Source organism: Tympanuchus pallidicinctus, unplaced genomic scaffold (assembly GCF_026119805.1).
Source record: "Tympanuchus pallidicinctus isolate F22 unplaced genomic scaffold, pur_lepc_1.0 scaffold2, whole genome shotgun sequence".
Taxonomy (NCBI): Eukaryota; Metazoa; Chordata; class Aves; order Galliformes; family Phasianidae; genus Tympanuchus; species Tympanuchus pallidicinctus.
In genome coordinates, this window is record NW_026294721.1 from 47,371,465 (window position 1) to 47,659,822 (window position 288,358).

The following is a 288,358-nucleotide window of genomic DNA, read 5'->3' on the forward strand; positions in this document are numbered from 1 at the left end:
TTTAGCAAGGACGCTTATAGTAGTATGTTTTGAAACGTAGCTAAAGCTGCCAGTGCATTCTGGTATTACAGAGTAGTACCTGCTCAAAACACTTGCCTTTTTCTCCTCTTTTGTAACATCACATACTGCATAAACCATAAGAAAGTGCATCAATAACAGCAAAGCAGCAAGATCCCAGGCCACAAGGAGTGGCTGCAACAGCAGTAGGCACAGACATAAGGGAAAGAAACTACTTACCTTCAGAGGGCCTCAGACATACACAGAGCTCCAGAAAAACACCCTTACCTCCACTGCCAACCTTAAATGAGGTCTGGGAGGGATGAATCCTGGCTCCACTGTTTCTGGTCACTCAGACACACTGCATCCACCTGAGTTCCCCTGGATTGGCCCTGCCTTCCCAGCAGGTGCTCAATCACTGGTTCAAGCCATGACTTTTTCCACTACAACTGTATTCCTACCTTGAACATTCATGCACTTCTGACAGTATTTAATCTGATGTTAGTTAATCACCTGTCAAAATTAAGGCAACAGTAAGCCAACATAAAGGGTAGATGGTTTCAGCAATGTTAGGTCATTGGAGATTCCACTTCCATGGTAAAATTGAAATTAGTAAGTACATCTCCCCTGATTACTACTTGGAAGTTCTTCACGAGTAGGTAAGTGGTGAGTGCTGCTATTTCCACTCTGTCACAAATTCTCAGGGGCATATTCTTTGTTCCTGCCCAGTTCCAGGACAAATTCTCTCCCTGTCCTCGTGGGCATAAAGATTTCCATGATCATCAACAGCTTAGATGACGTAGCAATTACTTCGAAATGATTCATTGTTACTAAGTTGTCTGTGAGCAGTTTCTCATTGCAATCATTAGATAAAATCTGACAAATGGATGTTCTTACACATCTCGTTTCTGGTGGGCTCAGAATATTTTAGAAACAGAAATGTCATGACATATACAAACATAAATTTAATTCTCTTTTTAACATCACCATTTGGTAGACAAAGATGGTGAATCTGCTTTGCAGGGCTTTTGAAGCTCGACCAGTTTGTTAACTTGAGAGAAGTTATGGCTTGTCCTGCTACAGATTTGCCTGCATGTGGCCACAGATCAAAGCTGAGGGAAAAGTCGCAGAACATATTATGCGAGTAATACTAGAGTGATGTTTTTCCTTCTATAATTCTCTATAGGTTTCCCTATCTGGCCAGTTTTTGTAAGGATAAGTATTCCCTTCATATTCTTTCAGCAGCCTATGTATGTCAATATAGTTTTAAAAAAGCTGTCTGATTATATTCTATTAAAAATAATTATGAAAAGTCTTATAACTTGAAACAGGAATACATTCATTTGAGAAATCAAAGGTTTTTGCCTAAATGGATGTTATATATATAAAGCTAGAAACAACCCAGACAGTAGATTGACTGTTCACAATAAATGTAGTCTAGGAGGATATTTTAAATTAATCTTTTCAGAGAATAAAAAGCAAAGGAAGAAGTAGAAGCTTTTGAGATTTATCTCATTTTTAAAATAACAGATTTTTTCAAGATTAAATTTCACTGCATTTGGAAAAGGTGGTGCCAGTGCTATGCTTTGTCCACATAGCAGACAATCCTGAAAGGTCAGCCTGTCAGCCTTCACTCTAACCACTCTCATCTGTCATTTTCACACCAGCAATGATGATGGTTCTTCAGCGGGAGCTTTCAGTGAACAATTCAGTGAGAGTGAATAAAGTGAAATCAAGGAAAGATGTACGCCTATTAAGAAAATAATCATTAAAAATTATTAAAGATATTCTTTGTGTGAAAATGTTTGTACTTTTTGCCAAAATTAAAGTCATTGAAACAAAAAGAAGGTTGTGGTCTTAATTATTCCATGACACTAACATTGTATGTCTGTCTACAAGCAGTTAAATAGATGTTAAAATCTTCCCTTCTCTGTCCCTTCCCAGTGTTAAATGGCTATATGATGAATTATCTTGGCTAGTTGGAAAATATTTTTCCTTTATATATTACTATAAAGGACACAATAAAATCAAACTAATATGAGTGCCACAATAAACAGAGATTAAAAATTTTGGTAAACGGCACAGTGGGTGTAAAAACAGCCAAAAAAACTGATCCAGACCATTCCTTTTCAAATAGTTTAATTGACTGTTTTTTTTTCTGTGTTTGAAGGAAGCAACAATTTTCTGTACTATTTCTTAATAAAGAAAGGAAAATCAATGCAGGTTGTGTAATTAATTTATGAACTATGATGCAGCACAGGACATTTGTCATGCAGTAAATTTTACCTTAATGCTGCCTGAGCATTTAAGAAATTGATCACTTGCAATTGAATTGCACTGAGTTTTCCATAACAATGGAATCTGTATCAAGCACAGTATTCCTTGTTCTCTTTCATATATTCAAAATAAAGATCTTGGAAAAATGTTTACCAGGGCTTCAAAGAAGAGAGACTGTAAATCATGGCAAAGGGTGCTGCTTGGTCTTCAAAAACTTAAATGTAGCATCCATATTTTAGATCAGTCACCAGAAAGCTGGCATGTGCTCCCTGCAGCCAGGTTTCCAGAAGAGATTGTTGTCATTGATACATGAGGAAGGAGGAAGGGCTAGAATTTCAGTACACAGAAAATAATACATTTTGCTGCTGATAATATTTAATTTTCTTTATTTCTTTCAGGACATAGTAGAAATTGAACATGGAAACTTGTACTTTGAAAATCACTGCATTCCCCTGGCTATCTCCCAAGCACGTGCATTCAACTTCACAACAGTGTCCGCTTCCTTTGTCAATCACAGTGAGTTTTTTTTCCCAATGAAGAATATTTGGATTATTTTGTTATTTGCTCAGGAGGATATTTTATTCACAGTTGGAAAGCACATAAGTTATTAAAGCCATCCTTGAAACTATGCAATTGAATAGGATTTCTAATCCTTGTTTGAAGATATAAATGTCATTCCTATAGTAGTTTACATTACATTCTGGTAAAATTTAAAACATGAATTAATTCCACTAGGTTTTGTTAGACACCTTCTGACTTATTGTATGCAAAGATTGTCTTTCTATTTCTTTAAATACGTAATCTCTTTGTTTTTGCTTCCTGCATAAAATAAAATATAGATTAAAAAAAGAAAGTTGCTTGGTGCCTTCAGCAATAGCATTTCACTGGAAGCTGCCATCCATTCACACTGGCTAAAGCTGACTCTTGGATGAGAAACATCTAGAGGAAAATTGATATCTAAAGTGATAATACTAGTATTTTTGTATATTATGTTTCACTGTGAGCAAGAAATAAACTGATGTGCTTAGACCCCAATAATACTGAATAGCCTATATCAATTTTGAAAGAGAAGAAATTGAATTTGTGGTCTAGATTAATTTTGTTTGGATAATTTTATCCTTTATAAATGTTCTGTGCCCCAATATCCATTCCATTCTAATATTTTAGGAACATTATTGTTATAATAGCTTAACACTAAAGTTACTGCAATAATTGAGCAATGTATTTTCTCTTTCATGCTTTAATGTTGTTTTTATGTTTAACGGATTAATTTATAGAGATGATCTCACAGGTGCTGTGTTCTGCCTATAATTCATTCCTATTACTTCTGACACAAAACTTTTTGCAAGCCACTCCTGTAGCATGGTGTTACAGTATGGCCTAGGTGTAAATTCTTAGTTTAAAAACACTAGTTTATATTGAAAATCCACACTCAAAAACATTTGTGTTTGCCTTAAAATGTGTAATGTTTCAATTTGTTGCCATGCCACCAAGAAGATTTACATGCTGTAGTTCTATATTGTCCCCATTACAGCTCTGGAAAAACCACGCACAGCCAGTTTTACTACACCTCAATCATTTCAAAAATTTGCCTTTCTCTTCTTTTAAAACAGAATAATTAAATAGATAGTGTATTAAAAATGTTAGCTGGCAGTAAACAGAATAAGGCACTAGTAAAGGGAACACTGAAGTCGTTGTATGTGTCAGCAAGTCTGAGAATTAACTGAGTTTGTGTTGTTCTCATTTTAGCACTTTAACAAAGCAGGGTATGAGTTTCGTGGCATCATGGAATTACCAAGGCTGGAAAAGTCCTTCAAGATCATCTAGTACAACCATCAACGTACAACCAATATTCCTCCACTAAAAAACATCTAAACATTTCTTGAGCACGTTGGGGGACAGTGACTCAACCACCTCCCTAGACAGTCCACTCAGTGACTCAGCATTCTTTCAAAGAATAAATTTTTTTCTATCATCCAATCTGAATCTCCCCTGCTGTAACTTGAGGCCATTCCCTCTCATCCTATTGCTAACTACACAGTAGAAGAGGCTGACCTTCACCTTGCCACAGTCTTCTTTCAGGCCTCCCCCGAGCCTCCTCCAGACTAAAACGTCCCAGATCCCTCAGCTGCTCCTCATAAGGCTTGTGCTCCAGATCCCTTACCAGTTTTGTTTCTCTTCTCTAGGCACACTCCAGAGCTTTATTTTAGTGAGGGGCCCAAAACTGAACACAGTTCTCAAGGTGTGGCTTCACCAGAGCTGAGTACAGGGGGATGATCAACTCTGCTTTCTGCTGGCAACATTAATTCTGATACAAGAGCATTGACCAACATCCCCATGTCCATTTCTTCTACACAATCTTCCAGTCATTCTGATTCAACCTTGTAGTGTTGCTTGGAATTGTTGTGACCAAAGTGCAAGATCCAGCACCCAGTCTTGTTGGGCTTCATCCCAATGGCTTCAGTCCATCTTCTTTTCCCCATTCTTCTGTTCACCTCATATCAATATATGAAACATCCTGTTACTAAAAACAAAGCCAATGGTTTTCTGTGATTCTGTTTGCACACACCAGTGAATCCTTCATTGTATTCTAGTTGTTCTAGAAAGTTGGTTATATCATTCTCAGTAGCTTCAAGCCTTTAGCTAGGGCCTGTCAAATACACAGTTTTGTAGTCCTTTCTAAGATACTGTCCTTTATATTCCTAGACTCCTCCTTTCAAAATCATGTATGTAAAACAGTAAAAAATGCTTTTCTCTTCTATAGTTATAACATTTTGGGATCTTTATGCAAAAGAGAAAGCAAACTTCTACTACTCAATTCTTCTACTCAAACACTGAAGAATTTGCACATTTCCCTCCCATAATCATTTCTATGGCCTGGACATATGTGGCATTTCTAGTTACATAAAATTTTTCTCTGAAGTTCAGTATTAATAGGTATAGAATTAAAAAAACGAAAGTTCTACAGTGCACACATGCTGTGAAGGGCCTTCTAAGTCATTACATTCTGGAAATAAGTAAACATGCAGATTTTATTCCTTCCAGACTAGGCTTTCTAGAACAGCTTCTTTTCTAAAACATCGTGCATACTCTCTAGGGACTTGGCTTATGGTTCAGCTTTCAGGAAGCAGACAAGAACATAAGATCAACAGTTGCAAGTCAGACAAATCATTATCTAGTCTGTTCCTTTGGCTAATAGTAGATGCCAAGGGAAACATGTGAGATCAGAGCTAGTGCCTAATGAGGTACTGCCCTACATTACTCACTCAGCAACCAATGATTTGTAGCTCAACTATTACTGAATCAAATGTAGTTCCTTTTCTTTTTAAGATGTTGTGCTCTGTCAATCACTTCTTGAAATACTGTAAATTCCTAGACTCTGTAGCATCCTTTGGTTGAAGCTGCAAACATAAGCAGTGAGTGTAGGTTTTAAGCTCAAGCATTTGCAAAATTCTTTTGCAGCATCTTTTAGAGAGGAAAAAAGGAAGTATTTATTTCCAACCTGAGGCATTAGTATGATTGATTGAGATTTTAATCAAGAACATTCTTGTGACCCCCACTGAATTCTGAAGAAAGTTTTACTGGGAAACACTCTTTTGACTTAGAGGTGAACCAATATAGTCCTACTCTGCTGTGAAAGAAAGTAGACTGTCTCATAGAACTGCTGCAGGACAGATTGTTATTATTCATCCATGTAGTTGCAATACTTTTAATTAAGTGGGTATGCCTCCTTCACTATATGGAAATAACGAGGCATATTTTGAAATGCTTATTTCATTGTCAGATTCATGGTTATCTCTATGCTTTGCAGAACAAGTACATATGAAAGAGACCTTACACAATTCTTCAGTCTCCCTTTTTGATATTAAAAATAGATGAACTAAATAAGGTGAAAATACAGTACATGAAGTCGCATCCTCCTCTAGTAAATACATTCTTGTATATTCTGCTGATTTTTCTGATATACCATTTCATATATCTCAGAACACATCTCACAGTTTTGTTATTGTTTGTTTTGTTTTGGCAGGGGAGCTGAGTGATGGTATGACATTTCCTCTGAGCCTTTCTATATGTGGAAAAGGAGCCATCCAATAACACAGACAACATTTGCTTGTTTTTGTTAAGTAGGACATGTGAAATATAAAAAGGTAGCAAAAGACTAATCACATTCTGATAGATGAGGGAAAGATCAGGCCATGTTAAATTCAGTAGATAAACAGTGATTATGATCAACTTACTACTGCAGAAAAAGACCATGCTTTTACAATGAAAAAAAAAAGCCCTTCACAAATGCAAGATGCTGCATTTGGGTCAGGGCAATCCCAGGTACTTACACAAACTAGGGGAAGATCTCCTTGAGAGCAGACCTGTGAAGAATGACTCGTGAGTCCCGGCAGATGAGAAGCCAGACATGAGCTGGCAATGTGCGCTTGCAGCCTGGAACGCCAACTGCATTCTGGGCTGCATTAAAAAAGGAGTGGCCAACAGGGAGAGGGACTCAGCTCTTGTGAGGACCCATCTGGAGTACTGCATCCAGGCCTAGAGCCCGCAGTACAGGAAGGATGTAGAACTCTTGAAGCGTGTCCTCCAGAGGAGAGCCACTAAGATGATCAGAAGTACTGAAGTACCTTTCCTGTGAAGAAAGGTTGAGAGAACTAGACTTGTTTAGCTTGGAAAAGAAAAAGCTCTGGGGAGACCTCATTGTGGCCTTCCAATACTTGACGGGAGCATATAAACAGGAGGGGGAATGACTGTTTACAAGGGTGAATAGTGCTAGGACAAGGATTGCGGTTCTTTTCAACCCAGGCCATTCTATGATTCATGGCCAAAGAGAATCCCTTGTTTCACAGTGCAAATGAGAAACTAGAGTTATGAGTCAAAAACAATGAGCATCTTTACTGATCCCACAAAATATAAACAGAAGTTGAAGTCAGGCTTGTGAAAATGCTCCTAATAGTGACTAATATGTTTGTAATATCTACCTCCTACAAAATAGAAAACATGTTTAAATGCTATTGACTTGTGCTACGTCTGATTCTGAGGCTGTCTTGAAATCATAGCTGCAAAGCAGGAAGGGTGGAAAAAAATTTCAGAGAAGCCTGTTTTGTTTTGGATAGCAACATGAGCACTTGGAAACACAAATCTGACTGATAGAACCTCTAATCCTTAGGGAATTGATGTTATTCTGCCTTGGGCATAATATATAGAGACCTAGGCCCAGTATACTATTATAGACAACACAGCAGGAAAACATCTGTGTGGAACCTGAAATTAATACAGTTAGACGAGTATCTTTCTAAACTTCAGTTCAGAATCTCTCCTGCTATGAAAACAGAGATACTTCTGTATAACGGTATTTCAAAGGCACAGCTAGGTAACAGTAATTTTTGCGATTCTCTTGAGCGTACTGTTTCAGAAACACAGATATGCTCATGACTTCTATCGCACAAAATGGCCACGGCTGGAAGGGACCTCAAGGATCATGAATCTCCAACCCCCCTGCCACATGCAGGACCACCAACGCCCCCATTTAATCCTAGAACAGCCTGCCCAGGTCCCATCCAATCTGGCCTTGAACAGCTCCAGGGACAGTGCATCCACAACCTCCCTGAGCAGCCTGTTCCATCACCTCACCACTCTTGTAGTAAAGACTTTCCCCCTGACATCCAACCTAAATCTTCCCTTGCTCAACTTAAAACCATTTCCTCTTGTCCTGCAGTTACCTACCCTTTCAAAGAGTTGATTCCCCTGCCTGTTTGTAGGCTCCCTTTAGGTACTGAAAGGCTGCAATGAGGTCACCCTGCAACCTTCTTTTCTCCAGGCTCAACAGGTCCAGCTCCCTCAATCTGTCTTTGCAGGGGAGGTGCTCCAGTCCCCTGATCAATTTCATGGCTCTCCTCTGGAGCCTCTCCAACATCTCTGTCTTTCTCATACTGGAGGCTTCAGACCTGGACACAGCACTCTAGGTAGGGATTCACAGGAGCAGAGTAAAGGGGGGACAATCACCTCCCTGTCCCTGCTGGCCACCCCTCTTCTGATGGAGCCCAGTATACTATTTGCTTCCCAAGCTGCAAGAGCACACTGCTGGCTCACGTTAAGCTTATCATCCATCAAGACCCCCGGGTCCTTCTCTGCAGGGGTGCTCTCAAGGACTGCTCCTTCCAGTCTGTATAGATACCTGGGATTCCTCCCACCCAAGTGCAAAACCTTGCACTTTTCTATGTTGAACTTCATCAGGTTCACCCAGGCCCACCTTTCAAGCCTGTTGAAGTCTCTCTGAATGGCAAACGTTCCATCCATTGTGTCAACCGCACCACTCCGCAACCACCAGCTTGGTGTCATCAGCAAACTTGCTGAGGGTGTACTTGATTCTGTCATCAATGTCACTGATAAAGATGTTAAAGAGTACCAGTCCACCTTTTGGACACTCTCATTATATTTGATTTATTAGCTTTGATTCTAATTATATCATATTGTACTGTATTTTGTGCATTCTGATACCATATTTAGGAAATTTGTTTCTCCTCACGTTGTTGCCACTGTTTTAATTATTTTTGGGGTCCCGTTCCCCCTTTCTGGAGACATGGATTCTGAATCCCTCCTCTCCACTAGTCTCAGAACCGGGCTGAACCAGCCCACAACTGAATTCATCATCACTACTGGAGATAAGATATCCTGCAATCACAATTTGGTTAACAGTTCTGTTGATACGATGGTTAGAATAGAGTCTTTGTGTTGCTGGCTATATTTAATTGTCAGCAAAGAAAGTAGATACACCTTGAAATTCTCATGGAATATATAGGTCTCACAAAATATTATGAGAATGACATCTTGCTTGAACATTGCTAGGAACTATCTGAAACACTTCTGATTAAACCTTTAACCTTATACTATAGAGAATAGGAAATATACTGCGGGCATACAATTTCAACAGCATTCGATTAGACTTTTTCTCAAATCTATTGTAGCTTCCTCAGTCACATGAATAAAGAAAAATAAGAATACGAATCAGAAATTTCCATATGAAATGATTACAAAGTTATCCTTCTTTCAAAGAGGAAATTTAGATTTTCTACCTCAGTCAAATAAAAGCAGTGTTCAAAAACTGGATGCATACAAATTACTCATTTAGATCTAGTATACTAGAATTTCTAAACTTGATGGCCTTAACTGTGAAATATATATATATTTTTAAACCAAAAGTCTGGTTCTGTAACTTAAGATAAGTTCTCTAATGGGTTTTTTGCAATGAAGTGTTTTAGTAGATTCAAATAAATTTAAAATTATCTAGTTCCTTACGCACGTGAAAAAAAAAAAAGAAGTCACTACCTAATTTAAGAAAGAAAGAGCTACTTACCTAGGCCAAGAATAAGGACTCCAAAGTGCTCCAAAAGGAGTATTTGCCAGGTATAGAACCTTCCCTCATGGCAGCCAGCCCTTAAATGAGGCTTAGGGAAGGGTCGAACTTGTTTCCACCCTTCTGGTCGTACACATGAACTGCTTTCACCTGTGCTTCCAGGGCTGGTTGTGTCCCTTCATCAGGTGTTCAATCATTGGTTCAGGCCATGACTTAGCAATTCCTATATTCCTATCTGCACAGTTTAAATTAAATTTTATTTTACTTGTATATTTAAGCAGTGCTTATTCTGGAATGCATTATATGAGAATTCCATTCCATAGAAAGTGGAAGCATTCAGATTTACTATGTATACTTTGTATATTGCCTGATGTTTCTATATATTGTGTATCAAAGAGCTATATGATGTTGTGGATTGTTATAAAATAATACAATTGTAAGGTTCACATATTGGGAATACAAATTCAAAATACAAGTTTAAACATATAAGTGGTTGTTATAAGCTAAGAAAATGTAGTCTGTAGTACTGCATGTGTATTAGATAATAAAAAGGGAAAATCTATGTTGTATTTTATAAATTTTAGGGAAAAATAATAATTAAAAAATCTGGAATTTCTTATCTTAAATCAGTGACAAGTTTGAATGAGAGGAAAAGACTGATTTAGACTTTGCCAAAATCATGAAATGCTGATTGATCCATTTCATACACTGAATGAATTTGGGTGATTTTAGTAAAAAACTGTTCCATACCTTGAATAAGAATTAGTAGAATTTGCATTTAGTGAGACAAATGTCCTTTCTTATACTTCTTTGAGCTCCTTGACAAGTGCAGTATCACCTGGGCTTTGGCCTTCTAAACTCCATCTCTACACAGCCTAGCACCATCTGTATACTTCTCCCAAGGTATCTGCCCTCTTCTACTGTCTATGCATTTTCTTCTTGCTCACCATGCTGTTTGCCTACTTTGTTCCCACCCCTCCTAATGCATTGGTATATAACATCTGATACTTTAAGGATGTTGGACAGTTGAAAAAGCTACATTGCAGAAATTTTTGACTGTTCAGGTGGTTTTTTTAATTTAATTTTATTTTTTTTTAACTGAGATGTCTTTTTTCCTCTAAGATCTTTGTGATTTTCCTTTGCTTTAAAATGAATCTTTTTGTCTTTCAGGATAAGATGATTTTATGTTTACTGTACATTAAAATGATTTAAAATAGAAGCTTTCTGAAATGCACAAAATATTTTTTATATCAAATAAATAATTTATTTGTGTTTTTAATGTTTCATCATTCTGATCATAGTGGGATCACCTAAACTATCAATCTTTCTTTTCTCTTTCTGTTCAGTCAGAAATCAGTTCAGTCTTTAAAAGGTCTAGTTGAAGTTCTGAGCAATCTTTTGCTCTTATTATCTCCTCCACTGCCCAGCTTCCTAAAGCTAGTAGACAACCCAGCTATAGATACAAAACAAAACAAAAGGACGGAAAAGATGGAATAAAGATTATTATCCATTTCCTAGATTTTCCTGAATTATAAAATCTAAAAAGGTGCATGTTAACACAGCATCTGTTCTTGATATTACTTTGTCACTGTACTACATCCACGTATTCGAGAATAATCATGCATCAGTAAACTTCTATAACAAAGGTAATGTCTTAAGTCTTTTACCTACAGATTTTTTAGAATTCATACTTGCTACAAACAATGCATACATATATATATATAAATTCTCTTTGTCCTTGCATATTATTACTGTATTCAATATTTATATATCTTCTATTTGTGCCCATGGCAGTATAGATGCACTGTAGCTTTTCATTTGGAAACAGTGCTGTAAAGCATGATGGGCTGCTCTTACCTCCTGTACCATGGAAGCCATCCTTTCTGTGATGTTGTGTGAAGAACATTAAACAGCATAATGCTGTCTGTAGGATGAGACCTACAAAGAAGGATTTCAGTTAAATAAACTTATTCCCATGAAATCATAGACTATCAGTCTAAATAAAAGAAATGAAAGGACGACATGAAAGATTTCTTTTTCCTGTGGTGATTTTTATTATATTGTTTTTATGACTTCTTTTTTACCACCATCAAGTTTATTTTTTTAAGGTATTCCTCAGTTTATTTGTTAAATTGTTGAACAAGACATCCTGGGAATTAAAGGCATATTTGTAAAAACAGCTGTTTAGAAGGTAGGCTGCATAAACAAGAAGAAATCAAACACTGATATGTTCTGGACACTGGAGCTTGATTGTCTTGTTCATAAATTGTTGAAACAGTTTTGCCATAGTTATGACCCACAGACTTTCAAACTGTTCTCAGGTGCCATTCAGGTATCTATATGGCCAGGGGCTGCCTCCAAAAGCAATTTGGATGCACTCACTCCTCTTAGAGCACTAAGAGACTACAGAACAAAAGTATTTAATGCCAAGATAGCCTCAGTGCCTGAGAATAGTCCTGAGCACCTTAAACATGTGAGTGAAAAGGTAGTTTTGCAATCTGTGCCACATGTACAGAGGCAAAGAAGGGAAATCAATATATATAGGGCTTTTTGTTTTCACAGAATATGCAACGTTACGGAAAATCTTTTTTTTTTTTTTTTAATTTATATTTTACTTGGTGAGTGATAATTATCCCTGAAGACCTTTAGATTTATTGCTTTTTATTTAAAACAACAACAAAATATCTATTTCTCTCACATACCTGACTGGAAATACCTTCCTGTAATTTTTACATTCCCATTATGGTATAGGAAGTAGAATTAATATGATTGAAGTTATGAATATTTTTTAAAAGGCTTATTTTTCTCTCCTTTCCCCTGCCTTTTTTCCTCCTTATTAAATCACCTTTAACTTCCAGGCTGGTAAAGTTATCAAACCCACATCAGCTATCTACATCTTAATCTAAGATACACTTTCCTAGAAGACAAAAAACAAAGTAAGATAATTAGTTTTCAAAATTATGAATAAAGGATGATGGACTATATTTAACTGTTTATCCAGTTTATGATAGGCTCAGCAAGGGCATAGGTTGGTAAGAGAGTGATTAGGGTTCCCTGAATCTCTGGTTTACCCTTGGCTGCTGGTGAATAAATGATGCTTGTTCATTTGCTGTATCTGCTATGTGTGATGTGGATTGATGTGGCACATTTGATCACCTTTTCTACCTCCAAAGGTAGAAAGTTTCTAGCAGCTCCATCTTCTGCTGGTTTGAAACTTCTGTGGAAAAAGCAATAATGGTAAAGTAAAACTGATACATATAGAGTGGATCAATATCCGCAACAAATGCATTTTCTGAACCTACCCGTTGGCTGTTTGATTTCATAGTACAGTGATACTTTTGTTATAATATTTTCTTTCCGTTCTACACAATATTTTCTTTTGACAGAAATGTGACTGTGAAGCCCAAACAGAGTTTCTCTGCAGACCTTTTGTACTGAAGCCTGGGCAAAGATCTGAGCTCATTTCTTTTAAGTTTTGGTCACTGGATGGTATGTTATCCATTCTGTACAGTAAAAAATTCATTTCAGCATCTACAGAGGATGTCTAATTAAAGCCTTTGAGGTAAGCATTTTGAGCAATTCCAATGTTACATTTGATACAAGCAAAGTGGGGGCAAGGATTAATGGATTTGCTGAAGGCTGGTGAATGAGCTAGAGATGAGGTTAGAGTTTACTGCTCTCTCCTGGTTCTCTTGTGCTCTTGGAGAAAAGCAGAAAAATCCTGAGGTGAAGATAGAGAGAGCCCCCACCTATTTAAGGAACTTTCAAGCAAACAGAAATGAAAGCATAAACTACAGTTTTATTCAGAAGAGAACCTGCCATACAAACTTAATTGCTCTCTGTTTTAGTAAGAAATGTAAATCATGAGAACAGCTTTCCTATACTGTGAGAATAGGCTTTTGCATAACTCGAGCCACTATAAACTGAAGGATGGAGGCTTCCATAAATGTAAGCTCAAGAACAGAATGTGGAGGAGGCTGCGGAGCTTGTTGTCAAGTGAAGATAAGAAAGTAGAATAGATGTCCTGCTGTTGATGATAAGATGGTAAAACAGATGCCTCAGCTCAACATAACATTAGTGGGAACCCCCGAAAAAGATGGGAAATTCACAGCAAGAATGCATCCAATGACCACCAGAGATGTTATTTCTGCCCATGTCCTTGGAATATAATGAATACATATATGCTATGCCTTTAAATATGTTGCCACTGCTTCTCTCGGGGTGCATGTTTGGTGGGAGCAATCCCCTGTGCACCCAGCGCCGTAAGAAAGGGAACACCTTACTGTCATGTCAAGTTACTTTGTCAGTTTTCTCAGCTTCAAATGATAAAGTTAGTTGAGATTTGCATATATTGATTATGATGGCTAAGTTTTAGTACTGAGAACTTGTTTTTTGCTTTTGATTTCTGAGCACTTGGGGATTTTTGTTCTTGTATGTTTAAATATCTCAGGCATGTAAACAAAATGTATGCGTATGGACATACAATAAAGGTATCTGACCACTTTGTATTCCAGCCAGCAAAGAAATCGATTGCAAAAGCCAGTTTCTAGGAATTGCTGACTCCAGCATCTTTCCACTACTCTTAATCCAGCAATTCTGTTTTACTTTCAGCCCTTTAGGCTGAAAAAGTGATATTTTTGCCACTTTCCAGTCTCTTCCTTTTAAAGTGAAGCTTCCGAATTGTTGCCCTAATCTGCATTAGCAGAACTGCACAAAGTACCCAGAAACAAGAAAGAAATTTTATTAATTAATTGAAGATTTTCACCGTGGGTGTAACTAAGGATGAAGAACTGGCCAATAATTCAATGGGTGCAAATTTTACTGCAGGGTGATGCTGATCGAAAAGAGGTGAGGACTTGCTAAATGCATCTTCTACAGTCTTATTTTTAGATATAATGACTCATATTGCTATTGGCTATTATTGCATAGCAATCAATTTGTTAAATATGAAAAAATGCTTAGCTTCTAGATCTTTAAGTTCTTTGTGATCCCCTACCCAGGCAACAGACTCCGTATAAAAATTCAACAATACTGAACAGATAGAAAGAGCCAAATTGAATAATAGAGATGATTCATTCTTCTCTGCACTGAAAGTATAATAGAGGAACCATCTATCATCTCTTGTGTGGAGAAAATTGATGAATTTATTGTAGTTCTTCACAGTCTGTAACATCTCCAACGCTGAAAAAAGCTGATATTTGGTCTTATTTCAATACCTACATGGACCTCAGAAGAATTAAAAATTACATACATTCAAAATTATTTTATTTATAATATCCCATAACAGCACTTACCTTCTGTAGGAATTAAATTCACATCACTCAAGTGAATACCATGGATGCCTTTCCTATGAAAAATCAAGGCTCAAACTACTGTAGGTCTGAGGATTACTGTAACATCTGAAAGCTCACTTCTTCACAGTAAAGATGAGATAAAATCAAACTACTTGGCTGGTTCTAATATGATTTTTTTTTTTTTTTTTTAATTTCAGTAGGTAATTTTACATTATTGCTTTTACTACCATGTTTAGTTAAATGCGGAATGAATATTTTCATTTGGCCCAATAACCTTTAAGAATTCATAGGGGAAAGTGGTTACGTGTCTTTTAATACACGAATCAACTAAGTATATCAAAATAATTTTGATTTATTTAAGTATATAATGAAGGGCAGAAAAATGTCAAGATAATTTCATTCTTGGCACAGCTAGTTCAGAGGACTTTCTGAGAATTTTGGCTTGATTTGCCTATTGATTTCCTGTTGTGACTTTTATTTTACAAATAAAAATTCTGTGCACTTGGGGTTTGCCTCCCAAATCTGTAAAAAATATGACTGCTTTTCCATGCTTTCATTTAACAAATTAAGAGTACATTAATTTCCCCCCATTATTAAGTTAACAGCAAAGCAATTTCCCTTAGTATTGAGGACTCTTTTACAAACTAAAAGAAAAAAAATAACCTTCTTCCACTCATTAGTTAGTCATCTCCCCTGAAAAATAAAGCAATGCACACAGGTCAGCACAGTGTAGACATTTATCCTAATTTACTCAGTCCAAAGAGTCCTCCTTTTTTTCTTCTTGAAATAAAAGCCCAGGAAATACAATCTCTGTTAGTTTTTTTCCTAATCCAGTAAAATGAGCATTGATATCTCTGTTCTGGTCCTTAATTGGCAGTTGCTGCTCTCTTTTCTTTTCTTTCTGAAGCTTGAGAATGCAGCTGATACAATGGGAGGTACTAATTTCACCGCTGTGTCAGTGAAGTACAAATGAAAGCAACCCTCCCGCCCCCAAAGCAAGCAAACAAACAAATAAAAAAACCAACAAAAAATCCCCACTTTTTTCCTTAAAAATTTCCTTAAAAATAAAACAATGTCTTTGAACCCATCCTTTGCTGCTCTCAAATTAATAGCAAGTTGACTTTATATTTGCTGGAAATAGTGGGAAATAATTATTACTCGTACTTCTTGTAATTGCTGAAGTAATCATTACTGTGATTTGTGACAGATTTCTCAGTAACTTGCTTCTGTTAGCTGCTTTCTGGAAATTCTATATCTGAATAAACAGTGAGACCACCAAATGTAATTTCAGATACGTGCATCATTCAAAAAGACACGTTTGGAAGGAAAAAGAAAATATGAGCTGATGTGTGATAAGACTTTCTTTCCTCTTGTAGGTCCAAGGACAGGAATACAGCACAAATCACAAAGAAAGCAGAGGGCTCTGCACTCTGTTATTGGCAGAAAGATACTGTGGACTATGTTTGGAACAATAACCCTCGTTATTCCAACAGTAGGCTTGCTTTCACTTCCACACTTTGTATTTTCAGTAACAGTTGTGGTACCAAAGCATTTTTTCCCCTATGTCTTGCTTAGGCCATTTCTGAAAGGAAGATCCTTTTCTTGAGAAATTTTAAATGTTTTGCCAAGGCAGTGGTGTATGCACCAGTAATCTGTATTTCTGCTTTATTTCTTTTTTTTTTTTTTTTCCATAATTACAGAGCTCCCATTAGCCCTTTTTGTTAGTATTCCTCAAACACAATTGTCTTCCTTTATTATTTATAGGCAGTAAGACCCATTTTTTTAATCACTTTGAACATATACCTAAATAATTATGGTGAGCTTGATGCTGCTCACGTTTTTGTAATAGCTTTATGGTTGGTTTCCCGTTCTTAACTAATGGAAAATTTAAAACCACTAGAAAGCATCGAAACATTCAATTGGAAATGCAGCCACTTTTGGATTGTCATCTTTCCATTGACATCTACTGCCTACAGATACATCTCTGAACTGATTATCTTCTTTTCTTTTTCTTCTAGTTTTAACTTTTGTGAAAATGGATCTAGTTTCCTTTTCATTGTATTATTAACTCTGGGAATCAGCTAGGTTCTATGGTGAAGTCCTTATTGGTGAATTACCAGCTGCTGCTGTTCCTAGAAACAAATGCTTCTCTGACATCCTTTCTCCATTTTTCACAAGTTAGAAAAAAAAAAAATTAATTAAAGGAACAGTGCAATGGAGCACTGTTCAGTATTCATGCTGCAGTCATTGCATCCATATACTGACTTGAATGTATTTGCTTTAATGGTTACTCATATGGCCAGGAAGAGCCAGGAAGGGCTTTTTCCGTGGGCTGAGTTATTCAGTTCACTGAACAGGGTACTGATTGGTTTGAAGGCAAAAATATCATTTAATAGTGAGAATACAAAATATTTTTCTTTGCTTGTTCCAGCTTAAATATTTAATTATAGAACTAGAGGGAATGGCCTCAAATTTTGCCAGGAGAGGTTCAGGTTGGGTACTAGGATGAAAAAGTGAACAGGCACTGGAACAGGCTGACCAGGGATGTGGTAGAATCACCATCCCTGGAGGTGCTCAAGAAATGTGCAGATATGGTACTAAGGGATATGTTTTAGTGGAGAAATACTAGTGCTAGGTGGACAGTTGGACAGGATGATCTTGGAAGTTCTTTTCAACGTTGGTGTTTCTATGATTCTACAGTTCTATGAATATGCAGCTGACATTCTGAAACTTTTCTTGAGTAAAGCAAGCTGTCTTCATCCTTCTGAAAAAGGATTGAGTATCAAAAATCTCTTTTCTCCATACAGTTTTCATAAGTGATGAAGTTATAGAGACAGATAATTTATGAATTCAAAATGGAGCCGATGAGAGAGACTGCTCTCTAAAAAAGTGGAATGTGATTTCAAGAATGATCTCCATTCCATTTTATTTGGAGATTTTTTTACTCCAGAGAGTGTACAGGAATTCAGAAGAATAGAGATTTGGTCTATGGGGAATTAGAAGAAATTTTATTTAAATAAATGGATAAAAATTTTAGTTTTACCAAAATCTTTAGGATGAATCAAACTATGACCTTTATTATTATTATTTATTTATTTAAGTTTTTGGTTTTTGTTTTTTTTTTTTTAATTTATTCAAGGCTTCAGCAACAATTCAATAAAAAATTAAAATGCATACTTAAGAAAAGCATTTCATTTTGAAGAAAATACAGTTATGCATATTACCGAGGACAAAAGTGCCTTTGCAATGTACTGTAATTGGTCTTTGCAAAATTTAAGCAACAGATAAGAGGCTAGCTTTACTTTCTCTCATTAACTGGTGCTTTATTTTCGTTTGTTTCTTTATCTTTTTAGCAGGACTAAGTTGCAGTTATACATTCATTCTTGTTCATACTTGATGGATGCTTCCTCTGGGAGCAATGCATCTATTCTAAGAATTTTAGTTTTAAGTAGGACTGCATTGCAGAGAGAGTACCTTGATTAAGATGAACTTTAATTAAGATAAATGATGGCTGCTTAGTCATCTGTTTGGCATGGTGAGACCTGTATCTTCAGACTAATGTTAGAAGTAATGAAAATTTTTCATTTTCTTAGTGAAAGCACAAATTAGATTTTGGCAGGATTGTTGCCCACCTGTCCTGTTAAGTGTATACCTGTTAGAAAGCAGTAGTAAGCAATTTCATTCTACAGATTTTTCTGTTTAACAAAGTTGTGTTATCTTCCCAGTATCCTATAAGGATAGTTGTCAGCAGTGTCTATTCCAGGAATAATAATATTTAATCAAGGTTAAGCTTAATTGCTACTGATGCAAATAGACCTCACTTCTTAATTCATAAAAGAGTTGGGGTGGTGATTTTTGGTTTTGTAGAGAAGATGATCCATTCAGAAATCAAGATAAATTGATCAATGGAGAAAACTAAAGAATGTATATATTATTTAGGTGTGACACTTCTTTGTTAGCAGTATTGAGCACATCAGTGTGAATAACGACCCCTAGAGATACAATTTTGGCTGTACATCCATAGTTAAATTTGGATCTTTTGCAATGAGGAGCAATGGAAAATAGCTAGAACCTTAATGCAAGGTTTAAAGTGAACCATTACCTTGCTGGGAATAATTTTAAATACCACTGTGTTACTTATTTTTACAACAAAGAATTCTCAAGGTTCCACTTGAAGAATAAATGTACGATGCAAATATGCCCCAGTGGATTTACATCTGTGTTAAATAAAATTTTTATCCAAAATGTAAACTCCTTAGACTCACCGAGGCTATGGAGAAAGTTCTGCCCTTTTTCTGGTCTCTATATTTTTTAGCAGAGTTCTACCTTTCAACCTCCTCAAACCCTCAGGTTTCTTCAAGGATGTGTATATGCAAAATATGACTTCAAATGAGTCATGCAAAATAGGTTGCACCTCCCTACTAGAGGGATAATACATAATATGAAGGTGCCATTTTCGTAGATTTTCTACCCTTCTCTGAGAATAGTAGTTGTAGATACAAGAGCTTACATTGTAATACAGACACATCAATGAATCAGAGAATATCTTTTTTTGCTACAAGCTTACAATGCAATCCTTACAGAGGAGGTCCACTATTCTCACCAGCAATTCTTACGTTCCAATTGTATGATTAGAAAATCAGTGTGGCTTGTCCAAATTCACCACATAAAGACCCTGTAATTGCACTCTTCAAGGTTTCATTGTAGTAAATCAGTGAAATTGGTAAATGTCCTGCAAAAAACACAGCATGATCCAACTTAGTCCAGGGTTTGATTTAATAAAGAATTTGTTGAAAAGTAGATTATGGCATCAAATGTGTAAAATAAAGCTTTTTTTCAGAAAGGCATGTTTCCTATTACTTCTAAAGTAATTATTTTTTCACTGTGCCAGTAATGAATAGCTATTGCAATGAAACAATGTTTTTTGCAAGTCTAAATGGTTATTGTTACAGTTGTCATACTAAATTTTAATGGTAATGTTTTCTTAATGTGAACACTTAGAGAAACAGTGACTGGGAGAGAAGACATAATAGTGTTACTCATTTTAGGTTTTATTTTAACTACCATTTTTTCGCCCCTCAACTTTAATAGGTTTTGAAAGAATGAGAAGTTCTTAGATTTTATTTTGTAATACGTGTATGCTTGACTAGGTAAGATTTTTCAAAGGATATTTTTGAACCGTGAACTTGAGGTAGTTGAATAATTATTAATCATGTTACATAACTCTTGTAAAGTGCTCTCAATAATACATTCTGAACTGTCAGAGGAAAAAAGTAGTCAAAGGAAAGTACTTTGTGATACAGTAAAAAAAAAAAAAAATCAGCCCATTTGATTGTGAGAATACTTAAAAAAATACTTAAAATAATACTTAAATACTTTAAAAAAAACCTGATCAAAAGCCATAATTTTATGAAAAATGCATATTTTGAGAAATTTTACAACTGCATAATTTATTATTTGGTTTCACTATATACCATTTACTGCTACTGTTTTGCTGAAAGTATTTTTGATGTCCAAACAGATGGGTAAAGGGAAAAAATCGTATCACTTGAAATATTAAAAGCATCATTATTTTGAGATATTAGTAGAGAAGTGGAAACCATATGTGAAAACTGTTCATTAATAAAAACATAATAATAATAAATGTGACCTATTTTCCTTATGAAATAGAATCAATATTTTCCATGGATGTTTTATTCATTTGGAATATTTGTTAAATATTTACACTCCAAGATTCATTTACAAAATGAGATCGTACTGCAGAAGAAAAAAGAAAAAAAAAACAAAAATGAAGTATAAATATTTATTAACCTTTGATTTTGGTAAATAAAAAGCAACAGACTGCATAAAACTTGGCCAATGTTTATCTATTTTAGGTGAAAGAGGAAAGCTATTTACAGATTTATGAATTGAAAGACAGGAAGGGGAAATAGGGCAGTAGCACTGCAACAAAGGCAGAAAGTTTTAGCAAAGGTGTAAGGCTGTGTGACATAGAATCAAAGAAGATATCCTGTGCTTTAAACAAACAAAACAAACAAAAAACCCACCTTTTCCTGCTTCTTAACCTTTAGTAAATATCTGTAGCCTTCACCTTTTCTTACAGGGGCTTTCCAATCTGTAGAGCAAAGTAGAATTAGGTATTTGACTGTAGCCTTAAGTACAAGTGTCACTATTACAGGAGGTGAAGCTTAACCTCTTTGAAGTGAAGAATCTTCTAGAAGAGATGTTTAAGGAGAAGGTTCATGACTGCATTGTTGTGGGAATACAAGAAAAACTGTTCAGAGAAGAAGCTGTTGAGAAAGATAAACAGCATGAGAACCAAGGACACCTCTAGAAGAAAGAACCTCTCACGGCTCTGATGGGATAAGCACCTGTGTGAACGGTTGAAGAGTGTTTTGTAGAACGCTCTATTGACATGTAAAGGTGGATGGGAAAGTTGTAGGGGTGGATGGGAAAGCTAGAAAAAGAAAACTTGTGAAGGTATGTAAATGATGTGAGAACTTGTAATAAACTATTTGGATCATTCCCATCTGAGTCCATGCTTCAGATGCTGCACATTGTAAATGGACAGTTAACATATATGCTTCATTCCAGCAGATTACAGAGCTCTGTAGTGTAGTGTAGATGTTTTATTTTACTTTTTTTTTTTTTTTTTTTTTTTCCCCTAATGCTTTATACCATCTTGCATTAGTGAAAGAATAGAGTAAAAACAAGTACTAACTGAAAATAGCTTTCTACTTAAATCTTTCAACTTGGGAACAGAATAATGAAAAATCACTTTATAAACTTAAAGTATCCTCAAGAGATAATGAAAATCTGTTGTTAATAAGCAGAAAAGAGGAGCATACTCATAGTGCTAAAAAACCCACCACGAGTGATTTATTAGCTCAGTTTTAAAGAAATAAAACAAATATAATAACATCAAAAGTTTTAAGGGTTGAAATAACATCCGCACACCTTCTCCGGGACTATAGCTGGGTTTTAGTCATATTTATTTTTTGTTTTCATCTCACAGTTTCTTAGTATTTCCCTCCCATCCTGGGCAGTAGGAGCAGATTATTGTCCAGAGGATTGGATGGAACTACCTACTTCTGTGCAAGAAAATAAATAAATATTTTCCTTCACAAGGTACAGGTTATGTTTTTATGTGCAGAAGTGGTGTTCCCTTGTAATTTTTATCTCTTCTGTTTAATGTCTGCATTGCCCACTTTTTCTTTATGCTGGAATGTCCTGCTGCCTTCTTCCTCCCTCCAAAGTATCCATGTTTCAGTCAGCCAGTTTCTTTGTTCTGCCTGTATAAGCTCAGAGCAAATAGGGATTTACAATTTTTGTCTTTGATTCCCGAGGGGTTGATAAATGTTTTGTTTTTAGTTATTTTATTCTACTTTTTCTGAAAAAATGCATGCATAAATAAGGGCATTGACTACTGCTCTCATGAGGCATCCTTTTGTTTCCCAGTGTTCCTGTTGATCAAGATGGCATGTATTATTGATATTATTGTAGTAACTTCTTAAAAGTTTCTCGCACTTTCTGTGGTTATTGTACCTGCAGGACTGTAGCATCAGTTGGTAGAAGACGAGTTGCCAATGGATAGCTTTTATATTTTATCATACGTTTTTTAGCGCAATTTATATGGGTAAAAATATATTTGTTCTCAAGGTATAAAGGAAAGCATTAGAAAGAATCTTACTGTTATCCTTCCTCATTCTTTCTTTTTCATTCTTTCTTTTTCTTTTTCATTTCTTTTTTTTTTTTTTTTCTTTTTCAATAATGGAAATGTTATTTGAGGGCAAACTCCATGAGAACTCACCTGTATTTTCATTAGTGTCTACACAGTCAAGTGCTGGAAGGTATGTCTAGCTAATGCTTTCGCCAACTCTCATGAGCTCTGATCATTAAACCCCGGGCTACTTTCATTGATGTTCACAGCTTAGCAATGTTAATGAGGTTCAGTATGAACTGTCCTTTGGTTTAGAAATGTTGAGACCATGACAGACAATAAGAACTGTCTGACTGACTGACTACTGATATGATTTTGTCACTGTTGTGATAGAACCTAATTTTCACTGTCTACTCCAAATTTATCCAATTATCTCAATGTGAGATAAAACAGCAGCTGGCATCTGTGGGTGCTCTGTTTCTCACAACTAGCCAGATACAATCAACTAAAAAAAAACACCTATCACTGTCACACCACAGATTTAGCTATGGATCACAGATCTGTGTAAACAAGGCAGAAAAAGATGAGAGTAAATTAGTAAAGAAAGAATACTATTCTTTGTGGAGTTGTTAAAAACTCAACCAAGCAAAAAAAAAAAAAAACAAACGAAAAAAACCCAACATCAAATAAGTCATCTTATGTTGCCTTATTATCATCTGATGATTTCACTGTGAGATATTGCTTTCTGAATCTGTTAATCAGTAGAAATTATGTTTTGATCTTGTGTCTTCACTGATCTGCTAGGTAGTTGTTCTGGCCCAGGTCACTTGTGTCTTGAGTTGATGTCTTGCTTTCAAGTTAGTACAGTACCTGCTACTAAAATTGTTTGACCTCTATAAGATGCTCTGTGAGAAGACAGTTGAAGCAATGGAGGATATAGCCATAACTTTTAGGGAACATAAAGGAAACTATTCGTGATTGCTGGGGCTGATAAAACAATACTGTGATAACTGTTAGTAAATATTTATTTTTAATTAACTCTGGCAAGTTAATGCATGTAAGTAACACTTGAAAATACAAAAACTATGGTAAGGCATTAGCATCATCTTTTCATCAAAGGGAATTTTAAGTTTGAGAAAAAGGTATCAACAGCAAATCATGCACACTATTAACAAGGTACATAAAACATGGCTAAGGAATGAGACTTGTACTATAAAAAGCTTTAACCCTTTTAATTCAACAGTACTTCCTTTCTTGCAGAAGTGTCTATAAACACATTTATTTTTTCCCTAAATTTAGACTGGCAGCAAACATTTATGTGAATTACTAAGTCTGACATCTAATTAACACAGTCTTTACAGTCTTAATGAGCAGTGATAAATTTCTATATTTTCTTTGGCACATTTTAATTAGTTGCAATTACAAGCAGAATGACCTGAGAAGATTGTTGTCCCACGGATTCATCAGAAATTTGTAAAATTTATATCTGTAAAAACAGAATGAATTTTTATGGAACTGAAAAAACAAAGGTTATTTGAACCATTGCATCTGTCATATAACATCCTTCTATAAAACTCAGGTAAACAAAACAGTGGACATAAATATTTGACTTTATTGCAGGTGATGCTTCATAAATTAAATTTACTGTCTTTTGCTTGCCTGAGGAATAATTATGAATTGAAATCTCCTTCATCTGTTGCTCATGACTGAAACATTGGCTGCTGACATTCATATTTAGAGATATTACGAATTTAAAGATCAGTGTATGTGTTTGAAATATTTTTTATAAGGATTACAGCACTAAATAGTTGCTGAAGTGAAAGTCAAACAAACAAAAAAAAATAACCTTAATTTAACATGAGTACAAAGCATTTCCTTACTAAAGTCATCCTGCAAAAGTAACAAATAATAAAACTTCCTAACAGTTACGTCTATTATTCCTTCACAGGCAGTTCTGTATAGTCTCTAGAGAGAGAGATGAAAGAATTGTCAATGAGATTAATGCAAACTTGCATACCTAACACAGCATATGAAAGTAACTGAAAGATTTGGCCATTAAAATAAATGTGTATTTCATAAAAACTGTAAAAATGAAACATGCTAACATTTTATAAAGCTCTCAGTCATGATCTTTGCTTTGATTAAATAGACAAGATTTCATAAAATGGGACTGCATGTAGCATTTCTCTCCTGTAAAGCTGATATTTCATCTCCTACATTAAAGGATGCTACAGGAGGGTATGCTGAGACAGGGCTGAAATCATTTTAGACTCAAAGCTGTAAAGTGCTACACTTTTAGGGAGCTGATGGGAAAACAAAATAGCAATATGAAGCTGCTGTTCTCTACGGCAGAAGGCATGTTGTCCTATTCACAAAAAGTGGCTCCCCCTGCAGTGTAAGTATCTCTGGTGTCTTTTTTTTTCCCCAAAACCTGACAGCTACTATACCACTATGCAAAACATTTGAAGATACAAAAAAGAGGAGATAACTTGTAGGTATTTTTTTGTGAATATGGGAGCAAAAGAAATATCAGATGTCAACTCAATGAAAAAAAAATACAGTGTCTTAAAGGTGACTAAATTAAACACGTTGTGAAACTCAAGAACAATGTCAGAGTGTGTTTCTGTAATTTAGGCTCAAATTCTCTTTCCTGGGATTGCCAGTGAAAGCACTGAACATATTCCTAGGCACTGCATTAACAGAGAACTTCTAATTCCTCTGGTGTCTGCTGCTATTTCAGGTTGACTCAACAGAGCTTTTGGAAGCTGCTGCCAAAAATATACATATTTTTGGTAATGCTTCTTAGAAAGCTCTTTGTTTGAACTCATGTCTCTCATGTGGGGACCTTGCAAGTGGCAGGGCCAGAGTGGGAGCAGCAGGAACCACTCTGGCTATTTTTCCAGTCTGACTCCCATTGACTGTAGCTAATGATGATTTCAAATTTTTATTTGATCTAAGCTATGGTTTCAGTGAACCCAAGAATTATCACTGGACTAATGTGAGTTGAAATACATGACAGCAGAGTTCAACAAATGGTGACAGTAGAGACAAAAATCTGAAATAGTGATATTAAAACATTTCTAAAAGATACTATTAAAATAAAGATAGTAGTAAAATAAAGTTGTGTCACTGTCAAGCTCAAGTCTCTGTTGTAGTGCCTGCTTTTAATAAACAGTGTTAACTACCTTTGTTGTCTCCTTCATTTTCATTGTAATTTTTCTTTTATGAAAAATAAGTAAATTGCTCTTATTTGCTTTGCATAATGATTGATGACAGTATCTTGTTTAAATGTTTTTTTTTTTATTATTTTTCATTTTTTTCTGACACCATTGAGCTCTGCAAGTGAACTGTTTAGTATTTGTTAATACAGACACAAGAAAGAGCTCACTTGATGAGGAAGCTGCATTAGATCTCAGGTGAAACTGCATGTTGGCTTCTTATGGAACATTCACTGTTGCTTTATCAGGCTAGTTTTAAACAGTGCAAAGGGTAGAGTACATAAGCTTTCTTCAGAGCCCAGATAAGAACTGATCATTAGAATGTACTCTCTTTCACAGCCATCCTAAACTTTTTCTTTGCACATGGTTTGCGAATTCTCAGAAAATTAATTTCTGATACTGATATTTCAGTACAAGAAGGCATAAGTAATGTTTTAGAATATTTTATTCTGAAATTAGTTTATTAATATCAGAGTAATTCTTCACAAAGGACTGATGATGGTACATGAGAAGTGTGACCTCATATTTTACCAATTTGCTTTGAGTCTCATAAAACTATTTTCATAATCTGGATCATTTGAGTTATTAACATAATGCCATTCCAAGGTCTGTTTGCTCCCCTAGTAAATTTGATCAGTAGTCTTTCCTTTATGTCATTTTGTTTGTTTAGTGAACCTAAGTAAGTTTAGCTTTTACTTTATTAAAGACAGCCTTTTTTCTTCAGCTGCACTATCCTATAAAATAATAAATCAATAACATTTTTGATGTAGCATTTTAAAACTGAATTATGAAGACTTAAAAGAGAGCCTTAGCAGATGAACTTCAGACATTTTCTAAGACTGAAAATTCACTTCTCCCAGTAACACCTTTGAATACAAGGGAATGAGACTTTAGTGTGTTGATTTGCTGAGCTGGCTTCTTTTCTCTGGTGAATTCATCAGGAGCAAAAGATGAAATAAAATATTATAAGAATCAAAATAAAATTATCCAGCCTGTGAGAATGAGATAGGTGCCAGAATAATTACCTTTTCTCACATACTGCTGCTCATATCTTTTCCAATGCTATTTTTTCTTGTACCATCATCAAGGAGAAAAATATTTTCATCCTAAATTTTCTTCACTACAGAGATGAAAAGAGATAATGAAAACTCCTTGCTCTCCATTTGGGGATGCAGTTTGACCTTTCTTGTAATTCTGACAAAACTACTCTGTAAATGGAGAAGGAACAGTGACAGAGGAAATACATCATTGTCCCTACTAAATCTGCAGAGACTACTTAGAAAAGATAATGATGATACACATTAATTCTGACAGGTATCATTTCCAAACAGTGTAACTTCCTTTTGGGGAAGTCTATAGTACGTTTATAGCACAGTACACTTTGTGCACAGCCTGGCAATGCTGTTTTCAGCTCTTTATACCCATTGGTTTATCATATGTAGGGAACTGTTATGTCATGACCTGCACCAGCGACTGAACACCTGATGAAGAGGCACAGATGCTCCCATCCCTGGGAGCACAGGTGCAAGCAATTTACCTGCATGATTGGAAGGAATGGACACAGGGTCTACCCTTCCCTAACCTCATCTAAGGCTGGTAGCCAAGAGGGAAGCATCTCTACTTAGAGATTGCCTCCTATGGAGTATTTGATGAGCTCTGACCCTTAAAGGAGTAAGCTATTATGTTGTTGTTTCTGGACTGTGACCAATACTTTTCTTGGGTGACCCAAAAACTTGTCAAAGTCAATTATATCTGCTGCTTCCTTTCCTTACACCACAAAAGCAAATACCTCTCCCACTATGATCATGCAGAGGGAAGATGTAGTTTGAATGGTCTGTGCACGGAATTAAACAAGTATTAGCTCAAAAAAGTCATTTTACTGTTTTGCAAAAAGATGAGTACAAACTGCATTTAGTGTATGCAAATCATTTTCCTCATAAATGATTTTAAATTGTTTTTAGATTGTATCTGTGTTGATACAAGAATGCATGAAGTAAATCTTTCCACTTAAAAATGGTCTGACTCAGCCACACCACTGAAACGGGTGAGACAGTGAAGAGGATAGCAACATATTCTTTGGAGAATCAGCATTCTACATGTACCATCTCTAAAAAAGTATGTACCATCTCTTAAAAGTATTTATTCAGAGTTTCTTTTCAGAGTTTGACTGACTTAATCTAAATTTCATTGGCAATGAATGAGACAGAAAGCTTAAACTAGTATGGTTTATGTAATTCAGTCATCCTTAAGGTTTGTTTCAGGCATTTAAGTCGCTATTAAAAAGCTCAGAACATGAGAGTTAAATAGATGTCATCTTGTTGCATTTTTAAATTTCTGTATATGCAGAAAGTAGTTCTGGCATTGCTTAAACCCTAGCAGAGTCTAGCAACTAGATGATGCTCCTCCCAAGTTCTCTGCAGGCCCAATTATTATGCCTCTTAAGCACAGACAAGATCTTGCTCCCCTTGTGTTTCAAGGGAAGATCTCTGATGATACGCTTCATGAAACAGAACTATTGTTACGCAGGTCATTTGTCTAAATATATAAAATAGAAACAGTGGTCATTCAGAAGAGAAATAGACCAGAATGACCTGAAGAGTAAATGCCTTTTTTAATTTTTCCTGTGTGTGTGTCATTATTATTATTAAATTCTCTTCTCTAAAAAGTAATTTCTTAATTATTTCAAATAAGAGTTATTTTACACCATCCTTAAGATCACTGCCTGGTGCAATAGGATTTTCTAATTACATGTCTGTATCTTTTTCATCTGCTATACAAAAAAGAAGGGGAAATAAGACATGTGCAGGACTAGCGTATATACAGGTAATACTTGTATTAATGTTTAAAATCAAAAGAAAGATTATTGATCAGGTAGTGGAAATTCTGATATGTGTGACTTCTCAGAGGTGCATTTTTAGAAATAACTGTCATAATTTTTTCACCTAGTTTCCCAACTGAACAAACATGAATGTAGAAAAACTCTCACAAGAATGCTAATGCTGAACATTATTGATTTAAAGAGAACAACAACAAGAAAAGCACAAAACATTCTTGTCTGTGAAGAACTCTAGGAAGTCCCTATCGATGGCTTTCTATGTGAAGGATTGATTATTTTTATTCTGATAAATCACTTCTTCCCTTTGTGGCTCTCCTTGACTATATAAACTATGCTTATGTGTCACAACAAATGAGAAGACAGAAAATACTACTTATAGAATATTTTCTATATTCAAGTTGGTTTTTCTTTCTTTCTTTTTTCTTTTTTTAAACACCAGATTTGAAGAATTTCCTGCAATGCTCCCTCTGCGTCCAAACAAAGCTGAGAGAATTAAGCTTCACTCTAGAAAATGCACATAGATCCTTTATCTGGTAGCTTTATTAGTATGTTTTTTCTTTTTCCTATCATTTGCCAAAATAGCCATCAAGCATGTTTTTAAAAGCTACCAAGAGCTGAAGTACAACTGCTGAATTTATGTGTGCTTATACATCTGAGATTTGTAACTCTCTCTTCAGATGTACTCAGCAGTCATAGTTACAACACTCCCAAGTTGGACCAGCTTCTACTTTAGGTTCTTTATGATGCTAATGTATCTGGAAGTAAGGGGATTAATTCCAAGATTAGAGTATTTTGTAAAAATCTGTATGTGAATCTACAAGGGGGAGAGAATTGTTATTTTTATATACACTGGTATCTTTCTATTCTTGTTTATTGACTTTGTGCGCCTCTCATTGTCAAGGTGCAGGTCTGGGATTTGCATAGCTGCTAATGTTGCTAGCCTTCCTTCTGGTTGTACTGTGTCCTCTCAAAGGATTGTCCCTTTTCTGACTGGCTTTTGTAGTAATGCTTTCTCTGTCCTGGTAGTTTTAAACAGGAAATACTACACTGAAATTTAGGGATCTGAAGTAATCTCGTGAGATGCCTTACCTTCACGGGAAATGTGAGGTTGAATTCATTATGCTAGCATTCTTTTCCTGCAGTGGATAAATGAATAAAATTTAACTCAAAACAAATGAAGAGCAAATTATTGCAATCTGCATTCATTGAATCCATCCAGGAGTACATTTCACTGGAAGTAATTTTTAATATTTTTTTCTAGTATTGTACATAACTATAACTTATGCCTAGTAAGTCCACAGATTGCTTGTTTGTTTTTTATATCTGTGATTGTGACCATTGGGTCTGGCCATCATCCCACAAAATTTTGTCAGTCAGTAAAAATAGAAGCTAATGTACTGTCTTGCATTGTCATTCAGGAGCTATGCCATCAAGGCAGCAGAGAGCAGAAGTCCACCTGCTTTGCATGGACCTGTCAGAGCTAAATGCACTTTCTGAGTTACAGTGAAAGACTTTTTCGAAGAGAAGAAAAACAGATTCTTCACACCTGATAGGTGAAAAGATGATGCATAATATAGTAATAAAATCTTTCTAATACTAAACTAATGCATTATACTATACAGGAAGTAGTAAAACATGGATGCAAATTAACAGTGTAATAAATGAAATTTTAATTTTAAAATATTTAGAAATATTACTTTAATAAACTTTCCAAGTGATGAATAATAACTGTCTTTCAATAATTTTTTTCAGGTGTGAAAACTTAGATAAATGAAATCAAATGATTAATGGTAGCATGTACTGTTCCTGTCCAAATTAAAAAAATATGTTCAAATAAGAAAGTGTATACACAAGGGAAAGTAATCTTCATTACTGTTAGACTGCAAAGTGAAAAACAATCCTTTAAAAAGTTAGCACATGCTTAGAAGAAATATTATGGCATGATGTTTAGTGACAAAATGCCATCCTCTGAAATCTATTCAAGTTGTCGTTTGTTTTTTTTTTTGCAAAAATCAGCAATTGTCTCAAATAAGACATAAAAAGGACACTAAGATGCTACTAAGACAAGTTAATCGTGTTATCAGAGAAAACAGCAAGTAGATGTGTTCTACACTATTTGCTTGGAAGTCTCTTCACTTGCCAACAAGAAAATTAGAACTGTATAAGTATCAGCTTTGAAAAAAAATTCCACCTTTTCATATAATTAGGCACTTTTTTTTTGGAGAGAAATTGGGTAGCTATACAGAGTCCAATCTAGATGAATGAGCTGCCAGACAAGCTACCACAAGGGTGACCTTCCCACACTTATTTTTCTAGGCTGTTCAGTTTTGTTTGAATCTCTACTCAGGATGCTTTAAATGCCAACACTTGTAACCACTTCGGTTGGATTTGGGGTATATGAACCTAAAGCATGACTGGAAGTTATTTTCTCAGGTACCCAACAGATAAATGTATTTTTGTGGAAGTGAGGGAGTCCAAACAGCCTGGTTGTATCCAGTTTTCAACCACAAAAGCCTAATCTTTCTATTTAGTTATCCCTGGTGTACACTTTATTTTTTATGTCTCTGTTCATTTCATCTTTCCTAAGTAACTTGAAGACTGTAGGATATTTTTCCAGTCAACAAGTTTTACCAGCTGAAAGCTTTTGAGATACAAGTCTTCCCTTTTATTTCATCTCATGTGACATTCCCTCTCCAAGTAAACAGAGATAAAAGTTGCCTTGTGTGCTTCATTTTTTTTATTATATTCATGTTTTTTCTTTATAAAAAGGTACTTGTTCTCTTACAACAGCTGCTCTCTGCGTGCTTCCATTTACCTTCTGTTACATTAAAACTGAAATGAAAAAGCATGTTCTTAGCACAGTCTTATGGGTGTCATATGGTAGAGGCCCCACCTGCTTGTTTGATGACATGCTACGTCTGCTTTAATAAGACTTCATTTTCATACCTGCCCATCTACATTTGATTTTCTCGTCATTTCCAACATATGAAGATTGCTGTCCCAGTTCCTTCTCTTCTGCAGAAGAAACGTATATACTACTATTTCATATATTTATAATTTCCATATTTTGTTCAGCTTAGCATTAAATTGTTTTACCTGTATTTCTAATGTATCTGGTACTAATTCTAATTAGTAGAATTCTGTATTTTCATCTTCTAATACCACTTATTAATTTTGCGAGTATTTACGTAATTCATTAATTGAAAATTTGTCTACGAGTTTATACAGTTTTCTTGCAGTAAAATCTATGATTTTCTTGGCAGATTTTATTGTGAGAATCAACTCAATCAATTCTGAAAAATAAGCTGGCTATCTAAAATTTTCTTTGAAATTGAAGAGAGCATCTATATACTTGCATGTATTTTTCCCCTCATTTATCTTGGTTTGAATTTTTGTCTACAAAGTTATTACCTGGACTGTAGGAAAAAAATGGTGATTACAGTTTCACTCCTGAGAAATCCTAACCAAGAAAGAATTATTCCAGGTTGAAACATTCCAATTTCCAAAATAACAGTATTTCAGATTCTTCAATAATAGTTTGGAAGTCAATTCTGACGTATGTTGATGATTAGTCTTAGTATCACATTAACTAGCATCTACATCACAATCCCAGCCGTGTATATTTACCTATTAACATGTCTCTGCCAGACTCAGTGCATAGAACAAGAAATTTGGAAAGGAGATGTTCGATCACTCTGTCATGAACCCATCTTCTGCTCCACTGATGCTGAACTATTTATTCCAAAGACAACAGTACTGTTTTTCTTTAAAAAATTAAACAAGCAAAAAAAAAAAAAAAGAGTCAGAATTATAAAACTAAATATGTATACATGTTTACCATCTTGTAGAACTATTTGTGAAGTCTTACATGAAATTTGATTTTCAAATGCTGTCCATCTTAATCCTATGAGACTACTCAGAAGGGCAATTCCCTTTGGAAGGGATCTCCGGAGCTCTATAGTCAATCTTCTGAAAGCAACATCTGCAAGGTTAGATCAGGTTGCTTTGAGCTTTATATAGTCAGATCTTGAAACCTCCAAGGATGGCAGCTAAACAATTTGTGATTAACCATTTTACTGCTAGGCATTTCCTATAGCAAAAGCCAGTCCAAAACTATTTAAAATTATGCCTTTACGGTACTTGGGAATCTCAAAACTGGATGCAGTATGTTATACGTGGTCTAGAGGTAATTGAGTGTTTTTAAGACTTCTAGTTTTTTCATCCCTCTTGTTTTTTTTTAAAAAAAGTAATAATAATCCCACTGCTGAAGGTACTGGATTTAGGACACTGTTTTCTTAATCCTCAGTAAGTTGCAGATCTTCCTTCCTGGGGAGCAATCTTGCTTCTATTTACACTCAGGAGATACAGTGTGAATAACTGGAGGTGAAAGGCAAAGAGCATTCTTTCGACTGAATTCATTATATTTAGCAGCAGCATGTTGTATATAGGATTCTCCTTTGATACAGCTCACTTGCTGGGGGATATCACCCAGAATGATCTAACATAATGCTCTTGAGTATCGTACTTAAAGAGACAGAGTGTGGCAGAAATCATTACGGCGAAGGTATTTGAATGTATTAGCAGAATTGTATGATTACCGAGGAAAAAGAGTTATCTTTTTCAGGATGACAGAAAGTGATAATAGGCTTTGGGTCCTGTAGGCCATTTGCATTGTCTCCCTCTAAACTTCTCCTGCAGAAGCAGTTTCCTACTTCTCTCTAAGCAAGCACTCTTCCAAAATGCAGATGTTTGACTTTGCTCCTTGGGCAGCAGCTTACCAGCCCCACACACGTGCCTTTCCTCTCTTATTCTTCATTCACTGTATTCAAATTACTCCCTTCCTTAGAAAAACACGACCTGTACAGATCAGTCATTTTGCCCTTCCTCTTACAACAGTACTGTGGCATTAACGAGCCTCTCAGCACACTGAGATGTGGTAGGTGCAGCAAAAACTGCTGAAACAGCAGGTTCCAGCTGGGAGAAAAATAAAAAAGTTTGAATAGAAAAGTCTTGTAGGATTTCTGGTGGACCATGATGATTTCTGTCAAAGATGAATATCTTAAAATGTTCAACTCTTTTGTGGTGAACAGCTGGGAACTTTAAGATCTGAATGTACTTCATTCATCCCAAAGGAAGCATCTCTGTATAGCTTTAATAGAAAACAGATGCTGTGCCTGGTAGGGTTCTTTCCTGCCTAAAATACAGCAGCTTCACAGCTGTGTCAGGGCTCTTCTGAACTCTGCTAGCTGCTGTTCTGGTCCAGTGGACATTAATGGATGGGCTGGCTGAGGTGACTGCTCAATGAAGATTTCTCTTTCTAACTGCATATCTCAACCTTTTCAACATTGAATAAATGGGGAGGAAGAGACAAAGAGAAAAGAATGGGCTTCTTATAAGGGAAGACAGAGGCTAGAAACATGCTGGGAGCCACAGATAATGAAAACTACTCTTTATAAATAATTTTCTGTCCTACCTTATTTGCTTAGTTAGAAATGATCACACAAAAGCAAAGAAAAACAACAAAATTTTGTTAAATATTTTCCTCCAGATATGATACCTGTTTCTTTTTTCAAGTTTATTTTAAATCTGATGTCATAGCTCTAAAACATACTAAAAATGCATCACAACCTGCAACAGCTCACAGTACCTGATGCTTTTATGAATCTAGTTTTTGATATATCTTGTCTTTTATATTAAGCGTACATCAGAACGGATACAGGTTCTTATCTAGATCCTTGGCTAAACTGTAAAATCTGCAGTATTGCAGTATTTGATGAGGAGTCTCCTCAGAGAGAATGCTGCAATATTACTAAAAATAAAGAAAGAGAAAATGCATGTCCAGCCCTTTTATCCACCTCACTTTGTCATTTAATTTGAAAATTCTGGATTTGTTTTAATCTGCAATATGATATACTGAGATTTCTGAAGATTCAGTTGGATGATTATTTTTTTAGGAGAAAGTAAACTTGGTTTCCATTGGGTTTGAACTTTGATCATTCCATTCCTAAAGTTGCATCATTATTTTAGAATATGGAAGTGTCTGATTAAAGTCCCTACTTCATCTGCTCCAGAGCAGAATTTTAAACTTCTGTTATCCTATTCTCTGCTTCTCCTTCAGAAGTGACCAGGGAATCCCAGAATTGTGTAGGAGGTGACTGCTGCACAAGATGCTCCTAACAACCAGTGCAAACAGTTCTGCATCATGATAAGCACATGTGAAAGTGCAGATTGATCAGACCTTGTTCAGTCAAAACGTTGGGAAAGACAATGGCAGATAACCAATTCTAAAACAATCAAAAAGAGTAATAATCATAATTCAGTTAAAGAAAAAAAAATTTTGCTTACCTGTCCCAAGAATTAACACTCACTAAATATTCCAAAAGGAGGGATCTCCAGCTAGAAACCCTACCTTTATCTCAGCTCAGCTTTAGGGAGGGGAAGAACTTGGTTTCACTTCTTCTGGTTGCACAGGTGAACTGCTTTTACCTGCGCTCCTAGAGCTGGCTGTGTCCCTTCACCAAGTGCTTAATCACTGGTTCAGGTCATGACTCAGCAATTCCCATACACCAAGTATGGAATACCTGAAGATGACACTGTATATGTACATCTTAAGAGCATATGTTGGTTTCCCTGGGAGTAACTTTAGCTATTCATGATGAAGAAACATTCCTTCATCAACATAAAAATAGAATATTTTTTTTACTTTATACTGTTAACAAAGAGGCGAAGATCAATAACATGTAAGAGCCACTTTGGCATTTTAATAAGAATTGTACTTTTCATTGTGATTAAGCTTTCAATTTTATTTTTATATTTTTGATTGTAACTTTATCCAGTAACTGTGAAAGACTAATTTTTTCCTGACAGCTTACAACAAATTTGTTTGTCATCCCAAGCTGGAATGTAATCAAACAGCCAGAAAAAGCGTAGATGAGGTGTATCAGTAGGGTGGAATAGGATCACTCCCAGCATCAACCCCTGGGGAACACCCTTGTTATAGGCCTCCAACCAGAATCTGCACCACTGATGACAACTCTCTGAGCTATGCCAGTCAGTCAGTTCTCAATCCACTTTGCTGTCCACTTATCCATCCCACAGTTTCTAAGCTTCATTAGAGGAATGTTGTGGGGAAACATTGCCAAACGCCATGCTGAAGTCAAAGTGTGCAACATCCACTGTTCTCCCCCCATCTACTCAGCCAGTGATGACTTCACAGAAAATTACCAGGTTGGTTGAGCATGATTTGCCTTTAGTCAATCCATGCTGACTTCTGATAGCCTTCTTCACTTATAGAATCCAGAACAAGTTATTCCATCACCTTACCAGGACGGAGGTGAGGCTAACTGGCATTTAGTTTCCCAGATCTTCCCTCTTGCACTTTCTGAAAACTGGAGTGACATTAGCTATTCTCCAGTCTTCAGTCTCCTCTTCCATTCACCAAGACCTTTCAAAGATTACAGAGATCAATTTGGCAGTCACTTCTGCCATCTCCTGCAGCACACACAGTTGCATCCTAATGGGGCTCATGGGATTGTGTGCGTTGATTTTTAAGTAGACATTCTCTGATCAGATCCATCTCAACCAAGGGGAAGCCTTCAGTTCCCCACACTCTCCCTCCTACCTCTAGGATCTGAGATTCCCAAAGAGCAGTATTTGTAGACTGAAGCAAAGAAGGCATTCAGTATCTCTGCCTTCTCACTGTTTCCTGTTACCAGGACATCTACCTCACTCAGTAGCAGACCCATGTTTCCCATAGTCCTCCTTTTACTGCTGACATATTTACAGAAGTCTTTCTTGTTATCCATGATTTTCTTTACCAGATTTAATTCCAACTGGACCTTAGTCTTCCTCATTCCATCTCTGCTGGCCCTGACACTAGTAGATCTTCCCACTGCTTTTTCATTGCCCTCAAATCCTCTAAGTATCATGTGCTGCTATGGTGACTTCAGGAGTAGCATATGATTAGTCTGGAGAATCTTAAACACAAATATTTTAGGTAATTTATAGGTGTGTCCACATTAGCATTTTGTATTAGGTGAGGAGAGTCTTTACAATTGTGCTTTGGCTTGCCAGTATTTTTGGAGTGCTCTTACTCAATTATTTCCTGATGACTGAATTGGTAAGAGATGTTGTGGTGAAAGAGCACAGCTAATGAACTCTAACTCGTAATGGGCAGTTAGTTCACAGGATCAAACTGGAACTAGTCAGGAGTAACACTTTCAAATATATATAACTTAGATTGCTCATCCTCTGCAGCAAATAATTCACTGTACAGATTTCATGCTTGTGCCATGTACTTGCTAAATTACACATAGCCTATATTCATCCTTCTTCCATTGTATTTTCTATTGCTTCAGCAACAGTGGAAATATATGTCCTCTACTCCATATATGGAGGAAAGGATCTGTAAAGGGACACTAAGCTTTTAAAGAGAAACAGCCATTTTTAGATACAGTGATCTCAGCTAGGTTTAGCTTCAGAAGTATCAAGGACAGCATAAGAGAGAGATAAAAATAGAGTAGGCATTTAAGACTTGATGCACTTATTTTATTTCCAATATCTGATAAGGATGCTATGCCTGAACTGATTTCTTCACTTGGTAGTAAATGCACATTTCACTGATTTCAGCAGAGATTATATGACAAGGTCAGAGTTCACCTTTCATCTGAAAGTCGCTTCTGCTGACAGTAACAGAAACTCTGTCCAAGCTTTCAACTCAGGTAAACAAGCACATTTTTAAACTTGGCAGTTTTAAGCTAATTTTTCAAGGTGTGAAAAAATCACTAGGGAAGAACAACAGTGTAATTTATTGACTGCAGCGATATTTTTCAAATTATAGAAATGTGATTCCTTCCCCCATCCTTTCTCTGAACTTACTATGCTATGCCTTACTGAAGACTAATAATCTAGGTTATTTCCATGAGAATAAGTTTAATTATTCAGAAGACTGAAGTACATTACAAGGTCTTGATATTCCCAGAAATAAACGTGCATGCAGTTTGATGCTGTTTCCCTATCATTGGTAAAGACTAAGAAAGCAGAAAACCAAGTATGTTTGAAACTGACTCCAGCTGAATTTCTGTAGAAGAATTGTCAACTATTCATTGTATAATTGCAGCACACAATTTAACAGGGCCTTCTGAGCTGATGACCTCTGCCTGTTCTTCTGTCCTTACTAAGATCCATCTTTCTCTCATTCTTTTGTCTGGAAGCTGGCATACTGTGGTACTCTCAGCAAATCATGCAAAAAGAAGTTGTTTACAGTTCTTGGTTTCTCAGCTCTCCATTTGGTGGTTTTGCAATGCTTTCCAAGCTTTGTTTCATGCCCCTTACATTCTTCAGTAACCCATGAATTCTGCTTAGGAGAGTTTTGTTTCACAGCTGAGAACATTTCTACGCTTCTCATTTCACTGATCAACTGAAGAAATGATCTGTATCTCCTGGAGTCCTTTCAGGCTTGTTTCATTGGTTTTGGGCTGATTGTTCCATAAATCTTTTACATTAATTTTATTAGGCTTGCTATCATCCTACTTAAAACTGTAGGAAAATTGATTAAAACTCTTCATGGGACCACCAAATAGTCAGAGGAAGATGAAGGAGGAAGAATATAATCAGGATACAAGAAATATTTACCCATTTCCTATATTAAATTTTCTATTAAAATATTCTTGTGAAAAGTATTTGACATATTCTTGTGAAAAATACTCCTTAATAATTGACTTTAAATATTGTGTAATTTTATGGAGTTCTTGAAACGCTTATGTAAGATTGATTTGGGTCTTGTTTTATATAAAATATATGGCTAAGTAGCTATAACTTTCAGAGCTAACATTGCTCAGATCAAGAAATCAGCTTGAATTAGAAAGTGGAAAATTACTGTTGTCAGGGACAAAAAAACCCTGTGCTTTCCTGTTTTAAATTGTTGCAGATAATGACAAAACAATTGGCATTGGCTGTAGGTTCTTTCTGCTTTTGTTGTACTTTCCCCCTCTTTTCATTCTTGATTATGGGAACATGTTATAATCTTATAAAGTGCACATTCATACACTTTTTTGAAGATGTAGTAAACAGCACGTTCATCCTCTGTGAAGAAAACTTTGAGGGAAACCGGATGGCTGCTCTGTATACTGTATACTCTGCCAACTGTGTTGCAAATTAATGTACTGAGTACTGCTGGGCAAAATGGTTTGCAGGTTTTCTGTATGAATGTGGACTGTCGCCACAAATATAGATTTATAGATCAAACACTTGGCAGTGCAAAGAACTGAGAATGATGACATCTCTCCACAGACAGAAGCAGTATTTTGCATGACCTTTCAGGCATCTTCCACGTGGTTTAGCAGGGACACAGTCTCTGGATTAACAATTACAGGCACAAGCTTTATAAGAAAGGAATATGTGTTTATTACTTGAGGGTAAAGGAGCATATTTGCACCTTCAGTGTAGCTTCCTTCGTTTCTCTAAAGTACTGTGGTTTCCTATCTTCCAGTTTCAGTTTTCAAAATTGCTCTGAGAAAAACAGATTTGACTAGTACATTAGTCATTGCAGCCTATGTGAACAGGTTCAAAAGCTGTGATGTTGACAAAGAAATTAGTTTGAGTTTGGGCCTAATTGTTCAGTGAAGTAAAAACTCTCAATTCCACTAAGATATGAGGATTCAACATTTTTCTACAAGCAATCCAACACCTTGTTGAATTAGAACCGTAGGAACTTTAGATTTTATGATTCTAATTCTGTAAGGTGTTGAATTGCACTGAAGAATTACATCCAAACTCAAAACTTTATTATCACCTTTACAGGTTCTGAACCTGTTTACATAGGCTGCAAAGACTAATTAGTTCCTAGCTGAATTTAGGTGATGTGCACAGAAGAGGTAATTATGCTGAACAGGTATTAAAGAAATCTGTGACTCTTCAAGATACAACCAAAGAGTCGCTGTTACAGTTAGTCACCAACATTCTTGAAAAAAGAAAACAAGACAAAGAGTGCTTTCATTCTATTACCTGCTTTCTAATAAAACCAAGAACCAAAATAATTTCTTTTGAATTTCAGAAGTACGTGGAGGGAATGTCACAAAGAAACAAGAGAGAAAATTTTACAAATGACTGGCTGAATGAGAATAAACTCAGCACACTTCTGGCATGACTGAAGTGATTTCAGTACATGTGACCTAGGTATAAAGTCTTAGAACTACAGAAGACTTATGAAAGGTTTTGGATGTGTAACTGGTGCACTTAATGATATTAAAGACAATAATTGAAAACTTTTTGGAAAAAACTGAATGAAATGGCTATCTGACACTTAACGTGATGTCTGAAGACATGCATGGATTGCTGCAAAGAAGAGATCTTTGTTAAGAAATAGCTTCACCCTGAAAGTACTTGTGAAACCATAGTCTACTGTTAGCAGTGCTGTGAATGTACTTGTGAAATACTGTATTAAATCAATAATAAGTCTTGACATATGGCAATTCTTTCAGCATAATTTATCACTATTGGCAATGACAAACAGTATTTTGGTGTTTTTTTTTTCATGACTTCTCTGGGCATTTTCATGTAGCAATTTAAGATCCAAATGTAACTTTAGATTTAAATCTTAAACTGCCCTTTTCAAAGTGATGAAAGCACTCTGTTGCTCGGATAGGAACATTGCCAGTGCCATGTAAACACTGTCTATACGCAGTGATGAGTTGTGTTAGTTTAAGCTTGTCTTATTTAGAGATTTTTACCCCGTCTTTTTGGGGCTGTTTTTGCTGTTCACAGATATGTACAGACAATAATGGCTAGGAAAAGGACCTCAAAATTGTTGAGTTAAGGGCTGATTTCAAGGAAGACATAAGAAAGATGAGCAGAATGGTAGTATGTCAATCCACAGAATATTTTAATTGTTACTAATTTGAGAAGTAAAAGAAAAAACAGGAAGAGCAGAAGTCTTAATTAGTGATTGCAACAGTTACTCAATTGGCATATGAGAGAATCACAGTAGGATAATTCACATGATTAGAGTATTAATGAGTATAATTGCTCCAGAAACATCTGCAAGGGATGAAAATGAGAGTGGGTTTTTTGTGTTTCTTTTTTTGGAAGGCAGTTAGATCCAAAACCAGAACATACACATTTTCTGGATAAGGATGAAATGATCAGATCAGCTGTAAACCAGCAATTAAGATGTGATTCTTGAGGGAGATAAGAGGTTTTTTTTCTGGAATAAAGAAGAGAAGAAAATAAAGTAAAACGAATCAACTTTCAACTATGTAGACAATTGTAGTAAAAGTTTTTAGTAAATAGGTACGGCAAGGCAAAGAATATCCAGCATATTTTCACATGAAAAAAAGAGTTGATATAATAAAAACAATGGCAGATATCTGATTCTAGATATCAGAGAGGAATGACAAAAAAAAAAAAATAAGAAAGTGGCAAAAACCCTGCAAGGGCATGAACATGAAAAGAAAGAAGCTACAGCCCGTAGAAAGGAAATAAAAAGTCTCCTACAAAATAGTAAAATAAAGTTCAAGAAAGTAGACTTAAATTCAGGGAAATGGTAGGAAAAATGGAATGGTGTGAAAGTCTAGATAGAAATGGAATTCAGATCAGAGCAGTTCCTATTCCTTAAATAGACTAAGTTATGCATGCATTTATTCTAAAGTAGACAAAAACTAAAAAATACAAACAGGGATGAATTTGGTGCTGTAATGAAAGCTCCAGTGATCTCAAACAACATAGCACATACAGAACATAGAAAATATAGTGAACTATTAAAATCATTAAAACAAAAAATAACATTAAAACTATTAAAATCATTAAAACAAAAAATAACATTAAAACCTAGGCACAAAATCAGAAATGCAAAGGTGGAAAATGAGATACAGTTAGCAAAACATTATGAAGGGAAAAAATAAAATACTGCATAAGTGAGATTTCTTCACCTACTGCTAAGAGAAAGACTACAGAAAGATTAGATTTTTCAATTGATGTGAGGGAGAACCTACTGAAAAATGACAGCTGCAGCTCACTTAAAAGTTTTCAATGTGGTTATCTCATCAAAATTACCGTCTGTCAAAGATCTAAGACGACATCAAAATCTCAAACTGAGAATATAATTCTGAATTTATTTATTTACTTTTAGTGTAGATAGGTATATACTTAAATTCTCTTACATTTTCTAAAGCTTACGTGTAACTTTTCTTTTTTTTTTCTCATTATACAGAGATAAAATGTTCTCGTACTGCTAGTTGTTAACAATCAAAAGTGGGGACATTTAGAAAAAACATGGAGCAGATATCAACACCATTAACTCATTTCCATAAATTTGTATGTAATGGGTTCTTTCCCTTGAGATCTTGCTTTATTTTAGTATTAGTATTCTCAGATGACCCTTTGTTATATATTTAATCTTGAGTATAGATTCTAAAAAGATAACATTTTTAGAAATTACTTCAGTTCTAACTTGCAAGTTGAATAGTAGAACTGTATCTTCATCAGAATATTATAAGTTTTCTTGCCACATTCTGCCTTGTGCTGCTCTGGTTGCTTTGAAAAATGTCTTCAGTATCACTGATAGTTTATCACTGATGCAGAAGAAAATAAAATAAGAGACACTGCTTTTACAAAAAGAAGCTCTATTAGCATTTTAAAATCACGGGGTTTATTAGATATTTTTGTGCTCCAGCACTCATAATAAGTCCTACATGTCAGGCACGCTATTTCTACAATTCTTTCAGTCTGTTTTTCCAGCTCTAATAAATATTCAGATTTCACAGGGGAGTGCAGTTTTCCCTCTTATTCCCCACTCTATTCAGCTAAGAAATTTGCTTGTAGGCTTGTTATTAAATTGCAGAGACTCCCTCACAGTTTCTCCTGGTCTCTTGGTCTTTCTGTTGGTCCCTCTAGGCTAGGGTGTATTCCCTTCCTCATCGTAGAAGTGTTCTGAGATGCTATGCAGGAAAAGTGACACTGACTAATTTTCAGGAAAGAAGCAAAAGAGGCCTTGCCAATGGCAATTCATTGTAGCAGCTTCTATCTGAAAGAAAGTGAAATCGCAAGTGACCAAACACTGGCACAGTTGCATATGTGATAGTTAACAGACCTGTATCACCCATCACAGCCCTCCAGGATCAAAGAAGCTGAAGTAGCAGAAGCAATGACCAAGGGGTAGACCTGAAGTAGTTCTGGAGTCAAGCAGATTCCCTCCACAATGCTCGTAAGTCTTTAAAGGCTTCCCAATGTTGTGAATCAAGACAAATACCACATCAAAGAGCTTCAGGCCCTGACCAAGGAAGACTTGGGAAACAAGAGGACAGTGAACCTCACATCAGTGCCTGGGAATATCATGGACAGACCCTCTTGGAAGACATGTAAAGGCACATGTAAGATGAGGAGGTGATCCAAGACAGCTAGTATAGTTTTACCAAGGGCAGACTATTCCTGACTTGTCTGGTGACCTTCTCTGATGGAGCGAAGGCAGTGGTGGACAGGGAGAGGTTGGTGATTCCCCTCTACTCTGCACATGAGGCCTCATCTGGAGTACTGTTTCCAAGTCTGGGGCCCTCAGTACAAGAAGGATGAAGAACTAATTGCTGGAGTGGGTCTGAAGGATTGGAGCACCTCTCTTATGAAGAAAGGCTGATGGAGTTGGGTTTACTTAGCTTGAAGAGAATGCTCCAGAAGACCTCATTGCAGCCTACCAGTATTTGAAGGAAACTTACACACAGGAAAGAGACAAACTTTTTTTTTTTTTTTTTTTTTTTACAGAGTCTGATGGTGAGAGGACAAGGTGCAGCAGTTTTAAACTAAATGAGGGTAGATTTAGATTAGAAGTCACAGGGAAGTTTTTCACTGAAAGTGTGGTGAGGTGCAGGAACCACCTCTGGATGCATTCAGAGTTGGGTTGAATCAGACTCTGGGCATCCTGATCTAGCGGTTGGCAACCCTGCCTATGGTAGGAGGCCTGGAACTAAATGATTTTTAGGTTGGACAGGACCTTAAGTCATTTTATGATTCTATAGTCATGATTCTAATGAATTATTTTCAGAGACCAGTGGGCTGGTTTGGTTTTCTAGGCCGCGTGTCATCCTAGTGCTTTTTTTGGTAGCAATTCTTTTGCAAAGAGTGCAGCGACATGTGAATTACCATTTCCAAATAGAATTATCTGTAACAAAAAGGACATTCTGAATTATGTACCTTTTGAATTTGAAAACCTTTGTCTTTCTCTTGCTCCTTTGTTTGTACTAGGTATTTCATTTCCAGCAGATGTTGAAAGAACATCCCTATTTTTAAGCCTTTGTAAGGATATTCCTCTTAATCCTCAGACTTCAGGCCACTGGATTCACAGTCAGCACAAAATACAATATGGACAATACACTTCTGTGAAGTGTCCTCACTCCTACAAGTTGTGTTTATCCTCAGTTAATGAGATCAAACTACTAAGTGCAGCTTGAGATTTCAGATTTGTGGGAGTCTATTATTTATAGAAGTATTTTATAACTCTTTCTTTACAGTAGAGTTATTAATCCAGTACATCTATACAAACATAGAAATAATGTCCAAGGATATTTTATAGAATCATAGAATTGTCTAGGTCAGAAATACCTTCAAGGTCATCAATTCCAATCACACATATATTTTCAACCAATTGCCTACATATTTGTAGTACAGCTTCCATTTAGTATGAACATACAGTGTGAGAGTGATTATGTGCTTGCTTAAGGGAAACAAATCCCTGTGAACTGTTAAAAACAAATCGTATATTTTTTTATTAGTTTGTTTTAATGGAAAACAGTGATTTATGTTGCAGATATTGAACAACTGTAATTATGTTTTATAGCTGCTTTATAGTTTATGGCAGAAACTTGTATTTCAAATTGATAGCGAAGAAATTTAATAATTATTAATTATATTGGTTATTGTATTATGTAGATGATCAAGTCTCCTTGCCTGATTAAACAACTGACAGAATACTAAGAACATATCATTGAAAAGATCTTCTGTTTGCCATATATCTCATATTTCTTTTGAGATATTCAATTTGTGTTTGTGAATAACTTGTATATACATGAATATGAATATCTACTTCATTTTAAACTGCCTACAGAGTTCATATAAAAATGGACTTGAAAAATGGGCTTTCTTAACAGCTAGGTCTTCCTTCCTCCCTCATCCTTCAAAGCCATATTGCAGTTTTTTGTTCAATTCTTTAAGAGATAAAAGCTCTTCCCAAAGAGCTAGTTTTTCGCTTTCTGCTTTCACAGACATAACTGATACTTAATCTCTTTTTGATATGTTTCTGCCCTATCTCCTTATTTCTCAGCAATTCTTCTGAGTACATACTGCTTGCAGTAATTTTCTTTTATTACTCTTCTCAGCTCCTTTGCCATTTGCCTTCTATATCATATCAACATCGTAACATTAATTTTAAAATTCAAACTCATTCTACTACTTATTTCTTAATATATCATTTATTTAACCTTCCATCTCCTGTTCCTTTTTGTATTCCTTTTTCTCCCATCTTTTTTGCAACAGTTTTATTACTGTTCCTGGATTATCTCATCACCTTTACCTATGTCCACACAAACACAACCAGAGGTAGATAAAAGGGAAGGACTAGCACTTTTGAAATCATCTCTCCTCTTTGTTGAATCGCATTATATGAAGGCTGCTCAGAAAGTAATGCCTCCTATTTTATGATGTTGGCCCACATCAGAGGTGGATATTAGTGGTGTGGTATGGCAGTAGAGGCTGGACCTTCCCACTTACATTCCATTTCATGTTGTTGACATGCGTCAGATGGCAGCAGAGAGGCAGTTTGACAAAATGTCATGTGATACGGTAGTGTAGATGAAGCAAAGGTGTGCCATTGAATTCATCCATGTGGAAAAATGGCACCCATTGATATTCTTTGATGCTGACTTCTATGGAGACAAAGAGTGGATGTCAGTGCAGTGAGGCACTGGATGGTGAATTTCAGTAATGGTGACAGTAACAGTCCAGATTTTGATGAGCACAGCATGCAGGTTCTTCTTCACCATTGGCAAAAATGCATAGCTAATGATGGTGATTACTCAAAAACAATGTTTTGTAACTGAGAATCTGCTCTATCTAATAGTAGTATTGTAGTCTTTGTTGTAGTTTCCGTGGAAATAAACAGGAGACATTACTTTTGGAGCAACCTACATAACCATCTGATATGTCATGTATAATTTAACACACCTATATAATAAATGTATGATAATTTATTAATTGGTTAATTTTATATATGTGGCTCCTGAGAATGAGAGCTATTAGTTCCACATTATGACAGGCAAAATCATAGTTACATATATAACCTCTGTGATAATTTGGGCAAAAATAAAATCATTGGTGCATAGAAATAACAAACAGGGATGAAAATGGTAAAAGGAAATGCAATTGCTTTGTATTCTCTGCCTATTAAAACACAGCCTCACAACTTTTCTCAGAATATTAGCCAAAGAAACTTTTGAAGAAGGTTTAACCTAAGAAACTAGTGCAGCAGTCTGTGAAAGTGCAAGCTATTGAGCTGGAGAGTGGATATGATGCTGTAGCTGTGTAATACAGAGGTAAGATGAATATGAGTAGACATTACAAAACTTCAGTCAACATTTGTTTAAGTGTAGATGGAAAAAACTTTCAGTATTCAGTAGATAGCTACAAAACTGTTCTGCCTGATACTTAAATTTATTCTAGATCTCAGGAAAATAACTTACAGATGATCTTATTTATAGCCACAGAAAAACAGTGAAGAAATAAAAGTTCATTAAAAAAAAAAAAGCATATAAAAAGATAAAACCAATGTGTAGATTTTACCACTGGTAAAATTTAAGCATAAATTACCCAGGTATTTGTTATGAGGATGATTCAATTCTGGAATAAATGTTGTTGGCAGTAATCTCTGTCACCTCACTTAGATCAAGAAAAGAATCATAGAATCCTTTTGATTGGAAAAGACCTCAAAGATCATTAAGTACAACAATTAACTTAGCATTGCCTAATCTACCATTAAACCACATTCCTAAGTATAACATCGACATAACTTAAATACCTTCAGGGATGGTGACAACTTGAACAGCCCATAATCTTCCACAACACTATGGGAAGAAATTTTTCTTAATATCTAACTTAAATTTCCCGTAGTACAATTTGAAGCCATTTCCCCTTGTTTTATTGCTCCCCACCTCTCTACAGCCTCCTTTGTGGTAATTATACAGAGCAATAAGGTCTCCCTTATTCTCCCAGCTACTTGTCATTAACCTTACGCTCCAGGCCCTTCACCAGCCTCATTCCTCTTCTCTGGACATGCTCCAGCACCTCAATCTCTTTCTTCTGGTGAGGGACCCAAGACTGAACACAGTACTCCAGGTGCAGTCTCATCAGTGCTGAAGGAGGATAATCACTGTCCTAGCTCCACTGGCCCTGTTAAAAGTCAGAATGCTGCTTGCCCCTCTGGCCTCCTGAGAACACTGCTGGTTCATCAACCAGTACATCCTGGTCCTTTTCTATCAAGCATCTCTTTGGTCCCTCTTCCCCCAGCATGTCTGTGGAGAAGTTCTGAATCATAGAACCACTCAGGTTGGATAATACCTTCAAGATCATCGAATCCAACCACAAACTACCCTAACTCTAACAACCCTCCAGTAAATCATGTCACATCCAAACAGTTTTTAAACACATTCAGGGATGGTGACTCAGCCACCTCCCCCAGGAGCCTGTTCCAGTGCTAAACAACCTCTTCAGTAAAGAAGTTCTTCCTGATATCCAACATAAACTTATCCTGGCATAACTTGAGGCCATTTCCCCTTGTCCTGTCACATGCCACCAGTGAGAGGAGACCAACCCCGCTCTTGCTGTAAGCACCTTTCAGATACTGGAAGAGAACAATAAAGATTTCCCCTCAGCTTCCTTTTCCCCCAGACTGAACAGCCCCAGTTCCTTCAGTCACAATTAGCAGAAACACCACAAAAACAAACAGCATAAAGACAGAGCGAATTACAGAGTTATTCTTTTCGGCTTTAAAAGATCTGTATTTTAAAATAATATTTGACCTCACAGTAGTATAACATATACTCCTGGTTCAGAAAATAATTAAAATTTATCTATGAAGTTTATAGTTGTGACACATTTTATTACTTTCTGTGTCTCAGCTTAATCAGTAAAGATCAAAACTTGTGTTCTGATCTTCCTATCTTTGAACCCTTTCAAAATCAAGACAGAAAGATACAGAATACTTTATAATAATATTCTTCTAAAGGAAATTAATTTTTTCAACTCACATTCACTACTACCAAGTTAATATATATCAATTTTATATGATTGCTATCAGTTGCTCATTCAGAATAACTTATAAATGAAATCAGATAGCTTAGCAAAAATTCATATTAATATTTCTTTATATAAAAATCAGCACCATGATCAATTTTCCAGCAACTTTGAACACATAGAGCAGTAACCATTTATGCCTCCAAGCAAACTGTCTACAATAAAAAAAAAAAAAAAATCACTGAAATAAGAGATTGATCTGTCTTGATTAAGCTAATATATTTCTCCATAATGTTCACTTCTTTCAAAAGATGTAGGGCAGAAGCTTTCAGTACTTCACTTTTTTTTTTTTCCAATAGTTCTGGGCTTAGAACACCAAGAGTGGTTTAATTCCCTCTTCTTCCTTACTAACTTCCACAGACTTCCACAGCTCCTCATTCCTGGAAGATTCCTTAACTACACCACTGATTAATTTGAAGTCACTATCATAATCTTTTACACAAAAATCCGTTATGGGGAAGATGTGAGGATGATGGGAATCAGAGTGAGTATAAAAAAAGTATATACAGAAGTCTGTTCATCTTCTCTTTTGGTTAGACATTCCTTGGTTGGGGGGTAGGTCCGAGGTAACTGCGAGAAAAAAACTGACTATTAAATTCTGTTCAAAAATCAAATTTTTTTAAAAATGTTCTCCAAGGCAGAACCACCCCAAAGCTTGCTGTTGTATTTCAAGACAGACAGCTGTTCTCAAGTATCTTTTACGAGTTTCTCCACATATTGCACCTAAGCTGCAGAATGCTTTTGTTGATAACAGTCCTGCATTTAAGGTGGTAGCTTAATCTATTCATTCAGCAGATATCTAGAATTATCCCAAGACAGAATTGGTTTTGCACTTATGGGCTAATCAAGACTAACAGAGAGAACTCAGCCATGGAACTGGGATCCCAAATTTAAAAAAACAAAACAAAACAAAACAGTTATATGGCTCATGTTAGTCAATCAGAAATCAAGACATTAGGTTTGAGAATGCAGTCCTCTAGGAATAATCTCATTGCTCAATATGGTGATAAAAATCAATGATAAAATCCTACGTGAAGAGAGAAGAAAAGCCTAAAATGAACACTGACTGTTATGGGATATAGGATACTTGTTTCTCTTTTGTACGTGGCCTGACCCACTTATTTCTGTCCCAACTGTAACAGTAAGTACAGGAACAACTTGCTGGAAGGTTTTGCATTTTGTATTAATACAGTACCCACAACCCATTCTCACACGTAGATTTCACCTGCAATACTAACATGCATAAGATTGTATTTAAAAGAGAAGTATATACTATTATTGTTTTAAAATATATGTCCTGGAATTAATAGATCAAGTTCTGACTTATATCAGTTACCTGTATTTGGATTTGTATTACAATTGGAATTTTGGCTGGTGTTCAACATATGTCATAGATTTCCACTTGAAAGACTTGTTTTTCCTCTCATGAAAAATGTGGGTTCTATAAACAAACTTCTGAAGGTAAGGAATTTATTTATTTATTGTATTTGAATAGCAATCTGTACTGACCAGCATTTATGCTGTTGTGCAATATTTTGAGTGCCTAATCCCTATGATTTCATCACACAAACTTTTCAGCCCTACTATTTTTCTTGTAGAGCTCTCTAGTTTTCAACTTAATTTTATTAAAAAAAATAAAAATACTTCTCAGTACGTTTCTTAGAATCCCAATAAACAGTGCTAAAAACTAGACAGATACTGAGTATATATTTTACAAACAGTGCAGATGTTTTTGTTGCCATTTCTAACACACTGATTAAATCCCATGTGCACTATTCACTGAATTTGTTTGGTTATTTTAAATTTAAGCATTGTAAAGGTATTATGCCAAATCTGGAAATCACCATGAAATTTATGGGGAAAAATGATATAAAATGAGTTACTATACTTCAACATTCAAGTGAGAGAGTCTGCAAGAGAAAAGTTACAATATGGAGAGATTACATACTAACACATTTTCTATAGTCATGTTACTTTTTTTGTAATACAAACAGGTCATTCTATATTGAATATGATGTATGTGACTAGACACCAATAAATACACTTTCAACAAAAGCAACTCTACTTTTGCTAATGTAGTAAACAGAGAAGGTTCTTCAAAGTCAGAGTTGTATCAGAGATTAACCTCAGCTGCATATTAAGTAGTTATTCATTTTAACCTGACTTTTGAAAGAGATATAGTCACTAATCTAGAAATAAAAACAAAGGAAGGTAGGAGTTTCAACTGTTGTTCAATTTTTCTATTGGTAAAGTACTTAAGGAGACTTTATAGGAACTTAACCAAAATATAGGACATTCTATGTTACTCTTTCATGAGTGAAACTAAAACTCCTTAATTTGAAATCTAGCAAATACTATTTCCAGAAGACATGTATGTTTGCAGAAAAGAAAGATATGGAAAATGCTATTTTCTAGAAGAATTGAGTATTAGGCTTTGCATGGAACAAGAAAACTAAACCAACAAAGTATTCCTACTGTCTCAAAACCACAGAAATTAAGTACCTGTGTAGAGTAGCCAGAGTTCATGGGCTTTATCTAGTTTTCTGCAAATGAATAATAATACATTTTTCCAAACAGTAATTGAGTGGTATCTGAATAGTATCTCCAGTGCATCTCATACCACACGTCTGCCCATACACAAGAAAATAACATCTATCAGATCTATCATTTCTTTTTAGTGAATTTAAGTCTTCTCAGTGCGTATTCTAACCACAAAGCATTCATGCAAAAATTACTTTTATATATGTCAGATCATTTTTACAGTAACCTGAGGAAGAAAAACAGTGCCTAAAACCAAATGATCAAAATATTTTCTAATAAACAGTGCTGATCACTAGAGTTTCAGTCCAAGTAACATGTGGTTAAGAAATTGCCCAAGAACAGTCAGGTCACAATTTGTATATCATTAGGGAAGGACACAAACTAAATGTTCTAAATCATTTGGACCTGACATCCTTTATGTTTAACAAATTCCTTCTCTAAAGTTCAAGGTGACTCTTAACTTCTAAGATTCTTTTACTTATTCTCCCTTTACACTTCTACAATTATTCATTAAATAGAAAAAGTATATCTTTCAGACCAGTATGACAATCACACAATCCTCCAGTGACCATAAAAATTTAGTGTAATGTTATGACAAAATTTCATGTTACTCAATGAGTTGGACAGTATATCTAGGATTTCTCTTACATTTTCTAGTATTTGAATATTCATACAAGGCATGATCTATCAGGCTGTTCCTAGATTTGTCATATAGTATGACTAGTTTCCTCCAAAATTACCAGAGAAAATTATGATAATGTGGAAAGATTCATATAAACAATGGATGAAATGGGTAGACTAGCACTGTTATGGTCCTTTTATGCACACTTGTCTTGCCATGTGTTTTGTGTTTTCCAAAAAGGAACAGGTATATCTTGAGGAGGTTTTTATTTTTCAAAATTTTAGAATACTAACACAGATGTTGACACATCTTTAATTACCTGTAATTTCTACTGATGTAAGCGCTTTAGAGGCAGAGTTTCCTCCTCTGGGGAAGATAAACAAAACTTCAAAATCTTGTTTAACCTAATGACTTGAAATGAATATGTGATGATTGGAGAGTTACCTCTTTGCTTGACTGACAACTGTAGCTTGGAACAATCTTTCCAGCAGAAAGGTTTCACTTTTAAACAGCTTATTTCAAGAGAAGCAGATGTCATTTTACTATACATAAAATAAAAAAGAAAAACAACACGGCTGTTTCTATTTCTGTTTCTAGCAGAATTTGTATTATGTTCCCATATCCTAAGTACGAATGGAATGGCTGCAGATAATATTTTTTAAATACCAGAAACTTGGCTTGCACAGCAAATTGCCTGCTGAACACACTTGCGTCATGCATATAATGCTGATCAGCAAGCGAGCCAGCTGTCTAACAAGACTGCTAGCTACATGTTTTCTTTCACCTCTTTAGCAGACTGACTTTTCAGGAAGATGGAATCTCCAAAACTGACAGAAGGGGATCAAAACAGCATTTGAAACTGTAAGTATTACCTAAACAAAATCTAGCACAAAAAAAAAAAAAAATCCACAAGGGTGAAACAAAAGGAATAAAAATAACAGAAGGGGAATATTAATGTATAAAAATTAGAGCACACAAAGTACTGCAGCTGTTGTCTGTATGTGATGAAGGGGAAGGATGGGAGCTGCAGAACAAAGAAAGACATAGCATGTACTTTATATGTTTCACATTCTTTTTTCTCCTCAGGTTATTGTTATTTTTTTAGTTATGCATTTTATTTGCCTTAATTCTGTGTTTTGTGCTTGTAGGGCTTTTTGTACTTTTGTTTCTATTAAGAAAAAATAGCTTTCATACACAATAGAAGAAATGTATCAGCAGCAAGCCACAGCAAAGAAAAATGTTCAAATAGTCTTCTGAAAACTTACTTAGGTATAAAGAAATCCACATTTTTTTGACCAAACCACTTTCTGCCTGCCATTTCTTTTTTTTTTTTTCCCCCTCCCTTCTTTCTCCCTTTACTTCTAAACAATCAGCATCCTATTAATCACAAACATAACATGCAGCTCAAGTTTTAGTTTTCTATATAGCGTGTACCTTCATTGCATGCTTGTCACTTTATCCTATATTTTACAGGGTATTTAGGGTGAGCTGAGAGAAGGAAGAGAATCAGTGATAAAATCTGTGGACAGCACAACTACTGAAGTCAATTTCACTTACACAAAATTTTGAGAAACAGTAGACCTACAGATATTGACAGCTTCAAAAATGAGCTGGACAGCTTGGATGGAAGCATAAGCGTAGATAGCTCATGAAAATGTCAATTCATTGCGCAACAGTCTGAAAGCAAATGTAAGAGGTGTGTAAAGAGATGAGAATAATAAACCCATTAAAATGACATATAAATTAATGAAATTTAATCCCTCTGAAAATTCTGTTCAGCTTGATTAGCTGACCTCTAAATGGTAAAAACAGAAATAGAATAGTTCTAAAGGAGGTCAATGAGTCTGGTTACAACATGGACAAATTCTCAAAGAGAAATTTTTAGAGACTACTGTTTAGGTCTGAGGCAAGAAGAATAAGAGGTGATATAAAAGGCTATAAAAAAACCCACAAAAACAGTAAGAAAAAGAAGTGTCAGTCAATAGCTGTTTCTGCCATTAAATTAGAACAGGGGTATATATTTTAATACATTGCATAGCTAATCCTTGAACTTCAATTTTATTGTGAAATTCAAGGGGTTAGCAGGTACCCATAAAGATTACACTGTATTAAATAGACTGGACAGATTCAGTTGTAATTATACACTAGCATGAAAGAATCTATGGGACAGGAATCTTCAGCTCAGCAGAATCTCTGCCTTGAACCAGTAACAGGACTTGACATTGTTTGCTTCATGCACGTGATATCTAGCACACTTGAAGAAAGGGAGTGCAAACATCAAAAATTCTGCCACAGTTTACAGGCTGAAGTCATAATGACTTCAATTTAATAAATGCTCTTACTGCCCTTTCCCTAAAGCCATATGAGTCTCAAAACAAGTTTACATTAACAAGTGATGAAAACAAATGGGAGCAGTCCTATAGAGCTAAAAAGCCTTTGCAGAAAATACAAACTTCAGAGTACATACCTAGCCAGAACATTTATTCCAAACAATTCAAACCTTGTCTTTTGGATTGAATATTCATTTTCTGCATGGATCACTGCAAGTATATTCTGATAGCATTGCTTCTACCTAGCTTCATCCCAAAATACCTAGCTTGTGCAAGTGATGCTTCTCTACTGCAGAGACTACAGGCTAGACAGTGGGGGGGACTGGAAAAACTTTCAGGGTGCTTTTCTAACTCAGAGCAGGATGTTATTAGAAACACCTCTTAAATCCAAAGAAAACTTCCACAACATTCTAAGCCAAAGAAAGTACCTTTCTATATACAGTATATATAATCTACAAACTCATGTAACACCAGTGGAAAAAAGGGGGTGGACAATAAAGGCTTGCAGAGGGAGAAACAGAGAAATACGTAGTAATGCTATGAGCACAAAAATTATTCTAATAATTGTTTGTTACAAATGTAGCAATAAACAAGTACAAAAAATCAAGGGAATGCTATATTAGTTTGTGTTTTATTACTGATGACCACGAATATTTTCTACTAAGAAAGTCCCTTAGTCCCTTTTTAAATTAAGTTTGTACATGCATGGAAATACCTTCTTTAATTTATTGTAGTACTAAGCATGGCATATCTCCAAGGTATTCAGTATTATTGTTCTTCTGAAGCAATATTTCAAATAGCTTCACTTTCTTTACTGACTAGCAGTTCACAGGAATTTTCCAATTGAGCAAATTAGCAGAAATGAAAAAAAATATATATGCCCATCTCAGTGTGTTTTCTTAGATCACTGTTTCTAAATAATTACCAGGAACTAGAATGGAAGAATGAGCCATGAATAAATAACAAGCTCCCCCAGAGTATCAACATTTCTATCATGTTAGTCATTTAAGAACATTTTGATTCAATAAAAGATGGGTAGGAAAATAAGAACAAGCGAATATTACAGTTTAGTTTAATGTAGGACCATATAGCTCTGATTTAATTCTTTATCTTAACTTCGTATCAATTTCAATTCTATGCTTTTATTTCTTTACTCATCTGATATTAATTTCATGCCTAAGTTCCTAAATATCCTTAAATTCATCAGTCTAAAATCAGTAGCTGGAAGAGGTTACAGCAGCAGCAGCATGATAATAAGTAAGATTCACTGAACCAAATACAGGTTTTGAAGTTAGATATTCCTTAAAATGGTTGTATCTGGCAATTAAGAGTAAGGTCTAAATATTGACCTTATTAGTTTGCATTTAGAGAGAACAGAATTTAAGTTATTTTTCTATATAATCTCCTATGATGGTTCCACTACAGCTGAAAAAAGCCTCATTTTCATTAAGAATATTTCATTTGATTTGTTGCCTCTAAGTTCATTACCATTAATCCTCAACAATTCCTTCCAACTTAAATTTGACTTTCTCAGCAGTAGACAGTATCCAGCTCATAGCATGCTAAAGTACTATGTCTGAGCAATCACTGTGCTTCCTAAATGACTCAAGAAATTAAATCTGGAATACTCTGACCTTTTCCTATGTATTTAGAGGAAAGAGCATCACAGCGTTAAAAAAAATTCAAAGCAACCAAAACCACACTCCATATTATTCTTGCCTCAGTTTTTTTCTAAGGTAGGTAGACACACATTAATGATTACATGTTAATAAAATAATAATAATTAAAGCATCTCATTTCGGGAGTTAAGTCCTTTCTACTCTCCCTCATCTTTCTGCTCCAAGATGACTTCCATCTACCTCTCTCTAAACCTATCACACTAAATAGTGAATAAATATAGTGAAAAGGAATTACCACTTCTGAGGATCTTCTAATTCTCTAGTCACAAAAAAAAAAAAGTTTTTTTTTCTGAGGATTTGATTTGAAAAAGGAACAAGACTGAAAATTCTAGTAACAGTAATATAACAACACAAAATCTCCCAGAAACAAAGATTGTGAAAAAAAGAAAAACCCAACAAACAACTTTGTTTTTAAAACTTAAATTATAGTTGTGTCTCAAGACTTAGTTCTGTTACAAGATCTATAAAGCTCAACTAGAGGCACTTAGTCACTGGAATTTATCTTTAAAAATTAATTTGCCAGCTCGAAATTCAACACTTTTGCTATGTACTTCTGATTTCAGACTTCACAGAAATTCCTCTAGGATTGGAATAGAGTACAAATAGTTAGGATTAACTGGAAATATTTTATAACATAGAATACACTCCCTTCATGCACAGAACCACGTTGTCTCTTCTGCATAACTGAATATTTTTAGGGTTGCTTCTAACAGATTACAAGAAAATGACACTGATGGGTTTGAGAAGATGCTTAAAGCCAATCAACAAGAAAAACTTTTCAAAATGATCTTGAAGTATAATAATACAGCAAAATTGGTTCTATATAAACCAAGATACAGCTTCACATTATCGTAAAATTTGGTAACATAGTGGTAAACAAGGAAGGTAGAATAACCTCTTTAATGTATTGCTAGAGTAAGTAAATAAAACTTTCCTTTGCTGAAGGAAATAATCAATGAATGTACAGGTGTTATAGTTATGAAAAATACTAGACAGTTTGGTATAATAACTACACAGTTATTATACCAAAACAGAACAGATTGAACACTTACCTGTACCCTGGGCTCACTGTAAAACTCCAGAAGAGGGAATCTCTAGAAGAGATCCTTTCCCACTGGTAGCCAGCTCTTAAATAGGTCTAGGTTTATAATAGGTCTAGGTTAAATAGGTTCCACCCCTTCCGGCAACACATGTGAATCGCCTTCAGCTGTGCTCCTCTGGCTGACTCATGGCTCGCCTCAGGTGATCAATCAGAAATTCAGGGTGTGATTCAGCAGTCCCCATACAACTATGATATAGCCAAGCAATTCTCCATAAACCTATTTACTATTCTCTCAGTAACCAAATAAGATTTGGCTACAATGTGGCTAGGAAATGTCAAGTCTTGAAATGAAAGATACAAGTAGATTCCTAACAGGAAAGTCAACAATACCATAGTAATTGGTATGACTCATGCCACCCTTCTTCAGACAGTTAAAAGATAATGAATAACTTTCTCATCATGTTCTTATGCTTCTGTCATTGCTTCTCAAAAAAAAAAAAAAAAAAAAAACAAACCCAACCCTAAGAAGTGTAGATATATACTGAAGAATCAAAGCAGGTTAGTATCTCTCCTATTTGATTAGAAGGAGGTAGGTCAGTGAATGAGGACAAGAGATATCTTTCCTTTCCTATTACAATAATTTGTTCCCAGCTTGCTTATTTTTCTGTTCTTGTTTACATGTTAATATTATTTACCTGCAAAACGTCTGGTACCTCTTGTGTTATTTTAAATTCACTACTCTCCCAGAGAATCACTACTGTTTCCTAAACATAGATTTTGTTTCCCAAGGACTTCTGAGCTTCATCCTCCCTCACTTACAGATCTGCTTGCCTAGTTAATACATTTGCAACATAATATTTTTGTTTGTTTCTGTTTCCTGTGTTTTTTCTTCTTATTGTACTAAGCTTTTAGTTCTGGGCAGTGTTTGAGATAAATTTTATTGAACAAGTTAAGTAATAAAATCTGCTTTGCACTGCAATTTTAATCTAGTTAAGTATTAAATTACATTTAGAGAAATGCCAAAGGGAGGAAATGAAGATACTAGGTTTCAAAATAACAGGGTTTAGGTGAAGAAACTCAACAGGTTGAGTGCAATTGAGTATAATAAAATAGCAGAGAGGAAAAAGCAGAGAGAGAAACTGAAACGTGTGTAATGAGATTAAAGTGTGCCCAAAGGATATGGAATGCATAACATGCAGCAATAAAATGAGGAGTTTAAAAAGCCAATGCATTCAAAAGAGGAAAGGCAAGGGGAAAAAAAACTAAAGAACAACAACAACAACAACAAAAAAAAAATAACCAAAAAGCAAAAAAACCCACAAAACACAAAGTAAGAAAAAGCACTACAGCTGGAGTCTCATTGAAATTAGACATCAAAAGATTCATTTGGCCATCTTGACCTGCAGGATATGATAATATTTAACTCAGCAAGTAGAGAGAAAAATTTGAACGAATATCAGAAGCAACTGTGAATATTAAAAGCCAATTAAAAAAAAAAAACCCCTACAAAAAAGCAAAGCCACAGTTTAAAAGATAGCCACACAAATAATGGCGTAAACAAAAAAATGTCAAGGGACTGATGCAAGAACTGGCAGAATTCAAAAACAATTCCTTTTGGGTTTGGTTATGAAAATTCTAAAACTAGAGGGCAGAAGAATGGGAGGGAGGAGAAGTTTTCAAAAGTGCAATTTCTTTTATAAACCAATTCTCCCCAAAATTCTGTCACAAACGGACTTCTTTGAAATCTGTCATTACCAGCAGAAAACTACAAAGCATGGCCTGCTCATCGAACTATGCCACTGCTTTCCTCTCCACCTCTCTGGTTGCATTTGAATTCTTCTACTATGTAAGTGACTCACACTGGTGCTCTGACCACTCAGACTAAAGATGCATGTTTCCTAACACTTGATCCATTAGCCTTCAGAAATAAGAGAGTTGGGTTTCTCCAAAATAGCATTCAGAAGATGTGAGTTGTGATCCTTCTGTGAATCATTTTCTAGAGCCTCACTGTTTATGAACCCAGGGGAAGCATAAAGAGACAAGCTGAACAAGACAGATTCATGAAGCTGAGCAGGTTAACATTGTTTTACTACCTTATGCAACACCTTAGGATAGAAAATCAGTAGTGGATTTCCAGGGATAAATATTTTTTGTTAGAAGAGATGTATCAAGTCAATAGTTAAACTGTAAGTTCTCTGTATAAATACAGGTTTATACATAACTTAAAATTTTCATTTAAATAATAAAGAGAGGAGTACATTTCTGAAAGACAGTAAAAATCTAGCATTGGATCAACCAGTCTGTATTTTAAAAAGCTTCATTTAAGCATTGATTTGAGAATTACACACATGTCTTCCTTACTGACCACTGATAGGACTACTGAGCTAACTGACCTAGTAGGGAAAGCAAGAAAAAAAAGTCAAAGGAATAATTCAACCAAATGACAAGAAAAAAGTAGTGTGAGAGAGTTATAGCTCATGTGTCATTCAGATGTATGATCTGTTTCTGACTACAATTTATCAGTGTTGCAACCAGCAGGAAACTTTACAAATAAATCTATAAATCTCTGCAGTCATAAATCAGCAGTGCTGAGGTTCTTGTACAATACAGCAATTCATTGAATTACATAGTTGCTGTCTCCAGTTTTTGGTATTGTAGCACAGGTGACTGGAGTGGCAACTGACCCTTAATTAAACATACCTACTGTCCATAATAACTCAGTGTTGTTTCAACAAGATAAATCATGCAAATTTCCCCATAGAGAAAAACAGGGATTTTTTTTCAATTCTAAAAAAAATACTTAATTAAAAACATCAGATTTATCATTTTAGCAGTACTTAGGGGGATGGGAAAGCTGACATAGGAAATAAGCTAAGCCACGTTTTTAAACATCAGATTCAGCACAGCTCTATTTTAGGAATACTACTAGTTGTCAAGTTTATGACTGTTACTTGTCATCACTCAAATAAATTAATTTGAAAAGGAACCCAAATCAAAATCTGGATTTCAAAATCAGCTCAGCATGTATGTACTCTTGGTAGAGCTTTAACTTGTACATTGAAGAAATACCTACTTCAGATAAAAAAAAAATTAAAAAAAATTCAAAAAACATATCACAAAGCAATATTCTTCCCCTCCCCCAAACTAAATAGATAAAAAAGTGTAAAAAATATTTTAAATAAATGCATGTGAATTATGATTTTAATTGAAGATTTCATATAGCAACCCTTATTTTTACAGCCAACTGCCCATTTCTGCCAAATTAAATCTCTTGATTAATTCTTAGACTTTTCTTTCTATGTAAGTAGTTCGTCACCTTCAAAGAAACAGAACGGCAGACAAGTCCCCATGACTTCCTAAGAATTTGTTTTAATTATCTTGTTTGAGTGGCATCTTGTCTCTCGGCACAAGCAACTGAATTGTGGTCTGTTATACTTGGCTAAATAAATATTAAGCTCTAAATAAGTGCTTGGCACTGAGAAAATAGCTAATTTAACTAAACATATTGATAAAGAAAATACTTTTATTGGAAGAACAGCCCAGCAGTAAGGAGCCTCAGCACAAACAAGACAACTATGGTAAGCTGTCTCCTTCCCTTATTGACTCATAGCATTTTAAAAGCCACAGTTTTTATCTCTGGTAGCCAAAGAATGGATGTATATATACCCTAGTGCTTGCAACTGGTACATGCCTTGCTGTCATGACATGGTAGAACGTTAATCTAAAGGTTTCCTATGCTACTGTTACTGGATGTTTAAATGATACCTTATGCATTTTAGAATTTGCTTCCACTAGAAAATACTTTTTTGTACTGGACTAGTATGTTGCAACTTTCATTCCAAAAACACAGTCTTTCAAATTCATATTCTTATTTCACTCTGAGTTCAGAAATCCATCCTTATATACCTCTTAGAAAAATTCTCTAAGGAGTATGCTCTCAGATGGAGAATTTAAATAATTTTTACAGAATTACATTGCAAATCTATATTTCCTAGCCCCTGAAAGAGTAATAAACCTAACACTTTCCCAAAATATTATGTTTATTTATTATTTACAGCAGAATGAATTTCCACTATAAATGTAAAACTTTGTCTATAGACAAATATGCACAAGGAGACTGATAAAATCAGCAATAGAAAACTGGATGTGTATGGCATACAAGTTTATTGTATTGAAGACAATCAAAGAGATGTGCCTTCTTACACAGTTAAGAAATGGTCCATTCTTTCAGTGTACAACTGTAATATTACATGAAATTCAGCCAAATTGAGTAGTGCCAAATCAGAACATTTGAACCCTTACCTATTTAATCAATGAGAATGTAATGACTTATTATATTTAAATGTTCTCATCACTCTCTCTACAGTATGTTTGGCAACGGTTCTTAATACTGTTATTGGGGTTATGTGTCATATCAGACTTTTCTCTCCCCCACAGTCTCTCACATTGTGTTTTAACCTAGCAGGTAGCTGAGCACCACACAGTCATTTGCTCACTCCCCCACTTCCCAATGGGATAGAAAAAAAAAAAGTAGAACTTGTTAATTGAGATAAAACTATTTACTAAGATAGAGAAAAGAAAGGAAAATAGTTATGACTATATATGCATATTTATATGAATGTAGAGAAGAAATGATGCACAAGGAATTGCTCACCACTCACCAGCTGATGCCCAACTTGCCACCGAGCAATGGAAGAGAGATAGATGAACTCCCACCCCCTTAAAAACTCCTTCTGCATGATGTCATATCATATGGAATACCACCTTGGCCTGTTTGTGTCAGCTTTGTTCCTGCTCAGCTCCTTGGGCTCCACACTGCAAATGGCCTGCTAAGTTAGTGCATAATGGAAATGATAAACATCGCTGTGTTATCAGCAGTATTTTTCTTCTAGATCCTAAACATAGCATCATATCAGACACTTTGAAGAAAGCAATTTCATCCCATTTGAAACTAAGACACACGTATTAATATGTATTAACACATAACACAGTGAAATTGTTGTTTCACTGCCCACCATTTGCCTTACTTGGTAAAATTCATGCATTGAACAGACTTTTGAGCCATTATCTTTGATCTTGTTATAATAAAATGCATTCCATTTTTATGGAGTGTCCATAATGTAGACTGCAACAAAAAAACATTTATAAATAGAGTTTTACAGATTAAAGAGAAAAAGGGGAGAATATTTTATAGTCTTCAAAATACTGCACAGCATCTCCTATGGTTTCTGTGCCATTAGAGTCAATGAGCTGAAGTTAGAAACATTACTTATTGACACCACTTCAGTTGATAAATTGTATTTATTATTTTTAGAATAAATGCGTAACTGTAGACTTGATTTTTATATATGTTTATATAGAGAGAATAACTTTCAGTCACAAGCAGCTTATTAAAGAGAATCATATTCTTTATACAAACACTTTCCATCTAATGCAAACATAAATGTTTATAATGTACTGCGTTGCATACAGTAAGAACAGCTTTTGACCACTAAGACTAAAGTGAGTATTTGGCACATTAAAACAATATATAACATGTAAATGCAGCTGCTGCAGTATCTGCATTTTGAAAGCAGCATGATTCCTTCCTGATATTACCTGATGTGTTCTCAGTGATCGTACATACTATCATCAGCTTTGTGGTTGATACAAAGTTCCAGCTTGCACACTAATCTCTCACAAATTCATATGAGCTCTTTGACTTGATAGTAACAGACAGGATTACATTTCAGAAGCTGCAGAAGAGCTTTGGTTGTTGGACAAAAAATTAACACCTCAAAACCTTTAGTTTTTGTCTGACACTACTAAAATGCGTTTATCCCTGAATCTGGCATAGAAAGTTGCAATGGACTCCAATCCTTGTGGATTTGAATTTCTGGAATAACTGGATGACAGAGGCTGTCTGAAATCTGCTTCACCTTTGTGGAGCAGAAAAACTGACAAGCATTTTCAATGTAATACTTAGCACATTCAGTAACAAGACCCCAAACCGGCTAGGCATTTGAGATGGATTGGACAGGAAAAAAAAAAAAAAAGAAAAACAACTGGTAAAGTTTTGTGAATGTTTGAGATTTACTGTAGGTTGGAATGATATTGCTTCATAGTCAAACATGCCTCCAGATTCTAATTTGACCGGGGCTGCCAGAGTGTTTAACCTGATGGAAATCCTAGACTTACTGAAGGCATTGGGAGAAATATGTACAAAGCACAGCTTAATTGTTCAGTTTCATTATTCCCTTACGATTGAATCTCTCATTAGTTCAGTGACACTCTGCTACTTTATAGTATAAAATCAGAGGTCATTCATTACCATTATTAAATTTTAGAAGTAAAGACTGTTGATATGGTTTCTTATATCAAAGTAGAGCTATGGTATTCTGATCTCAACCTAGAAACATTGCAAAAAACCATAATTGTTAAAAAAAGTTACAAAAGTTTTTTCATTATAAGGAAATTTGTGATGAAAACAATACTTGATGCCACAGTGACTGGGTAACCTTTAGGATTTTTAGTTCTGTCAAGTCACATATGTTCTTTTCTCTTTCATGCGATTATGCCAATATTTGAGTTGACAGAGCTTCATTTCTACATCTGCCAGAGGTATTGCTATTGCAAATTTATCTAGAAGGTACAATGTCATATTCTAGTTGCTTGTCTTACACGCTGTATTCATGTTGTCTAACGGAGAACATAAAGTTGAGCACTGAACAGCAAAGAAATAAACAACGTTTAACCTTGATCCTCAGTTACTAGTATCATTATCTCAAATTTTGACTTGACAGAGACCAAAACATGCTTACGTTCATGTTCTTGTAGAAGTTTTGCACGAGAGTCTGGATGTACTGAGAGGAAAAGAGAAAGCCTGTGAGGCAGGAAATTATATCGTTTCAATTTCATCTATGATCGAGAGATCCACTAGCCAAGATTTATACCTATTAGTATAGGTATATCAGTAAGCCTGGTAACAGGTGTGAGGCAAAGCTGGAAATAGACCCAAGAAGGGAAAAAATAAAATAAAATAAAATAAAATCTTTTATTTGTTGCAGTTTAACTTATTCTCTGAAAAGATTAGACTGTAGAGACTGTCATGTGTTTGGTCATTATTTATCCCTCACTAATTCACAGCAGTCGGTTCTTTTTTTGAGTCTCTTCTACTTTCCCTTTAACTCTAGAGAATGCCTGATCCATTGGATTCTGATGATAGCATGTGACTCATTATCCTTCACATAAACTGGGTCATTAAAAAGGAAATGTTTGATGGCACTACATCAACCAGAATATGTTTCTACCATCTTAGGCAACTGGCAAGGGAGGAGATCTTTCAAGTCTCTAACAAAAATTTAACTAAAAATGTTATTTCTTACCAAGAAAGGAAAAAAAAATACTAAAAACTTAGAACAAGGGTTTATTTTGGCTAAACATAGAAAAGAGAAATATGAGCAAAGATTAAAAAAAAAAGGTGGGGAGGGAGATTGTAGGTGGTTTACACAACTGTCTGCTGTCAAGAAAGATGGTTTTTCAATTGTTCTCTATTTACTTCAATGCTCTCAGGTTTACTTCATATCTTAGAGGTTTAATTCAAGTCCATAGGAAAATTTCTGAAATTCAACATACCTCTCTGGACAGAATAGCCTACTAACATCATATTGGTACTTAATATGACTAAAAAGGACATTTTAAGAAGTTGAAACGGCAGTACTGCCACTATTACTTTCAAATTTAATGAATAACAATCTACTTTCTTTTAAATCAGCTTGTCAATCTGCCTCTTTGTCTTAATATAAAATAACAGGTAATACACTTAAAAGAAAAATAAAATATCTTTAAGATTAGGAGTGGAAATACCCTTCGCAGTACAGACAAAATAACAATTGCTTGTAGAGCAATAGATCTGACAAGCAGCAATCTGCTGTTGACCTGACCTGTCCTGAATCTACTGGTTCAGAGTGCATGGTTCTCCTGTGAGTGTTGTGTCAAATCTAGTGGAATCATATGTGCCCTTTGCACATTCCTGGACACCTCAGATAGCACTAAATGCTTTTTCCTGACAACTGAATTAGGCTCTGTGTTATCTCCCATATTAAATTAAAAAAAAAAAAAAAAAAAAAAAAAGTAATCTAAGTAGCAGTTTATTCATTATGTTTATGTCTAAATTCAGTGAACTAATAGAATTTGATAGATCGATGTGAGCCAGCAGTGCACCTGTCCATGAAGAAAGGCTGAAGAAATTGGGTTTGTTTAGCTTGGAGAAGGAAAGGCTCTAGGGCAGGCATGTCCAACCCACAGTCTGTGGGCCACATGGGGCTTGGCACAGCTGGCATTGTGACCCATTCCTTGTCCCGTGCCCCGTGCTACCTCTGTGGCTCTGCCCCACAGAGCAGTCTGGCCTGGCTCCAGGAACATACCCACTGTTCACCCACAGCCAAACATCAGTGTGTTATTAATGCTGTCTGAGGTGCAGCCAGGACGTGGAAAGAGTGTAGCACAATGCTAGCTCAAGTTATAGCAAATAACTGCATGTGTTTTGATTCATCGGCTAAACACAGTTGTATAAACAGCAAAAAAAAAATGCAACCCTGCTTTCCATTTTGATAAAGGAATTTGAGAACAGATTTCAGATTGCTAGAAAAATCAATATTTTTGTATATTTGCAACTCCATTATCAGTTGACGTAAACACATTATCAGCAAATTTTCAAAAGAAATGTATACAATTGCAATCAGACGTTCAACACAAAAATATGACCACATCTCTTTATGTTTATAAGCCCTATTTCACCAGAGAAAAACATTCCTCACCTCACAATCACAGCTTTTTCAAGTCACTGCCTTTTGGCAGTACATATATTTGTGAACAGCTATTTTCAAGGATGAAGTATGTAAGGAGTAAAATATCATCAAAAATGTCTGACAAACACCTTGATGGCTCACTAAGAATTGCAATCACTGTCACTGAACCAGCCTGGAGTGTTAGTTCACACCAACAGGGTCATATATCTCATTAGTTCTGTGTTTTTGTTGCGCTCTCTCTCTCTCTCTCTCTCTCTCTCTCTCTCTCTCTCCCTTTTTTTTTAAATATAAAATATTAAAGAGTAAGATGTCTTGTTACTTAAATACATTTACTATATTGTATATTTAATGGAAATTGATCCAAAAGTAATGCCTGCTATTTTATTACAGCATATATATAAACATTATATAGCATATATATGAATGATCTTAAAATTTTTTCCCAACATTGGTGATTCCATGCCTTTATGATCATACTGGCCTACAAAGTTAGAGGCAGATATTGGTGGTTTGGCAGCAGAGGTTGAACCTTCCCACCGATGTTCCATTACATTTTGTTGCTGTGTGACAGATGGCAAGAGAGGGGCAGACTATTGAAATAGTGCATGACATGAAAGTGCACATGAAGCAAATTGAATTCCTCCATGTGGAAAAAATGGCACCCATTGACATTCACTGATGCCTGATGAACGTTTACAGAGACCAAACAGTAGATGTGAACACAGCGTGGAGATGAGTGGCACTTTCCAGTAGTGGTGACAGCAACAGTGTTACCACCACTGATACAGACTGCTATAAGCACAGCATGCAGGCTCTTGTTCATTACTGGCAAAAAAACACATAGCTAATGGTGGTGACTGTACTGAAAAAAATAGTTTTGTAGCTGAGAATTTGCTATATCAAATAGTGTTATTGCACTCTCTGAGTCAGCTGTATTTCCACAGGAATCAATAGGAGGCATTACTCTCAGAGCAAATTATGTTTTTCATACAAGACAACTCCTCTCCACTCAGTGTGGCCAAGACAAAAGGTTGGACAACCGTGCTGTAGGGAGACCTCATTGTGGCCTTCCAGTACTTAAAGGGAGGTTATAAACAGAAGGGGAGTGACTTTTTACACAGTCTAGCAGTAATAGGACAAAGGGCAGTGGCTTTAAACTGAAAGAGAAGAGATTTAGGTTCAATGATAGGAAAAAAATTCTCTACTCAGAGTGTTGAGGCACTGGCACAGGCTGCTCTGAGAAGTTATGGATGCCCCACCCCAGGAGACATTATAGGCCAGGTTGCATGGAGCTCTGGACAGCTGATCTAGTGGTTGGCAACCCAACTTACAGCATCGGGATTGGAGCCCAGTTATCTTCAAGGTCACTTTTAACCTAAGCCATTCTCCAATTCTATGAGATACCCCAGTGTGCTTGAGGTATCTACGTGTAGAAGGAAGTTCAATTACTGAGTCAATGGGAGAACTCATGTTTGCACATAGAGAATTAACTTCAGATGTCTTAATCTCAAACACTCAACAAACAGGTGGTCAGCAGAAGTCAGTTAATAAAGAGGTTCACCATTTCAGTCCAGAACAATATTCTGTAAGTTTAGGAGGGAAGAAACTCTAGAATCAGCTTAGTCTTGTAATTCATATAAGAGCTCTTATGACCTGCAAAGGGAAAGAATCTTTCTGTAGTAATGAGAACAACACTGCTGCTTTTACTGAAGAGAGAATACGTACAGTATTATGAAAGAATATTATAGAACTTAAATATTATAAAGGCATAGTATTTGGAACTTGTTCAATTTCAGAACAAACAACTCAGTAACGCAAAAGGTGAAAAATGTGAGAAGGTGAAATCCTATTGAACCATCAGGAAACAAGCAGGAAGAAGTATGGGATTTGTTAAACTAATGAAAGAGATGCTTTTATTTTTTCTGAAGAGAGGAAGTATAATGCTCTTTTAAGACTGGTTTTTCAAGGGTACATAAGAGGTTATTTTTATATAACTCGCCAGTGGAATGACAGGTGAAACATTTGCTTTAAGCATGTACTTTGGAATGAACAATTTAATAGAGTTAGGTTATTAATTCAGAACCTTTCCTGAGAGATTCAAGTGTCCAGTTAGACAGTGGCTGCTTAGCTCGAAGAGAATGAAATAAATGTTAAGAATAACACAAAGATATCAACATCTGAGACAGACATGCCAACAGAAACAAGACCACAAACTCACTTCCTTGCTCCCTGTATAAATCCATCCTTATACATATAACCCAAAGAGAAAAAAATCTCTTGCTCCCACAATCAGTGCTGAAATCATACAATCCTATGTTATTTAAATTGTAATTCTGTATGTCTCCATGGATCATTTTTGTTTGCTTTCTTCTCACTTTCTGTGAGAGTATGGTATGAAATTAAACGTTCTCTGTACATTTGTTTTTTTGTGGAAATGTGATATTCTTTCTGCCTATAATTTGTAACATTCTCTGAAGAAAAAAGAGGAAAGGAATCGTTATTGTTATTTCCTTTTCTTGTTCTATAAATTTTATGAGGAAAGTTTATTGTACTGTTACTACGAACTAAACTGTGAATTTTTTAAGGCAAAAGCAAATTAGTTACACGTTATTGTTTGAAGTGGGTATCCTGTGAATACAGGGATGACTTCTGTGCTGGAGAGAAGAAAGGGGAAAGGAGAGGTGTGATTGTCATTTGGAACTGTGTTATTATGTTCAGCTATAAATCTGCTGTTTGTACCACTGATCAATAACTATTAACAATGAGCATTATTAGTCACCAGCTTGACATTGATCAATGAAATAAGCAAGAATGGGAAAAATCTCCAGATAATGACATCTAGCCTCAAAAAACAACCAATTCTCACTTCTCCACTTACTTTCTCCTGGGCCTTATCCCAGGCTGTTGTTGCCCTAAATAGGTGCTGCTCCCTTTTTTTGTCAGCTCTTAGTACTTTGTAGTGCTAAGATTCTTCTTAGTACTGATTTTACTTTAGTGCTGTCTTGCACATGTTCATCTTCTTATACAATTCACCAATTAATCCATCTTTCAATAACAATTTCTAAAATGCAAGCAACAGCTTAAATAGATGTGTTGTTCTTTCCTGCAATGAGTTTCAGAAACCATAAACAGGAACAGAAATTTTCATCCAGCAAAGTTTGCACTCCATAGATAAACAGACAAGAAATCTTGAAGCAGGATTCTGGTAGCAGTTGAAAAATATACTTCTATTAATTCCTGGGAGAACATTTCATTCCAGGGTAACATTTAAGTATATATGCAATATATTTTACATGTTAAAAGTCATCTATTATTTCATCTATGGATTTCATTATTTCTGGGAGATCATGTAGCTTTGATATTATGTTCCCAAGTCCAACTAAGCAATACTGCTCACTGGTGGCATTATTAACTTATGAGAGCATGAGCTAAGATAGCAGAGTTAGACATGCACATCAATAGTTAGATTATCTATTTATTTATCATATTACAAAATTCAGAGTTTTGTTGAATTTCTCATCAGTTGAAAAAAAAAAATCAAGCAAGAAAAAAAACTTCTACTCTTCGCACTCATCCCTTGAGATTTTTACTAAGTTGCTTCAGAGGAGGAGTTCAGGCACACTGATAGTGGAAAATACTAGTTATACAATTTCATCTAAAACAAAATTTATGTTCAGCTTTCATTTACTTTAATTGTTGTAAACTATGAATTGAATAATGCACTGTTTTCATGTGATTAGTAAAATTCGATTATAATTCTAGCTTTGCTTGAATGCAGTCTTGTTTTTCTGTTCCAATGTAATTTTCTGCAAACACATGCATTTTATAGCCTTAAAGACTCAGGTCTGGTTTCTGTAAAACGGAAGACTCTATCCCCATCTGTGGAAAAAAGAATTATGAGCAACATCCTGCTTTTCTATTGCTACATTTTTATGATCATTGTTATTTTTCGTTTATCTGATCTCAATGCTGTTGCTTTTAAAGAGACTAGAATCATTTTTAAAAAGACAAATGGCAAGAGATCTGCAGATATTAAATTTTCTTCAACTCTGTTGAACTAGAAAAGTCCATTCTCAAGATTACAACTTAGAAGGGAGGTGAAAACAAAACACTGTATAGTTCTGGGACAAAACAATCTTCAAGTGTTTTAAGAGTTCAGGAGCTACATAGCTACACTCCTCCATCGTCTGCTGGCTAAGACTTTGAGTCATGTAAGTACTGATTCATTTCATGCCATCTCATCTGACACTGCAATCCTACCTTTCAATTCATCTTCAGTTCGGTGGGCACAAAGAGAACCTTTCCAGTGATAGCCTCTTAGGTATCCTTTGATATCCTTTGTGCTCAAGTGTTCCTCTGAAGAATTGTTGCAGTCTCAAGTGGGCATTAGGGGAAAGAGTTAAGTACATTTTATAGGACAAGTCACGTCCCAGTAATCCTATTCTTATGCCTGACACCTGCCATAGGTGGTACTTACACTGAAAGGTCACAAGCTAAAGCATCCCACCATATTTAGAAAGCACACTCAAGTCCTGGAAAACCTAGTTTTAACAGAGCAGTACATCTTGTTGTCCTTCTCAAATACATCAAGCAATACTAAAAGCCTTCAGCTATATTCTGTTTAGATAGATCTTCCTGTGGTTAATCTGAAATTTACATTAAATTCTTTCCCTTTGCATTCCAATGTCTGTACCACTTCGGTCCCCATTGCTTCTTCACTGCAGGCTGGGTGGGAGCACACTTCCAAGGTCAAACTGATTATCCAATAAAGGTCTGCACTGCAAATTACAGAAAATGTTCTAAACATGTGCTGCACTGAGGACTACAGTTGCTTTACTGGAGGACTGCAGCATTTTTAAGGGGAAAGCAGCACAATAGTAAAGCTCTTGTGCTGAAAGCAGAAACATCCCACACAAAGACTAGAAAGGTGTTTGTTTGTTGGGTTTTTTTTTTTTTTTTTTACAGTTCTGAGCATTTTTGTAATTGCAAATCTGTAATAGTTATTTTCATTTTTTTTTTAATGAAAAATATTTTTTGCTAGTTAAATGATACCATAAGCTCAGATTTAGACAAAACCACATTTTCAGTGATGATGGTATAATCTTACTGCAGGACCCAAATTGAATTCCTATTTTATTATAAACTTCTACTTTTAGAAAACACAGAAACTGAATAATTGTGATCCCATCCAGTCATCTTTTTCTTTCATTTCATAGACATACAAATATGACAGAATATTTTCTGTATGGTCTTCACCAAAATAAAAGTGTGCAATTGTTTTTGTATACTATTTTCATATTCAGAGTAGCATTTTTAATCACTCTTCAGATATCAACTTTTTTTAACTACTCAGTCAAAAGAGAATAGTTTGAAAATACTATCAGCTTGATACGAATTTTTTTGTTTACTCCTCATTTCAGTAAACAAATTTACTTATTAAATTATAAAAAATTCTTCTTTTCCTGTGTGTTTTAATTTCAAACCAGCACTGTTTTTTTTCTCTTTTACCTGTCTTTTTCGAAGACAGCTTTCTTTCATCAGTGGGACAAGAAATTATAAATACTATATAGACCACAGTTTTCAGATAACAAAGTGCAAAATGATACTGCAGAAAGCTGTAGGTAGGTGCTATATTTATCATCATCATCACAGTAACAGCAAAAATGAGACTGCAATATCACATTCTCAATATATTGAAGTGGCAGAACATATGTTAGTGTTATTAGATTAACTGCAAAGAACTAACAAAAAAATGTGATCAAATTTCTATTTTTATGACCAGTAATTAGCAGTGGGCTCTTCCCACTTCCCATCTCAAGCATTTATTATCTCGTATCTGCTTGTATTACTGCTTTTTTTTCTAACTTATTTATTCCATCTACGACTAGTTTAGAGCAAGCATACACAAATCGCTACCTAATGGCACACTTGTTAGTGTCTTCTGTCATGCATGTACAATTTAATAATCTTTTATGAATCAGTCAGTTGCAGAATGTGCACTGACTGCAGATCTAATGCAGCTGAAGCAGCAAGCAAGATGAACTAATGAGTAAATACTTGTGGGAAAAGGCAAGCTTAACATTTCTGCAGGGTGACAAAGAAATGCCCAATCAGAAGTGTTTTGAAATTGTTACTGATAGTATCTATGAAACAAAAAGTCTTCTGCCTGCGTGTTCCCAGTGTGTCCATTTTCACTGCACACAATAATTTCACATTATCTAGCACATGATGCCTTTGATCAGAAAGCACAATGCAAAAAAAATGGGGTTGGAGGTTTTCTTGTGTATTCTAAGACAGTTCCTCCCTAGGATTGATCAACTAAATGTATGCACATTACCATTGCATTAAAGCAGGTGTCATTAACTCAAATCCATTCCTTTCAGTAAGTTCATACCTCCGTTATGACTATCCTTCCTTTCCACTCCAATCAAAGACAAGGAGTTTTATTTCAGGTCAATAGCAAAAGGCTGCCATGCTACTCTATCAGTAGGTAAGCTTTCATTTACAATCATTGAGTTTTTACTTTTGCTGAAAATCTGGATGGACATTGAACTCTACCATACACTTGCTCTTTCTTCATTTTGGTCTTGTAACTAGATTTTTATTTATCTAATAACATATAGTCCAGACACTACCTCATCATTTCACTTATATTTAACTTCCACTATCACATGGAAAAAAAACATGCATCCTATCTCAAAGATTAATATTTCATACTAAAGAATTGTTTTCTTTTAGCTGTCGAGTCACAGCTGCCTGCCTCTCTTTCGCAATACTCTAGTTAACCACAAAGATTACTGCCCTCAGGGCAATCCTCTGCACGTTCACTTCATAAGAAAAAGAAATTACGATTATACTGTCCTTTTAAAGAGCAACATATTTATCTAGTAGATGGTTAGGAAGAAAGACAATTGATTCAAAGGCATGGCAATACAAAATGGTTTCGGTGGTGGTGGTTGCTTTTGCATTGTTTTGCTTTTTTAAAAAAATGAAAGGTATATACTTTCCAATAAAATACCAGTAGCATTTTAGGTAAGCCTAAGTAGAGCCCTTGGATGCTCCAAAGCCTTAAAGGACAGAGAAAGAATACAGAATGGATGACACAAAAGGAAAAGTTGAGACAAATAAACATTATCCCAAGCCTGAACTGAAACACTGCCTATTTAATTTTTTACAGTACACAGTTACTTTGTTCACCTACTTTTTCAGATAGGATTCAAATGAGAAATGCCAGAGCATTTTAAGACAGACTAATTAGTTCAGAAAGGCAATGTCTGCTCCAGAATTTAAGCCCCCATGTATCATCCCTAGTTTCTCTTACCAGTTCAACTGTCATGAGTAGATTTAGAAATACTCCCTTTTTCATCTGTGCACATTTTGGTAGTGATTAAGCTCTCTTTCAATGTCCCATTAAAGTTTTGAAATGAAGTTTTACTGCATCTTCATTTCTTCTTTGAGAGAAATTGTTTAAGGAATTATAGTCACACTAACACAAAAATCCATCTTGTTACAGCATAGTTAAATGCTGTTATTGTAACACAATGTCTTAGTTACACATGCGAGTATTTTATCCGAAGTGAAAGAGAACTAGCACAAGTTAACCTCCTTCTTATAGAGAAAAATTGCTCATTTTGAATTTTGATGTGAACTACTTAAAAATTTAGGAAAAAATAAGAATTACCAAATCTCAGGATCAGTGGGGTTGGAGGGTACATCTGGAAATCACGGAGTCCAAATCTCCCGCTAAAGCAGGTTCTCTATACAGGTCACACACGTGGTTGTGCAGGCAGGTCTTTTAATATCTCTAGAGAATGAGGCTTCAGAACTTCACTGTGCAGCCAGCGCCACTGCTGCATCACCCTCACAATGAAGATCTTCCACGTTTGTATGGAACTTCCTGTGTTCCAGTTATTGCCCATTGCCCTTTGTCCTGTCACTCCACACCCCTGAAAAGAGTCTGACCCCATCCACTTGACCCCTCTAGTTTAGATATTTGTAAACAGAGATCAATTCACCCGTCTTCTTTGAAATGGGGAGCCCAGAACCTTGCAAAGATTTCTTGAACAGGTTAGTAATGGGAAAATACAATTACCAGTAGAACATTAATAGTCAGAACAACAAAGTGAATGAACTAAATCAAAGGACTTTCAATTGTTATTTGCAGAGTCAGAAAAATGTTTTATTTTCCCTTTCCAGGAAAAAGCTATCAACCAAAAGCTCTGTCATTAGATTAATACAACAATAAAGTAAAAGAGTGATTCAGAAAACAACATACAAATCACACTTGGATGTCTTAAGGAAATGATTAGTAGGGAGGAAATCAGAGTAAATTCAGCCTTCATAAAATAATGTCATGAAAGTCGTACATTTCTACATCTGGCAAAAGTGAAGGCCTATATTATTATGCTTCTCTATATCAATATCTCTAAAAGCTCTTTTTTGTTTTTCCAGACCCATTTGGGATTTCCTTCATATTTCATATACCATGGTATCACACAAACGTGATTTTTGAGAAGTGAGCACATATTTTGGCACTTTGCTCACAACCAGACAGAAATTTTACATACTCACAAAGCCAGCTGATCACTTCTTTCAAACACTCCACTAATAAAATCTTCTAACCTAACTGGCAGCTTAAACCAGGCTTCTTAATATTAACAATATCTACTGGATATTGTTATATTCAGGATATTTTTAAATTATTAAGTAAAATTAGCTGTTTCTAATAATTATATGGCATTGTGGAGAATTATGATAATGCCCAAATTACAATATACAAAAAGATGTTTAGCTTTGCATTTAAGAAAAAATGAAATTTAGAAAAAAGCATTAGAATACATATTAAACAATCATTTTTGCAATATTCTCTCTTATGGCTTAAGGAGTCCTCTGAAGATGGAAATCTTGTGCTTGACAGTTTACATATATTAAAAGTGCATTTGAGAGAAAAAAAAAAATGACAAACAGTTGTTTTGAAAATCTATAGTGTGAATAAGCCAGAATAATAGTATTCATGTTTACCATATAAAAGTTATATTAAATGTACAGCAAATATTGAGATCGTGACAGTCAAGTGCCTTAGGCTCTGGTAATCTTTTGATAAAATCAAACTGTGTAATTATTTTAAATTGTTCTCCTGGACATAGGCTAACAAGAATAAACTTACAATGGATAAAAAGGCAAGATCATTAAAATTGCAGAATAAAAGATTAACAGCAGGTAAGCCAAAGCCACAGACCACAGGAAAGTGTTCACTAATAAGTGTTACAGCTTCTTCCTCTGCAATTCAAAGCGAAATCCGATTCAATGTTGCAAGATTAATTCTTAGCTAGAAAATGATAGCAATAGAAATGACGTGTGTTCTTTACAAATTTGGCTCGTGTAATGTTAAGTTCCTTGCATTTTGAGTTTAGTAATTGTAGATAGCATAGCTTGTAGTCCCACACAAACACATACTTCTATTCACTTCTGCTATATTCACTTTCGCTTGCATTGCAACACTGCAAAACAAGCATTCAGCAAGCATTCCATAAAAAAAGTCCAGAATTTTATATCTTCCTGACCTCATTTCTCTGGAGGAAGAGTTAAATCTATTTTAAAGAAATTGATTAAAGTCAAAGCATTCAGATCCCATGTCTTTGTAGACATTTTCTCATAGGGAGGAATACTACTGACTGAAGTCAGGTCTGATACAGTTCCCTCCACCTCAAACTTCCACACTAAGTAATAGAAAAACATCAGAAAAGGTTTAGGGGTGAACTGTAACACTGACCACTGGTAACTGAAAAATCACTTATTTAAGGTACTACTTAAGACCTTAAGTAGAATCTCCTCATGCCAGAGAAAGCTAGAAACAATTTAAGAATATTTACTCCTAAGCATTGTACAGGAATCACTTATTCACTTTCTTAATCCAATACAAAAACTAGGAGGTCAGCAAGTGAAAGCAGACGATGATAAGTTTCAAACATGTAAAGAACTGGCAACTGATAGCAAACCAGTAGGACTAGCTGCCAGAGAATATTCTAATAGACATCTGGATAGATTCAAGAGGACACTCAGCAATTATTTAAATGGAAAATCCACTACGGGACATAAAATACACAAATATGTCTACATCACTTGAAAGCTCTCAAAGTTGGAAAGATCTGGAGGATCTTTTTTTACTTTACTGCTATCATCCTTGACATTTTACAGGAAGTGTGTGTTGGCACACAGCACTTGTTGAAGATTTTGTTCTGTCGTCAAGGCCATTATTTAACAGCTGTAGTCAAATGCATCATTTTTTAATAATAAAATATTTGCATGCTTTCTAGAAACTCTGTACTTGGAACCTCAAATACTTTAGGAAGTACCAACTGAAGTTTACAGAGTATTTCCATCCCTGTGTATGGTTTTGGGGAGCATGCTGCTGTTATGCACATTATCAGCCTCAAGAGAATCCAGACATAATTTGGATGGAAAAGCAGAATACCAGTGCAACAAAAAAGAAGTCACATTAAGAGACATATACATCTATGTGGCGCAATTTAATTTTAAACAAATTAATCAAAGCTATTTATAGGAGAAGAGCTCTGAGGCATCTATATCAGCCTTACCACTTGTTATCAGATGAAATTGGTGCCACATCAGATTTTATGAATGGAAGCTCTGGACTAGGGTTTGCCTTAACTTGTATTCCATTCTGCTTTACTCTAGTCTCTGCAGTTGTGCAAACTGAACAGGACAGAAACAGCTATTGAGACTATGAGATAAGTCTGTATCTTTTAAAACTAAGAGTCTTAGAACATTAATTTTAAGCACTATCTTTGCTGGCAGTTAATCTGTAAATAAAATATGACAAAATTTAGCAATAGTGCCCCACAGAATTTTCTTTTAATTGAAATGCATAGATTTTTGTAGCTTTGAGTTCTTTGGCAGTGCAAGCGAAAAGAATAAACATTAAATAAAATTATTGCATGAGTTTTTAAGAGGTTGGAATTAAAACAACATAGTATGATAAACTAAGAATGAGAGGTAATTTTTCAAAATTGAACAGTTAGGACTTCCAGGTCATGTTGATGTAGTCCATTTCTCTGGACTTGATTGACAAGTACAATAAAAAGTTGAAATAGGCGGAAGTTCAACTTATAAGGATGATCAATAAACAGCTCAAAATTCTGAGTGAAACTTTGTAGGGTTTGCTCAGAAACCTTAAAATACTGAGTGAAAGTCTTTTGCTTCTCCTTTTCACAGTTTCACTGCTGAGTACAAACAGAATCATAGAATTGCTTAGGCTGGAAAAGACCTTAAAGATCATCGAGTCCAACCACAACCTAACCAAACTACCCTAGCTCTAACAACCCTCCACTAAATCATGTCCCTGAGCACCACATCCAAACGCTTTTTAAACACATCCAGGGATAGTGACTCAACCACCTCCCTGGGGAGTCTATTTCAGTGCTTAACAACCCTTTCTGTAAAGAAGTTTTTCCTGATATCCAACCTAAACTTCCCTGGCACAACTTAAGGCCATTTCCCCTTGTCCTATCACCAGTGAGAAGAGACCAACCCCACTCTGGAAGAGAGCAATAAGGTCTACCCTCAGCCTCCTTTTCCCCAGACTAAACAGCCCCTTCAGTCATTCCGTGTAGGGCATTGTCTCTCTTATATTTTGGTAATCTTTCAGCACCTCAAATACAGACTAAACCCACCAGTGACCCTCAAAGCTCAAAGTTGAGCATAGGATTTCCAATTTCCCCTGGAATCTGGAGATGATTCTTCAGTGTTCTTTTGCATTGCTATTTATCCAGCATTTATCTACACATTGAAAATTTTACAAATATAAATTATCTGGTGTTTTTTTTAAGCTATGTTTAGTTTGTGTACACACACAGTTTTTTAGAACCTAGAACAGAAATTAAACTGCAAAAGAATTAATATGTGCTTATAGACACAATATAATCAGGAACATTATAAAACCTAGTTGGAAGTTTTTCTGTTATTAGGCAAACAAGCTATGCTGTGAACTCAAAATCAGCTGTTTCTTGACCTTTTCAAAGCTTCTAAAAGCACAGTACCTAGTCATCTACCACCTAAATATCCATGCACACAATTAAACTGAGTCTACAACATCAGTTGACAATTAACAGAGTAGATTGGATATGAAACCAATTTCTAATTGATAGAATCATAGAATCCTTAGAATGGAAAGGAATCTCTGAGGGCAATCTAATCCAACTCCCTGCAATGAACACGGACACCTTAGATAGATCACGTTGCCCAGGGCCTTATCCAGCCTCATCTTGAAAGTGTGCAGGGATGGGGCACCAATCACAACACTAGGTAACCTGTTCCAGTCTCTCTTTTATATCCTCACTGTAAAATATTTTTTTTTCTTATATCTAACATAAATCTACCCTCCCTGAGCTTGAAGCCATTTCCCCTTGCTCTATCACCACAGAGCCTGCTAAAGAGTCTGTCCCACAATTGGAGTAAACAAGGAGAAATAAATTTATCAGGGTAGTGGATATGGATCTGATCCCTGGTCTTGCATAAAAAGTAACTACAGAAAAAATCTCATAGTTCTAAACTGGAGTTCTTAAATGTTCACAGAGATTTGGTTGCATAACAGCAGTGAGAAGAAGTGCAAAGGTAACAATGGTCAGTGCAAAATTATGTGCACGTTGGCCTTATTTATTGTATTTTTGGACTTGACTATCTTATCTTTCTATATGAGAATTTCAAAACACTAAACAAACTCTACAACCTTCCTAGAATCCAACCTGGAGAACTGAATTAATTCACTTATAGCAAATGTCTCAGTAATCACAGGGCTCTACAGTGAAATCATGATTTCTAAACCTATTCTTAAAACCACGTCACACTTCCTTTTCTACCTTTCTTTAATCTTCAGTGTAGTGCCCTGGTGAATTAGCATTTATTTTTCTAGCTCTTTCATCTATATTCTCAGTGCCTCAAGAGGGCAATAGGCATTTTCCTGGGACAAGGAATAAAATGTTGCAAAAGGAATGGTTTTGTCTGCATTTTTCTTACTGTAACATTCAGATTATGTGAACATCTTGATACATAAATTTGATGTATTCAACCTATAGGAAAGACTAAAAGAAGCAATTTTGTTATGCTATTTAATTTGTTTGAAGTCAGATTATTAGTAACAAAAGAAAGAAGGCATATTACTTATCATGCAAAATGAATGCAACAGCTGCATCACAATTACTATAAAAAGAGAGGAAAAACGCTGTGACATTCAATTTATTCTCATTTAAACAAACATTCTTATTTCATATTCTTTGTGATCATGACCTTACGTCCACTAGGTTGTGAAATCAATTTACAGGCAGACCACACTCAAAAGGATAATCTTTAAATGATTTCACTGAGACAGAAACTTTCCTGGAAACCTCTAAGGATGTCTGCAGTCTGAATATTTCTTCTTTCCCACCATTTTTGACAATCAATTTCATCTATGTTAAGAAGCTGATACAGAGTACATTTCCCACCTTGCAATGTCAGCTGATTTATTCAGCATGGACTGCATATCAGACTGCAGCATGAAGAAAGTCAGAATAGGGGGAAAAAAAGAGACAATTCATAAAAATGCTAAATAAAACTTTGTTGTTGCTTTAACTGTTGCTTATCTGTGACAGGTAACAGTCCACATAAGTGAAATTCCTTCTTTCCCTTTCTACTTAAACGTAATCAGTTATCTTGGATTATAGATCCATACAGGTAAATCTCAGAAGAGAACAATTCCTATTAACTCAGTAGAATTTAGCCTTGAATAAAGGGGTCATATTGTCCTCTTAATTAGCAATATCTTGAGAGCAGTAAGTATAGATAACACTCAATAAATCTGATGTCTTAAAAAAAAAAGATTAAAACTGCAATTAAGCTACAGAACAAAAGCATTTTATTAAACAAAAATCAGTTGAATTTCATCAATAACGATGATTCCACCTTCATTAAGCTCTTAATGCTATCGCAAACACAGGTGTAAGTAGTTCCCTGTTCATTTTACCTTTCATTAACAATATTACATTTTTCATTATATGAAGCAGCAGGGGAAAGGAGAAAAAGCAGTCACTGTATTTTCATTCAGTTAAAATGATGAGGAAGAACAGACTATTTCTCCTAATTAATGTTTCTGATTCAAATCTGATTCAAATTTCTGACTCATGTAAATAACACCAAGGTTCTCCAACTTTAAGAAATAATTCCTTGTTTTGAAAAATCATACAGGCATGTGGTTGGGCACAACTGTATATCAGATTAGCCACCTGATGACCAACAATATACAGTTCTTATATTAAACGAAGATTAAACGTCAAGAGGAAAAAAAAAAAAAAAAAAAGAATATATCAGCAGTCCTGCGGTTGCCTCTCAGTTGACAGAGCAGAATACAAATTGCATCCATATCAAAACTCTCCAGAGGAAAAAAAAAAATCTTTTTCTTAAGAATGCTAAGATTTTTTGAAAGTGGAAATGTTGTGACAGATGTAGTTTGCCTGCATCTTTAAGATCCATGTAATTTCCAGCGTTATGTTGCCAAACAATAGAGAAAACATATTTTCACATTTCCTCTGGAAATTCCTGAAAGAACAGTGCAGAGAAAGCACCTGAACTTGCATTACTGGAGTATGAGGATTTTAATACTGATCTATAACCTAAGAAAGAAGTCCATATACTTAATTCCAACAACAACTGTAGCAGGGACTCCTGCCTTTCCCCACTTTTCAGGCTTTTTGTAGAAATACATCACAAAGCACTTCCCTGTTTTTCTAGAAGTGCTCAAAGTACCTAGAACTCTTCCCATAGAATATTCTGATTTCAAACCAACCAACAAACATACAGCAAAACAGAAAATACAAATTTGTCAAGCAAATTGAAATCTATCACTCATATTTTACCACATTATCAAGCGTTGCTATTGAAATTCACTCCAGCCACAGAGGTCAAAATTTGTAAATTAGTCCAATACCTTACTCACCTTTACAACAGTAGTTTTAAAACACTCAAAAAGGTCATTACAATGATCAATAATCTAGTATTGTTAATCCTTACCACTGAAAAGCAATACGAATGCACGCTATTCAGCAGAGTACTCTTTTCTGCCATGGGATAGGAAATTAGTAGAAACAGGCTTGGGATACTACATATAGCCTACATAGATATGACATATAGAGTTTGTTTTGGCTTAAGCTCAAGTTGCTGCTCATACTGCTTCCACGGGTATGTGTGCCTTCACCGCATGCATTCAAGCTGTTCTCATACTTGACAGCTCTGCAGCTAGGAGAATTCCTGCTCAATTAGCCTTTAAACTAAGGAAGTTATGTTTTGTTCAGTCTCATGCTTTTAGTACATTCTTTACAGCCAGACCTCAAAGACAAAAGTTCGGAATAACATTCTACCTTTATCATCATTAATTTTGGCCTTCTGTAACAATGCCAACAAGAAAGATAACTTTGATGTCTCTGCATTCAAAACAGCATATGTAATGATATTTAAAAGTCTGACAAACAGCAAAAACTAAGACCTCTGCCATTTGCTATGATCCTGCTACATGACCACCAAATGCTCCACAGCAAAATTTACTGCAATTAATACTGTATACAAATTATTTACCTATGATAGCTCAGATACAGTACATAATCTTAAATACCCTGGAGTCATTACGTAACTACTACAAAAGCAGCTGAACCTTTTGGCAATCACTGAAAAGACAAACTATCAGGTTCTGTGAATTGTACTTAAGATTGCTTTAGTCTGAAAAACAAGTAACAAGAAATCCACTGTGCTGCTTTGCTACCTAAGTGTACTGTCTTGAAATATGATCTCTTACTACACTAAGTATTTTCCACTAATTTACCTCAAAGACTCCACATTTCTGTCTGAGATCCACAACTTGCACCCCTACCCCCCCAGTTAATAAATAACAAGTAATATAAATAAAAAGTAAAATACATGTTTATATATAAAATCAAAAATTGGTAAAGACTAACAAGCCATGCAAGAATGCAAAGAGAACCATAAAAATTATGTGGAGACATAAATTTGAAATGATTTCAGAGTTAGATCACAAGCTGGAACAAGAGTTCAAAATAACACAAACATTTCTCAAAAAGGAAATGGATGTTTTTCATTATAAAGCTTCTCATGTACTGTATCATAGTGCTTAAAATTCAAAGCAGCTAAGACTACATTCCATCCAATGCACTTGTCAGTTGTATTTCTTGGGTATGTAATTTACTTGACAGGCACAGTTTAAATGCTTTAAAATAAACCATTGTACCAAGAACTGATGCAGTCTAGTAACACAGCTTTAAGTTTTATTAGGCTTTTAAATGCAACCAATTTGTTAGGGTGAAATCTTTAGAAACGACCCCTAAAACCTGTAAGTGGAAGAATCCATTTGAATAGCCTCTTCTCCCCTCATTGAACCACTCAAACCTTTTGCATTATTCATATGCAAAGTCCCTGTAATATATTATCTATATTGTAGAAGACACCCTCTACTATGACTGTGGCTCCTATAACTAATGTAACTCATGAATGAGTGCTGCTGAAAACCAGAGTCAGCGAAATATTCTAAATACTTCAAAAGTTAAGTGATTTAAGTTTTACACTTCTATACCTTCCATCCACCACGTCTTGAACATTAAATAATCTTAATTTTTCTTTTGGAAGGAGACTTAGTTGGTTGGTTTTATGTTTTGTTTTTGTGTTATTTATTTTCAAAGCAAGCTACTTTAGATCTAAAACTGTATCTTCCAAACACAGTGAGCAGGTTATGAAACTACAAGTATAAAACATGTATCTCTTCTAAAGAAAATAAAGCTTATTTATTCTTAATTTTAATAAACATGGCACCAGTCAAATGGGGGCTTGATTCTTCTAGATACTAATTCAGCTGCACTTCCTTAAATTTTACTCCAAATGCATTATCAATCTATTAGTCTCATCCTGAAAACAGCAAATCATTCTAAACACACTACCTGAAATTTTTCTTTATTGAAATAAATATGCATAAAATAAATGAAAAAATCCTACATTCATTACAAAACTGCAGGTGGAAAATAGAAACAAAAAAAATAGTCATGCTCTGAAATGTGCTTTTTCTAGGACAATTTAATTATCTCACAATATAGTACACAAGCAATGGGGTTAAACATCTTAATTAAACTTTAGTATAAACTTAATTAAGTTTTAGTTTAGTTTAAACTTGATTAAACTCTAAAATTTAGACACTACTGAAAAAAAAAAAAAAAAAAAAGATTGCAGTATTGCTTAAATCTTAGATTTCTCTGACACTGTAAAACATTTCCATGCTCTAAAATATGTCTGTTTCATTCTCTTCCTTGGCTTGTTGAGAATGATTTTCTAATTTCTTTCTATCTGTATTGCATTTGAGCTGACTTAGTGACTCAAGGTTATATATTCCTCTTTTGTTATGATCTTCTATTGACTAACCACTCAATTTGACTGATTCTATGCAGTTGAATTTTTGTTGTTTTGTTCTTTAAAACATTTTTAGAACAAACCAACGTTGTTCTAAAAAAAAAAAAAATAAAAAAAAAAAAATTCACCACATATGTAAGTGTGGTATCTACACTTATAGACAACCTTATTTGAAAGTCTATGGAGAGACTAAAAAACTAAACTAAACAAGAGCGACATGAAGCAAATCAATGCATTCAAGTACAAAGGAATAAGTAATCATGGCAAAGACAGCTATTAATTTGTAACACAAACACACATAAACAATACGGATATGAATAAACAAAATTGATTATATGCAAAGACTTCTGGTTTCTTGTGGGGCAGTTTCTAGACTAAAACAAAAGATGTCAGAGATAGACAACTGTCATGAAAATGAGAGTCGGGTGCTCTGCATAATCTGAGCAGGTGCAAATGTTTTCAAATGTACACTGCATGAAGCTTTTCTTCAGAGTCTTCCCATTATTATCTACCCATTCATTCCTCTTCCTTCAGAACATGTAGCACAAAGCAGGTCTTTAAATAACATGACATCTAAAACGAAGACACATGAAGGAACCACAGAAATAGTCATAAATAGTTAATTGGAGGGATTTTCAATTTTATTATCAAAGTTCAAATTTCTACAGAACTGATAAATCAAGACCACTTGTTAAAATGTGCTAGTAAGGCTCGTGAATGCCAGTACAGTACTGATTCTTTGCAGTAGCAGTACTTCATCACTCATTAACTGGGTGCTTTACAATGAAGCAAAATGTAGGGATTCCCCAGACTGCCTTGAAAGAGTATAAGGTCCTGTCATCCTGGGTTGAGTATAGTTAGACTTGACACTCATAATTAATAAATCTTATATATTAATGCCTACTTTCAAAACTACTTGTATGCTTTTTGTTAAAAGTCAGCATTTACATCTATATTAGATACCTATGTAGGCATTCATTACTTTAATCATAAGGGTTCAAGGCAACCACACTAAAAACTGTTTGCCAAAGCAACAGAGAAGGTTACTGAAAGTGTTGATAGGTTCTGAATTTCACTGGTTTGCGTTTAGTTAGTTTTGCAAAATAGACTTTTGCAAAAGACTTTTGCTTTGAGAGAGAGCATCTCCATCACTTCTGTTGAAACTATTTCAAGTTTCAAAAAACAGTATCTGTAATGTCAAGGGAATGAGACATTCAGGACACAGGGACCAATTTCAGATCTAATAAAGCCTAAACTTTATCCTAACAATCTTTTGTGACATGACAGTCTAATAGGGTTCAAGCTTGCATACTTCAAGTTGTTCTTTTTTTCCAACTCCCTCCTTGTGCACTGTTAACTTCCATAGAAAAAGTACTGGTTTGTGGCATGTCAGCTGGATAGGAGAAAAGTTGTACTTTTTCAAAATGTTCTGTTCATCTTCAAATAAATACAGGAATCCCTTAACATACTTTTGTTTCCTTCTCATCTCTTCCTCTTTTGGAAGGAAACTTTTGTTTCCTTCTCATCTCTTCCTCTCAATGACTGAATTCAGTTTAAAAAAAAAAAAAAAGTAAAAACAACAACAAAAACTAAAACCAAAGTATGAATTACAGGAGTTGCTTTCCTTCAGTACAACAAACCTATCAAGTTGGACCAAATATCACGTATCTGTGATTGATAATAAGACTTTCACAAGCAGAGAAATTAATAATTCATACTCAATGTGATAGCTGGCCTAGAGTCCCATGGTTTTTCTCAAATTCACTACTTCAAAATTACTCTGTAGAGATTTCACATGACATAGAGATTCTTTTGTACTTGTCAGAGAGTCAAGGTGGCCTCTCATCAACAATATGGCTTCAGGTTGATTTTCTTTCTACTTTTCAGAGTCCATTTCCCTCCTCTGAATACTGATCAGTACAGATACCTACTTTGCTCCTTTCTATGACTTTCAATCTTTCAATTTTAACAGAGTCAAACAAATTCAACTCTGTGAAGACAGCAACTAGAAAAGTGACTGTATGAGGCAGGAGGTACGTGAAATCTCCAAGATTAAAGGGATTGTCTATTCCCTAATGCATTCTTACAGTACCATTCCTCAAAATTGGTGTGAAGAAAATGCACTTCTATCTTTTTCCAGAATGTCTTGCACACACTGTGACACTTGACAAGAATAACCTAGTATTGACTTTTTTATTGCTAATCTTTTTTCATAGCATAGCAAGAGAAGTGGAAACTTGTCAAAATAACATTTCATGGAGGGAAAATTACAGACGTTAAATTAAATACCTCTGATGTTAAGCTCTTGAACATCAAGACATGCTAACATTTTAAAGCATGCACACAACATGTTTCCGTGTTGATATTGTGTGATCACCAATTATTTTTCTCCATTAGAAGTTTCCTTGCATCAGTAGCACTGCTCACTGAAAAAAAATGAATTTCCAACATTGACTTCATGCTTTATTTTCATAACACTAACCAGGCCTTTTGAGCATCCAGAATGGTTTCCTTTCTTATTAACTGTGTAGTGTTTAGTCCTTATTACTGTCAGAATGAAAATATTCAAAATAAGAGAAAATGTATTATCTATATTTTGTATATGGGGAAAAAAAGTAATAGGATGTCCAAAAAATCAGGAGAGAAAGCAGGCTTGTTTTAAGCTCATTGTTATGTGCAGAAGCTTTCACAATCCTCAATCATATCATCTGACAATGAGAGGGAAGAAACAGATACTTTTTTTCTTTTTTCTCTGAGCACTGATTTAAGGGATTTTCACAGCATCTCAGAGGAGATCTGTAGCAGAAAAGATTTAAAAAATAAATTATCAATTTCTCCTGAAATTATTTTTTCTTTACAATATTTTTATTTTTATTAACTATGAAAGCTTATAAATTTCATAGAAAAATAATTAAGTAGGGAATCTGCTTGAACAGATGTGTCAGGGACCTTATGATCCTGACCAAGAATAATCCCAAGTTTTAAAAAAAAAAAAAAAAAAAAAGTCATGGGGGGAAAATTGCACTTCCCACCAAGCCCATTGCTGTTCCTTCTCTTCTGCTTGGCATTTTGTCTGTCACTGGAAGGTAAGTCATATTGCGCTTACTTATGGAGCATCTCTATCAGCTTAATAGAGTTCATATTGCACTTGCTTAGGGAGTTTCTGCTTGCAACTTATCGGAGTTATCTAAGTGTATGCCTCTGTGCTGTCCTGAGTGAATAGTTGCTTGCCTCTACTCCTGGCACATACTGTCTCTCAGATCCAAATGCACCCTGAAACAACAGGTAGTTTCGCTATTGAGCTCTCAGAAGTACCAGAGACTAGCTCGAAAGGCTGGCTACTGAAGGTGAAAGTAAATAAGCAAACTAGCTTTGAAAGAGACTTAACAGAATAAGTTCAATTGGCATTCCTACATACAGATGATTTCAAGCACGTTTTTGACTAAAAGAAGTACAAGCAACCACACCAAAGTAAGACAGAACCCAGATTAGCCAGTCCTTATAAACTGTTTAGAATGAATAAAGAATAAACAGAAATATTTCTCCTCCTACACACATTTGTTGCAAGAACTTAGAATAAAAATAGTAAAAAACTATAAAAGCAGTATTCTTTATGCTCTAAATCATTCTATATAAACTGGTAAGATCTTAATACAAAGCTGAAGGTGTCTAGAAATGAAGCAAGATCAGATTTACTTTACAAGTACAAAATTAAGCATAAACATTTCCAGGTGTTTTCTATTCTCTCAACAGAATAGAAACTTCAGTTCTGATAGAGTCAAATTATTGCAAGTTATCTGACTAAGGAGCAATTCATACAGGCAATCACTTGTATCTCAAACCATAATAGTATTTAGGATTAGCAATATGATACTGAATCTCAAGCGTCCTCTGTACTAACTCCCATTCATTTCTAGATTCACACAGAGAAAGTGGGAGAGAGGAAGATAAACAGAGAGGGCACAAAGAAAATAGGAAATTAATTTGTTCAAACATAATAAGGCAGAGTAAGGAAAGTATCTGAGTGAGTGGGTTTGAGTAAATAAATATCACGTGCACAGAACTCTCCACTAAAGAGTTGCTTAAGGTCACAAAAAGTGTGATTGTTTCAGGAGCATACATCTACCATTATCTAAAAAAAACAATCCTGCTAGTTCTTGTTCTTTTCTGTACAAAATGAACACACACATCCACCTCTCCCCCAGAAGATAATTGTGTACTGGTGGCAGTGAAGTGAGAATCAGGATATGTGAATGCGTTCTTTACCATTTATGAGGAAAAAGGAAACAAAGAAAAAGACTAGCACAAGAATACCACACTGCACAAAGGATTAAGATATGTCCACAAGGATTTTAAAACAGTGTATGTAAACTAAACATGTTGTGCAGCAGTTTGATCACACAGGCATTTATTTAACAAATGCTTCTGAGAAGGTGATCAAAAGAGATTCAGATTTTTAATTTTAGTAGAAGCCTTCTATATAACAGCACAAAACAGAAGCTGTACCAGTTGAAAACATGTGGAATATGTTGCAGAGTTTATTTGAATATGAACATTTATCAGCCACCGAAATGGAATTAGACAGTCTTTTAATCCCTGAAGGGCTGTGGACCTATTTCCTATTTCCACATCGGTGGATTCAGTGGATGCTTTGACACAAAAAAATGCAAGTCTGGACTCTACCAGGCATGCTGTAGGCTATGGTGTCACTCTAGGCACAGTTGTGAAATACAGACAGCATGTTAACTACTTCTGGTATTAATAACACATGAGTTATTGTAGGAGTCACTATAGCACAGAAAGACATTTCAATCACAGTTTTCCCTCCCAGTTTCTTTTTCTGAGAGCATATTTGTTTTGGAACACATCCTCAGTAACTTACCATTCACTCTGTCCTACTTCAAGCCAATCAAGCCAGTATACAGGGCTGAAGGCAGCGCTAAGATCAAATTTATTCCTCATTAGTTCCCAGATGTGAGAAAAGGGCATTCAGGGAGGCTTTGACATACAATCAATATGACTTGTCTTGAAGAGCAAGACTGTGGAACCAGGGTACAGTGTATTCCCATCCTTCCTTAGATCTCCACATAGAATGATGGAGAGCTAGGGAGATTAACTAATACAGAACTCTGCTCAAAGCAGGGCCACCTAGAAGTAGGTTTAATGTGAGGGCTGTAATCTCTATATTCCTCTTCCTACTACTTTTGAAAGTCTGAGATGTGTGATCAAGCATAAATCTACATTCCTAGAATGCATAAGAAGGTAGCAGAATATAACCTGTGGGAGAAGGTAACGAACGATTAAATGTATAGGAAAATATTAAGAATCATTAGCAAACTCAGTAAAAGCCACGTAGAGAAAACTTTGTTTACATTTCAGGCAAGATTTGAAGTAGACTGAAGAAGACAAGTTGAGGAAAAAGGGCCTTTTTTTTTTTTTTTTTTTAGGAACCGTTTCCTAATTTTTAAATATGTGAAAAATGTATCAGGGTGATGAATGCCATAGAAGGCTGAACACTTTTCCAGAAGAGAAGCAAAAAGTCAGAAAGAGAATGGAGTCACTAAAACAAACAAACAAAAAAACAATAAACAAACAAAAAAAAGCCTGCTGAGAAAATGATTGTTTTCCTCCCTTATCTGAACAATTAACTAAAAATACAGTATACATATATACACTAACTAAAAATAGACTGTTAGTACTGTTTTGATATCTTTTTGATGCAAATTTAGTCTCAGAATATTCAATTCTTATCAGGCCAGACTACTTTCCTTTTTTGTAAATCATGAAATATTTATGTCAGAAGAGAACTTATTTCAGAAGAAAGGAATAAGTACCTCTTGAAATGTAACATTCAGAAGAACAAACCCAAGACTTTGGTACTTAGCATTAGTGAAACAAGTAGACCCATAAGCAGGCAGAGAGCTGTAAGAGAGCAACCTCAGCTGCTATGAATTTGTATTTTTCCTTAAACACATCATCAAATAAAAAACACTGTTATGTAGTAGGGAAAAGAAAAAAAAACAAATTGGCAAAACCCAAGTCATCTTTTAGTATTTCCAAGGTAAACGATGCTGCTTTATGACCTTTGTTCAATGTTCTTTCCATTACTGTTAATATAGAGAAGATGCATAGTCACTAAACTTTGAGAATAATATTTTGAGTTTAAATAGCATGGGTTAGGGAGGAATGCCAGTCAAAATTCTCTAATATTTGTTTTCTGACAACTAGGCAATAAGATATACGCTTCTTTCAGTTACACAGTGGTAAAACAGGAAGAACTCCACTATAAAGCATAGGATAAGCCCTGAATTTGGATAGGTAATATTAAACCTTAGTTGAAATTCACTCATATTTACTTTTTATAAGATGGGAAATATCTCCTATCGGCAAAAGTGAACAAAATGTAAACAGTGTGGACATAGTCTACCTAGACTTTAGCAAAGCTTGTAACACGCTCTCCTATAGCATTCTGAAGAAACTGGCCGCTCGTGGCTTAGATAGGTGTACTCTTCATTAATTTCACAAAAACAAGACCAAATATGCCAGTAGTTTTGAGGATTTTTTTTGTTGGTCTCTTTTTTTAATGCTTTAATAAAAGTATTATATACTAAAATAAGCTTTGTTATTTAACATACATTTACTATATTATACCCTTTATGAGAGCTGCTCTGAAAGCAATGTTTCCTGTTTTATTACTCTGGCCCATGAAGTCAAAGGCAGATGGCGGTGTGTCAGTAGAGGCTGAATCTTTCTGTCAATATTCTGTAACATATTCTTGCCGTGTGACAAATGGCAGTAGAGGGACAGTCTGATAGAGTGGCATCTAACATGGAAGTCACTGAACTCCTGCATGCGAAAAGAATTGTATCTATTGACATACATCGGCATTTGCTGAATGTTTTTGGAGACCAAACAGTGAACGTGAGCATAGTGAGGAGGTTTGTTTCAGCAGTGGTAACAACAGAAGTGCGTCACCTCCACTGTAACAGTTTTTGACAAGCATGGCATGCAGGCCTTTTTTAACCACTGGTGAAAATAACAAAATCACAGAATTCTAGGGCTTTGAAGGGAGTCCAACACCTATGGTAACACAAATTCCCTACAGTATGTTGCATAGGAAAGTGTTCGGGTGGGTCCTTCAGAGGAGACTCCACAACCTCTCTGAGCAGCCTGTTCCAGTGCTCTGGGAAGTACAACACCTAATGGTGTTGACTATTTTGAAAAATAGTGTTCTGCAGCTGAGAAGTTGCTCTAATAAATGTTGTTATTGTGCTCTACATTGTCATTTGTCATATTGTGCTCTGTTGTCATTTCCATTGAAAAAAAATGGGAAGCATTACTTTTGGAGTGACCTACAGACATGTGGCTCAAGACAATTCTTCTTCACTCAGTGCAGCCCGGCAAGCCAAATGGTTGGACAGCCATAGACTAGATGGTCTTAGAGGTCGTTTCCAACCTTATTGATTCTATGATTCTATATTTAAAAACTGTTCTTAAATATACATGTTCCTCATGTAGTTTTCATATTGCTATTTAATTGCACATTGTTAAATACTCCAGAAGTACAGCTTTGATGGCTGATCATGTAAGGAGGAAAACCAAGTATTAGAAAAACCAAGGTTGATTTGGAGTTGAAGTTGGCATGGGATGCAAAGGGCAATAAAAAAGGATTCTAAAAATATATAAACATTAAAGGAAGGACACGGAAGAATAGAGAAAAAAAATCTGAGATGACGAATGTCTTATTTGCCTTTAGGAATTGCATGCCTTGAGAACAGAGGGAAAATCTGAAAGAAGACAGACTTACCCTCAGTGGAGAAGGACTAGTTCGGGGAGTATTTCAGAAAACAAGGATTCTAACAAAATACATCTTAAGCCTAAGTTAACTGGAATTTGAGGGAAAAGAAACATGGCATGAAGTAACTATTGGAAATACCCACTTGGTGCTACTGCAGAATGAACACGAAGTGTCCAGAGAACTTCTCTGCAGACTTTGGTTAACCTGTGAAACATTATTACTGGATACAAACTAAGATAAGTCCCCAAAAAGCACTGACACTCAGAAAAATAGAGATTTTTATGAAGAATACCTACATCTGTGTCTTAAAATATAAAAACTAATCATCACAGAAACCTTCCTGAAAAGGAACATTTGTAGGGACAATGAGTAAGTACATCATCGAGCAAATTATCCTGCAATTTCCAGTATTAAACTGACTCATTTTCTCTGGAACACTGTTATCAATATCTATATACTCTGAGCAAAGACAAATAGTTCTACACTGACAGTAGTTTATTCTCCCAATTGATAGGGTTCATCTGAATTTACAGCTACAAGAGAGAAATAGAAGACAGAAATCTAGCTTTGAAATTACTAATTTAGGTATCCGAACGGTCTTACAAGTGTCAATATAACAAGCAGCACCAGCAGTTTTCCTTTCAGTATTAGTCCTCTAAGTTATCATGCAAACATATCATAATTAGTGCAAAAGAATAAGTTAAGTCCTTATTAAGTATAACGATTAAGACCAGTAAGCTTACGCTAGCTCTTAGACTTGCCTAATCTAAATATTAAAAACAGATTCAGAAGTCAGATGCTTGCACGTAACTTTTTCCCACAAGTCTATCTCTACCAATATAGCAGAATACAAAGCATGGGTTAGTGCATACTACATATTTCTTAGTTTCTTCTTTCTTTCATCAATTGGAATAAGTCACAGTAGTTGGAGACTACATGAACAAGCTAACAAGCCTGTTACATTTGTTAGCAGAAGTATCAAAAGACTTCATGGAAGGCAATCAGTGTGAATACTTACACAGGGCACTAGCTAAGAGAGGTTGAACTTACTGGTCAGTTATGAAGAAGAGTCCTGCATTAAATATTTAAGTATATGATTTTCACTCTGAAAACATTTGGGAAATTTTGGTTTGCAGAGAATACAGCAGAAAGAAAACAAATACCAAGACCTTGAAAGTTATTGTGGACACACTTACTGTCCTTTGCCAGGCATAACACCACCAAAATCTAGTATGATCTTTCCCACATTGTTCTCCAGGCTCTCATCTTGAAAGGACCACATCAGATAACACCTATAATGTTATCTTCTTGATTGGAGCATGCTTTAAAAAATATATATCTATGCAAATTTGTTAATTTAAGTTAATAAATGAAGAACAAAGTGAAGAAAAAAAGATGATTACTGCTCTTCAAAGGAAATGGGAAACTATGTCCAGCTTTATCTAAAAGCAGAGAGACGTCAATAAAATGAGACATCTTCTTTCCCTTGAAGTGTGCTGTAAATAAGCAATGGCATCCCCACAGAAGAACTAGGTATGAATTTATGAATTATTTATACTGTCTGGAATAGATTTAGGTTCTTTCAGACACTCTGTGAGTTTTGCAGTCAAGATGCAATCTTTCAATAATTCAGATCTCATCAGAAGAGAATAAGAAACCTTGTTTGAATATATTCTAGTAAACAACTTAAAAGTGATGGAAATATACAGTGCAAGGACAAGGCAAAGTTACTGTTTAGTTGATATGTGAATTTTGTATATTATTAGGTTGACTATAACCTACAAAAGGAAGAGGCTTAAAACTATTATTCCTGTGGAGAAGTAGGATGAACTAGAATTTCTTATGCTACGTATGTAGCATGTTGTGAAGACGTTCTGAAGGTAGGTGTAAATACTGAAAGAAAGAGAGCATGAAACCAAGGGTCATCACTGAATATATGAACATCTCCATATGGATTTTAATTCTGACTAATTCAAGAAAGTTGGCTGTTTGAAAATTAAATGCTTTTTTTTTTTATTTAAAAAAAAACAACAACAACAAACTCAAAAGTATCAATGATAACTGGGCATGTGAAATTTTGTACATATTTTATCCAGTGAATAGTAATAACTTTAGCCAGCTTAGCACTCCCTGATTATATTCTCCCTATTTCCAGTAATTCCTGATCTTTCTTCCAAGCATAGCTACACTCAGAACTTTGAGACAGAGTTATTCCTAATTTTCTGTAAGATGAGCTTTTTACACTTGCCTAGACAAACAGTCTTTAAAGATGACTTGCATTACGACACGACTACTGACCTGAAACAAGATATATCAAAGCAACAATGTGAGAAATCATTGATGAAGCAGATAAGACATCCCCTCTGGCTAGTATCATACTGTTCCTTTCATTTTATTTTCTAGTACAGACATTCTACTCACTGTCTTTGTTGAAATCCATGTCCTCTTGAACTCTTAGAAAAGCTTTGTTCCTTCTGCCCTAGAGAAGCTTTGGCCTGCCAAGAAACCTGCTCCTTAGCCTGGGGAAGGAGAACTCAACCAGGCATTTCTCCACATCCTCCCCAGCAATCATTAGGGCTGGGTGCTGTGTAATGAACCCAGTACATATACAGGCCATTTCTAAAATGGTGAACAAGATATTTTTTCTCCCCCACAAATATACAATGTAGAAAAGGAAAGCTCACCCTAGGCTGTCACTCCATTTAGTTAACCTAAATTAAATCCCTGTCTCCCCCTTCCTATATTCCTCCTAGGTGGCTAATGCTGTACAAATCTCCCTTCACCATGGTAATGCAGCATGTTCAAGTTGGAAAGACAGAGTGGACACATTACAGCAGCTGCTTTTACCTCAGGCAGCATTAAGAGGAGTGGACATCTGCTATGTTCCAGAAATAATCACTCTTGCAAGTCCCTCCTAAGATTACAGAAAGATCCATGGGGTTTTTAGTGACCTTCAGCTGACAGCACCAGTCACAGCAGAGTGTTTTATCCCATCAGATACCCTCAATTGAAGGCCACAAAAATGATAGAACAACACCCTTATGAGAAGAGAAGGCTTCTGGAGACCTGATGGCAGTCTTTCAGTATCTAAAGGGAAGCTGTAAGAAAGAAGGGGATAGACTCTTCGGCAGAGTCTGCTGTGATGGCAGGCTGTGATTTAGCCCAGCAGGAGACTGAGCACCACACAATTGTTTTCTCACTTTCTTCTTCCCAGTGGGATGGAGGAGAGAATCGAAAAAACAAAGTAGAACATATGGGTTGAAAAACAACTAAGATAAAGATAATAATTATAACAAATATGTATATATAATAAATGTATATAACAAGTGATGCACAAGGAATTGCTTACCACCTGATAACCAATACCCAGCTTGCTCCCTGAGCAATAGAAAAGAGCAAGATGCACTCCCACCTCCTTCAAAATTCCTTCCACGTGATTTCATATGGTGTGGAATATCTCCTTGGCCAGAACAAGTCAGCTGTCCTAATTCTTTTCCCTCCCAGCTTCTTGGAACTTTGCTGCAAATGGCCTTGGCTCTGTACATAGCAGCAGCTATAAACATTGATGTATTATCAGCAGTTTTTCTTCTAGAATCAAAATACAGCATTATACCAGAAACTCTGAAGAAAAAATTTAATCCCAACTGAAGCTAAGGCAGAGGACATGGGGAAACGGTTTCAGATTAAGAGAGGGGAGATTTAGAATGGATATAAGGAAATTGTTTTTTACAATATGGGTGGCAAGCACTGGCACAGAATTCCCAGAGAGGAGGTAAATGTCCCATCTTTGGAGACATTCAAGGTCAGGCTGGTCAAGGCTCTGAGCATCTGATGGAGCTGTGGATGTTCCTGCTCACTGCAGGGGACATTGCAGGGAATTGGAACAGATAACCTTTAAGGCTCCCTTCTAAATCAAATGACTCTATGATTTCACTAATCCAGCTCTCCTATACCAACAAGAGGTAGGAGGAGGATCAGATTCAAAACAAGGCTGCAAACAGAGGTGATAAAAATCAGCCTCCAAGCACGATCCCCCATATCCTTTTACCTTGGCTGAGGATGTGTTCCAGCAAGTCCTGAGCTAGAAGTCGCTGTGTAACACAGAGCTGAATGTAAAGTCAAGTGGATTAACATGCAGCATTGGAAAGCAGCTGCATTGGTGTTAAAATGGTTTGCTTCAGGTTATTTCTCTGTTCCTACACACCAGAGTCCTTTTAGCTTCACATGTATAACATGGATGTAAATCTACTTTTTACTTCTGGAGCAGATTGGATTCCACTGATGTAACTACTCTAAGGACAAAACCTATAGCGTTGTAGCACTTGCAGTTTTTTTGTTGTTTTTTTTTCTTTTTTTTTTCTTTTTTTTTTTTTCTAACTTTTTACTGAAGAAAAAGAAATAAATTGAATTATTATATAATAAGTGCCACATAGTCTTCATATTTATGGAGAGCTAAATGAAAGCATTAACTGAACACTGACAGCTTGAACAAATATTCATTTATCTGCAGCACAGCAGTGAAGAGATGCATGCAAATAATACCCTAAGACACTTGTAGCCTCCTGCTGATATGTCACATTTGATGACCAGATATAGAGTATATTTACTAGGAGTCTATAACCCAAGATGGAAATAACAGCAAATGACCACTTCTTTTCTTCTAGAATAATTGGGGTTAAAAGTTCAGAGAAAACAATGACAAAAATTAAAGAAAGAGTATACATATATTTACCCTGAAGTGCAGAAAGCTTTCACAGACTTTTCTGAAGACTGCAGTTTCTTTCGATACCAAAGGTTTACTCAGAGGGAAAAACAAGACGTGATCCCCGAGCAAAATGTGCACTGTTCTTGTGCTAAAGTCTGTTCTTATACAGGTCTATCCCACTCCTCTAAACTTACAGACTTCAATGTAGTAAGGCTCTTGAAGGATTCTTCCTGCCTGAGAAAGGTATGTAGATTTCTGGATGTGGCTTAAAATATTGGGAGCAAGGCAGTCTGTAAAGCTGGTTTACAGTGGGATGAGATGTGAAGTCTACTCTGAAAAGCTCTGAAACACTTAAACCTCATCACCCTCTCTCTTTACCTGAGAACAATGATAGGTTGTTTCTTCTGAGCAACATAGATGTTTTCCTCACATCTTAAATTTCAATGTCTTGATGTTATTTTCCTGATAATCAGACAGATCACAAGAAGGGAAAAAAAAAACAGCCTGGAACATTTTCTGGTTTAAATATCCCATTCCAAATATAAACTTAAAAAATGGACTATTCTGTGTTTACATTTTTTTTTCTTTTTTTAATCTTCATTGCTGTTATTTGTGACTGCTTTCATTATTTCTGTGCACACAAAATATTTACAGAAAGGATAGACACATGTTGATCCCCTAAACAGAATTTGAATAATTGGTAAGTAGGTAAACAGCTTCCAGAATCATGTTTACTTTAGCATTAGTTACACTTCTATCCCCTGCTATTAATTAATGCTGGTTACTTACAGGTCTGATTTTGTAAGAAGATATGCACCATTTCATCAATTTTCTATTCCCCTAAAGGATGATAATAGGAAAGAAATGAGGTAAAGAGAAATACATAACAGAAGGCAATAATGAAGACCAGGACTTAGAGCTTGAGATGTGCCAGTAATTCAGAGACTAATTAAAAGAGCCTAACCAAATAGAACAAGTTTTCAGGTCTTATTACAATCTCAAGTGTGTCATTTTTATTAAAAACACTGAAATTTAAGGTAAGACCTGAAAGATCTGTGGAAGCATAGTGCTTCAAAATGCTACAATACACAGTAAATAACTGAACACTGCGAATGTGAACATAAGATTCCTGTAGAACTGGCTGTAAGTATATGATGGAAGTATATGAAGTATACTGTAAGTATGTGAAGTTGATGTTAATCAAAGATATGAATCCTTTTGGGAACAACTCCCCAGTAAGAGTTCTGACATTCTCAAAATTTGCTATATGAAGTTTTTTATCGCTCTTTTTCTTATTTTCATTATCTCAGAAGCTTGTTCTTTACTTAGAATAATAATATTTTGAAAGAAAAAAAATGGTTGTGATGTCAAAGAGATAAATCAAGAAGCTGCTGATGCTCAAGTGGTTCTTTTAATAAAGAGGGACTGTGAATATCCTAATGATTAGTTCAGAATGCAACTTCTCAAGTACTAGCAGGCTTCAAAACAAGCAACAACTTGGAAAGGGATTTCATTTCAATTTAAACATACTTTCCTTCTTTCTCTGTTTTGAAAGGGCAATTTCCATCTTAATTTTTTCTTTCAGTTATTTGGTGCCCCAAAATAGTACCTTACATTTCAGTCTCCCTGAAGAGCATAGGGGAGGTAGTATTAAGTCTCAGCCACGCATGAAGTAATATTAATCACCAAGTAATACACCATTACACTGGAGATTGATCTGGATGCAGTTACGGACACCATGCCATCTCTACTCAAATGTGTTCTGTTTCCCTGAAATATCAGTGTCTTTCCTTTGCTACATGTACCTTGCCTACAGTGCTATCCACTGTAAAGCCTCTGTAATTCCTACCTATTTTTCACTCAGTGAAGCATATCAACTCTTTTAACCACGTTCCTGCAGGTACTCTTTCCATATATGACTTCAGTACCCTTCTGTAAAGAGAAGCACAGACTAAAATTGCTGTTGACCATTTATTCAAGATTAATCAGGCCAACTGAGTAGTGAGCAGAGGGGAAAATACCCATCACTGACTTAAAAATTAGGTGAAAGACAATTAACTGCAAAAATTATGAAAAACAGTAATAACAGTAAATTACATAAGGGCAAGAAAAATGATATATATTTTTTAACTTTTAAAATTCTATTATAATCATGTATTTTTTTTTTTCCACATGTCCATATTTATTAATTAGAATCAAATGATGTAACAATCCTTTTTTTTTTTTTTTTAAACTCTCTTAATCAGCAGAGAATAGTCCCAACAGTTACACTTAAGAAGGTTAGCATAAGAAGTAGTACATATTGAAGAGGCAATTTTGTGAAAACTATTGTATCAATAAGATTGAAATTATGTAGATTTAGAACATTCAAGGCTGAAAACCTTCTTAGTGGGGAGTTTTTCTCTTTTGTCTTTTTGTTTTGAAAGCAAATTTCAGATTTAAGTTTCCTTGTAGCATCACTGAAGTTCAAATTCTAACGCAGGCTTTTGTTCCAGAAAAGTAGCATCCTGAGGTTCTAAACAAAAGTTCAACTTACGAACAACATCTGGAAACCAAGTTGTGCTCTTTTATACTTTATACACCACAATCATCACAACAGTAGACTTAAATGCATCTTGAAAGTAACAAACAACAATTTGCTAAGTATGTCACAGATTTTCGACTGAGCATGTTTTAGAGTTCATTATTACATTTTTTTTCTTTTCTTTTTTTAAACAAGGTGATATCTTGGCATAACGATAACTTCACAACATTATATCTGTAAAATAATGGGAGACTGAAAGGAGATTATTCCTATAACTGTCTGAAAATACGCACAGCAAATAGAAGAATACACTATTTACTGAAAAAGAGTATTATTCATTATGGATTTTTTCCAAAATGATGCTATTTTTTTTCTTCTCCCTGCTTTTATTAAAAAATAAAAAATAAAAAAAATAAAAAAAAAAAAAAGCAATGAGGCAATTATATATTATTTATTTAAACATTTGGAAGTGAAACTCTCCTGTTCCCCAGATCCATTCTTAAGAATGTAATGGCTTACTTCTGCAGTAAATTTATCTCAAGAACAAAAAGAAAATAGAACAAACAAAAAAATTAATCTGATATTTATGTGTCCCTTCTCCAAAACTGGAGAGCTATACCCAGTCCTCTTCCGTGAGTGATCAGTCTTTGCACTAAATGCACTTATTTTCTTTTGCATTCTTGTGAAAAGGAAAGTGAATAATGCTTTACCTTCACACTGAACTACATCTGGATGTGAATGGAAAAATATACAAAACAGTTTAATAAGAGAGGGTGCTGGAAACCTTACTGTTTCTTCCTCTACTGCAAACAGCCAAAAGGTGCATAAGCAAGAGATAAATGGGATCCAGTTCCCATTTTCTACACTGCAGGGAAGTTCTCAGCAGCATAGGATAAATTGCTCTAGTCACAGGTCATCTTTAACGTTTATAGACACTTTCCTTGTGAACGATCCCAGAGTGGGTCATGAACATTACAAACCAATTACACTAACATTACACAGTGGCTTGAACTTGCCAAAAATAAAAGAAATTCAGTATGCAAGTAATGCACTGAAAATTCTTAGCTAAATAACATTTTTACTTTCAAATACAAAAATTACTTCACAAAAACGTAACTAGCCCAAACGTACTCAATTCAAAATGGAAGTTAGTGTTAGTCAAAAGAAAAATACCTTAGCCCTGACCCTTGGACAGGACTAATTGTTTCTTTCTATTCTTCAGTAGAAATTGCTGGACAGTTTAGCCACTAGATAAATTCCTTAAACTACTGCTGTTCTTTTATCACCTTTGCCACTTGTGATTGTTGGCCAAGGTTTTTCTTTGCCTGCTTTTACAGAGAGTTTACATTCCACTGTTTTATCATTCAGACTTCCTTAAGTAATCTGAAGAACTGGCCACATAAATGACTTTATAGTATAAAGAATGTCATATAGGAGCACCAGAAAATTGGGCACGAGATGGGAAAGGCATGCTTCAGGAAAGAAAAACAAAATGAATGTAACACAAATATTTTCTTCCCTTCTGCCACTCTCCAAAGAACATAAGTTCTGTGGAAGTGTAAGAAAGCTACTGCCTTCTTTTATACGTGCTGTGAAAAAAAAACCAACAAAAAACACTTTCTGGAGTGTGCTTGATATGTCTCAAGCAATCTTGCAGTGCAAAGCCATCACCATGAGAACCAACTGAAGGCTGACATCAGCAAATGTATTCTGTCATCTGACTGACTTAGCCTTCCTGCAAGAAAATTTTAGCTATAAACTTACTTCTGACAAACTTGTTTTTGCATCTTTGGGATGGTGCAGCATACCTGCAAAAGTAGCAGGCATAAAAGGATGCCTCATAAAAGATCAAGGGGGTTGTCTTCTTGGTGGTCATTGTTCCTGGTTGGAGACTACAATCTCCTCATTCCTTCTCCAGTACAGCAGGCCAACACAAGAACTCTTTGGAACAGGCCTGTGATCAGTCTTTCTCCTGTTCACTTTCTGACTATTGTTTTTACTCCATTTTCCTTAAATGCACTCTTTTCATTCTTTTTTTCCCCCATAAAATTAAGTAATTGAGAGGCCTATTTTGGTTTCTTAAAAGCTGCATCTCTCATGAAGGTGTTAAGTATTTGTGAGACTTATTTCGGTTCCTTAAGGTCATATAGTTTAGCCACACAGATTAAGATAGGTTCTAAAAATTAGATTGCCAGTATTTTGGAGATAATTTTATATATAAATTCTCATTAAAACTGATGATTACGTGAGGACCTCTGCACATTGTTTTACCTCTGGTTGAATTAAGGTATTCATGAAATCTGAAAACATGACTATTCCTCCCTTTATGGGTGGGATGTGACACATGCCTAAGAAACCCAGCCATGAAAATGAAAGCCACATTCTTTGTAACTCATTCACTATCCTGATAGGATAGGTGAGGATAGGTTCAATGAGTCTTTCTGTATTTTCACGCACTGACCAGCAAAGCTGACAAGTGATCATAAAAGCCAACGAGTTTTACTTATAAAGCATTACACACACTGCACCTTTATGTCTAGCTACACCTGCTCTTTTTTCCATACCTGTATTAAAGCTCTCACACAAAAGCCTTTGTAGAGCATCATCTCAATATGCAATTTCATTCAAACCTCCTATATCCAGTTCATTTCCCATTCACCATTTTCTCTGCCTGCATTCCCAGGAGACACTTCTTGCCACACACTTTGAGAATGCATTAATTGAACACAAACCCTTTACTTGGCCATAGACTTAAACTGTGACTGTTTGGGGATAAAAGAGTGGTTTTGTTTTTAGAAAAGTTCTCTAGCATAAACCAAGGATCAGTTGTAATCACTCAAGAAAACTTTCAGGAGCTACACAATGATCAGTTTTTCTTTTATGAAAAAAAAAAAAAAAAAAAGGTTTCCTTGACAGTATTCTTTGTAGCACTGACATCATTACAATTATTTGTTCGGAAAGACAAACAAAATCTACTCCTGTGGCCTCCTGCTGCTTTAAGTATTTTATTTTTTGAAACATAGAAGGATGTAGATTGCTTAACAGTTATATGTTCTTGTTCACTACTGAACTTCTACATTTTCTAGTACAAAAACAGTTTCATCAATTTGATGTTGTGGTTAAAGCACGATGCTGCCACTAAAACATATTTTTGTCAAGGACAGATTGATGTCATAAGAAAAATAATTAAGAGAACTACTGTAAGAAAGAGAATTTATGTTATACGATTGTAATGTCCACAGCTAGTGTGCAACTAGAAGGGAAAAACTTAGTTTCAAGTTTTTTCCTATGTTACCATTTCTATTAGATATATAAAGGCAAGTCCTTGTTCATTAGATTTTGCTACAGTGCTCTTATCCAAAATTAATGAAAGTCAGTTGCAGCAGATTTTGCCAGCTGCAATGCTGCCTATTTTTCTTTATAAGAATCAAGGATAGAGGAAAAGAAGAAAAAAAAAAGTTACCTCCTGCTTTTGGCTCACTTTCAGCTTAAGTACTATAAAATTCTCAAATTGTGTACTTTATGTTGTTAATAATTTAGGATAAGTAAGTTCTTGGGCAATTTTGCCTTTTCTGTTACAGACATCCTGGTTTCCAAAGCCCACCATAACCAACAAAGCCTCTGAGTTTCAGTATCAGTACCCAATGCCCAAAGAAAAATATAATTGTTCTTTAGGATTTCCATTGCAACTAGTTTATTCAACTTCACTACTACATTTTCATTACAGCATTTCAGTGAAATCCAAAAATATCTATACTACAGACTCTTCTCTAAGTGCAGCATTTAAATCATATTAAAATTAGAAATATGCAAAAAAGAAGGAAGATCTCATACTATTGTCAAATGAATATATCTTGCTCACTGACAACTTCAAAACATCTCCTGATATTACATTTATTTGACTTTCTAGTTTTTCAAAGTTTTATTTAAAAAAGAACAGTGATAACTAAAAATTTCTTCACTTCTCAAAGGAAGAGCAAGTTCTGGCATCACTCAGAACAGGAAACATCGTTCAATATGGTGAATATATTTGGAGATTGTATTTCTCCAAAGTATTCATCAGGAGTATCATACAGCAATTCAACATTTTTGGATTTAAAAAAAATATTCACTTTAACAGCAAGCATATCCTATGCTAGTTCAGATTGCTTTTTCCCCCACAGATCCAAATGCAGAACTTCCTTTTAAGCAAAAAAACCAAGCAGTGATATTTCCACACTCAGTCTAAGCAGAATCACTTCATCATGTCCTGACCATAAGGAGAGAGAAGGAATGATCAGAGCCTAAACTGAAACTATAACAACAGCACTGAAAGCTATCTGAAGTGAACATTATCCTGTTCCCCCTGCAGTAAGAAAATAAAGCAATCCAAAGCCAACACATACATGGCAGAGCAATATAAGGGGCAAAGTTGGGGGGAAGAACAGCATGCCAAGAGGCACACTTTTATTTATTAAGGAAAATGGATAGTCATTGAAAGCAAAAGAATTTGTAGCAAAAGAAGTTGTAGGTAAGTTCTATAGTCAACAGCAGTGCTCTTAAAGGTTTCAATCACTACACAGCCAAAGCTTTCCCTATAAAATCCTCATGACACACCTCAGCTTCCCAAAACTATTTCCATCCTTCATGCTCCCATCCTTGCAGAAAGACACTGCAGTTGAAATCAGTGATTATGCTACTGCAGATTACAAGAGGAATCCTTAGAACCAACTTAAGCTCAGGTACATTTTTTTTCCACTTCTTTAAATACCCATGGGGGGGGAAAAAAAAAAAAAAAAAAAAAAAAAAAGCCCTATGAAAGAATTCCAAAAACCAGACAGTTTTTACGACAATAAATATGCAAACATTTGTGAAATGAATTTAAGATGTAAAATCCGAATTCATAATATATAAATACATAATAAGTACATAATACAAATACATAAAATGGTAATCTTTATTCAAATCATCAAATACTAAACAGAACTGAAGATGCTGTGTTTGCATTTCTTACCATTCTTAGATAATTTGAGGGCATAATTCAAAGTGCTCCTGAGTTTTTTGTTCCATTTTCTTTTTCCTACTGAAAATATGCTCCCACTAGTTTTAAGCCATTCTCTTGTTCCTAATCTATTTTTCTTCTCTTAGAATAATAACTAAGAAATTGTACTGGTGCCTAATGATCCATAAGAAGTTAAAAGCATTCTTTAAATTACCAAATTTATAGTTAAATTTATAGGGACAGTTAAGCAGATATACAGAGTTTCAGGAGCCTACTAGCATTCTAGTTGAAACAGGGGAAAAGTAGTAGACAGAAGAAAGAGAAAGCGTTCCATGTTTACATAGGCATCTGAATCTAATTTGATTCAAGTGCAATTACTTGATAAAATTGTGTAAAACAGATAAAGTAAAAATTAAAAAGTTTAAAAAAGATACTTTAAGCAGAAAAAAAAAAAAAAAAAAAAAAAGGGGAAAATACCATGCAAATTCTCAAGCACATTATGGTTGCTGCAACAGTGCTAAGGATTACCCAGACCCCAACAGCTGGAATTGATGGGAGGCTATCAGAAGTTTGTGGGGCATCAAGTCATCAGGGAGAATAACAAGCTTGTGCTAATAGCAATGGAAAAAAACAGATTGGTCTTATAAGACCTATGGAATAAGGACCTTGGATCCCAAAACAGCCCTATACTGACATTTCTGAAGTATTTTAGGATACTTGAGTACAAATTGAATTTGTTCCTAGTTAGACTAATATCTCTTCACTGCTATCTTTCTAACAATATCAGAAAGAACAGAGATCTTGAGGCACAATGCAGTAATAGGCAACAAATATAACTTACATCCATGAATTAAATTGCTAAAGTGCTTCAGGTGCTTTTCTCCAAGCATTTCAGTTTAATAGGGAGGAAATTGGCTGCTTTATCTCTTTAGGGCTTTTTGACTCTAGTTTGCAGAATAGTATTTGAACACCAGAAGACTAAAATAGCATTGATTATGCCCTAAATAACTTTGTTCTGAGTTTCCCAAGTATCTCAGAGGATGATTTTAAGGTTTTCTATCTCTGTTGGCCCACTCATAGTTTTACTCAGTAAAGCGTAGGCTAGAATATTAATCAGAAATGTAATTTCTATGGCAGGAAAAGTTGTGGCACTAACTAATGTTTGTATTGTATAAACATTGTTTATGCACCAAAATTCTGAAGAAGAGCTTCTGAAAGGAAGAGTAAGCCAGAACAAAATGTATTTTTCAAAAATAAGAATTAGCTTTAATCATTTAACAAACACCAGTGATTTTGAGTCACCTACGCAGATTAGTGAGCTGATAGGTTATTCACACTTATTCAAGAACCAATTCACACATCTAAAAGTTTGGTACAATAGTGGAGCACTGTACTGGTGTACCTATAGACACGTGACATACATGAGATTGTCAAACCTAATTTTACAGAGGATAAAAAGTGCAGTTAATATAAACCACGTAACTGTAAAGAAGCTTAGCTGATGGCTATGATTTCAACACAGCATATAGATAGAGTATGATCCAACACTGTCATTACACAGTTTTCTCTGGAAGAGTTTCCCAGATATTACTTCTTTTGAATAGCCTAACTTTTCCAAACTTTTCTTAGAGCAGGGACCAAATTCACATGGAACTTACTGGGAAGTGAATTAACTAAAAGCACATCTCAGAAAAAGAATGCATTTAAACAAACTAAATAGTAGGAGAGGAGGAATACAATTCTTATTGGCTACTGCAGTGTTTGTTCTCTTCTAATATAGCTGGAAACATAGGAGCATCACGTCTATTATTTTCATAAAGATAAGTATCAATCCAGGACAAGAAACAAACATTATAAAATTGATGATTTTATTTTATTATATTATGTTTAGGACATTTGTTTCAATAAAACAGAGGCATGCACCTGAAATGTTAGGACACTAGTACTTCTATGTAGAGACTGTCCTCATCTTTGTGCGTAGAAGCAATTTCCACAGCCAAATAAAATGGCCAGCACAGAATCACAGTAAGATCCATGTAGCTTGAGAGTAATCAAACATGCGTATGAAAGATAGTTTATCTTCAGTGCTTGATTACCTATTTATATCACTATTTATATCACCGTTATTTCATACTCTTATCAGTATCTATAAATTCAGTGAGCAATTTGAAAACATACCAGCCAGGCAGCTTATTAATTATTAACCAACATATAAAAATCAGCTAAACAGATAATGTTATTTGCTGTCTCTTTTTTAAGCAAGCCAAACCTAAGAATATTTTAAGAACAGGAAGTTCATGTTGGTCTACTTAAGTCTTAATACACAAACATAAAAACTCGTCCTTCTAGAGCAGTACATAGAACAGTGCTTCTTTCAGCCTGATACACAACTTCCAGTACTTTAAGTCTTTGTAACACCCTACTTATATATGAAGAAGAAAAACAGCCTAGCTGAGGCATTTTTTCATGCTTTGGGGTATGAAGCTATTTAAGTTGTTTTAAAATTTCTATTCTCTTTTTCTGATACAGATATCTTAATGAGAGAGGACAGCATGCCTCTTCTTGAAAGCAGTCACGTGCTAATGACCTGTTCTTTCGCTTTCTGCTTTCTTGGGGAATAGAGATAAATACAATAGCAGTTCTCTGGCAGTAATAGCACAGTGCTCTTTGAAAAATTTTATATTTAGCTCATTATCAAGGACAAGAAAAACTGCTGCTGATAAAAGAGCAACTTTAATCCGATAATGTTACTGTAATATTTACTTTAACCTTTATTAATGTCAGATGTGTAATAATCAAAACCTGTGAGAATACAACAGTAGGTGAGAAAGGCTGCTGATCTTTCTTGATGTCTCTTTGCCTTAGTAGCTAACAATTTAAACCATGGCACGAGCCATGCAAGTACTGTGTTCTATTTATGTTACGCACGGTATAAAGGTGATGGCTCATATTTAGTTTCAGATACTAATCTGTAAGAATCTGCAGAGTTCAGTGACTTTTACAACCAACAGTGCCTTTAATATTATGTGTCACCAACCTAGAATCTCTACTGCCTATCCTACTGGGATCAGTTTTATTCAGGTGAGAATGAATTGCCTTTCTTAACAGATGTCGGAAACTTCATCTTTATCTCTTGCTCTCCTCTCTATATGTATACATAAATCTAACCAGATTACAAACTCAGGAGAAAATTTTTGACAAAACTTGAACTTTTAAGAGAGTTATTCTGGAGAAGCCTTGTTACAGGATCTTAACACAATAAAAGTACAACTTAAAGTGAAAAGTAGACATAGAAAACAGCTCAGTCCCAGATCTTCACACATACTTTTGCGGTGCAGAAGAGTTGCCTTGACAAACAGATTACATAATGCAGTAGCATTTGGGAACTTCCACAAAAAGGAGAAATGGTGAGAGAAATACAGAGCAATTTACAAAAACAGTAGTTCCCATTGAGTAATGGAGACCTTTAGGTTAGCAACGCTAACAGGGAAAAATTACATTGTTGTGAAAGTGAAGTTTCTGATGAAAATTTACCCAGAAACACTCCAAAACAATCACATATGCATCCTTGCATATATGCAAAAAGAAACCTCAGCAAACACTATCTTCTTTTCATAGCATTCATAAGATTGTTCAACAGGCAATGCGTTAGCTGAAACTACAGCGAAACCCTTCACAGCATTACCTGACAGGAATGCTGGCTATGTGAGAGAAAAGCAAAATGAGCTAACTTAAAAGAATGAAAAACAACAGACACCTGAATAATTTCAGCAATTTACATGGGTCTGGAATTTCTCTTACTTGACCTGCAGGCAAGTGCAAAGCATAAGATATTTTCCAAAATCCAACAGACTAGCTGACAAATATGGCTAAGCCTATGCTAGTAAATCACAGGTCTTTGTTTGAGAAAACATCTGCAGTGTGTGTTCACCTCAGAAAATAGCTGAAAGACACCACAAGAAACCATAGTTTCGCTGTATTTTTTAAGGAATGCTAAATCAAGCATAGTTGCTTTACTCCTATTTAGGAAATGTGAAATCTGAGGGAAAAAAAATTATAATCAGAGGAATGGAAGTGTTTTAGAAAAAGATTCAAAATCAATTTTATGTGTTCACTCTAAGAGAAGAGAACAGCAGAAAATATTCAGAGAGAGTTATTTAAGCTTGAATTTAGGAAAAGCTCATAACAAAAGTGCGAGTAGTTTAATCTCACTAAGACTTGAGTTTAAGCTTCTTACTCTTTATTGCCCGTAGGATTTCTCTCCTTTTTGCTTTTGTTTTCTCTTAGGTTTGTACATATTATTGTTATTATTTTTAGAAGTAATAGAATTCACATTTACATTTAGGGTATTTGTTAGTCCATAGCTGTCCAACCTTTTGGCTTGCCTGGGCTGCACTGAGTGAAAAAGAATTGTCTTGGGCCACATATATGTAAGTCGCTCAAATGCAATGCCTCCTACCTATTTCCATGAAAAACACAGATGCAAAGAGCATATTAATACTATTTGATAGAGCACATTCTCAACTGCAAAGTACTTTTTTTTCCAGCATAGTCACCATCATTAGCTCAACATTTTCATCAGCAATGAAGAAGAGCTCGCATGCTATGCTCATAAAACCTGCACCACTGTTGCTATTGTCACTAGTAAATGTACCACCTGCCACCTCACTGTGCACACATCCACTGTTTGGTCTCCATAAACTTTCAGTAAACATCAGTGAACGTCAGCAGGTACCATTTTTTCCACCATTCAATTCCATGCCTTTATTTCATATACACTACAGTGTTGAACTCCATCCTGTCAGAACTCCCTCTGCTGCACAGAGCAACATGTCATGGGATATTGGTGGGAAGGTTCAACCTTTACTTCTATACCTCCAACATCTGTCTCTGATGTCATGGATTAGCATAATAAAATAGTAGGCATTACTTTCAAAGCAGCCCTCATAAAATTGTATGTGTATCTATCTATTAAACAAGACCAACAAATCCATAGAACCAATGGGATAGTTGACCTTATTTTTGTGAACTATTACATTAGTGTAATTCCATGAATGTGGTTTAAATTCTCAGCGAGTTCTGAAGACTGGACTCGCTTGTGTTAGTTAATTTCTCATACAACATACACTCTGACTGTATTTCAAAATTTCTCTGTGATATAACTCACAGCATCTCTTCCATCTTCTCCTAAATGCTCACAGATCTCCTGGACCTAGATTCTAAGTATTTCTTTGCATATGCTGATTTAGATCTTTCAGTATTCTCATATTATTATGCAGTCTCTTTATCATGCTGAAATTGTCTTGGTCTTATTTTTCTTCCATAATTTCACTCCATGCTAGATAATTTTCCTTGTTGGAACTCTTTTCCCATTTGAAAGTAACCTTAGATCCATCAAAAATGGGTAAATCCCTGTGCAATCTAGTGAGTTCTGTTTCTCTTTATTCATCAAGCTAACAAAGGGGGGGAAAAAAAAAAAAAAAAAAAAAAAAAAAAAAAAAAAAAAGCAAGAATATGTATAGCTAGAAACAGATTTAAAAAAAAAAAAAAAAAAAAAGAAAAAAAGCTACATTCAGTTACAGAGTGTATTGATCCATGTAAACAGGAATGAACTTCAGATATAACTAGGTGTTCCACACAAAAATAAACAAAAAACATTTTGGTAAGTCAATCTCAAAACATGCAGGTATATTTTCTTATAACTGTACTTGACAGATACAGGAAAGATTTATGGCTTCCCCAACGGACTTAAGATTTACTTAAAAAGCAGCTTACTTTTTCATTGTGGATCTTCAGGCAACTTCTTTGAGTTTGAGGGAGAATCCAATCAGGAGAAAGATATATGGAGAATTTAATTGAATAACACATTACTACCACTGATTTAATGGACTTTAAGACATATTTTGAAAAATATTGTTCAAAAATTTAAAGTTGTTGTTAATCTGCAGTTTTCTGTACCACTTTATCTGCAAGTCTGGCAATACCCTGACATGAGCATTATTTCTTTATGTTACCTAATCCTTGGATGTATGATGGCCTGTTTTTCATGTGTTTAAATAGAAGAGAACAACATGTGAGAGAGAGATGCTTTTTTACAATTTTAAGGAAAAAAAAAAAAAAAAAGTTCACTTTCATTCTCAATAAGGCAAAAAGAAAATTACCACCATAAAATTAGGAATTCAGTATTTCCTTTCCTAGAATACCAGGATTGGCAACAATCAGATCTTTAGAAATTAAATGGTTTAAAGCTTGAGAGCAACATTCTTAGACATGCTGAACACAAGCATAACTTTTGTGTGAGCAGTTAGCAATCTAGGCCCTCCTTCTGCAAAACACTACACCACAACAAGAGAAGGAAGCATCCTTTATCTTTCTTTCCCTTAGAGACAAGCTTAAGCAGCAGTTGTTTAAGATACATGCTTGGAAGAGAATAACAGGATCAGAGGAAACTATCTTGGTCTTCAGATCAGCCTTTTTTTCATTGAGTAATCACGGATTGTAACTCTTACAGGTATATAAAAACAAGTGGGGAAAACAAAAAACAAATGCATTCAGCATTATTTTAAAAGCCTTATCAGTCATTGTCCTGAACTGCTCATGTATGAATTTACAATGGCAAGACTGAAGCTCTTTGAGTTGTTTTCTTTTAGAAGATGAAAAACAAAAAGAACCAAAATGGACTAAAATTGCCAACTGTGCATCTGTAAAGTTTAAAGGGATAGCTCTGTAAGATAGGGAGAAAAAAAAAAAAAAAAAAAAAAAAAAAAGAGATAACAGAAATCTGACCTCTGTTCACACACACACACACAAAAAAAGGAGGCAGTGTCACTATGGCAACCCACTGATTACAGATGGAGGTAGTTGACATTTTTCTCTCTCTCTCTTTTTTTTTTTTTTTTTTTTTTTTTTTTTTTTTTTTTTTTTTTTTTTTTCCCCTCTCTGCATAATCTCTCTGAAGGCCAAAGAACAACTCAGGAAAATACCTTTTCTGGAGGTATAGATTTTTGTTTCCAACTGCATTGCTGAGTTTTATCCACTGTGCAGCATTGTTACAACAAACTGAAAATGTGAGAGGTACCAAATTGCTCCCTGGACCTTACATTCAGTAAGATCCTTGAATGCAGAGGACTTGCATTCATTTATACTCACCATGAATTTCAGACAATCTGTGGTGTCATTGCGAATCAGAAGATATACCAAATCCCTAAGCTTACATAAATTTCACCCTGTCATGCCTTTTAAAAGCCTCCTTTCACTATGAAACAGGCTATTAATCCTCTTTTTTTTTTTCCTGCACTTCAGAAAAGGGACTCAACACTACTGAAACAGTTGATAAACACTTCCCTGTAACATACACATACACAGGAGCTGGTTTCTCTATTATTCCTTTCTTGGACAGAGTGAAATGACCTATGAGTTATATTGGCATTATCATTGTGAAAATGGGCTTATTGGCTTCTTAGCTGGATTAGCAAGAATGACTTACTTTATATTAGTACCAAGTAGTAAGTAATTTATGAACTTCTCTTATTGGAATGCATTCCCATCAAAGAGCTCAGCAAACAGCATTAATTTTCACAGAAAACAGGGGACCCTGCAACAAAATTATGTTTTCAAACATAGCTTGTTTAGCACTTGTAGAAGGGCTAATGAACTTTGGATTCTCCAAATTTAATATCTATACATATCCCAAAAGTAGCATCACTACTCAGTTAAAATTGTTCCATGTTTTGCAAGCTAAAGACCGGAAGAAGTGCTTTAAATTATTATTTTTTTATATGAATACATAAATACATTTTTCCTAGGGAAAAAAAAAAAACAAACAAAAACAATCTATTTAATCTTACCAATAATAGTCAATGCCAAATAAAATATTGAATTGTCTCTGTGAATAACACCTTTAAATCTGGTGTCAAATACAAATTTAGATTTTTCTTTAAAATGTATATTAGCATTGAAGTATTTCAGGTGCCAAAGAATTGTAATTATAAATCTTAAGTTCCTCCATTTTTTTTTTTTTAATATTAGTCTTAACTGTAAACTCAGATTGCTAGACAGTTTAATAGAGTTGTAATCTGCAGGGCTTTCTTCATCATTTTTCATTTGACAGTTCTTTTATAAGGGTCATAAAGGCAATGGTCTGTAAAATCTATATCAGGTTTTCCTGTTCAGTTGTACTAATCCTGGTATCTTCTTTTCTTTAAGAGGCTGATGTCTTTCTTTTTTCAATTAGAATTCTCTGAATGATTCTTCATGATGTGGAAAGTCTTCGTCTCTTGAAGGAACCCAATTCAGTTAACCTAAAGTGACCTCAATTTTGTACACAATAGAAATAATTTGTTTTCTTTACCTCTACCTTTTAGCACAGTCATGCTTAGATGATCTTTTCTGGTAACCTCAGTAGGAACTTACAAAGAGGATTTAGGTAAAACATTATTAGAACAGAAAAGCTAATTGAAATTTCAATAAAAAAAATAATTGCCACAGCCTACTACAATAAAGAGGCCAAATCATCCACTTATGCTCATAGTGTACATTGTCAAAAATACATCGATGCAAAACAAAAACAAACAAACAAAAAAAAAACAATAATGGAACCATTGATCTTGCATTCATTTGCAATTGGGAAGAGGGTAAAACAAAACTTTTATAAACCTCTTCTCATCACAGCACAGTGAGCATACACAGAGGAACAGAAAGTGTCCAGCTGTACGCTATCAGATTTACACTACTTCACGATATTTTATAGAAGCTTGTGCTTATATAGACATGGGCTATTCTGGAATGCTTCTGATCATGCCTTTCTGTCAGATAAGCAAGAAATGCTCTGCAATATGCCCTGGAAGTTTTCCTTGTATTCTCATAGATTTAAAACACAGCGTAAGGGGTTTTATCTTCCAGTTGTGCTTTCCCCCATTAAAATACACATGTTCACTAAGGGGAGAATCTTCACACTAATTATCGTCCTTCCTAGAGCAAACTAGTATTCTACCCTTGACGTACTCAGGTCTTTGCCATCCAGGCGACTGCTGTTGTCAGGACTTTGACAGACATCAGCTAATGGCCTACTTCTATTAGAAGAGGAATGTATAACATCAATGTCATATTTTCTATAATTAGAACTATTATCTTCTCATTCTGTACTAATAATAGAGTCCTACCATTTATGCTTGTTTAATTTACCATGATATGCGAAGGAACAACTGTGTAAGAAGTAATTTGGAAAAGGAATGGAAATTCACCTGGATCTTTTATTGAATCTCATCAAATGTAACGATTGTGGCTACATTTCTTATGAAAAACATTAAGGACTTTTCTACTCGATTTTGATAACTTGATAGAACTGCAAGAACAGAGATGTTAAGCCTTGATAGAACTACAAGAACAGAGATGTTAAGCCTACTTATTTCGAGAGTCACTACACATGTGCAATATAGAAAATTACACATGGTCCCTAAAGAAAATAGAAAAGATCATGAGTCAGAGAGATGAATCATCTCAGTATTTAAGAAGAGGTATACTTACAGTCAATACTTACCCTAAACCTAAATTCACACTACAGGTAAGGAAACAAAATGAGAAAAAGAAATAGATTTCCAATCCCTTCCTATTAAAAACGTAACCATTTTTTGCAAGTATCTCTGCCAGTTCAATGGAACATGAGCATAATACACCATAGATAATGCACCATCAAGTGCAATCAATGGTATTTGCTGACAAGAACATTTTAATTATGCATTACAGAAATTAGTTAATTTTGGAGGATCTTTGTACTTGTAGCCTCAATTCATAATTATTTCAAGAGTTCCATATGTCACAGCTTGATCAATTGAAGGGCAAGGAAGCACTGATGTATACATTACAGTGATACAATATCTGTAATAAAAATGCAGCACACAGCAATCTTCCTCACCACCACTCGCAATACAGTTTAATCTGTCTTATTCTCACCCTACATACCCAGTGATAATGGCAGGCCTAGCCATTATTCCTTTGCAAGAACTAGCCAACTATAATGACCAAGACATAAAACCATAATCTGTCTAAAAGTGTCAATAGACTCCAAAAACTGTGCACTGAAATAATTTCCTCATTAGCACGAGACTGGTTTTCACACGGAGATCCTGCAGTCAGCAACATTTTCTACAGCCACATAGAATAGAGTCTTTCCACCTTGATCCTATTAACTCCCAGTTGCCAAACTAGTGTCACGCACAGCAAAGCTAAGCTCTGACTACATAATTTTCAGGACCTTCCATGGCAAAGAGAAAAACCATCATTGCTCAGAACACTTCTGTCTGCACATTTAGCACCAAAGGGCTGATGCAGGAGAGGTAATGTGCCACCTAAACTGCCTTTCACCAGAGCTATGAAGCACAAATAAGCTTGCCAGCTTGAATCTGAGTCGGCAGCAGCACAGCCACAGCTGAAAGCAAGCTGATAAAGAAAGGTCAAATGTGACGGGAAGATCAAGAAGGTGTCAATTTAGGGGTGGTGTTTAGCAATACTGCCTGTAAATGGGAACCAATGAGGTGGCCTGAGGACAGTCCTTAGGAGACAGAGGAAGAAGAACAAGTCTCAGATCTCTAATGGAAATGGAAAGTAAACAAAAGCTAAAAAGAAGCGCTTCTTTGATTCTACAAACAGAAAGGAAGCTAGCAGGGTACACAATACCAGTCTAGATAAAAGAGAAGAAGATGACAGATCATAGGATTTGAGAGAAAAACTAAAGATATGAAGCCTGAGAAACGTTCTCAGCATTGTACCATTTTTATGACAATTTTTCAGAGAAAAAACTAAGCCAATTTAAAATTAAAATAATAATAATTATAAGGTATTATAGCTTTTTCTTTTCAAGTTCTTTCCAACTGCTGAAATAAATTACTGTTCATACAGTGAGGAAAAAAAAAAAAAAAAAAAAAAAAAAAAAAAAAAAAAAAACACAACCCGAAACAGTATGTCTACATAGCCCTTCCCCCTCTCTGTCACAACCAATTTGACATGGGATTGGATATCATACATCAGATCTCTGATACTGTATGGCAGTTTATGGCAAATATGTGGCTTGTGTAATCCTGTAACTCACTAACACAGCTGATGGAAACTTCATTGCATTGCACTGGAATCAGGATTTTGCATTCTATTCTCAGTCAGAGTTGTAAGAGAGGGGCTATTGTCTTATGCCTTCTTTCAAAGCTCAGTGGTTCTTGAACTTTTTGGTCCAAATTGGGATTTTCCAAAAAAGAAGTCATCTTCCTTATAGAATAGATGAACAACTTAGGATATTCTCACAGAAGACTGAGGATGTACACTTGAAATCTCTCTGAAAAGGAAGGTATGAAATTTCTCTCCCCTTTATTCTGGGCAAGTAGTGTTCTAACTGCCAAATCACTGTGGAACACTAAGATAACCTCTGGGAAGAAACAAGCTGAAAGAGGTTTGTAAGAAATCACTCAAGAAAAATAAAAACAGCTTGCAAATCTTGAGTGAAGAGTAATTAAAGCCTCAAATAAAGTGGACAGACTTCACAGAAGAATTTAAGACGTATCCATGCTGTCTGTGCTTTTCATCTCCTTCATAATGAGGCAACAGTTAATTGAAATTGTATACAATATGAAGCCCTTTTCAACCAACAAACATGATTTTACATTGTATCTTACACTGTTATGTAACATCAACATAAGAATCCAGTCAAATAAAGCAGAAGTAAAATCCATATTATTTTCTAAACTGACTCTATAGAGAGTTATAAATTGCATTGCATTCAGATAGTCTACTAGATCTAAGAGTTCCCTCCTTTTGACTTTACACCTAAAAGAGCAAAAATGGATAGTGAAACTTTGTAAATATTTGCAAAGTAACAGAAGCATTGCTCTCTTTTTTCATTAGGAACACTAATGAAAATTAACAGTTCCAGTCGTTTTGAGAGTCTGTTTTTAGAACTACTGACACAGAGGAGAGAAAGAAACTACATACCGAAAGTAAAATGATACAGTCCAATATGTATTGTGAGACAGGATGGTGGTTCTTTACCTCAAAAAAAAAAAAAAAAAAAAAAAAAATTAATTATTTCACCCTTGTCATGGACCCTTTTACCTTCTGTCCTTTCATTCACCTGACATTTTGAAATGGAAGATCTATAGCAGAAGCTAAAATAAAATGTATGGCTATTTGAATCAGGTGAACTTTTGTCCTATAACCAACTTGGGTAGGTAGGAATTAACTTTGCATATTGCATTCAGAAGACGCCTCATAGAAAGTAATGTCAAATTTAAAAGCTCTTGCACTTTCCAGTAAAAAAATTATGTATTAATACTTAACCTGATGATTATGCTCTTGGACAGTTACAGAAAAAGACTACTATAATTTTTAGCTAAAGATAAGATAGCAAATATCATTCGTACTGAAAAGATGGAATAAGTTACATCACTGTATAAATGTTGAGTAATGACTGAGCCTCAGCAAGCTTTATTATTATTCTTAACATTGAGATGCACATTTTTTTTGCAAACCAGTCTGATTTGTATACCAGAACGGAACCATTGTTAAAAAAATCTGAAACTTATATATATATATATATATATATCTTATATATATATTAACTTATATATATATATATATATATATATATAAGTTATATAACTTATTAATTAACTTATATATATATATATATATCACAGTTGCTTTGTTTGAAGTGGGTGACATACATGTGTGTAAGTCTGCATAAAAGCATTCAGCAAACTCCAGCCTGCTTTTGCTAACAATCACGTTTATGTAGTCAATTACTGATATCAAGTCTTTAAAAAATGCCAGTTGTATTCTGCTCCAATATACTCCCTAAGAAGCATCCTTTACCACTGCAGAAATAAAACAAATTTGAAGATATAAAAGACCACTCCACCTTCCAGATCTGATCTTGAGCAATTTATTCAATTCTATCTTGGAGAAGATGATCTCAAGAGAGTCTATTACTAAAAAGACATTGGGTAGGAAGAAATGTATGCAGGGAAGAGGGCACAGTGTAAATGTTTTAGTGCAAACACAAGAGAGGTAGTTTTGACCAAATTTGTTTTATGAACATATACCTGTATTTATTAAATATATATATATAATATATATATGTAAGTGTACAATCAAGTTAAATATATATATATAATATATATATGTAAGTGTACAATCAAGTTTACTTAAAGTTAACTGGAAAACTACCACTTAAGAACAACAAAGGAAAACAAGTTGAGAGAAAAATATTTCCTTCCTTTTTCCTTCCTCATGCAAATATTTTTTTCTTATTGTCATAGCCACACAAAAGAATGAAGGCTTACTCATGATTTGCTATTGACTGACAAGTTCGCAGTTACGCATGGGGAGAAAATGTTCCACTCATTCTTCTTTTCTGCTTTCTTCCATCCCCCCAGCTTCTACTTTTAAATTCACTGCCACTAAACACAGGTTGCTTTCAAACCTTCTCACTCTGTGATTCCTTGAAAAATCACTGTGAGAAAAAAAGGAACAGCATCCAATCATCCCCTACTAAATCAAGGTGAAATTCCCTACGTCAGCCTGCAAGAATATCAAAAGTTCATATTTATTTCTTGTGCTTTTCTCGCCTATCACTTTCAGCTTTGTCCCTTTGGCTTTGTCACTCTGCTGTTTCTTTTTCATGTTCTGTCTTCATTTGTTTCCTTTGCCCTACTCTTAGGGTGGCTCAGGCTCTTGCTCCTCCTTTGAAAGACTCCTAGGTTTCCTTCTTTCAGAAGTTACTCCAAATAGCCACTTCCTGAAGAACAACCTGTTTTCTCTATAATTTGATACTGATTTTTGTACACATAGAAAGCTGCAGACATCTGCATTTTTTAAAGTAATTTTTTCTGTCTTATAAGAAGCATCTCAAATTAGATACCTTTATTTGTGGTTCATTTATTACTGATCTGCTCACATTTAAACTAATTATCTGGAATTTGTTTATTCAATGTGCTACGATATCTAAAGTATTTGTTACAGTTGGTGTTACAGCTGGAAAGATTATCACAGTGAAAATGGGAAAAGAAATAAGCAGAGGAGAAATGCTCACCTGTATCTGAAATCCAGATTCACAGGAAAGACTCCACAGAGGAAGGATCTCCAGAAAGACACTCTTACCCAGTGGCAGTCAGCCCTTAAATGGGGTCTAGGAAAGGTAGAGCCAGGCTCCATCCCATCCAGTCACACAGCTGAATTGCCTTCACCTGTGCTCCTATGGCTGACACAGTCCTTTCTCAGATGCTCAATCAGTGGTTCAGGCCATGACTCAACAGTTCCTGTACAGTATTTAAAACAAAAATGTATTTAAAATTGGTTAGTTAGCAGGCAAAATAGAAATTTCTCAATTTAGACCTTGTCTTTGCTCTATGCAAGTAGGCAGCAGTAACCATCAAACCATACTGAGCAGTAGTGAGTGAAAAGCACACTGCTTTAGACTGCACAGAGAAACTTTTGCATTCACTGTCCAGAGTTTTTTCAAGTAAAAGAAATCAGTATAACTGGCCGAAAGCAAGATTACATGCTAGGAGGTATCCACGCATATTAATTGTTCAGCTGCAACTTCATAAATATACGGAAGCAGCAGAGGCTGTGATACTTAGGCTTGATTTTGAAAGTTAATCCAGTAAACTGGATTGGTGGGTAGAGAAGACACTTGCTCATTTCTAAAAAGTCTATTTGAGAACTGCGGAAAATAGTTAAGAGTTTTACATTAAAAAAATTAGTTGATGGCACATAATTTTCAGACACTAACACTTTGACAAATAACAGGAAAATATTTTTAAATAATAATGAGAAACTTCAAAATGCAGACATTTTTCACAATGAAGTACATTTAATAAGTTAAAAAATAAGAGCAGATCTAAAAATATTCTAATATAAAGTGAAAATGTTAAAATCCCAAAATAAATAACTATTTTGTCAAAGCATCTCAAATTATTAAAATAAAATGTTTTAGGGCTTCCTCTTTGTGACTTATTCATAAAAATGATGTCTTTTCCTTTTGCAAAAGGATTTTTCCTCTTTTACAAAGCTCCTATGTCTTGCCATTCACTGGGATATTACTTCTACAGGGCAATGGAGAAGAACAACAAATCACCTCCAAAATGTATCAAATCCAAAACTCAGAATTCTGTTGCTGAGTGCCTTGGTGCCATATAGCCCTAGGAGCATGAAGGCCCCATTATCTGCATCTTTGCCTTCCCTTACCTCCCATTTTCCATGTCTGTTTATCTAAGAAATATAAACACCATGCAAAACATGTTAGCTAAACACTGTAATACTTTGTAAACGTTATCCAATAATACATGCACACACAATCTTAAAATAAGCAGGATGCTATGACTGCACCAAGTTAGCACACTCCAATTGGCACTAGCAGCTTCACAAGCAAGAATGACCTTCAGGAAGACTGACCAAGTCCCAGTGAAAAACATAAAACACATTCCAGAGCATGTCATCAGCTACAGATCTCATTGTAACACCTTTTTGTACGTGAAGTTGCTTCAACATTCTATGTGAAACAATATAATTTAGATATCTATTGATAAATAGATATTACAGAGTTTGGATGGAGCATTTTAATTGGAACACTTTCTTTTTTTTTTTTTTTAAATCAGCCCTGTCAGAGACAAATTGGTAATAATGGCAATGTGTCACTGCATTACTTGTCTGCACATAAATTGAATATAAACTTAAACATTTTCAAAGTGATGTTGTTCCAAGCAGTAGGAAGCTTCTTTTAGCTGCCCTCCGCCACCTGCTAGCCTCATTGATGACCATTTTGATATGTTTCAGAACAAGCTGTGTCTACCCTGAGGCATAAGGGTGCTTTTGAACCATCAAGCCTTGCTGAAGTCCGTACATACATATTCAGACAAAAATATTGGTATATTAGTGATTGCTGTATTAAAAGCAGATGTTCTATGCATCATGTGACATACCTAAAACCTCCAGTTAACAGTGAGTAAAACACTTAACAGCCGCTGACTTGATCTGATGCACCAATAGCACAATAAGTTTTGGATTCCTATTGGTGCCAGATATTCTTTTAAAACAACTAAGTTAAATTCACTGTATGTAGAAATTGAAGATGCCAATCAAGATGAAGGAAGCAGAGATAACTTACCACTACACATGGCAGAGGCATGTTGATTATCATGCCCCTCTTGTCTGCTTCTGTTACCAATTTATAATCTGCTACTAATACCCTGATATGCTCCAGCTTTCATAAATATCCTTTACACCTTCCTTTACACCACCTGTTAGGGTGTAATACTGCTGGATTCTTATGACTGTAACAGCTGTTTACTCAGTTTTTAATCTTATTATACTGGGTAAAGAGAGGAACTTGTAATCAGAATTATAGTCACTTACTTTTGAAAGAAAAAAAAAGAGTGAGAAGCTGTATGCCAGCTTGACAAGAAACTCAAGATAGCTTGTGTTTTTTGTATTTCAAGTCTTTACCTCAGTTTAGCTATAACTACATAAGTGCCCCTTCCTTGACAATGTGAAATTTTGAAAAGAGTATTTAACATTTTTCACAAAATGTTTGTGTACCACCTCTTTGCTCTTCACATTTTCCTAAATTTATTTTCTCACTTTGTTTGTATTTTAGTCTTACTACCTCTGTACCTTAATCTTCTTAGATTTTAAATCCATATAAAGATTTTGTTATGTTTTGTATGTATTTCTTAAGAAATGTGACTTTTGATGCTATCTACTTGTTAGAACAAGAAGTACATTAAAAATATATTAAGTAATAAAGCATGAGGAGACAGAAAGCAGAGAAAAATTTAAAAAACAGTTGCTGGAAACTATTTCCAGGAAAGCATGGTTGCCTGAAAATGGAAATGGTCGTTTTATAAAAGGAAGTTTTCATTTCCATCATCACCTTGAATTCTAACATTTGAGCCTGTTTCAAGTTTGTCATTTCTCAAGGACACTGTTTATACATATAGTATAAGTGGTAAATAGATTTTCTTCCTGTATCAAACCATCATAAATTCATAACAAACATACAACTATCAGCTAAATTACTAATAGGGATTTCAGTCTCTGCTACTGCTTATGACACATTCCACACTGCCAATATTCTTCACAATAAATTGACTGATGCACTGCAACTCTTCACACACAAACCTCTTTGACAAAATGGAAATACATTTCATGAAACATTTGCAATTCACATGCATTTTTACAGACTTCCCACTGATGACTGACTGTGGAAGCAACAACAGTACACACCAAGAAGGCTGAAGGACAGTGAATGACAGCTTTACTTTGCCATGATTCAGCTTGCTTAACTTTGAAATTTGCATAAATTCTGAGCAGGCAGAGGCCTAAACATTAATGACATTAACTATGCTGAAAACTGTTTTATCTTATACATCAGCTCCAAGCAGTCAAACTAGCTTTACATTTTGTAAGCATTGAAAATTTAAGCATAAGCCAAAGATTATAATTAGCCCATATAACAAGGAAGCATCTCCAGAGATTAGCAACAGCTGCTCCTTAGCCAGAACTTTCTTCAATTTTTCTTTCTCAGAGGCAAGAGATGAGGCATTTCTTAGACACTGAACAAGCATTTTCCTTGAGTTAAAACAGTACTCACATTTATGACTACTACCAATATTGAACCCACTACTGAACTAACCTATTAAGTACAAGTTCTTAAAAAATGGTTACATATGTAGACCTTGTACCATATCTACATATGACATGATAATACAGAAGATAAAAATTAAAAGATATATGAAAAATGAATATATATTGTTTTAACTTTTATTTCTCTTACCAAACTAAGTCTTTTTCTTGTTTGTTTATTTTGTCACTAAACATGTATTAAACGTGTATTAAACACGTGTATTAAACATAACATCTAAAGCTGCAAGAGCTTTTATTTCTCTTTTTTGGCAAAATCCCAGATCATGCCCTCTAAGTGAAAGAAGCCTTTCACTGTTGTAGTTTTTGCATCCATTCCTATCCATCTCACTGGCCTGCTTCCTTCTCTGAAAAAATATAGCCTCTGAATCCAGGCAAAAAGCATTTGCTTTTAATGCAGCACTGAAGCTAAACAGGCAGCAATGTCAGTAGGTATGAGCAATGCCCTTTTTCATCAAGATGGAATGTAGCAGAAAACTTGAGCCAACATAAAAATCAGACATGAAATATATTACAGAATGCCACATAAGTTTTGTTATGTTAAGGTTTTTGATTTTATGTACTGCTTACTCATTATTTCTGGTATGTTTTTAAGTACATCAGACTAACTCAATCAAGAATGGTTCCAGCTTATTGAAAAGACAACCATAAAAATTCATTAAGAAATAAATTGGGATAACTATGTGTAGTATCTCCAAGATTCATTAGGATCATGAGATGTTAAAAATATAAAGACAATCCTTTAAAGTGAAATACCTAGCACTAGTCCATATCTCTGCAGTTTGAAGAAGATTTTAATTGTCAGTTACTGGCTACTAAAATATTTCCTTACAGTTACCTGCAGCTTGCAAACATACAATACAGGCAAGGACTGACAATCCTTATTTTCAACAGTACACTAAATCCAGCCATAATCTGAATATCATTACCACAAATAGATCTAATGGATGGGGAGATCTTGTGAGAGGAAAATCTGAATAGACAAACTTCTAAGTGCTTTCAAGAAGATTTAATTAATTTGAATCTAGCTGATCTGATCTGATCTTTACCTTCAAAGGGCCCTTGGAGTAATCACCTCTGGCATGTAGATCTACCCCATATTTTTAAGTGCTTTTTTTAGGACTGAAGATGTTAGATGATGTAGGACGGCAGTCAGACTATGCTGATAGAAGTGTTTTCATCAGCTTGAGTAACATAGCTCTAAATGATGTGGACCAATTTTGACAGTAGTTATGCTAAGTTATGCTAACAGGAATCATAGAATTACAGAACCCCTAGAGTTGGAAGGGACTTTTAAAGGTCATCTAGACCAACTCCCCTGCAATGAAACAGGCACATCTGCAGCTCAGTCAGCTTGCTCAGAGCCCCATCCAGCCTGGCCTTGAAAGTCTGCAAGGATGGGGCTTCCACCACATTTCTGGTCAACTGGTGTCAGTACCTCACCACCTCCTAACCTATTCTACAATAAACTGGAAATAAAATATACCAGAGTATGATAGCTGTTTCTACTTCTGTTCGTTATTCAAGGGGAAGTTAAAATAGGTTAAAATAATAAAACAGGAACTTCAGACAGTAACAGTGCTTCTCCTCCTATACTGTACTAATGTTTATATAGACACACCGCAACAACTGTAAATCCTAGACATGTAAAAAATATTTCCTCCTAATGATCAATTAATTGTGATTTTTGTTGCATTTTTTAAAGACAGAAAAGTTGTCATGCAAAAAACCCTAGTTATTTCCAAACAAAATAGCCATCCAACAATGATACTTACTGAAGCTTCCATCTTAAATGAGTTGCTTAGTTGTTTCATTGATAGTGGTTTTAAGTAAGATAGCCATTATGCATTGGTGTCAATCAGCACATAAACATTATATAAATAAATAGACATAATTTATCACAATGAACAGCTTTGGTCTTTACAACTGTGGGTGCTGCTTCAAGTTCTTTCCAGCATTTCCCAGATTTCATTCAGTTATCAAAATTTGTATCAAAACTTTATCATTTTCAACAGATGTTGAAATGTGAAGGATAAAAGGGAATGTGACCAGATCTTAAACTCTTACACAAATAACACGTTATAGCACAAACCGTGCATTTACAGGTTTGCTGGACAATATATATCTGGGACATATAGTGGCAATTAGGCACTGTGGCCCAAATCTTTGGAGATTTTAAGAATCTGCTAATTAGCACAAGGGTTGCTAACAACATCTGTTAACAACAGTAGGCACTAAAATCTCCACACATCCTTGAAACAAGTGGATGAAAAACTAGTCCTGTAATTTATTACTTGTACAGGTATGCAGTTGAGTGCTTATTCCTCATCTTTGTACTTTTGCTTATTATTTTATGTGTGATTTATGTATTATTCTATTTTTAACCCTTCAACCAAATATTCCATCATTCAGATAAATCACATTCATTGAAAAAGAAAAGAAAACGAAACAAATAATGAAGTCAAGAGACAGACACTCATCAACTCTATTGTATTTATCTGCATACAAGTTCTCAGTTACTTAATTACTCAGAGCTATACACTGTAACTTAGGGAGACTTATAGCTACAGGTGATACTTGTAGAAGCACTTCAACATATAAGGAAGGAACATCTTACTCAACTGCCAGATCTCAGCAAACATGGAAATTAATGACTGCTATAAACTCTTGACATGTTATGCAAAGCCCTTTCCATGTTTGAATTTATCCTTTGGAAAAAGAGTTCTACCTATCATTTTGCTAGGAGGAAATGCATTGATTACAAAATAGAGTTACTTACATGATCATGTGCAGCTTTATTTTCATTTCCCTGGTATCTCTACTTGTTTTCTCTACTTGATTTATTCATAAAGTTTCAAAGGAGATAAATTACCTTTAAGCATTTGTTAAAATTCTATTCACATAGGAATTTCAGTGAAAATGTCATGCAATAAGATCAGTCCACTTTTAAAAGTCTAATTAAAGCCATCAGAATGAAATGACCTGGGGGTAGGAAGAGTAGTTAATGGAAGTTTCTTGTCAGAAATTATGAAATGTGCTTTATGGGATTAAACGTATTCATTGACATCATCATGTAATGACAACATTCATTATTTGCCAGTTCAGACTATTAGAAAGAGAAATACTTTTCCATTTATTTTAGTTATGACAGTGTTACACCTATGGTGACACAGGAACAGAAGCATTTCTAAATTAAAAGAGACCAGCTTTACGTCTCCCTAAAAAAAAAGTAGGTTAGCTTTCTCTTTGCTCAACTCCAGCCTTCCTAGAAAATCTCTCAGACTTCCTTAATACTCCATTACAAAAAGGTGGATGAAGAGCCTTTCTTATACACTGCATGACTTGGCTGTGGGTTGCAAGCTGGGAGACAGAGTCCTGAATGCTTCCCATCTTAATATTGTTGCTCTCATCATCATTTTCATCATTTGACTTCAGGACCATTTAGTTGTTCCCATAGCAGCAGGACTGCACACAGAAGTGGTTGTGATAGTGAGCCTCTCAGAAAATAGCTGGGTGAAATGGAGCAGGAGGACCTCATGGGGCTTCCAGCTGCTCCTTCTATAAGGACTGAGACATACAGATGCTGCAGTGTAAGCATGCATACGTGCTATGGCACAGCAAAGCAGCACATGGCACTGCGTGCTTTGTGAGCCTTGAGGTTGTCAGGACAATTTTTAACAATTCTAATCTCAAAGATGAAGCAGAAACAGAAATTTTGCAAAAGGAAAACACTAAAACAATAATAATTCAAGTACATAAAAAATAATCTGAGTCTCATAAGGAAATTTCATGTTTAATTTTATGTGTGATGTGGAGACTAAGTTTATTGCGGGGTATCTATTAATCTTTCTATGAAATGTGTTAATTTTTTTTTGCAATGCCCTGTGGACAGTGATAAATCACTGCAATTAAGATTAGGCTAAATGAATCTTGTGACTTTATTTTATGTCTGTCCTATCTCTCCTCTTTTAGATGATCAGCTTTTAAATTTGGGGTGACGGCAGTGAATAGGTAATGTCACAACTCAGACCAAAAAAAAAAAGAGTATAATTACATTTTGCCTTTAATGTCATTTGCAACATATGAGTTTGCTGTTTGTGATTCCTGTTGCCTGCTCTTCAAAAAACCAGCCTTCCTTACTGTGCAACCAATTTCAAAGGCTACCTGCAGCCATGCCAAAGACTCCAGAAATTCCAGAACACTGATCTCCAGCAAACACCAGCATCCAAGGAATACTAACAGTCAGTTAATCAGGGGAGCTGATTCACCATGACGGCCACAGTATGGCCACATCAACTTCTGGAGACGATTGTCATCTCTCCCAGGGATTAGCTTCATGCAGATGTCCCCTTCTACATTTCAAACCAACAGTGAGGCTGTGTAGCCAGTGTTAATGCTTCATTTAACAGCTGATAAAAAGGTATTGCAGAAAAGTTACCTGCTCAAAGATCTGAAAATAAAACTTTTAATTGACAACTTATATATTGAGAAGCGTGTTTTAGATGCTGCCATTTTCAAGCCTACATGATACCTTTTTTTTTTTCTTTGAAGTCCCATTTCCTATTTGTTTACAGGATATTGGAAAAGCTACAATGAAGGCAGGCCTCATTTTGTTTTGCCTATTGTTACAACACAAGCAAATCTCCCCAGATCTGCAAAAGTTATCATTGACGGGTCAAATTCTGACAAAGCTCTCAAGACAGCTTTCTTCACCTAAGGATAAGAACAAAAAATAGCCTTTGCTTATTTCCTCATTTTGCACTTATTTTTCTCTATTCATAAATATTTGTATTCCATCTTAATAATTCCAAGCAGTAGCTACATATCAGCAGAGAATATATACCATTGGGAACTACAAGCAAATTTTTACAAGCAACAATACAGCTGAAAAATAGTCCAAGAATAATATATTACGTATCCAGAAACCACTATTTGTGTTACATTTTCTTTGCATAAACAAGCTTTTCTTCAGGTGTTTGTTTGTTATACCATGTTTCTTGATATACCACACTCCTAAGTTAGAAACAACTTTAAAGCCAAAATTTTTTTTTTTTTAGGTATTTTTTTATTTTTTTTAGGTATTTTTTAATTTTTTTTAGGTATTAAACCTAAAAAGATGAGAAAAAGAAAACTTCAAAAAACAAGCAAACAGGCCTTTTTCAGGATCTCGTACCACCAAATAATTCCTATCTTGATGATTACAAATAAAACACTCTCTCCACAACTGTCCTCGGTGAATTCTTTAGTGAACTTTCAATATCTATAAGATCAAAATCTTGAGCATCTATTGCTGATATTCTAATGTGAATGTTACTCTTATGTTTACAGAGCAACAGTACAACAATACCAACAATTCCAAACAAGTTTTATGATAACTGATAAAAAAAAGTCCTGAAAAAGCAAGCCTGACCATAAAGTGCCACGAAAAAGCGGTTGATAGTGGTTTTGTTGTTGTTGCTCTTTTTGCTGTCATTGTTGCTGTTGTTTTTAATATTTTGAACTATTTCAGATTATTTTCAGCTTTTTTTCAGCCGATAAATGATTTTTAAAAGGGAGTATGACTAAATTTAGGCACACACCAAAAAAAACAAATAAAATTAAGGTTAGTAATGCACATTTGGTGTCAGCAGGCAGCCCAGAACCAAGTGCTACAGACAGGCAAACTTGATAAGTGGGTGTATATACATTAGGTCTTTTGAGAAAAAAAAATGCAATAAATGAGCATTAATATGCTAAATAATACACAACGTGGCATATGGCTTAGTGACTGTTGTGTCTTACAAATGTGAGTTTTTATGTATATATCCATATTTGCTGCTATTTTAGTTTTGCTAATATAGGCAAAAGTATCTTGACAGCTTATTAGAAGTGGGTTAAGTGCTTTTGCCTTCATAAATGTCATGATTTGATATTTAATAAATGCCAAGAATTCTCACCAGATGTCAAGTGTACTACTGGCTGACTTTCCATCGGCTCTTTAACACATAACCCTTACCCCACGGTAACTCTATGCTTATCTAACCAACCTCATCCTTTCTTTTTTTTTTTTTAATAAAAAATGGTTTTAAAATGTCAGATGTGAGTGACATGTCTAGACCACTATTGTACTAAACAATAGGTTATTACTTAACTGTAAAATCGTCTACTGATTGAGAAAGCTTAAATTAATAATAAATCAACCAGCTAATTAAAAACAAATTAAACTTAGATGGAGTTTCTATAAAATATTAGCAGTTAACTTATCAGAGATATGCAACTTTAACTAAAATTTCTGCACCAAACACTGACCATGTTGACACATACAATCTAAAGAATTAAATTTTGCCCATTAGTAGTCTCAATGTTGGAACAAAAAGATAAAAGGAGATTTCAAGTATGCACTTGTATTAGCTACAAGCAACTTCATAAATAACTTCTATTCTCTCTCATAGTTCGCACACTTCCATTTGATTTTTCTCTGACAGGTTTTCTGTTCTATAAAAGGAAAGCTGCACTGTGAAGCATGACATCCCATACTTGTCTTACATGCAGATTAAAAAAACAGAGTGTCAGTACACTCTGTTGTTAATTTTATGGGGTTAATTTTATGGAATACCCTATTTTACTGAGTAGAATTTGATTTTCATGTCATTAACTGAACTTTTATCTGGTCTAGCAGAATACTAAATTATCAGAGATAGGCCAGATTGCTAAGAAAAAGATGATAGTACTTACAATTTCGAAGAGTATCTTTCTAAGCCATTGGTTTGTACCAGCAATAGCCTGCAAAATGGGTAATTTGGCTTGCAGCTATCCGTGCCCCATATCAGACATGAAGATTAAGAACTGATCAATTCATTTGGCTGTGCCATATATTATAAACATTTTTAAGAGTTTAAGGAAGTTTATTTTTTCAAAAAGGTTTTTTCAAAACCTTTTTCTTTTTTTCAATTTCATGACAGTAATGAAAAAGCAAATCTAGTAAGTAGTAGATATTATTTTATGTCTTTGTATGTCTTTGGTTGTGACTTGGTTTACTCTTTCAGGAAACTAAAATATAAAACATAAGAAATTAGAAAGTGATTGATTAATTAGTCTGTTTTATTTATTACTGAGAGAGAGCTATTTTCATTTGCATCTTAGCTAAGAGAAGGCATGTAATTGATACAGTACTCCAAGGAAATCTTAGCTCATTCAAGGCAATTACATTTATATTTGTTTAAATTATGGAAGCATTGAAAATTATTCTTTATTTGCCAGTTTCGTCAAATAACATGCAACAGATGCTCAAAACTGGTTGTTCAGTTTATTTGAAATAAATTAGTGTGTTTTTATTTCATGTATTTACAAGAATGCACACCCACAGAAAGCATAATCTATGCATGTTTCCTCATACATTTCTCAAGTTGCCTAGGTGACATCTGGGCTCTCAGGATGTTTTTTTTTTTTTTTTTTTTGTTTTAATTGCTATTTTTGTTACAGTAGGGAGATTTGTGATGTCCAATCTTGGGATTAACTGGATTTTTTGAATATCTTCTCTGAAGGTTTTCTGACTGTCTGTGCTCTTGTACTGTTGGTTTGGTAGCACAACTTCCATTTTGACCACTTATGGGCCAAATATTGGAGATACAATCACTTAAAGACAGATGGGAATTTCCACATTTAGTCACTTTACCAGCAATTGTGATTCATATTCATGTATCTTATACTGAGACAACTCTTCCTTCCTTGGCTATGGTTCTTTAGTCTAAGGGAAAATTATAATCATGTTAAGCTCTTACATGTCTTCTGCGTAGCCTGGCCATGTCTGCTCATTTATATTTACTAACTAATTTATTTATAGAAATTACGATATTGTTTGCATGGCATTCCGTCCTAGAATATTAACTGCTTCCCATATTTTAGTTACTTATGTTTTTGAGTGTCTAGTTTAAAATACCTGAGAAAAAGGGATTTTTGTTTGCTTGCTTCTTCATCATTTGCAGGAAGATGCTCTGTGTTAAGCTGAGGCAACAATATGAGATCATTCAGACTCCAGGTTGATTCTTTTTGCCACAGAGGCACGAAATAAGCCAGGACAGAAAAAAGGCCTGGAAAGACTTCTGTTAAGGTCTGCAGACTTTGATTAACCTAATGCCAGAGAGTCATAATTTAGTATAACCTAAGTGCAAAAAGAAGAGCATCTAATATATATCATACTATAATCCTTCTTCATTATTAATGAGAGTTATATTAACCTCTCCGATTAGCGGGATTAAATCAAACAACCTACACACCTATACTACTGCAGGTTGTAATAACTTTTATCCTATTCCCACTTCAGATAGGCCTTTCTCATTAAGTTTTAAATTCTGTGTTATTCTACTCGTGATATTAATATTTATATAGATGACACACATTTTTGATACATTCCTAAACTATACATTCAATGAATAACACATCCGGAAACATTATTTTATGCTACTCCAAAATGTGAGCAACCAAATGAAAAATCATTTTAAATGAATATGTTTTTCTTTACTTTTATTAAAGAATCAGCAAACCGCTTTCCTTCTCTGCTGTAGTAGTTCCTTGAAATGAATAAGTAAAGGCCATAGGAGCAAAAAAATTTTGTTCCACAATTAAAAAATCTATGTGAGAATATTGTTTTTGCCAAGAGATTCCCATCGCACATAATAAAGGACTCTTCTGCAACTGCATCTACACTGACTCCTTGCATATGGTATATAAAAACAGTAGAGCTGACTTCAGAGGAAATCCTTTCTCAGTTTTACTGAGTTTGGGTGAGTAGGAAAAGAGATGCCACTCTACAACTTAATTACAAGGAAAGATTTATGAGATGGATGACTTTGTTCTGATTTATGCTGATTTTAATTACCTGAGTTGACAAAATTTGAGCTTATGTTGAATAATAGCAGAAGTTGCTTGTAAAAAAACTGCATGCAACTCTTGCATTTCTGCCCATGGAGTTCAGTACCTAACTTCTATACAGACATCACATCTGTGTACATCATAGCCATTTACTCTCTCTCAGCTTTACATAGGGTCTCTAACTAATGCTATCCAGTCTGTATTCTGCTTCACAAAGCATACGCAGACACTAAATCTCCTACACTGGAGGTACAAGGAGAGAAATCCTCTCTGCTCTGGAGCAGTTCGAACTGAGAGGAATGAGGAGATTCCACATATTTTTTTCGTGCACGGAGGCCTTACTGATATTTCCTGTAGATATCAGTGTGAATCATGATCTCCTTTTCTTCCTCCCCTTAGGTCAAATGATTGTCTTTATGCAAGCTCAAAAAGAATGTCACCTTCTGTGGGAGACAGATACCTCAGCATCAGCTGAAGTAGTTTATCACATATTGGCATGGCAATGAGAATGGAGACAACAGTGCTGGGACAATGCAGAAGGGATATGCCCCATGCCACCAGCTGTCACGAGGCAAACTCCAGAGATACCTTTCATGCTATGATGATACATGCTGACAATGAATGAATGATAAGAATACAAGCTGTCAAGAGGGAGGCAAATAGACAGGGTTCTCATTAAATAAACGGTGATACTGATAGCAGCCTGCAGTGAGTCATCGTGTAGATAAATGACCAGATATGGGGGGTGACAGATGGTGAATGATGCTCATATAATTGAAAAATACATTTGAAGCTTGCTCAGAATGATTCAGCAGCAATTTAATGGTTTCATTCAGTTTTGAGGAACAATGAATTAGTTTGTTTTTTTTTTTTTATAAATTTCATATTTGCTTTTACATTTTTTTCACATGAATGTTATAGATGCCACTGTGTTAAATTCAGTTGCTCTTTCTTTCTAAAATAATTTTCTCATCATGAAAGGAATCATCAAATTTTTAGGAAATTTAGTCACTACATTCCGTCAAAGTATAAACCTTTGCAGGGATCATAATTCTAAATGTATCTAAAATAAATTTAAACAAATTTAAATTAATGCTGCTATTCTCAAAAGACTGTCTGTTTCCCCAAAACATTCTGTCAACCATTTAAAAAATAAAGCCAGCAAAGCCAGAGCATTTACTAATCAACAAGAGAGATTATACTATCCATTTTGCTCGGGGTAGTTGAACAAATCAATATCACTTTATCAAAGATGCTTAGATTTAACTGCTTCCTAGATTGAATGTATTATAAATATTAAAATGCTTGCTTAAATAAACTCTTAAAATTATACTTCAGTTTTTCCCTACAAATTATTTATGCAGTTACAGTATGCAAGGAAAATGCATATTATAGAACCAGAAGGGATTTCACATGAACAAAGATAATTACGGAAAATTTGAGGATTCGAGGACTTTTTTCTTGTTTTTTTTTTTTTTTTTTTTTTTTTAAAGAAACAATGCATTTCAAATATACAAGTGGAGATAAGAAAGTGAACTGATCACTCAGCTTGTAATGGAGGCTTTGTACAAGGGTAACACAGCAGTGCAGAACAACTTATTAAGAGGTATTTTTTTTTACTTGGGTGGTTCAGATTTTTTGGCAACAATTATGGCTCATTTATTCCTTAATCCTCACTCTATGTAGACCTGGTCTGTCTGGCAAGAGTCTTACTAGTCTATACATGAATTTTAGAACTACTGTGTTTATTCCCTCTTTGATTCAGCAGGAAAAATTTCCCTGAAATGCATGAGCACTCTTCCCAATTCATCCATCTACATAGTTGTTTTTTAAAATTAATATGCTGAAATCCTACAAGTGGTTTTTGTAAGTCTGGTTCAGAAAATATCTGACTTTAACATGTAAGCTAGATAATTTTCATACATTATTTTTAATGTTGCCTGTATCAATGCATCTTTGTTCAACAAGAAACAGATTTTGCTGTCTCTGGGACTTACTTGCTGTTATAGTTTAACCCGGCAGCAGCTCAACACTACATAAATGTTCCCTCTCTCCTCTCCTAAGTGTGACGCAGAAGAGAACTGGAAATAAAATAGGTTGTGGATTGAGATAAAAACTATTTTCTAAGACAGAAAAAGAAAATGGAGATAAAACCAACTGACACTCTGCTACCAATGCAACATCTCCACACACTAACCAGCACCCAGCCAATCCCTAAGCAGTATTTAGGCTGCCTTGCCAACACAACACAGTTTCCCCACACAGATCTTTCACATGTGACACAGTATGGAACAACTCCCTGCCTAATTCAGAGCAACTGTCTTGGCTCTATCTTCCACAGCACTGCCCCATCATAATGGTAGGGCTCTTTTCCACCCAGCAAGTGATCCTGACCCAGATGGGCTTCTATCGCTCAGCAAGAACCAAAACAATGGTGTGTTATTAATGCTGTCTTAGCTGAAACCAGGACACTCACCATAATGCTGTCTTGTGGATTTCCAGATAACACCACATAAACTTTAAAGGTCAGGCTTCACTAAGGATGGAATGACTGCAGTATAAGAAACACCACTCTAAATTATAGGTTTCCCAAACCACTAAGTTGATAGCATAGTCAAATGAAGGTCAAGCCTTTCTTTCTTGTGACAAAAGGAGAAGAAAGAATAATAAAGAACAAACATGCAAAAAACCCCACAACACTACCATACACACAAACACAGTTTAAGCAGTGTAATAAAGTATGAGAGCAGTACAAAAGTATATTTTAAAATCGCTTGTGAATTTATAATGTTGTTTTGATCAGACAGAGTGGAGTACAGTGGTAAAAGAAAAGCAGGGATAGAAACTGAAATACAAAAAGTTTTGTATAGCATGGATATCTAAAGAGTGTGTCTGATTTATAAACAGAATTTATAAATAGATTTCATTGAATTATGTAGTAGGAAACCAAGTACAAAATGATTGATGACATAATGTGTGAGCAAGTATATCGTAAAATACTAAATGTAAACGTGTAATCCTTTGGAGATCATTCACATTTTTCTGTCTATTCATATGAATAGCAGTGTATAATTAAATGCATGGGGATACAGCCTTACTAAAGGGAGAATCCCATTCCTCTTCAGATAAGCAACTGAACTGAAGAAGGTACTTGAAGAGGAGTTACTGAGATTTTAGATGTTTGTTTATACGCCTCAGCCACATCATGCTGAGCACTTCTGTGTAATGGGATGATAACCATTATGGTAACAAAAAAGAAGCAATTAAAGAATAGCAAATGTGGAAGAGGACAATGCAATATCTACAGATTTCTGGTGAGCAATGATTTATGGTTGACAATTTGTGAACATAAAGTTATTAATGATTTTTAGTATGCCAATATCTGTCCAAATTGTCATAAATTCACAAACTGTACTGAATTATTGGGTTTTTTTTGAAAGTAGGAAAAGATGGACAGTGATCTGAAGAGTCTGTGGATTATTTTCTACTACTCTATGTGCTGTACTTAGGAAGAACAGCAAACAGAAAAGCAGAGCAGTACAATGATTTAATAAATGTACCTGGCTGATGGACAGATAAAAAAATGGATATAAATATAGACTAATGAATTTGGATTGAAAAAAGAAGAGACAGTGTATTGCTGCAAAGTGGAAAAAAATAACAAACAAATGAACAACATGACCTAAAAAGAGATTTGGGAGTGATTATAGACAAATTCTTGAACTTTGTAGCCCATTATGTGGCTAAATTGAGAAATACAAATAAGATGCTCGGATAAAGCTAAAAGCACACAATATAAATCAAAGAATAAACCTAATTTAGCTAATGAAACCTCATTCACATCACATATTAGTTAAACCTCAGAGACAGGATCCCAAATCAACTCCTAAGTGGGATGATCTTTAAAGATGGATGACAAAAATTTGATCTAAATACAGACTCAGAAACTCACAGACAGGAGATTTAATTTTAAGAAGGACAAACATGTGGCAATTTTCATTCAAATAAACTCAGATGCCTACTTCACTAATCGGTAAAAACAAAGCACAGAAAAAACTACATTTACAGTATTTCCAGATAGAGATCCAGATTTTACGGTGAAGCAGTTCAGTGCAAATTTGGAGGAATCAACATGCCTATATGAACTCACAGCAGATATCTAGAGGTGACTTGGGCAAAGAAAACAGAAAAAAATACTGATATTACTGTTATCACACCATGCTGCTTTGCTTTTTTTGCATATGACCTCAAAATGGTCTTAAGCATAACTAGCCATCAGTGTTCTATACTGGTGGTTTTATTTATGTATTTATGTGTATGCATATGTGTGTGCATGTGTGTATACACTGCACATATTATATGTTGTAAAAATTACATGTGTATTCTGAACTGTATTAAAAACTGGTGAGTTTAAGGTAATGGTTTTGCTGAAAGCTGCTCCTTTTCCAATACATATATTCACCAAATGTTGTCAGCTAACAATTTGCACAAGAGAACTATGAGCTGTAGTCTTAGTACTTTTCACATGTAACTGGCTTTTATTATATTTTTACTTTAAGGTTTTAGCGTTCTAACATTTCTTTAACAAAGTTAATAACGAGAGAGAAAAATACTAAGGTATACTAGTGAATGTTGTTTATTTTATATATCAGTTAATAAGGTCTTCATGTTACAAACCTGTCTGAATTTTCCTAAAATATTAGTAGATAACAGAAACCTAAGTCTCACAAAACTAAATTTATCCAAGATCTGTCTGAAGAGGTGATTTCTCGGTTAAACCAAATCCTGCTCTCTGTGTTGTGCTTTCCCAAAGCAACTCAGTCCAAAATGCCCAATTCCAACAGATATCTTCTCCGCTCTGCAGGATTCCCTTCAAAGACAATGGCGTACATTTGTTGAGCTGCCTGCAGTTCTCACTTCTGAAATCTACTTGCTCCTACCACCAATTATCTCTTTTGCTCTCTTTGGGTCTCTTATCAGAAGAGAAAATCACCTTGCCATTAGGCCAGGCATGTGAAATCATTTGACTGGGGAAGATCTGCAGCTTTTTCAACCAAATACTTCTGAGCTTACAGAACTTCTTTGTTGTTTAATATAATTATTTGATCAAAATTATGATTTATTCTCTGAGATAACTCATTTTCCTAGAGTGGTCAGATCCCATCACTTTATATAATTGTGATAGAAAACGTTATCGATATAATAACGTTATAATAAACAATATAATATCACTTTATATAATTGTGATAGAAACGTTAATTTCTTAGACAGGAAAAAGATATTTGCCTTCCAAGTTGCAAATCCTCATACAGCAGCTGAAGACTTTCAGTGTGCTATGGCACCATTTAAGGATAAAACTAGAGGTGGGTAAGGAAAGTAAATGCCATTCAGAAGGCTATTAATATATGTGAGTATGGACCAGTGTAATGCCCAGAGCAAAATTACCATGTTAAAGACAAAGATATTTTTTTGAAAATTGTGTAATCATAAATGTTTAACAAATTGATAAAATCCCTTTTACATCTGCATATAGTTACTGTGAAAGTTATATCTTTATGCATATCATAAATTACCGGATAATATCCTCTAACATAAAATCAGCTTCAGTACCCATCCATCTATAAATGTCACAGCATATTAATCACTGAGACTGCAAACAGCTATCTTATCCCTGATGGGACATCTGGCACAACAGACAGTCAAGCATACTTACATTCAGTCACTGAGGCCTCAGCAAATTACATTTGAAGCCCTAGATTTTGAAAGTACTTCTCTTTAAATGCAGCCCTCTTTGGTAATGATTATACGATAAAACATAATAAAGGAGTTTTTATAGTTCCAGTATGGATGTGAAGTACACTATGTGGAAATATTAAAAGTATTCATCTCTAAATGTCACTAAACTACAAAGCTTGATGACTGCACAAACTCGCCCAAAGAGCAATGTAGGGAGCAATACAAAATCCTCATTTTGGACTTACTTTGACAGGCAGCTGGGGACTACAAAAACACATTGCAGCCATTGTCTGACTCTCACAATGTTGTAAACAGGGAGCTCTGTGTACAGTAACACAATGTAAAATAGTGCATTTGTTCAAACAGTGATGGGAACATAATGGTAAGCTGCTCCTCCAAAAACATACACATCTTTCTAAACCCACTGACATCTGGAGCAAAAATAAAGCTTTAGAAGGACTTTTGCAGAAACTGTAGATAACTATTCTGCATGCTGCAACCGCGATCAAGCAAAATTCTTTAAACACATACTTGCTCTCCACTTGAATAAACCACTGATTGACTTTTATTGACTTCACTTACATAATTGAAGAAAAGAATCCATAAATGTGTTTTGCTGGATTGTTTATTAAATTCCTCTTTGTTGCCATAAACTTCTGTACATAACTGCCAATTCTTTTAACTGGATTAAAAACAGACAACTAATATAGCAAAGAAACAGCCTCAGAAATACTGCCATTAATGTCAGTGGAGAAATGAATTCTCCCTTCTTTTCATACAAACATCTCCTTGAGTAGTAATATTGCATGATTAAGCACTACTGAGATTTAATGCGAGTTTTGGTATTGATTTCAGGAGGGGAAGACTCATGGTGAGAAAAGAAAACAAAAAAGAGTAGACCGCTCTGTAGATTCTGGACCAAACTTTATACTGAAATCAATGAGACTTTATGTGATATAAAGCCAAAACAGAATTCAGACTGTATAATTTTGAGTAATTAGAAGTACCCAGACTTGCGTGGTACCAGTCTCCTATCGATTTTTTCATTACCTTGCAATGCGTGTTTTAATGGCAATTATATTTTCTGGCAAGCTTTTTTTTCTCTCTCTCAGCATCTGAATTGTTGCTTCTTGATTAGTCAACAGGAAAAATCAATACTCCATACATAGCACTTCCAAACTTTAATTCAATTACCATCTGTGAACTAATCAAACATTGATCTACCCATGTCAGTAACTAGAAGGCAAATTTTTTATACTGTGATCTTTCCTTGTCATTAAAGATTATATTTTAAATCATTCACTCTAAGTCTAAAACATTTACTGTAGTTCAAAGAAACCTCTGCTTTTCAACTTCAATTTCGTTTAATTAGTAATGTATAAGACCTTTCATACCCTATTGTCTATTTTCTGCCATTCATGCACTGTGAATGCATAACTATTTCCTACCCAATACCTCAACTTGCTTTTTCCAGTGTGATTTTAATAGACTGAAACAACAAGGAACAATTCCTTTTTCCACCTTGTCAGAAGTTACTTTCTATTACCTTCCTTCCAATCCTACTGGCATAGGCTTCCTCTTCATTTATTAGCTACTCTGTCCATCCAACTAAGGTAAAGTCTAAGGAACATGAGAAGTTGCCTTGAAAGAGGCAAATATCATTAAACAGAAACTGTCCTGAATTTAACTGCACTATTCCTTCCTTTTCACCAAATGTTAGCTCATGCCTCCCCTCTGAGCACGTAATCACTGAAGAATTTGATATTTTACTAGAATTTCTTTATTATGTTGCAACCTCAGTTATTTGTATCAGCTTTATCTAGATGTTTTAAAAGTAGTCTTACAGAATTACTTAAGCTTTTTTCTAAAAGTTCTTCAGTTATCCCTCAAAAAATAGCCCTATTTTTTTTTTCATTTACTCATTATCAATCTTGGACAATGTTTACATTTTATTTGACTTGAATAATAAGTGCTTATTTTTTCTTTTGTTTCAAGAAATAGAAAAGATTGGATTTTTCTACAAAGCCTCTAAACATACCATAAGTGTTAGCAGTATCTGGAAAGAATGCTCTGGATTTACTGTGTTTGAAAGGAGTTTCTTTAAGCTCTGTGAGATAATTACTTACTCCAGCTGATAGTAACATGGTGGGATTGATCCCATTACTAAAGCGATGCAATGGCTAGTTATCTTCAGGAGGGATAGGAAAGGAAGGAGGGATGTTGGTGTGGTTCTCTATGGTAGTGTTTTGATGTGTTGGAAAGGATAGGGTTAATCCTATGGTTACAGATCAGGGAAGGGTCAACAAAGCTGACATCCCAGTGGGGTTCTGTTGTACATTGCCTAACCAGGATGAAGAGACAGACAAGGTGTTCTATGAGCAGCTGGCAGATGTGCAATAGCCAGTCCTTGTTCTCACAGGGAACTTCAGCTGCCCTCATATATAATGGAAATACGATTCTACAGAGAAGAAATAGTCTAGGTTTCTAAATTATGTGGAGGATAACTTCCTGATGCAACTAGTAAGAGAGTCTACCAGGGGAAGTGCCCCATTGGACTTGCTGTTCACAAGCAGAGAAGGACTGGTGGGATTTGTGGAGGCTGGGAGCTCTCTTGGGCAGAAACATGAAATGGCAGAGTTCTTGATTAGTGGAAAAGTCAGGAGGGGGCACAGAAAACCTGCTACCTTGGAATTCTGGTGGGTGGACTGTGAATTCTTCAGGACATTGGTACAGAGGTTCCCTTGGTACAGAGTCTGTCCTGAGGGGTAAAAGGGTCCAGGAAAGCTGGACACTGTTCAAGAATGAAGTCTTAAAGGCACAGGAGCAGGCTGCCTTTGTGTGCTGCAAGAGCCAGCGGGGAAGAATATCAGAGTAGATCAACAGGGAACTTTTTTGAGACTTCAGGAGAAAAAGACAATTTACCTCCTAGGAAAGAAGAAACAGGCAACTTGGGGTGAAAACAAAGAATTTGCTAGGATACGCATTGAGAAAATTAGAAAGGCAAAAGCCAGGCTTAAACTCAATCTGGCCACTGTAGTAAGATTTATTTATTTATTTTTTTTAATAAACATATTAAGAGTAAGAGGAGGGCTAAGAAGAAACTCCATGCTTTCCTGGATGCAGTAGGGAATATGACCACTGAGGCTACCCAGGGAGATACTCAAATCACCATTCCTAGAGGCTCTTAAGAAATGTTTAGATTTGTATTAAGAGATATGATTTAGTGGAGAAATAGTGGTGGTAGGTGAACCACTGGACTAGATGATCTTGGAGGTCTTTCCCAGCCTTAATGATTCTATAATAATATTTTTACACTAATAAGTTGTATTATCAAATTGTCTGAATATATTTTTCATAAATCTTGTAATTATTCATATAGAAGTGTATTAAGAAATTATTACAAGAAGGTTATATGAAGATACACAACTTTTACAACACATCTTAAAACCCTCTTGTCATCTTAGCCATAAAGAAACACCAAGATTTATTGTACAGATAGGGAATATTAGTCAAATAAAAATGGTTTTACTGTGCTCTTCTAAGGGAAATATTATTCTACAGATCAGAAGTCTTTACTTGTGAAAGGAATAGAAACAAGTTCTTTTTGTGGTAGCATTCACAATTCTAATTAGGATTTCAATACCATTATGTTTGTCCTCTTTTCTCAGTAGGGTATTCTTAGTAGCCCTGCACTAAGAATATTTTAAAATGAAATATCAGCGACTTTTCTTCAGCTATAAGTATATCCAATATTCCATTTCTCCTAAACAGTCTAGTTTCTGAGAAAACACTCTATTGGAATGGTGCTTTGCATATTTATGACTTGTATTTCAAAGGAAAAAAAAGTAATCAGTAATCAATACTTATTCTTCAACAGTACATAAAATAAATTGATAATTAAAGTGGCATGTAAATTAAGGAAATCTGCATTTCAGAGTCTGCACAAGTTCTGGCATTTTACGATCTTGAATTGTATCTTCCATTACATCATCTTAGCCATAGCTTGGGTCTCAAGAAGCCTAAGGCCTTCCCTAAATTAGCAAAGTATTGCAAGAAAATAAACAGATGAAACACAAAAATCTACAGTATTGCATCTAACTTCAAGGTAGCAAGTATATACAATTTTAAATATCTTGTAAATGCTAAAAATGCAGAAAATATTGCAATGGTCTAATTTCACAATAAATATTATCTGTTTTGTTAAAAATTCATTTTCATGCTGAAGAGAGAGCTCTGTTCTCTGAAATTCTGAATAACTTCAAAAATAAAGATTCCATTGACTTTCTTGATAGCCTTCACCAGTATTTCACCACACTCATTGTGAAAAACATTTTTTTTTATATCAAGTAGAAATTTTCTTTTGGCTGTGTCTTGTGACTATAATCTCATCTATTTCATGTACCCTTCTGAAATCCTGGTCCCAGTTCTTTCCAAGATCTTTTAGTGATACAAATCAATTAGACATTCTCCTGGTCTACTTTTCTCCAAGCTGAAAAAAAAAAAAAAAAACGCCAGTTGCCTAGAACTGCATTTAATATGCTAGGTACAACCGAAAGAAAATGAAAGAGGTGGATGAGATTTAGCCGTTCCCCATCTCCGTTGCTGACTTGTTTTCAACATGTTATTCTACATTTTACAATTTTATTCCAGAAACTTAGTTGAATGCAGCTTTGAGCAATCTGGTCTAAGGCATCTCTGCCCATGGCAGGACTTTGGAACTAGATGGTCTTTAAGGCTCCTTCCAACCCAAGCCATTCAACGATTCTATGACATAGGGACCAGAAAGGTTGGTCCCGATGGTTGGTTCAAAGGTTATTACATGCTTAAAAATTGTTTTGATTGGGGCTGGACTTAAATACTGTTCTACATCTGTTCCTGAGCACAGGTCTCCAAGCACTGGCAAAGCAAGTTCAGTTAAATAACTTAACTGAAATTTGGTTCAAAGGAACGGATCATATTTACAGACAATGTACTAACATACACATATATTTTAGGTAGATGATATAATTCAATACTAGGATCCTACTCCCATGGCTATCGGATTAGCTGTGTCAAATGAAGTTGAGTGGTGCTGCCATTAACCAGAACTGAATCCAACACTTGGAGCTTTGGAAAATTCCATTATATACAGGTGGTATAGAAAAAAGCCAGCAAGACCATTTCAACTACAAAATTTTTTTTATTTGTATATTGCTTTCATTATCGTTTGTTTTACATTTCTGTGGAATCAACATTAAAGTTTCCCAAAGCTACATTATGTAGTTCTTATCGTACTTTTCGGCTAACATGATCTTGTCCCAGTAAACTCACTTTGTAACAATGTCCTCAGTTCTTAGGCTTTAAAATGACCTCTGTGCTTAGTCCATTCCTTCATGAAAGATATTTTGTGGGATAAATTCAACCTTCTTTTCATCCCAAGTACAAATAATGAGACTCTTTCTTTTGAAATTTCTCTAATAGCACAGCACACCCACCAGGCAGCTTAAAGAAATTACTACAAACGTAACGGTAAATGTTTTTTAACACATGCTTTGGGCTCCAACACAGAACTATATTACATATTTTATTAGATCATTTACCACCTACTAGGTTATATTATTAGCTAATTCATAGAACATGATATGTGTTAGGTAGATTTTGCTACCACTTTAACTCTTAACTGTATCTGCTTTGCATTTTTGGGAATCCACAGAAGTCAGTTTCACTGTGGTTTTATAAACAAAAAATAAGCATAAAATTAAAATATAGGCTCTACTTGTCCCTATCAAAATACTTTTTATACAAGTAATTGATTTACTCATTATCTTTGTTCAACAGATCTGATTCGCATCCCATTATGGTTAATGAAAGCAAAGAACCCACGAGTGAAACATGAACTTCACTTTAGTCATTGTTAGCACTAACACTGACTCTGGAAAAGGGGATTTTAGTACGTATCAGTAAAAGTGGTAGAATCTAAATCAGACAAATTCCTTTAGACTTGAAATTTGGTGGGATACATAATATATAACTCCCAAGTACTGCTGAATATTCTCATTCTAAAATGAAATTTAACCTAGATTTTAATAGTCTAGTACTGCCAAGCATTAATTGTATACATTACATGAATAAGGAGTGATTGTGATGCCAGGGATATCTTTCACTGCTAAAATAGGTATTATGAAAGTCTGGTAAAGAGACACAATCAGATTTTTGCGTTGAACACCTGATTGCAACTCTATATGTTTCATTTTGAAAATTTGCAAGTCATGTATTTATATCAACTGAAAATGGTCTCACAAATGTAAATTATTGGTTTTTTGGCAGGCTTGAAACCCCAAGCTGTGTGGTTCAGTTGACAATCTCAGTGGATGGGATGCCAGTCAGAGAAATCTAGACAGGCTGAGCAGCAGGCTCAGGAGAACCTCAAAAGGTTCAACAAAACTAAATGTGCAGCCTGGAGAAGAGAAGACTTCGAGATGACCTGATAGCAGTTTTTCAGTATCTGAAAAGGAGCTGTAAGAAGGAAGGGGACAGACTTCAGCAGTCTGTGGTGATAGGACAAGGAAAAATGGTCTCAGACTTCAAAAGGAGAGATTTAGGTTGAATCTTTTACAGTGAGAGTGGTGAGGCAATGGCACAGGTTGCCCAGAGAGGTGATGCATGCCCCATCCCTGGAGACATTCATAGTCAGGCTGGAGGGGACTCTGTACAATCTGATCGAGTTGCGGATGCCTCTGTTCAGTGCAGGGGGGGTTGACTAGATGACCTTTAAAAGTCCATTCCAACTGACACGATTCTGTGATTCTATTTTCAAATTCTTTTATCAAAATGGAAAGCACAGCTATGTGTTCTCTGCTGTTCAGAACCCTTTGTGTAGTCAGTGTATCAAAATGCATAGTTATGAGCCATTACTCGAGTCAGCACTGCACACACTGCCCTCCTCATACCCTGCTTTCTGTCGACACGGAATTAATAGCACACTGTTGGTGGTCTGCACTGCCAGCTGTACTGGGCTGCATGTGGGCTGGACATGCCTGTTAAAGCCTTATGTTCAGTTCAGGCTAATAACAGTAACCAAATCCTGTACACCACTTTTAATATATGGATATTTAGGGATTATCATTCCCAATAGCTGGTTCTGCCTTAATAAAGCCTGAGCTTGAACTATTAAAGAATATAACTTGAAGGGAATTTGTAGTTTATTCTTGCTGCTATTATCTTAGAGAAAGTAAGTTTTTAATAATACATAGCTTTTTAATAAAACATAGCTTTTTTCATAGTAGCTGGCAAATATGTTTATAATAAAAGTTCTGGACTCTGAAGGGCAGCACTGTGATCCATAAATACGTTCGACACTTCCATGGTACTAAAGAGACTTAAGAAATTCACTGGGGAGCTTAATGTTATCAAGAATGAGCAGCAAGGAAATGTGCTACAGCCACAGTAGAACTGGTCTGAGAATGGAAAATGAGGACCATTAGTTAGAGTAGGAACAAAAAATGAATGATGAAGAGGAAAGCTGTCATAGCAACCATCAAGCAGAAAAGATCTTCAGTTTTAAATTGAAAAACGATGATGCAGAGATGTGGTTTTATGCTTTTTGTTATCAGTATTCTACATCTTAACACCATGTAGTGCACTGGGAGTTAGAGAGTTAATGCTGTAGCTCTGTGGATTGTCCAATAGTTCTGGATACCTGTCACAGAAGAGATGAATGAACTACAACTCCCAGAAGACTTCACTGTTTCATTTCTGTTTTCTGTTCAGAGGGAAAGATAAAACTGACTGGGACTCATGAGACTGCCTTTTTTTTTTATACTCACCTCTGCAGTGTGCACTCCCTAGCCATTTCACCTACAGCATTAGAGTAAGACTTTCAGTTTGGATGCTCTCTCTTTCATTTATTAGATTGATTAGTTTTGATTCCAATTGTACTGTGTTATATTGTGTTATCTCACATTCTGCTATCATATTTATTAAATTGGTTTTCTCCCTTAGTTTGTTGCTGCTGTTTTCCTCCTCTGGGTCCACCTCCCTGTCTTTTCCCCCTCCCTCTTTCCCAGGGTGAGAGACCCTACAACCCCATTAGTCACGGAATTAGGCTGAACTGAGCTGTAATCATTGACATACAGCCATGCCCTAAGAGGGAGTCAGATTAAGGAATGACATGAGATCAAAGTATGAACATAAGTAAAGTCTAAAGTGAAAGCAACATGATGACAAACTAAGTTGTGACAGCATTCAAAAATAGCTAATAAGACAGAATTAATTAATTAAATAGTAAGGGAAAGTGAAGATGTGGAAGAACGAGAGTTTGGAACTGAAGCAATGGCAATGTAACAATAAAAAAGAGAGACCACCTTTGAATATATTAAGTGCTTTTGACTTTAGAATTAACAAAATTGGGAATCACATTTTAATCAGGTTTGGAAGTGAAGAAATGTCTGAAAAGACAATCAAATCTAATAGGAAATATTAGAATGGACTGAAAAGAACAGGAAACAGAGCACATCATCATTCCTCCTGTGATTTAGAAAAAGTCCTTTTATGGCCTGTGCGATTACAGTGCCATGGGGTAATATCCTGACTCACATCTTAAAATAAATGTAACTTCTATAATTACCCACCATCACAGCTATGTTGTACATTAGGATATTACAAACTGAGAATTACAGTGTGAGACATAATCTTATATGCAGGCCAGAATCTTAACTCTTGCATTTCTCACTGAGGAGGATTTATCCGTAGCTACTGGAATATCACACCATTATGAAACCATCTTCACAGCATGTCAGCTGAAATGCTGTTACATAGAAAAAGATTCATAAATAGAAGAAAAAGCCATACTAGTAAGTCTGTGAAAACATAATACCTGGCTTGTCAAGCTTCCCAGACTTTTATGTTTCTGCTTGCAGAAGAACCTCTGAACTTTGAGCAGATCTAAGTATTCCCTTGGTAAGAAGCAATGGTTCATGAGTTTTGATTTTTATTTTTACTTTTGTTGTTGCTGCTTTTTGTAGGTTTGCTTTCTTTCAGAGACACAGCATACTAATAATATTATTTTATATGCATATAAAACTAAATATCCTTTCACTCCCACCTTCTTGCAAATTAGGCCTATGAGGTATCAGACTAGTCAACATAAAAGCCACATCTGGTCTCTGATAATCACCTAAGTGAGAAATCCCAATGGACATCTGTACCATGCTTCTAGCAGTCTCCCAGCCTCACCAGCTCCTGGCCATGACTACTTTCTCAAATGCTTGCCACCAGCTACAGCTGCAGAACTTCCTTTATGCTCAGCAGCTGTTCTCCTCCTAGAAGGGTCCACCTGAACTAATCATCTCTTTTGAAATAATGAGGCATAAAAACCAAAACAGAAGTAAATCCTGTTTATAATTCTGTCTCTCACTAGCACATCCATGCTGATTCCATCTGGAGAACTGAAACCAAGCCTAGAAACTTCAGATAAATTCCTGTGTGACAACAGAATCCTTTTCTCTTTCAAGTGTTAGTATTTTCACTCCTCTCATGAGTTTAACAAAGGGTTGGTAGAAAGCGGAGACCTCATGGAGGTGAATTTTTTCTTTTTAGTAACAGTCTGAAGCAACATTAAAAAAAAACAGGCAAGCAGCATTCAAGTAGATAACAGCCCTAGAACACAACCACTGACATTCAAAGAGTGGACAGTTAAATCAATGGAATTATATCTGCTTCCTGAGCTGTGCTGCAATATGACTGAAAGCCTTCAGCTTCCCAGGGCACTGCTGCTAGCATAATTATTCTGCGCATCAGGATTTTGCTAAGTTATATTATGGAGAGAAACACACAAGACTTTTATCTGCAAGCCAGACTTTTAACATTTGTATTTCAAATTTTGCCCCATGAATCTGAAAGCTTGCCAGTTGTGTTGCTCCAACACTCTCAGTGGTGAGGTTCTGCAGCATCCAGCAGAAGCTGTGGCTATGAAGAAAACCAAATTCTCCAAGGTGGATATGCATTGGAAGAACTTCAGACTACAAAATATGAGTTTAATTTCTTTAGTTAGCATAATTAAAGTTACATTAATTTGATGGTTACTCAGGTGGGTTTTGTTCATCTAACACTATTCTGCAGTTCTTTTTTTTTCTCATCAAAATGGATCAAGGGTTGGGATAAATGGTGTTAAAGCATATACTTTCAAGATTTCTCAAAAAAAACAACCCAAAACCAAAAACATTCTTCCATTTTTCCACTGTATTCCTGTTTGCTTTGTGGGGTGTGGTAGAGTATGTTAGCATGACCAATTATTCTGTCAGTGCCAAGAAAACTTTACTTTTTTATTTGGCCTCTCTTAGGCATGCAATCAGTGCCAGTTGCCTTTTTGCCTCATAGCCCTTTCTACGAAGAGATGAAAGCGAAGCCTTACTGACATGCACAGGATGGCAGTGTGGTCACCAAAATAACTTGAATCTATTGGTACTGGCATGATTAAGCTTTTCTCCTGTCATTTCCCTTAATGCATGCCAATTTGGCCTTGTCAGTCATTGTATCAAGTCTGACAGGAGCTTTCATCCAAATAACGTCTCCAGAAACAATCTAAAAGCACTATTTCAAACGAGGTTTGAAATACTTTTCATGTACCGAGAACTTTTGTTTAATTTAAATTATAATAATAAGCTAAGCATTCTCTACTACTGTACTGTCAAATATGTATCAAGTTTTAGAGTTTGTCTGAATATACACAGTATAGTTAAAAAAAAAAAAAAAAAAAAAAAAAAAAAGCAGTACCAGGATCAGTTGTCTTAAAAAGGAGGATATATTTCTCTTAATGATTCTCAAAAAATAGAAAAGCAATATGTCTTTTGCCCAAGAAATTGATCTGAAATGTCCACCCTTCCTCCTACAGCAGCTTATTCAGTTAGACCCCGACCATTTTACTTTCAGTGCAGCACAGCACATCTCCCAAGGATCTTTGCCATATGGTTAACAGTACATTTAGCTAGCTGTTTCTTTACTAAAGATATAATTTGTTTGCTGTACTGTCAGGCAAAGCATCTTCAAGTTTGTCCCTTCATTCTTCTTCATCAAAAATTTTTATTTGCAAAAAAATTATCACAGAATTACCAAGGGGGTTGGAAAAGACCTACAAGATCATCCAGTCCAACCATCCACCTATTACCAATAGTTCTCACTAAACCATGTCCCTCAACACAAAATCCAAACGCTCCTTGAACACCTCCAGGGTTGGTGACTCCACCACCTCCCTGGGCAGCCCATTCCAGTGCCTGACCACTCTTTCAGAGAAGTAGTATTTCCTAACGTCCAGCCTAAATCTTCCCTGGTACAGCTGGAAGCCATTCCCTCTAATTTTATCACTAGTTACACGAGAGAAGAGGCTGACCCCCAGCTCACTACAACCTCCCTTCAGGTAGTAATAGAGAGCAATTCAAAGTAAAGAAGGCTAATAACTAAGATTGAACAAGAGGATTTTTTTTTTTCAGCTTTCCTAATGCTTATAAATTTCATAGGCAATTCTGCAGTGCGTTGCAGTGTGTGGCTGCTTGTGAGTTGTAGAAGCCAAGTCCAATTGTCTGGCCCATTTCACTGCTTAATGATACTAAAGATCCATTCTGGGTCTAAGCACTTTTTTATTTGAAAGAGAAAAAAAGCAACCTTGGATGAAAAAATCTTCAGAGAATAAAACAAGGTAAATATGTTTTCTGCTGCTTCTTTAATTTTCCAAGATGAATCTTAAACAACTCTAGTCTTTGCATGGAAACTCTAAGACTTTGAATGAAATACAGAGGACAATGAATAGGTAGCTGAATTAATCATAGCTGAGTCCATTATGGGCAAGAAGGAGTTAAAGAAAAATGAGTGTTTCCTTATAGGCTGCGAAACATTTACACATAACAGCATACATTTACTTAATTCTCTAATCCCTGTGACATCCTTGTGAATAAATAAGGCTGAAAATGCTGACAGCATGCCCTCCCTTTTGTGTTTGCAGATAAGCAGACATATTACGCCTACCATGCTTGGAAAGGAAATAAAATACAGAAAAGCACAGGAGCAAGCCCAGTAATTTTTAACTTGGACAGGAAAAAAAAAAAAAACAACACACAAGCTTAATTTGGAAAGGAGCCTGAAGTTTTGACTCTTTTGTTCAATGTAGTACACATGGTTCTTAGTAAGAAGATAACTTTGAATATCTGAACCTTTCCAGTTACAACTATAACAAAATGAGCCTGCATGAGCCTGTTGATGTTGTTGTTTGTGTAAACAGACAACCAAGTTCAACAGCCCTGAGCAAGTACTGATGTGCCTTCCAAAATGGAGTGGCAGACACTGTATTTAACCTTGTCTGCAGTTCTTCAGTTTACTTTGCCAGCTGAACTTCCTAGTAGCAGAATTTGAACAATATTTATTTGTCTGCTCCCATCTGTCAGCAATAGATCTAATTGTGCTACTGGGTCCTTCCAAACCTAAGTGTTCTAGCAAATTTTGCAGTCCTCCTAATTCTTTACCAAGCCTGAACTAGACAAAAACATATTTGACCAGATTAAAGCTTTTCTGATCCTTCTTTCTAAAAGCATATAGCCAGTCACAAGGTAAAACAAAGTATTATGTACGCTTTGATAAAAACAAAATACTTAAGGGAAGGAAAGGACTGTAAAACAAGCAACATGAACACCTGTCTTGCCATGCCTAGCGGTTAGCTAACCAAGACTAGATAAGGATTTTCTCTGTCAATGTTGAAAGACCTGCCTTCAGAATAGATGATTTAAGCACAATGCTACTGCTGGGAAGTAAGATAAGAAAGCATCTGCGCTGGCTTGACAATGATCCAGCTGAGACTCACAGGATTACAGTTGTACACAAACAGAAAGCAGATACGTTGGTAAAGTCCACACAGCCAAATCAATAAACTGGAGGCTTCTGCATGCAGCCACAATTAAGCTGTGCTCTGCCCTAAACTGCCACATTCATGAAACATGGTGCAGCAGCACAGTGAATGCAGACACACCCTGCAAGAACCTGCACAACCATCCGCCTATTTGGAGAGTGCCCTCCCATCTAAAGTCACTGAAGTTCCTTGATGCCCTATAGGGAATTTGTTTGCATCTCTGACATTGCCACTTACTTAATCTTAAGCAGTCCTGAGAGATTTCTCATGAGAATATCTAAAATATGCCAAAATCCAAAGTGCACATACAGCAAACGACCATCTTACCAGTAGCAAACCTTACACTACTGCACAGCAGCTCCAGGTCTCACCACCTACTACATCAGCTTTCCTATATTGGTGAAAGATAATCTCAAATGACCTTCAGTCTTTTTCATATCTCAGCAGAACTGTCTGCATACAGGGTCATATGCCATAAAGAGCATCCTTTGAGATTTTCTGGTCTCTGAGACCTTACACCTGCTCAAGTTCAATAGAGCAAAGTCTTTTTTCCATCAATACACTATTGCTAATGGAGTAAACTATGTCTTGTCTCCATGTCTAAAGGAATATCAGCAGTCCATTCTACAGATTAGAATCTACTTTAACTGAAGTAATTTCACTGAAATACACTATGACTGATAAAAGAAATATGCACATCTATTTGTCCTATCATCTGGATACCTACACTGTACCTGACAAGTAGTGAATTGAACAAACTATGGGGATTATAAGCAAACAGAAATTACATTGAAATTCCAGGGAGATAAGGGTTTTGGAGAGGATGAGAGAAAAAAATTTCTTTGGATTTCATTAAATTCGCAAAGTTTTGGTTCTGCAATGGATACACATTAAAACAGATATTGTGCAGCATGCGTTCCAGAGAGATTAATGGCCACATTAACTTTTTGAAATCTATAAACCAGATTTATCCCTTTGCAATTGGTGTGATAATGTTATATATATTAATCTTTTTTAAGAAGTGAACTAAAATAGAATCCAAGTTTATTTTCTTCATTCAATGGCTGGATCATCAAATAAACACAAAGATTTACAGCAGTATATGAGTGAAGTAGTGTGTATAAAGGAACCTTACTTGACATTTCATCCAAGAAATGAAATAGCACAATTAGATACATGATAATAAGACATTTTTAAGTGTTTGTTCTGGAATTGTTTTCAAACTTCAGAATTATAAACATTGTTACCATCCCCTTTAAGAAAATTTAAATGCACAGACACAACCATATCAATTTCTTAGAAGGTACTAAATTGAGGAGCATTTCCCACGTCTTTGACACTACTTACATAAAATAAAAATACGTTGTAATGTGAAATGAATTAACCAGGAAGAAATAGAAAAAAATGTGGAAATGTATTTTTTCTTATAACTGTCCCACAAGTTAATGCTTGGATGTAGTGGTGATTTCATAATTTTTTGAATACTTTTTCTTTTTAAGCAAGTGGCATGGTTTCTTAAACCTCTTCCACTTTCCAGTGCCCACTTATAAATCTGGCTTTATCTAGATATTTGCAATCACAGTAATACATTAATTCTTTCTTCATGATTATTCATGATTGAAAACTTAGATTTTTCCTTAGGATCAAGGGAGGAAAAAAGAGAATTAACAGGATCAAAGTAGGGCCAATGGAAATAATAGGAAGTTTAGGAAAGGCTTGTCAGGGGAGTAAGAAAAAAAAGTAGAGGATGAATTTACTTCTAGCAGAATTTTTGGAAGATATGTAGGACAGGCAAAAACACAAGTCTGACAAAACTAGAGATGGCCTAAAAATGGTATAGGAAGCAGCAATATAATTCCCGTACACACTGGCTTCAGGAGAGTCTTCTTCATGGAGGCATTCAGTCAAATATTATTTATCATAGATGAAAGAAAATTTCATGGTTTTTTTTTTTTTTTTTTTTTTTTTAGAAAAACATTCTATGAAAAATTTCCATAAAACCTCCACAACAGCTAACTTTCCACATAGGGTTTTTAGCTGATACAGACACTTAAAAGTCTTTTAAAAGAATTTATGACTAACTAAAGTGAACCACCTGCTGACTAATCCCAGCATCATACATTACAGGCAGCATTTATGTACCTGAGACAGATCAAGGAAATAATTTTAAAACTAGAAGACTTCTTCTCAGAGCAAGTACAACTTGCCAGAAAACCAACTGTTTCTTCGTAATGTGTCCTCTTGCAAGTTTGTGTATTTCATTTTGCAGATTGTGAAGGAAACAGGAGGATAAAAACTCTAATTTGGCAATAACTAACTTTTTATCACAAGAGGAGCACAAAAAAGATGAGAGACACACATAAACCACTGTCAAATACTTCCTTCAATGTCAACTTTATTTGCTAGTTATATTATTAATACTGCACATTATAGAGCAACCAATTAATATTTGGCTCTCTCAAGTCAGAACAGCAAAGCATAAAAAAAAGCAACCTTTCTCAATCTTGCATTTTCCATTTTTAATTTCTAGACTTCAGCTGCATGCAAGAATAGGAGATAATCTGATGAGTACTCACAGTGATAATGTGCCCAGAGAAGAACTGAGGCAGGAGTCAGAGTGCAAAGGAACAGATGGTCGGATGGAGACAGAAGCAAGCAGTACAAGAGAGCCTGAAAAAAAAAAAAAAAAAAAAAAAAAGCAAGAGTAAGGAACAGTGAGAGCAAGAACCAAGAAAAAGACTAGGGGATAATTTTTTTCCTGCTGAAATGAAAAAAGTAGGAACAAATTTTATTTAATAAAGTAAGGATTTTGCTTGATTAAATACAAGATACTTGAGATAGGCTTCGACTAAAACCTCCTTGTTAAGAAACATTCAGTTATAAATATTAATTAATTATCAATTTAAGTGAAATATATAACAGTTTTACTGATACAAGCATCAACATGTCTGTGCAATAAAAACAGTTTCCAGTTCTGCTGTTAAACCATTTGAGGAGGTTAGACATGATTTTCTTGCAAAATTTAGTTCTCTTTATTGTAAACTGAGGGAGATGCAAGTAGCAACAAGGTACAAGATTTTTAAACCGCAAGTATAACATTTGAGGTAAGTTAGATTCACAGTTATCTTTGTACCTTTGCACCTCACCTCAGCAACACAGAAGCATTAAGAACGTGATCACACACCAGTCTGTGAGAATCTTTTCCTATCAGGAATAACATGAATGTTGTCTAGGTCTATAGAGATGCATTTGTCTGTAACACCTCTGAAGCAAAAATGGCCAGCTGGCACCTTTCAAGTGTGAGGATGGCTGGATGCTCTTCTGTAAAACTGGCTTCTCACCTGATTTCTTCTCTCTGGAAATCCAGTAGTTTCAAATTATGTTCTTGACATGCAATCAGGATTTGTAAGGATCTTGGTCTGAAGGTCTGAGCTGTTAAAACACAGAGTTCACAGTTGCAGATGAAACCATTGGGACATGTAGTTTCCTTCTCCCCTTGCAAGGTGTAAATCATATTTTTCGCACAGAGAATTTTAACAATAAATTGACCAAATCTTGCTTGTGCTGTACTGCTGAGAAACCTGAAAAGGTTATGAATAAATTAATATCCTGCTTTTAGACCACATATAGATGATTTGTAAGTCAAAACCCAAACCACATACTTCAAGAGAAAATCAAATAGAAATAATGTCTGGCTTTCTCCTTTTCATTTAGAGAGTCCAGTTCAATTGATACCTTGAGGACAGCAGAGATTCTGGAAGAAAAAAATATCAAAATATGTAATGATATAAATAACTTTAAAGGATTTCACAACAAAACTAAGATACAGTAATTATGACAGGCAAGTTTTGGGTGCCCTGTTTTGTTAACGTTTTTTCTTCCTGCCACATATTTAGAGATATATATATTTTTTTAATACTGTAAGGTAAACACTGAAGTAAATTATAATTCATAGAAAAGAATATAGTCAAATTCAGAAAGTTACAGTACTGAATGACTACTCTTCTATGCACTTGAAAGACACATGCATGAAATATAAAAAAGAACAAAAAATCAAAAGAACAAAAAATCAGAAAGCTATTTGTGTTTCTAATCAGAAATAATAATGCATTGCTCTCTAGGAAGTTGAATGAAGTTTCTCTAGCAAGCTAATGCACTCAGTGCTACGTGCTAGTGTTTTGATTTTGATTTTTTTTCTGATCAAAGCAAATTTCTGCTATTAATTATGCAATCACCGATAATAAGAAGTCTTGATATTTAGGCAATTTAAAAAATAATCATGCTGCCAACTCATTTTTATGTTAAAATCCATCAGTTTTTGCTTAAGAGGTCTTGGAGGAAAACGGGATAATTATTGTCACAACACGTGCTATAGCTTTTGTATGCAAGATATATTTTTAAGAACTTTTACAATTGTACAAAGTACGGCAAAAAGTTATCTGCAATTCAAGAAACATCTCATCTATGGAGCTCTGACTTTTTAGGTGGACCTTTTCTGCCTGCCATGACATTAATAAAAAACAACCAAATATATAGATAAAATGTGCAAAATTAGGAATTGAACAGAAGAATCTCCTCAGCAGGTTAAGGAGGAGCTGGTAGCAACAGCTCAATTTTTGTCTCTTTCCCAAAGATCTCACATTTATTTTATGCAGTAGTCATGCAGAGTGTTAGAATACATGACATAGAATAATCTACTTTTTCCTTGGTGCATTTTACAACAGCAATGGGGAGGAAGAGGAAGAGATTTTAAAACCAAGAATGAAATAGATACAAAATAAATTGAAAAAGGACAAGAGGAGCAGAATAAGGTCGAGAATATTAGATAGAAAATCCATTATATGTAGGTCAGTCCAAAAGTAACATTTCAGTGGGAACAAATAAGAGACAACAAACACAATGAGCACAATAACACTTTGGTAAATTCTCAACTAATAAACGCAACTTTTCAACATAGTCACCATCATTAGCTATGCATTTTTATTAGCAGTGAACAAGAGCCTACATCCCATACTCTTCAAAATCTGCATGGCTGTCCAAAACGTAGCCTGTCTTTCATGTCACTGTCACAACTGCTGAAATGCACCACCTACTGCTTCATTGTGCTCCTATCCCCTGCTTGGTTCCCGTGCTTTTCCATAAATGTTCGGCAAACAACAACAAATGTTAATGTATGCAATTTTTTCAAAATGAAGGAATTCAGTGACACATCTTTGCTTCATATGCACTTCCATGTTAGACACCATTTTGTCAGACTGTCCCTCTGCTGCCTTCTCTGCACAGTAACTAAATGTAATGGAATACTGGTGGAAAAGTTTGACCTCTACTGCTGTACCACCACCAACTGCTTCTGATGTTGTAGGCCAACAGAATAAAATCAGAGGCAATACTTTCAGAGCAGTCTTTGCATTTCATTAAGGACCCTCTCTGTGGGGCACAACCCAAGGTAGAAGATACAATGGACTCCACTTTATTAGATCAGTTACAAGAGAATACCAGCTTTTTTATTTTCTTATTAAAGAATATCATTTGATTGTAGTTTACTCATATATTTGTGTTTGTGATTTGCTCAGCACTGATGGAACATTTTGTTGCCAAATTTCCTGAGGAAGCATCAGACAGCAGTTAAATTTTATAATACCTTCCTTGGCTGAAATTCAGACAGGCTCAGAGAAAGTGCTTCACCAGAAGGATGGAGTCTTTAACCTACCTACCCCTTCCCCAGCACAGCTCCTTTTCCATATACTCAATTCTAATAGCATTAAATGCTATGCACTGATATTCTCCATAGCTGACAAAAGTTCAGTATTTGATGCTCCTGGATATTGTGGATCCAGTCAGAAAACTGAAGAGTTTACGCAATCTAGATTTTCCCTTAGAGAGATAGCTACAGATTTTCAAATGCTAAGTCCGCTCACATTTAACATTGACTCTGCCTCGGACAAGAAAAGGAAAGGACAGTAAATTAGCAGCTTTGGAAATCAACACAATCAACAGTAATGATATTATGAATCATCTCTGGAAGAACTTCCATAATGGTCACGCTCTGTCTTTTTCAGCAGCTGTCAGGGTGATCAGACATACTTCTAATGGTTATCATAACTAATGACAACTACTGTAATGATTATCTAATGACAGTCATAGCTCAGCATGCAGGCTTGAAGGCCTCCACATGGTGGACATTTCAAGAGAGCTTTTCAGCGCTAATGATGATAGCTCTATTGCCAACTAAGTTTTCCCCTGCCAGCAAGCAAGAGCTACTCAAACTCAATAGCCTCAGCAAAACAACCTGTACTCCATCATGATTTGACCACTTACCACTTACAGTAAGTCCTCAGAGGAAACAGTGGCAGGCAAGATCCCAAATCTGTAACTCATACTGGACTTTCTCCCCTTCCAGTGCCTCATTCTGAGGCTCTGTGACGTCTTGCTACAGGGAGGCACCACTAAGAATAAATTTTACAATAAAGATGACAGATAACAACCTCAACACAACTTCTAGCAAATACTGATTTCAACTCAACTTCAAATCTCTTCAAACCACATAAGAACATATTTGCAAATAAGAGTTTTTTTCTTTCAGCTTTCCTACAAATACCTCAAGAGTTTCCAACAAAAAAAACCTCCTTACTCCTTTGTAAATATGCTTATTTTATTCCCTTATTATCTCATTAATGTGAAGATGCATTTATGCATAGGTGTCAAAAAGATAAAAGCACAAGCTTTGCTAAATGTAAATATATAAATAAAAGTACACTTCATTCTTTAAGACCTACTTTTAAACACAATACTTCTATTCTTCTTCTCATAAATCTGCATTCCTTCATCTGTATTCACAAAAGAAGGTTTGTTTCCAGAGATAGTTATTCAGGCTATTTATCAGTTAGACACACTTCAAAACAACAAACACTTCTTCCTTTGTGGAATCTGACAATAGAAAAAGTCTACAAAAGTCTTTTTATCATCCCATTCAATCGTTCTTATCCAATAAATTCCTTAATAGTTCAAATTAAGAAAAATATAGAAATTGTAATAAAAATAGTAAACAGCTCACCCTTCTCTCCTTTTAGTTCTCTCTATACAGCAAAATAAAACATATTGAGAAATAAACTAAACACAAAACAATCAATAGAATGAAAAGTCAGAAAATAACCTTAAGTAGGACACAAATATTTGCAATTTGCCAGACTAATTTTTAACCTAGATCCATATTCACTATTAGCTTAAATAGATATATACGTATAAAAAAAAGGTAGGAGCACATTCTAATTAGTATTGTAACACATCATTACTAGTCAAACAGCAAATTATTATTGATTAGGAACAGGAAAGAGCTCAATACATCTTGTGTTGAGCAAAGCTTACAGTTCTTGACAGGACCAAATGTCATTTGGTATTGGAATATTTGCTACAGCTATTGCTGGAACACATCTTTTGAAATAACCTTCTCTACCTATTGACAGGCACTCAGTACTGCTTTTCTTCATGATCTCTCACATCTGGTGGGTATTACTGTATTTTTTACAGAGTGAAGAAGATCCAGTAGAAGAAAAGGGCAAAAAGTATTGGCAATATATACCATAAATCACTTGCAAGGTGACAGTTTTGAGATCTGAATTTAAAAATAGTTCTGAAGTGAGTAGACTGTACTGACAGAATACTGAATGGGATCTTTGGTATACCAAACCTCCAGAGCTTTTGGACAAAAAAAACTTCTGGCCATACAGGGAATCTAATTATTATTGTTTTAAAAGGGAAGACTAGAGGTGGAACTGTCCGTTACAGACAAGTTAAATCTGTAACATAAGGCTGAATTATCAATATTACAAATACATTTGCATGCTGAGAAATAGTTTGAAACTCCTGAGTTGCTTGGCTTAAAAACATCAGAGAACTGGTGACACTCAACATTAAAGGGAAAAAAAGGACAATAAAAATGCTATCAAAAAAGCCAGCACAGTATCCTGGTCATATTTGTGAGGAGGTGACCCAGTTCATAATCCATTTCATAGGCAAGGACATAAACTAAGTGGAAATAAAAATAAATATTATCAAAATATTTCTATAATATTGTAATGGAAATTTAGAAAAGAATGGCTTGTCCAGAATTCCATATTTTGAGGCAATATACCCAATACAATTTTAATTTTTTTTTCCTTGTTTATCAAAGTGGATTTTTTGTTTCTCTTCCATCACAGCTGACTTTTCCCCATTTCTTTAAGAAAGCTTAATTCCAGCTTGAGCAGTTTCATTTTTTTTCTTATCTTTAAACCTCAGTTGTAATTGAATCAACAGAAGTACTATCTAATCATATTGTTCTGCTATTTATGAAGCTTTCTAAATCTCTCAGCAAGTAAATTAGTGTCATATCAAACTGCTGAGCTAGAATTTTGCTGGCAGAGACAGATGTAGGGCACTTTCCTTTAGTGTGTAACAACAGATCCCGTTATAAAAATAACTCTTCTCCACCCCTCAAACTTCATAATCTGGTCTATTCAGGAACAGGATTCTGTTATGTGGGTCAACTACAACTAAGATGAAGCCAGTTAAGATACAGCTTTCACAAAGTATGTGTCACTTCTTCATTCTAATGTAATCATTACTGCTAATCAGAAATCAACATTTTTACTTCTACTATTAAGGTTATATTAAATCTTACTGTAAAAAAAAACACAAAAAAAGATTCCACATCCTTGCTTGTGACAAAAAGCAATATCCATAAAAGAACATTAGTGATGTCATAGTAACAGAAAATCAAAATAAGAAATCTAAATGCAATTTCAACTTCTACTAAAAAAAAAAAAAAAGAAAGAAATGAGCAATCTCTTACAACAAAATGTATTATTTACTGAAATTATACTAATTCATTTTCCTCCTTGCAAATTGCTGACATTTACTTGTTTGTCATAGGTTTGGTTACCAGCATCCAAACTCATGTGTATTGACTTTAAGGACTGTTGACCTAACAGAATTTGATTTTAAATATCAAAAGATTTTACATAATATTCTGAACTTTATTTTCATTGATATATTCTACCAAAATATTTTTACAAACTCTTTCAGAGGGAAATGGGTAAAGATGCTGATCATCTGGAAGAAGAACAATACAATCTCAGCTATTCAACACACATGCAGATACCCTAAGTTACTTCCACATATATTGAGTTCAGGTGGTTACTGTGGACAAAGCCCAAGCTCCAAAGGATTTGATTTGTAAAGAATTAAGATTATAGGATTAGGTATGGAGAGTTTTTGATCATCCTTGTTTTGCTACTTTGTTTGTTTTAAATGCATGCTTTCTACATACATTGAGCTCTACCATTACTACAGCCACTTCCAAAAATACTTAACCAGCCACTAGGTGACATGCATTTCCAGTATCTTTTCATTGTTTGTGCTGTAGTCATCAGGACAGCACTTCTTTATGTTGCTTTATAAACAACTGGAAGCTTTTGTCATGTTATCAGATAATTGAGAATTGTTCAGCTTACTTATTTCCCCTGACATTAAACTTTCTGATGGAAGCTGAGCATCTTTCAACATATGAGTCCTCAGAATAAGAACATTTAAGACTACTTCAAAGAAGGAACTAAATGACAAATATGATTTTATGAGATTAGATGGGGAGTAGTTGAAATACAGTAAATAGTGATTTAATCCCTCTGATAGAAGGGAAACATCTGTTAAAAGTTACATTGAGTTAACTTTAAATTCTAATAGAAAGATTACCTTTTTCTTATAGTACACAGTGTAAAATTCAAGTCCAGATTTAAATAAATTACAGATAAATCTGCTTGAACCTTAGAGTTCTGTTGGCAAGATTGACTAAGAAATACATGCTTCTTTTGCTGCAACAACTATTTACACACGCAAAAAAAAATCAAGTGGTGTAACATGTTAATCAATCAAAATAATAGTTCAAAGATTTTCTTTCAAGTAGTTTCTCTTCACAATAAATTCACTTATAATATTTGTATTCTGGTGTGCCGCATATTCAACTTATGTCTTCTGTGATTCTTTAAAAAAAAAGACAAAACTCCAGTTATCCCAAAGTTGATGTTTCTCTTTTCATACGCAGCTATTTACACATATACTACTATTCATGTAGATCTGTATAAGCTTCTTAATTTATAGAATTTATGTTTATTTACTTATGGTACGCCTTCTTCCTCTTCTCATCACCTTGTCTCATATTTAAGTCCTCCAGCTGTGCTCCATGCACTGATGCAGTGGAGTTTTGGAGCATAAATGAAAGCAAGTAGCTTCTGCAAACTAATCACAAAGTATTTTATACCTATTGTCAGTTCTCAGCATGAGACAAATGTTCTGCTGATTGATAAAAAAAAAAAGAAGAGAAAATGTTCAAATCTTGTTACAATAAACTTCAGCATTTCAATTTCTTCCCCCTTCTATCTAAGATTTTATTTATGTGGAAAAATCATAATAGGTGTATTTGTTACTGCCCTTTTCGATATGTTGCTTTCCCAACATCATCCCCCTCCATCTGTCAACCACTTTGGTTGGTGGGAGGTAATTTTATATGTTACATTTATATCAATGATAATGAATTCTTAATGAAAAGAAAACCTATTTCATTTAGGGAATATGGTGATAACCAATCTGTTAAACATTTACAACTCTATAATGTAAAATTATTCCTTGAAAGGACACGTTCTAAAGCATACTGCTTATTAAAACACATATTGTCTATTTGTTCTCCATGCAGAAGGAAAGGGCCATTCTCAAATACCCTCAATTCATCCCACAGGTGAAGACATGGTTTCAAAAATATCTGAGGAAATATTTATGTCACAAGTTTTCCATTGAAAACTACCAGGTCTGGAATGATCTGCATATATTTCAGTCATTATAACCAAGGTTCACTGCTTACTATAAAGCGAGCAAATCCAAAGGAAAAAAGGATGACTTTATACAATAAACCACATTATGTTTTGTTTACTGCTAGACTTTAAATACAGATGACTTAAAGCTTTCAGAAGGGAGAAGAACAGCATTTAGGGTGGTGAAGGTAACAAAGAAAACAATAAAAGAGCCCTAAAGTCTTCAAATATTCTAGTCTAACTCCTGGATCCACACAGGATCACCCAAAATTCAAAACCTGTCTGAAAGCATTGTCCAAATGCTTCTCGAACTCCAGCAGGCTTAGTGCCATGACCACTGCCCTGAAGATCCTGTTCCAGTGTCTGAGTATTACTGTAAGAAATCTCCCATGTCAGAAACATAACTGTGTACCTTGTATATTTCTGCTTTCCCCTCCTCCCCACAAAAAGCTGATACTCAGTGATTTTTTTGCACGTTAGTCTGTTCAGCCATTGTTGTGTATGTTAGATTGCCACAAAGTTCTACAAAGAAGAAATGACCAGAATCTGCTAAGTAATTTATCTGTGCCCTGCTGATCCCAAGAGCAACCAACTCAAGATACAACTTCTCTCCCATTTCAATAGGCCAAGGTTTGCAAGAGAACTTAAGTTACAAAAATCCATCCTCTTCTGAACTCAGCTAAGTTTTGGCAGTTTCTTACTTTTGCTTCATAAAAGAGACCACGGTCACTTTCTTGCTTATAACAAAAGGTCCACTTGGAAGTACATCATCTGTCTGTTCAGCCCCCGCACTTCATTTCTACAGATACACAAATGTTACTTTGTTTTATCTGGGAACTAGTTCTCATAATCCAGATTTTCAATGTGGTATAAAATTCTTGTCTTCTTTTGAGAATTACTTCCTGTTTTTCAGTAAAGAATGTTTCCTCCAATTACTTTTAAAAAAATACATGAACACATTTTTTTTTTTTTTTTTAATACATTAAGATGTGTATAGCTGCACAATCTAGTTCTATATAGCTTATCACTGCAGCATAAGCAGCACAGTAGGCTACTGAGCAAACACATTGATTCTTACACTCTTTCCTAGGGAAACCATAAGGCATTACAAAAAAAAAAAAAAAAAAAAAAAAAAAAAAAAAAAAAGGAAAAAAAAGAAAAAAAAGAAAAACAGACTCATAATGGGGGAAATGCATCAATGACATTTTACTTGAAAAGAGTACACGTACCTGATTTCAAAGAAGGGAAATTGAACAGATTGGAATCCCCTTCTACTTTACCTAGGCAAGTGCTTAAGTAAAACAATCCCAACAATCGCTAATAGCTTCAGTCAACTATCTGTGCACATTTGAAAGCAGAATTTGACCTACAATGCTGAACTTCGTAACTCAGTTTCCAGAACATCCTCAGAACTCCACTGTTGTCTTTTTGGCTCACAGTGCACAAGTGTCCTTGCAATTTATTGTTGATGTTTTCACCCATATCCAGAATACAGTGAAAAGTAGCAAGTTACAGGTAGACTTCTCTTAATGCTACTGTTGAAATAGTTCAATGCTTCCCAATTCAGTAAAAATGTTTCAGAAAGAAACCACTGCTAAGAGTGACATCCACTGATGCTGTCATATGCACTAGAAATGAAATCTGTAAAAGCTTTGCTGTCCTTCAGCAGTTGGTAGGTGAAGATAGCTAATCTTGAAGTTTTTTAAAGTGATATTTGTGACTGAGTGAACTGAATAGATACACAACTGTCTCCTGACAGCTTCCTACCTTCACAAATTTTAAAGCACAGTAACAAGCTGTAGTATACACACTTGCAGACCATTCTATATGGGCTGGAATAATCTCTTATCTTAAAGCGTTTCAAAGTTTAACTGAATAATAGTAATCTTATGGAGCTCAACATTTACTAGGAGCTTAAGACAGTCAGCACACTTATTTCTTTCAGTGTGGAAATGCCAAGCCAAAACTGTCAGTGCAATTTCATTGACTTCTAGGTGTGTATTTGACGCACTGTAAAATGCCTCTGTCAATTTATCTCTAAGTTATCTTACAATTTTTAAAGATTTAGTTAATACACTTACAAAGTTTTTTAATCTTTTTCACAATAAACATAACATGCTGATGATCTCAAAGGACTTAATCAACTGCACAACATAGGAAATTAGCATTATATGAATGCCTTCAAGCAAAAATTAGCTGTAGGCTTAAGATCTATCATGCTGAGATTTTAGGGAGAAGATGCTCATAATTGTTGCCTTTTTGCATAAGAAACAGGCAGGATAAGTCAGAAGAGAGAAACTATAGATGCCTTGCCAAGAAAATGACCATATGTTGTGGCAGAGAGAGAAAATAATTGAATGTTGCATCCAATATTTAACCTCACAGACATATTAAACCTGTAAAAGCAAGGCAAGATATTCATATGGTCTCAATCAGCATGATCTTGCAGACTATGTGACTATTTAAATGATTGAAAATGTAATGCAAAGCAAAGAACAAAACAGGTGACGAAGAAATTGGAGCAGCAGTATTTTCTTACTTCACACTTGCAGTTACCTGTGGAAGCATCTGTTTTAACCTGGCAAGCTTGTTAAGTTAGACAAATTATTGGATAGGAGGAGCTTGTAAGATTCTTTCATACCTTTGCATTATTTATATTATGAAATAGCATAAAATCATACTTTATTGCACATTTTTAGGCTTTCTTTTTTTTTTTTTTTTTTTTTTTTTATAATACTCTAATACTTTCCATGACAGCTGTTTCTCCCTTTGTATTAACATTTCTTGGTTGCGTGCTCAACATGTATTTTTACATTTAGACAAAGCAGTAGTAAATTGCAGAAAACACCTGAATGGCAAATACATCTGAGCACTATCACAGAATCACAGAACTGCAGGATTTGTCAGGGACCTCAAGAGATCATTGAGTCCAATTCCCTGCTAAGGCTGGTTCTCAACAATAGGTCACACAGGCAGGCATCCAGATGGGTCTTGAACATCTCCACAGAACCATACACCGCTGCCTCTCTGAGTAACCTGTTCCAGTGCTTTGGGAAGATTCATTAAAAATATTCCTGGTTGCTGTCTTGGTCTAACTTCACTTGCTCCCAGGCAGTCAGCAGTGCTTGGAGCACAGCTATCTGGTTGCCCCTACTCCAATATACCTGACTTTAAAGACACAGTTACTTCCCCTGACTATATTGTAGCCATAACTATTCCAGTGAGAAAGAAGAATTTTAAGGACATTTCACAGAAATCTTAACAAAAGGCAAAAAATTCTGTTCAAATAAATAAATCAGATGCTGAAATCAAGGTAAGAAGGTATTCACTTATGGAATTCAACTTTTACCTTCTGCAGAAGTAATACTTACAATTATTTTAGCAATGTGGCAGTATCTTTTGATTTGCAGATTAATTACTTTTTCTTTACCTGAAGTTGTATATTTATATATCCAAAGTATTGCTAGAAGTTAAGGTACTGGAAATTGACCTATCTGACATTTTAAGTAGGAAACTCATGATGTATTCCAGGGTTCTGAAGATATCACATTCCAGGATAATGAGCAATATATTTGTTTTTATACTTCTTAAGAAAATGAATTAAAAAATGAAATTATCTCCAGACAAGAAACAGAGGTAGTTGAGGTGAAAAATATACAGTGTACTGAAGAGAATGATGTGTAATGATGAATACAGTGGAAAATAAAAGCGAAGTTTAACGTTTAACATAGTAGCCATGGTGCTTGAATTTTGACAAAAGGACTGCAGCCTGTGAAGATGCCTCCCATTTCTTATTAAAATTGCTTCTCTACAGTGATGTCACTAGAAAAAAAAATACAAAAACAACAACAAAAAATCTGTCTTGAGAAAATTATAAATATGATTTTGAAAGTTGCAAGACCTCTACATGATGTTAGATGTCAGAACTCCAATATGATTTTTCTCTCCAATTATACTATTAGTCTCTTAGGGGATGAACAAAGCTTGCTTTTTTATATAGCAGCAATTATAGACTATCTTGCATTGCATCACACCCTGCTGGGCAGAATGGAGAATATCTCAGTCAATCATATGTTACTTTACCCCTACAGGAAATTTCTGTCTTCATGAATCAAAGGATTAGTAAAGGTAGTAAGAACACCAAGAAATTGACAGGCATAAGGGACAAAATATAATTCTCAGTAGGCATAACCTCTTCTGACTCGGAATTCCAGCTTTCAGTCTCTTTAGTAAATAACATACATTTGATAGGTCTATTAGATTGTCAGCTTTTGTACTGAACAACTTTCATGGATTTAGAAGATTCACCAAAACAAGAAAAAACAAAGAATAGATTAGATAGGATGAACAGGATGAGCTTGTAGGTACTGAAAGAACCTTTGATTAATTTGATTAATACTTGCATCATTCTATCAATGTGTAACGAATTTTGAAGGTATGGACAAACGTGTTTCTCAGGAGTTTGAGATTTTAAGATACAAAGCATATCTACAAAGTGTACAAACATTTGACTTTTTATTATCATAAAATTTCAGTTAGCCTTTATGCTTTGAGCTGTCTTGAAATGATTGTTGTTTCTTTTTATCTAAACAAATTGGAAGAATGATAAAATAATTTCAATATAAATATGCATCTTTATCATCCTCCATTCTTTATCAATTTCCATGTTCTATTTCAGATGTAAATTCATAATCCTACTATTCAGATCAAAAGCTACCTTTTTGTCTCCCTTGCTCATAACCAGCCTCTCAACTACAGATTGAAATGACTGCGTCAGTGAAAAGAAGCTAATACCTCACTGTCACAGAAATCTCACTGGCTAGAAATATAAGCAAAGCTCCTAGCTCATAATGGCAATGTGACTTTATATAAGCAGAGAATCATAGTAACTCCTTGCCAGAAGGAATGGACATTCAAATTGATACTCTCAATCACATCCAAAAGACATTTTTAATTAGGATTTAAATAATGCTGAATCTCTGCTAACCTGACATGGCTTTTTTCTTAATACCTGAAAAATATCACTTTTTTTCTAAAAATTTATCAAGTCTCTTATTCCATTTTATTTCTCTTGGAGAACATCTTGTTCACATTTCTGATTCTATTACAGGTCATCTTCCCTGTTGCCATCTTTTTACCATCTAGCTTTCAATTTTTTATCTCACCTATTTATAAACAATTATCTATACCTTGTCACCCAAAGAAGAGGTTGTATATTATTTCCACTTTATGATTATCTTTTCTTTTAAATGCACACACAGACACAAAAAACACAGATAGGACACAAAGTTAAAGATTAGATGCATCTCATCCATTTCATGGACAAGTCAAATGAAATTATGGTGTATTCGCCAGTTTTTCTCTGAAATATATAAAAAACAATACCCTACTTCTTACAGAATTCTAGAACATAACCTCTATCAAATTACACAAGCCACAAACCAAAAACGGAGGATAGATCACAAAGTCTACATGCAATCAAATACTGCCCCAGAAGGACCATAGATAGTCTCTTGTTCACACAAAAAAAATCCTGCAGCTTTTTTTTTTTTTTGCTTCACTGTTGTTGACATTTTCTTTTAGGAAAAGATATAACCTCTGGTCAGTTGTTACTGCTTCACCATTTTTCTCTGTGTGAGAAATAAGTTTGTGCTTTAACTTTTGAAGACAAGCACTAGTATTCCTTGCATATAATCACATAGCTGTCTTCACAGAATGCATCTTAAAGATGATTTCTTCATTTTCTGTGTATTTAAAACACACATGGTAAAAAACATAAATTCACCTATGCAGACATGCTCTGGCAGCAAAAGAAATAAGGAAAAAACAATTGTGTTGTCCACAAAGTAATCTTCATAGCAAAGCAATTCCTTTGTACTGTTAAGAGACGAGGAGAAAACTCTCTTCATCTCCACCGAGAGCCAGTGATCTAGACACTAAAAAGCTATATATTATTTTATGTATTTCTTAATACCAGATTATAAGTGCCTAGGGAGCAATCTCAGCTGTTGCCTAAAGCCATCTTTCTACTAAGATGAGACCCACATTATAAAAGTTCTTGAAAACTTTTTGCCAATAATGTGCAATGCTACAGTAAGAATAGATTTTAAAACTACTGGGCGCACTGGTCCAGCTGTGTTGCCCATGAGCAACTACAAGGTGTTCTTCACAGATCACACTGACACAGAAAGACCATTGATAAAGGTAAGAGCTTACACTTGCTTAAGCTTCTTCCTATGATAACTGTTGGTAAGAACTTACTACTTCTTGAAGATTACCTGACAAAAACATGGAAGAAGGAAACTAAACCACTTAATATTATCTTTAGATTAGAAAACGGAAAATACTTTATTTAAATCGGTGACAGTGATGTGCAGTGAAAATGAAAGTGCTAGGATGCCACACTATGGCTGATCACACTTACACAATTCATTCCAGAGAGAGAAAGAGAAAAAGAAAATCAGGTTTCCTCCTGATAGTCCCTGAGAATAAGAATAGTAAACAAAGGATGAAAATTCTGCCAGTTATAGTGAACTCCATATGCCCTATCCATATACAAAAACTGTATTTTCATGGGATTGTAAGTTTGTTTTCTAATATCAGTTGAGATGAATAAGTATAACAATACTCTGGACTTTGGTGAAATAGATTGTCTAATTTCTCATTATAACTTTAACTACCACAAATACTGTTCATGTTAACACATTATTTGTATATGGAAATACAGTTAAGAAAAATAACAGACACTATACTACTATACATCAAGTCTTATCTGTACATAATAATGAAATATGCCAAAACCTATTGTTTAGAACATTCAGGTTGGACAGACTTCAGGGCTCATCTCTTATTTATAAAAGGTTTTCAAAGTGACTTGAGCTATTGCTAAGTGGATTTTGTGGGATTCCTTCCAAAATGCTGCTTCCCACCAAACCTCAAAGTTACTGGTAGAAAAAAGTGCAAGCTGAAACGTGACAGCAGAGTCAGAATACATAATTTCTTTCACTAAACTGCTTCCTTAAGGAATCATCTTGAAGAGAAGTTTAAATACATAAATAGAAGCATTGGTTTTGTCAAAAATAATAAAAATTGGCTGAATTAACCAACCATATTGTTGCAGAGCTCTTTATTTGGTTTCACTTTGGTCACGCCACCTGTATTCTGTTCTTTAATCTTACATATCATTCCTTAAGCATTAACAGAAGCAAAGGAGCAAGATGAACAGCAAACACAGAAGTGCTCACAGTCAAGTAAATAAGCTTTTGTACAGAATCATATAGGACAGAAGGGAGAAGACATCATCTAATCTAACTCCCCCTGTGAAAACAGGTTCCCTAGAGAACATTATGCAGGAAAGCATCCATGGGGGTTTCGAATATCTCCAGAGAAAGAGACTCCACCACCTCTCTGGGCAGTCTGTTCCGGTGCTGTCACCATCACAGTAAAATTTTTCCTCGTGACTATATGGACTTCCCATTTTCCAGTTTGTGACCATTTATAGCCCAAATATCTTGAGCTGGCTGAGGTGAATAGATACAAAAGTAAATGAAAAGGAGACAGATGGGATTCATACTCAGATTAAAAGCTTCTAAAAAACTGCTGCATCCCCCTAAACTCTTCAAATAAGATGAATTAGTTAAACTTCATGCTAAACTGATCTGCCAGAAATGCCAGTTCACTCACCCTTATCTAAAAGCACTTGTTTGGAAGAGTTTGAATCTCTGGTGAACAGCCTGATGTAACATTAATCAAAAGGCACATTGTAAGATCAAGTTTTCACTGAAACTGATATTCATTTCAGCTTCAAACCATCAGTAATAAATTGCCACAAGCCAGTAAAAAGTTCACTATAAAGAATTATGTCCCTTCTGCCCTTGATCACAGCTACTGTGTTATCTACAGTAAGCAATTTTCTCATATGCTCTTCAGAAGGTCATTCAAAACACTGCTGGTGCAAATTTTTGTGATCATAGAATGCAGACTCTTGTACAGCACTGGCAAAAAATGTATTTCTAATGATGATGACTACATCAAAAAATAATGGTTTGTAGCTGAGAAGTTGCTCTATCAAACAGTGTTATTGTGCTTTGTACCCATGGAAGTGCAACAGATACCAATAAGAGGCATTTCTTTCAGAGCAACCTACAAAATTCTGAAGGATACATAAGCTTGAAAAGTTACATACTGAAAAAATCCTCCCAGGATTTTTTCATTGTTAATCTTTATGAATTTGTAGTCCATATATAAAAAAAGTCAAGCTGTGTAAATTTTAATAGAAGAGAGGGCAATTTTCTACTCTGTTATGGTTGCTATGTTGGTTTTTTTGTTGTTGCTACCATTCTCTTTAAGCCAAAGTTGTGACGTATGATACAAAATAAATTTAACAGCTAGCTCTCACTTTATATTCAGTCATTACTTCTTTTAAAAATAATTTGAATGACCCCTTGATAAATAAATATGCATTCCCCCATACATCCCCCCATAAATGACTAGCACTCAATTTCCTTTTGAATGCACATGATTTTTGAGAGTCAGCAGCTGTGTTCACAAGTTCCAAACTTAGATTTACTACTTCTGACACTAATAACTTTAGAAAAGACCACAGAAGGGATTCTTGAGAAAATGCACTTCAGCTAAAAAGGACTAAATGGAAACAAGAGTGCTTCCCCCTCAGACATCTGATTTTCTGCTTTTTGTTTATTTGAATGTGCCTATGATTGCTCTTCTGAAAGAATGGCCTTAAATTATGAGTGCTGTAGGTAGCTTAGACCTTGTATGAAACATAAGAGAACTGCATATTGCCCAAGTATTCAGATACCTGTCAGTGAGAGTCTGCCTGGAAAAGAAAAAACTTGATTGAGATTTACAGTAGTCTTTTGTATACAAAATATTTTGACATCCTTCAAGGAAAAAAAAAAAAAAAAAAGAAGATGAATTGAACAGTTCTACAATACGCAGATAGGTCTGCTCAGGGCTGGACAAAGTGTTGTAGCTATAATTGTTGCCACCGTCTGAGAGGGAAAAGAGAGAGGGGAAAGAATAGACATTGGGTGGACAAAAATGCCTGTCAGGTCATACATAACTGGCACTCAGCTATCAACAGCAGTAATGAACCTTTCCCCTAACACTAACCCATGGGTTGCTTTTAGTCTTTAATCTTCACTTAATAAATATCTCACACTATCTCATGTCTACTGAAGCTGGTAGGATAGTGGTGGTTTGTAATTGCACTGGTTAGTTTCAGGCCAAGGTTTATTATCTATTTAATAGGCCCTCATAAAAAAGAAAACCTAGTACTTTCTTAAAGCTCATCACATGAAAGTAATACAGTGTGAAGCACTATCTTTCATGAAACTCCTGAAGGTTTCACACACACATTTTAACTCCAGTTCTGTCACAGGCATTTTCTACTTCCTATGAAGGAAATTAGTCTTGGGGAAGAAGCAAAGGACTGCCCCGCCTTCCCGTACACTGAAGGCCAATTGGGGCTATGCAAAGTTGTGGTCCAAATTTATAACTGGCAACGAAAAAATGAGATGCTTACAATTGATTATTTTTTTTTAATATATATATATATTACAATCCTTCCAGTAATGACAACTGACAATACAGTCCTATTAAATACAAATATCATGTGTTCAAATGCTGTCACCTTTCTGCCAGAATGGTCACAATTTTTATGTAAAAACAGATGGTATTAAAAAGTTTTGAAGGCTTACAGATCAATTTGTGAATTGTACATAATATAAACAAAATCTAAAAGAAACATTAAGAATCTAATAACATCAAGAAGATTCCCATCTACAAGTAGACCTCTAAAAGAAGCTCCATAATTTCACTGGAGTGAAAGGATCCTTTCCTGTATTTTCTAAATAACTGATGTGTGGAAAATAGCTAGCAAGAATATAATGATTACACAGCAATACGAAATTCAACAACAGTTTCTCCAGCACATACTTTCATAACCACTTCCTAAGAACTACTCTTGAAACAAATGGCTGTTGTTTATGAGCTTATGTTCAGCCTGCAAACCTTCAACATGTGCCAATGTTCAGTTACTAACTACTGTTAAGGGCAAGAGATCCAGCCTTGATAAGTGCTTCCTACTGAGGGCTTTTTTAATGCCTAAAACCACCACTCCTCTTCAGTCTCATTCTCCAAGGCAGGGCAGCAGACTACAGTTTTTTTGTTTACTTTGTTTTTGCCTGTTTAAGTGTTCTTGTTTAAAGCTATTACTATCCAAGAGCAGACATTATCACTACCTGAATCTTTATTATCTTCTCCCTATCCCACCCGGAAACAAAACCTTAAGGCTATGTCAAGCTTATATCAATTGTAATTTACACCAGTGCCTCAAGACATGCTTCATAATTCCTCATATAAAGTGAAGGGAGCTTATAACCAGGAGGGAGACAGATTTCTTATACAGTCTGATAGTAACAGTTCAAGGGGGAATAGCTTCAAACTAAGAGAGGGGAAAAGAGGTTTGGGATTAAGGGGAAAATCTTTACTCCGAGGGCAGTGAGGCACTGGCATAGGCTGCCCTGAGAAGTTATGGATGCCCTACCCCTGGAGGTGCTCAAGGCCATGTTGGAAGGGCAGCATTATTTGGTGGTAGGCAACAGTAGCAGGGTTGGATCTAGGTGACCTTCTAACTCAAGCCATTCTATGATTCTATTAGTACTTAATAATAGAATAAATAAGATCAAAATGCGAAGTATAATCAATATAAGCATCTAACATGAGATTCTGTTTCAAAATATGACAGTAATTTGGAACACTGCTTCAGTCAAACCATCTATGTTGGCAAGTAAACAGGTTAAATTGAAAGAAACCAGAATGGTTACCCAGATAGGTTAGGGGCATATCTAATAATTCTAACTTTAATTCTAAATAGTAAGCTAGCAAAACCTTCATAACTTTAAGGTGTACAAGCTTAGACTCCTAAAATAAAAATAATATATAATCTCAGGTTACTGAATAATGTGCATATCCACATTAATTAAAGTTAGTAAGGAACATGAACACCTTCAGAAAAAATGCCAGTCTGTTTTTATTTAATTATGATTAATTACATTAAAATGTATGCATCTCTGAGAGTGTGGGTTCTCAATCCTGTCTTCATTCTTCTGATGACTAGTTATTATGCATTTCATGAAATACCTCCATACCTTAGCAACTCAGTACTGAAGTGCCCTCAAAAATTTAATTTAATTTTCAATTAGTCTGGAATTGTTCATTTCCTAGTACATACAATTACATGAGCTACACTTACAAAAGCTCACCAATTTAGGATTTTCATGTTTCCTGCTCTTAGTGTTTCAAAACTGTAAGTTAACTTCTATTTTATACTTTATGTATCAAGAAATGCAGAGATCTAGAAAGGAACAAATACCATTTAATCTAATCTTTCAACTTGGTGTTTTACAAAAGAATTGTCAATACAGGCATGATTGAAGGTATACATTGCTATTTAAATTCTTTGACGTTACGTTTTACTCGATGAGAGATATTCCGTGAGAAAAGATTGCCTTTATAGAAGTACTGCAATGATAACACAGAGTGCTGAGCAAGACGATCTCATTGGGAAGATGAGACCAATAGAGAAATACAAAGTAGTTCTACTGCTGTTAAAGCTCAGGAAGGTCAAAAGGCATCTTATCAAAACCCACTCATTAATAGCTTGTCTATACAAACTAGAACAAAAATAAGTCAACTACACTGTGTTCATAGCTACTACCTGTGGAAAACAAGTTCTTCTGACTTACATAAAAATTGAGCTTCTTGTATCTAATAAGAAAGGCAATTACTAGGCAATATACTTGCTTATGAAAACAAATAATGTTTTCAGATGTCTAAAAATTATGTACGAAACCAGCAACACTTTTTCCTTAAGGTTATAAGACTATGTCAATGGAAATCAAGAACTGCCACATATTTAAATGGTACATGGTATAGAAAATGTCTAGAACACCACAACAGCAAAAAAAAAAAAAAAAAAAAAAAAAAAAAAAAACCAAAAAAAACAAGCTGTAAAATAGTACAGTTCATTTTAGTATGCTATTTCAGGCATTGTAGAAATTGTTTTATTGCATTTTATAGTAACAAATTTATTGAAATCACATTGTTTTCAAAGAATATGCCTTTTATCCTTGTATTAATAAGCTACAAATTTATTACAAATCAGTAGAATAATAATCTCTCTACCCCATTCTACTTGTAATTTCACTTACTTTAAAAGTGCCAAAGAAACTATTTAAATTTATGATTGCTTATTAAAGCTGTAAGAGTCTGTGTTAATTGGATGTCACCCTTTGTAATTCATTTATGTGTTTGCTGACAATAAAAGCTATATGATTTAAAAGCTTTTGATTCTAAAGTTATTTACTGTCTTCAGTGAAGTTCTGAGACTGAAGCTGACAACTGTTAAGGGTCAACCCTTAAAAAAAATAAAAGATGAAATAAACAATTGCTATACATTGGATAGAGGAAAAAAAAATGGAAGTTCAAAACCCCATTAATACTACTCGTATTTTAAAAGCCATAATTCAGTGTCAAAAAAAAAAAGCTAAAAAACATAGCAGAAGCTAGTGTGCTTTTGGCAAGCTGAATATGTCTACCAAAAGCAGCACAATTTAACTCCATCACTCATGAAGTAAAAGACTGATATTTTGGTAACCGCACCAAAAGTAAAGAAATGGTTGAGAAGTGCTTGGGGAACAATAAAAATAGTAAACAGTAGGGCTGTACTTTTAATAACTAATGATAAAAGCAGATGCATATGTATACACATACCACAAAAAAGTTTTTAATAGTTAGAAAGCTTCAGAGCAATGTATGATGTGAAATATTACTAGTGTCACACATAACAATCAGGTTAGAGTAATAATGCAGTACAAGATGTTTTTAAAAAGAGCATATTAGATATGAAAGTGATTATTTAAAGCAAACTTAAAACACAAAGATAGATAATAGACAGAGGAAGGACTATCATGATGTTAAAGGGATTTTGCTCTCAGATTTTCCTAATAGTGCCTTAAAAGTCAAAATCTCTCTCCGGAACAAAACTATCAAAAACTTAAACATTATTAACAGTAACACCACATACATGACTCATGATTTAAAGCTATTTTAACCTCTAAATTGAAAAATTTATCTAGTATTATCTAAAATAATTTATCTATTTATCTAGTAAATTGATAGTGCAGTAGACAAGATTCACACCATCTATGTGCCCATGAAAGGGAATGCACCAGCTCTTCCTCAAAATCTGGTTCCATAGACATGACAAGCCACATACTACTTCGAGTTGTTATTCTCATGAGCCAAGATGCCATTAATGCTCTGCCCAATATTTTAGTAAACTGGGCAACCTGCTTTAGCACAGGAGTTGACCTCCCAAGCCCTCTTCTGACCTCAGCCAATTGTTGATCAAATCAACAACTGAACTGAGCATTCAAGTCACTGTTGTCTTTCATACTCACAGATTTCGTATTAGATTTGCAGTGCTATACTATTTTTTTCCTGTGTCTGTAGCAAACAATAAAAAGGCCATTCATTATTTGGTTATTTGAATTTCTATTAAAAAGAGAAAAAAAAAAAGTTTTCCTCTTCTTCACCTCCCCCCACAGATAACAACTGTCTCTTTATAGATTAGATAGTACAATCATAAATCTATCATTATGCTATTTCCTATCTGATCACTCAAATAAAATGAGCAGACATCAAAATAGCCTTAAAGTTTGGTCAGATTCAATTCACTCTGGGTTACACAGATGAAAGTGACCGGCTTCTACTATTCTCTGATCATAGGGTTCCCTCCACCATTCCTGCATCTTCCCTTAGGGACTTGTTCTTAATAGTCTGAAAAATACCAAGCCTATTCACATTTTCTGATTAAAATAAACCATGAAATAACACAAGTCAAAGTGAATATGTTTAAAAGAAAATAATATATTCTTAGGGAAGAAAGTCTTTTGGAAAGCATTCTTAATTATTACTTATTATGATAAGCAGCAATTTCGTTGTCAGTATGTAATTATATAAATGACATAGCATGCTCATTACAAATTAAGTTCTTGATTTGAGGTGTTAGAAGTGCCACAAAATAAATCAAACCATTTTTAATTCAATTTTGAAGAAAAAAGGTGGAAATTTACTAAGATACTTATTTTAGACATCTGCATTATGGAGATCATGACAAGCTCATCTTAAAGCAAGATGCACTGAGAACCCAGTCAGAACATCAAAATTCGCTCAGTTGCGAGGCACAGGACAAGGGGTGAACAGTTTTCAGCAGAAGATGGATATTCAGAAATTATCCCATACACACTGCACTACAGAACAATAGTCTATCACAAGCAGATGGGATATGATGTGAATGCATTGTAATTGTCTGTGAATGAGTGAGTGACAGCTGGCTGAAACAAGTAGAAAGACAGAAATAGTACATTCTATTTGGGGGTAAAGGGAATACAATAAGAACTAGAAGTGTAATTTTTTGCAGCTGCAAAGCTTTTTTTTTGACAGCTATTCACTTCCAATTGCTTTCAAGTAATGCATGAATAAAATAGTCAATGTCATTAAAATAATTTACTAGTCATCAGGAATAATAAAAGAATAGAATAATTGACTATTCACATGCATCAGTTGCTAATATAGACACCTAAAACATGTGATTGGAGACAGTACTCTGCATGCTAACATGTCAGGCATGATGTTGAAATCTGCTCCTCAGACAAATAGTAGTGCTGAAAAAAAAAAAAAAAAAAAAAAAAGCACTGACAGCAATAGCTTCCATAATATATTTCTCAACCATCTTCCAATGGATTCCTTCACAGATTGCTCCTAGATATAAACCTTCAAATTATCGAAACTGTGCTAACCTGATGTACCCTAAGCACAACATGAAGGAAAGCAGACCTTCATACACACAGACAGCTTGTTTATTGGAAGTTATACGCTTGTAGAAAAAGAAGTGTTTAAACCTCATTTTTATATTAAAAAATTCAGAGGCTGCTGAAACCCACTTAGTGCTTTCCAACTCTCGATTTACAACTTCACCTGACCAGGTAACAGATTACCTTCAAGGGATCAGCTGGTCAACAAGCCAATGAAGAAAATAAAATTGTATAATAAAAATACAGATTTAAAAATAAAACCTGTCCAAATGTACAGTTGATGAGCTATGTCAAGAAGGTAAACTACATTAAGATTCCACCTAAAACTTTAAAAAATTCTCTTCGAATAGAGCCAAGAGTAATGTTCTCAGTTACATTAGCTCCAAGAGAATTGTATAGTTATTTGCAGAAAAGCAAGTTTAAAGTAGTTTAATACTTCTAACAGCACAATGATTTTATACCAGATTTGAGTGAATTTTCATGTCATCCATATGTACAGGCTAGTTTTGCTCCTGTTATAACAGGATACACCACCTCTTCTCATTTGCCTTTGATTTCTGACATGAGAAGATAAATTTCCCTGAGGTATATGAACATACACCAGCAGGCCAAGAGAAGCAATGACAGTTTCTGCTAATGCTGTTCTACTGCCCCCAGACACATGAGAGAACTTGGACAGCAGCAGATCACCTTGAAGATTTTTGATGGCAATTTAATAGTCCCACATAAGGGGAAGCTTTTGAAAGATCATAATTAAAGCAGGAATGCAAAACCTGCATTTAAACATTATACATATAGTATATACATACAACACCTTTTTAAGACTTGATAATACTTTTTCACGATCTTTTCACAGCATCACTTTATGACACCTTAGATTTGTTAGTTCTCAATTGGTGGTCATCTCTAGGGAGATGACAAAGTCACCATCCCTAGAGGCATTTAAGGAAAAGAAATAGATGCAGTACTTGGGATGTAGTTTAGTGGGGAAATACTGATGGTGGGTGAACAGTTGGACTGGATGATCTTAGAGGTCTTTTCCAACCTTAATAATTCTCTGATAAACCTGTTCTTTCTATGTAAATTATCTAGTTATCATCTTAGTACTATGACAGAAAGACAGTTCAGTAGTATTGGAAAATGATAGTTACCGGAAATTGAAATAAATTCTACTTTTGTGAACCACATAAAAAGATTATAATCTCAAATACAGATGCCAAAAATCAGTCATCTTTTTCCTCCTACAAGTAGACCTATGGAAGTAATGATAAGGAAAGAAATAAAAATGCAGCTAAAAATTTCACCCATTGATGGTCTGATTTAGAGAAGTACAGAATAGATACGAAACAAAGTCATAACATTGTTCTTCATATTGTTAGCAAGTAACTGAAACGAAAAAAGGCTTTGCTAACTACTTCAGAGGTCCTATGTTTTATTGAAGTGTTGCTTCTATACATGTAAATGTTGCGAAGCATGTTTCTTTAGTAATGTTAAATTAGTTTGAAGTAGTTAAAATATTGGAGAATAATACTAGACTTTTAGTGACAACTCAAGGGTTTTCTGTTTCTTTTAATGCAAACCTTGAATCAGGTCTCTCAGCATACTCTTTGGAATCAAAGCCAATGTCACAATGAAATAAGCTTTTGTCCTGCAAATAAATCAAGTGACAAACATTCAAAGTCTCATCCTGTATTGTCAGTTGGAAATCTTCAGTGTTTTTACTACCCATCACATAATGGGTTATGAATGAGTCAGAAAATAAAATTTCTACAGTAAGAAGCTAAGAATTAAAGAATCAGAATCAATTAGTCTTTGAAAAGCTACAGTTGTTCCTCAATTCCAAACAGAAAATTAAGAGGTGAAAATATGTTCATTTTGTTATATTGAAGTCACTCAAACTAGCATCTAATATCTAAATCAGAATTAAACTATCAATCGGTTTGAGGAAACAGTATGTAGATGTGGACAGCTATTACTATTATTAACAAAGTTAAGCAAAGTTATTAGCAAAATTAATGGAAGTAACTTTTATTTAAATAAAAAAGTTTAATCTCAGATACAGGAAAAAACAACAAAAATAAGCCTTCTACTGGATGACTTTTTTTTTTTTTAATAAAAAACTCAGATCAGTGGTCAACAGCTCTTCCAAGTTGGTTTCTCACAAAAACTAAAAACTACCAAAGTGCCCTGTCTGGAAGCACTGGCAATGTATTAACTCAAATATACTTTCAAATGAAACCTGAAATGGCTCTCATAGGTTTTTAATTTACAGAGGTAAGCATTTTACCTGGATGGTAGACTCAGCCGCCTTCAAAACAAACAACGTAAATCAAGACTGTCAATAAGACAGTGTCTGCACCAGAGAGTAATTCCCAAATAAGGCAGAAAGAAGGTCAAAGAAGAAAGGAAACCAACCAGATCATTGAGTTGAAATGGAGCCCAAATGGTCTGGCTTTACACGTTCTGGGTAATGTCACTTCTGAGTCAATGAATAGATAAACCAGATTTAGTTGTTTCAGCATTTTGAATAATTAATTTGAGGAACAAGAACACAAAATCTATTTTCCATAAGTACAAGCATCACAAAGTCACTGAAATATTCTTTTCCTGAAGACACCAATATTTTCTTCCCTAATAATTTAGTTTTCAAAAAGGTGTTCCATTCTATCATACGTAAGTATCCAGCTTCAAAAGTACTTCTCCTTTTAGAAGAAAACTGAACATAAATGTTATTTTATAGAAGGGCTATTTTCTCAGGATTGCCACCCAAATCTTCCTATCTATTATTTGTCACCTACTACCTTTGTATCTGTCACAGTATGATTTATTATTAAAATAAAAGTGACCATTATCTCTGCATCAATAGTAACCATACTTTATCAGCACATAGAAATGACAGACTTATCAAACAATATTCTGCTCCCTAATACATACCCTTTATTCACAGCTTTTTCAAAATAAATACTGCAGGCACTCATAGTTATTGCAAAGATTTATTCATTTATCTTCCATAGGCTGCTTTTAGTATGATTACTTTTTGCGTGGATGATCATTAAACAGCTACCATGTTTGTCCAAATATTTTTAGAGAGCCAGTCATCTCTCTGAAAGTACAGACCAGTTTGCATTATTTATACGTTAATGGTCAGGGTCACACTCTCAAGTCATTTCTAAACTCCTGCTCACTAAAAGGAAAGGAAAAACAACCTTAAATAATTCAGATATCATTTAAGAGAAATTGGAAGACTTGTTGGGCAAATATCAAAGCAATCTGGAGGTGGTATGTGTAGATAACATACTGTGAAATGACATGAGTTCATATTTTGAGAATACTTCTACTTGCACTGAAAAGTCTTAATAGACCACTGACTGTGAGAGATGTCTTCCTTTCATTTCTATCTACGGTATTTGTAATTCTAATATTTCATCTAATGAATAATGTTTATTATTTATTGCTTGACTTCACTAGCCCCTGCCAGTGCAATCAAAGCAGCAAAGATAAATTCGGAGTCATATGCTTAAAAAATAAAAATAAACATGAGAATGAGTTGTTTAAAAGCCATGTGCTTTTGCAGGTAGTTCATCCTTACTTCTAAAACAATATGGTATAGCCCAAAAAGTCAGAAGTTAAAGTTACATAGGACCATGAGTGAGCACAGAAATACGTTGGTCACTCTGAAAGTAATGCTGCCTATTTATTTTCATGGAAAATATAAGAGCACAGGAAACTCATGGAAAAGATAAGAGCACAGTAACTCTATTTGATATAGCAAGCTGTCAGCTGCAAAAGACTATTTGTCAACATAGTCAAGACCATTACTTTTTACCAATAATAAATACAGCAATGAACAAGAGCCTGCATGCTGTGCTTGTAAAAGTTTGCACGACCATCCAGAACGTGTCTTGACTTACTGTGCTCACATTAACTGGCTGTTACCTACAAACATGCCGTTAGCTTCAAGGAATGTCAGTGGTTCCGTTTTTTCTAAATGGAGGAATTATATCTTTGCATTATATGTGAGACATCACTTTGTCAGACTGCCTCTTTGCTGCCATCAGTCACAAAGCAAGAAAATGTAATATAATATTGGTAAGAAGGTTCAACTTTTACTGCCATACTACTAAGCCTCTGAAGTTGTGTGCCAACATGATAAAATAGGAGGTATTACTTTCAGAGCAGGCCTCGTAAACGTGTCCTTGTAATTATATTTGTGAATATGAGGGAAAAATGAAGAATCTAAGTTAAACCTTGTGTTGGACCGAGTCTATGAATATGTTGGCCTCTAAATACCTGTGGTGATCTTGAAGCCGATAACTGAATCATCCAGAGAAGCAAAGAAATTCTTGTATACAAGGTATACAAGTCACCAAAATAAACATGGTGAGTATTTTTCTGCTTAAGTGATCATCAACACTGATGAAATCCACTGTCCTTAAATTAGTCACATATTTCTTTCCAGATGACTCTCCCTGGATTCATGTCCAGGAATTCTGTTCTGGTTGTTTATCAAAGATGTTTCTGTAAAAAGGTGTAACTGCTGGGACATGTCCTTTTCTCATGATAGTCCTTTATCTTGTATACCTGTGTGAAAATTTTATCATGAAATATGAGAATCAAAGACCAGAAGATTCAAACTCTTCTTCTACTTTTCTATATTTAAATCAAAAACAATAAGTTCAGGAAATTGCTCTAAACCTTCACTTAAAAAGGCACCTCTCAGATCTTCTGTTGAAGGTTTCACCTATGCAAATATACCACCTGTTTTTAATCATTCTGCATAGCAGGTCAAAAAGACAAGTATGCATTCACCCCCTTTCTAGGTCAACTCATTGACAGGTAACAGTGATGCAGGACATTGACATTTTTGATATATGCAATATAGCTGGGCCAAATAATTACAGGAATGTCCTCTAGTGACAGGTGGTAGTATATTTAATGTTACAGCTAATAGCATAAAGGGGACGAGCTACAAAAAAAGACTCTCTTTTATGTAGAGCTGGTTGCATTATTATCATTTCCCAATGCTTATCTGTGATAACACGAAGCCAGGAAAGCCCTACACTGAGGTTACATAAGTCACCCATAACCTCAACCCTGTCAGAAGTTACTGACAGTGCATATCAAGGATGTTGAGCAGAAATGACAGCCCCTTCCTAAGCTGTGTTTGAAGAGTCGCTTAACTAACTGAGCACAACTGCTTCAGTAAGGAGCAGCTCAGACCTGCAGGCTAAAACAATGAACCAGGAGTACCAAAAAGTCCTGTTACCAAGTAGTAACACAGTCCTCTACACAGACTGTTGAATGCAGTTAAAAAAAAAAAAAAAAAAAAAAGTGCTGCCTCTCTAAAACAGATGACTTAGCAGTCCTCTATTTTTCTTTATAACATTTTCATTTCTGTATTCATGTACTGTAGATTGGAGATCTCCTTTAAAGTCATTACAAACAACACCTCAGTCCTGATCCCATTAAGGAGCTCTGCATTCATGTAAATGATTGCTAAGCAGAGGTGTTTTCTTGGGAACCAATAAGTGAATAAAATACTTCTGTGTTTATGTGCAGTAGTAGTAGTAAATGCTCTCAGGTACTGAAATATGTACATATACAGTATGCCTAAATTAATCTTATAGAGGCTTTGTGTACATGCCAGAAACAGTATAAACAAGCAAGTTAACTAATATGCTGTATTTGATTAGCATTGGCATAAAACCAACCCATTACCATTTGTCTCTTTTTTGAAACTCGGGATTTAAATGGAAGTCTTGTATCAATATATGTACATACATACAAAATTAAATATTCAATTCAGCCGAAAAACAATAACGTTATAATAAAACTGATACGAAAATTACCACAAAATGTAATTTGGAGTAAGAATACTTATAAGGAAAAACACTTCAAAAAAGGAAAATGTGCTGCCTGACGAAAAGCATCATTTTAATCTCAACTGTTTGTGCAAGATACTTTAAAAAGCTGTACTTGAAAGAAATACACCTGAATATAATATTTTCAGTGATTTTTCTCCTTAATTCATGCACCATTATGAAATCATCTAGTTTGTACCCAAATGTTAAGCATATTTGTTTAACTCAGAATTTCAGTGAAGTCAATACAGGATATTAAATACAATATAGAATATACATTCAACAATCAGTCTGTCCCATTTATTTATATACAGAGTTTAGTTTTTGCCTCATTTAAGAGACAAAATTGCTTCCTTGTGCCATAAAGCATATCCTTCAGTTATATAAAAAGAATATCCTTCAGTTATATAAACACTTTAAGGATTGCAATGTGTACTAGTAAAGAGGGAATACAATCAAGTTCAAAAACTCAAAAAAAAAAAAAAAAAAAAAGTCAATGAGCAGATTTGAAGTCTTTTTCCCCCAGCTCTCCTCTTCTGAAAAGTAGCCTTAAATGGTACATTAATATTAATAGCTATGATACTCAGTATGCAATAGTTTCTATCCCTATTTCCTCTTCAAGAAGAGGGCACAGGTCCTGGTTTTCTGTATAACACCTTGAAGCCATAACCTCACCTCTTTCCCATGTCGTTATTTCATGTGACCACTGCCTACTGACACCTCTTGTACACAATGGGCAGCCTGTCAGTCTGCACTCTCACCTTTATAAAGGCTGCAGAAACTCAAATTAAGGAAGAGCTGGCTTCTAACATATTCACAATTACTCAGATGAAACAATTATTTCCCTAGCCTATTGCTGTGCCTCCTCAACCTGCAGTCTGGAAATTTTCTTACACACAATTTTAGAAGTGTTTCTTCCTTTCTGCTTAAGGTAATTCAGTTTGCCATGCATTTTCTTTTCCCATGTAAGCTCAGCCTTGAAGCTCAAAAAAAAAAAAAAAAAAAAGCTCCTTCCTCTCTTTGACATGTAACAGTATAACCAAAAATTCTCAATACTTAAAAGTGTAGTCTATACACTACAAAGATATTGTGATGAGAATTATCACAGTGGGGAAAGAAAGTGATATTTTTAGCCAACTAGCATCTGGTAATGCTGTGAAAGCACTGTTGACATCAGCACCCCTGAAACAGGCCCCAAATCAAAGTTAGATTTTAGGTATTATTGAATCAGATGATACTGCAAGACATAGAGCACGCCAGATTTAGTATTTCATTCAAACATCTGAACTACTGCTAGACAAAAAGCCTGACAGTAAGCTAGTTTTCTAAGTTTTAATGAATGAAGATACACTTTGTCTTTTAAAATTCCTTTCATTTTTGCATGTTAGTATACATAGTAAATAGATTCAAATTCATTTTACAGGTTACATAATTTTACTTATTACATATCTTCTCTCTTGAAAAATACCTGAGAAATCACCAGGGGCGCTTGCAGCACATACATTAGCGATGTAAATAATTCAGCCTAAAAATGAGTAACATTTTAGATGTTTTTCTTGGAATTATTCTAGAAATAATACACTCATAAAACCACGGAGATGCAGAAGGAAAGAACCCCAGAACCTAAAGCATTTGAAAGCGTTAGAGTAATTATCAATCTACAGAATATCTATACAGAAAAAAAAAAAATCCTCCACAAAAGAATAACCAGGAGGCTTTCAGCTTTCATGTGAAATCAGCATAAGACTTAATGAATCATCTGCAGTAGTTCTCTGATATCATTCCTTATATGCAAGCCTCGCACACACTAACTGAAAAAATAAGAAAACAAAACATGATTACTACCTAAAATTAATTTTAGTTACTCAATATACCACACTTATACACAGTACTGTGCATATTATATCTTGATACTTTCACCTACTAGTAAGAAAAAAAAGAGTGAAGCTATTTTCCTCTGCAATGAGTATTTTCATTCAGAACATCCTGCTTTCAATTTTCTACTTACACTGACAGCCTGATTGAGTCCCTTCATGTTAAATCCCACCAACAGCCTAAGTTTTCTCACTGAACAGCATTCAGTTAGACTCAGTGATACTTGCTGGGTAACCTCTCAATGCTTTTTTATTCTTCTATATAAAGAAAAGCCAAGCCAAGCCAGAAGTCCGCATATGCCATTAAAAGAGGTCCAAGGAACACAAGTGTAAGAGTCACCTGCTAGCTCAGCTAGCAGTTTTCAACTGAAGTTTCTCTTTCCCTTTTAGATCTAAACTAGAAACTACTTTAAGCTGAAACACTTTTCCTCCAAAACAGACATCTTAAGTTTTGGTCATCTATGGTAGAAGTACTTGTCTGCCACAGTATCCTTCCCGGAATGCGATTTACCAGTTCTCCATTTGGTGTTTAAACACAGGAAAACAACTTCAATCAACTCTTATTCCTAGCACTGTTTGGCAGAAATACATAGCCTACCTGCAGCACATAGTGTTGTTTTAAACCTGCAGTTAAGAGCAAGTGTTCAAACTTAACTCCTTAATTGTAAGCCCGGTCACTGTCAGAGAAGGGGGGTTAGCTTCAGGATGAGTTGTAATAAGATTAGTAAATTCTGAAAACAAAAGCAGTGAGACCTAATAAAAACTTGTGCTCAAATCTAATCTTTTTTAAAAACATGGAGGAATGCACTAGATGAGGCAGCTGGTGTCACAAATTCAGATTCATAACTGTCTCAATTTATTATTATGTAAATAATATCATGGGAGAAGTAGTCAATGGTTTACTTGAATTGAGCTGCACTTCTCAGCGAGATAATACATCATTAAAAAAGGTCTCATCCCTACTTCATGCAGCTTGCCTCTTAAGGGAACTGCCATTCTCAGAGAGAAGTCAGCAGTATTTCCTTAGGGACTTATCCTCAAGGCATAACCACGAGCCTTGGTGAATAATATTAGCACCACAACCATGTACGTTATGATTATTAAAAAAGGCACAGACATAACCCCAACTATCTCACATCTTCACTTAAAGATAATAGTTTTCTTTTATGCACCACATACTACTCGGTACTTGGGAGAAACCATCCTCTTACACTTTCAGTGCTAAAAAAATATAGATTAAACTCTGAGGAAAATAGATTCAACTTTCCTTTTACAGTTTCCTTTCCTGTGGAAATTATTTTTCTGTGCAGCTTACTACTTAAAAGCAAGGACACACATTGTGGTGCAGCCTGACAGCAGCTCAGTGCCACACAGTTGTGCAATCACTTCTCTCCCAGTGGGGTGGGGGAGAGATAGGAAAACAAAAGTAGATCTCTTAGCTTGAGACAAAAACTATTTTCTAAGACAAAAAAGGAAAAGAGAATAACAGCAACAGAATGCAATTGCTCGCCATCTACTGACCAATATCCAGCTAGCCCCTGAAGGTTGCCCAGCAAACTCTCCACAGTTTTTATAGTTTAGCACATGATGCCACATGGTACAGGATATCCTTGGTTCTGTCCCCTCTCACCTCTTTGTGCACCACCTCTCCTTGCTGGCATGACATTAAGAGAAGCTGAAACATCCTTGACTCTATGCAGCACCACATCAACAAATCAAGACATAGAAGTATTATCAATATTGTGTTTCTCCTAACGCCAAAACATAGCATCATACCAGGCACTATAAAGAATCATGTCTCAGCTGAAACCTTACAGTACATCAATGGGAATAGTGGAAAAAAAAAATCTAGTAAAGAAAAAAAGTAATCTAGTAAAATCTAGTAAAGAAAAAAAATCACCATCTAGTAAAGGGAAATCCAAGAGAAAGAAAAGTGCAGTTGGGAAGTGGTAAATACATTTTACCAAAGATGTGATGATGAACGTAACAGGAAACTAAGAATGACAGGTACCATTTCCCAAACAGAAGTATATCGAACAATGTTTCAGTGCCCAGTGTGGAGAATGCCATCGGCAGCAGAAGAGTATGGCTCGAAACTGCCTTCTAGAGTTGTTCTAGAACCTTTGAATGTTGTTTCTGGTCAGCATGTAGAGTTCCCTGCTATTATTGTCCTGTGATGTTGATGAGAAAGTCTGTTTTTAAGCATTGTGTGACTAATTCCTGTTTGATATTTTTCTGTTAAATATGTTCTTTATATTGGCATTGCTCTTTTAAACTTTCATTTTTCCACAAAAAAAAAAAAACAAAAAAACAAAAACATTTTTGGTAATTTGAGAAATAAAATACAATATTTAACATTTCTGATCTTTCAATATATTTGACACATTGTTTTCTTCTTTCTTTTTTGGTTCAGTGTCTTTGCTTACCATTAAAGAAGGAGCACAGTGTGGGGATCTTTGCTTCACTTTCATCTTCTCCTAGAGCTTTTTTCAGAATATACTTCAAGCCTTATTACACTTCTCCAAGTAAAAAATGATATCAGTCAGTAAAAAAGAGTAGTTAACAGGAAAAAAACAGAGGAAGTAGAATTAACTGCTGTAGAAAGAAATGTTTCCAAAGCATTTTTTCATCTGAATATAATTTCAAAATGCTGTTTTCAAACGTGTTCTAGTTTTCAACATTTTCCTCAACCATTTCTAACTCAGATGTTTAAGACAGGAAATTTTTACTGTCAAATTGTCTGGTTCTCCTTCCTGCAAAGTCTGTATTATACCTATCAATAATATTTGAGAAAAAAAAAAAAAAAAAGCATTTAGCTGGTAAGTTTCTACTGCAGCTCTGCACAAAACATGAAGCAATAGATCACTGACCTCTGCAAATCTGTGATGCAGTGCATTCTGCTGAGCGGTGGTCAGTAGCCAGTTTGCCAGTCAGCACACTTAGAGAAAGCAGTAAATAGAAGGTGACTCTTCGCTGCCTGCTAGCAATAATAATTGAAGAGCTGTGACACAAGATCCTGGACTGACACCTAGGTTGGGAGTGAGATTTTGCTTCCTCAGCTACTACTTATCATCTTAAGTGCTCAAACATATGCAAGCTGAATGGCTGTGGTTTAGCCACTTTGTATAAACAAGTCATTACCAAGGAGACTGTCTCCTTAACTCAGGGAAGAAAAATCTATGAAAAAATCCATTTATGAATGGAATGTCTGCTGTCTACACATAAAACATCATATGAAGTCTTATCATTTGTTAAGTTACGTTGCTTGAATCTTTACATCCCCTAGACATCTCAAACTGTGCTTATATTATACAGCAGCTCTGAAGATCTACTTCCTTTAACAATGTTATCAGAAAATTTAAGTCTATGTGGATTTGAGTTAGACCATATCTACTTCTGCAACTTTTATTACTAGGATGTGTAAGATTATACAATCAAGCCCATTATAATTACATTGGAGAATAATAGTACTCTGCAATTTCTATGCCACTAGCATTTCAAAAGCATCCATAATAAATTTATAGCCATAATCCAACAAATTTCCTGTCTTTGAAATCAGATTTTCTTCTTTCTTGAAGGTGAAAAACCTATTTGCATTTCTAAAGTTCAAAATTGAGTTAGACTTCAATTTTAGTGCAATTTGTTTTCTTAGTATAATCAAATCAATAACTATATTTCAATAAATGCATTAACACCACAAAATGAGAGATTCATTAACATTTTAATCCCCAATTATGTTCTTCCAGCCACTAAATTTCTTCCCTTCCTAAGCCATCCATGAGGAAAACAGATTCAATTGCATTTTAAAATGCCCAGAGGGCAGGCATAAGCACAAGGGTTCCTATTGACAAAATCAGACCCTTTCTGCATAACCATTTATTTGAGATCCTGTTTATTAAATGACTCAGTGGGACTACTACATTAATTACTTGTTAATTCTAGTTTCCTTTTGGCTCCCTCCCTACTCCCTTTCTTTCAGAATTCTGGTTGTCATCTAATCAACTATTTGTCTCCATGAGAAGAATCAGGAAAGAAAAATAACCAATCACAAGACTTCCAGACAATTTCAGAGATGAATGTTCACCTATGCTGGTGATTTTTGTCCTCAGGTATTCCAGAGCAATGTATTTTAACAATGTTATATAAAAATTCTGCCATTCCTAAGAAGTGTTCTTTTATTTGCAGCACCAAGCTACCACTTGAAGTACACAGAGCTCTGTTGCAGAGAAATCCAGAAGAAACAACGAGACTTAAGGAAGAACTTTAGAAGGCACAAAGGCAAATATAAAGACATTTGATTTTCTGAAGTCCATGAATTATTCATTACTTGGAAATGGACAGTATAAGCAATTTTACTTACACACAGAAGTCTTCTACAAGGAATGCACTGAAACTTCATGCTAACTATCTCACATAAGCTCAACCTCAACTTTGTCTAACAAAAGTTGGCTTACTCTGAATGCACTGTTCTTCTAGTATTGACTTTTTGTTATTCATAATAAGATAGAAATCATTAAAAGAAAAACCTCACTATTTGTAGCACCTGCTAACACTGACATCCATTTTTAATCCATCAGTCTTTTACAGAGATCTCTTCTACTGGCAAATCACTGATTCTCAGAGCGCTATGTACAAAGTTTTACATCAGTTTTTTGATGCACTAATATTCAATTGCTTTATTATTTGCTTTGCAATCTACAAACCACTGCAATAAAGACAGAAGAGATTGTTTGGGTCATTGGTAGTCACAGTAGAACAGTTCCATAATGTATCAGTAAGCAAGTCTCAAAAAGGTCTCCTTTGAGAAACAATAAAGAAAATCTGTTTCCTGCTATAGAATGTCAGCAATGTAATTAAAAATATTATATCCAGCAATTTCCATGAATTTAACTGCCCTTACTTTAAAAGGTTCAGAGAATAATTAGATCTAAAGATCTATGACAGGAACTCCAAAGTGCTTTTGAATATCTATGTTTGTTCTTGTCTCTGTGCTTTCATGCTGCTTTAAATGTTTCAGTATACTACCTTTCTAATATTTTAAAGGCTACCTGCAGCATACATAAAGTTTTCATTTAGATACCATGGCATACCAGGCAAGGAAAGGCATGAAATCACCTTCAACCAGCTTCACGATGACCCATGAAAGGTAATAGTCATAAGCCAGTAAAGAGAAAAGAATAACTAACCCTATTCTGTAGGCAAGGGTTCACTGAAAACTCCCTAAAGGAACCAGTCTCCAAATAGAGATGCTCCCCTTTTGGCTACAAGCCCCTAAATGAGGTTAGGGAGGGATGGAGTACAGGGAACAGTGTATTCTTGCTTCAAATTACTCTGTGTCTGAGGGCATTAATACATTCAGTATGTTATAACATGTTCTACAGTGTTAATAACTCTACACAGGTCCTTAATAAATTTTTCCACAGGAAAGGTGAATGTTTCTCTTAAATTATAACACACTTGAGTAATGTATTAAAACCATATCCAGTTCAAGTCTATTTACAACCTACCACTAGTCACCTCTCTAATTTTTAACAGCTACTATAATGGATTATATGTTATATTCCTAACCTCTACTATTTTCAGCAGTAGAGTTGGACATTGTCATCAATATTTTACTTTTTAATTCAACTGCATTATTTGAGTGAATTTCTTAGTCTGTGCCCTTATTTTACCCCAAAAAGCAAAAGTGAAAAGAGGGATTTTAGGAAGGAATTAAAGTGTTTATTCCTCCAGAGAGCACTGCAATGTTATTTATCATCTGAATTCATGTGAAACTCAAACATCAATAAATCTCTCACCATATCCCACAGCACTAACAGTGGCAGCAAGCAAAATTAAAAGAAACCCAAACTACCACAGAACATTTTATCTATCAACTTTTTTTCCCCCATGTCAGCTCTAAACTAAAATAGTATCCAAATCCAAAGACCTTTAAACATAAACCTTGATATACCAGGCAGTCCCAGGTCTGCAAAACCCATGTCTTCGAAATCTGACACAGAGCATATTACTACTACTGAACTGAATCTTTATCTTTTTAGGGCATAGTAAGAACTTCTTACTATACGAACAGGTGAGTTTATGGGGAAAATTCAAGTTGCAGTTTTATCAGTTTGGCATTGTTTTTATTGCATGCTTGTTAACTTCTCCAATTTTCCTATTTTATCTGAAATTCATCCCTAGGAGTTAGTGTTACAGGAGTTATATTAGAAACTCTGGTGCAGTACACTGAAATAAAATCCTGCAGTCTGAAATTTAATTTTGTACTTCCAGTAGTTGCTATTCGACAGAAGTATGCTTAAGAATGTTATTCCCTCTTCACAGAAAGTCACAGAATTTGTCGTTTCTGTGCATTATTCAACAGTCACCACTAGAAACAGAGCTAATGGAGAAATTCCAAAAACTAGGCTGCTTAGCTAAAATCAGAGATTTAATAAGGCTGGATTGTGTTGTAATTCAATGTCAAAAAGCTAGAAAATTAAGCTCTGAAAAAAAAAAAAAAAAAAAAAAAAACCCAAACCAAAACATTACAAGGTGCTTTATCTTTTCATTTTCAAATCACTGTTACAGTCTCCAAGATGTGTAATAGCTTAACAAAATATTTAAATTTTAAAACAATACATTGCTTTTGTCACAGTGACACATTTAGACAAACCTAATCCCCTGAAAATCTATACTTTCCTAGCAGCATGTAAGAGCTCATTGATTTGGGGGGGAAAAAAGTCTGTCTTCCACTCCTTGCAAAATGTCTCTTCTTCTCACACTTTTCACCCTGCTCTGCAGATACTCAGTTTAAAAACAAATATTACATTCAGACAGAATTCAAGAAAATTTTTAGCAAGCGAATGAAAGGACAAAAGATTTGAAATATCAGATAATTTCAAAAAGCCTGATTAAAATGAGAAGCCATTTTGGTAGCAGAATTACTTTAGTTCCCCGTTTCTCTACACTCCAAAGAAGGAGAACTCCCCATTTAGAATTTTACTGTAATGTGTTGCACAAATGCTACTGTTAAGATTGATAGGAAAAAAGTGGGTTTTTTTTAGTCATCTTGAATGTTTTCAGACATCAGTGAGGGATATTACAGTATAAAGACCTGAATAAGTACATTGCTTTTGATTTACAGAATAGTTCAAGAAAAAAAAAAAAAAAAAATCTTAAAAAAAAAAGATCAAAAAATAGTCGGTGAGAAATTAATCAAAGTATTCAAAGGACATCAGATTTGCAATGAAAGTTATATATTACTAAGTTCGACCTGAATTAACTCTTTCTACAAACACAAGGAGGTTGTCAAGGTACTCTCTTTCCCCTTTACTTTTCACTGTTTTTAAAACAGTGGATGAAAAAGTAGTTAAGTGTTTGAGTAGTTAAAAAGCCAAAATAATTATTAGCAACATACATATAGCTGGAAATCAACTCAGCAGCTGAAACAGAACTTGCAAGACTCCACGACTTCTTGACCTCACCTTCAAACCTGTGCTCCTATGATTATGCACTGCACGCATAGTTTCTATTGAACTGTTATGTAAGCCTATCATTACAGCTTTTGTTGAGGCTGGAGCAGGTGACAGGCTTCAACATAGCCTGAAGTTCTCTACTATGCATAGGGTAAGCTTGCTCCATTTAATGAATGGGATAATTAACTCCAGAGTTTGTTTTCTACTTCCCTGTCTGAACGCTATGGGGACAACGAGCCACAGCCAGGCTTCATCCCACTGAGACAGTCCCAGCCCTTGCACTAGAGATAGAACCAGACTAAGGTTTGGCTAGGACCTGGACCCACAGAGCTGTGGAAAGCTGGAAGCTGCTCCTGCCACGGGCTCTATGGGCTGAAATTGTGTTGCGGACAGGGACACAACAATTCTACATTGCAAACAGCACTACAAAACAGCAAGCTTTGAGATTGCATTGTGTTATTTATAAATACAAGTGTCGACACTATCAGCAGTTTTTTGTTTTTTGTTTTTTTTTTTAAATGGTTCTTTACTGCCTTTAGAGTACTTGCTTTTTTCTTCACTTTGAAGCCAGCTAGACATTAGCTTCCTTTTCAGCTTTACTTCTGCCCTTGTTCAGCCTCTTCTTCCTTCTGTTATACATTCCACCTCACCATCTCAGATTAAGAGTTGCACTGAGAAAGCCCCTGACAGCATACAAAATGTTATTTTGGTCTCACATATTATTAGAAAACAGAAAAACATACAGGCAGTTACTAACCCTGACATCCTACTTTCCTCTTCCTTGAGGGAAACAGAAAAATAGAAGACAGAAAAAATCCTGAGGGATTACCTAGGCCTATACACCAAAATGGAATCAGTGGCATTCAAAACATTTTTGATATATAGTCTCCTTCACAAATGCAAAAGTGTTGTTTTACTCTTCCCTCATGATCAAATAAATATTCATTATAATAATCAGGACTTCTAGGTAAAAAATGGGACTTGGAATTTTACATTATGGCACAACTGTACTGTACAGGCCAGAGATCATTAGTCACATACATCTTTATGCTTCAAATAAAAAGAGATACCTGCTCACATAAGACCACCCTACTCTCATGTAAAACACCTGTGTGATGTAAGGAACTCACTGTTGTTCTTTAGAGTAGAAAGTAACCTTGATATGATTCACTTCACTATGTCAGGTGACAACTACTCACATTAATCAAGGTACACATCTGTCTAAATGCTTGCAGCATCACAGCTTTAAAATATAAAAATATAATGAAATGTCAACAAAATTGAATTTACATCGATGATGCATAATTTGATATTTCTTCCAGCATGAAAAGAAATATGCCAGACTTGTCGCAAAGACAACAATCTCAAACATTTCGGTTTTACCACTGAATAGAATACAGGCTTCCCAAAAGTTTTCTGTTTACAATTCATAAAGCTTATGAAAATACGGTTGCAAGACTCAAGTTCATAAGTATTCATTCTTTATCACATCTTTGGTTTAATGTCTAAGGAAATACAGATTAGATGGTTCATGTTGTAGGATACTACCTGTGCTATATAAAGAAGATCAAGTACAACTGATGCATCACATCAAGTCCTGAAGTTTTATTGCCTATCATACCTAATTTTCTGCTTAGGTAGTAAATCCTTTGATGAGAGATCGTTTTTTGTTTTTGCTTGCATAGTCTGTGGAAAGCTGGTCCATGATAGGATAATCTTATTTACCAGGAAATGGGAAATAACTAAAGTAATACTATCTGATTTATTTTGGAGATTTCTCTCAAATAGTTTTCTTCGTATAATTTTCATTCAATGATCTTTGGCTTCTGAATAGTAGAACATGTTTTATATTCTATTTTCAACAAACTTTATTCAAAGATTAGTTATTTGATGTTTCTAAACATCCTTGAACAACAAAACACAATGGAAATCCTAAGTCTTATTCATATTCTTTTATCATGACTTCCATTGTTCTAAATTCTGGGAAAGACTTGCATAATTCCAAAACATTAAATTTATTCTTGACTTTTTCTACTTACTATCTGAACTCAGTGGAATGTAGCTAAATCCTTGAGTGAAAATATCAATATTTTCTCAAAAACTTCAGATAGAAAAAACTCCAAAAAGGAAAGTATCTGGGGAGACTATTCACATGCAATCTCAGACAAGGGCTACTGCCATCTTTGATCCAAAGCCCCATTTAGAGCAAAATAGTTACATGACCTCTGGTCAGTCTGCTCAGAAAACTGCTGAAATGATAGAAAGTAAATAAGCAAAAAGCTTATGTTAGGTAAAAAAGAAAAAAAGTAAAAACACAGAACAAAGTCTAAATGTGGATATACAGAGACAGCAGCATGAGGACTCAGGAGGAAAAATACTGCTGTTAGAAGGTCTAAAAGCCTCAAACAATGGGGAATCAGATGATACTATCTCAGCAGCATTAAAGATTAGCTCAAAGGAGCAAAGCTGGTTGACCTGTCCTCACCTGATTTACAGCTACACAGACAGCAAGGACTCATCAGATGTCCCATCAGAGTGGTGATCATATAATGCTCAGTCCAGTAATATTAACCCTTAGACTACTGGCTCAGTAGTCTTCACTACCAATCAATAATTGCTTAACAGTTAATAATTGTACTGTACTCTTCAGTTGTGCAAACTCTGTGGTTCTTGCTCACAGTAAAATGAATGCAAGGAATAAATGTTGCCAGTATCTTCAAGGTTATCTGACTTCTTAATTTTGGTCTGACCAGCTGAGAATTTACACCATCTGTGTTTTCTGCAGCCATCACTTGCCTCTAACCAAAACTGACTTTTAAACAAGCCAAGAAATTCTGAACAGGAAGAGTGCAGTTCACATTTAGCTGGCTAATTGAATTCTGATTAATTTCATACTATCAGCTGGACACTAGAATTTTGACAAGAGAATATCACACTTTGCTCTCAGCTCATAGAGTCTCAGCTCTGAGACTCTGAGAAGCTGTTCTATCACAGCTAGGATGCCTGGTCCTTCCCTGTCTTTCAGACAAAAGATGTAGAAGCACAGCCATAGATTCTTTGGTGGCCCAGCTGCATCACAAGTTGTAATCTGTACTGTAGAGTGGTAGCTTGAGATGGTTTTTCCCATTAACATCAGTATGAAACTCTTTCTAACATCTTATTTATTCTAATTATAATGGATAGGAAGCACTAAACAATTTGTCTTCTTGGTGCTTTGCTTAATGCAAGTCACTTGCCTAAGCCCAAACTGTACACAAGTGTAATAACAGATAATGTTCTAAAGTTAATTTTCTGAATAAAAGGAGAATAGGACAGTCTTGTACAAACTCGCACAAGTTCTCCAAATAATACATAACACATGGATTCATAAGCAACAAAACAGCACAAATGCCTATGTCCCTTTATTCAGAGTTAAAAGCATATTTTGCCTGATAGTACTGCTCCCACAACTAAGCAATAATCACTGTGATAAAGGGATGTAAAACTGGCCACAGATAAATATCTTGCATTTACCAGCTATCAAAATTTGACAAAGCTTGCACTTCCAAGAAATTATTTTGTGCTGAAATAGCTGAGTTAATGTAGTAAAGAAAAGAACACCTGGGCTTAAAATTCACATTGGCCAGTTCTCAGCATCACTAAGAATGTTCACATGCAAAAAGAAAAAAAAAATACATTAAAGCACAGAAAAATTCTTTCTCTGCATTTGTTTAGGAGTTTACATATGCAGAAAATTGTCCAGTATATTAAAAAAAAAATTAAAAAAAAAGCTGGGAAATGTGACCTAAACTTACTCAGAGGTAAAATCTACCTAATTATGTCTAAGAGAAAAAGAAGTTCTCTAAAGAACAGAGTTCATTCATAATTAATGTATTTTAAATGATAACATCACATTTGGCAGCATTAATTATGAACACCAATATATAATTATAGAAATCAGTTGGCACTAATAAACCTGCAAGAAGGAAAAGGCATTTTAGAATTAATATCTTCTACACATCTACTTATAAGACTAAGTTTCTAACTGACAAACATACTGTATAGGTCTTGGTTTGGAAAGATGTGAAATGTATTACACATCCAGTGTAAGTCTAATAAGTTAATTACTGAAATCCAATCAGAAATAGCATCAAAGATGGGAATACCTTACACAGGAATACCTTCCACGCCTTTGAAAAGGAAAGAAAGAATTTGTAGTCATTTTAAAAATGAAGGAATCTGTAGAATAATTGAATCTTTTTTGTAATAAATTATCAAGCTGATACACAACAACCAAAATAGTGCTGATTGTCAAAGAACATGTGTTTTCCACAGATCTCCTCATTATCTGAGTACCCCCTGCCAATAAAGATGGAAATAAAGATTAAGATAATGTTTTTTGGGGGAGTTTCAAATGATTGCAGTGACTTTAAGACTCTAAATTAGAAAAAGACGTAAAATATCTCCCCCATTTACGTCCACATCAGCAGTTAGTGCTGTACTATCACAAAGGTGTCTTCAAACATTTTGTTGATGAATTCATTCTTTAGTAGATGGCAGTACTATTCTGGAGAGCAATTCCCAGCAGGTACTTAAGAGCTTTCCTGAGTAGAGATGAACTTATACAGATATTTGGACTAATAGCTGCTCTTCAACATAGCTAGAACTGAAAATATATTTCTCTGAGTGATATTAAGATATTCTGAAAGTTATTCTGATCATCTGCTATTTACTCTGTAGATAAAAACACTACAACCAGGTAACTGGGAGAGTAAGCAAGTGAATATTATGCATTACGCACTTTCTGAAAACTGCTACCTGTTATCATTTAGTATCACTATATATGACAGCTGTCAAGATGTAAGGCAGGTGCCTCAAGTGACTGAACTCTGGAAATGCAGACAGCTGCCTTTTGCTGCCATCATTAGATGGGACAGTGTGGGCAGCATTACTCCTCGTGGAAGCAAGAAATTTCCTATACCCACCTCACCTGCAGGAAGGAAATGGCAGTAGAAAAGCCCTTCCCACAGAAAGAGCATCCAAATGACCAGCCCCACCATTAGCCTTGGGGAGAAAAATTTGCTATTATGCTATGGACTTATGTAGAACCACCACTGAGCAGGTAGATCTAAGCCAGTCAGGTCAGCTCACTAAACCATATGAAAGATAACCTCCGATCAAACTTGTAAGTATAAGAAGAGAAGCATAACTGAATTTTGTGAAGTTTTATCAATTTAAACCATCCTGAATTAAAGCTTTTGCATATCAAGTAATTATGAACAAAGTAATTTCCAAAGCTTTCCATCTTTGTTCAAATGGTGTCAAGTTCTTCAAGTTGTTTTTTTTTTTTTTTTTTTCCCAAAATGATGCATTGTTCACCTTTTAATTAGTATTATTCTCTTTAATACTCTTTAATACTTTAATTCTCTTTAATACTTTAATACTTTAATAATAATTAGTATTCTCTTTAATACTATCCCTGAGTTTTTCAAGTGGATAAAACAAACAAACAAACAAACAAAACAAAAAAAAACAGAAGTCAAGATCTTGTTAAACAGAAAGGTAAGCAGATTTAATTCAATTTATTTATCAGAACCTACTTTCATGCCCACTGTATAAAAATCAGTCTTCTGATCAAGCAAAAATTTTCACCATGAAACTCCTGGAGCTTCAAAGACCCTTCAACGTCAGGTCTCCCCTGTCTGCCATTAGCTAGCTCTCCAATTTCATATGAAAGACTTTTTCCTTTGAAAGCCTGGAGTTTTTTTTACTGTGACATTAAGTAGTAAATCTTTAAGAGAAGTAAATCTTTTAAGAAACCTGCTGGGATTCCAGAAATTGAGAACATTACTCCTGGCACGTTTGGGCATGCAGTGGCACATTTGGGCATGCAGCAACTCAAAATGTAAAACAAACACTTTTGACAATCCATCTCCCCTGATTCAAAGCTTTTAGGCAGATTATATTTTACTGTAATATGAAAACATATTATAATGAACACATAACTGAAGAAGAGTTGTTACAATATGAAATAAACTTCTTGTTCTTTGAAAAAATATGAAGTGCTACTTACCTTCCCACATGGTACAAGGAGAATGACAGGAAGACAAGCAGGAAAAAAATATCCCTCTTTCAAGAGAGAAGGAGGAGCTCTAGCTCAACCTGGATGGGAAATGAAAGCATTTCTGTCCAAATTTTCTTTTTCACTTGGCTCTGGGGATACTGATATGGAGGAGCCAGCAGAAGACAATAACTGAACCAACACATTCTCTAGCTTGCTTGGCTCTCTTATTAATTTCCAAATGTAAAAGCAGATGTGACTGGCCTCTAAACTCACAATGTTAGATAGAGAAAAACACAAAAACATAGTTGAAGTTGACTATGCAAGCAAGTTTCAAGACACTTGCACAACTAGCAAGTAGACTAGGAGTAAGCAAGAGGCTGGGAGTGAACACAGCCAAGATAGCTGACCCAAACAGACAAAAGAGATGTTCCATTAAAAACAGTATCACGCTTAGCAATAAAACTGGGTGATGGAAGAAGAAGGAAGTGGGTCGGGAGGTTGTCTTTCAAAGATGGTTGCTGCTTGGAGGCTGGTTAGATATTGCCTTAGCATGGCTTGCCTTACTATTATTTTTTTAACCGCATTACTTACTAAACTATCTTTATCTCAATTGACAAGTTTTCTCATGTTTGCTCTTCCTGTTCTCTCCCCTGTCCTGCTGAAGGGGTGAGGGGAAAGTGTGCAAAAATCTGTATGGGTGCTTTGCTGTCAGCCAGGGTCTACCCAACATACATACTACTCTAAAAAATGTGTCTGTGTTTCAAGAATGTTACTCTTCCCTGGGAATGATATTCAAGTCGTTCCTACTAAGACTTGATCACAATATCTACTCCAACTACTTTACCCTTTTTCATTGCACAGGAGAGAAACACACAAACACTAACATTATGGCACAATTTTTAATATGTAATTTGCCTCCAGTTATTAATACTTTTTTCTAACATTTTAAAATAACTTAAAAAACTGTTTTGCTTATTATAAGACCCATTTCTTTCACATAAATAATGTTAAACAGCAGACTCCCATATGCACCCTTGAAAAAAAACTGCTGGTGACTCAAAAATCCTACATCAAGTAGAAAATGACATTACAAAGGTAAAGAAGTCAGCGCTAGTTAACATCTAGTCTTTCACAGCCTACAGCTTCAGTAAATCACACAGCAAACAAAAATCTCCTTGTTTACAGGAAATTATTTGTCCCTTAGAATTTTTTTCTTTTTTAATTAGAAGTGAAAATAGCATAAGCAATTCACATGGATTCATACATTTACAAAAGTCATTTTCTATTGATCAAATGGATCAATAAGGATTATGAAAGCACAATATTTATTTACCACCAAGTCATCATTCATTACACAAATATCTGCTATGGACTAGAATCACACTGACACTTCGTATTGATAAGTTAAACATAATGTTTGAATAACAATAAATGTCGTGAAAATGTATTTATATTTGGTGTGAATTAAAGTGGAAAATGTGTAATGACTTCTTTTTTCTGTCTCAAGCTTTACATTTTCTTTTCAAGTTATCAAATTTTGTACCCAAAAGCTACATGATTTTGCAAGTTCCCCAACTATGAGGTTTGAAAATTTTCCATAGTACTCACTGCAAACGAAATAAAGATCACAACTGCAAAAAGATCACACTCGTAGAAAAAGTTCAACTATTCCAGACCAAGCTATTACAATGGGCTTCAGCAGTTATTCTCACATAGAAGACTCAACACACCAGATTCTCGCTATTGTCTTATTTATTTAAGAAAAGGTAACCTGCACAGCTGATCATGCTTTATATATTCACTTTCTTTTTTCTTCCTTATTCTCTCAAAAAGAGCAAATTTTTGCTGTTGTTACTGCCCCTCCCCCCTCACCCTCCACCCAGCATCTCCCATCTTTCCCATAATCACTATAATAAGGGAACAGACCAGATTGTTTTCAGTCTTTAATAGCTACATTCTCCCTTTTTTTCTGAGCTGTATGCATTATCACTGCTATCTAATTCAACCACTCTTACTGGAGTCCTCTGACAAAAAACCCTGACATCAACTAAGCTTAATCTATCAGAAAAATATCTGGCAATTAAGTGTGCTAAAGTGTTTCTCCAAAATAGAATAGTAGAATCATAGAATCACTAAGAAGAAAAGATCTCTAAGATCTCTAAGCTTATCCAGTCCAACTGTCCACATATCACCAGTATTTCCCACTAAGCCATATCCCTCAGTACAACATCTAAACATTTCTTGAACACCTCAGGGGTTGGTTATTCCACCACCTCCTTGGGCAGTGTGTCTGACCACTCTCTTAGAGAAGTACCTCCTAATGTCCAACCTGAATCTCTCCTGGCTCAAATAATCCACAATCAGACTAATGTTGAACATCCATCTGTGCAATTAAGTAAGAAAGAAAGAAAAAGAAAGAAGGAAAGAAAAGAAAGAAGGAAAGAAAAGAAAGAAGGAAAGAAGAAAGGAGTATTTCAGTTTTAAAAAAACCACTAAATCTAAACATTAATGGAGAAAATTCAGCTCTAGGTAAAAGCAGAATTAGAAAAAACAGTCACAAACTCCCACTTCCTTTTATTTAGTTTTAGTGGGCTTACTCATTTTTTCACCACGCTCTGCTCTGGAAAGTACTGAATATAATTTAAGCCCATCCCTGCAATTATTAATTATACACAGAAATAAGTATGAATTTCTTTCCTTGAATTTTTAATGGACTTTTTACAATGCTGAGTTTTGTTTTGCTGTTGTTTCTTAATTTCCTTTAATGCAAAATGAACAGTCAGTTGCTGAAAACATAATGAATACTGTTTCCAAGCGAGAAGTTTTACTACATGAAAAAAGTTTTACTACATGGTGAAGTTTTCAATAAGATTTGTCTGCACCAGAAAGGCAACAGAACTGTGCAGGAGAGAAGCCAAATGTAAACAAATTTCTTGGTAATTTGACAAGATTATGTTATCATTTTCAATGCATAAAGCAATAACTTCCACTTCTTCATTTATATGCATTCAATTTTGATAGTCACAATGATATTTAATACATTTTCCGCTGTTTACTATTTATAGGACTCATGGGTAACTACAAAAAAGAGCCAGACTTGCTTTAAAGAAAATATTAAGTTTCCCATGACTAATTTTTGAGTTTCCTTTAAAAACACTTCCCATGTCAGCTCCCTACTGTTACATATCAGCATGTATGTAATGCAAAGACTGGAGTGACTGACAGGAGTTAACAGAAATTTCTTACTAACTTTAATAGCTGTGAGCTTAACTTCATGCAAATTGCTGTAAATTCCATTCTACTTTCTGAAAGAAAAACATTTGTTTCTAAGAAATATAGTGTAAATGAAATACTTGATATAAATCAAATGATAATTTAATACTTAATTCATCATTTCTGCAAAGACAAATCATGCCATGCTGGGTTTGCTTAGGTATTGTACATTGATTCCTTTAGTTTGATTTTAAGGACTTAATCCATTCTACTAAAATCAACAAAAGTTTTGACTGAAATTTCTCTTTCAATTATATTGGTTAATCCTTAGATACTCAACATATATGTTCCAGAAGCCTCTTAAAAAAAAGGACCTGAGATCTTGTTCTAAGAATAATAAAATAACAATGAAAACCAGAAATGTTTGATTAGTAGCATTAATTGACCATTAAAGAAGATAATTACCATAATTTTCCAGGAGTGGAACACACTGCATACAAATAAGCATATACTCAGCTTAAAAACTGCTCTACAAAATTTAGAATAGACAATTTTGTGTAGCCTCATAGGCATTTAGTTTCTTTGTACATTCACTTCAGTCCTCTTTTACTGGAATTTACACTTTTAAAAATAATTTCAGTTTATACATCATCTGTTTTGGACACATTCTAGTGAAACTCTAGTAAAGTTCATCTTTTCTTATTTCCTGCTTTGGCCTTCCATCCTTTCCTAAAGATTTTTTATTCCAGTTTTGCACATCCCCAAAGTGTTTAGCTTTACTGCTCCAGCAACTTCAGACAAACAGGGCAAATCAGAGACTTTTGCTGTTTATTTGATGTTTTTTGTTCTTTTTTTTTTTTTTTTTATTCTATGTGGAGTCCATTAGAAGCCAAAGCTAAATCCTGAACACCCTTGTCTTGAGAGGAATTTGGCTGCTACATTCTCCCAGTATGACTTCAGAGAATATTACTGGGGGAGAAAAATATTTTCCTTTTATTTGACTGCAATGTTTGATAGCTTTACTCATCTTCCATTCCGAAATTTTCCATTGCTATATCGTACTATTCAATCATACTATTCAACTGCCTTAAGACAACATTAAGTATTTCAGTAGCACGCAGATAACAGGAAAGAAAAAAGCCATTAAAGCATAATGCTTTATCTTGATTAAGAGATCTCCTTGTCCCCTTTATCCCTACCAAAAGATACTGTTCTTCAGAAAATGCTGCAGTATTCCAGTGGAAAACTCAAGTTCAAGGGCCTGAGCACCTCGTTTGCCTCTTCAAGGACAGAAACAGAGCATGTACGTACTGCCCATGACACAGAGATGTTCATGCAGGCCAACACCTCACCTGGAAGTTGCCCAGGGTGACTAGAATGGTGCAGTGCTTTCCCTGCTCCACTACCCTGAGCAAGCACACAAGTACCCACTAATTCTGATGCCAGTCTCCTTGATCAAGATCTCACCCTCCATTTAGCTCACATTGGTTAGAGTATAGATTTAGTGGAGTATTACATTTAGCTCACATTGGTTAGAGTATAGATTTAGTGGAGTATTACAAAGTTAAAAAGTCAGTCTCTCTTGTAGGGTAAGCTAAAAGAAGAGCTAAATCAGCTTACCTCATAAAGTTCTCACAGTTTGCACAGACAAGTGGGCCTCTTCAAGGGGAGATTCAAATTAATGTATTTGATTTTGTTCGGGCAGAAAAAAAACTTGAATTTCTCTTCCACTGCCTAGGCAGGCATGTTTACTCTCAGTTTGTTAGCTATTCCATAACAATTTTCTATCTGTGTTTTTATTCATAGAAATGCTCTCATCATAACATGGTGATTCACATGCAGTAGCCTCACAATATCCACATGGATAGGTAAAGCATGGTACAGCATAAACACAGATAAAACTCCACAAAAAGCCCTGATGAGCACTCAGCACAGAAAAACAGCCCTTTGCAGAGACCATTGAAAAGCAGTCTGCTCGTTTGTTGCTAATCTTTTATAACAGTTACGGAGTGAAGCCAGGAAAAGCAGCATAGAGTTTGCTGCATTGCAATTATATTGTTTTATATAAAACATAAATATTTATTGATATATTTTTAATATTAAGAGAATATATGGGATACATTTTCATGAATTTCAATATTTAAGTCATTAAGCCATATATAAAACAAAATAGTGTTACAAACAAGCAAAAACATTTGATAATAAGAGTAATTAAATTTAAAAGTATATGTTTGAATCAATCATTTCTAATGTTCTTATTGCGTATTTTAACTTTGTAGTGTACAGATATTGTATGTATCACAGTTTTGATAAGTGAGCTGTCATTGACAACTGAGGCTGGACTTCTGACTTTCTGCTGATGCAACAAAATACTTGACCATGATGTTTTAATTAACAGTAGGGAAGCCACTGCACTGGAGGCGGGCAGACTCAGAGATAAAGCAGACTTACTCCAGAAATAGGTAGTAGCAGGCAGCTGCCTGTGGGGATTCTGAAAGCACCCCTGGGAGTATGGACAATAATGAACTTGCTATCAGAGGATAGCAAAGCATAGCAAAACCAAAGAGAATATCAGTCTGGCCACTTTTCCCTTCTTCTCCTATCTACTCATTCACAGGGGAGGACAGATGGTAATATCTCACTGTCAGAAGCTAAAGATAGACTAAAATGCAGTCTTTCTTTCCAGTCTCTGGAATATACTTGAGACAGACAGCTCACTGACCATCATAGTTTATTAACATATCTAATTACGTGCAAAACAAATATTGGAAACCAGGAGAGCAATCTTTTAAAAGCTGCTTTGGTCAGAATTTTCCGACTTTATAATTTCAAATCTGAAACATTTTTTAAAATGAGGCAAATTTGTTATCCAGTTAGAACTGTAACTTAGTAATATATATTCTGTCTTCTCAATTACATTTATTGTTTTTACATTTTGTCCCAGATGTTTTTAAAGATAACTAGCAATTGTAGGATAGAGATTGATAGCTGTAGATGGGGTAAAGGATTGGGGTGGGAGTTAAGGTTTGGTTTGGTTACATTTTATTCAAATTTGTTTATCTCATGTAAGATATATAAGATGATAATGTGAGAATGTATCACAGTTCCCCATAGGTAGAATGTTCCAAAAATGGGAAATCAGCATCTTTCAGAGGTTGATGGAAACCAGCCATTCTGCATATTTACATAAATGCAGGGCTAAATCCTTTAGCAGTTGCAATAAAACACTTGGTGTTCTTGATAGTGAGAGAGATTAAATGTCTGACTTTATTAGTAAAAATTAATCTTATTACATCACTGGACAGCTCGAAAGATAATTAAGATTCTGAAGATGTAATTCTATAGAAGAGGACTATATCAACATTCTCTTTTTTATTATGTATTTAAATGTGGAGTAATTCAGTAGGTATTCATTCTGTAAATCTGTTTAGCTGAAATAAAAGTCAAAACATACTAGGACATTTCCATTAAAGTACTTCAACAGCTTTCATGCAGAGCATATAATGAATTTGTCTCCTGAACTCTTAGGTAAAGATGATGAGAGTATCCCAGAGATTCATGGTTTCTTTAAATGGCAGAAAAAAACAAATTAATCTTTTGAACTACAAGCCAGTTTCAGCCTTATGTTCTTCAAGTCATATGAGTTGATTAAACCATCAAACCACATGCCTAATGACCTGCCAAGTCATCAACACAGACAATTTTCAGTTTGGGCTACATAATTCAGTACAAAGACTCAACAAAGAAAAGAGCATTTTATAAAGTTACAAGGCAGATGGGCAGTCTAATTGGATGAGAAGAAGATCCATAGGAGGATTCATAAGCCCTGAAGATCTATAAGGTCCCATGTTAGGTACAAAAGAAAGGCCATTCTACTCATGGAAACATAAAAAGGAGCACCAAGTTTAAGCTATTTATTGCATTGCAAATCTATCATCCTGTCTATATTATAAGAATTATCTAAACTGATGGGTTTCTCTTTCTTCAGCTGGTGAGGATCAGCTTGACAAAAATAGGTATTTTTTTTTCTGATGAAATATTTTGTACAGACTGAAAATCTCTCGTCCCAGAGATACCCTAGAGAAAATATTTGGCCAAACATCAGCTGAGCATCAGTTTTGTATTCCTGACTCAGAGTGTTTGAAAGGGGTTGCAAAATGCTTTTCATTCCTGATGAAGCCCAATAGCAAGTCCTTCCCAACACTTAAGTGAGACTTCTGCTCAACCACATTTGCTGCAGCAAATCCCAGTGGCTATTCTGGCTCTTGATGGAACGTTCACATTCCAGTGGCATTCTTGTTTGTCCAATTTCACCAATACACAATTTCACCAATTGTCCATTTTCACCAATGCACAAGACCTAGACAAATATTTGCAAATTTGCAAAGTACATTTTTCTGTCTCTAAGACAAAAGGAAGCACCATCACACCTCACCAATTTTTTAGAAGCATTAATTTTCAGATGACAGGGTATTATTGGTTAGCATACCCATATTTTCTTTTTATGCTCTTTGAAAAACATATTTCAATCATTACTACAATTTGCATACAGCTTTTACATTCCACTTGTGGTTTCTTCTTAATGTTCCTTGATATAATAAGTCCCCTTGATATAATAAGTCCCTTTTTTTAAATTATTTTTTTCTTCTTTTATTAACAGTTCTATGTTTCAGATTTAGGAAAATACTCAATTAAATTAATGATATCGGGGAAAGTATAGTTATCATCAAATCTGAATTCCATAGAGAAATTTAAAATAAAATTTTGGAATGCTGTTAAAGTATATTGCTTTGTCTATTCAAACTACAAGCCAAGTAAAGCCACCATATAGAAAAGAACAAGAATTAGTATGAGTTATCAGTGCCTAGGTTACCCTGATTTTGCTATAACCTTGTGATTTATTCTACTGACTTACTAGGTTTAATGTTAACCCTTAACGTGATCCATGTATATGATGAACATTTACAGGTTGAAATTCATATATGACATCTCAAAATTGCCAAACCTGTCATTGATTAGCAGCATAACAGTGCATTTCTGATGCAGGATAATATCTCAAATTTCTGAGGTTTTGAGAATTATGTTCTGAAGTGGTTTTGGTCTTGCAGGGCCAATTCTCTTAGTCTAGAATCTCTTTGGACTAACATCAAACATAACAGGACTCCAGGTTAGATTTTTAGTCCCACTGCACAGTAATACTGCTAAATTTAAGTTTCAAGGACCGTAATACATTTTCCCTTGAAGAACCAGAGGCACTAGACATTTATCACTTACTTTGCAGTACCTTACCTTTCCACTGGGTTCTTTGGAATACAAGCAAGGGTAATGAACTGTGGCAAGAGCAGCTGCGATTCAATTGACAACCTGCCTAATAAATGTTTATTGATTTAAATTACAGATTATACACATGCATGAGATAGTGAAATAATTTAAATCAGAGCTGGTTGTGCATCTGTCTTCACTTGGCTGTATGTCTAAAATGATTATGGTAATATTTGAAGCCAGGCAAAGTGGTTAATACATTGAGGGAACAGCTGGAAGGTTGCTTTCTTTCTTTCTGAAGGTGCTAATCAGCTACAGTACCCCTAGAAGGAGGTTTCTGAATATACCCCCTAAAACAGCTTCTGAAGTGCTAACTTTCTGTTTGATTTCAAGGACCTTTACTTTGTGGAGAAAGTACTCCAGACCACAGCTGGTGTGAGGAGAGATAATGGTACTTATGCTAAGACTGCATTAAGTCTGGCTTCATGCCTCACTGCTTTGTGACATATTTTCATGGCTGTATTGTTAAATTAGTAATTAATTTTTCTCTTCCTGAAAGAACTGTTGATTCTAATCAACTATTAGGCTTACAGTGCATATAGTTATCATAACAATTTTCTTATATGTTTTGTGCACAACTGTAATTTCTCTTATTATTTTTCCTGATCTTTAATCTTTATCCAAGACTCTGATTCACAAGTTTCTCACTCACAGAGGACATAATTTTGTACATAACAAAAGAACATCTGAAAACTCTGTATTTTAAATCACTACCTTCCAGTACGATTCCTCAACACTGTTGCAAATAAGTGCACTTCTGTGTGACTGCTTTAACTAAATGAAATAATACAGAAATAATTCTAAGCTTCCTAAGCTAAGTAGTACTTTATTCCAGAATGAGTGTTGTGCCTAGGTGGGAATATTATTTTGTATTAGTTTTATAAACTATCCAAAATTATTTAGTTTTGCTGATGGACTGCATTCTGCAGTACAGCACAGTAGATTATGTTTATGCTAACAGGTAGAAACAATTCTGTAGTTCTAGCTTCATGATACTTTTCATGTACCACACATGGCCCCAGAGTTCATTCAGATAATCTTTAGGTTCCAGTCTTTGGTAGAGGTTAGATGTTTCAGGAGGTAGATTTCTTACTTTTTGAAGTACTTGAAAACTTTATGTAGTGCTTGGACAGCTGAAGTCATAAGTAACTGTTTCTCCCTGAGATGTTTTAATCAGTTTTTCTCCTACAAGGGAATTCACAGAATCACAGAATCGTAGGGATTGGAAGTGACATCCAGAGATCATCGAGTCCAACCCCCCTGCCAAAGCAGGTTCCCTACACCGGGTCACACAAGTAGCTGTCCAGGTTGGCCTTGAATATCTCCAGAGAAGGAGACTCCACCACCTCTCCAGACAGCGTGTTCCAGTGCTCCATCACCCTCACCATAATGAGGTTATGTTGTGCAGAACTTCCTATGCTGCAGTTTCTGGCTGTTTCCCCTTGTCCTGTCTCCACACACTGCTGAAAACAGTCTGACCTCGCCATTCTGCCCCCACACCTCAGATATTTATAGACCTGGATCAGGTCCCCTCTTAGTCTTCTTTTCTCAAGGTTGAACAGACCCAGTTCACTCAACCTTTCTTCATAGGAGAGATGCTCCAGGCCCTTCACCATCTCTGTGGCCCTCCGCTGGACTCTTTCCAAGAGATCCCTGTCTTTTTTGTACTGGGGAGCCCAGAACTGGACAGATACAGTACTCCAGATGAGGCCTTACCAGGGCAGAATAGAGGGGGAGGATCACCTCCCTCGACCTGCTGGCCACACTCTTTTTAATGCATCCCAGAATGTCATTGGCCTTTTTGGCCACAAGGACACACTGTTGGCTCATGGCCAACCTGTCGCCCACCAGGACACCCAGGTCCCTCTCTATCTTCCTCGTCACATCTCTGCAGGCCCTGACAACGTTTCTATATTCTTCCCAAGTGGTCAGACCCTTTTTCCACATTTCACGAACCTTCTTCTTTCCTTTGAGTTTGTGCACGAGCTCCTTGCTCATCCACACAGGTCTCCTGCCACCCTTTCCTGATTTCTTGCTTACAGGGACGCACTGATCCTGAGCTTGGAAGAAGAGCTGTTTAAGTGCTGACCAACTCTCACAGGCCCCCTGACTTTCTAACACCCAAGCCCACGGGATAGCTCCAAGTAAGTCCTGGAAGAGATCAAAGGTCAGGCTGGATGGGGCTGTGAACAACCTGGTCTAGAGAGAGGTGTCCCTGCCTATAGCAGGGGGCTGGAACTAGATGATCTTAAAGCCAAACTCTTCTATGATTCTATGATATACTTTATGTATACTCTGAAACTGAGCTGAGCAAAGGAGCTGGTTCAGCTAAAAAGCAACCATACCAACTCCCCTCCATACTCTTATTTGGAATGTACCAAGTGTTTCACTTTGAAGTGTTTTTCAGCTAGATCCGTTCCACTGTCTGACTTACCAGACATTGGCAGAGGCTGATGGTACAGATGCTGGTGTAGGCAGACAAATGATGTGAAGGGAGGAAAGGATAACAGGCAGTTGAGTGGCTAAATGAATTTTTTGAATTATTCTGAAATTCTAAGATACCAAGTTGTATTGGTAACAATTAATGCAGTTAGTGTTAAGTATCATCCAACTTCAGTATTATTGTCACGAGTTTAGGGTCTTTTGTCCTGTGGCAGGGGCCCTCCCCACTATGGGAAGCTGGCAGATGAGTGGAAAGAAGGAATTGTGGCTCAATTGAGATAAAGAGAAACTAATTTACTAGAAATTATAAAATAATTTGAGATAATATGATATAAAAGGAATCAAGGGTATTAAGTCAAACAAATGGGAGAGAGAGTTGCCTTTCTAACCATGCTGAAAATTGTGTTAAGGTTAGAAGTAAGGCCACGATTATGCCACCTCCTTTCTTTCCAGAAACCATGTGGGAATGACCAGAGCTCTTGGGAACAGTAGGTCCCATCCAGTAGCAGCACTGGGAACTGCAGCTTCCCAGTAGACATCCCACTTCTGTCAACTTACTGCATGATGCCATAACATGGAATACCTATGGAAAACTATAACACATTCATGCCTTTTAACAAAAGAAAGGTAGTAGAATGTAACTTTCACTGACATTTTTGAGTCTTTCATTGTATCTTCTTAAAAGCTTCTTTTTTTGCTACTTGCCTCCGTGACTACTTGGCAGGCATATTACCAGATAAATTCCTAAAAATGAAGTTCATAAAAAAGTACTAAAAGTACATATTGAAATATTGAGAAAATACTGAAAGACAATTGTATACCAAGTAAACAGAATAATTAAAGAAAGAGGGTATCGTTTGCATAAAGCATCAAGAAAACAGCAATGCTTATATTAATATTTTGGATTAAATACAAAAGTCTTATAACATGATTAAAGTGCAATATAGTGTCCAACATTTGAAATCACAAGCTGTTACATTTTTGTAATAGGGTATGCTGCATAAAACAAATGCCTGAAATACCAGTCTATTGGAATTAAGAGTGGAATGACAATTTCTGCAAGCACTATACTTTATATAGCTAATCACAGATTAGAAAACATTTTCTTCTTGAATGTAGGCAGTAAAAAATCATCACCACTGCAGCAATACTGGATTTTAAGGACAGTAGAATGTTAGATATGATACTGCACGCATTACTAAAACTTGAGCTGTGGGCAGATAGCCTTCATTTCCCTTCCATAAGAAAGTGTATTCTGCTGAGTGATTTCTGTGATTTTTACTGTATAATTTTTTTACTGTGATTTTACTATGTAATTATTATGGATGCTTCTTGCTCATCATGAGTGTTATGTTATCTCTTCTCAGTGTAAAAAGTTGAGAACATAGAGGAAAACTGGCTTCTACATTGCAAACTAAATCACTCTATAGCCCAGTTATTCTAGAAACGAAAGTAGGTCTGCTACCTGCTTGCCTGCCTTAAATCCGCTGAGTACAAAGGACTAAACATTTCTATCCTCATCTTTCACTACCTTAATTCCTTTCATTGATGTTTCTTAACCTTTTTCTGGCTGTCCCACTGTTTGACTCCTGTTATAACATTGTTCTTTCACACATGAGAATGTCTGAATTGTTTGTTCTGTTTGATTTACTAGTGGGAAATGATGTTCAGAATACAGCTTGTTCTCACTGTGCTTTGTTCAAAACTTGCAGAGGAAGTTTTTCTTACACCCTTCTGCACTTGAACCTCAAAAGCAAAACAAAGTCAGAAAGTCTAAGCTGCAGTAAATTATGTAGGTAGTTGCTCAACGTTGCTACATCATTAACTCTTGACCAATTACACAGAATCACTTTTTCATTTCATCACTCAAGGTTTCTTTTCTGTCTTCCATTTCTCATTTTCCCCCGTACTAGTTCTTCATATCCTTCATATTTCTTATTAACACAGGCTACAACAATTTATCTCATTTTATCTATCTCAATTTTACTCTAGAAGTGAAGCCTACACTGCTTTGATAAAAAAATCTTTATCCATTATTACATTTTTATAATTCACTTACCCAGCCTTTTTGCAGGATAGTGCACCTAGATGCATATTACTTCTATGTTGGGCATCTACTTGATTCAGGCACTTTGGATTTCTTTTGAAATCAGATATACGAGAGCTGTTCTGAAAGCATTCATTTTGTTGGCCCACGACATCATAAATGGATGTTGGTGGTATGGCAATAGAGGCTGAACCTTCTCAACAGTATTCTGTTACATTTTGTTGCCATGTGACAGATGTAAGCAGAGAGACAGCGTGACAAAATGGCATCAGATATTATGGATAAAGCAAAGGTGTGTTATTGAATTCCACCACATGAAAAAAATTGCACCAACTGACATTCATAAATGCTTACAGAATCCTTTTGGAGCCCAACAGTGAATATGAATACAGTGACGCAGTGGGTGGTGCATTTCAGCAGTGCTCACAGTAATGTGTAAGATAAGCCATGTACCTGATGGCCATGCAGATTTTTTTTTTTTTTTTAATACGAGTTCAGCAGGCAGGCCCTTGTCCATTGCTGGCAAAAAAAATGCATAGATAATGGTAGTGACTATGCTGAAGAATAGCATTCTGTAGCTTAGAACCTGATCTATCAAATACTGTTGTGCTTTTTTTTTTTTCTAGTTTACATGGAAATAAATAGGAGGTACTACCTTTAGTGCAACCTACTTATTTTTCAAAAAATATTAATTCTTACAGAGATTAGATAGTACCTCATCTTGATGCGTTCTTGTTCTTACTGTCAGCTTTCTCTTTAGTTCAGTACTTCAGCATCACTTTTTCTTAACCATTAACTGCTAGCATAGAATCTTAGAATCACCACGGTTGAAAAAAACCTCTAAGATCACCTAGTCAAACCCTCTACCTATCACCAGTATTTTTCTACTTAACTATATCTCTCAGTATAACAGTTAAATGTTTCTTGAACATCTCCAGGGTTGGTGATACCACCACATCTCTGGCAGCCCATTCTAGTGCCTGAACACACTGTCAGAGAAGAAATACTTCCTAATGTCCAACCTGAATCTCCCCTGATGCAACTTGAAGCCATTCCCTCTAGTCTTGTTGCTAGTTACATGGAGAAGAGGCTGACTCCCATCTCACCACCCCCTCAGATAGTTGTGTAGATAAGGTCTCCCCTGACAGTCCTCCTCTCCACACTAAACTATCCCAACTCCTTTGGCCTCTGCTTATAAGGCTTGTGCTCCAGACCCCTCACCAGCTTCATTGCCCTTCTCTGGGTAACACTCCAGGATAGAATTCATGAGTCTGTTTTAAAAAAATTATTGCCATTTTTTCCTCTCTTTCACACTTATCATCCTTCACATTTGACAGAATAAAACTTATATCAAGACTCAACCCTAATTATACTTAATATCAAATGCAAAACCATTGGTTGGCACAAAAATTCCAGGGTGGCTTCTTATATATATATATATATATATATATATATATATATATATATATATATATATATATATATATATATATATATATATATATATATATATATATATATATATATATATATATATGAGTATATGCATGTTGAGTATAACAGAACAGTTCATTGAGAAGTAAGATTATTTCAAGATGGTTTTCAAGCCATGGAAAACCTCCTACCGGACATATCTTTCAAAGACAGCTGTGGACTTCAACAAATTCACCAGCTTTTCTGTGAAAGTGATGATGAAAAGCAGTTTTTGGAAATAGAGAAAGAAAATAAGCCAGAAAGGGTCAAAAGTGAAGGCATGATGGACCCTGCTGTGCTGCTTTAAGAACTATTTGCTTTGATGATCACTTTCACTGAATCAGTTTGCTTTTGGAGGTTGCTTTACTGTGGAACAATCAGTTCCATGATTTGAACATAAAACTGTTGTTAGACCCCTGTCCTGCCTAATCATCACAATAGCTTGCTAAGTCTTCTATCCCAAAATAAGGATTCTTCAATTCTGAGCTGGGAGAGAGAGAAAAGCCAGAGAGTAACTAACCTCTCTTTCACTGAGAATGATTTACATACATGTACCTTTTCCTTGGCTGGAGGGAATTTACTTGCAATTTACTTAGTCACAGATCTCCTGAGGAAAGACTCACATATGATACAGACCTCTTGTATACCTATGTGGCCAAGTAGAGTGCCCAAATTATTTTACTGAAAGCTCAGAAAGATCTTGATTCTTTAGGATAAGGTACTGTTTGAGGGTGGTTAGTTGTATGCTTGAAAACCATTCTATTTATTCATTTCTTTCAGCGTAAACTAACCAACTAGATCATTGATAGCTCAAATGCTTATTCATGCATAATAAGAGAATTCTAAATGCCATCAATGAGTGTTAAGCTCTTCTCTAAAGAAAAAAAATCCTTTCAGTTCAGAAACTTTTGGAAATCATTATGATCTTCTGTATCTCTTGCATTTTCCAACCTTTGTGTCTGCCTTATGCTATATTATGAAAGATAGTGCTGAGAGATGCACCCATGGCCCAGATGCTGCCATTACGCTTTTCACAGAACACCCACTGGTGTAAATAATTTGCTGAAAAATGATTTTTAATGAAAGGATATGAGGCTTTAAGTACAGAACTGTATTACAGTGTGAATTATGAACTGTTTTTACTGTGTGGACATTTAAGATATATCAATCAATTTTCATGAGAGAAAAATTGTCTTTTTTTTTTGTAAAAATAAAATAGAAGCTGAGTAGCACCACTTAGAAGTAGTCAAATAACAGCATAACTTAGTCAAGTAACAGCATACTCTGTTTTCTTAGACAGCAGTATCCTGTCTTCCAATTAAACGCAAAACATTTCCTGAAATAAAAAAAATAACTATTTCAAGAATCTAGTGGTTATAAATAATCAGTTATTTAATTAAAAGTTAGTGCTATATGTTTGTGATCAACTGCTCTAACTTTCCATAAGAAAGGACCAAACTCAGTAAAATAAAAGTTTAACTAACATATCCATTTAAACTGATATTGCATTTACCCAAAATAGAAAACTTTTCTTGTCACAGTCAGCAAAACCAAGTTTTCTTTACTGAAAAATATATATATATATATATCTGATAGTGATTTTATACAGAAAAATGTTTTATATATAAATCATCAGAACTTGACTCTCATTCGTCATCATACCAGTTTTTATGGTCCAGAGAGAATGATGATGAGAGTGACACTCTAGCCTGGTAGAGAGCATATTCATCTGAGATATGTAGGTTCCAGGCTTTCCTTTAATGAATACTGAAGTGTTTTGCACAAAATGGAACAGCTTCAACAGAGCAGACTGAGAAAGACTCTAAAGATTTAAATACCTTCTCATACATCATCCTCGTCCTAAACTTTATGCTTAACCATAGATCACAGGGAAAAAAAAAAATAATAATGTTTTTAGTATTTTTAGTACAGCCCCATCAGCCAGCACTGCTAGTACTGAGCAAGGAATCCTCTGGGATGAATAATAAAATTCTAAACTTAAACTTTTATATGCTGTAATATATTTTAAAAAATGGATTTTACAAAATGAAAAAATCCTGTATTCTAGAAAACACCACAATATTTGGAGTTGCTATATACTTTTAAAGAAGCTGAGTAAATACTCAGTAGACGTATAGAAAGGTCTAGCTACTGTTTTAAGTATTCTGTCGTGTGTGTTCATCACTGTAATTGGTCTTGAACATTTCCAACTCCAATAAATTTGACTTCCCTTTCATTCAGCCTTATCTTAATGGCTTTGCTTTTAGCTTACTTCTTCCAATCTTGATGTTATTTCTCTTTGGCTACTAACGCCTCTGGTCATAACGCTGCACAGAACAATACCACAACCTTTCAAAAACCACCACTGCATTGTTAATTTTTTGAAAATGTGATCAGATAAAAAAAAAAATATTTGTCAGGAAATTCCCTTAAGGTATTTGTTCTTTTTTTTTTTTTTTCTCCTATTAAAAATATCATGCACTTATATTTCAATCAAGCATAAGTTATGAATTATATCTGCTTTCATTGGCTTTCTTCCAATCCATATTTTAAAGTGTTCTTAAAACTGCCCTAGTAGTTCAATGTCATTTAAGTCCTACCTAGACATTGAATTTTTTTTCCGGATGAGAATTTTCAATGAACATCTACTGAATAATTAAAAAATATATGAGGAGGTAAAAAAGAGAAACGTAGCAATGTAATGAACTTTTCCCGCCCAGTGCATAGTCTGAAGAAGACATGAGTTCCCTTTAGCTGAAGCTCCTTCCACTAACAAAAGGAGTCTCTAAGACTATGCATACCTTTGTGCATACACGTTAAATGTGTCATCCACACAAGCTGAGAAGCATGTCTTGTCTTTACGTGCATATAATATTCCCACAAATCTATGCCATTTAATTTTTGAAATGTAAACTAGATGCACTTATTTGAGTAGGCCAACTCAACATTTTATAAGACACATCAAGCTATGAAAATAATTCAATTCATTAAAAATGAAGTGAAAATGTAATTTTAAACGTCAAGTGAAGCTCCCATTATGAATCAATCATTCTAAATAACCTGTATTAGTTTTGAAAGAAGTTAAAACGGTACAAGCTGCAAATGTTGTGCTTAATAATATGCAGCATATTGTTACTGTTTGATTATTTTCACACTTCTGCACTGATGAGTCTTTGATCATTTAACCTGGGACAATAAATTCAATCCTGTGGCTGCTGCACACTATGTAAGAGCTGTTATTAATCATCTGATCTGCAGAGTTGCCACAGGAAGGGATCTTGCAGCAGTTCTTGGGAGGCATCTGCCAGGAATTTTACCTAAATGCATGTTTCACTGTCAGGCCCAGACTAACACAGCAAATGAGATGTTTGAGACAGTACATCTCTTCTTTCTAAGGCCCAGAGACAAAACAAATGAGAAACAGACCACAGGAGTGTTAACATTAGAACATCAACAAGCATCTGCTGGTTACTAGCAGACACAAAGAGATTCTATCATTGATTTAGCAATTAAGGCAATGCTGAAGGCATCATAAACTGGTGTTTAAGAGTCAGACTCACAGAAAACATGTGCAATGTGTCCATATTGATCTTGTCATCAAAATTATGTGGGTAGTAGATACTTGCACTTCACAAAAATCTTTTCATTGGTATATAACTTCCTCCATACATACAAAGCCTGTGCAGTAGTAAGACCTTATTTTGCAATGCCAGTGTATAGCCAGTTAAAGAATGTTGATTACTTATGTATTCACAGATAAATACAGAAAACCTTTTTTTAAATGAATTTGCCCCATAGCATCTACCTCATGCATGGTAATATTCTTCTGCAACAACAGTGCAATAATTTTTTTTTTTTAATATACTCTTCTTCCTAAGCATACTTTTTGACTGGTGCATGGAAAGAATAAAAATAATGCAAGAGGTGTTAAGACCTGTTAAGTCTAGGTATGGAATGGCTGTCATACTTTCACTACTACAGGCATAATTACTGCTGATAAATAGTTGATAGGCTGGAGGCAATTTTTACATTCTAAATGTTAAGAGTGGATTATGGCAGCAATAAATAACCATCAGCAACAGCTTTTACATACTAAAAGATAATCTGCTTGTATCTGGTCACATAAATAAAACCACACGAAAGTTCAAAAATTAAATGACAGGTGGGAAGCACACGCAGTGGGTTTGTCAAGTTTTTCATTCTCCAGAATCCCCAAGTCCTTCACCACAGGACTGCTCTCAATGTGTTTTGTACTCATATCTGGGATTGATCTAACCCAAGTGCTACACCTTTCCTTTAGCCCTGTTGCATTTCATTAGGTTCATGTCACCTAATTTGTCAAGTCTGTCCAGGTCCCTTTGGATAGCATCCCTTCTTTCTACTTTTTTGTTGCATTTCCTTTCCATCCCCGTGGAGATGCAGTGCTCCTTTGCCATGCTGAAGGGAATAGTGTTATGATTCAGCCCCACTATGGGTTTTATGATGGGAACTGTGTCAATGAGAACAAATCCTGATGTTTATGTGTTAACTTCTCCCCTTTGCTCAGTCTGGGTATGTGATGGCTAGGATCTGCATTGCTCCAGTTGGTGTTAGTGGAAAGGAGCCTGCTAAGCTGGATGCAAATCCAGCTGGGAGCTTTCTCTACAGTTGCTTTCTTTTTTCTTTTTAGCTTTTAGATGCTTGGAACCCACAAAGCTTCGTTTCTCACCTGCCCCTGCTTAAATTTTGGCTTTTTAGGCTACACCTCACCTTCTGTTTCTCCACAAAAGTAACTTCTTTGGTAATTGGATACATTATCCTCAGAAACAGCACAAGCAGGCTGCTGGAGCTTTCCTACAGGAGCCTTGTTCAGAGTTTCCACTGCAGTTATTACTATCCTTAGCTGTCCTACGCTATGGACAGAAACATATTGCTTCCATGCATCTGCAACAATGCTAGTAGATACACTTCTTGCCAAGCATTTGTAATGGTTTGTCATAGTTTTCCATAAGTATTTGTTGACATCATGTAATGAAATGATGGATCTGGGACAGCTGCTAAGGAAGAACTACAGTTTCCAATATGCTCTGCTACATCTCATGTGGTTTCTGGGAGGAACAGAGAAAGTGACATAGTAGTGCAAGGAAGTCTCTTTTTCCATACTGCCAAGTAGTGCAGTTAGGAAACTTCCTCAGTTGTTTGATTTATTGCCCTTGATTCCTTTTATATTGTATTATCTCACATTCCTTTACCATTTTCTTAGTAAAATAGTTTCTTTTTTATCTGAATTGAGCCACAACCCCTCCTTTTCACTTCTCCACCAGCTTCCCACAGAGGAGCGTGGCTCTAGGCCCTCTGTCATGCAACAGAACTCCTTCAACCTGCAATAGGCTTTCATTCAAACTTTGAGAATCCTTGCAGCATAAAACTGATACTCCTGAGTATCAGCATCTCCTCAGATTCCTGATGAATCAAGTGATAGGAAAACTAGTGCAGATCATAGTACTTATAAGATTTCCCAGTGGTAGAACAGGTGGTAATTTACAGGCACCTTATGAACATAATGCTATCCATTTCCTCTAAGAAACTCTAAGTATTCACCTCTGTCAAACCTCAGCAATACCCCATCTTGCCATTACAATGTGTCTCCTAGTACTTTTTCTTCTTGACAGAACTCTCCAAACTTGTTTCCACTACACTGTTCCCTTAAAAAGAAACTGCTTGCCAGCCACATTCTCAAAGTGTACATTTCAAGTGAAGTGCACAGAGGTTGTTCCACTAGAGCTTGGATCTGAACTTCTTCCCCCCATCTTTCAGGGAAGAGCCCTTTCCTTGCTTTGCACATTACAGGAACCTGGCTTCAGGAGCTCTGGAAAACTGCTCTCAGAAGTTGCATTCTTCAAAACACACACCAAGCCATTGCAGATAAACAAGCAGGGAATGCAAATCCCATACTGCAACTTCTCTGCAGCCCTGTGCACACTGACCGTTTGTTCACAGAATCCCACACTCTCAGAGGGACATTTGCCAGTATCTGCCTGGCTCATATGGAAAAATTTCCTATTATTCCCAACCTCACACATGTTGTTTTCCCACCTACCTTGACAAGTAAGCATTCATTTGCTTTATTTTGCCAGTACCATACTTCATACTGTTTAAGTGTACGACATACCATTTATGCTGCTTTTATTCTGTTTATACTGTACTTTGTACTGGTTGCTACAGAACTCCTGTGTGCACTGCCTCACAGTATACTTTGTGGTTACAGCAATAAAAAGTCTACAAGGGCTTTTTAGATTCATTTTTTCACAGATGAAAAGGCTGACTCCTGCATGAGCTGCGTTTGAGTTAAATACAAAGAGATTGTCATGTCCCCTAAAATCAGAACAACATTGAGAACCTTCCCAGGATAGGATTTTATCTAAAATAAACCCTGGACTTCATTCCCTCTTATCTATGCTGTCCTGAAATGATCTCCAAAAAGCCCCAAAGCTGAAGGGATACACTTCTGACACTCCCATCCACCTGCACAGAGCTTATCTTCCAGACAGGGTTAGGAAAGTGAAGGCAAGGAAGCTTCAACAGCAGCTGCTCTGCCATGTCCTGAACCTGCAGTGCCACACAGGATTCAAGTTCTGGGGATCAGAAGCTCACCAACACCTTCCCACTTCCTTGCAGAAAACATCTCCTTTTCTACTGACTGCAGCCCCATGGCCAAGAACAGCCCAAGCCCCTGCCTTTGGCAGTCAGTCTGAAGTGAATCTGGAATCAGGTATGCTAAAAAGCGGTGCCCAGACAGGATCACTTGCCTCAGAGAGCTCCCCAAAAAGCCCTTTTTTGTTTGTTCATTAAATGCTGAAGCCATTTTTCAACAAAATCAGCGCAACTTTAGAAATAACAGCTCCATGTTTCTGGAATTACATTAACATCTTATAAAGGAGATACGTAAAGCAACCAGCCAGAGAAGCAAAACAGAAGTGAAAGGTTTCATAAACATACGAATGATCAATTTCAGCATTACAGAGTAGACAGGGAATTGGGATGGTGAAGGCGGACATAGAAGCACTTGTTCCCTCTGTGTGGTGGGTCTAAAATGGTGGAAAAACAGATGTGTTCCTGTTCCAAAAGCTGCCTAAGTTTGCAGGTTACCTATGTGTGCTATTGTTTTTTCACTAGAGTGATTAAGTGCTCCGTACTGTGAAATTCACTCTCTGCTGCACAGGATGAGAGAACTTCTCTGCCCACAGGTTGGTCTCTCTTCGAGTGGGAGACCTCCGTTTCTGTGCAGCACATAAAGGGAAATAACAGCAAAGAGTGGACCCTTAAAGGAAGAAACTGAAAAGTAGATACTGCTTATCTAAGTGATTTATTCAATTGACACTGTTAAGATATCCTGAAGGGAAGAATTAACACTGAAATCTCACCTTTGTTAGTGCTCTATGAATTTTATAGAAGTAGAGTGCACCTTCCTGAGATTACAATATGTTAAATTTAGGGTTCCTTCATGCACATCTTCTAAGTTTCCCATTTCATTTTTCAAGTACTTACAAGCCAGATTTGGCACCCTTCAATTTCTACTCACATCTGCTACCTTCCTGTATTTAGACTAGTTTGGCTGAAGAGCGATTAACTATTGTGATATTCACTGTATTTTTCTCAGTCAATGACCACCAGCTTTGTTACTGTCCTGCTCAGGGTATTCTTGATTTTTTTATTTACTCAAGACTTAAATTCTCTTGATGGATAACTTGGATTTAGGTTACAAATGGACTTGAATAATTGTTCTAGAATAATTGCTTATAAGCTACAGAATTGCTACAATGGCTTATCTTAGACCATATTCAAAGTGGATCATGTTAAACCAGATGTGGCACTTTTGTCCTGGAACAAGAGCATTTGCTGATGAATTATTGAGAGACTGCTGTTCTGGAAAAGCTATTCTTGAGTAAGTATTCCTGAGAAAATCACATACAGACAAGCTTTTCTGCTGATGTTCTTCACAACTCACTCATCACTCACAACATTTACTGTAACAGCAGTCTGGAAGCAGAGGTGAAAAGAACCACAAATCTCACTTGATGTGCCACGTGGGTTGTTTTTCCTGCAAGCAGCTTAGATGTTCCTTTAAGGCCATTAAAAGTTTATTAAAATAAATGAGACACATCCATTATAAACCAAAAAAAGAATCCATTAATATTGCATATCAAATGAGTTATATTCACCTTCCAATACAAAAAAAAAAAACAAAACAAAAAAAAAACATGTTTATGTTTAGAAATTTTAAAAAGAAAGGTAAACTTTTTTGTACTGTACTAATTGAATATTAAACTACTAATATGTGGATCAGTAATGGACGTGGATCTTCTACCTGAAAATCCAGCCAGTTTCAAAGAGCGCTGGCTTAGTTCCTTGATATTATGATTCAGCTGACTTCTCCTGACCTTATATACTTTACATACACAGACATTAAAATAAGCCTATCCTTCTTGTTGCTGTCAGTGCCCTTCCTGTTGTCCCCATCAATTGGTGAAACAGTAAAGAAGTTCTTCCTCATGTTAGTATGGAACTTCCTGTATTCCAGGTTCTGTCTGCTTACTCTTGCCCCTTGCTTACTGTCGTTCACCACTGATGAGAGTCTACCCCCAGTGATGTGACTCCTTCTCTTCAGATATTTATAAACAGTGACGAGATATCCTTTTAGTCTTCTGCAGACTGAAGAGTCCCAAGTCTCTCAGCCTTTCCTTGGACTCCTTCTAGGAGATCCTTGACTTTTTTGATCTGAGGAGCCCAGAACTGGACACAGAATTCCAGATATGGCCTCACCGGGACAGAATAGAGCCACAGAAACACCTCTCTCAACCTGCCAGCCATGCTCTTTTTAACGCACCCCAGGATATCATTGGCCTTCTTGACAACAAGGACACACTGCTTGATTATAGCCAACCTGTTGTCCATCAAAACACTTAAGTTCTTCTCTGCAGGGCTCCTTTCCAGCAGCTCATCCCCAGACCTGTACTGACTCATGCAGTTATTCCTTCCCAGGTGCAGGACTCTATACCTGTTCTATTCTAGTTGAACCTCTTCAGGTTCCTCTCTGCCCAACTCTCCAGTTTGTCCAGTTTTTACCAAATGGCAGCACAGCCTTCTGGTACTGGGAGGAGTCAGCCACTCCTCCCAGCTGCGTATCATCTGCAAACTTGCTGAGAGTAGACTCTATCCCTTCAACGACCCTTCATCCCAGGTCATTGATGAAGGTATAGAACCAGACTGGAACCAGTACTGACGCCTAGGGAACACCACTTACAGGCCTCCAGCAAGACTGCACAGCTGAGCACAACCCTCTGAGCTCAGCCAGTCAGCCTGTTCTCAATCCAAAAGATGCTACTGTTTTCTTTGTAGTCGGCCTTGGTTGTTTTTTACTACTTGTCCCCTATGAGACTTTTTCCTGCAGTTCCCTCAGAAGAGCATGTTTTTATTTTTTGTGGTATGTGTGATACTAACATATCTGTGTAATTCCTACAGTGCAGCTCAGCAGGCTTTTGCTATTTAGCAGCTTTCAATAATAACTTCTTATTGGTCTTCTCTGAAAGCAACTGATCAATAGCTCTGTTTTAAGCAAAATATTTTCCAAAATATATCTCCCTAAATAAGCTTTTCTTAGCTTGCAACCATTTTAATTTTTCCACAAATTACATTTTGTGAGAAGAATTGCTCATATTCCAGCACTCACAAATCAATTTGCTCTGATCTCAGCTAGCAGAGCCAAAGGTGTCTATGAAACACACCAGATAGATAAGTTGCTTTGGTACTAAAGATGAATCATCCCTTGTGAATAATCAAAGAATATTAGGATTTTATAATCACAAAATAAATAAGAGAATTAGGCAAAGTGGACTATGGTAACAAAAGAGAATAAATAGAAGGCTTACCCCTATCCTGGGCTCACTCACAAAACACCAGCAGAGGCAACCTCCAGAAGAGATCCTTCCCCACTGGCAGCCAGCTCTTAAATAGGTCAAGGAGGGGTGCAGCCAGGCTCCATCCCTTCCGGCAGCACAGGTGAATTGCGTTCACCTGTGCTCCTCTGGCTGACTCATGGCTCGCCTCAGGTGATCAATCAGAGGTTCAGGCTGTGACTCAGAAGTTCCCATACACCTTGTTTGAATTTATTTTATTTGTATCTCTGAAAGATTAAGAATAAATAAATTAGGTTTTAAAAATTCTTGTCCTCCTTTCTGTCAGCTTGTACAATTATGCTGCAAAACCTAATCCTTACTTGCAGCTGAATTTCAGTTTTTGCAGTACTCCCAGTATTGCAGCACAGTATTTTAGCTAGTTTTCTGTGGGCAGAAGCTGTGAATTAAATTTTCTGCATAGATATTCATCTGCTTCTACAGAGTTCACTTAAGAGGTCTGAAAATGTCAACTTTGTCCACTGAAACAGCACAAACCTTTAACAGAACACTATGAACCATAATATGAATGACCACAAATCCTCTCTATATTTAAAAATGATATGTTTTCTTCTAGTTATTATATTAGTCAAATGGACACCACAAACAAGTGCAAAATATCCTGATTTTACAGGCACAATGAACTGGAAACACCTTGGATTCAACGTGTCAACTCTTCTTACAAATTAGGTCACAATCAATTTTCTTCCAAAGTTTTCAGTTATATTTCAGCACATCAGCCAGGTGTAAGATAAGTAATAACTGTTGTACAAAATTCCTGTTTTTCATGCTGCATTGCTGTGTGAGTGCATATTGCAGTAATCGGTTTATTGAGCTGTGCTGTTTGGTTTTGAATCAAGAAGAAAAAGTATAATTGCCATAAAGCAGTGTATATTTTCTATATTCAAAGTTTAAGAATGATACTGAATATGCAGTAGCAGATTTATAGCGTTCAACTATTTTTTTTAGTACTGTTATAACAGAGAAGAGATGGAACTAAATGAGATCATCTTCAGCGAAAAAGCTTTAGATTGCTAATTGTTCTGTTATATGATTGTAATGTCTGTATTAATTAAACTATATGTCAGACATCCTTCTGTAATGATTTATGTTCTTCAGCTGCAATTTTAAAATGCTCAGATAAAACCTGCTATAGTTTAGATAGTAAGGGAGCAAAATTTGGGGCAAAAATTGCACACTATAAATCTAGTTCAGGTATATTACACATTTACCTGTCCTCTTTAATAATCTGGCATTTGATATAGAAAAGAACCTGGAACTGGATGTCAAACAGTGTTTCAATGATGGAGTCACGTTCTTTAGCATGAAGCTACTTAGGCGTATAATCTTCTGAGTATTAATGTGTGTCTTGATAGTTGAATTATATAAGCAGAAAGCTTACTTTTTATTCACATTTAAATTCCTGCCACTAGTTCTGTCTAGAATAACACCTAAACTTCAGATGTTATCACAGTTTTCTGTGGGCATTTGCAAAGGTTAGTAGCAACTGATTATCTGATCCAAATTTAGATGCATTTAATCAGAGAAACTTAAGTGATAAATACAAAGAAATTCTTTGTCATCTCTTCCCTTAGCACATTTCTGCTTACTGAAACTATGTGCTTATCTGCAGAAAACTATGAAATTTTTCCTAATTTTGTTGGTTTATTTAGGGATGGACTCTTGTTTTCTTTTTTAGTTTCAGCTATTTGTATATTCCCAAATTTAACATTTTTCTGCCCTCCATCTTTTAAACTATCTATAAAAACACTTGCATTTTCCGTCTAAACAGAGAAACTGATTTGATCTTGCTTACTCTGAAAGACCAGTGTATTTCTAATTCAGTCTTAAATCCTGTTTGTAAAACACTGCTATATTTATTTGAATTTTGGATTCAACTCTTAGGCATTATTTATCCAGACAGAACATTAAATATAAGTTTAATTTTGAAGCAGGACTAGGAATGTTAAAGAGCACTAAACATTCATTTAATTACAGAAACAGGTTATGTTTCTGTGGCTATGGGTGTGAACATAGTTTGTTTGGAATGAGTACTCTTTGAAAATCCATGTCATTTCCAGTAATTTTCAATAGGAGTTGGCTCTTCTTACTCCCTTGAAGATCTCATTTAAAGAATGTATTTAAATCTGTGTTAAAGTAGCATTGATTTGCAGGAATGTTGCAGCCAGCTTCAGAAATTAGCAAATCCCTCCTTGAGAATCCATGGCATGATTTTAAGGTTTAGATAGCATAGGCACCTAAAGTTTCAATGACTTTTTTGAAATGAGTACTTTTATAAGCATGTAAGGAAATGAACATTCTGCTCAGACTAAGCAGGGTATTTAAATTTCCTGTAATGAATAGAAGTAGATGGGATAGTAAAATGAATTAGAAACAAGCCCAGCAGATTGTAGATGAAAAAGGTATAATTATGTGTAAGTCCATTTTTTGAATTACCAGCTGACAATCATATTGATTAAGTGATTGAGAGCATCAGAAAAACAAGTTCTCATGCTAAGCACTGTAATTTTTCTCCCTTGGATATAAACCATTATGATTTATTTTACTCATTGCTTCTTTACTCTTTAAAGGTGCAGAATATTAAATGTGGGGTTTTTTGTTTTTTTTTTTTTGTTTTTTGTTTTTTGTTTTTAAGTAGATATCTCCTAAAGGGGAAGGAGGGATTGTACATACTGTGCTCTGAGACTCCGCTCTCAGCAGGAATTTAAATTGGATGCAGATGACTAAAAAAAAAAAAAAAAAAAAAAAAGCATAAATCAGAGTCATATATTTGCACAGATAAAATACTTTGATCCCTTTGTACTTAAATTTAAAATTCCACACTTCGACAAATACAGATAACATAAATAAAGGTATTAGCTAGCCCTTGATGACTCTCAGTCCCCCCTTTGCATATTTAAGTTTTATTCCACCATACAGTCAAGCTGTTGTACCCAAGCACATTGTGAATCATTGTTTGTGCAGTGTCATTAATGTACAACAAACACAAGAAATTATTCTTTGCACAGATCCTAAACAAATAGAAATAAACACTCTCATTCACTCTTTGTTTCAACAGCTGCAGTGCTTTACTGGGGGATACTAGGAACTTGAAATCTAACAATTTTCTAGTCCCTGATCACTGAAGTGCTTTTGGGTGATCTGGTGAGGCTCTGAGGGGAGACAGTTTCTACACTCAAGACTGCTAGTTTGTCTATGCTGAGAGGCTGTATTGCTCACTAGCCTTAGGAAAACACATTACACTAGATACAATGTGAGATTATCCCCACTGGGAACAATTCTAGTTTAATCTAAGCAAGATTATATACTTTTAAAAAAATTTTGAAAAGCACAGAGAGAGCATATCTACGCTATTGAGCAGAATATGACAGGCAGCCTGCAGGTACTTCTGACAAAGCTTATAGATTCACAAGACATTCTGAAGAGCTATTAACCAAATCAATCTGTAAGAAGTATAGCCACATTAGCTTCATGGCAGTGCAGCTCTGACATGACCACACTGCTCCAATTTCTGCTTCATTACCAGGTACTGTAGATGTGTGCTCTGAAATTGTCTATGCAAGCAGATAGTATAAAGAGAGTACTCAGAACAAATTACAGAGGTGAACATACAGCTTACTTTACTTGCAGAAATTCCCCATTGTAGATAATACCTTTTATTCCACAAGATTTGTTTGTATCCTGATTTGGATTGAACAGTCAAGAAATTGAGTGCAGAAATCTGAAAAGCTTATATTGCCAGCAAAGAGTAATGTGGTATGGACAAAACATTGCAATTTCAGCATTTGGATGAGTTGGGGTTTGCTTCCTTTTCTTCTCTTCCTCACTAAATTAAGACTGGTAAGTAACACATAGGAATACACAAGCAGCTTTTCAGTGTAGTCATCTTTGCCATCTAATTCTAGTTCATAAAGTTTAAGGAATTATAATCATAAATTAAGATCGCGAGTAAACAATGACTTCTTGATAATTCCACAATTTCTTCAATGTTATATTTTGAATAAAACAATGATCAGGAGATAGTCTGGAAAATGTCCAGGTGGAAAGAAGATAGATTGTGCTTTACAAAGCACTTCAAGCAACGTGTAGAGACATGGTAGTTAGAATGAATTTTCACAATAACATAACTGAAAGAAATCTGTTAAACTTCTTGAAGCATCTGCAATTGAATAAGCTCAGTAAACAAGAGTGTCAGTCAAGATCTTTAAAGGCTAAGTGGGAACTTGAGAAGAAACCAAAAGCCAAGATAGATCAAGTGCCAGGTCCTATATTTTGGCCACAACCCCAAGCAATGCTACAGGCTTAGGGCAGAGTAGTTAGAAGACAGTGAAGAGGAAATGGACCTAGGAGTGTTAGTCAGCACTTGGCTGAATGTGAGCCAGCAGTGCGCTCATGTAGCCAAGAAAGCCAATGGCATCCTGGCTCGTATCAGAAATAGTGTTGCCAGCAGGAGCAGGAAAGTGATTATCATTCTGTACTCAGCATTGGTGAGGATGCACCTCAAATACTGTGTTCAATTTTGGGGCCCTCAGCAAAGTTGATTTTTCATTCATAGTGTCTGGTATGATCCTGTTTTGATTTCAGGAGAAAGACAGTGTTGCTGAGCAGTGCTGCACGGAGCCAAGGAAATTTCAGGTTCTTGGCTTCTTGTACTATCCTGCCAGTGATAAGGGGGAACAAAGAGCTGGGAGAGAATAGATCCAGGACAGCTGATGCAAGAGATAAAGATATGGATATCTATGGATATAGATGGAAAGAGATATTCCATATAATATGACAAAATGTGAAGGGATGAGATGAGGCTTTTTGAATAGTTCACTTAAAAATGGTTAAAATGATACCTACTTCCTTATTTTTTACTAAATTTCAAGAAAGGCACAGCAAGTGTAAAAAAATCATTTCTCACCATTCCCTCTTAATTTTCTCCTGGTTGAAAATATGCAAAAATGCATACAATTTCCATCAATAACCCAAGCTGTCCACAGCACTATAGAACATTTTCCATTTAAACAAGTATACTCGTATGAAAGAGAGAGATATGCAAGCTGCAACACATAGAGAGAAGGAGTTAAGAATAATACAAGGAAAGAAGTGTCAAAATGCTGTATTATATTTGCAGATTTTCATGAGAGGTTATTATGTCAATACTAATGTCTGAAGAAAACAAATGCCCACAGCCAAGTGCTTAGTTCTGCTATTTCTGTTTTTACTAAGAAAAGATTAACAAAAGGTTTCACCGAGACCATTGTTTCACTCTCAGAATTCATTTGTTCACATTTGTCCACATTGTCTACTTAAAACCCTCCTTATACAGCAATAAACTGGGGCTGAACATCCTAAGACCAGGATGCCTTAAATTCCCATCAAATGCTTAATATGATCAATACAACCTCAGAATTAACAATAAGAGGCTACTGTAGCAGATGGTGGCAGAAGAAGAACTCACAAGTACAAAATACCCCTATTTAACTGTTTCCATATTCTATAAATAAAGTAACATCAATTAAATGCATCCAGTTTACCCTTATAACTGAAACTTCAAGCCTGAATGTTATGCAGCTCAGGTCAAAAACTGGTAATAGTAATGCTTTCTTCAACACTCTATTTCATGTTACAGCCCCTAAAAAGCAAATCCCATTGCAGTGAATGTCAGCAACACAGGAACCTTGTGATCTGTGGATCTGAGCCTAAGGAGAAATGATTAAGGTTTTTTCATTTGGCTTAAGTATGGTTCACTAATGAAGTAGAACATTACATCTATCCCTACAAATTCAATAGTACATCTATAAAATTAATTGCACAAACAACAGTCAAGAAATCTTGGGGGAGGGAGGGTGAGAGGGAAAGGTATAATCCAGAAGTTTACACCGCAATTAATCTTGGAGAAAAAGTATTATTCTTCAGCCTAAATGCTTAACCTGTTCATTTGTTCTTTTACTTCCTTTCTTAAAAATAAATAAATATATGTACTAGTAAGCACAGCCATAACAGTAGTATAAGTTAAATACACTGAACTGGAATCTGAACATACCAAGTACTTATCTTGAATTCCAGAAGTCTTAATCAAGAAAAAGGTCTTCCTACAGCAGGACTTCCTTTCCCATTGTGCAGTGTTGACATAGAACTGAAGTCGTTCCAATGACCTTGCTTACCACAAGGCTATGCAGACCTGTCAGCTGAAGCAGAATGTTATTACCTTTGGGGACTGGAGTAATTACAGTCAATTTGCTGTGTTGATTGGCCAGTGACCTCTTCTTCAACTTCTTCACTTACAATACAGAGAAATCTCTGAATGAAGTGAGTGAAGATCCATAAAGTGATCTGACATTTGAAGAAATATAGCCGCATAATTGCTGAAAACTATATTTAATAGCCACTTGAAGCTTTAGAGGTCCTACTAATTCTCTTTTGCTTTCACCTATTGTGACCCTTTAGGAGATAGAGCTTCAGTGTCACCTGAAGGAGGGAATAATGTTATTAGCAATGACTATTTTGTGCTATTCATATGAAGACTAAGTAGTGAGCTCAAAGTAAAACAGTTCTTCTGGTTGTGGTCTCACTTAAACTACTCTTATCACTGTAATTTCTTGGATTTATGTGGTGGACTGCTGTCTGACAGTTAGCTTCACAGAATAGCAAGGAAAAACACTTTTTTACTGATAAAGTATTTTAAAAATAGATCCACAAACCAATCAGAAATAGACTCTTGGAAGCTTCAGATGTTTACATTTGATTTATTATTTAACTGCACCTGGCCAAATGAACTCCCTTTCTAATGAATTCTGTGTTTTAGATTCTTCTGCAAGCCATTTTCAGTAGGAAATCAGAATTTGAGCTGAGCGTTTTCAATTCAGGTCTCATTCAACTGCAAATTACCATAGCTGAATTATACAACCAGTGAATCAAGCTTTAAAGTAAACTTCAGTCTTTAACAGGCAATACTGCTGAGTTTGATTGCAATTACAGCTAAACCAACCCCCACATACAAACCCCTACTGCTCTGTGTCTATTGCCATCAACAAATAATAGTTTCCCAATTTAGTTGGTTGTTGTCAAATATATAATCTGCCTAGGATTCCAATTAATAAATGACTGGAATTATGTCCTGTCAACAACACCTCTTTAGGAATAAAAGAAAAAGGAGCACAAAAAAAGCCCAAAACACATAGATTATCTCAGGACATTTTTTTTATGTTGTGTAATAAAGCCTTATTGAACCAGGGTAAGAATCTGGAAGGAGAGAAATGCTTAATGTAGTCTTTTGTACAAAATGAGAACGTTGGAGTTCTTCAGTCTGGAGAAGAGAAGACTCCAGAGGGACATTATAGCAGTCTTCCAGTACCTGAAGGGAGCCTGCAGGAATGCTAGGGAGGGACAATTTATAAGGGCACATAGTGTTTCTCTACATTTTTATTGTATTTGGAAGAGTGCTTTACACTGGAGTTAGTACTAAAATTTCCTTGTTTGTTTTAGAGAAATCCATAACAGTTGCATGTACAGAGCCAATTCTGTAAATCATTAATACCATGTAAATTCTGCCCCCTCCATTCTGACCTGGTGAGACCTGGAATAATGTGTTCAGTTCTGGGCTCCCAAGTTCCAAAAATGTAGGGATCTCCTAGAAGGAGTCTAGTGGAGGGCCACAAAGATCATTAAGGGGCCTGGAGCATCTCTGTTTTGAGAAAAGACTGAGTAACCCAGGTCTCATCACTGTTTATAAATATCTTAAATAATATATAAAATATTAATATAATATAGTATAGCAATATTATATTATACATATTATAAAAAAATAAAGTACATAAATATAAATATCTTAAGTGCAGGAATCAAGTGAGTGGGGGTGAACTCTTTTCAATGGTATGCACAAATAGAACACCATAGGCAATAGGCAGAAACTGAAACACAGGAAGTTCCACAGTAACACAAGGAAGCACTTTTTTTACTGCCAGAATGAAAAAGCACCGGAGCAGGATGCCTAGAGAAGTTGTGGAGTCTCCTTCTCTGGAAATATTCAAAACCCACCTGGGTGCCTACCTGTGTGACCTGTTGTAGGGAACCTGCCTTAGCTGGGGGTTGGACTCGATGATCTCTTGAGGTACCTTCCCACTCCTGCAATTCTGTGAATCTGTGATTCTGTGTGAGAAAAATTAATGTTACAAGTGAGAGAAGAAAAACTGTAGGTAAACCATCAGTTAAGTGTATCTAGAGTGGTAAAACATGATCAGTATAGATTATAGCCCAGGAAGTACTGAAGCTACTAAAACCAGACATTGGACAAGCATGCTTAAGTACTGTTGTGTTACTGCTTGTCCCTAAACATTTCCTACAAACACATGCTGCTGGGCTAAATGAACACCTGACCTGACCCAAGACTACCATTCTTAGATTGCTATTAGTAGGTACATTAGTTCCTGGTAGTGTCACTTATTACAAATATCCATCAAAGAAATGAGAATTAGCCAACCGGCCCCAGGACATAGGCGCAAATCTTCAGTGCATCTGAATGGCTGTAATTTTCTTGCTGTCAAAATTGCTATGGTGATTTATATCATCCTACAATCTTGCCCTGCAGATCTGTTTGACCGGGTTGATTTTACCATGCATTATGACAGCATATATTTTTTGAAAAATAGTGGAAGAGTAACCTTTAATTTCATGAGAAAATAAGTATATATATACATATATATATAGTAAATATATAGTAAATTTCAAATTAACAAAAAAAAAAAAAAAAAAAAAAGTAAAACACCAAGAAAAACTACTTTCCCAGAGTGCATTCAGTAAATTCTTATAGCTACACAGTATTTTTTTTTCCACTGGTACTTCTGGCTACTGCATTAATTCTACAAGTTCTGTTAAAAAATGTTTTCTTTGAAATCATACCTCTCCTATACAACAAAATGTCTGGAATTAATGAATTTCACGAAAGCATTCTGTATGGAAATTTTGAGAAATCAATTTTCAGGGCTATAGTTATAGGTAACTTAGCTAAGCAAGGAGAATAGTAGGGCAAAGAACTCTTCTGGATTCTGCTAAAAGCTATTGTAAGAGTACACAATGGTTTCGGATAATAAAAAGTGTATTACAGAATTTTTTGTTTTGTCTTTGTTGAGCACAAAGTGCACTAGTATCCTAGACAATAGATAAGAGCTTGTAGGCCATGGCAGAATGCATGTGAAGAGTAGCATGACGTATAGTTGAGAATATATGCATTATTTATTAGATCTTTAAAAAATGTCTTTAAAATTTCTGAATTTGTCAGCTGTTTCCTTGTTGGCACCTGGAGGAGAAACTGTTGAAAATGAGTGGAATCTACTTAATTGCCCTTTGAAAAGAATAATTTGTCAAGACCTGGAAACAGTCAGTGGCATCTGAGAACTGTGCAAACGGGGCTGTCTCTTGACAGAATTCAGAGAAGAAGGATGTGGACTGCTATGGAGAAGAAAGAGTGTAGCTGTTCATAACGTAGGCATGATGTGCTAAACTGGTCTTCCCCACATCTTTGGAAAAACTAAGCATTTGAGAAATTTGGCTAGGTATAATCAAAAGCTGGTCATCTATTACACTAAAGACAAATAATTGCCCAAATAGTTCTGACATAATTCTGTAATTTGACTGCCATTTTCTTAGCCACAAGGACACAAAAGATGAACAGATGGTTGGTTTCTAAGGTACTCAGTGACTTTTCGACTGTGTTGTATCCCAGTTTGGTAGCTATTTAAAGAATTTCACAACTACTGTAACACTTCCCAAAAAAAAGGAGAGGATATGATAGGCGAGGTGTTTCTCTCATTGCTACTTACATCCTATGAAAAATTGTACAGAATGTCAGGCTTGACCTAATGGCACTGAAAAATGAAATAACTTTACCATATTACCTCCTTGGAAATGTCTTTTCTTTACAGGGTATCTGCCCCTTATATATATACTATTAGTGACACTTGATAAATTCTTAGCCAACAAAGAAAAAAAGGTGTCAAAAGAAAAATACTGTTGTCCTACTGAAATACATATTAACATTATATTTAGCAATAAATATGAAACTAAAATATGCTCCTAATTGGATCTTAACTTAAATATGAACACAGTTACAACTAAGTGTTTTGCATTTCTAAATAATTCTAGTTTTGTTTTGTAAGCAGACGCTTGGAAAAGAGGTAGTAAAGATAGCGAGGAAAATGAGTGTGAGAAATAAAGGTAAATAGAACTGAATTCCATTTAGACCAACATACTCTTCAACAGGGAACAAAAGTGGATGCTTGAATAGTACTAGCAGAACAAGGTAAGCATATTTGCAAAGCAACTGCACAGTAGCTGATCATTGCACACCTTGGGGTTACTAAGACAAATATGATTAACTTGTATTTAGCAATCTCAAAGGATAACTGGGCCTGTTTTAACCCCATGTAGCTCATTGCCACTCCATATCTTGCAGCAAAAGCTCTAATTCTTTTCCTATAAACTAGCCTTCTCCTCAGCCTTTTATTTTGAACTCACGTTCTGCTATCTTGATGAGATGTCCATTACTTTTCATAAAATTGATTTTTTTCTTAGATGTTCCCCAGTATTTCCGAGGTTGACTTACTCAGGGTATTACTCATTATTTTTTAATAACTTGTCAACACATTTAAATGAATGTTACATCCATGATGCCAATTTGAAGTCTGCTTCTGCTCTGAAAAAGTTCATGGAGTTGTCATCATGAGGTATCGCATTCCTTACTCTGCCAGTAATAACAATCTCTAATGGCTGCCACTTGTGCACAAACAAAGCAGAGGAGAAAATGTTTCCAAATGCTAAGACTCCAGGCAATCTAGAATTTAAAAGCCAATCTGGATTCCTGCCTTCTCTGGTATCACACCATCTAGTTTTGCAGAACAATTTATGCTTTCAGTCAAATCTGGTCAATCCATGCTTTCATTGAAGAGTGCCAAATCAGTAATGTTTATCAAGTCTTATTGACAACAATGTAAAAATTGCACAAAATAATTTGAAACCCTAATAGAGCAGTGTTACCTTAGTGTCATTCAGTCCATTTGTGCCTAATTTCCACGGCAGTCCTGGTGACTGATGTTTCTCCACAAGACCTTGTTTGTCATTCCATACAAGAGCTCTGTACATTCAAGCTGCTACTTCATGTAAATAGTGTACATCCCTCCTCATCTTACCATTATTTCCACAAAAGCCTGTATCTATGTAGCACAGAACACAGTTATCTAATCCACCCCGCTGTATCTCAGTTTTTACAAAAGCCCCACAGTTTTGCCATCTGCACACTTCCTGCTCGTCTCTCCAGCTTTCAGCTACAGGAACTCAAAGTGAGCCCCCTTTTCACCTGTTCTGCCCTTTTTGAGGTCTCAGTCTTGCCTATCGTCTTGCTCCCCTCACTAACCACCCTGACCTTCACTGACTAACTTATCTGCAATCTATTATCACCATTCACCAGTGTGAGTCATTGGAATTTTTAGGAATAATTTTAAATTATCCTGTAAATTCACTAATGTTTATAGAACACAAATTGAGAGAAAAAACACACCCAATTTATGTAAAATTATATTATTTGCTCCATGCTTTCCTTTCTTGAATGCACTACAAGCTTATATGTAACTGTTTCTCTGTGCAGGAGAATGAGAATACAAATACTGTCACATTCAAACAATAGTTAAGGTTTTAAACGCATTCCTGAATCAAGCCTGGAGGGATTTTCTTAAAGATGCAGCAGTTGTGTACTTAGACCCCAGAGAACTTCAGGGATTGTGATCAGAAAAATTTGTCTGTATGTAAACTCATGCTAATTTTAACTGTAAAATTCTAATGCTGAAGGCTTTGTGTCACCGTATTTCTGTTCACATCCAGAGAACTGAATCATATACAATGCAAAGCAGTTTTACCCAACTGCTAGTTGAGCAGTGATCAAGAACATATCCTAAAATGACGTACGTTGTCCAATAAATAACATTAATCTTTTCAGGCAAACAAGTGTTCTGGGAATGCTCCCTATATAAATAAGGCCCAAGATTCTTATTTTTTATTGATTCTGAGAATTTATATTTGTTTGACTCAAATGTCCATTAAAAAAAAAAAGCTGCAGCAACTTATTATGTTAGTATAAAATCACATCAAATAAATTGAGGTGGTTGTGTACACCAAGAGAACTAAACCTTTATTTATGTCACACTTTATATTAAATGAAAATAAATTATTTTTCAGAAGAGTCTAGCATGCTATGGCTTTCTAGTGAAAAAATAATTCTAACTTAACTACTTTACTCTTCACTGTCTCCCCATCCTTCCATCTCACTTTGCCATTGTAAGACCATGGTTAACAGGTTGTTGAGTTCTGAGGAAACTCAGATTAAATTATGCAAAAAAAAAAAAAAAAAAAAAAAAAAGTATACACAAATTTAAGTATGAGTGATTTTGCACCTAATACAAGAAAGGCTTCAAAATACTCAAAGTTAATACCTTACTACTAGTTTAAATTCAGAAAAATAGCTGTTTTGTCAGAGGACAGCTGAAGCACAAAATCTCAGTTTATTGTCTCTGTGAACTGCAGGTAAATAGAAAGGATCTGTGCTCAGGGAGCAGAGGGTTTATGGATGGGCACTAGAGAAAGTGTTTAATAATGCAGGCAGTATCATCTTGCTAGAGAAAGCATTTTGGAAATACACCTTTTTGGACAAAATTAATGGCTTAGTTCAAGTATACTCAACTTAACAATTAATCAGAGGAAGTTCTTTGAAACATTGCCAAAGGAAATGGTGGAGGTGAAACACTTCAGTGATTTACCATACTTTTAATTTCTAGAAAGCAGCAGGTTGTTATACTGTTCACAGGTCTGCAGCCTTGAAGTCAGAGGTCTGTATAGCTTTGAATGCATTTCATTACTACCATCACAGTATATCCAACAATATATCTTGTTTGCTATTAGCCACAATGGCTTGGCTGATAGACAATAATGTAACTCTGAGTTTGATTGAAGTTAACAGAACTGTTTCAGTACATCTGTATGTAACAGTTGTTCCTGTATAGTCCAAGCAAGGAATAATTTTTCACGACCTTATTGCCACAAGGTATATGTGTAGAAAAGAAACACCAGAGTGATAAACAATGGTAATAGAGCTAATTAGGCAAGTACTGGAGAATAGTGCTGAAGGTAAGAGTTTACAGGCACTGGATACACGTAGGCAAGATATCTTTATATGAAATCAGTCGATCCCATTCAGCTTTTTGTATATTTTTTTCATGCAAATGTTATGAGTTTGTTGAAGATTACTGTCCAATTAAAGATTACCATTGAATTCACTGGAGTCTGGAACACATACTTCATTCTTTGCAAGTATTTAAGTACACAAAATCTCATTCATAGTCTGACAATTTAATGTACTTATTAAGTATATCAGTGGGTATCAACTGAATATGGAAATGGCACATAACTTGCACAAGTTCACAGGAAGACTCTATCAGAGCACTAAAACAGCTGTCCTCTAAGTATTTCTATTTCCACTGCGTTTGCTCAGAAATAGAACCATTTTCAACACTGACAAAAAGGTGAATCAACTTCAAAAAATAATGCAGACCGTCTTGGATTGAGATTTGGCGCAAAGATTTCTACCAGTGGGACTCTAACCTGATCAAGCCTGTTTTGCCCAACATGTTCCAACACATCCAACATTAGATCAGATGCTACATTTATTCAAACTTTTCTGAAAGAATTTCTTTCCCTTTGGAAAGGCTTGTTCATTTCTTTTAGGATGTGTTAAATGGAATGAGCTATACCTTAAATTAACTTCATCTGATAATTTTGCAGAGACTTTTACAGGGATACAGCCCTAAAAAGTAATCATTGCATGTTCTTTTAGTAAGTCAGCATGCATAAATACCACATTTTCACCAGACAGTCAAAAAGCACAGTTCTTTACAGAAATATCGTTCATAAAAGACGTAGATATTTAAATATTAAATATATTAAATATATTAATTAAATATTTAATATAAATGTACCAAGACGAGTATTTCTTATTTAATAATAAATATCTCAGTGGAGGCCATCACAGATTGTGTTAAGGAACAGATAAGGAACATCCATGAAGAAAAGAACAATCTTTTAAATTATGACAAAGTACTTCTCCTGTTTCAGTTAGGCAATTTATTTATGAAAGGCTGTTGTGCAGCCATTATGCCAATATTATTTTTCATTAGTCTGTACTAGCAATGTAACTTATTCTTCTTTTTTGTGTTAATAGACTTAGAGGACTCAAATTTAAGACAGTACAATATGACACCCAAAATTAGATAATATTGCCATCAGAGCTTGGCCTACATAAAATGAGTATATAAATGGATAGAGATGCAGAATGGAAAAATAGTACTGTGTCATGCTGAAAGTACTTTCAGGAGAAAAAAAACCTGTCACTTCCAATCAGATGGAATTTTGTAAGTACTATCTATAGCATCATGATGTATACAGACCAGTCTGTGATTCAAACCCTAAAAAGTACCTAAAAAGGTAACCCAGATAACAACATCACTATCACAGCTAGAACTATAAGTTTTCAAAAATAGCAAAACTAAGGATGCATTAATCACAGCAGCCCAACAGCACCCTACAGTCTCCTTATCTGGAGTGTAACAACAGTGATAAAGAGCAACATTTTTTTAGATAACAGTTATTGACAAAAGCTAAATATCCAGAAATTATTTCTAGATATACATTTGGTTATTCTTTGACATAGCCACAGTCATGGATATTTATTTCTGTTTGAAATTGTTAATGATTTCTTATGTAAAGCACATGCCTTTAGTCCAGAAAATAGAGGTTAAACAAATTCTAACAAAAAATGATAAACAAATTATCTTCTGTATTTTATTATTAATTCAAGAAGCTCGCAATTCTCAATATTTAACATTAAAGTTGAATGTCACTGTAAGTCCACTAAAAAGAAACATTCAACTAATTAAAAATTGTATTTCTTTTATAACATATTATAGGTAGCAGAAAGGGAGAAACTACTCCTTGAAAGAGAAGAGAGAAACTTTCCTTGAAAGGGAGAAACTACTTGAATCGACAGCACCTTACAAACTTATGTGTGTGTTGCTCTCCTTCACTTCTTCACACACAGTGTTCTTTCCCTCTTCCTTGACTGTTGGAAGTAGATTGACTGCAAAGAACTAGGCCACACCATGAAGTCAAACAACAGGAAAAATGATGTTGGACATAGCTGGATGAAGCAGGATACAGGCATTTTGATAGGGGATGGCTTAATTCTCCCTGTAATATAATCTTTCTATTAACTTTTATAAAGGTTGGACTGAAGTCTACACATGAGAAAGAAGCAGGTATAACTTCCTGTGCTTGAAAACAGGTTGAGTGAACTTTGATGCTACAAGCAAATTCATGTAAAAATCCTTCGTACTTCCATGAAAACTCATGAGAAAAGATCAGCAGCTGAAATGGAGGCAGAGAAGTATTAGCATAGCGAGATAGACTGAAGATAAAAATGAAGAGTATGTATGTTTTGTGTTATAAAGTAGTTTAGAAAGAATTTAATCTTTGCTGACTATCTCTGTTACCATTAAAAAGATGAATACACTTGTTTCTGCTCATTCTCTTGGCTACTGCTTCCCATGGGAAGGCAACCAGAGATTTAGTTCTCTCTACACTATAAATAAAATGAAAGGGAACGCCATAAGCTCAATATGCATAATAAGACTGTGTGTTTAGACTTGAAATGGCCTGACCTAAGACTGCCACAGGCAAAAGTGGCTACTGGCACTGATTTTAAGATTTTTTTAATATGTCACTCAGGATAAGTTGTTTAAAGTATGACTGCTCTGCCTACTTTGATCACATTTAAATGCAAGATTGGGACTGTCAGGTGTGACTGGATTTTTCAATGACTCAGAAGAATACAGAGAAAATTAAAAGACTACAAAATAAATGATTTGGGAAGTTAATTACAAATAATATAATCTGTATATGCAAATATTAAATGCATTTATTCAATTAAATAACTTCAGAATTTTAAATTTCTTTCTGGCTTCTTTGACATGTCATCCCATCAGGCTGTTTCTTGGGGATATAATTACTTAGCAAAATGATTAACTGAATGCTGTTATACATATTAGCCATTCTATGCTTTAAGCATATGAAAATGTTTTGTCAGTATTCTAACTGGGGACCAATCTAATTGTGAAAGGTTATACTGAGGAAGAACAAAAGTCATCAGCTAAAAAAAGTATATGATACAGATGTTTGCAGTAACTTTTTGAAGGTCATTTGTAAGTTGTGCACATAATATTACTGAGTCCTTCAGACCCATTCAGAAGTTGCATTGGCTTGGAAGCCTCAAAATAGTCAAACTCATTATCATTCAGATAGGAAGAGTGGAGTAATTTTTACTTATTACCTTTAGAAATAAATGCATGTGAGTAATCTGCCACTACAGAAGTAATAACAGGTAATGATTTCAGCAATGTTGTAGATAGATAGTCTTCACTAGCATTTCTTCTTATCATATTTACCTGGCTGATATTTTGTTTTACAGTAGGTGAAATAATATATAAGATGATAAACAATTTATTAGTTTCTGTGCCTCTTCCTTCCAGTGGACAAACAGACTCAATCCAGTGAACCACAATACCCACAGACCATTCACCACAAAGTGAGCTTCTAACATACTGCTGCGCAATGAAAAAGCAAGACTTCATGAAACTGCAAGCTCCCTCCTTCACTCCTTACTTTTATGACATATTAGACAGCCACTGTCAGAAAAGATCTATTTACGACTTACATATTCACAGCATGAGCCTGAACTTCAACATGGTCTTAACTTTCAGTGTCATATTTTGATAGCCCTTAACTGACATAAAATAATGTGTTGCTTTTTAATGGCCTGTCAATGTTAATACACCTGGTTCACAATTTAATTCCTTGGACTCCTGGGTTTGCTCAAGCATGCATTTGCAGATTATTCCAGCCAAGGCATTCCCTGGATAGTACTTTTCAGATTTTGACAATACAGACAGATGGTTGTACTCAACATAATACACAGCTAAGTTCTTGTATTCTATTATTATTTCAAGTCAACTTTGAAATAAGAAAAGAAACGTTTTAAAGAACAACTTACTTTTTCCTTGTTACCACATAACCACTTTCTCTCTTTTTTCTGTCTATGGCAATGTCCAGAATAGTTGTTTTTCTTGAAATCTTTAGCTTTCCCGGTCACTACTAGTAAGACTGCACCAGCATCAGAGGTATTGAGTAAGATAAATATATCAGAAAGAAAACAATCAAAACTAGATAACTGGTCATGAGGATGTAGTTTTCTATACTCATATTTATGCTGCTAGTTGCTAGTATATAACAGTTTTCATGATAAACTACTTCATTATCACCAGTGACTTTTCAGAACAATCATCATCAAGTAGATCATTTCCATGATAGTTCTATTACTGAGGACAATTTATTTCCTAAGTGTCAAGAAAGACCTATCTTTAAGAGAGCTGAACTGACTAAAAATTTATTTTTTTAACTGGATATCAAATCCTGCATTCTTCAAAAAACTGCATGATTTCTTTAATGTTCTTTTTTAAATGGGAAATTTGAATAGAAAATATTTTGCTACATTAAAAAGAATGTTCTTTAATGCCAGATATCGTTTCTAAATATACCCTTTAGTAAGGAGAACTGAATGCCTGAACAGATCTCTGTTGTTAAAGATCTCTGCTTTTCAGCTAATCCTGTATTTATACTGGTTTTAAAATGATCCCAGGGTAGCTGTATCTAATATAAATTAAAATCCAATTTAGTCACAAGGCCTGAAAAATTAGCATAGCAAACTTCTACTTTCTGCTACTTGGTGTCCTTCAAAAGGGCTTCCAGTGAAGCGCATATCTCAACCTGTATAAGAAATACAACAGCAGCAACAGAGGCAGGCCCACAGGAGCCAGCTGTGTGGCAGTGAAGCTGACAGCATCCCCAGCTGTAGAGTGGATTTCTCAGCTCCTGTTACTGTTCTGACCACTGCATAGACACTCTAGGCCAGCAGGATCACAATTCATTAGAAGACCTTTCCTTTAAGAACAGAGGAACAAATTGCATCAGCATTATGAAAATGAAATTTAGCATCTTGTCATTCAGTCTGTAAGTAAAGAATAATTATGTACAGATTTTTTCAGTAAATAAATGGGTTAAACATGATAAGTGTGCAATTTTTTTTTTCATAGCACTAAAAGTGCAGCTTCTCTCTTAAACGGAAGAATGAGAAACAAGGAAAGTTTCTTCGTTACTTTAAAATAGGAGATATTGAAGCAGATATGTAAAATTAGGAATGATAAATTATGCAAGTGTTGCTGCAGAGAAGAACTATATCATGACTACAATCAGATTAAGTTATATGACAGCCATGAATGCCTGCAGAACAAGCTCCCCTTGCCTTCAAGAAGAACTGAAGAGTGTCTGCTGCACTTACCTTTTCATTGTAGCTTTCTCAGGCAAATTTAGCCACAAAAATGTGCAGAGAGCACAGCAACTCAGTCAGCTCCTTTAGTGTAGCTCATCCCCAGCTACAACTGACTTGCTTTTTGATTGGCTTAGTTGGTATTCACTGTCTCATTTCGCTCCATCAAATAATAGTAATTGTAATTTTTATGATTGGTGCTTTCTGATATTCCCTATTTCCAGTTTGTGCATACTTGAAAGAAATGAGAGCAGTGGATGAGGTAGAGATAGAAAAGCTTTTATGCACAACTAAAAATGTAAGCTTACCTAAAATACCTAAAAAAAGCAAGAAGGCCTAATTGGAATCTGGCACTGGATAGGATATTTTTGCACTTCTTGTCCATGGTATAGAGTTATGTCCTGCATCATCTTATCTGTTTAGATTGTAAACAATTTAGGAAAAGGATTTATCTTCCAGTAGCATTTTGTACCAAACCAGAATGCGGAAACTTCATCCTTATTATATGCCCCCCTGGCCCTGACTCTTTGCATTCCTTCTCTGCATGCATACCTCCTGTTCATCATGTCCTCCTTTCTCTAAAGTCTCCGCTGCAAACAGAAGCTCCTCTCCATACTCTGTTTCCAGGACCAATTATTTTTCTACTTACATTTCCTCCAAGGATTGTTTCGTGCCCACCAATTGTTCAACCATAAAATTGTCATTGCAAGGCGAAAAACCATAGAAGGGCATTAGAAACAATAACTTGTGAACATTGTGCACAAAGGACATAACAGAGAAAGAGAGAGAATGCTAAAAAAAAAAACATAAAAGCAAAGACTAATATTTCTCTTTGAACCTCAGCTGAGTTGGGAAGTTCTCATTTCCCTTTTTGTTTCATTTTAAATATTCAAACAGCAAAGGGACTTTCTAAGTATGTAAGATGTGTCGTGCTACGTTTATCTGGCATTACTAATTCCTTTATGCTCACTACAAAACCAGAGTCACAAGACTTTGCTGTCACCAATGTGCTGAATGAATTGACGGCAGAGAGAACTCAGATCTCTGCTGTCAATGCAACAAAGATGATCATCTTTGCAAGTGAGGTAAAGATCACCACAGCAGGAATGGTTATTCTTATCCCTGCTTGAAAATCACTGACGTTACCAACATATACCTTACAAACAGCACTGCCAGTATTACTGCCAGATCCCAGTCCAGACGTGAAACACAAGTAAAAGGCTTTTTCTCCCATCTGTAGCCCACTCAGCTGTCCACTCTTCTGCAATGAACTTTGTTTCCTAGCAGTACTGTGCGCCACATACTAAAGACTTATATTTGCATCAGAATAAACCTTAAAAATAATTTATGTAATGTAATAATTAATGTAATGTAATTCAAGTTATACAGAGATGTAACAAATGGTGTTTGTGAAGAATGGTGGAATGGAAGAAACTCTTCCAATTTAAAATTTAATTGTAGAAGACCAATTATCAAATTTTAATTTCCACTATCATCTGCCTTGAATATTTATCTTATCTAGCAGCTATTTTATTCATAATGGAAACCTTTGATGGCTTCCTTGTTATGCTATTCTGAGTCATGGATAATGCACACTACACTGGATTAAATTTATATGGAAAATAGGCTATACTGGCTTACATCTGAAGTTAGATGCAGCTAACTTAATTTTGCTGACATGTAAAAGGAAGGGAGCTTTGTCTGAAAAGAGAAAAGAAAAAGAAATAAATTCATTTAAAATCTCATAAAATATTTCACTTGGTATCACGTCTGCCTAAAGTATAAATCTATAGAAGCTTAAAAAGCAATTTACTCGAAATCAAAACAGGACCTCTGGGGTATCCACTCTGTCCTGATTAAGACTCCACATACTGAGTATTTAATAATGATGTAAATTCAATGTTGTGACAATTTAGTGCAGTTCAAAAAGCTATTTTTTTAAAGCTATAAAATTCAGATTCATGTTTATCCACAGTTACAAACTTCAGTGTTCTAAAGCAGCCTCGCACATTAAATATTCCAGTCTTCAAAAAATAAGAAATAGGACATGGGGTAGATAAGCAAGGATTCTCAATTACAAGGATATTTTCATAAAGCAGATTTGCTGCAAGATAAAATTGAGGAAGTATATACAGCGGGGCAAAGATGTCTTCTTTTAATTACTGTGGACAAAGAAATCACCACCAGTTGTACTTCAAAAGTATGACATTTTCACAAAATTAAGTGGGGTATTGCTAGCTTAGTCACTAGCAATCAGATCAGGAGGATCTGTTCCATGACTTTCCCAAGCACAGAGGTGAGCCTCACTGGGCTGTAATTCTCCAGGTCCTCCCTCCTCCCTTTCTTTTAAATGGGAATGATGATTCAGTGAAACAGATTCAGGTGTAATGTGTAATTTGAAATGAGAACACTTGCTTTTTAATATTGCAGTAAGCAAGTATCTTCTCCCTCCTTCATCCAATACACTCATGTATATAATTTCCAATTTTTTTTCTGTCGGTGCCTCACTAAGCACATTATTTTCCCTTAAGATATTTATTTTAAAGCAACGTTTAGACTTTCTACAAATGGCAATTCAATCATAAAATTTTCAGTCTGTCTGCTGTACAGATGACAAGTTCACTAGGCCTCATGCTCAAATTCTTCAGTTTTTATTCACATGAAAAAGTCACAGTATAAAAAAAAGACATATAAGCATACAGCGCAGTAAAATTCTAAATTGCTTCAGTTTCACCTTAGTGTAATTCAAAGGTAATTTTAAATGTAAGTCAAAAGATTCTGTGTGAGGACACTATCGCATATGAATATACACATGAAACACTGATCTATTTGAGAACAGGTTTTCCAAAGAGCTTCCAGATTCGTCAGCATATAGGTCATCTAACATCACAGTCATTTTGAAAAGACAGAGTATGAAATTAATTGATCAAGATCAAAAAATATTCAATAAGAATTTTCAGAACATGACATTTTGATGTGCTCCAGAAACAGGATCAGAAAAGTACTATCTTTCATTTCTCTTTCAACACTTTTTTCATTATGTAAAACCAAATTCCACCTAATTAAATCGCTCATTTAAACTTTCTAATTTATTAAACTCCTGAGTCCTTGAACCATAGGAATGTTCTCCTGCCTCTTTTTTTTTTTTTTTTTTTTTTTCAGAATATGTCCTCATATGTTACTTTTAAGTTATTTATAAATACATCTCTCCTACAGTCCCTACCAGCAGGGCACCTATATGTTAGAATTTAATAAGGCTCAGGTATAAGTCACAAGTCTCTGAAGAAAGCTTTTACCTGATCTGCTTAATTTCTACCAATAATCATACCATTACCTACAGCTTCTGTTTTGAATTAATGGTATCTAATGATTAACACTGGCCAATTTGCATCCAATTATGTCTCCTGTAAAATTAGAAATAGATGAAAAGGCTGAATGCAATTAATCATTCTGCAATATGAATTTGCTTAAATATCAAGAATGAATATGTTGTTCTTTCTTAAATAAGATTTCACTGAAAACACATATTGTCTGGTTATGAAGGAAAAGCATGACACTTCCCATGACAATAAGAAATCTGGATATTAAACACTACGGAATTACTGAATTCATTCACATAAACCCTTCTAATAATGATTAAAAAAAAAAAAGATGCATCTGGTAGCTAATTACAATCTGGATCCGCATGTTACAAAAACAACTAAAAACAATAAGCAAGATAACTTTTCAAGACATACAGAAGAATCTAGCCTTGTCTGAGACAAACCTTGATTCTAGTAGTCTTTATGCCTCATCTTTTCTTTCATTCGTAGGAAGTATAGACTTGGAAAATATACTGTTCCTCCTTCAGAGCAACTAATGCTACTAAGCTATAAGATTTTTTATGAGCGTAGCAAATTTAAAAAAGTTATAAATTATAAAAATATTTACTATCACCTCCCTACCATTACTGTAAAAAACGTAAAAATTATATGTTGTCTTAACAGATGATGGCAACAAGATGCTTTTAATGGAGACCTCTTTCTTGTGCACCTGCCCCTCTGATAAATTCAAAAGAAATCTCATATAAATACAAACACATTAATTACCACTGGTGAGACTGCTTTTCCACAGTGGTGAAGTTATTTTGTCCCTCAGAGAAAATTAAAATAATTTGACAATTATTTTAGTTTAGCTCTTGTACTTACAGGCATAGAACAGGGCAACAACCTAATCTTACTTTACAAAAAAAGATTGCAATACATTACTTCGTTTCTCTGTCCCAAAACTTTCAAATTGAAGCATGATTCAATACATTGTGAAGATTTTAAAAAAATAGAGTTAAGCTAAGTGAAATCTTTTGAAAAAAGAAAACAATGAAAATAAGGTTTCGGAGAAGTAAAGATCTCAAGTAACACTCAATATACATTTTCTGACTTTCAGCATGCAAAAAGACAAGCTTTTGACTTCTAAGACCTTGTTTTTGCCCAGGAGAGAAAAAGTGCCTGTTTCAGTGTTGTTTAGAACATCACCCAGCAATTTCTACCTGCTTTACTCACCTTTAACAAATCTCTGCTCTTGTTCTTCTCCATTTCAAATAATTTCTCCAGTTCATAGCTCTACTGACAGAAGTTTTGTATTCTTGTTCATAAAACCCAGGGCATTACTTTTATTCCCATTATACTTGTACTCTTCTAACCCATTTTTTGTGTAGGACTCAGGTCAGTTTTTAACCTATTTACATTTTGTGCTGCTCTTTGGGAAGAAGCACAGAATTTAGAGGGAAGGAAAAGTTATGTTGCAGATATTAGCTGATTGGTGTTTGCTCACACTTGGAAGTGTCACTACTTCTTTGCTTAGCAACATTGCCAATAGAAGTTAAAGGAGTTAAGTTCTTTTTAGATAAGCTCTTGTATTCATTATGCCAAACATTACACAAACAACTTATTTTAGAGATATTTGGTCCTTGTCATCTCTGTTCCTACTCCACACAAAATCATCAAAAAAGCTCCAGCATGCTATTTTAAGATGTCTGGCTTGCCTGAAGTGCTCTGCTTTTGAACATGAGCCTCATTTACAGTGGCTGTACCGACAACTACAACAATGCTTCAATTCCAATTTGCGAGAAGCCAAAAAGAAAGATCTAAAGGCTTATCCGGTTTTTGTTAAGAGGGACTCATGTATATTATTGGTTAGACTTCACAAAACATCCTGCAATGATTACCAGCAGACTTACTGTTTCAGGTGTAACAGACTGCTATTTTTTTAGTAGAAATTTCATAAACTCTCTCATTAAAAAATGGATCATTTCCTAGTGTCACAGACACTGTATTAGCATATATCCCTATACATTTACCTCGAATCACTTTATTGATTAACTTGACAGCTGCATACATGTCTAACTCAACTGACTGAATACGCTAGATGAAGATCTCTACCAGTTTCTGAAGTGCAATTACCTAGCTAAAGCTGAATATGTTAACCCATTTAACTTTCCTATTCACCATCAGCTGGAAAAATAAGCAAATGAATACTAAAATTCATGCTATGAGCATGCAAGAGGTATTGAAGTGTAATAGCAAGATCTGTGACAAATTAATGAAGTTTAAAGACTGCAAGCAAAATACATACCTACTAGGAAATGAACACCATCAACCTCACAGAAGAAAATCACAGTGCATATCAATCCAGTGCATTATCATTTTGCATTTCGCTGCAAGAATCACTACACAAAATCTTAAAGAGTGTTATTTCCTCAGGGCACAGCAATGGTTTGTGGGAAGAGTCTAAGTTCTTTAGGGCTTGCCATGCATATAAGTCACTCCATAAGTAATGCCTCCTATTTTTTTTTTTTCTCATGGAAAATACATATGCATATTTAGCCCAGGGGGTAGCCCTGATTATTACAAGATCATGGTGAACGCAAATCACTTTGATACTTGGAAGTGAAAACATGTTACTTGCAAGGTAACTCATTTTACATTCTCTTAAAAATTATTACTTGAGGAACGATTAAAGACCTGCCTGGACGACTTCCTGTGCAACTAACTATAGCTAACCTGTTTTAGCAGGAGGGTTGGCCTTAATAAGGTCCAGAGGTCCTTTGCAACTCCTATGATTCTGTAAGTACCATCAAGTCCAAGCCTTGGCTCGACACAGTCAAAAATCAGACAACATGACAGAGTTGTCCAGACCCTTCTTGAACTCCAGCAAGTTTCTGGAGAGTCTGTTTTAGTCAATCAGCCTCTAGTACAGAACCTTTACTTTATAATCCATCCTGAGCCTCCGCTTTTGCAGCTTCATGCCAATCCCTTGGGTCTTATCACTGGTCACCAGAGAGAAGAGATTAGTACCTGCCCCTCCAATTCCCTTAGTGAGCAAGCCGTAGGCCATAGTGAAGTTTCCCTCCAGTCCCCTCTTTGCTGTGCAGAACAAACCAAGTGACTTCAGCCACTCTACACCTTTCACAGTCTTCACTGCCCTCATTCGGACACTCTAATAGTATTACGTCCTTTTTGTACTGTGGTGCCTAAATCCGCAAGCAGTATTTGAGATAATGCTACGCCAGTGCAGTATAGAGCAGGACAATCACTTCCCTCAACCTGCTGACAGTGCCATACTTCACACGTTCCAGGGTATGGTTGGCCTTCCTACCTGCCTGAGATTTGCAACAAAAGAGGGATTAAAACATTTACATCGTTTGCTCAGCAGAACGAGGTTTCTCATCAGCCTGTCCAGGGAAAGAGTTAAGGCGCAAACTGTGCGTCCTGCAAAAGCTTTTACTAGCCATCCTCAACAGCTGCTCTGTCAAAGAAGCAAGGAAACAGTAGTAGAACGATGTCTTAGTTTCAGATGGGAGAGAACTGTTCTTCTCCCTAGAGTCTGGTACGATTCTATATACTGGTTTTAGTAGAAAAACTATGCCGATAACATACCCATGTTTCTAGTTGTTGCTCAGCAATGCTATATAGAGACAAGGATATTTCAGTTTTCTCAGTTTTTCTTACTGCCTTACTAATAAGGCAGGGGGCACAAGAAGCTGGGAGTCACAGAAGGCCCAAGGGACTACCACAGGATAGAATGAGGAGAGATGACCTAATTTGTCCAAAGGGATATTCCATATCACATACCATATGACATTATGGTTAAAAAAAGTTTTGATTTGGGGGTTTCAGGGGAGTTCATCAGGCTCTCTTTCACTGCTTGAGGGCTAGCTGGGCATCAGTCAGAAGGTGGTGAGCAATTGCTTGTGCATCTGTTGTTATATATATATATATTTGTCATAACTATTTCTTCTTTGTCTCTGTTACAGTGAATAGTTTTCTCCCAGTCCATGAGTTCTATTTTGTATTTATTTTATTCTCTCCACCATCCCTCCGCTGGGAAGTGGAGGAGTGAGCAAAAGATTGTGTGGTGCTTAACCACCTGCTGGGTCAAACCACAACAGACTCATCTGAAGGGACTACAGCAATGCAGCTCTGGGTTTCCCTGTATTTAGTATGGGACTTTCACTCTTCAAAACTCTTTATTAGGCCCTGAAATTAAAATGTGGGCCTCAACCACATCTATATCCGAAGTTGATATGGTGCTAGGGAATGGGGAGGAGGATGTGCCAGTAACTTGTTTCTGGTTTCTTTTGGCAAATTTATTTAAAAGGATTCCTAACAGATTCATCTATATTTGTAAGAATCTTGCCACCTACAGTGAGAGCTTGACTACTGATTTTTTCATGAGTTTTTGATGGAATTAACAAATTGTCTAGAATAAAAATTTAACATAAGGGGTCTGCACACTCTGGATTACAACCCATCTAAGTCACTTGATCACTACAACCTTGTATGCTTAGTAAAATTAACAGTGATAACTCAGTAACGATAGAGGTACTTGGGTTAGACAAAGATGAGGGTGTTTTGTTAGTATAAGAGGGCAAGCTTCCTTGAGCTACTTTAAGCAAATGCAACTCATTCTGCTTTTATCGTCTGCTCTTTTTATGAAAAATTCAACTATAAACTCCTGACTCCAGCTTTTGCACATAAGCAATAAAAAACTAGCCCAGGAACAAGACAATACTGCATATACTCATTTGTTTTGTGAAGTAATAAGGGAAGGGCAGGGGGCATGTGTTACCTTCATGCAAAGTCACATAGTGGCTAAAACCACAGCAATAAAAAGCAGGCATAAATTACTGATATAAGCTGATATTTAGGTACTGACTTCCAAGGCAGAATATGACAGGGGTGAGGACTGTGTTGAACTAAGTTTTGGAGTCAGCGTTTCCTCAGGCTTCTTACAAACAGCACAGCATTTAACTTGCTTGGGGCTGTGTTTAAAGCAAACACAGCCTGGAGGCATCAAGAGTGGCTCTGCCAATATAAATGTACTTTCTGAAAGGCTTGCCAGTTGTTTGTTTTTTCTTTTTTTTTTTTTTTAAAAAAAAAAAAAAAAGTATTATTATTTATTTATGACAGCCCTTAAGTAGCCAAATGGGTGTTTGAACTATGATTGCTTTGGACACCGAGTGCCAAAAAGTAGGAGCCAGCAGGAGAGATGTGGCCAGAAATCTCAAACCCCACCTTCCTCTTCACTGTGCCTCTCCTGTCCTACCCTCAAAATGAAGCACCTCAGAGTTCCCAGATGTTACTCAAAATGTCTTACCCCCCAGCTCAAGGGATTTCAGGTGAAATAGATCTTTGTCTTTATTTTAAATTAACACAGACGATTGCTGTGTAGAAGCACTCCAGCGAGACAGAAGTGTGTATCAGCTGAACCCAGCGTATTCCCCTGACACTGACAAAACAGACGCACCATTGAGCAGAGCTGATAGGATATTTGCAAATGACATAAAACACCCAGTTAACTTGCTACTGTAGTGAGAACCAGAGGCAGTCTATTCATTGAAATAAATATTGTTTTCTTTTTTGTTCTTTCAGTGTTATAAACCATAAGTAATAACTCAATGACTTCTTAAACCTGCATTTTTACAGAACCTGCCTCCCTGTATTTGTGCTGTGGATTCATGGATGGGGACATGTCCAAAGACACGTAGGGGCTTTGTCCACAAGACACAGAATTATGGAATCTCTATTATCTATACAGAATCTATGGAGGGCAGTTTAGCTTCTTGAAGGCACATTGTCAAAACATTCAACAGAAACTGAGAAAAGAAAAAGTAAGCCAGACAAGTTTTGCTTGCTAAGCCCAATTGTATGTAGAGACCCTACAGGAAAAGATTACCTATACATGCAAAGAACTCCTTCCCTTCTCTATAAATAGGGGTGTTCTGCTATCTTTGGCACACACCAACTATGAAAGATATCATCATGACTAAGAACTATCACACATTGTAAGGTTAGTTGCAGTCAGCTCTTGAATCTTTTTTTTTTTTGTTTCAGATTAAGGAAAAGAAGTCTGCATTATTTCTAATTCTGCCATAGGATGCTTGCATTAGCCACCAACTAAGATAAAAATAAAGATTCAGTCATTGAACTGAGGGCCTTTTTCCTCCTGTATCTACTTTCAGGAGAATAAACCAGGAAATCCAGCAGGACATGGCAAGGTAATATCATGGAACTGAAAAAATGTTCCACACTTGAGAAATGAGCCACTGTGCAATCGATTTTTAGCCAAGATCAGGAGAAACATACATAACAAGTGCTTTATTTAAACATAATCAGCTTTTTAAAAGGCATGAATTAATTTCTTCCAGATATCATTAACTTCCAAGTTTTGTTTTACGAACTGTCCTGACATTTGAGAAGTGTCCAGCAAGCAAAGTTTAGCAGGTAGAACTCAGTCTCTTTTTCTTCCCCTGCCCCTCCTGCCCCCCCATAAAAAAAAAGAAAAAAAGGAAAAAAAAAAAACGAAACTGTGGGAAAGTATGTCTCATTTCAATAGAAGAGCTGCATATACCTCAGGAGAGCTAGGAATTAAAATTCTTCTATAAAAAAAAATGAGGTTTGGCTTTCTGAATACACTGCTTATCTTGGATACATCAGAAAATAATACTTCATATCCTTATTGTCCCTACCACTCTCTTTTTCTTTGGACCAGCATAAGCAAAAAGTGTAGAAACAGTGAACAATATCAAAGTGCGACTTCAAACCAATCTGGAGATACTTGGAAAGCTATGAGAACAAGTGATCTATGGCATCAGAGAAGCAGTGAAGTCAGAGAGGGGATAGACTGCAAGCGACCAACCTCCCTTAAATTCTTGCAGCTACATTGACCTTGGGACTGTTACAAAATCTTTTGATGCATAGTCCCAGACACAGTTTTTGTGATTTTTTCACCTGGACATTATTGAGTTTCAGAGGGGAGAAGAGACTGGGGGTTTGATAAATGGATAACTGAATTAAGCTTGCCTTACACTGAAATCAATTAAATCAGATTGAGTGGCTCAAGAGACATTTCTAGATTCATGCTGAATAATCAGAAAGTGTTAATAGTATTTGAACAAAAAGTATGGAAAAAACATGTTTGGGAAAAGAGGATATTTTGAATTGATGGAAATTTAGATTAATAAGTGGTTTCAAGGAGCTAGAAAAAAAATATATCTGTCAAACTATGCTTTTTAAACAAGAAAACAAATGCAAAAAAAATTAGCAATTAGAAGCAAGGCTGAGAGCATACAGTTTGCAGGTAGAAGTAACTGAGATCTACAATTTTATGTTCTAAGTGAAGATTTTGCTTTGTTTCTTTTGTGCTTGTATATATACATATATTATGTAGAAACATAGGACAATGAGCCCCTAACCCACACCTGCTGGAGCCACATGAATATTTAATAAATGAGGCAGAAATAAATTATTCCATGAAACAACTTACTTCCTTCAAGCCAGAAATGCATAGAATGCTTCCGGTACAAATTTAGCCTTGTAACAGCTTTGAAGAAAGAATAACTTTTGTCTATTCAAAGCACACCATTATGATATTGAGTGTGCTGCAAAAAACACCAACCAAAACAGCAATACATCCCCTTACTTTGTGGAGATAAAAGTTTAAAGGATGCAAGTACTAGTATGTTCTGCTTCACTATTTACAAGGATAAAAGCATCGCTTCCAAAAGAAAAGAAACAATCCTTCCATTTGCTAACATTATACAGAACAGCAGCAGATTTAAACAATTCTAGAATCACTTACATTTTATAGCAAATGTCACAAAAGATCTTTAGCTGAGCTACAGTTACTTAATGGCACATCATACCTCTACAGCAAAAAAAGGTCCAAGAGAGTTTGTTACGGCTTTATTATGCTCAAAGTTATAAAAGCAGTTTTCAATGACATAAGCAAACTAATTTATACCTGCTCTCATTGCACATGATAACAGAAGGTGTTTTTTGTTTTTTTGTTTTTTTTTTTTTTTAATTTTCCAAGTGGATTTTGCAGCTTGCCTTAATCTCCACTGTACTTCATTGAAGAAGTACAAAATCACCCAGCAAGAGCTTTGTACTCATGTTCAAGTTTCAGTCATACAGTAGGCATTCACTAAAGGTAGCATATCCAAGTTGCTTTCTACCAAAGTGGATACATAGCATATGATTTTTGTGTTTAAAATAGCAAAGGGGGAGACTGTTTAAGTAAAGTTTATGTAGAAAGCTTGGTGTACGAAATTAAACACTTGCAGCAAACTTAAAAAAAAAAAAAAAAAAAAAAAGCAATTTCAAAATATAAACTCAAATTGAAATATAAATTTCAAAATATAAAGTCCAGTCATACTTGAAGTCAGTAGTATTTATAGGTTTTATATTGGTTGGGGCACACTATAATAACAGTGAATATTTTGCAATATAATATTGTGTAACTTCCAAAAAATACAACACTCATGTAAACATATAAATAGCCTGTTCTGCCTCCTGAGCTGTTCAGATGCCCTCCTCATCAACCCCAGACACATGCCTTCATTTTCCTTCCACTCCTCCTCCATACCCTGTCCTCACATCACAATCTTATTACTCCCCCTCTTCACATGCTCCTGGAACATGGGAGAGCTTACTAATCCTTCCTCTTGAAAGGTAGAGAACAGGGAGCCCAACACAGAAATGATTTCATTCTCCCATCAAACCTCCATGAAGCAAGAAAGTGGGTCCTTCAAAAAACCTTCCTGATTTCACAAACGTGTGGTATTTTCCAGCTTCTCTTTCTAGACTTGCAGAACTCCTGACAGAACACTAATTCAGAAGTCAAGAGAGGGAGATAAAACTTCTCATCTATGGCCTCCAAGGGTCTCTTTCATTATCTACAGAAATAAGGTCAGAAAGTAAAAGGAAATATTTAAAAAAATAATAAATGGAAGTCATGGGTCAAAATAATTCCTTTCAAAGCTTTCTACTATTTTAGTTGAAAGCCGTTTCTCTTCCCTTGACCAACCGAGCTTCATTTTCCTTTCAGCCTCTGCAGGACAGAAGAGGACTTGTTAACATTACTGAGAGCTGTTTTAACTACCCTTACGGATACTGCTGTTACTGACCAACTGTGAGGTATATTTCAAGACTTGGGAGCATAATTATTCCTAGTCCAGTTACACTGGATTGTCATTTCAAATACTCTCCTAGGTGCTTTATAACCACACTCCACGGCAGCCAGAAAAGAGAGATCTTTTTCAGATGAACTGTTTTCTTTTAGGAACTGCAGTTATAATTAGGCAAAACCATGTCAGTACTTTCCCAGATGGAAATAAATAAATTCAGAACAGAACACAAATATTTCAGCCTTTAGTTTGAAGCATTTCTGAGTTTACTTGGAATGTAGGGAGAAAGAAAAAACAAAAAACAAAAAACCCAACCTGTTCAAGATATCAATAGCTTCTTTCCAAGTTGAACAAAGTATCTCTTAAGAAACACTTTTTTTCCTGCTCTCAAGAAGAAACAGGAAAAGGCATCTCCGTAGCCTACATTTCACCTTATTTTTATAAAGTAAAAAGACAAATTCAGTTTTCCAGACCCTTAAGCACACAATTTTACAATCATGCAAAAACTGCATTTCTACAATTCCTGATATTTTTACAAAAATGAACTTCATACAAAAAAATTAAAAACAAAGAAACAGACATTAATCAGAACTATGCAAGTAGATTGTCAGGAAATGCTACATGGAAGTCCTTGGTCCTGTACTTCAGATTCCTATGAAGATCCATCCAGTGGAATTTATTAATGAGAACAGAAATAAAGAACACACCTTCTTCTTACATGATTGCTATTAAAGCAAATAGCACTGTTCTGACTTTACCATAAACATACATAATTATTTAATTCAAAAAAATCTCTTTCACCAATTTAAAGTATTTTTTAACTGTAAAATATTCTATCCTTTTTGTGCTTACTAGAATTTTTGATTACTCAGAATAATTTCAAGAACCACATAAGTTCCAAGTTAAACGTTACAATTCTCTGCTTGCCCATAATACAGGCTGATTATTCCCCAAAACTCCTGACATTTTAAGGTAAACATTTATTGCAAGTGGCAAAGAACCAAGAGGGAATACTTCAGATCTTAAATCCCAGCTCAGACATACATTCAGTGTGTGACCTCAGGCAAGAGACTTGACCTCCTTCTGGTTCAGTCAATTCAGCTAGCTAAGAGCAGGAAATCTTTGAAAACCAGATACTGCATCTAAAAGCAGATCTTCTCCGGGTAAATAAATTACAAGCAAGCCAGAGGGATGGAGGAATATAGTGTTTCTTATTGTAAGAGTCAGGTAGGCATATGGAAGTAAATTAGAAATAAGCAAGAGGTCTAAAAGCCTCAAGCTTTACTTTGATATTGGAAAAATAGGATTTTTATTGCTGTACAGATTAGGATTGTTTTTTTTTTTTTTTTTTGCTAGACTACACAGTTGGACTATTCAAATGTATTCAAATAATGTAACAAAAAATATTTGTATGTCTTAATTTGTCCCAATTACTGTTCACAAATCTCTGAAATACACCTGATGACATTTGTAATGATGCAAGACAATTTTAAAAAATTCGTCTTTTACGGATCTAGGGATCTTTAGAAAATGGAATACTAGGAGAGTTTGGGCAACATTTTCCTGGAGAAGAATCTTTGCAGCTTCCAGTACAAGTTCATGCAGTTATTCCTTTGCAACTGCAAGACTCCACACTTGCTCTTGTTGAATCTCATTAGGTTTCTTCTTGCCTAACTCTGTAGCACATCCAGGTCTCATTGAATGGCAGCACAGCCTTCTGGTGTGTCAGCCACTCCTTGCAGCTTCATATCTTCAGCAAACTTGCTGAGGATGGATTCTACCCTTTCAACCAGGTCACTGATGAAGATGTAGAACAAGACTCAGCACTGACCCCTGGGGAACACCACTAGTTACAGGCCTCCAAACAGACTGCAGACTGCCAGCCAGACTGTTCTCAAATCCACCCCACTGTCCACTCAGTTATCCCACACTTCCTAAACTTACCTACGAGGACATTATGGGAGAGTGTCAAACCTTGCTGAAGTCGAAGTGGTAAATCTACTGCCCTTCCTCTATCTACCCAGCTAGAACACCATAGAGGGCTACCAGTTTTGTCGAGCATGATTTCCCCCTTGGCGAGTCCACGTTGACTACTCCTGACAACATTTTTCTCTTCCAATTGCTTAGAGAACAAGTTGTTTCATCATCTTTCCAGGCATGGAGTTGAGGCTGACTGGCCTGGAGTTTCCTGGATCCTCCTTGCCCTTTTTGAAGACTTGAGTGACACCGGTTTTCATCAGGTCCTCGGGCTTCTCTGCATCTTACACTACATCCTTCACAAAAATCAAATTATAGTTGCCAAAAAATGAACGGATTTATGTCTGCCAACAGCCTCAGTACCAAGATTTTAAAACCCTGTTTTTAATCTTTAATTGTTACAAAACTGTAAGTAGCACGCTCTTAAATTCTGTAAACTCATATATAATCTTATAGACATTTTAACTTGTGCTTCATTGATTTTACTGATGTTAAACTTTAAGTAAAAGAAGACAACAACATTATAGCTCCCACCCCTTAAAGGGGTGCTATATGAAAATAGTGAACAGGTTCTTTAGCAAGGATTATTATGGTAGGATGAGGAAATTATTTCATATTAAAAGAGGTGAGACTTAAATGGATATAAGGAAAATGTTGTTTGCAATAAGGTTAGCAAAGCAGCAGAACAGGCTGCCTAGAGAGGTAGTGGAAAACCTGTTCTTGAAGACACCTTATCAAGCCGTAGGTGTCCTTGTTCATTGCATGGGAGTTGCATTAAATCACCTTTAAAGGTCCTGACCAACTCAAGCAATTCTATGATAACATTGTAACAAAGAGAATGCATTGAAACTGCAGAAATCTGAGTTAAGTTCTTAAAAAAAAATAAAAAGAAAACACAGAGAGATACTCATTGCACCTGGAACTGCTGATATAAGGATTACCATAATCTCCCCAGTAAGGACAGGCTGAGAGAGTTGGGGATGGTGCTCTTCAGGAGAAGAGAAAGGCTCTGGGGGATATTACAGTGGCCTTCCAATACCTGAAGGGGGCCTACAGGAAAGCTAGGGAAGGACAATTTATAAGGGCATGTAGTGACAGGACAAGGGGAAATTGTTTTTAAAGAGGAAGAGACTAGATTTAGAGTAGACATTACGAAGAAATTCTTCACAATGAGGATGGTGAGACACTAAAACAGGCTGCCCAGAGAGGCTGTGGATGCCCCGTCCATTGAAGCATTCAAGGCCAAGCTGGATGGGGCTCTGAGCAACCTGGTCTAGTGGAAACTGTTCCTGCCTACATCAGGGGAGTTGGAACTAGATGATCTCAAGAGTTCCTTCCAACCCAAACCGTTCTACGACTCTATGATTTTGTTCCACTGCGATAGATGAAGGAGAAACTACCAAAATTTTTGAAGCAATGACAACAACAAAAGAGAATTACCTCTCCTTTAGTAAAATAAAAAATAGAAATGAAGAAATAAAATGGAGTTAGCCTCTTATCATAAATAGATACAAATATAACTACTTTTCCTGTAATCAAGATTGCAGATAATGTAAATCATTACCTTTCTGTGTTAGATAATTTAGTAATGCTTTTGTTTAGTTTTACCCATTAAATATCATTCCTTGTAGAAAAGGTCAATAGAAGCTTTTAACAAAACATTAGAAATAAATGACTTATTTGGCTTACATCATCCCACTTCCTGGAAGCACTCCACTTCCTGATCCAATTAGAAACAGAGAGTATGTCAAGGAAATAAGTGTTTTCACTACACACTCCTTTACACCACAGTTCTGAAAACAATTTAGGCACCATGAAGCTGAATTTGTGCAGTTATGAGAGTATTAAATATTGAAACTCCAAGTCATGCATTCAAGCTCCCTATACGGAAACAGGCATTCTAAACCAGAATCTAACACTCAAGATGAAAAACATGAACTAAAAAAGCAATCCCTTCAGTTCCTTACCTCTGGTTCAGCGCGTTACTTCTTGCCTAGCAAATCAGCTCCTTCTTCCTATTAAGAGCCCACAACTTAGTACTTGTTGCCTGAAGCCCATCTCCTACATTCAATCATTCAGGGACATTACATTTTGATTCAAAAATGAGGGCAGCTCACTCCATCTCTCTGAGGAGATCAAAATCGTTTTCACTTTAAGAGAATCAAACCCACCTAGCCCTGCTCTGGCAACTGCTAAAGGGGAACTTCCAGGACTCACCAAGTCTTTCAGATGAAGAAGCCCACAAAAGCCAGATACAGTTGTGACATATGGAAGTGCGATTGCTTTTGTCAGCCAAAAAAGTAACATGAGGTACTGAATGATGAGGTGTTAATTCTTTTTTTTTTTTTTTTTTTTTTTCCCAGTAATTCATTTTTTTTCCACCAACTATATTGTCATAGCTTTTTTGTATGTTTAATGAACACAAAAGCATTAACAAGAGATGAGCAACAGTTACAAGGCAACAAGAACAAGAAGCCAACACTTAATGTGGACTGCAAGTACAGAAGTGTTGATTTATGGTAAGTTTCCTGAACTTCTTGAAATATTCTAAGAAATGAAAGAGATATCCTAGAACTTTCTCACAAATAAAAGAGCTCAATTTATCACTGAAGTTCATATACAGACTTGGTGCTTCTGTTATTAGTTGATAGCTGAGCTTTGGATTACTCTTTTGGAGTTAGACATCTACATTTCACTATTTCTTCCTAAATCCTCCCCCACTTTTTTTTTTTTTTTTTTTCCCTCCTTAATCTATACATGCATGAATCCCATTCTCTCTCTTTTCCTTGACATATGTAAATCATTGGTGAGAAAATCTTGTTCAAAGGGAAGACAGTGACAGAAGTCTTAGAAGGGTTATACTGCTGGAGATGTTTTCAAAGATGTCAGTGAGAACTCCAGTTGGCCCTGGAGCATATAAAATAGTATTAATGTTACTTTAATGTACTGCAAGGTCTTTTTTTAAAGAGCTTTGCAATTTTGGGAATGTGGTAAAATGTCCTAAAAGTCCTTTCTGAAAAGGACTTTCACGAGATGTCCTATTTTCTAGCTTCTTTTGCAGGATGCTCTAAGGAACAGGTTTGATCTTGGTGTTTGGAAAAAGTCTGCATGCAATAACTGAGCACTGACAAGCAAAGAGATAGCAGCGACATACCTGGAACACTTGGGACTCCGCAGAAAAACATAGCAGACCAAAAATCAAAATTATATTTCAAATGCCAAAGGGATTATGTTAAATTATGTAAGTCTTGAAGGACTAAATTCAAAACAGATGTGTTGCAAAAGAAGGTTGAGACAAGTGACTGGAAAATAAAAGCAGAAGTGAGAAAAGCAACAGAAGTCTAAAATTTAAACTAGAGCAGTTAGCAAATCTAAGGAAAAAATTCAGATGTTAATTGGACAGTAACGATAACAAGAACAATCACAGTGATTTAAGGATATTGTATTGTTTCATAAAGTGATGTCAAATTATATGCAATGAATGAATTAGACAAAGAATAACTGACCTTTAATTGTGACCTTTAAATTGTTTCAATTATTTCCTAATGTCAACAAACCAGTAATTGAACTGTACTAAATGACATTGCCTTAACACCCAGTTAACAGCTTGCACCAACAACCATAAATTTAGCCTTATCTTTTTACCAGATAATTAATGGCAACTGTAAGACCTGTAGCAAGCTTCACATTATGTTTGGCTTAAAATTATTTCTTATTAAGTAATGGAGATATATTCTCACAGCAAGTACTTTACAAGTTAAGTGAGAAACTCACTAAACATTTTTATTTAATATAATTAGCAGAATCACCAGCAGAAAGAAGACTATTTTAAAATCATATTAACAATATGATCGAGAATATTCAGCCACATGTGATGTTTTTGTTCTGCACATGATATAGATTCCTCATTTGCATACCTGAGTCAGCTTTGAAATTTGTGGATGGAAGGATTTGGAAATCACTAAGAATAGAGTGTAGAATATACTGAAAGTGGCACTTGTCTGTGAAATCCATCCAGACAAAAACAACAAAAAACAGGCAAACCAAAAAAAATTCTTGTTGTTTGCTCCCTAAAGCTCCCCACACTGAGGTATTCACTGAAGAAAAAAGCTCCTGTCCATCTTGAATTTATTTAAGGCATAACTGTGTTCAAAACTGACAGTAAAGTAAGAATAGTTATACTACATGCCTTATCAATTTAGTTAATGGTTAACTGGAGATATCACCTTAGTTTTCAAACCCAGAATGCCTTTACACTCTGAGTGTTTCATCGAAGCCTGAAAAAAATAAGGTGTACAAATTTTGGAAGAATGAGTACCTTTCAATCTTCTACTGAATCCTTCCTTCCTCAATGTGTGCCCTTTTTAAAAATCTCAGTGATGGGAATGATACATCTTTCATCCTCTACCTGACATGGGACAATTTTTTCTCAAAAATACCAAGTGGGAAGAGATTTAACCATCAATTAATGACATCAGTAATAACTTTGAAAATCAAAGCTGCTTTTTCTGATCAATTTCCTAATTTTCATGTTTTCATTTTCCATTCAGTTTTACTGCTTGTAACAAACAACTGGTTTATAGGATTAGATTGCCTTATGTAAGGGTGTTTGGGTTCAAAGTGGCCATCTGGACAGTCTAAAATCTCATTCAAAAGAGCTATGTTCCAAGGCCAAAACATTCAGATCCTGTCTGGACTCTTTTAATGCAGTTTCAAACATCTTCAAAACATTAAAGGTATCTACAGCCTGATATTCGTATCTCCAATTGCAAACAGATTACTCTTTTTAAAGACATAGCACAGACCATTTATGACCTCTGAAACACAAAACCTTGAAATAATCTAGTTTAGTTTTAGGTTATATTTTGAGAAATTTGATTTTAAAAGCTTTACAGAAAGAGAAAAGGACACAATTCTTTACTATTTCTGATCTCAGCTAGGCTATGCAGGCAACAGAAATGACTGATGAAATCATTCTGGTGAACCACTCTTCTCATCCATAGCAAAATGAGCTCAGTTTTTATATAATCCACAGCTTCTCTCCCAGTGTTTCTGCAAACACTTGCTAATCTACTTATTCAGATTAAGGTTTCATCAGTTGTAAAATTCCAACTCCATTGCCTTGCCTACATCCTAGGAGCAGTTACAGACATTGGAAGGATCAGGTGAAGATTATCTGTTCTTCTTAACACCGCACAAAGCACGATCAATCACAGCTGACCAAGAAATATCAGCAAATGAATTTCCACTTAATTTCTAGTGCATTCAGGCCATTATCAAGAGTGGAGCCCAATTTTAACACAATACTGATTCTGTTGGCACCAAAAAATAACATAGGATATATCAATATCAAGAGACTCCTGTAGAATAAATGGAAAATGAGTTATAAAAATCCTTAAACTTCAGTTTTTTGTTAGTCCAGCAAATAAATAGCAACTTTCTGAACACTGCGTTGTTGCTGTGGGTTGGGAAACTAGTAAGACAATTCCAAGCACAATGAAGCTTGGAAAACAATTTTGTCTTCAACTGGCATCCAAAGTATCTGTCAGATCAACTGAAGATGTGACAACTACCATGTGTAGGTATGTGTGTGTATATATACACACACCCATATATACATATACACAATCTAGACCAGAAAAGAGAAATTATCCTGACATATCATTGTAACATAATTCCCAACAAATTACAGAACTAACTCAAACCTGGTAGGACTAAGATGCACTTCAGATGCTTGACTTCTCTGCAGCAAATAGTTTGCAGTGAGCAATACAGCACAGACCTTCTCCCAGCAGGGTCTGGCCACAAGTGAACAGGTTCAATGACAACAGAAAGCTATTTTTGTACTCTGTTTTCCTCTTAAAACTATAGCAATAAAGCTAATTCAACCCAATGTTTTGATAATTACAGTAAAATATTACTTCTGCTCACTTTTTTGCAAAAACTGTTTTGCAAAGACTGTTGCCACAAAACATGCAGTGCACAATCATGACATGATTCTCATCAATAGATTAGAAAACTATCGCCTACCACTGACAATGAGTTTTGGCAAATCATGGAGAGAATCTGTCTATTGAGAAAAAATCCCATGGTATATTTTCTTACACATTCTAGTTAGGGGCCCACGTGAACCCAGCATCTTTGTTTCCACTCAGCATGCTAATGTCAAAGGCACAAGTAGAATCCCTTTCATTTACTATGTATTAACGCTAATACACTTTTCAACATAAAGCCTTTGTGTAAACAAAGCATTGATATTCTGGGACCCTAATGGGATACATTAATTACAAGTAGTATAAGAAAAGAGGATTACTAAAATGCATGCTGGAAACAGAAAATGAGATTAAAAGGGAGTATTTTGGCTAAAGTTCTTCAGTCTATTAAAAAAAAAAAATACAAGATGATTAGTCAAGGAGAAACAAGAAAGACTATAAGTGTAAAACACTGAGGGTCAAGGAGAATCTGGGAAAAGAGATTTATGGCTAAAAATAGAAAAGAATAGAGCTAGAAACAAGAAAGGAAATTAAAGGATAAATAGTATGGTATTTGAAATACTACAAAGCCATATTCTCCAGAGGAGAGGAAAGCTAAGGACCAGATATTGCAGATGTTTAAGCATGTGAATGACTGTGATAACTTTAATCATGTGGTTATGGTGAAATAATTAAATCCTTGCAATTTAGTTATTGCAATGGAAACACCAACTACTTCCAGTTATCTTCAGATAACTGTGAAAACAATCCCTTGTTTTTCCACCATCATAAGATAACTGCATCGATGTGTGTGCAAGCAGAGGAATCAAGAAAGCATAGTGAGGTAATTTACAGTGTGACCAATATATTAGCAAGTGATCATCAAGAAACAAATTCAGTACCAGAATACATTACAGACATTACAGAAGGTGCCAGGAGATCAAAAAGTTAATAAAGGAAAGCCTAAATAAAATCTGGAAGGAAATTTTGCAAATAAAGCCTGCTATACAACAGGGGGAGAAAAAAAAAATAAAAAAAAAAAATAAAAAAAAGTATCACTAGAACCAGACTAAGGTATTTAAAAGGATAAACTTTTATGATGTCTTCCTAGAAAAACAGCTGATTTTCTGTAATTGGCAACTCAAAAAAAAAAATAAAAAATACTGAGTATATCTTTTTAATCAATGTTATGTAGGACACACCAGGGTGAACAAATTTCTCGTGCAGACTACTCATCCTTTTCCTGTAATGTATCCAGAAAGAACAATTCACACACAAGAACTGAAAGAAAAAAAAAAAAAAAAAAAAAAAGCATACATGAGCTATTTTATTTTCAGTAATTACAATCCATGAACAGCAGTCCCTTGGTATTACACCTATAATTGTCAACACACAAAGAAAGGATCTATCTGCGTAGTAGCTGATATAAGAAAATATAACACACTGAACTGCAACTGTAGGCAAATAACTGAAATAGAGAACAGGAGACATTCGTTCTAACTGGTCTACCACTCCTAATTGCATTCATCCACAACCTGGATGAAGGAAGAGAGTCCATTCTCAGCAAGTTTGCTGATGATACATAGCTGGGAGGAGCGGCTGATGCACCAGAAGGCTGTGCTACCATTCAACAAGACCTGGACAAACTGGAGAGCTGGGCAGAGAGGAACTTGATGAGGTTCAACTATAGCAAGTACAAGACCCTACCTTTGAGGGAATAACCACATGCATCAGTACAAGTTAGGGTCTGGAAAGGAGTTCTGCAAAGAAGGACCCAGGTGTTCTGGTGGACAACAAGTTGACTATGAGCCAGCAGTGTGCCCTTGTGGCCAAAAAGACCACATGCAGTTTGATCTGTTAGTTTTCCTCCAAGATAAAACTGCCAAAGATAAGAGACTAGAGACAGTGTAACATTTTCCTAGTATGAGCAGACGTAATGAAAAACAAGCAAGAAGAAGGTCGACAGTGGGATCTCTAAGGCCAAACCTTACTGCCTAAACTTCAAATGTGCTGTTTCAGAAAACAGGCTTGAGATTGCTGCAATGATACGTTGTGAAAAGTGGAACAAGAGGGACTAGCAGGCAATCACTTTTGAGAGTTTTTACCCTCTTTATACATTCAACTACTGTAGCACAATACAGGGAAGGAGAAACCAAATGTACCTAACACTTGGCTGCAAAAATCACAGCTGAGAACAGGATTTTATAAGAAGGATTTTTTTTTTTTAATGAACAAAAATAAGCAACAAGAAGGGACCCAAAATGAGTTATTCATCTTTCAATTTTTTTTTTATTATTATTTTTTTTATTTTTATTTTTTTTTTGTTAAGCAGAAAAAACGTCCTAGTTAAGGGATTATATCTGCAGTTTTAACCACAGGACAGATTTGTTTATTGGAAAGAGAAGCACTGTAGCATAGACTTAAACAGTTTAAGGGTATATAAAGAAAATGTTTTTAGTAACACACTATTTTAACTACCAGATACCTCTCAAACTAGGATACATAGAATTTATTTGGTACATAGAAAACCCAGTATCCTTATTCCATGGTATACAGCTAGTCACCTGCATTCCACAGTAAAATATACAGGAAAAACAGCTTATTGAATCACAAGCTGTAATGAACTGCACTATCAAGAAACCCAAGTCAACCCAAAGGTAGTATAAGCTCACCAGCTGAAGTAACGGTTATTTCTGTTACAATCTTAAAGTATTTTCAATTGTATTTAGAATTTTGTATTTTCCTGTCAAAAACAACTGTGCTTTGGCAAAAAATAATAATTTAAATGTATTGAGAATAAATGAAAAAGTAAAAACTACGTGAAAGTACAGAATAAGACCCAACAGTTTTTGCCCTTTTGCATACTGCAAAAGCGCTTCTATTTACTCATTAAGCAGGGAGTTATGGAGACAGCTTCCACAGTTTTCTATATCTTCTTCTCCCATAAATTCAAATAATTTCCATCTCTATAAAGGAGAAACATCAAAACTTGATACCCGTGTAATTATTCTCTCTCCCGCAGGTTGTATTCACTTGCTTGCCTGCCTTTGCTCAAAGACTTTTTTATGTGGAGATAAGGATCCTCTTTGATCTCTTGCTATATCCTTGGGGGCATAAGACATCATTTTCTCTGTGGAGCCACCCTGGTAATTTTGCTCCTGTTGCCAGTGCAGCTACAGTCTTTTCAGGAAATTTTATCTTTGCTGCTTTTTTATTACACAGAACTTGAACTAGGGTATGCTTTATCTTATTATTTCAAGGGTACAGAAAAATTCAGATTAAGCCTATATGTATGGGAAGTGACATATTTGTGTATGGAAATACTATTTTTGTCACTGGTATCTTACCAATGCAAGTCTTCATAAAAGCAGAATAGATGGCACAGTGTGTGCATTTTGATTTTCAGCTATATGTTGAAGACTGGGTGACTTTCCTGAAAGATGTGATATTCAACTTTACTGTTTAATTTTCCATATTAATATATTTGTTTCATTTGCTTTAAGGTAAAAAAAAAAAAAAAAAAAAAAAAAAAGCATAAATAAACAATGTTAAGAAAAATGTTTTCACCACAAGTCCTTTGCTCAGTTTACATCCCAAGACAAATGACATTAGCACATACCTAAATGTTTTCAAGTCGCTCTGCAGATTTCAAATTCTTTATTTCACCCTAAGTCTCTACCTGTATCCACTGGTGTTCTATCACACATTGAAAATACGAGTCTAAATAAAGATAAAAGTAGCCTGACAGCTGCACAAAGAACTAAGTAAGAACTTCTTTACATTTACTTTAAACCATGTAATCAATGTAGAAAGGTATGAATCAGATAGTATCTTCTTAATATCTTCACAACACAAAGTTAATAAATACGATGTTATTTCAAGACATTCAAGAGGTGTCATTTTCCTTATTTTCTTAAAATTATTTTCAGGGCCACAGTTCAGTTTAATACTTCACTAGCAGCTGCTTAGAACTTATGTGTGATGAGACTAGACACTGCCAATTCGCAACTGATTTTGTGTTTTCAATTTTAGTAAATAATTGCAGTTTTTGTTAGTTGCAATGCTCATAACCTCAAACCTCTTCAAATAATTAGCTACATCAAGAACTTGATCAATGTATACCTATTTATTTTTAAATTCTATTCTTGCAGTTTTGCTTTTTTTTAATGTTTTTATGTTTATGCCCTTAAACTTCACACTTTGTGTAGCTCTCTAAACAGCCACTCACATTGGTGCCTTTAAATGGATCATGAGCAGCACTTGTGTTGCAGTTTTATCCTTAACTTCCTTTAACTTAAGTTTTGTTTTCCTCTTCATTCTTTTAAGTTCAGCAAAATCCCATGGAGCCTAGCAGAAATTCCTTGGATTACCTCCGTAAGAAAGAGAAGGATTACCCTATAGCCTCAAGAAATTATTTTGTAGGGCTAGAGAAAAGTTGCCATAAGTAAAGCATAACCTTCAATCACTTGCTTGGTGTACTGCTGAAGAGCCTTCTAAGCTCCAGACATGTATCCAGCCTATTTTAAAGTTAGCCTAAGCAAGTTAGGTTCAAAGAACAAATATGTGCATACTTTAATCCTATAGAGGCTTTCTGTCCATGCTTGTATACAAAACACTCAAAAGAATAGTTGACAGTGTTCAATAAAGTTTTCAATCCTAGCTAGTTTCACACTAGCAGCCCTTTTTTTTGTCACCTCTGGTATAGCCACAGCATAATAAGAAGCACTGACATTAGGACTGACATCAAAGTAACAAGAGAAAAATATATATATTTGTTTGTTTCTGAAAACTCATTCCTTCTATATTCCCATGAATACTTGCCTGAGAGAGAGAAAGGGCCAGTCAACATTTAGACTCTTTTTATGATGATAGAGTCATATTTTATATCATTGAATCTAGATAGGCTTAGAAAGTACTTATAACTGCTAATGATAAAAGGCTTTGACATGACTAACCTGCTATTCCTGTCAGACAAAAACCATTTTGAATGGCATATCAAGATAGTCCACTACTTGAATATGCTTCGGATAATAGGATGTTATAACTTTAAAATGTGCACTGTCAAAGAATACAGGAAATACTGCAAGACTTAATTATGCCCTCACAATGTTTTAAATGTATTTAATGGGCTATATAGGCTGGATCCAAAGATTGCAGTATTCTATGGAAAGACTCCTATTGACATGAAAGGTGCTATGAAGCAATCATTCAGTTACTAGAAACTCTTTTTCTACTTGCAAAGCCATTCAGCAGATCTGTCATTTACAAACTGTCAGTTTACTGTGCAGTGAGCAAGAGTTCAGAATTAATGTATTTTTATAAAATTACTCAGTCACACAAGAAACAGACAGGCATGGTTGCTGCTATGAAAGACATCCAATAAAAGAATTTTGATAACTTTGAAAGTCAGTTGGCGTGAATGAACATCTCCTTTGCCTATGGGAATCTGGAGGCAGAAGTACGCTTCAAATTAAGAAACTAAAAAAAAAAGAGACCAAGAGAAAGCAAGAATGCATACATTCAACAGCTAAGGTGAAAATTCTAAAATATGAGATCTATAAGCTTGAGCATACAGAATCATTTTTCAATTTTTGCAAAAAGCAAGCAAACAAAAAACAAAGAGAATTTTAAAATATATGATACTACGTTGCCAGACACATCCAACCAACATTTGTTTTTAAAATAGAATTGACAAAAGAATTCTCCGCACTTTGAGGCTGCCATGCTAGAGTTTGGTTTTGGTAAATCTGAAGATTCTGAAGACACCTTTTGGCAAACTTCAATTTTTCCACCAATGTCAACTGGCTGAATCATAACATTCAACTGTAAGCTCTTTTTAACTGATCTGAAAGCCTGAATCGATCTGCTACAAATGGCAAATAACTCCTCTATCTTTCCTTGAACTTCACATAATCCTTGGAAGCTAAGATAGAAGTGGACAAACGTCCAAAGACAATTTTTTCCCAGTATATCACCAAACAGTGCTAGCCAGAAAACAAGCATCTAGTTACACAAGCAAATCTTATTATCACAAGACAAAAACAAATCACGAAAGTATAACTCACAGTCTATTCATTCTAAGAAAATCTGAGTTTACTTTTGTACACAGCAAAGTGGTGACATCTCCGTGCTTCAGAGACTCAAACAGATAATACAGAAACCACTGTAAAATGACACCCATTTGGAAACTCATCATGAAGCCAAGTACAAAAGCACTAGACTTGGTAGCAGCACTGCACTGACTAAATGGCTAAATAGCCTCCTGCCAAGGTAAAGAAGAAAATCCACCCCCAAAAAAGCCTAATTTTGATTTATTTATTTATTTATTTAAAGATTGACTCCTGTATCAATACTTAGAATAAGATGGCCAACAGAAAAAGAGATAAAGAAATGTAAAAAAGAACTGAACCATTACTGCAGCAAGAATCAAGTCATAGGAGTTACTATAAACTAGTAATTGCACTCCTGCGAAAATATCATTTAAGGTTCTCTCCTGAATACACGGCCTAGTAAGAAGGCCTAAACAACTTTTATTGTCTAAAGATTTATACTTTTCCTTTCAAGGAAGGATCCTAGAAATAGTTTAATGATAATGCACACAACTCATCATCCAAACTTCCTTTTAGCAAATAAGACACATCAGCAGTATTAATCATATAAATATACACCCTTGAAGAAACAACTGCTTTAATAACTTCAAATTTCAAGAAAGATTCCAAAATCTCACTAGGAACATTTAAAATATCCCACAGTAAGATCTTATAAAATGTAATTTCAGGTTTAATTTATTTTTTCTTTAGATTGTTTAGACATTTATTGAAGAAAGATTACTTTGAGGTAAGCAAGTATAAGAAATAGCAAGAAGCAGACAATGTATTTAATAGAAAAAGAAGTAAATCCCTTAGAACCAAACTCGATTTATTTTCAGCTATCTAGACCAGCTTCTTTCAGTGAGACTGTTCATCTACTTAGATTTAACCAGATATCTTGTTCCTTACAGAAGCGGGATATTACTCACTGTCTCTTTTCTCACAGGGTTGGAAGAAAGAAAATGTGCTGTAGTAAATAGCCAAGAGTAGATTTAATCTCTGCCATGGTTTGACTTTGTTTTTAATCCGAATGCACTTTAAGATGACTGCCTGATTTGAATGCCTATTTAGTCTCATTCATACTTTAAAATTCAGTTTTAAGGCTGTTAGAGAAGTGGGAGAATAGTAATTTAATTACATGCATTTAAAACATTAACTAAGTATTTAAAAAGCAGATTGTTCTCATTGATACATACAACGATGGAGAGAATTTGGTTTTCATTTTACATCTGGGTACAAATGTAAAATAGTCAAAATCATACGATGCCCAAGAAGGGGAAAAATCCTTCATAGAAGTCACGCAAAATGCATCAAAGAGGATAAGTTTCAAATCAATTTTTACTATGTTGGGTAGCTAAATGTTAGGAAAATAAACCTTTGTCCAAGATAACAGAATTATAGGCTGTTAAGGACTAACTACTTAGTTCCTGAACACTCTTGAAAGCAACTCAAGACATTAACTGATTGTCCTTATTACTTTTCAGTTATGATCTTGTCATAGTTTTACCCCTCTGTAGAAAACTTCCCAAGAAAAACTTTTTAAACTCATGTCTATTTTCCACTGCATGGTGATCACCTGTAAAACTATAAGGTGATTATCATTCTCCACAGAATTCTGTGGAGAAAAAGACCTTTTACTGGGGGAAGATGTATCATTTGCTGACAAGAATACAAAAAATAGTAATTGAAAGCTGGTGATAAACTCAGCTAGTCTACAAAAAGAGGAAACTTTCCAAGAGAATGATGAAAATGAATAAACACTGAAATTAGTTATTTCATATGGTGGATTTATCATTTTCAAAGAAAAATTGCTTTCTTCTTTCCCCTAAGATATATGCTTGGATCCACCTTCCCTGGGGAAGTATTTGGCCTGCTTGAATAAGGAATCTCTATTCCAGTCTCTCTCCTAACACGATCATCACTCTTTTAATAATGAGTTGTTCATTGTACCCAACATAGCCATGAATTTTTAGGCCATTAAGGTAATTCTTCCAATAAAGAATTTAGCCACTCCTCTACATGACTGAACAAAATTATTTTCTGACCTATCTCCTCCCTAGTTAATAACTTACAAAAGGATTTTTGCAAGCATAGTGGTTTTTCTGGTTTTTTGGTTTTTGGTTTTTGTTTTTTCCCTCATAGAAGAACAGATAGACTAGAGCTGGATCAATGGTACAGAAACAATTGGCTGTCTGAAGGACTCCAAACTCTAGAACATGGTGTATAATCAAAGAATATGAGGATGTTATAACCACAAAATAAACAAGAGAGTTAGGCAAAGCAGACTACGATAACAAAGGAGAATAAAAAGAAAGCTTACTCCTCCCCCGGGCTCACAAAACACCAGCAGAGGAAATCTCCAGAAGAGATCCTTCTCTACTGGTAGCCAGCTCTTAAATACGTCTAGGAGGGATGGAGCCAGGCTGCACCCCTTCCAGCAGCACAGCTGAATTGCCTTCACCTGTGCTCCTCTGGCTGACTCATGGCTCGCCTCAGGTGATCAATCAGAGGTTCAGGCCGTGACTCAGCAGTTCCCATAAAATGAGTGTCCATCTTTTTGGCTTTCCTAGGCCACGCTGATTAAGGAGGAATTGTTTTGGGCTGCATACAAAATATACAATATAGTTAACGTATGCAAGTAACAAAACAGAAAGGCAACAAAAGCATAAAACTAATGGGTTAGATTTGTATACTGTAGAGCATTCCTTCCCACTACCAGGTGGTACTCCTGCTCATATATGACCATAAAAGACAACAGCAAAGAAATTCTTCAAAATCCCCTTCAAACTTGCTTCTCTTCTACTATATCAGAGTCAAGCTTTGAGAGCTATCCCCTAGTCCTCCTCACACTCCCTCAAATCCTAAGAGTCATCAGCATCTAACTAAAATTGGTGGGATCTCATTATAGACTGCCTCAGTCTAACTACTAAACCTATAAAGTACTGATTAGTAAATTACTAATTCCAAATTAGTTCAGTTTTACAAACTTACTGGAGCCAGCTTTGACATTTCTCATCTGTTAGCTGAAAAAATCTTGACAAACATGAGATTCTTCCTCCAACTAAACCAAGGTGAAAACATCCATATGGACATGTAAAAGCCTGCTGAGTATACTCCCATAGGTACTCAGTAATTATATGGCAATCAAGTCAAAAACACTCCAAGTTTTTATTCTTGACAATTTAGGCACCTGAACTTAGAGGCTTGGTCATGTAGGATTTCCTCCCTTTCCCTCACTCTCCTTCCAGATCTGCTAAAGACTGAAAAAAAGATGTTCTGAAAACCATTTCTAAAACCAAATAATCTCTTTTTTGATAGCCATAAAGAGTAGAGCAGTGTTTAAAGCCCTTTATTAAAGCACGTGTCGACACATGAACGCTCTGCCCTGCTTGGCTCTCATGGGAAGAAAAGTTTTCTAAGGACGTTTGACTCTATCATTTTGTTACATCAGGACACAGAATCTCAGCTAAAAAATGCCATGCTGATTTATCTCTCACTAAGAGGGCTGACTCTTACTGTGGTACTATAAACTTCTAATTCATTAAAATTTTTTGCATCATTAGTAGCAATTTGACTTGTTATAGACAACCTCACAATACCCAAATAAGAGAAATCTCATTTGCGACAGATGTGGGAAACTCGTCTCGTGCAGCACTATGACCTTGCAAATTATTCTTTGTTCCTAGAGACATGCACTAAGGTTACAATGAAAATCCAAATGCTAAAATCAGGAAAGCAAGAGTATGTTATTGCCTCTAGCAGTGAATGCTGATGAATTTTCAATTACGTTCTGCTGATGTCTCACAATTTCATAAGAAAAAGGTTGTGGCAGAATGATTTAAACTTAATTCCTAATGACACTATTCAGAACTTTCCTTTACTCCTTGTGTAATGCTAGCTACTACTGCATTAGCAATTACGACAGGCATTGCACAGTCCCAAACAAGTACACTAAGTATCACACTAGTCTCCTCAGCAGAACAGCAAATGCATCTACAGGGAGTGCAGCAGCCTAATGTGCTCTTTTAAAAACAACTTTATATAGTGAAGAAAGGATAGAAGGCAAGACAATATATAATACTGATTTTCCGGAGTACAGATACAAAATTAAGCACCTACAGCCATAAGTTCTCATAAAATTAGACCTCTGTTACCATAAGAATTAGAGGAAAACAGCAGGTTCCTTTCATATGTTCAGATTTTTAAAATCTTTTATGAGGCTTTTTTTTTTTTTAAATAAAAATCTCAAAGGTACAAATACACTGATTAGCAGAAATTTACTTTAAATGTTCCACTTCTGGTAAACACCAGACACTGCATCTATACATCTATACATCAATAATGATTATTTTCTATTAAAATTTAAATTTAAGTAGTTATGTAACATAAGACACTAATGCAAAATCACAAACATGCACACATGCTAAGATCAAGTATATTTAAAATTTCTTCATTTTATCAAAAACTTGAACATAGTTAAAACTTAACAAATACTGTATTCAGCCAGTCTACTTCACGGGGAAGTTACTTTTTCCTTACTAGAAATAGAATTTTATTACTGTTAAGTCATGATCCAACTGCCAAACTCTCTGGAACTATATTTAAGTAGGCGACATTGCAAGGTGCATTTTTACCTACAACTATTTTATTTTCCTATGCTTTTGTACCTCATCATCAGAAAATCATAAGTTCTAGTCATAATTCATAAGATTTAGTCCAGAGGAAGGTGCAGCTGTGCAGAGCCCATTAGCCAAACTGTTATCACCACGTCTATTCCCATCACTGTACAAGACAGGCATCAAGGTACAACCCATTTAGCCTGGGTTGCCATGCTTCCTAGAGGCAGCATTACAGCTAAGCTCCCTCAGCTCCATGTGTTACACAGAGCACAGGCTCAAGCTGTATTTTGTGCTTGCAATTTTATTTTCTGTACTAAGAGCAATCTCTAAGACAGTACAAGAATTATACCTGAGGATTAAAACAAAGCATGTGTTTAAAAGCTTTACTCAATGCAGGTCATAATGTTTAGTGTCTTCTTGGTCTCTTCTGGTGTTACTGAATTGGAAAAAAGATCGTAGGATCAACTACCTTCAGTGTTGAAATGTATCACTGCAATTTTCATTTTATACAGCAGATTTTCCTTTATGCACTGCTAGCTAAACTCTTTTGTTTTCCTCATTGTTAGCAAGGAATTAGAAAGTTACCATTAAATGATGATCATTTCATATACTTTTCCCTTTAATACTATATGCAAGACAAAATGCAATGAACTTATCTTTAGAATATACAGTGTAAAAATAACACCAGCACTCTTTGGGGGAAATTTCTGGGTTTTTGTTGTTGTTGTTGTTGCTGTTTTTTGTTTGCTTTTCTGTTATGTAATTGTAATGATTTAGAAATCAGAATAAGGCATAGGCTTTTCTTGTTGAGTCTACTCTGTTGCACAGAAAAGAATATACCCAGAAATAGCCCAGTCACAGGAATATGTTGTGTTTGTCATGCTCTCCTGTTTGTTTTCACAATAAAGAAATCGTATCTCTATCACTTGAAAATGTGCAATTGTCATTATCATGTTTTTATACTTGTTCCTTTTACTACCTATAAGCCCCTATTAAACACTGCACACACTAAAACTCTCTACTTTGGAATCTGTAACATTGAATTTTGCCAAGCTGATTATCAATGGTGTTGATTTACTCCAATTCATTTTCCTGACTACTGACATTAAATCTAGAGTTGGCACTTCATAATTTAGCTAAGGAGGATTCTGACAAGGCATCTTAAAATGAAAAACAATGCTGTATTCTGAATAAAGTGTGTCAATAAAGATGAATCCCGTCTCTATTTAAATCTTCAGGAAAACAACAAAGAAAAAAAAGAGAGAAAGACAAGAGAGGATTCAATAAAGTATCATTTTGAGCCTGTTGGCAGTAAAAGAATAAGAAAAAAAGAAAAATTCACTATAATCACATTAGTAAGGTCTGTTTTTCTAAGTCAATTTTGTCAACTATGGTTGTCCTAAATTCTCCCTATCTTCTCATCTTAGGCATTAAGCAAATGCTGTCTTCCAAGGCAATTTCAGAGGACCTCAATGTCTTCACATTTCCTAAGTGAATATACAATCCCATTGTAAACTTAGGATAACAAGTACACAAAAATAGCAACACTAGAAGTAGTGATGTCATATACCATTACTGTAGTGAGTTTTAAAAGCTTTCACATAAGTCATAGTGTTATCCATTTTCTTGCAATTTTGATTAAACAGGGGATCTCCACTATGAACTGGTTTTCTTGGAAGAATCATGTTATGGCATGATATGGGAGTTAATTAGATCACAGATTTGATTATCAGACAATAATGCAAGGATCATCCGTTCATTGGTTCTTTCCCACCTGTTTGTAGCTTAAGGGAAGCCATCAGTCACATCTTAGTTACAGTTACGTCTTAGTTAAGTTACATCTTAGGAGCCAACTGAACTCATATGTCAAAAACAGAAAACCCATGTCACAGGAAAGAAAGTGCACATAGGGAAGAGACTTCTGAGCATAGTTCTCTAGCAAAAGCCATTCCACACAGTCAAAAAAAGCAAATTTTTGTAAACCTGGCTCAAGAGAATACTGTCAAAGCTCAACACGGTTATGACGAAACTAAAACCATGTCAACTCTCCTGGTCTCTCTTCAGTATTTTCTTTTAAAACCTGCTTGGTTTGGATTGAAAAGAATTAAATTAACTAGTGGACAGCCGCTGTTCACCCATAGTACTTCTGAGACTCAAAAGTTTTTCTTCACCATAACCTGTGGATTGAGCCTTACATAACAAACCTAGCAGCTACCGAGCCAAACTCAGGTTGCAACCTGAACTTCTGTTTGATTGCCCCCATATGAGGCTGAGATGCCCCAGATATATCCAATATTAACAATTTCTCAAGATAACTTCACTGTGGACAAAATTTTCATCTGGGTGACAGATGTTGGGTGATTTTTACATGGGTTAACAGTAATTAAGATTAGGATTGACAAAGACTGAAGCTCCAGTTGCACTGGTCTGGAAAGCAGCTTCTCAGGAAAAGTATAAGATGCAGCAGGAACTTGGGTGGGAGAAACTCCGGGTTGTGACTGATAGTGCTATGCCCCAGGCTATGTTGAAAGCAAGGGTTACATCCAAGAGCCAGACAAAGCACAGAGCTCCAGCGGGAGTGCTGGCAAGTGGTTGCCAAAGCAGGGACTGGCAGAGAGCTGTGCCAGCAGAAATTTCACATCTGGGCCTTGTCTGAGGGTTGGGCTATCGCAGCTAGCTGTAACTTCAGTGCAGTGGTAAAGCAACAACAAAAGTGCAACAGCTTATTTAAAGAACAGTCTTGCTAGCATGAACTCCAAAGCCAAGTACACAATCTAACCTATACATCTAGAGCACCATGGAACTCTTTTATCACACTTAAGCTTCAGTAAGTATTACAACTGAGAGTTGTATGACTCTTCTCCATATATATTGCCAAGCAGAGTTTGAAGGAAGAGTAATCAGCATTCTAGAATTAACTGCAGTCAATTTCTGTGTTAGTTATTCCCTGATTTCTGGAGTCATATGGAACACTTGTTTTAACAGCTTTATATTCCACTTATATCTCAGTAGCTGCCAGAAGGAAAAAAAAAAAAAAAAAAAAAAAAAGTATTTACGCAAAAATCACAATTCTAAATTCTAAAAACAGTAAGATACATTGATTCAAATTGAGAGATATAGAAATGCTAAATCAAGAAATAAAAGAAATAATTAAGAAATTAAGAAATAAAAAGTCAAGGGTGTCGTCATCTTAATTAGCTGCTTCAAAACAAATTTAGATTTTCTTTTTGAAATTTAATATGTTCTAAGCAAGTGATTTTACCATTCCATTTTCCTGAAATCATATGGTATACCTCTGCCTTGATAATGAGTGCCTCTTAGATTTTATGGCAATGGCTATGTGGAAACCAATGTCTGCTTGTGTAACTGGTTTAACATACACAACTGTGTTTACTCCATGAAGAGTTCCTGTTTCTAGAAACTGGGCAGTTATCATATGTTTTGATGTGTTTTGCCTTTTTGTGATATGGTTAATAACTGAGTCTGCAATAGACTGTGACAATCCAATCCTCAACTACACTTCTTTTTTCCATTCTCACTCCTCATTTTGAATTTCAACATGCTCTTATTTAGTAGGCTGCGTTCCAAGGCTGAATTCCTGCAGAACTGGGTTTTCCCATAAGACACTTGCACTACTCAAAAAGAAGAGGCAAGTGGAAAACACATCAGTAGAATAGTGAATTTTTTCCAATAAAATAAATAAAAGGTCCACATTAGCTTTTATAGCAGTGTAAACATAAATTGAATACATTTTGTGCATATTAATCTAGAAAACAGATGTAGAAGTACACTTCAGGAAAGGACAAATCTGGGACAAAATGTCAAAACCAAGAAAACTAACCATGGTTGGCATTCATTTTTCAGATGAGCCCTAAGGCTGTGGATATGGTAGCACATCCAAAATGCAATATTGCATCAGGTTCTCAGCACCTTTTAAAATTTAGGCATAACAGACTGCAGAGTTAATTGTTTGAATTTTCTTTTTTGTAATGTCTCTCTAGAAAAAGATACCCTATCCAGTCTTGTATAATTTTTCTTATAATCCCTTTTTTTTTTTTTTCTTTTTTTTTTTTTTTTTTTTCTGGTAAGTGTTAAACAGTGTTAAACAAGGAACAGTTATGATTCTCCTATGTAAGTTCTGATTTTTATTCTTTAATGATGATCCATGAAGGCCTTGTACTTTCATTTTTAGGCTAAAAAAAAACAAGTAATTGCCTCACTTACAGAGATGAGCTGTGCAGACTGATAGGAAGACATCAATAGACAGCAAGCTTACAGCAAATATGGAAACAGAACAATTCTTACATGAATTCTCAACATGTACTCTAATAGTCAAAACCTCTTTTACCTTCCCTTCTCTTCCCCTGTTTAAGTGCAACATTATCAATGATCGGGCAGGCACCAAGCTTTTGGATAACATTATTACTATAATTCTTTTATTTAGCAGTTGCCAATAGTTTTTCTAGAAGCTTCTGCTTTCAATATTTTTGGGGCTTCTAAACCCTTAAAAACCCTTAAGAAAGACTCATCCGCCAGGTTTTGTTAATGCCATCTAATTTATCCACATTAAGCTTATCTAAGGAACACTAGCTGCCCCTAGCTGTATGGAGAAGTGCAGCATTCTATCAATCGCATACAATCGATTACAGACAATATTTTTAGCACTGTGTAATACATTAAAAAATACAGTATAACATTTTTACAGTAGAAGACCTTTCTTAGTGGCATTCTGCAAACCATATTTCTTTTTAACCAATAGACTGCAATGGAGATCTGATGCCCTTGAGAACTATCAGGTGAGTCACAGTCAATTATTCCAGTTTCTGAGAAAAACTACCATGGAATACCTAATTATTTGGTTTAGAGCCTACAGCTACAGCAAAGTAGGCATTCTGTGTTGTGTGTGCTCACTGGAGCCCACATCTTCAGATTCTCATCTGGTTCTTCTAGCAGCTATAAGATTATACCCATAATTATAGAAAAAAAATGTGTTTGTTCTAAATATGATTCAGAAGTGAAATGGACATCTAGTTAGGAACCTGAGTCTTCACCTTCCAAGTGCACATGGACACAGTGCATGCATGCCAACAGTCTATATAAAATGTGACAAGATTTCACAAATTATTAAAAGCAGTAGTATGTGGATCCTTTTCTCCCCCTCCCCCCACCCACCCCCCCCTTTTTTTTTTAATTCCTCAGTTAGCTTTGCTAATTTTAAACACCGTAAGCATAGAAATATGGGCTTTCTTTAAAATCATTTACCTAGGAAGCAAAGGGGTTTGTGACTTTTCATTAAAAATTACACAAGATATCAAATGAAACATCTAGAAGGTTAGAAAACTGAAGAACACTCAATGCAAGGAAATAAAATCTGCAAAGGAGCACATACAAATCTTTGACACTCGTTTTTATACTCAATACGAATCACTCATCCTTTGCCCATTCCCACACACCACTCCAAAGGTGACTGATCTGGTTTGACAATGCCCTTAACAAGTCAGATTTGTTAGGCCTCATTCCTGTGCTTAAGAGAGCAAAAGAAAACACAAAGGAAAACTGACAAATTAAGAAATAAAACATAACGCAGCATAAAGTTTTTAAGTACTCCTTAAAGTGTATCATGTTTGTAAATTACAGACAAGCAAAACTAATTTTCATCCACAGGAAGATAGCCAACAAGTTGAAAATTCAATATAAGGGGCATAAGGTAGAGCACTGCTAATAGCAGACCCAACATACAGGTGTCACTGTAGTTTTAATAAGCACCTTAAGGATCAAAACAGCAGAAGAGAAAGAGTGCTTGTCTGATCATTTGTTTTTTCTGGTTGGTACGAGCCTAGGTGCACTCAATCTTTCATGAAATGCAGCTCAACCATAATATAAAACTTCAAATTTTTGAATGTTTAGTTTATGTTAACGTGCAAATAAAACTTCAGGAAAATCTGAGAGCAGTATTTTTACTGTGTTAAGGTGCATAAATCCAAAGCTTATGTTAGTTATCAAAAACTAAGTTATGACAGTCCAAATTCCCTTTTATGACAGTTAAGCACAGATAGTGACTAACAGCTTCATCCACTCTCTCCTAAACATAAGTAGTTTTCAACTTATGCAAGCAATTTTTTTGTGACAGACTGATCTAATACAGATATACTTCACCCAGATTTTCAGCTGGGGATGTGAGATTAAAGGATTTTTACCAATCTTTTGAAAACTGTCATTCTGACTTTTCAATTTCGATATTTGGCAACCCTGCTTCTTTTTCATAGTTTACAAAATGGCACAGGGAATCTGACAGTTATCAGGAACAAACTACACCTGTAGAAAGAATGTGAAACACATTGTTGATCAGTAAAAGTCTGGTTCTATCCCTCTTTTCATTTGTCTTGGTTCCGAGAGAGCAGAAAAAGCAACGCATGAATTTGAAGGAAGCAAAGAAGCACAAAGAAGCTTCTGGAGCCTTGATAAACTGGTATCAGGAAGGGACTGCTGCAGTGAGGTCAGAGACTGATTTCAACAAAAGCCCAGGTAACAGCTGAATCCAGATCTAGCTCGATTATAAAGGAAATACTGATCCCAGAGCCTTCAGGACAGGAGAAAGAAAAATGCCCATAAACTCAGCTCAGAAGTCCTTGGAGTGGTCATTGGAAAACTGAGCAGAAAATACAGAAAAATGGAGCAGAGAGACAGCCACAGAGCACAGTTCTGATCTTTTCAGGTTAAAGCTCATTGTATGGTGTTTACATCCCATATCAATGTACAGTCTTTGATCACTCAGTTTCACACAGCCTTGCACAGATTTACTCTCAGAGATTTCAAATCAAATCTTAATTCTATTTTTCTTTCCCATGCTTTCAAAGTTTCATAGAAATTTCTTCCTTCATGTAGTTCCACACAGTAGCATATGCATTACAGTAAGCCTATACAAGGCCAAGTCTTATTTAAAAATTGAAGTTTTCATTCAAGTTTCTTACATAATGAGATGCACTTAAGGCAGTGAAAATCTTTTTCTAGAATGAATTTGTAAGAACTTCCCCATTGCATATCTGGTATTTTCCTCTTATCAGAAATGTTAGTCAGCAGTGTCACAGATTTTATTTCAAGTTCTCATTGTGGCATCGAAAGGTTCACTTCTGGTAAGAAACCAGGTAGTTTAGTGGAAGCAGTTTCTACTTATGCATTGTTCCGGATTAAGATCAGATTATTTGGGGAAAAAAAAATGCAGCTGAAGTTTTCTCTCTGCCTTACTCTTCGATCAGGTCTTGCCACAAAATCATAACATTATTAAAGCTAAAGGAAAAAAAAATGTACTTTGATAACTTCACAGATCGTCTACAACAGGTTTAAAAATGCAAAGCATTTTTTACTTTTTGAGTAAGGTGGAAAGTCAGCATCACCAAAGTTTTGCTAACAAATGAATCATCATAATAGAAATTGGTCGAACACAAAAAAGTAGATTTCAAAGATATTCATTTCTTTCTTGCTTTTTTTTTTTTTCTTTTTTTTTTTTTTTAATAGGCAAACGGAGAAATAGTTAGAATATTTTAGAGCTCAATTGGCACAAAATCTTCAGGGAGGTTTTATAAATTTCGTTCCAATTCATGACTTCTGAAACAAACAAAAAGTCTCCCAGAGCTTAATTTTCCCATACTGAGAAGCCGTTAAATGACATTTCTCTTCATTCCAGTTCACAGACTCAATGCATGCTAACCACCAAAAAATACAGAGCGTACGAAAGTAGCACCAATATTAGTATGTATGCCATCCAGGCAGAAAGTAAGAGCTTTGTACCTGTAAACCATCTGAAAACACCTGGCTGAGTTTTGCCTTAAGAAGAAAACCTGTGTTGAAGTGAGCTTTGTTCAGGTAAAGATTTTTCATATTGCTTTTCCTGTGAAAACATTCTAATTCATCCACAGTGACCCTAGATATTTGCATTAGGGTGATAAGATCCCTTACTGTTAAATACTTTTTTCATTTAAATCTATCTGCTTGGCTAAAATACTGCTAACAAGGGTTTTCATTCTTGTCTTTTACAGACAGAATATTTTATACTAATTGGTAGTACTAGTAAAGGGAGTAGAATTCTACTGAGTTTTTCATGCATAAACTGACAGTCAAGTGTTTGGTTGATGGTTGGACTTGGTGATCTTAATGGACTTTTCCAACCAAGATAATTCTGTGATTCTATTTCTTGAAGATTAGAAAAAAAGACTTAAATACATTGATACCACCACACTCTCCCAACTTTTTTTCCGTTATATTTAAGTACAAAAGGATCTATGACAGAAAATAGCTGCCCTGTGCTCTTCCTTGACTCAAAGTTGTAAAGGGTACTATGATTAAATGAATTACAGCTATGAAGGTATTCGTATCTTTCTGCATGTAGATTTTTTCATAATCTGTCTTGGGTCTAACTGAACAATTTGTTATGCTTTGGTATTAAGGATCATCTAAAAAGGAATATTATTTTTATTAAGTGTGAAATACAGCAAACATATAAAAATTACCCTGCAAAAATTCTCTTTTCGAACCTAAGATTTCTTTGTCCATCTATCTGCTATACATATAAGTGAATATTATTCACATTCCAAAAAATATGAATTGCATACCATTATCTCCTCATCATCAATCAAGTCAGAAACAGCCAATGTCAATGGAGTTTCACCAGAATAAATCTCATATATCATGTTTATTCTGCAAACAAAATTTCTTTACAGAAATTGAAATGCAGCTGCACAGAACCAGTTAGCTTACTATCTAAAAAAAAAGTCCAAGCAGACAAATATTTTAGTTAATGTGCTATCATTAATCGAGAAATAAATTAGTCATGATACATTTGCAATCAACCTGCATGCATAAAACATTGGAAATATTTTCAGTATATAAACAAGCTATGTTTAATAGCTTACTTTTTCCAATTAAAAGTATCTACCATGGAAAGGGAAGAGAGGAAGAAAATACTGTTATCTTGTGTACTAATATTTAGTACTCTGTTACATCCTTCGTTTTTTACATTTCTGTGTAACCACACATCTCCTGAAATATCTGCAGTACTTTGTCTCATAAGCATATTTCTGAAGCCAACATAAGATATAGCAATTTTTTATTTAAAAAAAAAAAAAAAAAAAGGACTGGACTGTACTTTGTAAACTGGTGTTACACATTCAGCCTATCAACCACGATCAGATAAAAGTGCTAACACTTCAGATTCATCTTTTAATTTATGAATAATTTTGAGAATATTTTTACAGCACCTTCATCAACAGTGTAATTATAAGCCTGATTATAGATAACATGTACAAGACTACATGAGATACCCATCTGGAGAGAATGCTCAAGGTTAACGTCAGTTGTACTATATTAAAGAATATTAATTTGCATTTTACATGTCTGATCCCCACAATTTTAGTTTTATTGTCACCAAACCAGAATGGACTTATTTCTTTGGATCTTCCCTTCCTTTTTGAAATGATTATTACCTTTACTATTGACTATGATTATTCTGAACTGATTACTACTTTGAAGATTACTATCTTTGAGATATTGGTAATCAGCTAAGTTGGTTACAAACCAAGTATGTCTTTGTATGTTGTAATTATACTTCTCACTACACTGCAGATAGAGATATGAAATACACAAAATGAATGAGGTACTTAGAAATTTTGCCTCTAGGTTTTTTTCTTTCTAGGAAGTATTTTGATTTATTCTCTTTCTAATTGCAACTCAAAACTACTCTTATTACAGTTACAGGGTTACAGCACAAGGGTTGAATATAATGTAATTTTATTCCTGCTCCTGCAGGCAGTTCTGTGTATCTAACAGTTAATTTGTTCAGCCATCCAGAAAGATTTCAGCCTTATCTAGACATCAGTCCCCTTCATCATAACAGGGATGCACACACTTATTACACGAGATGGCCCAAAGCGAACAGTGACATTTATGAATACGTACAACATGTAGAGTCAACAATATGTAGGGCAAATAATGTGAAGCATACGGGTTTTCTTGAGTAGTGCTTAATGTGATAACATCTTTAGAATTTAATATAATTTATCAATAATTATTGTGTGAGGAGGGGTAAGTGTGTTAGCTCTGATGACATTGTCTCCACTCAAACTTTAAAGCCTTTGCCATGAGCGCTTTTGTAGCATTTGTTGCATGCAAATGTCAAAACAGAACTTACGAGTGTGACCATCTATTTTTGAGGTGAAATGTGTAATATTCCTATTGGTCATAATCACAACTCTATCCCTTATGTGCTTCTGTGGGCTTTTGCACAACTGAGGCTTATTTTTTATTACCAGACATTTTTATGCCAATATACACTGGATTATATACCCTTCCACAAATACCTTTTTTGTATGCAAGTGCCAAGTTTTTAAAAAACACATACACTTCTATAGCTTGTTTTTGTTTTGTTGTTTTTGTTTTTTTTTTCCCAAGAGAGGATTTCATAGTTGACAATTAACCTGCTTGAAAGAAGAAATTTTCTGCAAGTGTCACACGTTTGTTCTTACAGAGCTTTGATCATCATTCTTGGTAATAAAAGGAAAAATGCAAATCTTCTGGTTGCCACACCTTCATTTTCAGACTGAATAAAAAATGACTTGTTCTAGTTAACAAATGAACAAGGAATTGACAGCAGGTTTCAACACTAATTAATCTAGCAGTTCTACACAAACAGCAACGGGATGTCTTCTCTCACTGCATCCTTTCCCCTAGCTGTGGAAAAACAAGCCAGAAAAAAATTACCTTTCATTGCTCTCAGAAATTCATTAACTTCTTGTGAATCTCTTAGTTTTACAGTATGATAATACCAAGAGTGGCAACTGTACTTTATGAACTGAAGAAAAATGATGACACCAAGCTACAAAACCATCAGCACCAGAAACAGGTTTAAGATCTGTATTCCCTGTACCTGTAACACACTAAATGTAATTTAATTGCCCATTGAATTTTTCCTTTCTTGAGTCAACTACCATTTTCTATTTTCCCTGTTTTCCAGAATTAATAAAGATGACTTTCTATCAGTTACAGCGGCCCTCTGATAGGGGGCCTAGGAGTTATGTATAAACACCTGACTAATGGAGTAGGAATTCCTCTCTTGCTATGGAAAACAAAAATGCACAGCCATACCAAAAACCCAGAAGCCTATGAATTAACAGGCTCTTGGCAGTAAATTCAGTCACCTCCATTCTCTATAGCACCAGTCTTGTTCCTATAATTCACTACATAATGAGTTACTGGTAATAAGAAATATGGGGAAAACACCAGGATCACATTTCAAGAGTATTTTAAATTGCAATTCAAAGAGTTAAACCAGTCAAGAAATTAATAGTAATGTAATTTTAAGGACAAATTATCCATTAGAACTAAAGAAGAAGTAAACATTGCTGGTTTCTTATTTTTTCTTTTTTTTTTCCTTTCAAGTTTTCTCTTTTATGATTCCTTGGTTAAAATCAATTTACTTTGTGAAAACAGGCAAATGGATCAACAACAGTGATTACAGGGCATGCTATGCTGATCTGACTAACCTGTTATTAACCCACAGATTTATTATTCTGATTTGGGAGTCTACCTACTTCCCTTAGAGTGAGCAGTTTAATTACCAGTCCAGGACTGCCTGGGTCTTGTTTATTTTTATTTTAAAGCAATGCTGCCCCCATCTGGGAGTTAAATGTGCAACCTCCTCCACCTCCTGATTACAGCTCTTACTCTATTCTGCCTGAAACACATTTTTATAAATTTTATAAATGTGATCAATACATCTTTTAGTGTAATGCACTTGAAAAATGTTTCTAACAGATTTTAACTGAAAATTTACAGAGAAGCGCTTCAACTGAGTATTCCAAAAAGTCAAAATTGTTGTTACTGAATACGCACACACTGATTAAGTGCAAGGCAAATGTACTTTGGGATATGCTACTGATATGCAGTGCTAGTTTTTTTTTAATTCCAAATTTTACCAAGAAGCTTTTGACATTTTTTCCTGCAAGATAGTATTAGAAGCAGGTAAAAAGAGAAAGAAATTATATTGGATGCTAATTATAGTACTTCAGTGTACAATCAAAAGAAACATATCTTTGTTGATGATCATTTGCTAAAAATATTACAGTAATACAAGAAATGCAGTGAATGTATCAGTCAGATTATTACTGGTTTACAGAGTTGAGTGTTAGTCTTGTACAGGTAAAATGAAATTAGATTGTTTTTTCCACTGGCAAAGATGATTTTTATCAACTAATAACATACTTCAATATAATGAAATTGTAGTACTGCATATGAAACTACATGCTCATCCCTATTTATTCCTTTTTTTTTTTTTTCTTCTACTTACCTCACTGTAAGGACTGTAAATGTTATCCACAGGGTGACAATGAATAACTTCACAGCTTGCTAGAAGAAACCCAGACTGGAGTTTTTAAATGGTCTCTGTACTAAAAGTGTATTGAAAGTCTGCTATGTTACCCCTCAAATTCTGTCAGCCAGCAAACAAAATTTCTGAGGAATTTAGATCAGAAGAAAAAATCCAGGTGCTCATCAGCACCCACACACTAATGTACGACAACAAATCTAGGGATACAAGGTCCTCCCCCCGATAAAATCCTGTTAAGTGTATTGTGGTTTTGAGAGAGGGCTGTCAGAGAGCTGATCATTCTTTCCATGTCCCACAGCTCAAATACTGCTGCAAGACATGAATTGGTGAATGCTAGGCTGGTCTCAGATGCTACCTCATACAGAACTTGCATGTTGCTTGAGCAGTGTAGATGCATCAGATTGTATTCTGAATAATCCATCCCTCTTGCTGAAGTAGTAAGAACAAATACCTAATGTTATAGGCATGAATAGCACATGCAATTTGAGCTAGTTCTGTATCTCTCCTGTGGCTATACATGTTCAAAGAAGCATAATCTCCATATGCATTAAGTTGCAAGGCGGTAAAGACCACCAGAGCATTGCTTAGTGCAAGTAATTTCTCAGCCCAGTAAATCTAACCATGTACAGTTTGCAATTTCAAGGACTAGGTTGAGTGCTGATGAGGGTTTTATCACAGGAAAGGCTAAAAAGGAAGAAAATACAAGTAAAATACCATAGCTGTCTCTTGTGTAGCACTATGGTGGTATTTTCTCACTGGCATGAAAGATCTGCCTTCTTACTGCCATAGTCCAGACTATCCCAAATAACTGCAGATTAGTAAAATATTCCTTTACATTGATACCTCAGGTTTGTAACATCCAGACTTTGATGTCACCTGTCAGATACCTTTTTCCAAAGCATGGACAGTATTGTTTATGTTAGACATACATGTGACATCTCCCTTCTGCTACAGTTACTCTAATAATTAAAGCTTGGCCTGAGAATGGTCTTGCCAAACTTGTAGTGACACCCATAGATAAAATCATTTTTCTGGGAAGGGGAGAAAAGAAAAAAAAAAAAAAAAGACTGGCACAATATTACATACATCCTGTGTGTTTTGTATAATGACATAGCTATTGTTAGAACAGATTTCTTTTGGGTCCTGTGAAAAGTTAGCTTTTCATTGCAGTAGGAGTTCATTTATTGCTGCATTCTACAAACTACATGAAGTTTATGGCTTTTTTTTTTTTACTAGTTGGATGATAAATATTTGGTACTGCATTATAAAATAGCAAACTTTGTACTGCTATAATTACTTCCCCTAGGAGTACAGCATATTCTTTTGTCACTTTAATAGCACTGGTATTCTCAAACAGAGGCAGTAGAGCTAAAGGAGATGGATGCATACATAAAGAGCTTCTAATCATAGGCATGAACATATCTAGAAAGCAGTGTTATTCTTCTTAAAAAAAAAAAAAAAAAAAAAAAAAAAAAAAGTAGCTCCAAAACAGGTATTTTTAAATTTTCTAAACTACTGAGAAAATCTGAGTTCTGGCTCTGTTTTATACAAAAATAAATAATAGCCAAACTGTGAAAAGCTGTCAGTCACTATATACAGTATATTTGTGCCTTGCCATTATCACTGTGGAGTTAAAACTACTGTAAAACATAGATAAAACATAATAAAATCAAAGTCTTCTCACTATTCCTTCACTCCCAGTTCTATACCATTTACTGTAATATGAGCATTATCATCTATCTCTACTACTTAACTCTGCTTTGAAGGAGAGGAGGTACACATTGTAGGAATGTTAGATATCACTCCATGGTAGCTTAGTGTCATAAAATCTCACTTTCTTAGCAAAGCAATTGCTCTCATCTTTGCTTCCTCCCTAATTTATGATGCTAGAAATTACAAAAACAAAACCAACACCGTTGGGCTTCAGGATAAAAGACAAAATTATCAAAATAAATTGACTTCACATGCATCATTGCAAATGTTCATAATTTACTCTTAGTCTTCTTTGAACAGAGGGTCATTTCCTTTTCAAGACAGACTAAAAAGCATAGCTTGTATGTAGGAAGTATCATTATACAAGATACATTACGCAAGATAATGCTGAAAATAAGCTATAATTTTTCCTTGTAAGAAAAATTTGTTTCCTTACAGTATTGTTTTGATTTCTTTATCTCATGCAGATTATTTTTTATGTATAGCCATGGATTCTAAATGACACAAAGAACAAAGGTTTAAAAACAATCTCATTAGTAAGTTAAATGGTTGAGCATCATAGAGCACAATCTGAGAAACTCAGGAACTGTGATGTTACAGATCCATAAAACCAAGACTTGCCATTTCCTGGCTTCCAAATGCTTAACTGAGCAAATGCAACATTATTTTACGGCTGGAATTGTTGTTGACTTATTAATGAGCCAAAACTTGATTTAAATAGTATATTTCATCCATTCACAGAAAAATTGGACCATGACTGTCTTCTTGCTTCAATATGATATAATTACTACTTAAAGGAGGGTCTAACAGATGGGAGATCAATTTTTGTTTAAAGTGTACAGCAATATTGCCACTGATCTTTATGAACAGTACCCATCTTGAATACAACAAATATTTTTAGCAATCATTACAAAAGTTCTCTGAATAAAAATCTGAGCACTATAAATAAATGTAATTAAATCAATTAAATTGATATCAATCAATAAATTAAATATAATTAAACAAACCAATCTCTTGGATGCAAAAAATGCTAGCACTTGAGATCTTAGAATACTGATGTTTTATAATCTTCTGGCAGAGGTCACAGAGGTATAGCCTTCAGCATTATGGTTGCTGCTGCAGTTCAGCTTCCCAGAAGACAAGCATCTACAGTCAATTACCAACCTCAGCCACATTTACATATCATTTTTTCTAAAACTTCCTTTCAAGCACTTCTTGCAAGATAAAATTCACCTTTTATTTTCAGCTTGAACTGAGTACTATTCGTTGTAATGTGCATTCATGAGGTACATATTTTTATGACAATGACTTGGATATTTCTGATTTCACAGGCCACTGAATTAGAAGCATGATGAAAGGAACTGACTGGACCATTCCCAACGAACATATGTTATCAGTTGATATGAGTCAGCAGGCATGGCATACTTTGTTATTTGTCATAGCCATTGTCACAAAGTGAGTGAACCATCAGCCTATCAGCCTGAACTCTTTTACCCTGGAGATAATGCAGTCTCGTACATCCATGGCTACACAATACGAACGTGCATCTGGATACATCTAGAGGCTCAAATACAGTTAGGTTGAGTCTGTGATGTTTCTACCCTTTAAAATTGTCAGTCCAAGCTTTTCCTCCACTGAATTTCGAAACATTACATTAATATAAATTCACAGGACTTCTAATGAAATAAAACAGTACTTCAACATGTAAAAACATATTACGTGAATTTGCAACACAACCTAAAGATGTCTCCTCTACAAAATCTATCTATCATAATTCAGAATTTGTGGAGAAATTTCAATTTTCTTGCTGGAGACTTTGAAATGTTTGAAGTGCACAGCTGAATATGCATCCCAAAGTACACAGCTTCAAAATTATCTCCAAGAAATTTTCTTCATTTTGTCTTCAGGCTGAGCAATTCACACCAGATTAACCTGAGGCCAAAACAACATTCTGGTCCTATCCATGGAACTGACATGATAATTAAAAATAATTAAGAGGACTAGTCATAAGGAGAAAGATTTCACACCTGTCTCTTGATAATTTATTTTCATCTATCCTGTTTATAGGAGCAGACACAGTCAGCTGAACTAGCAGATGCAGGAGAAAAAGAGTTTGTTGTTGTTAAGAAAAAAAGTATGAAAGAAGATCTGTGGTATTCAATATCTGACATTTTAAAAGCTTTTAATCCCTTGACATATAAGAGAAACTACAGATCTGAAAAGAATATACCCAATTAGCACTGCAGTATTAGATACCAGACTACAAACAACATCCTGCAGTACTTTGGGTGAAGATAATCAAGGAAAATCTTGAATATGAGCATGTAGCTATGATTTTTATATATCTTCATTGAGTACACAAAAGAAAATTGCTTAAACAAAGGCAAGACATGAGAGGTAGGAAAGAATCTCCATCTGCCAAGGTCTGACTCTAATCTAGCTCTAATCATTCCCTTCTTTGAAAGGAAAAAATGTCTTTCTAAAACAGTGTAAATCAAAGTCCTCGATGCTGGTGACAGCATCGTCCATATCAAAGGATGTACATCGGCAGTTTTATTCCGTGTTGTTTTGCTCAGCCCTTCAAGATAGTATTACTTGGTTCTCCCATGAATAATGCTCTTTGGGCTTGCCAAAATTCCAAATACTCTTCTATGAAGAGTCACTAACACATCCTAATCTAGTAATCTCAGGTTCAGTTAAGTATATCACAGATATAACTAAACCAAGGAAAAAATAGCATGTTCTGTCCATATTCTACTATGCGTCCAACAAGACAGTTACATATATTATCTAGTAGCCACAGAAGTTTCAGGTAACACTGACACTTGTTACAGCATACAATCTAGTTGAAGTTTCTTCTATTTTTAACGAGAGTCACCATATAATCAAGTACCTTTTTCTGTGTTTTCTATATAAATAACATTTCTGTTGACAATAGTACATGCTAGAAGTGTTCTCAGATGCCCTGTATTTTTACTGGGCAACTCATAAGGATCTGAACTTAACATTTTTAATATTCAATTGAGAATTTGCGCCTCAAATTACATGCACTGGGGTGGCTATCTGACACATTTCTTTAAGATAATAATCATATTTTACAGGATACAGAAACACTTAGGCTGTAGACTAAGGCCTTAAGCTTTCCTTAAGCATGCTAACATATATAATATTATTTTTTAGATATTGAACGATGTTATATACTTATTTTGATATCTGCTTAATCATATCATTTACCTCCTTTCAGAGAATTTGGCCTTTCCTAGATTATTGCCACATTTTCATGTAGTTTGTTTTTTTCCTCTACAGTTTTATTTTATCTACAGCTGTTCCTCTTGTTCTGTTTTAGTAATGTCTGAATTTCATTTTCTGTGCTTGAATATCATTTTCTCAAGCAATCCCATCTAGCTCACAGACATGTTTAATAAGCATGTTCCTTCGTTGTGCAAGCTGAGACACAAACACCTGCCTATGTTTAAAGTGATGAGGTTGTATGTTTTTTTTAAACTTTATCTATAGAGTATTGGTTTCTGCATCACTGTGCAAATTTATAAGCATATAACATTTATTTGTGCTCAAAATGATATAATTTAGTCTCTAGACAGAACTATCTATAGAAAACTTCTCATAATTACTTTTCTCTGCAGCGAAAAAAAAAATATGTTTTGACTCTCTTTAGCTATTTTCCATTTTTACTTTAAGGCTTCAGCACACCTTTCTCACTTCTCACAGTTACCTGTTCAAAAACTGGGAAGGTTAAGACAATATTTTGATACATGATGTGTGAAATCATCTACTTTTTTTCTTATAAACATTTCTGATTATAACATTAAGTGCTGCTTAGATTCAATAATCATAATGTCCTATAATCTTGTCCATTTTTATAGTCTGATCCCATTCTCTGCAGCAAACAAATTCCCGTTTTTTCTACAGTCAGAATATTCTGGCAGTATTGTTTTCTTAAAACACAATGCTCCATTATAACAGTTTCCCAATAAGTTTTCTGCCTGTCTCAAAACCCACATGTACGTCATGTGAAAATCTCAAATCTTTCAAAACATTTCTAAAGTGTACTGATCTTGTTTCAATTTTAAATCTCTCAAAAATTCCTTTTACAAATTATGGTCTCACTCCCCTTTCTTTACCAGTTTGATAACTGGATTGCATATTGCTTGTTAAATAAATTAATTCCTGTAACTTCACTGAATCAAGAGAACTTGTATCCTTGTTCCTCCTCAGATTGTCTGCAACAATTTCTACTTCTAGACCTAAGGATAATAAAAAAAAATTCTGAGCTAGAACTAATACCAAAGAGAAGTCTTTTTCCTACCTACAGGAAAACTAACATTCAGAAAGAAAATTAGAATAGTATCTTTAGCCATATAGCTGCTAGTGTTTCAGTCTGGAATGTTCCTAGCCAACCAATATACATACAAATATCATTTTCATGTCAACTCTCTTTAAAAAAAGTAAAAATAAATATCAACCACAAAGGATGAAATATCTACTCTTTGGGCCACATTCCGATTTTATTCCCTAGTACTGCCAGTGCAGTGTGAGCAACTGAATACATGAACTCAGAGAATCATTAGGGTTGGAAAAGACCTCTAAGTTCATCCTGTCCAACCACTGACCCATCACTGTAATATCTGCTAAACCATGTCCCTCAGCACTACATTGACACAATTCTTCAACATCTACAGGAACAGTAACTCTACCAGTTCTCTGGACAGCCTATTCCAGTGCTTGACCACTCTTTCAGGGAAGAGATTGTTCCTAATATTCAATCTGAACATCCGCTGGCAAAACTATTATCTCATCAACAATGCATCTAATCTGACTTGTAGTAGTTCTTAACCATTTGAGGAGAAGCTTCTGCTGGCATGAAATCCCTCAGTCCACGTTGTTCGATTCACACAACTGCCATTATCACACCTTATGCAATTATACAATCCAAATTTACAAAGCTCATTGTACAAAGCTCAACAATCAACTCCTTGCATTGTGTAATTCAATTTCCTGTATTTTTTTTTTAAGACTACTGCCTCAAAGTTGTTCACAAGAAAAAACAGGAATGTTATTTTTTTGCTGACTTTTCATTCCAAGAAAGGATGTGCACTAAATCCACTTAACACAATGATTTTGAATAGACATTTGCAGCTTTTCAGCACAGACCTGCACTCCAAATATAGGTCAACAGAAGGTAAAACTGCATAGGAGGATCACTTTTAAGAAATTAAAGCTACTCACCTCTTTCATGACTAATCAGTGTGAAATTATAGAATATAATGAAAAGAGCACTGAAAAAGTGGTTTTTCAGCAACAGAATTGCTTATCCTGAACTGTTTCATTAGTAGAATATCCACTCCATTAAAATGCATAGATAGCTACTTTATTAATCCTTTTTAATAGTTCACTGTCATTCAGATACCTTTTTTGCTGATCTCAGAGAACTTAGTTCAACCGATTAAGAGCACAGAAAAGTGTCAGCATAGAAATGTCAGTATGCTCTGCCTATGAAATATGAAAATACATATTCAGAAATATGAAGGATGTTGTCCTTTCACAAGCAAAAAATTGCAAAGGGGAAAGGACAAAGACTAGATGGAACACAAGGTTTATTTTTTGTCACGCTTCTTTGTCTTTTTCATACAACAGTTGCCCTGTCCCAGGTGCAGAGTTCTTTGCACTTGCTCTTGTCAA

General features: G+C 35.3%; 1 long non-coding RNA gene across 2 annotated transcripts; it reads right to left on the reverse strand.

Moving 5' to 3' along the window:
- Positions 1-11,725: 11,725 nt before the first annotated feature.
- Positions 11,726-134,763, reverse strand: LOC128080286 (uncharacterized). Of its 2 annotated transcripts, XR_008206576.1 has the most exons (7): positions 134,685-134,763; positions 116,511-116,736; positions 114,413-114,469; positions 20,973-21,040; positions 15,589-15,618; positions 14,926-14,978; positions 11,726-12,848 (listed from the first exon to the last, which is right to left on the reverse strand). It is a non-coding gene; the product is annotated as an uncharacterized LOC128080286 (long non-coding RNA). The 2 variants fall into 2 exon arrangements; XR_008206575.1 differs by lacking the exons at positions 14,926-14,978; positions 20,973-21,040.
- Between the last annotated feature and the right edge of the window lie 153,595 nt (positions 134,764-288,358).